This window comes from Chiloscyllium punctatum, chromosome 27 (genome assembly GCF_047496795.1).
Source record: "Chiloscyllium punctatum isolate Juve2018m chromosome 27, sChiPun1.3, whole genome shotgun sequence".
In the NCBI taxonomy this organism is placed as follows: domain Eukaryota; kingdom Metazoa; phylum Chordata; class Chondrichthyes; order Orectolobiformes; family Hemiscylliidae; genus Chiloscyllium; species Chiloscyllium punctatum.
The window spans coordinates 14880692-15169049 of record NC_092765.1 but is presented as its reverse complement, the minus strand read 5'-3'; the positions used below and the strand labels follow the sequence as shown (position 1 = coordinate 15169049).

Sequence of the window (288358 nt, the reverse complement as noted above, 5' to 3'; positions counted from 1 at the left end):
TCAGCTGGTTTGCAATGCAGTGTGACACCAACAGTAGGACTTCAATTTCTGAGATTTATTTGAGGTTTTCAAAACCATGTGTGGGCTGACAGAGCAGATAGAGAGAAGCTTTCCTGCTTCTAGAAGAAATGAGAACAAGAGGGCTTATATCTAAAGTGATATGAAAATGAACCAAAGGTGATATGAGAGAAAAAAAAACACATTTTTCATACAGGAAGTAGTTTGGATGTGGAATGCACTACCTGGAAGTGTGGTGTGGACGCACATTCAGTTGAGGCAATCAACGTTACTATGAAGAATGCTCCTTCTCCCCTCGCTGAGATGTGATCCTCATGTTAAATTATTAGCAGTCATCTCTCTCTCTGACGAGAGCATGGTCGTCTGAGATCATGGTGATTTTATTACTAAAGATAAGGACATAGTATGTTTTATTAAATGCTCTCTCCACTTGCTCTGCCATCTTCAATGATCTCTGTACACTTAGACTCAGGCTCCTCTGCTTCAATACCTCATTCTACCTCCAGGTGATTCCCACTGAAATGTATCACCTCATATTTCTCTGCATTGAACCTCACTCTGCCCATTCCACCAACTTATCAATGTCCTTTTGGAGTTCCACAATGTCCTCCTCATTTTATAATTCTTGCAGTTTTTGTATCATCTGCAAATTTTGAAACTGTTCTCTTCACACCAAGGTTCAATTCAATGGAAAAAGCATAAACCATTACTCTTGATTCCTACCACTCAGCAAATTTTGTGTCCATTTTGTTACTGACTGTTTATTCCACACTTACAACTTTCCTCACAAGTCACCTGATTGACACTGTATTGGATACCTGGAAATCCACATGTACCACAGTAACAGCATTACCCTGATCAAGCACATTACCTTGTCAAAAAAGTGTCCAGGAGGTTAATAAGTCATGATTCACCCTTTAGAAATCCATGCAAATCCTTTCTAATCAACCCACCTTTTCCCACATGACTAATAATTCTATCCCAAAGTCTGAAAATCAGTTGTAGATCATTTCTCTCTGAAATAAATTGGCAATTCTCAACAAATCATCAGCCTGAAAGAACATGAAAATCTCATGCCAAATATGAATCTGTCATATCAAAGGTAATTTTGTATACAAACGTCTGTGTCAATTTGCAGGCTCCAATGATAATAGAATTGATCAAATCAGGGCATGTTTGTAATAAGGTTAACTGGTAAAGTTGGTGATATCATTTCCACAAGTGGATGCAACAATATTGGTTTATCATGAGCTGATTTGCTGTGCATTATACATTGCAATGATTTGGACAGCTATTACATAGCTTAATGTGGTCACGATCCAAGTCACAGAATATGATACAGTAGATAGAAGTGTACAGAATTTTGCAACAAATACCATTAGACCTGAACAGATAGTTATGGTAGGTTTAGAACCAAAATCACCAGGGTCAGAATACTCCATAAAAACTCAAATATGGCCTGGTCAAGAATAACTCAGGATGGGCAACAAGTAATGGCCCAATATCTTACACCCACTTCCAAGAATGGTCAGCATAATTATTCAGTTAAAGGCATTTAAATGTTCACTTGAACTAAACCATCAACTACAGCTCACCTGTACTTTTTTGTGAAATTTTGCTGTACTCAAAACTGCTGTTTTCATTGACCACCCAATAAGAGTTGTTCACTAATTCTCTAAGTTCCTAAACCCCTTCATATTAAGGCTCCAAATAAAAGTCCCCTGTCAGTTATTAATGGGAAATGACAGGGTACTTAAGCTATTTCAACAGATATTGCTGGAGAAATTCAACAGATCTGCCAGTATCTATGGAAAGAAAGCAGAGTTAACATTTTGAGAGTAGTGGTCCTATTTCAGAGCAGCTTCAATGGTAGGGTCACTGGATTTTAAGTGTTAACTCTACTTTATCTCCAGTTATGTCCAGACCTACTGAGTTTCTCCAGCAATTTGCGTTTGTTTCAGACCGTCAGTATCCACAGTTCTTTGGCTTATTTTAGATAAACTATTTCCACTGGTTGAGGATTTTGGAACTCGGGGGCATAGTCTGAGAATTAGAGCCAGACTGTTCAGGAATGATGTTTGGAAGCACTTCTACACACAAAGGGTGGTAAATGTTTGGAACACTCTTCCATAAATGACTGTGGATTCTGGATTAGTTATGAATTTTAAATTGGAGTTGGATACATTTTTGCTAAACAAATATATTAAGGGATCTGGGCCAAAGGCAAGTGAGTGGAGATTGATTGCCGTACAAAGTATCTCACATTCCACACTTCTATTTGGTTTATTTGAAAACATACTTAGTTTCCTTTAACAGTCCACAGCACATGGTTAGCACTGCCACCTCATAGCACCAAGGAGCCAGGTTCAATTCTACCCTTGCGTGATTGGCTGCATGACGTTTGCATGTTCTCCCTGTACATGTGTGGGCTTCCTCTGCTTTTCGCGCACAGTTCAAAAATGTGCAGGTTAAGTGGACTGGCTGTGCTAAATTGCCCATAATGTCCCAGGACATGCACACCAGCTGGAGTAAACATGGGAAATGCAGGGTCATTGCAATAGGCAGTGAGGTGGGTCTGGGTGGGCTGCTCTTCGGAGGGTCAGTGTGAACCAGATGGGCTGATTCCCACCGTGCATTGATTTTTATTGATGAATAGAATCTCTACAGAGGACCCTGTGCAACATGAGAGAGCATGGTGTTATTAGACTACTGATGCATCTTTCCTTGCAAGGGGTTACAGATATTTTATCAACCTCAAGCATAACGTAAGCAGCACAAAATGTCAGTAGCGTTGATCAGTAACTTGTGAGTTAGCTCCTCTGTTAGAAGGCTCTTGATAATCCACAGTGTTTGCAAGAATGAATATAGCTGTCCTGGCTTTGATGCCTCAATTCTGCATAACTGTTGCAAAAGATGAGGAAACCAACTAAGTCTTGGATGTCCCAATATGTACTGCCAGTAAAATGGGCTCATGTGAAAGGCTTTCAGCATACAGCAAAGGACCTAGCTGAGAACGTCACAATGAGCACTCCTGTGATTCTAACCTCGTCTTGAGCTGGCAGCCAGAATGGTCAAGACAAGACTGACCCTGGCTGACGTGAGCCCCATTAGATCTCAAGCCACTGCTCCTGAAGAGGATTCAGGTCCTCAATCATGTTCCATCATTCAATGAGATCATGGCTAATCTGTGACCCAACTCCATGTACTTGTCTTTGGCTCATATTCCTAAATACCTTTACTTAACTAAAACAAAAATTACCAGGAGTTCATGGCTATTGTAGGTATCAGCACACAAATCTTAGTGCCTGAAAAAAAAACTTCCTTAAGAGATCGATTTATACAGCAAGTATGAGAGTGAAACATGGGTAAGGATATGGGTGATCACCACTTTATCATGTCATCGACATCTGATGCGAAGTCTGGCTTGTCTTAAACTAACATGCATCTTTGTAACACCAACTGTATCACTGGCTTGATCCCTAGAATCTGGGCATAAAAGTGTCCATTTGGTAGAAGTTTGTCAGGAGAAAACCTGACTAACTACTAATGAGAGTTTAGCAATATTATGGCTGAGAAAGGATTTAACTTCTGTAATAACTTGAATTTTGGGGCTGAGAAGGGGGCGGGGGGGTCACCTGATATTCAAAGTACATTCAGCCAGTAGTCTCAAACTAGCAATTAGTTAAATACCTAAAGACAAAAAAAAACCCAACTGTCATAACACTACATTAATCTAATTGTTTGCTATTTGGAAGACAAAATAGGAATTATAGGTTGAACAGGTTACAAAGCTGTGGAGGTGTTTCAAACATACTCCCTTCACATCCATACAGGTGTAGCAAAAAGTGGCGCGAATTTATTTCTTTTGAATATTACAAAACAGATTATATTAAAAAAACTGTCTGTACAAAACAGCCACGATACAAAATTGAATGCAGGCCAGTTTTTATAGCTACAGACTGTCTAGATTCAGGTTCTGCATTCAAATTGCTCTCCACAGGAACTGTACAAACTGGTCCAGACCTGGGAAAACAGCCCAGCTCGTTTGCCAAGCCATGAAACAGGTTGGCACCGTCAAATTTTTTTTTCATTCCACCAGTATTACTTATTGTCTGGAATTTGAACACTTTCTGTGTAGCTGCCAGGTGATGTCCGACAAATCCCTCTGCACAAACTCGTCCTTTTTACTGTATCTCTCCGATGTAGAGTCTTTTGTCACTAGATGCGGAAAGAACTGTTGGAATAAAAAAAAGGTAGATTTCAGTTAATGTAAAAATTTTGCCTCATGCCACAGGCAGTTAAGAGTTAAATTAGAAAACTGCATCTATCCAGCCTTAGTCTAAAATATCCAATGCAGTTGATTTATTGTCAATTACAACAGCAACAATTGTAGACAATAAAAGGCCAGAAGACTAATGCACCAAGTTCATTTATCAACAATCTTATAGTCACTAGTGAAGTTCATGACTCCAGCAGAAATACTGGTGAAGAGATGCCACTATCAAAACGCCAAATACAACACAAAAACTAAGCTGAAACAACTAATTGTTCAACGAATTTGATAACTTGTTCATGTTCACTAGATATAGTACATCATAAAATATTCTAAAAGCACAAATGTGTGTCGTGAGTTAGCTATCTCAACTATGTTTACTAGTATCTTCAGTAGCACTTGGGAATTTTAACTGAAGTTTTGTCAAACTCAACTCATGATAAATATGAAAAGAGAAGATCCCTAAGGAAAAGCATGCACTTATATAGCATTTCTCATGTTAAAATTTTACCAAACCAGTTCATAACCAATGCTGAAAGTTTCCAGCTGTAACAAGTGGCTAGATAATCGATGATAGAAGCCATGACACCAGAAGAATCTGGTTTGTCTGCATACTGCCATGTAATACCCATACCCATGATTTGATGAGAATGAACAAACGAATGCCCAGCAACAACACAATATTCCCTCAAAACTGCACTGAAATACTAGCCTCGATAATGTGTTCAAGTCAGAAGTGGTGATTGTAGATGCTTTTAATCTGTTCAGAAGTATTATTAATACATCTCCAAAGCAGGTGAGACTTGAACTCTGGTCTTCTGGCTCAGAGGACACTCCTCCTCTGGAGGTGAAGAGTTATATTAAGTGAACATAAACTAGATGAATGTGTGGTGAAATGGTGCAGGTAGGGAAAGAGAGAGAGCACGAGAGTGTAAAAAATAGGGAGTCCAAAAAAATCAATGTGGGGTAAACCATGATGCGAACTGATGCAGTGCTTGTCAGGTCTTGCAACTGCTGCACTGAAGATTTGCCCTGAAGAGCAGACAAAGGAAGCACATGGTAAGGACAATGCAGGAGAGACAGAGAGCACGAGAGCACAGTTACCACCTTTGCTGTTTGAATTTGTGTATCGCTGGACATCGGAGTGCATCTGGGAAAATTAACAAACAGTGAAATTCACAACTAATCTTGGAGGAACTGTTGGGCGAATTTCACAGCATAGAATCAGATAAGGTAATTGTTGTTTTAAGTCTGTCCAAGAGAAAGACTGCAGTAGTGAGTATAGTGGATTATTTCTTGATTATGTGTTTTTGGAGAGAAGTCTCTTGATTAAACTTAAAATATCAGCCATAGCTATTAATTTAACCTGGGACAGTGCTTGTAGAGGAATAAGATGGTGTTATTTTCTGGGTCTGTACATTGTGAAGGAGCAAAAATGGCCTTTGCAGTGATATGTACTTCTTGTCAGATGTGGGAGTTTAAAGAGAGTTTAAGGGTTACTGTGGATTATATCTGCTATAAATGCTGTTGGATGCGAATCTTATCAGATCGAGTGGATTGGTTGGAGAGACAGATAGAAGCGATGAGGAATTTGCAACAGCAACATTGTGATGGATGGCAGTTATAGGAAGGGGATGGAAGTCTCAGATACAGTCACATAGATGGGTTAACTCCAGGAAGGGTAAGAGAGGTCGGCACCTAGGGCAGGAGTCTTTTGTGGATATACCCATTTCAAACAGGTATGCTGTTTTGGAAAACGTAGGGGGTGATGGATTCTCAGGGGAACATAGCACAAAACAGCCAAGTTTCTGGTATTGAGACTGGCTCTAATACAATGAGAGGTACGTCGGCTTCCAAGAGATCAATTGTGTTAGGGGATTCTGTAGTCAGAGGTACAGACAGACGTTTCTGTGGCCTGCAGAGAAAAAGCAGAATGGTGCGTTGTTTCCCTGGTGCCAGGATCAAGGATGTATCAAAGAGGGTGCAGAATGTTCTCACGAGGGAGAGGGGCCAGCAAGAGGTCATTGTCCACATTGAAACCAATGATATAGGAAGGGAAAAGGTTGAGATTCTGAAGGGAGATTACAGAGAGTTAGGCGGAAATTTAAAAAAGGAGGTCCTCAAGGGTAGTAATATCTGGATTACTCCCAATGCTACGAGCTAGTGAGGGCAGGAACAGAAGGATAGAGCAGATGAATGCATGGCTGAGGAGCTGGTGTATGGGAGAAGGATTCACATTTTTGGATCATTGGAATCTCTTTTAGGGTAGAAGTGACCTGTACAAGAAGGACGGATTGTACCTAAATTGGAAGGGGACTAATATACTGACAGGGAAATTTGCTAGAACTGCTTGGGAGGATTTAAACTGGTAAGGTGGGGGGACACCCAGGGAGATAGTGAGGAAAGAGATCAATAGGAGACGGGTACAGCTGAGAACAGAAGTGAGTCAAATAGTCAGGGCAGGCAGGGGCAAGGTAGGACTAATAAATTAAACTGCATTTATTTCAATGCAAGGGGCCGAACAGGGAAGGCAGATGAACTCAGGACATAGTTAGGAACATGGGACTGGGATATCATAGGAATTACAGAAACAGAGCTCAGGGATGGGCAGGACGGGCAGCCGAAATGTTCCAGGATACAAATTCTACAGGAAGGATAGAAAGGGAGGCAAGAGAGGAGGAGGGGGAGTGGCATTTTTGATAAGGGATAGCATTACAACTGTGCTGAGGGAAGGTATTCCGGGAAATACATCCAGGGAAGTTATTTGGGTGGAACTGAGAAATAAGAAAGGGATGATCACCTTATTGGGATTGTATTATAGATCACCCAATAGTCAGAAGTAAATTGAGAAACAAACTTGGAAGGAAACCTCAGTTATCTGTAAGAATAATAGGGTAGTTAGGGTAGGGGATTTTAACTTTCCAAACATCGACTGGGACTGCCATAGTGTTAAAGGTTTAGATGGAGAGGAATTTCTTAAGTGTGTACAAGACAATTTTCTGATTCAGGTATGTGGATGTACCTACTAGAGAAGGCACAAAAGTTGACCTACTCTTGGGAAATAAGGCAGGACAGGTGACAGGTGTCAGTGGGGAAGCACTTTGGGGCCAGTGATCATAATTCTATTCATTTTAAAATATTGATGGAAAAGGATAGACCAGATCTAAAAGTTGAAGGTCTAAATTGGAGAAAGGCCAATTTTGACGGTATTAGGCAAGAACTTTCAAAAGCTGATTGGAGGCAGATGTTCACAGGTAAAGGGACGGCTGGAAAATGGGAAGCCTTCAAAAATGAGATAACAAGAATCCAGAGAAAGTATATTCCTGTTAGGGTGAAAAGGAAGGCTGGTAGGTTTAGAGAATGCTGGATGACTAAAGAAATTGAGGATTTGGTTAAGAAAAAGAAGGAAGCATATGTCAGGTACAGACAGGGTAGATCGAGTGAATCCTTAGAGTATAAAGAAAGTAGGAGTATACTTAAGAGGGAAATCAGGAGGGTAAAACGGGGACATGAGATAGCTTTGGCAAATAGAATTAAGGAGAATTCCAAAGGGTTTTTACAAATAAATCAAGGACAAAAAGGTAACTAGGGAGAGAATAGGGCCCCTCAAAGATCAGCAAGGTGGCCTTTGTGTGGAGCCACAGAAAATGGGGGAGATACTAAATGAATGTTTTGCATCAGTATTTACTGTGGAAAAGGATATGGAAGATATAGACTGTAGGAAAATAGATAGTGACATCTCGCAAAATGTCCAGATTACAGAGGAGGAAGTGCTGGATGTCTTGAAACGGTTAAAAGTGGATAAATCCCCAGGTTCTGATCAGGTGTACCCGAGAACTCTGTGGGAAGCTAGAGAAGTGATTGCTGGGCCTCTTGCTGAGATATTTGTATCATCGATAGTCACAGGTGAGGTGCCAGAAGACTGGAGGTTGGCAAATGTGGTGCCACTGTTTAAGAAGGGCAGTAAAGACAAGCCAGGGCACTACAGATCGGTAAGCCTGACCTCGGTGGTGGGCAAGTGGTTGGAGGGAATCCTGAGGGACAGGATGTACATGTATTTGGAAAGGCAAGGACTGATTATTGATAGTCAACATGGCTGTGTGCTTGGGAAATCATGTCTCACAAACTTGATTGAGTTTTTTGAAGAAGTAACAAAGAAGATTGATGAGGGCAGAGCAGGAGATGTGATCTATATGGACTTCAGTAAGGCGTTCGACAAGGTTCCCCATGGGAGACAGGTTAGCAAGGTTAGATCTCATGGAATACAGGGAGAACTAGCCATATGGGTACAGAACTGGCTCAAGGGTAGAAGACAGAGGGTGGTGGTGGAGGGTTGTTTTTCAGACTGGAGGCCTGTGACCAGTGGAGTGCCACAAGGATCAGGGCTGGGCCCTCTACTTTTTGTCATTTACATAAATGATTTAGATGGGAGCATAAGAGGTACAGTTAGTAAGTTTGCAGATGACACCAAAATTGGAGGTGTAGTCGACAGCAAAGAGCGTTACCTCAGATTACAAGAGAATCTTGACCAGATGGGCCAATGGGCTGAGAAGTGGCAGATGGAGTTGAAATCAGATAAATGCGTGGTGCTGTATTTTGGGAAAGTAAATCTTAGCAGGACTTATACATTTAATGGTAAGGTCCTAGGGAGTGTTGCTGAACAAAGAGACCTTAGAGTGCAGGTTCATAGCTCCTTGAAAGGAGAGTTGCAGGTAGATAGGATAGTGAAGGCGGCGTATGGTATGCTTTCCTTTATTGGTCAGAGTATGGAATACAGGAGTTGGGAGGTCATGTTGCAGCTGTACAGGACATCGGTAAGGTCACTGTTGGAATATCGCGTGCAATTCTGGTCTCCTTCCTATTGGAAAGATGTTGTGAAACTTGAAAGGGTTCAGAAAAGATTTACAAATATGTTGCCAGGATTGGAGGATCTGAGCTACAGGGAGAGGCTGAACAGGCTGGGGCTGTTTCCCCTGGAGTGTCGGAGCCTGAGGGGTGACCTAATAGAGGTTTACAAAATTATGAGGGTGATGGATAGGCTAAATAGACAAAGTCTTTTCCCTGGGGTCAGGGAGTGCAGAACTAGAGGGCATAGGTTTAGAGTGAGAGGGGAAGATATAAAAGAGACCCAAGGGGCAACGTTTTTTCGCAGAGGGTGGTACGTGTATGGAACGAGCTGCCAGAGGGTGTGGTAGAGGCTGGTACAATTGCAACATTTAAAAGGCATCTGGATGGGTCTATAAATAGGAAAGGTTTGGAGGGATATGGGCTGGGTGCTGGCAGGTGGGACGAGATTGGGTTGGGATATCTGGTCGGCATGGACGGGTTGGACTGAAGGGTCTGTTTCCGTGCTGTAAATCTCTATGACTCTATGACTCATGGGCACAACCAGGAATTTAGAGGTTTCCAGTCTCTTTGGATTTGAGCTGTTAGCCAGCATCCTCAAGAGAAGACATTTCTGTTGTTATTCTGCCTGAAGCAGAAAGCCAGCCACAGCAAGATGTCATGAAAAGCAAAGGAGATTATGTACAAGCAACAAGTAAATTAGCTACATTGTAATTACAGCATAACTCATTTTAAAATTCAACATTAGAAAAAGACTGCTGTAATTTTAAACCTTATTCGTTGAAGAGCCACAAGTACGAGTTTCTTTAAAATATTAGGAAAATAGGAGATATGCTGTAAGTATTAAAAGTTTGAGTCTCACATCATCAACCATCACTATCGGCCACAAGCTGCTCCTTCCTCAATGTCTACTGCTCTATCAGCAGCTATTACTCAGCTACTACACCTTCCGGTACATTTTGCTATAATCTTCCCACATTGTTAACTCTATCCTCATTGTTAGAGGTTTGGCTCTTCAACTAAATGCTTGTCCCCATCTATTACTGCATTTCCTGTTTTTCCCTGTGCAGGTGATCCACTTTTTCCTGGGGCAGTACGGTGGCTCAGTGGTTAGCACTGCTGCCTCTCAGCACCAGGGTCCCAGGTTCGATTCCACCCTTGGGCGACTGTCTGTGTGGAGTTTGCACATTCTCCCTGTGTCTGCATGGGTTTCCTCCCACAGTCCAAAGTGAATTGGCCATGCTAAATTGCCCATAGTGTTAGGTATGTTAGTCAGGGGTAAATGTAGGTGGGTGGGTTGCTCTCTGGAAGGTCGGTGTGGACTTGTTGAGCTGAAGGGTCTGTTTCCACACTGTAGGGAATCTAATCTAATCCTTCTGTATTCCAAAAGGGCATGGGTAGTCCTATTGTGCATGAAGAATATTACTGAAATGTACAAAAAGCAAAAGATCCTGACAATTCAATCAAATTAATCTATTTCTTTTCAGCCAAAAAATAAAGTTTAATATTTTGGGTGTATTTCATTTGCTCAGCGAAGTGAACATACACATCAAAAAGTCTTAACCTTCCCTTTACTAGTTTCAAGTTAGCTATACAATTCCAAACAGTTTTTCTTAAGTTAAAATTGCATAATTATGCTGGATTCTAAACTGTTAGCCACAATAAGACACTTACTAATTGGTTCTTCTGGATGAAAGGACACCTCATTCACTGAGCCTGCATGCCCTGGTAATTTATACAAGATTCTTCGCGACGTTGTATCCCAGACATAAACAAACCTGAAAGAAATGATGTGTTCTCTCAGTGCTGATCACTTACGTCTTTTCAAATAGACTTCAACAATTTGAATACATAAAGTCCCTTTAGCATAGTAATACCTCCAAAGCACTTTGTTAATATAATACAATCCAGTGATATTCATAGAAGTTGACAAAAATTTGGACTACATTCCCCACTGCCTGCCATGTTCCTATCTTTTTAAAATTATCAGTTTTAGAACTTGTACATTGTTGGCACAACACATGCACCCAGATTATTAAAAGTTCTGAAGTCAGGTTAAGTTGTTGTGGCATTAAGTTAACACCATTTTGCAATGGTTAAATTTAAAAGTTCCACGGAATTGGCGTTTAAACAATATCCTGAACTCAGCATTGTGACATTTAATTCAAGGTGGTGGATTCAAATACAACTAAATTACACCCACTTTGGTTTCTTTCACAGATTTGTTATTCGCAAATTTGTGCACTTGCGAGGTCAGCGCCAGACCCCATGGTTTTCTCTCCTCAGTCTGATCACACAGTCCTTCACAGGAGGAGAGTTATGCAATAGTAGAATCTGAGTTTTCTGTTATTCACAGGAAGTCTGTCCCTATTCCCCACAGGAAATAAGGATTTGATGCTCTAAATCAGAAAGTATCCTACGGAGACTGTGTTCAAAGATACACAGCATGTAGATCCAAAGTTCACTCAGCCCAGCAACATTCTAACTAGATTTAAAAAGCATACAAAATGATCATTGCTTAATTATAAACATCACATCTTTGTATTAAAGTGTTTATGAAATAATATTTACCTGTCAGCAGATCCAGCAGCTATTTTGCTTCCATCAATTGACCACGAACATCTCAAGAGGTTCTGCAAGAAGTTGTATAATGTCAAGGGACCAGTATTTTAATATTGAGGCAACGTGACAATGGCTCCCAACTCCCCATTGAAAGGCTCAAATGCTGCAGAATCAACACAACACTGCCCACACCAAATTATTCAAGAACCTCTAAACTTGGAACAAACAATATTAAGTGATTTGAAAGATTCCATGAAGGGCTTTCTGCCTTTAACATCATCAGTGGCTTAGAAATTAATTTTGTTCAACTTTCTAAAACTAATTATTTGATAGAAAAAAAAAATACAAGGGGCAGCATGGTGACTCAGTGGTTAGCACTGCTGCCTCAAAGCACCAGTGACCAGAGTTCGAATCCAGCCTTGGGCAACTGTGTAGAGTTTGAACATTCTCCCTGTGTCTGCATGGGTTTCTTCCGGTTACTCTGGTTTCCTCCCACAGTGCACAGATGTGCAGATTAGGTGGATTGGCTATGCTAAATTGCCCATAGTGATCAGAGACGTATAGCTTAGTCAAGGATAAACAGAGTAATAGGGTAGGGAAACAGGTCTGGGTGGGTTACTCTTCGGAGGGTCGGTGTGGACTTGTTGGGTCAAATTGCCTGTTTCCACACTGTAGGGATTCTTCTTCTTCTAAAAGAACCGTAATAAGCCCTTTCCCACCATTTAGCTCAACTTTATGTTGCCCAAGACACAAAGTACTATGATGAGGTGCTGGAAGACTGAAGGTTGGCAACGTGGTGCCACTGTTTAAGAAGGGTGGTAAGGACATGCTAGGAAACTACAGACCAGTGAGCCTGACCTCGGTGGTGGGCACGTTGTTAGAGGGAACCCGGGGGGACAGGATGTACATGTATTTGGAAAGGCAAGGACTGATTATGGATAGTCAACATGGCTTTGTGCGTGGGAAATCATGTCTCACAAACTTGATTGAGTTTTTTGAAGAAGTAACAAAGAAGATTGATGAGGGCAGAGCAGTAGATGTGATCTATATGGACCTCAGTAAGGCGTTCGACAAGGTTCCCCATGGGAGACTGGTTAGCAAAGACAGATCTCATGGAATACAGGGAGAACTAGCCATTTGGATACAGAACTGGCTCAAAGGTAGAAGACAGAGTGGTGGTGGAGGGTTGTTTTTCAGACTGGAGGCTTGTGACCAGTGGAGTGCCACAAGGATCGGGACTGGGCCCTCTACTTTTTGTCATTTACATAAATGATTTGGATGCGAGCATAAGAGGTACAGTTAGTAAGTTTGCAGATGACACCAAAATTGGAGGTGTAGTGGACAGCGAAGAGGGATACCTCAGATTACAAGAGAATCTGGACCAGATGGGCCAATGGGCTGAGAAGTGGCACATGGAGTTTAATTCAGATAAATGCAAGGTGCTGCATTTTGGGAAAGCAAATCTTAGCAGGACTTATACATTTAATGGTCAGGTCCTAGGGAGTGTTGCTGAACAAAGAGACCTTGGAGTGCAGGTTCATAACTCCTTGAAAGTGGAGTTGCAGGTAGATAGGATAGTGAAGGCGGCGTTTGGTATGCTTTCCTTTATTTGCTGTACAGGACATTGGTTCGGCCACTGTTGGAATATTGTGTGCAATTCTAGTCTCCTACCTATTGGAAAGATGTTGTGAAACTTGAAAGGGTTCAGAAAAGATTTACAAGGATGTTGCCAATGTTGGAGGATCTGAGCAACAGGGAGAGGCTGAATAGGCTGGGGCTGTTTTCCCTGGAGCGTCGGAGACTGAGGGGTGACCTTATAGAGGTTTACAAAATTATGAGGGTGATGGATAGGGTAAATAGACAAAGTCTTTTCCCTGGGGTCGGGGAGTCCAGAACTAGAGGGCATAGGTTTAGGGCGAGGGGGGAAAGATACAAGAGAGACCTAAGGGGCAACTTTTTCACGCAGAGGGTGGTATGTGTATGGAATAAGCTGCCAGAGGATGTGGTGGAGGCTGGTACAATTGCAACATTTAAGAGGCATTTGGATGGGTATAGGAATAGGAAGGATTTGGAGGGATATGGGCCAGGTGCTGGCAAGTGGGACTAGATTGGGTTGGAATATCTGGTCGGTATGGATGTGTTGGACCGAAGGGTCTGTTTCCATGCTGTACATCTCTATGACTATGACCATTGTATGCTCCTCGGACTGCATTCCTGCCTCATAAGGAATCTTTATTTACAAGGAGAACATCCAAGAGACCAGCAGATTTTTTTTTTTAAGTGGTAGTCCAGTCGTTAGCTTTGTATTACTAAAATAATACCTACCTTTTCAAAATTATGCACATTACCCTGGAATATTTTCACACATCTCTCTTTTGGAGCAAATGGACGGATATCCCAGACACGTACTGTAAATCCAAACACAAAAATATTTGAGCAATTAAGCTTTTTTTCTGATTTAGAAACATGTTTTCATAACCAAAACAGAAAACTAATACTAAGCAGAGATCATCTCATGTGCTACAGTTGTTGTGATTTACATCAACATTCACTCAAGCAACAATAATCCCCTCAAGCAACTTAATGCAGAATAACCTCAACAAAAAAAAACGAGAAGAGCTAAAATCAACAGCTCAATTCATGAGAAGCAAACCAGACAGATTTCAAAAGTTCTCAACCACAAGCTTTGATCTGTGCTGGGTTAGCTAGTCTCAGCTGGGACATAGTTAGTGGAGCTATAATTGGCCTTAATAGCCGTTCATTCGGAAGAAAAGTCCAATATAGTGTTCCCACTTCTCTTCACTACTTACTAAACGCAACTAAGTGAGTCAGTGGATACTGGACCCAGACAGGAATGGCGTAGATTGCTTCCCCCAAAATCTCCAGCAGTCAAATCACAATGCGTACATCACAAATGACCAATTAAAAGTGACATTGCAAAGCAACTGACATCAATGCACATACTCTAAAAACAAGTCCTTTCATAAAGAAGGTAGACTGAATTGGTGGGGTAAATTTTATAAGAAACAAACACTAAACACTAAAATAAGAATGTGTCAAGTGTGAAAATACAGCATGGTGTACAACCTCTTTGATGTTGTAAGTAGCTAAGCCACACAGTTTAAGAAGGTCATAGGTTTAATTTCCAGTCTGCAGAGTTCACTTTCAGCTGATGCAGCAATTGGTTGCAAAAAGTAACCCTAGAAAATGTTGTCATTATGTGGGAGCCTTTGTGCGTTTGTTCCTTCACTCAAGTATCTAAACAAAAGGGCTCTCAGTCCTGCCAATTGGCAAAATTGCCATCTGAAAATCAGAAGGCTCTTGGTTGAAAGTTTACCCTAGGATCCAAGCACGCAGTCTTGATTGATATTCCACTGTTGTACTTGCTGGAAGCAGCATCAAGTCCATCTGCCTTCAAAGATGATTCAAGCAGCAGTAGGGAACTGTAGCAGTCTGACCAGCTATGATCAGAAATACATTGTTTCAAAGGGTAGTGATAACAGCTCAATTGTGAAAAAACAAGGGAATTACATGGACTCAAAAACAAAAATCTTCAAAAGTATGGAGAAAATGAATGCTCCTTTTTGGTGCTGCATTCCGTAATTTACTGTTATAGGAGCCTGTGTGAAGGTTGAAAGGAATCTTATCTTACAAAGAATGACTGCATCTTAAAGGTAATCAAATAGAAATGAAGTGAATTTGGGACATTTAGAGGATATAGCCATCAGATAGAGACTACAAGCTTTCACATGGTTACTGTTTCAGAAGAGTACATGCATGTCCTGTTTAATTATTTTATTTTCAGGCTCTTCAAAAACACAATCGCCACCTCTGACCTTCTTTACAGAAAGTAATCACACTTTTATTACCTGTATTGTCCATTGAATTAGAAAGGAGGTAAGAGCCATCTCCACTTAGAGCCAAACCAGTCACAGAGTCTGTATGACCTCGCATAGTATAAATTAACTTGTTTTGTCGCAGATCCCAAACCTAACACAAGTAAAAAAAAAGTTAACTTTAATCTCAGTTATTTTCCCACAAATAATATTTTATGCACAGACATTGTGGGTAATTTTAGAATTGGAAAAACAAAGTTCATTTACTCTGATGAGTTTTGTGAATCTTCGTAGGTTTGCTTGCTGAGCTGGAAAGTTCGTTTTCAGATGTTTCGCCACCATACTAAGTAACATCAATGAACCTCCGGATGAAGCACTGGTGGCATGGCCTGCTTTCTATGTGTGTGTTTAGGTATCCTTGGGTTGGTGATATCATTTCCTGTGGTGATGTCATTTTCTGTTCTTTTTCTCAGGGGATGGTAAATGGAATCCAAGTCAATGTGTTTGTTGATAGAATCCAACTGGAATTCTATGCTTCTAGGAATTCTCATATATGTCTCTGTTTGGCATGTCCTGGAATGGATGTGTCGTCCCAGTCAAGGTAGTGTCCTTCCTCATCTGTATGTAAGGATATTAGTGACAGTGGGTCATGTCTTTTTGTGGCTAGTTGATGTTTATGTATCCTGGTGGCTAGGTATCTGCCTGTTGTCTAATGTAGCGTTTGTTACATTTCTTGCAAAGTATTTGTAAATGAGATTAGTTTTGCTTTTGTCTGTATAGGGTCTATCAAGTTCATTAGCTGCTGTTTTAGTGTGTCGGTGGGTTTGTGGGGTACCATGATGCCAAGAGGTCAGAGTAGTCTGGCAGTCATTTCCGAGATGTCTTTGATGTAGGGGAGAGTGGCTAGGGTTTCTGGATGTGTTTTCTTGCTGAGGAAAATGGCGGACTGTGTTCATTGGGTACCTGTTCTTTTTGAATACACCGTAAACGTGATTTTCCTCCACTCTGCATAGTTTCTCTGTGCTGGTGTGTGGTAACTCATTGAAATAATGTTCCAATGCAGCTTTGTTTGAGAATGTTGGGATGATTGCTTTTGTAGTTCAGTATTTGGTCAGTAAGTGTTGCTTTTCTGTAGATGCTGGTTTTAAGTTCCCCATTGGCTCTATGCAACATCTAGGAATGGCAATTTGTTGTTGTTTTGCTGCTCTTTAGTGAACTTTATGGCAGTAAGGTATTATTGATGGTCTTGAAGGTTTCCTCTAATTTATTTTGTTTAGTGATGACAAAGGTGTCATCCACGTAGCAGACCCAAAGTTTGGGTTGGATGATTGGCAGAGCTGTTTATGTTAGAGTCTCTGCATAACTCCCTCTGCTAAGAACCCTGAAATTGGAGATCCCAATAATATCCCTACAGGCATACAATTCACTAAAGAGGAGGAAAACAACAACAAACTGCCATTCCTAGATGTCGCAGTACAGCAAACAGCCAACAGGGAACCTCAAACCAGTATCCACAGGAAAACACCACATACTGACGAAATATTGAACTACAGAAGCAATCATCCCAACACCCACAAACAAAGCTGCACTAGAACATTATTGCAACGAGCCACTACACACTGTAGCAGAGGAACTACGAAGAGCAGAAGAAAATCATCTATATAGTGTATTCAAAAAGAACAGGTACCCAATGAACACATTCCGCCGACTGCTCCGCAACAAGGAGGGAGTATAAAAGGAAACAATAATGTCAGAAAGGAACCGTGATACTCATGGAGGATGTTAATCTACAGATAAACTGGAAAAGTCAGATGATCAACATCCTAGAAGCAGTGCTAAATGAGGAAATAGAAGAGACCTAAGGGGCTACTTTTTCATGCAGAGGGTGGTACGTGTATGGAATGAGCAGCCAGAGGATGTGGTGGAGGCTGGTACAAATACAACATTTAAGAGGCATTTGGATGGGTATATGAATAGGAAGGGTTTGGAGGGAAATGGGCTGGGTGATGGCAGGTGGGACTAGATTGGGTTGGGATATCTGGTCAGCCTGGACGTGTTGGACCGACGGGTCTGTTTCCATGTACATCTCTATTACTCTAACAAACCCAAATAAGCAGACAAAACATGTCCAGAAACCCTAAGCCACTCTCCCCTACATCAAAAGGTATCTCAGAAATGACTGCCAGACTACTCAGACCTCTTGGTATTATGGTAGCCCACAAACCCACTAAAACAGCAGCTAATGAACTTGAAAGACCCTATACCATACAAGCAAAACTAATGTCATTTACAAAATACCATGCAAGGACTGTAACATATACTGCATTGGACAAACAGGCAGAAAACTAGCCGTCAGGATACATGAACATCAACTAAGCCACAAAAAGACATAATACTGTCTCACTAATATCTTTACACACAGATGAGGAAAGACACCACTTTCACTGGGACAACACATCCATCCTAGGTCAAGTCAAATAGAGACACGCACAAGAATTCCTAGAAGCATGGCATTCCAACCAGAACTCTATCAACAAACACATTTTCTCAGGGGGTGGTAAATGGGAACAGAGCCAAAGAATAGGAAATGACATCACCAAAGAAACCTAAACACAAATAGGAAGCGGGCGATGCCACCAGTGCTTCATCCAGAGGCTCACTGATGTTACTTAGTATGGTGACAAAATGTCTGAAAATGAACCTTCCAGCTCAGCGAGCAAACTTACATCCAGTTCATTTATTCTTTTTGCGTCTGTAAAGTAAATTCAGTGTATTATAAGTTATAATATGTGCTCCTCCACACGATACCACACAATGCGCAGTTTGTACAAAATAAAAGCAAATTACTGTGGATGCTGGGAATCTGAAGCCAAAAGAGAGAGAGAGAGAATCTGGAAGAGCTTTGACAAAGGGTCAGTTAGACTCGAAACATCAGCTCTTTTTTCTCCTTACAGATGCTGCCAGACCGGCTGAGATTTTCCAGCATTTTCTCTTTCGGTGCAGTTTGCACAAGTGTCCCTAAATTTTACAAAGATACACAGGCATATTATAGGTTTACTCCTTGAATGATCTGGAGGAGAAACCAAGCAAAAATAAATAGCTATAAATTCTATGTCCTACGACCTTATACTCCACAACCACTTAATGAAGGAGCAGCACTCTGAAAGCTGATGCTTCCAAATAAACCTGGTGTTGTGTAATCTTTAACTTTGTACACCCCAGCCCAACACCGGCACCTCCAAAGCAAAACTAATTATGTTTTACTTATCTTCATGAATGCCAAAAAGAAAACATTTTTCCTGTACTAAGACTCAAAATATAATTGCATACTTCCCATATGGCTGTTACAGAATCTTCTGACTAGACATTTGTACTTGACAGCTTCAGACTGGCTCGTTAGCTTATCACTGGACTAAATATAAACCCACCACTCAGTTGTAGAGTGCCCAGGAAAGGGATGAAGGAGAATAGTGGTTATGCTCCACAAACTGAATCGCCTTCATTTCAGAAGTAGCTGTCCATCAAAAAGTGTTTTAAAAATCTCCTAGGCTATCATACAGCATGTTTCAATTGAACAAATTGATCAGAGAAATGCAATGTTCTGTTCCAACCACTGAGATCAATTTGTGATTGCAGAAAATTAATACTGCTCCAGGCAAATCTCAGGGAAGCAGCTTTAGATAGGATATGTTTAATGCTCTGCATTTAACAGTTATTGACATTTTTAATCACTCTGACACCAAACTACCTTTCATACAGCAGGCCCCAAGATCTCTCTACACTTTACAGCAATATCTACCTTTAATCAATGTTAACTTTGCATTGTATTCTTTGCTGGACATGAAGAAAGAATACATTAAATAAAAATCATCAGATACTATGCTGATAACACATGATGCACCTAAGGAAGTGCTGGCTTCAGAGAAATGTTGAGGCATGTAAATTTCCAGATTCCACAGCTTGAAGTTAGTTTGGTCAAAGTCATCAGTGTGATTATTTTTTTTTTAAAATTAAGTAAAGGAACCCAAGGTCCTTCAAGAATAAAGAATGTACCAGTTTAAACTGCATTCTCGATGGCAATGCCTCTACCAAACACAGTGGCACTTGCCAACCTATCAGCACTTACCACTCATATGGTATAAAATGTTTGTTTTCCTCCAAAATTGATATTCTTGAGAATTGTCCTGACGAGGGTAAGAGGAAAAGGTTCAACAAAATATGTATTTTCTCAAAAAGGTTTAATATGTCAGGTGAGACCTACTGTGGGTTCATAAACATAGATATATGCATTTTACATATTGTAGCAGTGCTCACAAACTGACTTGATACAAATCACCTCCTTCAGAACCACCAGATCAAGGTATAGAATAGGATACAACTAAAGCTTATCTTCTAAAATCCAGGGCAAGAACTAGAGAGGTCAGTACTCACAATGCAACTCTACTTTCTGAAATTCACCCAGGAACAAGGAAAGAAACTTTGAAAAAAACAAGTGTTATTTTACCAAAAGAACTGCAGACATAAATATAAATGGATTCCAAACTCAGCACTACCTTTCTTTCTTGTTAATTAGTTCACTATCATGTAGCTTACAAATCACACTGCTCACCTTACCTTTATGTCATTATCAATACCACCAGAGATAATCTGATCACTTGTGTCATTAAATGTTGCAGCAAGTACTTGGTATGTGTTCTGAAATGTATGGATAGCAGCTTTCTTCCGAATATCCCAAAGCTAAGGAACCAAATTACATGGAGAAATAAATTAAAGAAAATAAAGACAAGCGACAAAAACAATTGATGTACTCTTCATCTTAATATAAAATAATTTGAATGTGAACATAGGAGGTATAGTTAGTAAGTTTGCAGATGACACCAAAATTAGATGTGTGGTGGACAGTGAAGAAGGTTACCTCTGATTACAAGGTCTTGATCGGATGGGCTAATAGGCTAAGGAGTAGCAGATGAAGGTTAATTTAGATAAGTACAAGGTGCTGCGTTTTGGGAAAGCAAATCTTAGAAGGACTTATACACTTAATGGTAAGGTCCTAGGGAGTGTTGTAAAACAAAGAGACCTTGGAGTGCAGGTTCATAGCTCCTTGAAAGTAATTGCTGGTAAATAGTAGTGAAGGCAGCGTTAGGTTTGCTTTCCTTTATTAGTCAGAGTATTGAGTACAGGGGTTGGGACATTATGTTGCGGCTGTGCAGGACATTTGTTAGGCCACGTTTGGAATATTGTGTGCAATTCTGGTCTCCTTCCAACTGAAAGATGTTGTGAAACTTGAAAGGGTTCAGAAAAGATTTACAAGGATGCTGCCAGGGTTGGAGGATTTGAGCTATCGGCAGAGGCTGAATAGACTGGAGTTGTTTTCCCTGGGGTGCTGAAGGCCGAGGGGTGACCTTATAGAGGTTTATAAAATCAAGAGGGGCATGGATAGGATAAACAGAAAAAGGTCTTTTCCTTGAGGTGGGGGGAGCCCAGAATAGAAGGCATGGGCTTAGGGTGAGAGGGGAAAGATATAAAAGAGACTTAAGGGGCATCTTTTTCACACAGAGGGTGGCACGTGTATGGAATGAGCTGCTAGAAGTGGTTGAGGCTGGTACAATTGCAACATTTAAAAGGCATCTGGATGAGTATATAACTAGGAAGGGTTTGAAGGGATATGGGCAAAGTGCTGGCAAATGGGACTAGATTAGGTTGGGCTAGCTGGTCGGCATGGACAAGTTGGACTGAAGGGCCTGTTTCCGTGCTGTACACCTCTATGATTCTATGTAAAAGAACAGTCAGTTAGTCTATATTTAGTTTGCACACTGCTTCCAAAAACACAACACATCTTTTTAAATAGGATTTTATACCAGTCTGGGTTTTATTTCTATTGCTCATGCAAACAATCCAACCAATGAATCTGTTAAGTGTGTGCTCCTCTTCTAAAAGCACTAATCTTTGCTGGGAGTTTAGCTGAACAATTGCTACCAACCTTTTTGTACTTTTTAATCAAATGGCAACTCTTGATGTTCGAGGCTAGAGGGTAGCTCTCACTAAGTTGAAGGTGACAGCCAGCCAAATCATGCAACTAAATGGCAAATCAGCAGCAGAAATCCTGCTGACATTTCACTTCCTTACCTTGCAATGCTGATCAAGCAACTATAGCCCTTGCTCAAATTAGCAGATTCAGCACACATCCAATGTTAAACCTGGTGTATTTCTGGTCTGTCTGATGCTGCTATTCACCCGTTAAACTTGCTGAGCTATTGACAGAGCCCCACGCCCTGAAAAACACTTATCCCTAGGAAAGGACAGTGCATTCATCTCCCCAGTCCTTGGCAAGATAATTTCATCCCACGAGCTTCTGCTTTAGAATTTCTGACTGTTCAGTTTTTGCCTCATGAACCTTTGTCATTAAAACATAATATGCCCTAATATTAATTACAATCACCTTTACTGTTCCATCATCACTTCCTGTACAGACTAACTGTGGTCCTCGTCTTGCTGGGTAACATGAATTCACGAAGGAAGTGTGCCCTTTCAACCTCTTGACTCTTTCACCTGTTTCACTGTCCCACACTGCAACAGTTTTATCTGTTGATGCTGAAAAAAGCATGCTGAAGAAAAAGCAGAAAAAAAATAAACCAAAAACAAGACAGCTTCAAAACAGTAGTTCAAATTTACAAACATTAAACCAGCATTTAAATTGGGATAGACCGCGGTGAGGAATGGGGGCAGTGATAAAAGTATAACTTCTGTGGTTTTAGAAAAGCTTATAAACTCGGTTTATTTTAATTCAATAAAATTTATTTATTGTTGCTTTCCTTTCATCTGCTTGATTTGCCACAGTTTATCAACAAGTGGCCACTGCCAATACTCATAGCTTAAGCTTCCCAAGGTGCCCAGGGAACCATTTTGTTTAGACTTGCAAAGGTGAAAATCAATAGCACAGGTTTGATATATACTCAAAAAAATTCAGGAGCTGCAGACATAAATTAGAACAATTAAGTGATGCATAATTTTGGTTTTATAGACCAGTAGGTTCTGGAAGGAAAGAAATACATTTCACAGAATCCCTACAGTGGAGAAGTAGCCCATTTGGCCCATTGAGTCCACACTGATCCGCTGAAGACCAGCCCACCCCTCCTTTGAATAAAAAAAATTCAGCTAAATTTTGATTATGAAGTACAAAAATACAGTACCTGCCATCTGTGTTATAATGCAATTCCATAACTGCTCCACTGTGGCCTTTTAATGTAGCATAGTTATCACAGTCCCCATACACATTCCACAACACTAAAGAGAGGGCAAGACAGAAAAACATGAAGGACCTTAAACCTGACACAGCTTTTGAGAACTTCAGGAGATTAAGATAACAGAATTTCATAAGCTCTTACATGAAAATACTAGAAATACATTCATTCACGGGTAGTGACTCATTTGCAAAGTTTTTTTTGAACTAACAGGAGGGACAGGCAGAAGGCAAGGTAAGAAATGTTAACAAATGGCTGTATTAAAACCGAAAAAAAATACCAGTAATGCAGTAGGCCAGGTAGCTGCTATGAAGGGAAGTTCATGTTGAAAGCCTCATGTGAAACATAAAACCTTATATGGATCTACTGCGCTGAAAGTCCTTTTTCTTGCTGTATACATTAACATTTGACAAATGGCCTACACTCTGGATACACCATTTCTGCTGTTTTAAGACATTGGCTAACCTGTTATTTTCTATTTTCAACTGTCTGCAGCAACAATCGTTAGCTTTTTTCCTTTTTGAAAATCATTAGGGAAAGTATCAACTGACATTTTTACACACTTTAACAAATCAAGAATATTACATTTCTATACCGAAACTGAGTACATCCTTGTAACATTCCCCACTGTAAGCAGTTCTTGTAGTGTACACCGAACATACTTACATCTAATCAGTCACATTTCTAGTGGGTCAGGAAAATTGCAAAAATATTCAAGCTGGTTTCAGTACAGAAATGTGACTGAAACTGGATCAGTGCCTTAAAGTTTTTATTTTGTTTTAATATCTGACAATCCAGCTCAGAATCAATGTTCCACTCAAAGCACTGGACATTACAAATACAACCTACGGCCACTAGAGCTATTCAAATTCACATTAGAACAAATTGTATTCCAGCAAAGATGCTTGTTTGCTACACAACCGATCACATCAAACTAGACCCAAAATGATCATGAATGACAAGCAGTTCAGGCAAGCATTCAAGAGCTCAAAGTACTCACTCCAGAGACAATCCAAGTTGAAAAAAATAAAGTGCTGGGTATTTTTACAGCTTGAGATGAACAGAACATGGACCTACAATGTACTATAGGAACAAAGGAAACAGGAAGCAAGCCTTTGAGTCTGTTCTGCCAGTTGGCCCGTAACTACCTATCTTTGATAAATGTTGCTTGATACCTTTACATGACAGAAATTCAACAGTTGTGGACCTGAAACTTCAATTTGATCCACCATCCACAAATTTTACTGGGAATTGGGAAAGAGGAGGGTCAGATTCACAGAATAATTGAAAAAGCACTTCTTGTTTTCACTACTGAATGGGTTAGCTCTAATTTTGAGATCATCTCCGCTTTCAATGGAATCCTTCAGGGGAAATAGTTTCTGCATATACCCTAATGATATGTCACTTACGTATGAGTCTGTCAAATCCGGAAGATGCCAGTGTTGATCCATTTGGGTGGAACTTACAGCAGTAAACTTCTCCCTCGTGACCTGTTAGAAGCATTATAGGAGCTTGAAGACTTGATGTTCTTGGGGGACCCTAAATGATTGGCAGTAAAATAAATGAGAAAATTTGATCAAGGTAGCAGTCCAAACACCTTTTCCCTCCCCCCACACTACAACATGTTGGACGGGCTGCATGGACCATGTGAAATTGGAAAGGTCCTCATATCCAAACTCCCAAATTAAATGACTATACACACCAGGCAAACTGGAATCAATACACATGCCCCACTAATCTAATTAATCAAATTTCAAAACCAGAGTTTAACCAGCAGAACCCCGGCAATCATTACAATAGAGTTTCAACTAGGATTCGTTTGACTTGCATCCCAAATTAAACTGCTTGCACTAATACAAAAAAGTTATCTAATCAGTAACACTAGGACAAGTATGCAGTATTCTACAAGCGGCCTCAGCAGTGTCCTGTACAGCTGCAACATGACTGCCCAACTCTTATACTTAGTACATTGACCAATGAAGGCAAGCGTGCAAACACTTTTTTCACCACACTCTCTACCTTTGAGTCCACTTTCAAAGAAAATATGCATCTGCACCTAAGTTATTTTTGTTTGGCATCACTCCCCAGAGCTCTACCATTAACTGTATAAGTCTTGCACTGATTCAGCTTACGAAAATACAACATCTCACATTTATCTAAACTAAATTCCACATTTGACTCCTCAGCCCATCTGGTCAAAGTCCTGCTGTACTTTGAGATAACCTTCTTCACTGTCCACTACACCAATTTTGGTGGCATTCGCAAACCATACCTCCTACATTCACATCCAAATCTTTTACATAAGTGTCGAAAAGCAGCTGAACCAGCACCATTCCTTCTGGCACATTACCGGTCACATGCCTCAAATTAGATAAAGAATCCTCCACCACCACCTTCTGTCTCCTACCTTCAAGCCAATTTTGTATCCAATTCACTAGCTCCCTCTGGGTTCCATGTGATCTACCTTGTTGAAATCCACATAGGCAGTGTCTACTGCTCTGCCTTCATCATTCTTGTCACTTCAAAAAAAAAACTCAGCTACGTTAGTGAGACACAGTTGTCCCACGCACAAAGCTGCATTGACTATCACTAATTAGTACTTGCCATTCCAAATACATGTAAATCTCATCCCTCAAAATCCTCTCCAACAACTTGCCCATTACTGATGTCATACCCACTACTCTATAGTTCCCTTGCTTTTCCTTACCACCTTTCCTAAATAATGGCGCCACATTAAGACATCCAACACCTCTTCTCTATTCTTCTCCACAATAAATATTTATGTAAAATACTTGTTTAGTATCTCATTAATCTCCTGAGGTACTACACATAGATGGCCACGTTGATCTTTAAGGGGTCCTATTCTCTCCCTAATTACTCTTTTGCCCTTAATCTATTTTTAGAATCTCTTTGGATTCTTTTTAACGCTATTTGCCAAAGCTCTCTCACTTCTCCTTTTTGCCCTCCAGATTTCCCTCTTAAGTATAGTCCTCGCACTCCCCTAGTAATTCACCTATTCCCAGCTTCCCTCCTAAAGCCCTCACACTCCCCTAGCAATTCACCTATTCCCAGCTGTCTATACCTGATGTATGCCTCCTTTGTTTTCTTAAGCAGGGCCTCAAGTCTAGTCATCCAGCATTCCCTACACCTACCAGCCTTGCCCTTCGCAATATTGTCTCTGAACTCTTGTTATGTCATTTTTGAAGGCCTCCCATTTCCCAAACGTGCCGTTCCCTGTGGCTAGCTTCTCCCATTCAACTTTTGAAAGTTCCTGCCTAATACCATCAAAACTGGTGTTATTTCAATTCAAAACTTTAACTTTAAGATCAGGTCTATCTTCTTACATAATTATTTTAAAACTAAAGCATTATGATCACTAGCCCAAAATACTCCCCACAAACACCTGAGCCACTTAGATCATAAAGACACGGGAGTGGAAGTAAGGCCATTCGGCCCATCGAGTCCACTCCGCCATTTAATCATGGCTGATGGGCATTTCAACTCCACTTACCCGCATTCTCCCCGTAGCCCTTAATTCCTTGTGACATCAAGAATTTATCAATCCCTGCCTTGAAGACATTTACCCCCCCCCCCCCCCCCCGGCCTCCACGGCAATGAATTCCACAGGCCCACCACTCTCTGGCTGAAGAAATGTCTCTGCATTTCTGTTTTGAATTTACCCCCTCTAATTCTAAGGCTGTGCCCACGGGTCCTAGTCTCCTCGCCTAACGGAAACAATTTCTTAGCGTCCACCCTTTCCAAGCCATGTATTATCTTGTAAGTTTCTATTAGATCTCCCCTTAACCTTCTAAACTCCAATGAATACAATCCCAGGATCCTCAACCGTTCCTCAAACGTTAAATCTGCCATTCCAGGGATCATCTGTGTGAATCTCCGCTGGACATTCTCCAGTGCCAGTATGTCCCTCCTGAGGTGTGGGGCCCAAAACTGAACACAGTACTCCAAATGGGGCCTAACCAGAGCTTTATAAAGGCTCAATAGCACATCGCTGCTTTTATATTCCAACCCTCTTGAGGTAAATGACAACATTGCATTAGCTTTCTTAATCACGGATTCAACCTGCATGTTTACCTTTAGAGAATCCTTGACTAGCACTCCCAGGTCCCTTTGTACTTTGGCTTTATGAATTTTCTCATCGTTTAGAAAGTAGTCCATGCTTGGAGTCTTTTTTCCAAAGTGCAAGACCTCACATTTGCTCACATTGAATTTCATCAGCTATTACCTGGACCACTCTCCCAAAATGTCTAGATCCTTCTGCAGCCTACCCACTTCCTCAGTACTACCTGCCTGTTCACCTAACTTTGTATCATCGGCAAACTTCGCTAGAATGCCCCCAGTCTCTTCATCCAGATCATTAATATATAACGTGAACAGCTGCGGCCCCAACACTGAATCCTGCGGGACACCGCTTGTCACCGGCTGCCATTCCGAAAAAGAACCTTTTATCCCAACTCTCTGCCTTCCGTAAGACAGCCAATCCTCAATCCATACCAGTAGGTCACCTCAAACACCATGGGCCCTCACCTTGCTCAGCAGCCTCCCGTGTGGCACCTTATCAAAGGCCTTTTGGAAGTCTAGATAGACCACATCCACTGGGTTTCCCTGGTCTAACCTACTTGTCACCTCTTCAAAAGAATTCTAACAGGTTTGTCAGGCACGACCTCCCCTTACTAAATCCACGTTGACTTGTTCTAATCCGACCCTGCTCTTCCAAAAATTTAGAAACCTCATCCTTAATGATGGATTCTAGAATTTTACCAACAACCGAGGTTAGGCTAATTGGCCTATAATTTTCCATCTTTTGTTTTGATCCTTTCTGGAACAAGGGGGTTAATACAGCAATCTTCCAATCATCCGGGACTTTCTCTGACTCCAGTGACTTTTGAAAGATCTCAACCAACATCTCCGCTAGTTCCTCAGCCACCTCCATCAGAACACTAGGATGTAGCCCATCGGGGCCAGGATTTGTCAACTTTAAGACCCTTTAGCTTTTCTAGCACTATCTGTTTTGTAATGGCAACCATACTCAACTCAGCCCCTGACTACCTTTAATTGTTGGGATATTACTCATGTCTTCCACTGTGAAGACTGACGTAAAGTTCTTATTAAGTTCCCCAGCTATTTCCTTATCTCCCATCACTAGCCTTCCAGCATCAGTTTGAAGAGGCCCAGTGTCTACTTTTGCCTGTCGTTTGGTTCTTATGTATTGAAAGAAACTTTTACTATCATTTCTAACATTACTAGCTAGCCTACCTTCATACTTGATCCTCTCCTTCCTTATTTCTCTCTTTGTTATCCTCTGTTTGTTTTTGTAGCCTTCCCAATCTTCTGATTTCCCAGTGCTCTTGGCCACTTTATAGTATCTCTCTTTTTCTTTGATACATTTCCTGACTTCCTTTGTCAGCCATGGCTGTCTAATCCCTCCCCGGATAATCTTTCTTTTCTTGGGGATGAACCTCTGTACAGTGTCCTCAATTATACCCACAAACCCCTGCCATTTTTGCTCTACTGTCTTTTTCCCCGCTAGGCTCGGCTAGCGGGGAAGACAGGAGAGCAAAAATGGCCCTTGTCCTGCCTCACTTCCCAAAAGGAGGTCAGGTTTTACAGCTTCTCTAATAGGTACATCCATATATTGAATAAGATTAGATTGCCTACAGTATGGAAACCTGTCCTTCAGCACAACAATTCCACACCGACCCTCCAAAGAGTAACCCATCCAGAACCCTTCCCCAACCCTATATTTACCCCTGATTAATGCACCAACCACTATGGGCAATTTAGCATGGCCAATCCACCTGACCTGCACATCGTTGGATTGTGAGAGGAAACCAGAGCACCCAGAGGAAACCCACACAGACACAGAGAAAATGTGCAAACTCCATACAGACAGTCACCCGAGGCAGGAATTGAGCTCAGGTCCCTTGTGCTGTGAGGCTGTGGTGCCTTACCACTGAGCCCACAATAAGATTAGATTAGATTACATTACATTACAGTGTGGGAACAGGCCTTCAGTCCAACAAGTCCACATCGTCCCACCGCAGCGCAACCCACCCATACCCCTACATTTACCCCTTACCTAACACTATGGGCAATTTAGCATGGCCAATTCACCTGACCTGCACATTTTTGGACTGTGGGAGGAAACCGGAGCACCCGGAGGAAACCCACGCAGACACAGGGAGAACTTGCAAACTGCACACAGTCAGTCGCCTGAGGCGGGAATTGAACCCGGGTCTCTAGCGCTGAGAGGTAGCAGTGCTAACCACTGTGCCACCATACTGCCCACCTCAGGGGTCTTGTCCCTCACTGGATTCACCTCACAGAAAAAGAATAAGAAAATTTACTCGTACACACTTAATAAATTCCTCTCCAACGAAGTCCTTAACGTTATTTCAGTCCCAGGCTATGTTTGGCAAGTTAAAATCCTCTACCATTACAACATTATTCTTACAGATGTTTGAGATCTCTTTACACATTTGTTTTTGAATTTCTTGCTGACTATTGGGAGACCAACAGTACTTCTAAAGATATATTAATCAATCTGTTCAGACACGTCACACCTTTGGAGCAGGAAGGATCTGAATCTGGAGCTTCTAGCCCAGAGGTACAAATCTACCAGAAGTGTACTCAACTAACCAAATCTTTGATTGGGTGTCATTTACAGACAGCTTGTTTACTACTGACAGTTTAGTTATTTTCAGTCATTATTACAGGCAAATGAGATAATACACCACTCTGGGAAGTGAAGATAAAATATTAAACCAAAGCTACATCCCCCGGCTCAGGACAAGACCCCTGCACATTGTTTCAAAGATGAACAGGGATGTTAATGTTTACTCCTCAGTCTACTCTAGGGCTGTTGTTGTGTCGCCATAATCTTGCCAGACCATAGAGGTTGCTCTCTTATGAGAGAGAAGGGACTGGTAATGACTTAACCTGAGGGCCACCAGAGGGGAGAGGTTGAGAAGGAGAGTTATTCATGGTCACCTCAAACCGGTGATGGGAATTGAACCCAGGACACACAGCTCTGTAACCCAACAATTCGGGCAACTGAGTTAAACCAATTCCCACATCAAGGCTCTGGGGAGAAGTTGAGGTAAATGGCACGGGAATGAATGGCTCCTCGAGAGGGCCAGCGCTGACAGGATGGGCGGAACGGCCTCTTTTGACGCGTCGCCTGCTGACGGCGTCACTGGGGCGCTTTCGTTACGGATCCTTCGACAGGCGGATAGTGAGAGTGAACCCCGCGGTGAGTGAAAGGCCCGAGGCCGGTTACAGGGAGCCCTGACTGACTGACTACCTCCCTCCAGGCCGGGCCTCACCGCCTGCTGCGGGACTCCCGGCACCACCTCGTTCCTCGGCCGCTTGGTCGGAACCAGCGCCATTTCTTGCGCCTTGCGTTTCTGATCGATCATGGTCCTGCCGCTGTCTCCGAGCTGCCGGCGGCCGGTTCCCTCTCCCGGAGCGAGCGCCTTCACCTCAGGGGTCTTGTCCCTGACTGGATTCACCTCACAACAACGCCGCCCCCCATTGCTCAACCGCCCGGCGTAGGCCCGCCTTCACACTTCACCCATTGGCTGCTTTGGTGTCAGTTATCGCTGAGGAGGCGGGATTGATGACGATACACTAACCTATTGGTGTAGGTCGATGTCAATTAGCCCACGCTGAGTATTGCCCCTCGCGATTGGCCAGCTGTCGAATCTCCAAGATGGCGAGTCCCTGAGCAGTGGGTTTTATTCATTTCTTCTCTCGGCAATATTTTGAATTTTCTGATTAATGTTCCATAGTTTAATGTGCGAATTAGTTTGTAAGCGGTATTTATGTAGTGCGGTGTGCAGTTAGAGGACACGAGTTATACTGTAGCCTGAAACACAAGCAGAAATTGCTGGAGGAACTCGGCAGGTCACACAGTATCCAGCACTTCACTCAATGTCTTGTATACCTTGGCATCACAAGTGCACATTTAAATACTTTTTAAATGTTATGAGGGTTTCTGCCTCTCCCACCCTTAGTGGCAGTGAGTTCCAGACTCCCATCACCCTCTGAGTGAAAAATATTTTCCTCACATCTCCTCTAAACCTTCTGCCCTTATCTTAAATCAATGCCCCTGGTCATTGACCCCCGTCAAGGGGAAAAATTTCTTCCTGCCTGCTTTATCCACGCCCCTCATTATTTTTATACATCTCCAATATGTCCTCTCTCAATCATCTCAGCTCTCAGGAAAACAACCCTGTTTGTCCAAACTCTTTTCGTAACTGAAACTGGATTAGAGTGGTACTGGAAAAGCACAGTCAGCGTCCGAGGAGCAGGAGAGTCAACTTTTCAGCCCGTTATCAGGAATGAGGGTGGGAGCCTTGGGTGGAGAGATAAATGGGAGGGGGCTGGGGCTGAGGAGAAGGTAGCTGAGAGTGCAATAGGTGGGGGTAAAGCTGATAGGTTGGAGGGGAGAGGGGAGCGGATAGTTGGGAAGGAAGATGGACAGATAGGACAGGTCATGAGGGCAGTGCTGAGCTGGAAGGTTGTAACTGGAGTAAGGTAGGGAGAGGGGAAATGAGAAAATTGGTGAAGTCCACGTTGATGCTGTGGGGTTGAAAGGCCCTGAAGCGGAAGATGAGGCGTTCACCTGCACTTCCACATGTCATTTATTGTATCCATTGCTCCCGATGCGATCTCCTTTACATTGGGGAGACTGGACGCCTTCTTGCGAGCGCTTTAGAGAACATTTTGGGGACCCCACACCAATCAACCCCACCGCATAGCGGCTGAACATTTCAACTCCCCCCTCCCAGACTTCCAAGGACATGCAGATCCTGGGCCTCCTCCATCGCCACTCCCTTACCATCCGACGCCTGGAGGAAGAACGCCTTATCTTCCGCCTTGAGACACTTAAATCATAGGGCATCAATGTGGACTTCACCAGTTTCCTCAGTTCCCCTCCCCCCACCTTACCCGAGTTCCAACCTTCCAGCTCAGCACCGTCCTCATGACCTGTGCCACCTGTCAATCTTCCTTCCCACCTATCCGCTCTACCCTCTTCTCCAACCTATCACCTTTACCACCACCTCCATCCACCTATTGCACTCTCAGCTACCTTCTCCCCAACCCCACCCTCCTTCCATTTATCTCTCCACTCCTGAAGCTCCCAGCCTCATTCCCGATGAAGGCCTTTGGCTGGAACTATCGATTTTCCTGCTCCTTGGATGCTGGCTGACTTGCTGTGCTTTTCCAGCAACACACTCTCGACTATGATCTCCAGCATCTGCAGACCTCATATTCTTCTCGATCAGACAGTATCTTGTGAGAGAAAGCAGAGTTCGGCTCCAGTGACCCTTCATCAGAAGCTGTCAGACCTGCGGAATTACTCCAGCAATTTCTGTTTATGTTCTAGATTTCCAGAATCCACAGTTCTTTGATTTTTGTACACTGCAGGCTCATCAACAACTCCGACTGGGGGCCACATCTCTCACTACTTTGAAAATATCAGTGCATCAAGACTGCTCTGCTACAACAGTGTGTGTTCGGTTGAGGGCGAAAAGGGGTCTCTCTCTACGAGTCTTCCAATGCGATGTAACAGTGTCCTTACATATTTATAGTCTAGAAATATAGTCCTCACATTGCAAATCTCTATGTCTACAGAGATCACCGACAGTGAAAGCTGCCTGTGTCCACAGAGATCACCGACAGTGAAAGCTGCCTGTGTCCACAGAGATCACCGACAGTGAAAGCTGCCTGTGTCCACAGAGATCACCGACAGTGAAAGCTGCCTGTGTCCACAGAGATCACGGACAGTGAAAGCTGCCTGTGTCCACAGAGATCACGGACAGTGAAAGCTGCCTGTGTCCACAGAGATCACGGACAGTGAAAGCTGCCTGTGTCCACAGAGATCACGGACAGTGAAAGCTGCCGGTGTCCACAGAGATCACAGACAGTGAAAGCTGCCGGTGTCCACAGAGATCACAGACAGTGAAAGCTGCCGGTGTCCACAGAGATCACAGACAGTGAAAGCTGCCGGTGTCCACAGAGATCACAGACAGTGAAAGCTGCCGGTGTCCACAGAGATCACCGACAGTGAAAGCTGCCTGTGTCCACAGACATCACTGACAGTAAAAGCTGCCTGTGTCCACAGACATCACTGACAGTGAAAGCTGCCTGTGTCCACAGAGATCACTGACAGTAAAAGCTGCCTGTGTCCATAGACATCACTGACAGTGAAAGCTGCCTGTGGACACAGGCATCACGGACAGTGAAAGCTGCCTGTGTCCACAGATATCACTGACAGTGAAAGCTGCCTGTGTCCACAGAGATCACTGACAATGAAAGCTGCCGGTGTCCACAGAGATCACAGACAGTGAAAGCTGCCTGTGTCCACAGAGATCACAGACAGTGAAAGCTGCCTGTGTCCACAGAGATCACAGACAGTGAAAGCTGCCTGTGTCCACAGAGATCACAGACAGTGAAAGCTGCCTGTGTCCACAGAGATCACAGACAGTGAAAGCTGCCGGTGTCCACAGGCATCACGGACAGTGAAAGCTGCCTGTGTCCACAGAGATCACCGACAGTGAAAGCTGCCTGTGTCCACAGAGATCACCGACAGTGAAAGCTGCCTGTGTCCACAGAGATCACCGACAGTGAAAGCTGCCTGTGTCCACAGAGATCACGGACAGTGAAAGCTGCCTGTGTCCACAGAGATCACGGACAGTGAAAGCTGCCGGTGTCCACAGGCATCACGGACAGTGAAAGCTGCCTGTGTCCACAGAGATCACTGACAGTGAAAGCTGCCTGTGTCCACAGAGATCACGGACAGTGAAAGCTGCCGGTGTCCACAGGCATCACGGACAGTGAAAGCTGCCTGTGTCCACAGAGATCACGGACAGTGAAAGCTGCCGGTGTCCACAGGCATCACGGACAGTGAAAGCTGCCTGTGTCCACAGAGATCACCGACAGTGAAAGCTGCCTGTGTCCACAGAGATCACGGACAGTGAAAGCTGCCTGTGTCCACAGAGATCACGGACAGTGAAAGCTGCCTGTGTCCACAGAGATCACGGACAGTGAAAGCTGCCTGTGTCCACAGAGATCACTGACAGTGAAAGCTGCCTGTGTCCACAGATATCACTGACAGTGAAAGCTGTCCGTGTCCACAGGCATCACGGACAGTGAAAGCTGCCTGTGTCCACAGGCATCACGGACAGTGAAAGCTCCCTGTGTCCACAGGCATCACGGACAGTGAAAGCTGCCGGTGTCCACAGAGGTCACGGACAGTGAAAGCTGCCTGTGTCCACAGAGATCACTGACAGTGAAAGCTGTCTGTGTCCACAGGCATCACAGACAGTGAAAGCTGCCTGTGTCCACAGAGATCACCGACAGTGAAAGCTGCCTGTGTCCACAGAGATCACGGACAGTGAAAGCTGTCTGTGTCCACAGGCATCACTGACAGTGAAAGCTGTCTGTGTCCACAGGCATCACAGACAGTGAAAGCTGCCTGTGTCCACAGGCATCACGGACAGTGAAAGCTGCCGGTGTCCACAGAGGTCACTGACAGTGAAAGCTGCCTGTGTCCACAGAGATCACTGACCATGAAAGCTGCCTGTGTCCATAGACATTACTGACAGTGAATGCTGCCTGTGTCCACAGAGATCACCGACAGTGAAAGCTGCCTGTGTCCACAGAGATCACCGACAGTGAAAGCTGCCTGTGTCCACAGAGATCACCGACAGTGAAAGCTGCCTGTGTCCACAGAGATCACCGACAGTGAAAGCTGCCTGTGTCCACAGAGATCACCGACAGTGAAAGCTGCCTGTGTCCACAGAGATCACCGACAGTGAAAGCTGTCTGTGTCCACAGAGATCACCGACAGTGAAAGCTGCCGGTGTCCATAGACATCACCGACAGTGAAAGCTGCCTGTGTCCACAGAGATCACCGACAGTGAAAGCTGCCTGTGTCCACAGAGATCACCGACAGTAAAAGCTGTCTGTGTCCACAGAGATCACAGACAGTGAAAGCTGTCTGTGTCCACAGGCATCACAGACAGTGAAAGCTGCCTGTGTCCACAGAGATCACCGACAGTGAAAGCTGCCTGTGTCCACAGAGATCACGGACAGTGAAAGCTGTCTGTGTCCACAGGCATCACTGACAGTGAAAGCTGTCTGTGTCCACAGGCATCACAGACAGTGAAAGCTGCCTGTGTCCACAGGCATCACGGACAGTGAAAGCTGCCGGTGTCCACAGAGGTCACTGACAGTGAAAGCTGCCTGTGTCCACAGAGATCACTGACCATGAAAGCTGCCTGTGTCCATAGACATTACTGACAGTGAATGCTGCCTGTGTCCACAGAGATCACCGACAGTGAAAGCTGCCTGTGTCCACAGAGATCACCGACAGTGAAAGCTGCCTGTGTCCACAGAGATCACCGACAGTGAAAGCTGCCTGTGTCCACAGAGATCACCGACAGTGAAAGCTGCCTGTGTCCACAGAGATCACCGACAGTGAAAGCTGCCTGTGTCCACAGAGATCACCGACAGTGAAAGCTGTCTGTGTCCACAGAGATCACCGACAGTGAAAGCTGCCGGTGTCCATAGACATCACCGACAGTGAAAGCTGCCTGTGTCCACAGAGATCACCGACAGTGAAAGCTGCCTGTGTCCACAGAGATCACCGACAGTAAAAGCTGTCTGTGTCCACAGAGATCACAGACAGTGAAAGCTGCCTGTGTCCACAGAGATCACTGACAGTGAAAGCTGCCGGTGTCAACAGAGGTCACTGACAGTGAAAGCTGTCTGTGTCCACAGGCATCACAGACAGTGAAAGCTGTCTGTGTCCACAGGCATCACGGACAGTGAAAGCTGCCTGTGTCCACAGGCATCACGGACAGTGAAAGCTGCCTGTGTCCACGGAGATCACGGACAGTGAAAGCTGCCTGTGTCCACAGAGTTCACAGACAGTGAAAGCTGCCTGTGTCCACAGAGATCACCGACAGTGAAAGCTGCCTGTGTCCACAGAGATCACCGACAGTGAAAGCTGCCTGTGTCCACAGAGATCACCGACAGTGAAAGCTGCCTGTGTCCACAGAGATCACGGACAGTGAAAGCTGCCTGTGTCCACAGAGATCACGGACAGTGAAAGCTGCCTGTGTCCACAGAGATCACAGACAGTGAAAGCTGCCTGTGTCCACAGAGATCACCGACAGTGAAAGCTGCCTGTGTCCACAGAGATCACCGACAGTGAAAGCTGCCTGTGTCCACAGAGATCACCGACAGTGAAAGCTGCCTGTGTCCACAGAGATCACTGACAGTGAAAGCTGCCTGTGTCCACAGAGATCACCGACTGTGAAAGCTGCCTGTGTCCACAGAGATCACTGACAGTGAAAGCTGCCTGTGTCCAGAGAGATCACCGACTGTGAAAGCTGCCTGTGTCCACAGAAGTCACTGACAGTGAAAGCTGCCTGTGTCCACAGAGATCACTTGGCAGTTTCCTTATTCAGATTCATTCTCTTTCTTTCTCTTCAGCTGCCGTGCTGTAGGAGGACATTGGAGACCACGTTAATCTATTTTGATTTATGTTTTCCATGATTATGCTTGATGGAATACTGCAATTGTTTGCTGTTATTTTCTATAGCATTGCTGATCTGGAGTTTCTCTAGGGCTAACTCTCAACCATCAGACACATTGAAAAAGATTCACAGGTTTGTAACAGATATTACTGGTGTGAAAATGAGGACAATTTCGGGAGTCGGCACGTGCAGAATTACACAGAAATCTATACGGTGCTGTTTGTAATTCTTAATTTCCCCATCGGGTGTGCTAGTGGGTTACCGCTGCTATTGAAATGATTAGATTAGATTAGATTACTTACAGTGTGGAAACAGGCCCTTCAGCCCAACAAGTCCTCACCGACCCGCCGAAGCGCAACCCACCCAGACCCATTCCCCTACATTTACCCCTTCACCTATGACCTGAGGAGAACATAAACTTACACACTCTCGGTCTCATTGTAAAAAAAAGAAAAATATCACACTTTGTTTCATTGAGTTATGCCTAGAATGAATGCCCTCTCCCCCCTTCCGTTAAACTGTATTTGGATGCTTAAGGCTAAAATTGAGCCAAATATTTTGGAACATTTCGATTTGGTTAATGAAAGAAGGGCTGAATCTTCTCACTCCTAATGTATAAGATTGTCAGGCTGCAGGAATAATCCTGAGGCAGGGTTTTGGCTTAGATGGTTCCAAGTAGATGAGTGATATGAATTCAACTAAAACTTAGAAGGACCTAAGAATTCGTTATATGCTAATGCAATTTTACAATGGACATGAATTTGAACAACTGAGACACCACCACTGTAAATTCTCCTCTGGACTCCATACCATTTTAACTAGGAAGTGTATGTGTCATTACTTTGTTGTCGCTGGATCAAAATCCTGGAACTCCCTCCTTAACTACGTGACATGGACTGCAGTCGTTCAAGAATAGGGCTCATCACCAGCTCCTGAATGGTGTTTAGGAGTGGACAATAAAGCCTGGGGTTAACATTTTGGGTCCAGTTCAGGACTTGAAACAGTAACTCTGATTTCTCTTCCCAAATGTGCACTGGGATAGACAAGGTCAGAAGTCACACAACCCTAAGTTATCGTCCAGCAGGTTTATTTGAAATCACAAGCTTTCAAAGGGGCAGTGCTCCAAAAACTTGCGATTTCAAATAAACTTGTTGGACTATAACCTGATGTAATGTGACTTTTGACCTTGATCTCTTCACAGATGCTGCCCGACCTGCGATGATTTTCCAGCAGTTTCTGTTTTAGTTTCTGATTTCCAGCATCCACAGTTCTTTCGGTTTTTATTTAATAAATCCTGGCCATGAGTGTGATACCCACATCTCACAAACAACAGTTCTGTGATTCTGAAGTCATTAATATAAATATATGAAGATGATGCAGAAAATGATCAGGTGATTCTTAAAGCCTGGCTTTGCACTCATGATGGGCAGCATATTATCTCAAAACACTTTCTTCCTTTCCCCATCACCTGACCAATGGTTCCTGTACTCTGCATTGCCGCTGAGACATCCTGTGCACACTCCAACATTCTCTGGTTTAAACATCACCACACACAGAACTCAGCTGTTTATGCAGGAGAAACTGGAGAGAACATCGCTTCCAACTCACACAATCCTGTAAGATGGAAGGAACAGAGAGGAAACCTGTGGCCAACAAATGGAAATTACTTGGGAAATTTCTCCGTCATTGTCTGTCAGTGCAGTTTAAGGGCTATAGTTTTTTAGTATCCGTAATATATCAGAATTTAAAACATTTTATTTTTAATATCATGTTGGCATGTACTTACTCAGCTGTGTATTATGTTACTTCATGTTCAATCACAGGATCATATTTGTTGTTCCTTATATTTGAAGTAAAAGTAACTTTTTTGTACTCATTTCTTCGGAATTGTCTTTATCTCGAACATAATTTTAACATCGCTATTCATAGAGACTTAGTCCTGACTGGCTGCTTTTCTGGATACGATCAGCTACATAGAATCTCTACACTGCAGGCTAACTAAATGAGTGTGCATGGCTAATCTACTGAACCTGAACATTTTTGGATGGTGGTAGGAAACTGGAACACCCAGAGGAAACCCACACAGACACATGGAGAATGTGCAAGCTCCATACAGACAGTCGCCTAAGGCTGGAATTGAACTTGGGTCTCTGTTGCTGTGAGGCAACAGTGCTAGCCACTGTGTCCCCACACATGCTATGCATTTGCTGCTCTAATGGATGCTGCTAATACGAAGCACTCATGTTGCTAATGTCTTGATTTGCAGATGCAATATTTTGTTTCTTTCTCCAAATACATTGTACTATAGTCATGTACATTCAGAATGTAACTTCAGCTGATGGACTGCAAACCTTGCATTGCTCATTTTTAAAATACAAAGAATCCTCGATTATCCAAATACCAATTATCCAAAAATTGGATTATCCAAAGGAGATCTCAAGGTCCCGATAGAAACATTACATCAAAGATGTGTTTCCAACAGTGATCGCGTCTTTAGTTTACAGTGATTAAACAGGCACTGTCTTCAAATGACTGACCTCCCCCCCCCCCCCCTCTCTCTCTCTCTCTCTCTCTCTCTCTCTCTGGAGTTCTACAGAGGAGTGTACTCAAAACCCCCCTTCTCCAGATAATCTCTCTAACATTGTCCTGTATAGGGCAAAGGTGGAACCTGTCAAAATGTTGCAGTAAAAAACTGTGTGTGGCTGTGGCTGTGTGCGCCCTATTTGGAGACTTACCCCACAAAGGCAGTTGCAGCAGCAGTCTTGTTGGTGTACAGTCTGGCTGCACCTGGGAGGTGGGGGTGGTGTGGAAGGGTGCTGATGGACGGTGGGTCACCACGGGGGTGGGGGTGTGGGGGCAGTGTTGGACGGGCTTGGGGGGGGTGGTGTGGTGTTGAACAGGGGTGGGGGACAGGGCTGGAGGGCAGGCAGGGGTGATGTTGGGCGGGGTTTGGGGGTGGGTGAGGGGGCGGTGTTGAACAGGGGTGGGTGACCGGGCTGGAGGGCAGGCGGGATTGGTGTTGGCCGGGGATTGGGGGCAGGTGAGGGGGCGGTGTTGGATGGGGGTGGGGGACAGGGCTGGAGGGCAGGCAGGGGCGGTGTTGGCCGGGGTTTAGGGGCTGGTGTTGGGTGTTGGCCGGGGTTTGGGGGATGGTGTTGAACAAGGGTGGGGGACAGGGCTGGAGGGCAAGCGGGGTTGGTGTTGGCTGGGGATTGGGGGCGGGTGAGGGGGCGGTGTTGGACGGGGGTGGGGGACAGGGCTGGAGGGCAGGCGGGGCTGGTGTTGGCCGGGGTTTAGGGGCTGGTGTTGGGTGCGAGTGAGGGGGTGGGCTGTGGGGGCGTGGTGGGCGGCAGTGTTTTGCGGGGGCTCACGCGCAGTGTGCTGCTGCAGTCTCCTGAACAGGGAGCAGTCTTTAAAAACTCTGAGCACCAGAGGAAAGGCATTTAATCGATTAACCAAATAATTGATTATCCGAATGAAATAGTGCCTGCCATCTTGTTCGGATAATCGAGGTTCCCCTTTATAGCTATTGTAAAGGATTGCCATCAGTTCTCTGTGTACACCAGAATTGCATTTTTAAGGATATGTACTTTGACCACTTTTTGAGGAATATTAACTTCCTCTTTTACACTGCTAGTGAAGGGTACGGTCTACGTTAAGAGTGTGAATGATAAATATGACGATAATTATTCAGATATCCCTGCAGTTTGACTTTTCACAGCTGCCAATGATTGGCTAACGTAGTAGTTTTACTGCATTGGTGTGAAAGATATACTTCTAGGTCAGAATTTGCAACTTAGCATAACTACCAGCCTGCAGCGCCCCTCCTGGGCAATGGTGACCCATTGTCAATGACAAAGGCCTTCTGCCTGCTGATAACTATATGATTTGCTCTTGGGTGGCTGAACAATGAGTGAATGCCCAGGCAGAAACAATCAGACCTCGGGAAAGGAAGGGGCTGTTCTCTTTCCAGTTTAAAAACAAACCTCACATCTGAAGAAAACCAGCTTATTTATCCTCATCAGTTGCTGGAAGCTGTGGCTCTAAATCAATATGTTAGAGATTTTAGAAACATGAACCAGTCACCCTTTGCCTTCTGCAAGCAACTGACAGAGCAGCTCCTGGTGACAGGCAGTCAACCCTGTGGACAGGGACCATTGAACTGCCTTCCCAGACTTTCCCTCTACCCACGACACACAAATATTTTAGATTTAGGTTTTATTGTCATGTGTACTCAAGTATGGGGTGCAAGAGTACAGTGAAAAGTGACACCATCTTGGGTACAAAGTACTTCGGTACAAAATCTTTGTTACAGAAATAAATAAATAATTCAGCATTGCAGTCTTCTTCGCATAAAAGTAGATAAGTAAAGGAATAAAGTTAAAAAGTCAACCATTACAATCCTTTCTTGAGCTATGGGCCTGCAGATGCTCCAATCTGGGCTTCCCCAAGGTGGCTGTCTGTCCCCTGCGCTGAGCTAAGACCTGCCCGGGCACACTACGCTTCCCGTCACTTGCAAGGCTTTGGACCCGACCATTGCCTCTCTGCTGACCACTGCTGCCACCATCCGGGCTTGGGCTGGACCTCCCCGCTACCACACTCTGTCTCCGCTGGTACTTCCAGCCCTCCAGTTTTATGAATGCTTGAGATCTACGCACTGTTCTCTGCACTGGGCCTACTCTCCTGCATGCTGGGCATACTGTCCTTCATGCTGGGCATACTGTCCTTCGCACTAGGCTTACTGTCCTTCACATTAGGCCTACTCTTCTTCAATCTGAGCCTACTCTCCTTCACACTGGGCCTCCTTTCTTCCGCACTGGGCCCACTCTCCTTCACGCTGGTCCTACTCTCCTTCACACTGGGCCTACTGTCCTTTACACTGGGCTTCCTTTCCACCACGCTGGGCCTACACTCTTTCACACCGGGCCTACTCTCCTCCATGCTGGGCCCACTCTCCTTTACACTGGGCCTCCTTTGCTCCGGTCTGAGCCTACTCCTCTTCACACTGGGCCTCCTTTCCTCTGCGCTGCACCTTCTCTCGTTAACACTGGGCCTCCTTTCCTCTGCGTGGGCCAACTCTCCTTTACACTGGGCCTCCTTTCTTCAGTACTGGGCCTACTCTTCTTCACACTGAGCCTCCTTTCTTCTGCACTGGGCCTACTCTTCTTCACACTGAGCCTCCTTTCCTCTGCGCTATGCCTACTCTCCTTTACACTGGGCCTCCTTTCCTCCGCGCTGAGCCTACTCTCCTTCACGCTGGGCATACTGTCCTCCACGCTGGGCCTACTCACCTTCACACTGGGGCTACTTTTCTCCATGCTGGTCTACTCTCCTTCACATTGGGCTACTCTCCTCTGCGCTAGGCTCACTCATGGTCTGCAAGATCCACTGCTGATGCCATCCGAGCTCAAGAGATACGTATAGAAAATAAAAGATAGATTAAGAAACAGGAAAAGAGCAGGCAGAGTGGACGAGTTGTGGCTCCGGAGTCCTACTCTGTTGCCTTCTTGCAGGTACTGCAAGATATTTTGTGTCTGTCTGTAAGTCTGCCTAGATGTGTGTGAAGGAGGAGGTTTATAAGGAGATTAGAATTTTAACCAGTATAGTTGTATATTCTTGTTAAGGTCATGTTTCCTATCAATCTGGGTCTAAAAGGCAGATACTTTGGAGATTTTTGCTTGCTTTTATAAAATCTCTAACTTTTGTGACCACTCCATGAATAACCAGGTTTAAGTGTCAGTGTGCTATATTGAGGGATGTAACAATTCCTAAAGGTTGAGAACTTGTGAACAATTAGTTATCACAACATTTTTTTTGGAAGAAAAGAGTTAGGGTACAGTGGACTACATGGAAGCAGAGAATTACTGAGCAACTTTTGGATTTTTATGTTCAGCCGCACATGTGCAGTTACCACGGATTGACCTTTCTTTTATAAAATGAATGAGGCCAAAAGCTGACACATTTTCCGTGGTAGCAGTTGTACACTGTGTGGGCCAATATCTCTTTCCCTAGTTTGGCATCATTTCCCCTCTGATTTTATATCACTGACACACCTTTTGGGCTGCGAGGGTATAGTTTATATTCGAAGCACTACATGAATATAGAAATTGCTGGAAAGGGACAGCATGGTGGCTCAATGGTTAGCACTGCTGCCTCTCAGCGCCAGGGACCCGGTTTGATTCCAGCCTAGGGCGACTGTCTGTGTGGAGTTTGCACATTCTCCCTGTGTCTGCATGGGTTTCCTCCGGTTTCCTCCCACAATCCAGAGATGTGCAGATGATTTGAATTGGCCATGCCAACTTGCTGTTGGTGTTAGGTACATTAGTCAGGGGTAAAATATAGGGGAATTTGTCTGGGTGAATTACCCTTCAGAGGGTCAGTGTAGACGTGTTGGGCCGAAGGACCTGTTTCCATACTGTATCAATTCTTTAAAAAAAACTCAGTAGGTCTGGCAGCATCTGTGGACAGAGAAATAGATTTGATATTTCAGGACAATGATCTTTCATGAGTTAGAGATGCAACATCTCTACACCGATTCTACCAAATCAGTTGTATATTTTCAGCATTTGTTTCAATTTCCAATATCTATTACATTTTGCTTTTGTATTTAAATGTACATTGTTGTTGATTTTAAATAATGGTGGGCATTATTTTTAAATGTCATAAATTGTTGCTTTAAAATCATAGATCTGAGACTGTAGAGTTGTATGGTTGTGTTCCTTCCTGCCTGAGAATGATATGTGGAACATTACAATTTACCCTCCCATTCCCCAGTCACGTATAAACACATAGAGAATCGACACAAAAAGGATCATGCTGGTAAATTATAAACATACAGACATTCACATTGTTAACCAGCTCAATTTTGTTCCCTTAGAAATGCTGATTCCATCCTGCTGAAGGAACTGTTTGATCTAAAGTACTGTTCTGTCAATCATGACAGGTGTTATGCTGAACTGTTAGATTCACACCATCAGCTAGGATGCAGGAAGATTAATAATGAATGTCTTTTGTTTCAGGGAAAGATTTGCCAGAAATTGGTGGCAGTTTGCATATAGTAATCCTTATTAATAAACCATTATTTTCAATAGTACTTTAATAGTTGAAGTCAACAATATGAAGCCTAATGAATCACATATAACTTTTACTGGATAAATTACAACATGCAGTAGAATGGCCTGGAGTGTTCAGGAACAATCAACCTCTTCAGAAACAGTATACTGTTTGACACCATGTATGTACTTAATGTGTAAGGCCAAAAATCATATGACACCAGATTATAGTCCAACAGCTTTATTTGAAAACACAAGCTTTCAGCCCCTCCCTCCTCATCCAGGTGCTAGTGAGGGAGGAGACATTAGTCACAATTTATAAGTAAAAGGTCAAGGGGTCTTACAACTGATGCAAATGCATTGAACAAACCCAGGATGGCTGTTAAATCTTCAATCAGTTAGAATGGAGATGCACGTTTCAATTGATTAATATGCAAATCCCAGAATTTCTTTCAAATCACTACCTCAAGATAGATTGAGGTTTTATCAGTATAAAGAGGTGACATGTCCAGTCAGACAATGCATTTTAGGTGTGAGTCCTTGTTTAGATTGTCTGTATCTTAACCTGGAATCAAGACTGATGTTATTTCCAAAGTAGCAATTTATAAAATGCCACATTGATTGACTGTCTGCAAATTCTGTGCTTTTTGAACAAAATAAAATGTATCTGCAAATATAAATCTGCAAAGGCTACTTAGTTTCTTATACGAGAGTGAAGGATGTTGTGAAACTTGAAAGGGTTCAGAAAAGATTTACAAGGATGTTGCCAGGGTTAGAGGATTTGAACAATAGGGAGAGCCTGAATAGGCTGGGGCAGTTTTCCCTGGAACGTCTGAGGCTGAGGGGTGACCTTATAGAGGTTTATAAAATCATGAGGGGCATGGATAGGATAAATAGACAAAGTCTTTTTCCTGGGGTTTGGGAGTCCAGAACTAGAGGGCATAGGTTTAAGGTGAGAGGGGAAAAATATAAAAGGGACCTAAGGGGCAACGTTTTCATGCAGAGAGTGGTGTGTGTATGGAATTAGCTGCCAGAGGAAGTGGTGGAGTCTGGCATTATTTAAAAGGCATCTGAATGGATATATGAATAGCAAGGGTTTAGAGGGATATGGGCCAAGTGCTGGCAAATGGGACTAGATTAAGTTGTAATATCTGGTCATAGAGTCATAGAGATGTACACATGCAAACAGACCCTTCGGTCCAACCCGTCCATGCTGACCAGATATCCCAACCCAATCTAGTCCCACCTGCCAGCATCCGGCCCATATCCCTCCAAACCCTTCCTATTCATACACCCATCCAAATGCCTCTTAAATGTTGCAATTGTACCAGCCTCCACCACTTCCTCTGGCAGCTCATTCCATACACATACCATCCTCTGCGTGAAAAAGTTGCCCCTTAGGTCTCTTTTATATCTTTCCCCTCTCACCCTAAACCTATGCCCTCTGGTTCTGGACTCCCCCACTCCAGGGAAACGACTTTGCCTATTTACCTGTTTTCATGTCGTACATCTCTATGACTGAGTGTGTGTGTGTGTGTACACGTGCTTGAGGGAGTGTGCGGGCGAGTGTGAGGGAGTATATGCATGTGAGAGAGTGTGAGTGTGCCTGTCTGAACGTGAGAGAACGTGTGTGTGTAAGAGAGTCTGTGTGAGTGTGTTTATATGAGAGAGTATGTGTGAAAGTGTATAGTGTGCTGGGGTTATCTGTATTGTGACATGAACCCAAGATCCCAGTTGAGGCTGTCCCCATGATTACCGATCTTATCTATCAGTCTCTGCTCAGCAACACTGCATCCCAAAGTCTGTCTTGGTGGACGTTTAACCGAAGATCTGTTTCATGACAAAGGCCTTGAGAAGCCACATTTGTACTGTGGTGCTGGACACTTAGAAAGTGCCTTGATTATAATCACACAAAGTGAGGTGGAATTCGGCTGGTAGCAGAACAGCAGGTGAGGTAGTGGTAATGCCATGGGCCTATTCAATGCTTCAGGCTAAGGTTCTGGGGTCCTAAGTTGAAATCCCAATGTTAAAACTTCATCTGGTTTCATTGCTATTCTTTAGGGAAGGAAATCTGCCTTTCTGATCTGGTCTCACCAGGACATGACTCCAGACCTACAACAACATGGTTGACTGAGGTGAGGTCCCTCAGCTGTACCAGACTTCTGCAGAAAGCGATCAACCAGTTGTCACTGAGCTGTGACATTTGTAAGAGAATACTTGTCTGGGGGTTGGGAAAGAGAACTGTAAAGGAAACCCCTTCCAGCTGTGAAGCAGGCTGTTTGTTTTCCCTTGCTTTCCCAGATGCTTGTCTTTTTTGACTAAAGCTGACGGATTATTTATGTCAGGCCTTCTCTCATTGCTTATTCAGCATGTTTCTTCACAAAATCTTGAAATAGGCGATCATGTTAACAAAAACTGGCATATTCTTGCTTTTTGATAAGTGTTTAATCCCTGCACATCATACCTGAAATAGCAAAATGTGCATGTTAACCTTTAGTTCTGAAGAAGGGTCACTGGACCTGAAATGTTAACTCTGATTTCTCTCCATGATGCTGCCAGAGATTTTCTAGCAAGTTCTGTTTTTGTTTCTGATTTCCAGCAAGAGCAGTTCTTTTGGATTTTTAATCTTCTAAGTCATGTTTAAAAAATTGCATGGTTGGATACAAATTGAGGTGAGACTGGTTGATGGTTGGACAATTTAAGAAAGTTTTCTTCAGATTTCAACAACACAAAGCAGTGATTATTTGTCGGTGTCCATTTCATAACAGAATAAGCATTTCATTTTGACCAGAGAAAACATTAAATAGTAGCATTAGTAAATATTAAAGATAATTCCATTTTGAGGCAATTCTGTGCAATAGTAAGTAATTGTGCAATTAAATAGCAACCGTTTTAATTCATTTTCCTAATAGTTATGTATGATTTAGACAAACTAGTTTGAGCTGCCCTCATAACTCAGTGAGCATTGTGTATTATATTCCAGAGCAAGATAAGTTCCAGGTTCAATTCTAATGTCATCTGTCTGCAAGTATTTTTAATTTCAAAAATGTACTTTATTCATACATATGCACATAGTCACACAGTTTAGTTCTGTACAATAGCATATGAAGAAAACCAGCAAACCTTGGAGCTTGACTTTATCCAACAAACAAGACTAATTTACATGCATTTGATCTCAAGTGCAGCAGAGTCAACAGTGATGCAATTAGCCTGTATGTCCCTGGACTCCCTGCGAAGGAGAAGGAAACGAGCATCCTGCTTGTGGTGACTGTATCGGGAAGCCTGTTGAAATTGCACCTGTAAATGCTGAGGACAGAATGGGGCTCAGGTGTGTGTGCCTTCTGACTCTCACTGTGAAGGAACTAAAGGAAGAATGAACACTTAGTGAGTGCCACAGGGTTGCCAACTTCTCCGAACATAAAGCAGCGTGTGATTTTTTTGTGGACATGGCATGCAGAACGAGAGAGAGAGAGAGAGAAAAAATCATTGCAATATCTTGTTCGAAACGCAATTGTGAAAGGCGCGATCTAAATTGTATTTATAATGAATTCGCATCTTGCCACAAACAGGATTATATTTTTGCTGAAATTAAAACCCACTTCATGTCAAACCAATCAGTCAACATGAGGTTGCTCGGGTTAATCTATAATTGCTACCAGAATCAAAGAAGACAGCCTGCAGTGATGATGAGGGGCGACTGCTGCGGCCGTAGCCTGGGGAATCATTAGCTTTAGCTGATGGTGCAGTACATTATTAAACCTGAATGCAGTTCTTCCCAGTGGCCACTTATAGAGGGCTTATTAGTGGCAATAATTAGTTTTATTTTCGGATTCAAACTGTGTGAAAGATAATGGTTGTTTTTCTCCCCAACAAAGAGTAGTTGCCAGAGTAGCGGTGACTTTTATGTAGGCTCCTAGCACTCAATATGTAATATTGAGTATCAGCCAATCAAGACTACTTGATATCATTTCTAATTATCGGAAAACCTGCATTTTAATTTAGGGGCATCTGCTAAAAAGATTGCAAAAATTGTAGCTAGTGACTGTGCTGTTTTAACTTTTAATGATTCAAACTGCCCAAGTCCATATCTTTCTTCATCAGGGGCCCTGAAGCGGTTAGTTAATCATTTTATTAACAATGCTCCAATTGTTTGAATCGTAATTTTAAAAGTTTCAGAATAAAATCAAGCCAAAATATTAATGATGGGTAACGAAAAAATGATTAAAGGAGCATCTTTGAACTTTAATCTTTGTGATACTACCTTCATTTCTTATGTTGGATCCATACATCATTATATTACATAGAAGATTTTTCTAGGTACTATACTTTCAACATATTAATAAGTCCACTGTAGTTTTTTGTTCAACCATCTGTGTAACATTAAATGAAAGGTATGGATCATAAAGAGGTGAAAGTGGGAGATAGTTAGAACAATGGTCTATGCTGCAGGAGTTTTAGTTAAGCTTTCAATTCATTGCTATATCACATTTTGAAAGGATAGTGGGAAGGCAAGGATGATGGGGTAGCATTATTGGTGTGGAATGAATTAAGAATGATAACACGATCTTGTATTGGACAACATGATCTTGTATTGGAAGATGGGGAAGCATCAAACTGCATTAGTTCTGGTAAAATCTGTTAAGGAAATTTAACAGAAAATACAAGGCAAAGTACTTTTGTTTGCAGCTGTCTTTGAAGCCACGTTTGGAATACTGCATTTAATTCTGGTCTCCCTGCCAGGAAAGATGTTGTTAAACTTGAAAGGGTTCAGAAAAGATTTACAAGGATGTTGCCAGGGTCAGGAGGGTTTGAGCAATAGGGAGAGACTGAATAGATTAGATTAGATTCCCTACAGTGTGGAAACAGGCCCTTCGGCCCAACAAGTCCACACCGACCCTCTGAAGAGTAACCCACCCCCTTCTGACTAATCCACCTAACACTATGGATAATTTAGCATAGCCAATTCACCTGACCTGCACATCTTTGGACTGTGGGAGGAAACCGGAGCACCCGGAGGAAACCCATGCAGACACGGAGAGAGAGGTTAGGACACTTTTCCCTGGAGCATCAGAGGCTGAGAGGTGACCTTATAAAAGTTAATAACATCCTTGGGGAACATGGATAGGGGGAATAGTCAAGGTCTTTTACCCTGGGTCAAAAAGTCCAAACAAGAAAACATTGGTTTAAGGTGAGAAGAGAAAGATTTGAAAGGGACCTGGGGCAATGTTTTTACACAGAGGGTGGCGCCTGTATGGAATGAAGTGCCAGAGGAAGTGGTGGAGGCTGGTACAATTACAACATTTACCAGGCAACTGGGTGGGTAATAGGAAGGGTTGAGGATATGGGCTAAATGCTGGCAAATAGGACTACATTAATTTAGGATATCTGGTTGGCCTGAACAAGTTGGACCAAAGGGTTTGTTCCCAGGCTGTACATTTCTATGACTCTAAACTGAAAGATAAAAAAAAAAGTGACAAAGTTTAGTGAGAAGCTAGAGAGTTGAGAAAGTTTTACAAGCCAACGAAAGATGACCAAACAATAATTGGATGAGTATAGATTAGATTCCCTGCAGTGTGGAAACAGGTGCTTCAGCCCAACAAGTCCACACTGACACTCCAAAGAGTAATACACACCCTCCTACTAATGCACCTAACAACTATAGTCAATTTAGCAAGGCCAATTCACCTAACCTGCACATCTTTGGACTGTGGGAGCAAACTGGAGTACCCAGAGGAAACCCACGCAGATACGGGGAGAATGTGCAAACTCCACACAAACAGCTGTCCAAGGCTGGAATTGAACTTGGACCCTGGCGCTGTGAGGCAGTAGTGCTAACCACTGAGCCACCATGCCACCCCAGCCCCAACAGCACTCAGGAACCTTGACACCATCCAAGACAAAACAGCCCACTTGATTAGCACCACATTCACAAGCATCCACTCCCTCCACCACTGATACCCAATAGTAGCAGTGTGTACATCTACCAGATGCACTGCAGAAATTCACCAAAGATCCTCAGACAGCACCTTCCAAACCCACAACTATTCTAGTCTAGAAGGAGAAGGGCAGTAGATACTTGGGAACACCACCACCTACACATTCCCCTCCAAGCCACTCACCATCCTGGATTGGAAATATATCACTGTTCCTTCACTGTCACTGGGTCAAAATTTTGGAATTCTCTCCCTAGTGGCATTGTGGGTCAGTCCACAGCAGGTAGACTGCAGTGGTTCAAGAAGACAGCTCACCACCACCTTCTCAAGGGCAACTAGGGATGGGCAATAAATGCTGGGCAGCCAGCAACACGCACATCCCACAAATGAATGTTAAAAAAAATTCTGGATAAGTCCCAAACAATTGGAAAGCTACAAATCCAACACTTTGATACAAAAAATGTGAAGGAGACAAAAAAATGGTTAGTAAGGGACCATGTTAAAGACCATGTTAAAGCACAGTGGCTCGCTGGTTAGCACTACTGTCTCACAGTGTCAGGTACCTGGGTTAGATTCCAGCCTTGGGTATTTGTGGAGTTTGCAAGTTCTCCCCGTGTTTGCATATGCTTCCTACAGGTGCTCCAGTTTCCTTCCACAGTCCAAAGATGTGCAGGTTAGGTGGATTGGCCACAGTACATTGTCCATAGTGTCCAGGGATGTATAGGTTAGGTACCTTCCCAGTAAAAAAAACAATGCCATTGAGGATGCAGTGATTCTGAGATAATAATACTTGTATAATAGTCGATGTCAAAGCTACTGTGAGGGCTGAGTCATGACCATTTGCATTATTAAAAGATTTTGATTTTGAAGCAATCAGACAAGGGAAAAGACTTTGCCAACAACTCCCAGCCTTAACATGCAAGTATCCTCTGTTTAAAAAATAAAGACTAATATTATTAATCACACACATATAATATTGTGTGTGTGTGTTACTGACTAGACTAGCATTTGATGCCCAAGAAATTTGGCCTTGAGAAGTTGGTAGTGATCAATCTCTTGAACCACTGCAGTCCATTAGTGTAGGTAGATCCTGTAATGCTATTGGTTAAAGTGTTCCAGGATTTGGGGTGATATTTTCCACATGAGGATTGTGTGTGGCTTGGACAGGTATTTGCAGATGGGGTTACTTCCATGTATCAGCTGCCTTTGTCTTTCTAGGTGATAGTGACATGTATTTTGAAACTGTTGTCGATGGAACCATAATAAGTTGGTACAGCGCGTCATGTCGCACACTGTAGTACACGTTGTGCATGGTGGTAGAAGGAGTAAATGTTTAAGGCGGTAGGTGGGATGTCAGTCACGTGGGCTACAGTGGGCTACGGTGTTGGGCTTTTTATTGCTGGAGCCACACTCATACAGGCATGTGGAGAAAAAGCACTTAAAATACCCGGAAAACAAAAGGGGAGAATCCTGAAGTACCCCAATCATCCGTGAAAATTCATGTGTATGGGTAACCAATGGAACAGTCTCCTTATAAATTGAATGCAACGAAATGATGATTAGAGAGCTGCTCCTCCAATCGTAGGATGGCTCTCTTACACACCCTTACAGGGGAAGTGATGGTCTAGTAGTATCATTGTTGGAATGTTAATCCAGCGAGCCAGCTAATGTTCTGGGGACCTGGATTCAAATCGCCCCACAGTAGATGGTGGAATTTGAATCCAATAAATATCTGGAATTAAGAGTCTAATGAAAACCACGAATCGATTGGCAGAAAAACCCATCTGGTTCACGAATGTCCTTTAGAGAAGGAAACTGCTATCCTTACCTGGTCTGACCTACATATGACTCCAGACCCACAGCAATGTGGTTGACTCTTAACTGCCCTCAGGACAATTAGTGATGGGCAATAGGTTCTGGCATAGCCAGCAACACCCTCTTCCTGTGAATGAATTTTTAAAAAGCATGCTTGCTGCTGATCGGGTTCACCACTGAGCTGATTAGCAACAAATACTGTGGAGAAATAACCTGTGATCGGAGGGACAGCAAGGAGTAAAGTCAAGTCAATGTTGGCAGTGAAAGGGTCACTGAGTGTTTGTCTGCCTGAGACTGAGACCAGGGGACATAGGCTTGAGAACGACAGAAGGAATGGGTCTGCTAGACAGTGGGAGAAGCGGACCAGTAAGGTCCAGCAGTTGGAGGGAAGGAAAAAGACCAGCTTAGTCCGAGGGAGAATGGAACTATGAGCCTCGAATAACAGGGAATGATGAGTGACTGGGAGAGGGGGATTTGAGAGCTTGAGATTGGATGTGTGATGGATGGGGAAATGGGGAGTCAGTCACCTTTTACCAAGGCTGGAATAGGAGACCCAAATGGATGCTTGCCAACTGAGTGGAAGAGTTGTGATGTGTCTTGGTGAGGAATAAGGAGGCCGTGATGGATGGGCAGGTAGAGAGTGGGCTGAAACTGGGTAGTGCATTCGTGGTTGGAAGGTTGGTGGTGGGGGAGACAGTGAGGGAGTGGGAAGGAGAAGCCTGTGATGGGTGGTGAGAGAGAGGGAAGCTACCTTAAGGCTGTTTATGTTCAGGAGCAACTATATGGGGAAAACTAATAGATATTATTGAACTGTGTGTCAATTGTTAAGTTCAAATCAGATTGAGATCTGAGATTCAGTAAAAAGTATAATAATTGCTTGGTTAAAATATTTTCTTTTTATGAATATGTGATGAAACCCCATTAGCTGTGACCTCACCAATTTAGAGGGTATGTTTAGGGAGATGGCGCTTTGTGTGTAGATATGTGTGTCAGTTTGTTTGCAAAATAACTTTTGTTACTAACTTATGGTTGTGGTCTTGTGCCAGGTTAAACATTGTTGTGCCCAAGAGAGCTCCCATCTCCCCATAATGAGTCTGATTGACTCCAGTTTTGTTGGGGCTCCTTGATACTATGTTAGATCCAACAGTGCCTTTGGTGTCAAGAACAGCCACTGTCATTTCATTTCTTGAGTTCAACTCTTTAGTCAAAGACCATGGCTGTAAATGATATCAGGACATGGATAACTCTGATGGTACCCAAAATGAATGTCAATGAGTATTGCTTAGTAAATGTCATTGACAGCACAGTGAACAAGCTTTCAATCACTTTTGCTGATGATTAAGAGTAGACTGATGGGATGGTTAGTCGTCTGGTTGGATCTGTTCTGATTTTGTCGACAATTCTCCACATTGCTGGGTATGTGCCGTGTTGTAGTTTATTAGAATGTTTTTGCTATGGGTGCTGCTGGTTATGAAGTCTTCAGTACTACTGCCAGAGTCTTGTCAGGACCCGTGCTTTTTGTGGTATCCACTGCCTTCAACCATTCCTTGATACCATGTGGAGTGAATCTTATTGGCATCTGTGTTACTGGGAGCTGCAGGAAGCAGTTGGGTTAGACCATTCACTTGTCATCTGTAGTGGAGGATGGTTATAACTGTTTCAGTCTCATTTAAATACTGAACATAACACTTTCATATTAATCAATTCTGTATAAGCAACTGCAAAACAACACGTTTTTCCTGGTTTCCGTATACCACATGAAGGGATCCCAGTCTCATTAATACACAGGGAAACATTTTAACACTTTAAACACTAGATGGCAGTAGCATCTCACCTTAGAGCAGTCTGATTTCTGTTTTCTTTTAGATATTGTGAGAATGTCTCAAAGTAACAAATTAGACTCTAAGAAGCTGAGGGAAAAATTACTAATGATGTATGTGAGAGATAAAGTTGCATCTTTCTCAAATAAGTTATCTTTTTATAATCAATCAGTAATGCTGTTTAATTACAGAAACAACGTTAATGGTTCATTTTATTTTGAATCTAATTTACAGTAGATAGCAGTGAATAAGTTGGCTATAAGAGTAACTGGGTAAACATTTAAATATTTGTTGTGTCCAATGTCTACGGCAAGAAAATGCCCATAAAATTGTGCTCAACTTGAAGGTTTGAATTCATTCGAAAGTGTATGACTAACAACAGCTTGGGGCAACAAGTTAAGATAGCATTTTAATACAAGATATGGGGATGAAATTAATCGTGGCTAGTACTGCAAAATGGATGATCACAAATCAAGTGACACCCAATTCTCTTTTCCATTTAAGGCAAGAAAATTAGATGTGCATATTGTGCTGACAATTCATTAGTACTTATTTACGGTTACCACTCAAAGTAAGATCTAAACATTGATTCTGCCTCAGCCAATTCTCTCATGTCATGTGAAGCCATTTCTGAATACTTTACCAAACAACATATTGTAAATAGTTATTGGCATTTGTATTTCAGTTCCCACTATATTGAATAGCTCATCACCATTCTGGACTTGACATTATTATAACAGTAACTGAGGTAATCAAAATTCACCATGATTACTGGGTCAACCTTGAACTGTAAGTGGTGTTATGACCCAGGTTGGAAAGTACATTTTCTTGCCCTAGACATAGGACACAATAAATATTTACATGTTTACCATTATAGCCAAATTATACACTTCTATCTATTGTAAATTAGATTCAAAATAAAGTGAACCATCGATCAGGTTTCTGTAATAAACAACAATATTACTGATTGATTATAAAAACATGACTTATTTGAGAAAGATGCAAACCTGATTAGTACACAGTTTGAAAGATGAAAGTATAATTCTTTATCCCTTGAAACAACCCAACACACACCCAGAAATTAAAGAAAAATGAAGACGTTTTCTCTGCAGAGATTGATTTTGGTAATAAAAATGATACTTGGGCCAAATGTGTGTTAATACATTGAGAAAACAAGAATAAAAAAAGAGAATTTGAAAATTTTCAGGTGATTTTTTTTGCTCCAGAGATTGACAGAAATATGGAAGGTGCTGCCTGAGCGGGTGGTGGATGCAGATAGTCTCTCTAACATTTAAGAAGCACCTGGACGAGCACTTAAAATGCCAGGGTGTCAGAGGCTATGGACCAGGTGCAGGTACATGGGATTAATGTAGTTTAGTGCTTGCTGCTTGGCCCAGACATGGTGGGCCGAAGGGTCTTTTTCTATGTTGTATGACTCCACGAGTTTCAGTTTGACATGTAGCTGGGTTACCTGACACACGCAGCTGTCAGTGGGATATTTCAGACTCAGTACATTCAGGTGATGCCGAGAAAAGTCTTTCAAAAGCCTCTCAGGGAGAATAGCTTAACTGATTGTTAGTATCTAATTCTATAATAGGATAGCTACCTAGGACTCAGAAATAACAACACGAACAAGTGCAGTGAAGTAATTAGTTGATTGTATTCAAAGGTATAAAGATGTTGTGGCCAGTGTCACCTTTAATTTTCTTTCTGGCTGCAAAGGCCTTTGAGGTTCATGCACATCAGCGACTTTAGGAATCAGAAATCAATGTTATGATTGTTGTGCAGATTGCTGGGCGTGGAACCTTGCAGCACTGCACATATGTAGCTGCACTGATTGAACAGAATGTGTTTGTGGCACAGTGGTGGCATCTGCACCTTTGCACTGGAAGGTTTACGTTCAAGTCCCACCTCCCACGACATTGTATCATCACTTATCTGAACAAATCGGTTAAAAAATAATTAGAAGTATGTAAAGAGTCAGCCAGAAAATGCTGGACTTTTTGTGATGGGTTGAGATAAAACACCAAATAGAAAGTGTGTGCTTTGACTTTGTCTGAAAGAATTTAACTTCTAGAGTGCAACATTGTTTTTCAGCTCTCCCATGAAAACCTTACAACTGTTTCTCAGAAAGGTGGTAGATGCTGATTTGGTGACTTATCTCCTCAAAGGCAATAGTCCACCTGTACTCCAAGCAATCTAAAATGCTGCAACTCCTGACAGCCATAAACTCAGACATGTGACTTTCAGTGAGTCCTAACAAATAACAGTCAATCAATAAAAGCAAAATACTGTAGATACTGGAAATCTGAAACAAGCACAGAAAATACTGAAGAAACTCAGCAGGTCTGGCAACATCTGTGAAGAGAGAAACAAAGTTATCTTTTGAGCCCAGTATGACTCTTCCAGGCAGTTTTGAAGAAGGACCATGGTGATGTTGAAATGTTAACTCTTTTCTCTCTCCACAGATGCTGACGGGCTGGCTGAGTTTCTCCAGCATTCTTTGTATTTGTCACAATCTTGTTTGTTCACTTTGTTTAAAACATGTGACTTCCAGTTAAAAGAAAAAGTGTCTCACAGTGTTCTCTCAGTGATCTTAGAAATGGAATGCCAGGTATCTCCTCAGTATATCAAACATTTCACAATCCTTTAAATGTGAGGACTCAAAAAAATAGAAATAATGGAAACATCTTCCTAAAACAATTAAATATGAACCCAAAAGTTGCTGAGATGTCCTGAACTTGCGCAGGGTGTATTGCTGTAGCCCTTACTGATACACTGGGTGCAGAATCATTTCAAAGGACTAGTTCCAAAACAAATTGGCTGAAATGTTAAAGCTGGTACATTTGTGAGCAAGTGTTTAACATCATAATAAGTGATAATTGTGACTGAGCAACTTCTCTGGTCGTGAAAGTAAGTCTCAATCCTGCATGTTGCTGATTCAAAAAGAAAGAAGTAAAATAGAGCAAAAAAGAATTTATAGTTTTCCTGTGTAACTTTTCTTTCTTTCTCTGTTAATCACATCTGTAGTTCCCAATTTTCATATATATGTTTAATTTTATATTGCACGTTTATATTTCCTTTCTTTTTACCTCCTTGTTTAGATTCTGTGGGGGCTGGAGTTTTAACCCTCCCATAACAACGGGCAGGTTTGTGTAAGGTGATGGGCAATGGTCAAAGTGGTAAAAATCTGAATCCACCTGCCTCCAAACCACCCATTTTGGGTTTTGTTGGAGGGGGTACACTGGCTCAGAGAGCTGAGTGACCAGCCCATTCCAAGGAGACAAATTCACACTTTAATTATAAGAATGAGATGGCATGCCTTATTTGTGCTAATGCTGCACAGGCACTTTTTCCACAGCTCGAGAGACTTGACAGCTAAACCAAGGCATGTGACTGTTGGCTCAGGGAATATGTACCTTTCCATCTACTTTATTAATTGAAAGTGAGTTTGATTTATTATTGTCACATGTATCGAGATACAGTGAAAAGTGTTGTTTTGCATGCTGTACAGCCGCCAAACAAAATGGGTCAAGGTAGCAGAACACATTGCAAAATATAGTTTACAGTGTGAGATCAGAATTAACATTTGATCGTTCTTACTGGATCCAAAATCTAAATGGCCTAGATTGAAACCTCCCTGACAGATCCAATCTCCTTCTGAACATTTGTAATAAGTCTCTGATCTGCTGGTCTCTGATCTCTGACCTCCTCCCCTGAGATCTCCAACATACCCCATGGACACTCCTGTCCTCCTCCCCTATCCTCCTGCGTGACCTACTGAAGTTCAGAATTGGTCCCGTTTTCCCACAACCAACCCTGTAAATCTCTCCAACCCTTCATGATATCTGCAGTCACCCAATTCTGGCCTCTTGCTCACCTCTGATTGTCATTGCTCCATCACTGGTGACCATGCTTTGAGCTGCCAAGGCTCTAAGCTCTGGAATTCCTTTCCTAAATCTTAAAATGGTCTTGCCCTCTCTTTTACCTTTAACTTCCATAAAATTTATCTCTTTCACCAAGCTATTGGTCACCTATCCTAACGTCACCTTAAATATAAGTTGCTATTGGTTGTTCAGTCATTTGAAGATTTCCTTTCAGTGTCCCTTTCACCATGGGATATTTATTTGCATTGGGGTTACAAACTCTTGTTATATAAAGGCAAGATTAATGCTTCCATTCAGTTAGTCTGATCATATTTGAACAAGAGACGTGTCTGCTTTTAATCTCATTGCTTATATGACTCTGATGCAAAAATGACTTATTAGCACTCTAACACTTCGTCAATTTGCATCCTATCACGAAGCTCCTTATAACTTCATTAAAAAGACAAAATGAATCCTACAGAGGCTTAGGGTCACGAATGAAATAAACATCTTCCAAGTAAGAATCGAATATTGCAAAGTTGTAATTGATAAAATTGCACAAAGACTGTCAAGAGGAGCTAGAGGTAACTATTCAGGCAGAGAAATCAAATGCCATCTGTAAAACAATGGTGGTTAAGAGGAGGAGTTGAAAGCTTCAAAATGAGTCTAAACTCAGCACACCATCCTATTTGGGTAAACATGTCACCAATACTGTCTTTGAAAGGCTCCTTTCAGCAGCATTGCTTTGAGTGTTATTTAGAACAGATTTTCCCTTGACATCCAATTAATGCAGAAAGTTAATATTTGTTAGTGTAATTAGCCACCAGCTATTTTTGCTTGTTTTTTTAAATCTTTAAATAGCACCTGTTTGCTGCTTAGTTATTTCTTGCCTAATGAGTCTGTCAAATCCACCGAGTGTTGGGACTCAGCATTTCATTCAGGAATGTCTAATGCTCCAGTTCCAGATTGTGCAATTTAGATTTACGACAAGCGTATTGTTGTCAAGGCAGTAAATTCTGTAAACTGATATCCATGCTGTTAAAAAAAATCACTCAATAGAGATTCAATATTATTTATATTTTCATTCTGCAGCTTGATGCATGAATTAAATCAACATAGTTTGCTCCTGGCACTATTAGGCTAATCTTTAAGTACAAAAGTGATGTTTTATAATTCTGATGTAAGGTGGGTGATTTGTAAATATTAATATCATTTATTTTATAGTTTGGATTTTTAACTAGTGGCATATGGGTTTTGTGTGCACAAAGGGGCTTTTATAATTAAGTTGTCAGTATTTCTGTTTCTTAAAGCTAGTATAAGGGAGCGAGTCCCTGGAATGATAATGCAAATTTGTTTATATGTGGAGAATTTTAGGAGTGGACAAAGTAAACATTGGTGAGGATTAACTTGCTTTCAGGTCAGATGAATCAGGATTCTTGCTTAGGGCAGAAAAACATAGTTTGGAAAGATTTTGGTTTCAGTGTCACAGAGATCCTTGTTGAAGCAAGGTTATAGTTTCTAGAGAAAGTAATTTCAGAAACATTAGAAAGTACATTACTCCAATGTAATGATTTTATTTGAAAATCCAGGTCTAGAAGTGTTTGGTTAGAACCCTAAGTGGTTATTTGAAATTGAGAAAGTCTAAGCTCAGTTTTGTGACTAATGAAGAAAGAGACTACCAAAGCCTCAAGAGTGGGAACTGAGATAAACAGTTAAGACAAACTTATAGGTGTCCTGGAGAAATACATTCTCTCTGGTTTGAGTTCTGTAAAGTGGTGATGTTGAGACAGATTGCATTTTTACTATATGCTTTAAAGTATTTCAAGTAATGTTTTTTATATATACAGCCTGGTTTATTCAATTTTATCTTTTTCTATTTTGTGTAATGAACTTCTGTATTCTTGTTTTTAAAGTAAAACCTGTAACATGGGGGAAGATTATGACCTAGTGATATTATTGCTAGACTATTAATCCAGAGACCCAGGTAATGTTCTGAGGACTCGGGTTCAAATCCCACCAGAGCGGATGGTGGAATTTGAATTTAATAAAAATAAACTGGAATTCAGAATCTACTGATGACCATCAAATCATTATCCATTGTCGGAAAAGCCCATCTGGTTCACTAATGTCCTTCAGGGAAGGAAATCTGTCATCCTTACTTGGTCTGGCCCACACATGCAGGCAGGTTTGTTGGAGATACTAGGTGGCACGATGGCTCAGTGGTTAGCACTGCTGCCTCGCAGCGCTGGAGATCCGGGTTCAATTCCCGCCTCAGGCGACTGACTGTGTGGAGTTTGCACGTTCTCCCCGTGTCTGCGTGGGTTTCCTCCGGGTGCTCCGGTTTCCTCCCACAGTCCAAAGATGTGCAGGTCAGGTGAATTGGCCATGCTAAATTGCCCGTAGTGTTAGGTCAGGGGTAGATGTAGATGTAGATGTAGGGGTATGGGTGGGTTACGCTTCGGCGGGCGCGGTGTGGACTTGTTGGGCCGAAGGGCCTGTTTCCACACTGTAAGTAATCTAATCTAAGTAATCTAATCTAATCTAAAAAAAAAACCCTAGAACTGTGGGCACTGGAGATTTCAAAGAAAAACAGAAATTGCTGGAGAAACTCAGCAGGTCTGGCAGCATCTGCGGAGAGACAGCAGAATTAACATTTCCAGTCCAGTGACCCTTCTTCAGAACCGATAGTGGCTACATGATATAAATGCTGAAGACAGGGGTGGGAAGGTTTTGGGATTGATGGAGGGATGGCGAGAGTAAAGGAGTAAGTGTGTAGGTGGAGATGGAGCCCAGTGACATGGAAAGACAATGGATTGGATAATGGTGAGCCAAGGTGGAAGAAAAGCTGATAATGGGGACTACAACAAGGTGAAAATGGGTTGAGGTTCCCCCTCCAGCTGGTTACTTAATGGCGTCACCCTGTCTCCTTTTGAGGAAGGGCCACCTGGAGTGAGGTTAAGATCCATCATCTCACTCTGATCCTGCCCCTGGTGTTAACTACCAAAGACTAAAGCAATAGATTGCAAGACTGCATGCATATCCAGCAGCCAATGAGCATTCTACTAGATCTGGATCTCCAGAGCAACCACCAATCTGTCCACGTTGAAAACCGGTGAAAGCATTGTACAGATGGTGTTGGTGTACTCCTCCAACCCAGTTTCCTGAGTATAGACTTAGAACCCAACCTCCACTCCCGGCACCTTCCCCTGAAACCGCAAGAAGTACAAAACTTGTGCCCACACCCCTCCCCTCACCTCCCTCCAAGGCCCCAATGGATCCTTCCATATCCGTCGCAAATTCACCTGCACCTCCACACACATCATTTACTGTATCCGCTGCACCCGATGTGGTCTCCTCTACACTGGGGAGACAGGCCGCCTACTTGCGGAACGTTTCAGGGAACACCTCTGGGACACCCGCACCAACCAACCCAACCGCCCCGTGGCTGAACACTTTAACTCCCCCTCCCACTCCACCAAGGACATGCAGGTCCTTGGCCTCCTCCATCGCCACACGATGCCTGGAGGAAGAGCGCCTCCTCTTCCACGTAGGAACCCTCCAACCACACTGGATGAATGTAGATTTCTCCAGCTTCCTCATTTCCCCTCCCCCACCTTATCTCAGTCCCAACCCTCGGACTCAGCACCGCCCTCTTAACCTGCAATCTTCTTCCCGACCTCTCCGCCCCCACCCCCTCTCCGGCTTATCACCCTCACCCTCACCTCCTTCCACCTATCATATTCCCAGCGCCCCTCCCCCAAACTCTCCCCCGCCCTACCTTTTATATCTGCCTGCTTGGCACACCAGCCTCAATTCCTGAAGAAGGGCTTATGCCCGAAATGTCAATTCTCCTGCTCCTCGGATGCTGCCTGACCTTACTGAGATAATTGGGAAATGAACTAGATTCTTACTAACACCATGGAATTAGATTTTCTTCAAAAGCAGTTAATTGGAGATGAATTGTGTAAATACAGTTTGTGATATTACTTTAAGAGAGCATATGCTAATATATCAGACATCAGGATGTACAGTATGTGACAAGCAGCCATTGCATAGTTCAGCTTGCACCATGTAATGTGAGGGCACTGCGGATGTGTTCTCCTCTACTAATAGTTGCTCAAGCTTTGCAACTAATTTGTCTGCTGAGCAATCCTGTTCTATGTGTTTTCAAATGAACACAGTGTATGTTGGGTTCACCAATCCTGGTGCAAGATTGGTAAGTTTATATTAAACAGACTGAGGACCATGACAAATTCCATTATTTTTACGACAAATGAAGTGTTGATCGGACTCTCAGCTGGTCCAACCTTTGGCAAGAGTAAAACATACTGATATAAATGGTATCTAAAACTGCTGGAGCATTCCTACTGTTCAAAATAGCAATATATCTTTACATTTTATTTGCAGCTTTGTATTGCTGCATGTGCCTTGAGTATTTCACTTTCCCTTTCCTCTTTCATGAGCTCCCCACAATGTCCTAATATGGACCTGAATTTGATGGAATATGTCATTATGACCGACTCTTGGAAAATCCCTGTAGTGCAACATAGGAAAAAAGAATTGAAAGTTGTCATATATGTGTAGTTTTTGTGATTATTACATTATGTAGCATATAATAAGTTATTTCCCATAATTGCTAATATAAAAACTTGTAATCTGTGTCAAAAGGGCTCTCCCCAAACCCAAGCAATCTTATTAAAAGAGACTTCAGACAACATGCTCAAAACACAGAACAATTTTTCAAGATGAAGTTTTTCTTACCAATGCCTTTCCAATTATTTGAGCTGCTTGGAGAGGGATTCCAGTGTAAGTAATTTTCAATTATCTGATGGCAGCTTTAACTTGCTGTGCAGAAATTCTCGGAAGCCTATTGCCTGAATAGAAATATCACAAAGCAATTGAACAGTTTGTAAATCAAGTCCTATGCTTTTAATTATTTCATTATATGACATAGCAAGAACAAATATTTTAATTCAATGATTAGGAAATCCTCTTGAGGAAAACTAGTCAAGCTTTCTAAAGAAAGACTAATTTTTATTATTTAGTCTTGATTATATCAACCTTCTTCAGTTTTTTTTAAATTTTCATCAGCATTAGTAAGCAGATTAATTCCAACATCAACAGTAACATGGACCATTACAATCATCTCTCTAATTATGAAATGCCCTCAGTAAGTGGTAAACATCTCTTTTGAAAGTTCCTCTTCCTGTGAAAATGGAATGATGAAAAGTAATTGGTTCCGGGGTATGAGATAATAGAAGAGTCCCTCGTTTGTTAACTTTTATTATGAACCAGGTTTTAGAAAATAGCTCTTTGCATGACACTGCCATTGTTCTGAGTCTAACACTTTCTTTAATAAACCGTTGTAAAATCTATGCGGAGTGACTGTGGGTTAACAATTTTTTTTTAAACCTGAAGTCAATTGTCCCATTATCAGAATATATATTTAAAGAAGTGCACCATGCTGATTAACTATTTACAAAATTACTGAGGTGTAGCTACAAGAGCACCAGAAATGTCTTGAATTTGGAAACAGGTGTTTCACTGTGGGGTTTTGAAAATTAAATATTGTGCAGGAAATGATTTGAATCTGCACTCACCCAATATATTTTATAGCACTTTCTAAAGTATCTGGAATTTAGAAGAAAGTAACTTCTGACTATCTTGAATTACTGAAAGTGGGAGCATTTATCATGTTTATTTACTTTTATTAATGCCAGGCAATCATTTTTTTATTTAGATTAGATTACTACAGTATGGAAACAGGCCCTTTGGCCCAACAAGTCCATACCGACCTTGTCGAAGCGCAACCCACCCAGACCCATTCCCCTGCCCTACGGGCAATTTCACCTAACCTGCACATCTTTGGACTGTGGGAGGAAACCGGAGTACCCGGAGGAAACCCACACAGATACAGGGAGAATGTGCAAACTCCACCCAGTCAGTCGCCTGAGGTGGGAATTGAACCCGGGTCTCTGGCACTGTGAGGCAGCACTGTGCCACCGTGCCGCCCATATATGTATGATGAAGACTGCAGACTCTATTGAAACAGCATGTGAATGACTGATGAAACTAACAGTAGGCAACCATTGCTATCTATAATAAATTAGGGATTGGGTTCATAGGAAGAAAGAAAGAAAAAAAAATGTCCCTCTGACAGTACTTTATCAGGTTATCTCCAAAGTGTTTTTAAAAACTCATTTATGGTGAGGGTGTCACTAATTAGGCCAGCATCAAGAGTCAGTCAGATGTTTCCTGATGAAGGGCTTTTGCCCGAAACATTGATTTTCCTGCTCCTCGGATGCTGTGCTTTTCCAGCACCACTCCAAACTTGACTCTAATCTCCAGCACCCACTTTCACCTTAAGAGTCAACCATAATACTGTGAATGTGGAGTCATGTCTGGACCAGACCAGGTAAGAATGGCAGTTTCCTTCCCTAAGAGACATTAGGTTTTTCCCCTGACAATTAATTCATGTTTTTTAAATTAGATTCTTACTTCCAGATTTGTTTTTGGGAACCCAGAACATTACCTCGTCTCTGGAGAAACAGTCCAGCAGTAATACCACCTCATTGTGAAGCTGATGTTACATTGACATGTGAAGAACATAGAATTTTTAAAGTAAGGGAAAAAGAAAGAGAAACAAAATCATAAATTGCTGGAAAAACTCAGCAGGTCAGACAGGATCTGTGGAAAAAAGAAGAGTTAACGTTTTGGGTCCGATTCTGAGGAAGGATCACCAGACCCAAAATATTAATTCTGCTTTCTCTTCACAGATGTTGCCTGACCTGCTGAGTTTTTCCAGCAATCTATGATTTTGTTTCTGATATCCAGCATTCTTTGCTGTTTTGAAAAAGGAAAAGATTGGCAAGGGTCTCATTTTTGATAGTTCAAATTATTGCTTGACTTTCGTACACTTTGTCACTCCAGAAACATGCCTTTCTCTCTGTTGACATTATACTGTGCTAGTACTTTGTAGTGAAAACATTCCAGCTAGCTTTCATCCTTATTCCTAATTTTTAATTATTTTCCAGATTATCACTTGCATCCCACCCCACCTCCTTTCCACTCAGTGTAGTTAAAATGCTTTCAGCCACCTAACATTTACTCCCTAAAATCCCTCTACCACTCTGTTTAAATTATTTTCCCTTCAGATCTCTGTTGAAACTACCCTACCCCTCCTAACATCTTTGTTCTTGGTTTGGCTTCAGTTTGGCACCAGCAAAAAGTACCTCCTCCCATATCCTTTTCTAACTGCAAACTGCTCTGGTTCACTATTTGACTCTTTTACCCTTTTACCAGAATCTACCTGCATTAACTTTCCTTTAAGAGTCTGAAAAATTTCAATCAAGTTGCACCAAGTTCGCTTGTTTTCTAAAGTAGGCAAATCCAATTGTCATTCCTTCACAGTTTGAGTCTCTTTACTGCTAAACCTTTCAATCTTTCAGGGACAATGGTATCCTTCCTGACACTGGATGACAACAACTGTTCACTTTAGTTCACTGATTTGTACAGCAGCATCAGTTTAGCAACTTGGGGATATAATTCTCTGCAGAATAGAAATCTCCATCAAATTTCAAGCATCACCTTTATGGGGGAAATCTCCAAATAAAGGGAACTGTTACATTTTCCTACTTACTCTGATATTTCTCCCATAATCAACATCAAAGTCTTGTGTGTAGACAAATCTTCATTGATTTTTACTTATTTTTCCAATTTACTTACATTTCCAATCTTCTATTATGTCTTTAAATCCTTTAGGGTTTCTTTTGCACTTTCTTTCCTTTACCTCACTGTGATAATTACTTGAATAACCCAAAAGCTGTTCCCTGATATTACTCATATATAACTGAACTGAAGTTAAGGTTAGGGCCTCATGTCTTGGCCTCCTCCAGCAGGGAAAATAGATCTTCTGTGTATGTCCCATTAAATCCCTTTAACAACTCGATAACATCAAAATCGAATCTCCTGAACGGGAAGGAATACAAACCAAAATATGTAACTTGCTTTCATAATTTAAGTCATTTCAATGAATCTGGATGGCGGTCTCACCTAAATCAATGTATCTTTCCTGAAGTTTAATGTCAAAGCTGAACAAGGGTCTATGTAAGTGAAACATAACTTCTTCATTTTATCTATTATAGTCTTATCTATATTCACCATTAATGGTGCCACACACTTCCTCTGCTCTTACCACTCTCTCCTCTTTCTCTTTCTATATAGTATATTTTTAAGGAAAACTTTATTATTGTTGTATATAGCAATGGTTTTAAAAGTTACTGTTGGAGACTGCTTAGAGCTCCACCCAACCTGACTTGGATGGAGATAATGCAGAAACATCTGATCATCTCTTGGAGGTCTCCACACATCTCCTTATGGGGCTGAATCTTACCAGAAATTGGTGAAGTATCATTTTTTTTTGGGAGCGTTTTAGTTTTTTATTGTGCAATTGTTTCAAACTCACTTCATTAACCATGCATCATGCTCCCATGGCTGCCCGCTTGTTCAATTCTCCCACTTGCTGGAGCCAGGAGTGATCACCACTGCCAGAATATTCTGGGATCCCTGCTGTAGTGCTGCATTTAAAAGGCTGATGTGCGCTCGATCAAGTGGTCAATCTGGGACTGCCCTACACAGTGTGATTTATTTACCCTAGACATGACATATAAAGAGGTCCCGCTTGGCAGACAGGCATCTGGAGATCATGGTAGAGAAGGGTAGTGCAGAGGAGCACCATCCTCTTGCAGAGGAGGTCACAATAGCACACCCTGCCAGCATGATCAGAGATTGTCACCTGGGTCAGTGCACTCTCCATGGTCTAAAGGAATGCCCAGCAATGTAGGCAAAAGGCCGATGACCTTCTCCACTCTGCCAGAAAAAGTGTCACCATCTTAGAATCTCTACAGTGTGAAAGCAGGCCATTCAGCCCATCAAGTAAACTCTGAAGGGCATCCCAACCACACTCATAGAGTCATAGAGATGTACAGCATGGAAACAGACCCTTCGGTCCAACCCGTTCATACTGACCAGATATCCCAACCCAATCTAGTCCCACCTGCTAGCACCTGGCCCATATCTCTCCAAACCCTTCCTATTCATGTAAGCATCCAAATCCCTCTTAAATGTTGCAATTGTACCAGCCTCCACCAGTTCCTCTGGCAGCTCATTCCAGACACGTACACTCACCCCCTATCCAATCCTTATAACCCTAAATTCCCCATAATCCACCTAGTCTGCACACCCCTGAACACTATGGGCAATTTCACATGGCAAATCCACCTAATCTACACATTTTTGGACTGTGGGAGGAAACCAGAGCACCCAGTGGAAACCCACATGGACACAGTGAGAATGTGCCCGGTTGACACCGACAGTCACCCAATTCTGGAATTGAACCTGGGCTGCTGGTGCTGTGAGACAGCAGTGATGCCATCTTCCCTTTGATACCTCACGTTTGCTCTATCAGTGCAACCACCTGCCACCAAGACTCATGCTTCATCAAGTCCTGTGTACACATCTCCCTGTGCTCACTGGCTTAGACTGGCTTCTGGGTAAGCAATGTTTTAATTCCAAAATGCTCAATCTCTATGGCCTCACCTTTCCTTTTCACCATGCTTCCAATAATCCACACAAACATTTTGTAAGATGGATGATTGTGTCCCACATAACTTCTGTGAGAATTATATTTTCTATGCTCAGATCTAAAATGGACGTTAGAGCCCTATTAAGCAATTCATGGAGCCTTAGACCTGCTATAGGCCCAAATACATGAAATCTATCCATGGACCTGATGTTGGATGATGTTCTGGGTTCTTGGGGAGCAGGGTACAGCTGTGGGAAATTGCACTTGTTTTCTGTGCACTGTTTTGTAACCTCAGATGCTGTAATTTTGGAAGTTCACACCAGCTTCACCCAGCAGCAGTTTTTGGAACTGGCCGTGAACAGAATATTTAGAGTCATAGAGTATGGAAACAGGCTCTTTGGCCAAACCAGTCCACGCTGACTGTGTTCCCAAACTAAACTAGTCCCACCTGCTTGCACTTGGCCCATATCCCTCCAAACCCTCCTATTCATGTCCTTATCCAAATGTCTTTTAAATGTTGTAACTGTACCCACATCCACCACTTCCTCTTTTGCAAAGTTTAAGGTGGAATCTCAATGTAGAACATACAACAGAGGAGCACAAGATTTAATTGAAAGCTTATATGGCTTAAAAGCTTATGCAAATCTGTTTATCTGTTCCCATGTTTATGAGTGTGTAATTTTCTATCCGTTAAAATGAATTGAAGGAAAACATTGAACAGTGCATTCCTCATCTTCCCGTTACATAGAGCCAAAAAAAGGAAGCTTCCTGATGGAAATGGGAATTGGGAAAATCACAGTTGTGTTATGTAAATAGTCTCAATTTTAGAAACAGAAACCATGGAGTCCCTGTGGATGCTCTGACACAGTAATGGTCTTATGGCAGAGTATTTATATTGGCTCATCACATTATCTTTCCATTGAAGCTTAAGACATTAGGCAGCACTCGACACTAACTGTCCCATAAAACCCAAAAGACATTACCTAAATTAAGGCATTGGCTGTAAAAAAAATAATTTTTAAATCAACTTTGATTGCTCCAATTAACTTGTTTATTGTGCTGCTGAAAACATGTTATTAAAAGGCAAACATTTATTCAGACTTTGTCCTGGAAGAGAGAAATTGAACCGGGGCCAAAACAGTCACCACCATATTTTTTTCAGTTGGCCTCTATGTGTGTTGCCTCATCATAAAAATGAATTGACTAACACCTTTTTTTGAAAGAAATCCTATTCATGGAAAGTGAACAACCTGACCTTTGTCTCTTCATCCCAGCATGAGTTACATACAGAGCAGCACTTTAGATTGCTTTATATCAGCTCTTAGGATCTTATTAAATGCACAAGAATAGATCCAAATAGGAGTCATTTTCCAGCAACAGAGAAGCTGTTGTATGTTCGTGGGTATGGAATTGAAATAGATAATCACTGGCATACTGATAAAGTATGAACAGTGCAAAAATTGTGTGTGCCACAGGCATTAAACTAGCCACTCTTGCAAACCTAGGAGTAAATGGCCAGTCTTGTTATAACATTAGCCTCACATCTTTTTATTTGACAAATAGGCCTATGAAATTCAGCAGAGTGTGAGTAAAGGACACAAAGGCCAAATAGAGGGAAGGGGTGCTGTAGTAGTAGTGGCATTGGACTAGTAATCAGAGGCCCAAGCTCTGGTCCACAGCAGCTGGTGGAATTTAAATTCTGTAAATTAACAAAAATTGGGAATTGAAAGCTAGTCTTGGGTATGGTGGCCATGAAACTATCATCAATTGTCATAAGAACCCATGTGGTTTCCACAGAGTCCCTCAGGGCAGCAAGTCTGTCCTTACGTGGTCTGGTTTACATTGGGCTCCAGATCCACGACAGTGTAATCTTAAACCTAGTAAACATGCTGGGCAAGTCAAACAGTGGCATCGGAAAGGGTTTAGTCTCTCACTTATCATACCCTCCTGTAACCTCTTTGTGTACTATGTGCACTTGGTTAGAGAGGCTGGTCATCCTGCCTTTGAAAAAGCTCAGCTTTTACTACAGCTGATCGCAGACCACAGTAACACCAACACTAAGTTGAAGTGTGAGACCCAGGGGCTCAATCCCCTCTCCATTCCTGGGGATTTTCAGCCTGATGAATCTAAGTGCTGTTGAGATTTCTGAAACAAGTGGTGGCCCCTTTAAATAGAATCCCCTCCTCTGAAAGAATGGCAGTTTCATCCCATCCATGCTCCCTCATTGGTCAGTGAGCTTGGAGGCGGACTCCAGTTAGATTGCTTTGGCACAGAGCAGCCAGAAAGGCTCACTCACAAGGAGGCCACATTTACCACCCGTTAGAGGCTGAGATGGTCAGATTCTGCCCATTAACTCTGATTCTCTCTCCATTGATGCTCCTCTCTACAGGTCATGAATGAACATTAATTTGCTTTAATTTTTGACGATCCTGCAGTTTCATGGAGTGCAGGATCCAGATGCTGGATTTTCAAAGAGTAACAGACTCACACGGCCGGAGTTCACATTTTCCAAACTGGATGTCACCTGGTGATCCCAATGCCTCTAGAACAGGTTGGTATTTTTGATGGGTTCATTGAGTTTGGGGGTAGAGGATATAATGGGACACATGCTTACTGCCCATTAACAATTCCTTAAGTTCCTGAGGGGATGTGATTATGGGCCTGTCCATTCAGGAAGACTGTTGTCAACATTTTTTTCCAGTGTGCCTGAACAGTCTTGTACCTTATTGTTGTTGGATTCAGTACTGAATCCACTAGGCTCTTTGTATTTGTTTAGAAATTGGGTTTGCTGGGATTGCAAGCACCAGAATGAGCGCTGCACCTTTACTTCTCACCCAACATAGAGTCATAGAGATGTACAGCATGGAATCAGACCCTTCGGTCCAACCCATCCATGCCAACCAGATATCCCAACTTAATCTAGTCCCACTTGCCAGCACCCGTCCCATAACTCTCCAAATCCTTCCTATTCATATACCCATCCAGATGTTTTTTAAATGTTGCAATTGTACTAGCCTCCATCACTTTCTCTGGCAGCTCACTGCATGTGAAAGTTGCCCCTTAGGTCTCTTTTATATCTTTTCCTTCTCACCTTTAGCTTATGCCCTCTAGTTCTGGACTCCCCCACTCCAGGGAAGAGACTTTGTCTATTTATCCTATCCATGCCCCTCATGATGTTATAAACCTCTATAAGGTCACACCTCAGCCTCCAACGCTCCAGGGGAAACAGCCCCAGCCTATTCAACCTCTCCCTATAGCTCAAATCCTGCAAACCCGGCAACATCCTCCTAAATCTCTTCTGAACCCTTCCAAGTTTCACAACATCTTTCCGATAGACAGGAGACCAGAATTGCATGCAATCTTCCAAAAGTGACCTAACCAATGTCCTGTACAACCGCAACATGACCTCCCAACTCCTGTTATAGTCCTGTTATAGTCAGGTTATAGTCCAACAGGTTTATTTCGAAGCACTAGTTTGACCTCCTGGTCTTCTGAGGCAAGGCTGCAGTGCCCACCTTACCTGCTGGCACAGATAGGCAGCTCCTGCCTCCTGGAGGAGCTTGATTCCAGTTGATTTAAAAGATCTATCACAAGAGTCACGCATCTGAGCCATGTGTTGTCTCGACAACTCCGACCAGAATCTTATGAATGAATTTGCCCAGGTGTTCCACAATACCAAAATGATCAAAGCAATATGAAGACAAGCCGCTAACAATTCAAAACAGTCCAACTTTATTAGGTTAGAGACAAAAAAACTGCAGATGCTGGAATCCAAGGTAGACAGGCAGGAGGGTGGGAGAACACAACAAGCCAGGCAGCATCAGGAGGGACAGGCAGGAGGCTGGAAGAACACAGCAAGTCAGGCAGCATCAGGAGGTGAAGAAGTTGTCGTTGCAGGTGTAACCCTTCTTCAGGACTGAGAGTGGCTGTGGGGGAGCTGCAGATAAAGTGGGGGGTGGTGTCGAGCTACCAACCAGATTCATTCCTCCCATTGACCAACCAGGTCATACCCTCTACCTGTGTTCACCTATCACTACCTCGCCACTCCACTTTTCTCTCCACACAAACATCTCCCCCCCCCCCCCACCTCCCCCTTTATCTGCATACCCATCCCCCAGTCCTGAACAAGGGCTACATGTGAAACGTTGTCTTCTCCACCTCCAGATGCTGCCTGGCTTGTTACATTCTTCCAGCCTCCTGCCTGTCTGGCAACTTTATTCGGAACAAAGTTACGATAATCTTTAATATAAACTTATTTGGCCCATTAAGGCCACAAGTCTCTTGTAGATTTACAGTCACTCTCTCTCTGTCTCTGGCTCTGTGAAGCTGCTTCCCCTCTCTGTCTGGATGATCAGCTGGTCTCTGCCTCTTGTTTTGCTAGTCTCCTCAGAAAACCTTAGATGATTCAAGAGCAAAGTTTGCAGGTGAACCCTGTTACATAATCTTTTAGATGGTTTTCTTGAATTTTCTATAGTTCCAGCCAATCAGGGAGATACACTTAACAGTTTGAAACAGAGTCAATCATTTAGATGATATTCTACTGTTAGTTTCTTTGTGTATCAGGACCTGGTACCTTTCTGTCTGCGGCATGCTTTGTTTAGTGAATAAGTTGTAGGGGGTATGTCTGTCCAGGATAACTGCTCCCTTTTACATTACACTAATGTCATTAGCACCTGGCTGTTGTGTTTGCACTGTCTGGTGTGTGGGTTTTGTGATTTGAGTTTTACTTGGCCAATGTACCCAACATCCCTTGCTGTTTCGCCAAGTTAGCAATCTATCTGCATTTTAGCTACACATGAAATTGGGACTTGAATTTCAGGTTTGTAAATTCAGACGTAGATTTTTTATTTAAGATTTTATTTGACTGGATTGCCATTGTGGGTTTTGAGCATTTTTTTCTCCAGATCATTACTAGTTCTGTGGGATAATCACTTTGCTACTTTGTCCCTGAAAGTATTGATGTTTAAGCAAGAAGTCTACATTCGTGAATGTCATTGAGACACAGATCTGCATGTTTACTAATCTCCCTTGATTCTCCTTGTTATTGTGTTTTATCCTTTAAAATTGCTCGTTACTGGCATTATGGGAATATACATATTTGACATAAAGCTCCTTTGATCTTACAACATGAGGTTCTTCCGCAGTATTCTTGCAAATGGGAGTGCTCAACTGAGGGCAATATTTCTCACTGGAGTGAAACCTCAGGATGTCATATTAGGCCACTACACTAAATATTGGTTCATAGCCTATCTCCAACTTGCAGTTTTACAGCATAAAGCATAGTAACAAGGACAATCGAGGGACACCAGTAAGCCCACAGACGTGTCTCTTGATAGCATTTAGTTTTATTACAATTCAAGAAAATAGGCTGCTTCTTTCAGCATCAATACTTTTGGCAGGTGTCTAATTATCCACTTAGTTTTTCGCCTGTTTAAAATTCTGTTGAGATGTGGAGCTTTACAGGGCTTGATTGTACATAATGACAAAAACAATTGACATTTATACAGTGTACATACATTATCTGTGTATCATCACAAATATGGAAAAGAAGCTAGTTTTGTGGCATACTTCATTGTCAGAAAGTTTTATTCTTTTGTCTACCCTACCATTTCTCATCCAAACCATTCTATCGTTCATTTTCAACACTGTTCCTTCAAAAATCTCAGTTCATGTTGTGCCACTTCTCAGATTCTTTTGATTCTCATGGAGAAGAGAATATTTCAGCAAATTATCTGGGAATAAATGGGAAGAACACAGGATGGGACATAGCTTTATGTCTGCTATTGGACCATTTTGCTTTGGATTTATTTTTCTGTGGTAATGTCTTGACCAATCAAAAATTCACATTTATTCCTGGGCTGCAGTGTGACACTTTAGACTAGCATTTAATATCCATCTCGAAATATAGTTTACTGCTTTGTGGTCACAGGTCATAGACGTGGAGCACCTCTTGTTGATGATACACAGTGCTGCTACTGAACGTCGTATGTAGAGGGAGTAATTATTGAAGATGGTGGATGAGGTGTTAACCAAATGGCACACTTTGTCCTGGATTTAGTTTTAAGCTTCTTGAGTGTTGGAGCTACATACATCCAAGCAAAATGAGAAGTATTCCACCGCACATCTGACTTGTGTAATGAAGATAGTGGACAGGCCTTGGGAAGTCAGGAGGTGTGCTACTCATCACAGAATTTCCAGCATGTAACCAGTGCTTGGTATCTCTGGTATTTATATGTGCTGGTCCAGTTCTGTTTCTGGTTAATGGTTGTTAACTGGATCCAAGCTTGTAGATGAGTTAGGAACTGAGGCAGGGCTTTTCCACTTCAGGTCCAATGCATGGTGCAGCTGTCATTGAGAGCACTCAAACCAACAAGCATTCAGTTAATTAGTTCATGTGTTTACCTATCACACAGCTCACAATGTTGCTTTTTCCTTGTTGGAGCGCTTATTAACTTGTTCACAGTTTTATCCCATTCCCCAGTCCCAGCTGTCCCACTATTTATACACGTTTGAAAACCAATGAATCAATTTAAAGCAAATGGAACCAAATTAATGAGGAACAGCTGTCTAAGAAGGCGTTGAATTGCCAAACAATCAGCAGTCCTTTTCTCCTGCGGTGTAAGTTGTTGTGATTGCTTGACATTTAGCATTCTTGCATTTGTCCAAATCAATGCATGATGAAAAGCTTCATCAACATCTCTCCTTATAGTAATATTAAAGCCATAATTTTTGTTGATGCTGGGCTAGTGAAAATGTTAGTGAAAGGCATGAATGATTGGCAGATCCATTCCAATCGTTTATGAATGGTATGGTCATTGTAGATTATTTAGGATGGGAATGAGAATACAAGCACAAACTTAATCTAAGGCAAGAATCTAATGCCGAGGATAAAAGATCCAAAATGGTGACAGCCTGAATACTATTTCTTCTCTCTATGTTTCACCTCTATGTGGCTTGTGTATTCATGAAGTTTTCCTCATGTTCCCTCTGGAGGTGGCAGGAATATATGAGATCTTAGAGTTCATTAAGGTAAAGGTGAAGTTGCTATAGTCTCAAAGAATCATGGAGCTGCTCTCTCATTAGATTAGTGAGAGGTTGAGAGATTGGTGATGGTTTAACCTGAGGGTGACCACTCCTCAGGTGAGGGCAAGTTGAGAAGGGGCGTACTTCATGATAACCTCAGCCAGTGTAGGGACTGAACGCTGGGCATTTGGTATCATTTGACATTGGAAACCAGTTGTCCAGCCACCTATGGTACTGACCTCTGGTTAGAGTCTATTGTAAAGAAAGTAATACAGAGCATTTAGAAATACATAGTTTAATATAGTGGCTTCATAAAGGGAAAATTATGTCTGACAAATTTAGTAGAATTATTTGAGAAGGTAACAAGCAGGATAGATAAAGGGGAAGAAGTAGTTGTAATATATTTGGACTTTCAGAAAGTATTTCATATGGTATCACACATTAACTCATTTAATAATTTAAGAGCCTATGGTGTTGGGGTAATATATTAGAATGGATAGAGGATTGGCTAAATAATAAAATATAGAGTTGGGATAAGGTGGCCATTTTCAGAATGGTAACCCATAACTAGGGGAATCCAACAGTGATCAGTGCTGGTACCACTATTATTTACAATATCGGGAAAGACTTGGAGGAGGAAAGTGAATGTACTTTAGCCAAGTTTGTGGTTACACAAAAATAGATGGGAAGGTAAGTGCTGAAGATGACACGGCATCAGGGGGATAGTGACAGGATCTATGATTGGCAAAAACTTGGCATGTGGAATATAATGTGGGAAAATGTGAGATTATGCACTGTGGAAGAATTGAGGAGTTGAGCATTATTTAAATAATGAAAGACTGCAGAAAATTCCAGCAGGGAGGGGTTCGGGAGTCCTTGTGCAAGAATCAAAGAAAAAACTAATTCACATGGTAATAGAGTAGGCAAATGGAGTGTTGGACTTTATTTCAAAAGGAATTGGAATATAAAAATATAGAGGTTTTGCTAAAACTATACTAGGCACCAGTCAGACCATACCCTGAATACTGTGAACAGTTTTGTCCCACTTATCTAAGGAAAGATATATTGGCATTAGAAGCACTTCAGAAACGGTTCTCTAGGTTGATCCTGGGAATGGAGGGGCTGTCTTCAGAAGAGATATTGAGCAGGTTGGCCCTTTACTCATTGGAGTTTAGAAGCATGAGAGGAGACCTTTTTGAAGCATACAAGATTCTGATGGGCATAAGATAGATGCAGAAAGGTTGTTTCTCCTTCGAGGTGAGTCTTTGACCAGAAGACAGCATCTCACTGGAAGGGGTTGCTCATTGGAGGCAGAGTTAGGTATGAATTTCTTCTCTCAGAGTGTAGTGAATCTGTGGATTTTTGTACCGTGGGGGTTGTTGAGACTGGAGCATATTCAAGGTTGAAATTTTTACTCTGAAGGAAATCAAGGGTTTTTGGGAAAAGGTAGGAAAGTGATGGTGAGGAATTTCAGATCAGCTATGATCTCATTGAATGGTGGAGCAGACTCGATGGGCTGAATGGCCTTCTTCTGCTCTCATCTCTTACGGTCCTTTGGTGTTATGCAGATGGATGGCAGCCATGTTTCTTTAGTAATCTCTTGCACTCAAACAACTAAGTCCTGGGATGGATCTGCTGTAAATCTCATCAATTATGCTGCTATGGGTCTAACTTGATCCCATCATCTTTCTGTCGCATTTTCTGGTACATCAAGTGAGGTACAGCGAAGGCACCCGACTGTTGATAACTGGAGCTACATCAGCTTCACATCAGCTGCTATCACCTGCTGGAGACTGGCTCTGCAATGGTGGGTCAGTAAATGTTACCAATAATTACCCCCTGTTGCTTTGGAAAGTGGTTTGCCACAGTTTGTTGTTAGACAGAATGATACCAGAACTGCTGGAATGAAAACAGAACAGTGTTTTAATCGATCAGGAAAGATTGAGACAGCTACCTCACTACACATAAAGGTTATATTAACAATATGCATTTCAGATTCACCATTCTGTCATGATACTGTCTCCTGGTGGTCTATGGCCTCAGACTGTGGTCTGTCTGCACTGAGCCTTTGCTGTTGTTGAGAAAGCATTGAGACATTGCTCAGCATGCGTTCCTACACCTTGCAGTGCACCAGACTGAAACACTTGGCCATGAACAGATCTTTGCACTGGTAGGACAAAAGGTTTCAACAAAAACAAGAAATTTTTAAACAAGTACAGAAACTGCAGGTCTGACAATATCTGTGGAGAGAATTCGAAAAAAGTTCAACACACACTTGAAATGTTAGCTCTGTTCCTCTCGAGTTAATGTTTTGAGTCCAGTTTGACTCTTCTTTTAGAACGATCTGCACAGATGCTGTCAGACCTGCTGAGTTTCTCCAGCATTTTCTGTGTTTGCTTCAGATTTTCAACATTTGAAGGATTTTACTTTGAGGAAGTGTCTAAGGCTGCCTTGATTATTTAAATGAAGCTGAGCTCAGGAAATTCGCTGTTGACTCAACTGGATGGCCAGGAGCTGTGTCTCATCGCACACCTGCTGACAATTGCATCAAAGCAGCAAGTCTTGGCTAATGAGTGAAAGAGGAACAGTTTCATTTGTTGACACTGATGGACTAGTGTTAACGTAACACTCTGTATTGTCACCATCTCAGAATTTTGGAATCTCAATTACAGGACCAACTCTGTCCTATCAGGAGTGTGCCAATGATTCTGGCACAATATAAAGGAAATGTGTCTGTCCATTTCACTGAAGGAATGGTGCAACCTCAAGGGTAAATGTTGAGAATCGGACTCATTAACTATTTGTTGCCACTTTCACTTGATGCAGAATCGACGAAGAGCAGAGAGCTTTGTGGAAAACCCGGTCAACAGTCTCACTTCACTAACTTCATTCGAAGAGAGAGAGATTTAAACAAAAACATAAAATAGTATGTTGCTGTGCACAACTTGCCTACTAGGCAGTAAATGTTTGTACTTCAAAGTAGTTTAAAGTTCATGAAGCACTTTCCAGTATCCCTAGTGGGTGTGCTGGATGGAAGGATTAGCTTCGCTAATGTTGAATATTAGAGCTACTCACATAGTTGCAGCTGACCTGCCCTTCTCTAACCATCCTGTCCCTGTCAGCAATCATCAAGATCTTTGGTTGCTCAGCGTGGTTGACGAAACACATTCAGTTTACATCTGAAAACAAATGTCCTGCTCATATTTCCATTTTTTTTCCCCACAAAATGTTAACCCACCTATTTCTTCCAGAAGAGAATGACAGACTGCTGATGCTGGAGATTAAAGTCGAGAGTGTGATGCTGGAAAAGCACAGCAGGTCAGGCAGCATCCGAGGAGCAGGAGAATCGATGTTTCGGGCAAAAGCCCTTCATCAACAGCTTCCAGATGCTGGCTGTGTATTGTCCCCTTAAGGAGCTTTCTTTTTTTATTACTTCGACTGATTTTCTGATGGCGTTAAAAGTGACATTTAAATTTTTTTCACTGACAGCACACTGTAGGCTATAAATAGAATGTCTCATTGCCAGAAGTCAGACATGATAAATGTGTACAAACTTAAGACTGAACATCACCAACTCACTACTTCATGAGTCATGCAGTCAGCTTTATTTGCAAGAGGCAGTCAGCATATTACAGACCCTTTCTCTCCACAATGTGTATTCTGTTTTGTGTACCCAATTAATGTGTAATTTAAAAATTCGTTCATGGGTGTTGCTGGCTGTGCCAACATTTATTGCCTGTCCCTAGTTGCTCTATAGATGGCAGTGCTGAGCTACCTTCTTGAATCACTGCCGTCCATTTGCTGTGGGTTAACCCAAAATGCCCTTAGGGAGGGAATCCCAGGATTTTGACCCAGCGATAGTGAAGGAACGGCGATATGTTTCCAAATCAGGATGGTGAGAGGCTTGGAGGGGAGTTTGCTGCCCTTGTCCATCTAGAAGGAAGTGGGTGTGGCTATGGAAGGTGCAATCTCAGGAGTCTTGGTCAATTACTGTAGTGCACCTTGTACACAGTGCTGCAACAGAGCATTGGTGGTGAGGAGGGTGAATGTCTGTGGACGTGGTGCAATTCAATGGTCTGTTTTGTTCTGGGTGCTGTTAAGTATTCTTGGAGTTGCATTCATCCAAACAAATAAGGAATATTCCATCGTACTCTTGAACTGTGCTTTGTGGGCAGACATAGGAGGGTGAGGAGGTGAGTTACTTGCTCCAAGATTCCCAGTCTCTGACCTGCCCTTGTAGCCTCAGTGCTTGTATGACACGTGCAGTTTTCTCTCTGATCAATGGGGATTCAGCAACAATAATGTCATTGAGTGTCGAGGGGAGATGGGCATTGCCTACCATTTATGTGGTGCAAATGCTGCTTGCCACTGTCAGCTCAAACTTGAATATTGTAATGTTACAGCAAAGACTAAAAGGTTCAGTAAATAAAACAAAGAACTGGGATTGCTGGAGATTTGAAATGAAAACAGAAATTGCTGGTGAAATTCATCCGGTCTGGCAGCATCTGTGGAGAGAAATCACTGGCCTCAAAATGCTAACTCTGCTTTCTCTCCACAGATGCTGCTAAACCTGTTGAATTTCAACAGTAATTTCTGCTTTTATTTTAAAAGTTCAGTGATTGAAGGCAAGTAAATTCATATCAGGTTTGAGCTGTCAGTAATCCTGAATAATCTCAAAATAATGAAGTTTTTTTATTTGGTAAATTATAAGAAATTGGTTCCACCTGAGGCCAGGCTGCTAACCCTCTGAGGTAAGGATGAGGTTACTTGGCAATTACTTGGGTAAAATTGGCTGACTAAACATGGCTTCATGAAGGGGTTATCCTCCCTGATAAATCTGTTTAAATTCTTTGAGGAGATAATGAGCAAGTTAGGCAAAGGAGCGCCAGTGGACGTGATCTATTTGGATTTCCAGAAGGCCTTTGACAAGTTGCCGCACAGGTGCTGTACTGCTAAGTAAGTTAAGAGCATTGTGCTCGGGACAAGATACTGGCATGGACTGAGGATTGGCTGGCTGGTAGAAGGACAAGGTAGGAATAAAGGGGTCTTTTTCAGGATGACAGCCAGTGACTTGTGGAGTTCCACAGAGTTCAGTGTTGGGACCACAATTATTGATGTTATATATTAACAGTCGGAAGAAAAGGACTGAGGGCATTGTTACTAAGCCTGCAGATCACGCAAAGATAGGTGGAGGGACGGGTAGCATTGGGGAAACAGGGAAGCTGGATGGGCTGGGAGAGTGGGCAAAGAAGTAGCAGGTGGAATATGATGGGGGAAGATGTGAGGTTTTGCATTTTGGTATGAAAAATGGAGGTGTAGACTTTTCTAAATGTAAGGCTTTGGAAATCTGAAGCACAAAGGGACTTGGGAGACTTAGTTCAGGATTCTCTTAAGGTTAACATGCAGGTTCAGTTGGCAGATAGGGAGACAATTGCAACAAAAGCTGAGATGTACAGCTGAGGCTGTATAAGGCTCTGGTCATACTGTATCTGGAATATTGTGAGCAGTTATGGGGCTCTGTATCTAAGGAAGAATGTGCTGGCATTGAACGGGGTCCAGAGGAAGTTTATATGAATGGTCCCGGGAATGAAGTGCTTGTCATGTGAAGAGTGGTCGAGGACTCTGTGTCTGTAATCGATGGAGTTTGGAAGGATGAGGGGGCATCTCATTGAAACTTGTAGAATACTGAGAGGCCTGGATAGAGCAGACATGGATAAGAGGTTTCCATTAGTAGGAAAGACTTGAACCCGAGGGCACAGCCGCAGAGTGAAGGATAACACTTTCATATTGAAACAAGGAGAATTTCTTCAGTCAGAGGGTGGTGAATCTGTGGAACTCATTGCTGCAGAAGGCTAGGAGGCCCAGCCATTGAGAATGTTTAAAGTTAAGAATCACACAAAACCAGGTTATAGTCCAACAGGTTTATTTGGAAGCACTAGCTTTTGAATCACTGCTCCTTCGTTAGGTAGCGAGTGGGGCAGGATCATAGGACACACAATATATCGTCAAAGATTAGAGTGTCGTATACCTGATGCAATGCAGTGAACAAACCTGTTGTTGTTAACTCTTTAATCACTTAGAATGGATTGCAGGTTTCAATTCATTAATAGGTAAATCCCAGAATCTCAACACCAAGGGTATTTAAGACAGAGATGGATAGATTCTTGATTAGTGAGGGGATCAAGGGTTATGGAGAGACGGCAGGAGAACGACATAGCGGTGAGGAGAGAGGGTGGAGAGACACGAGGGCTGCTGGGAAGACTATCTGATTGTTTTTTAAGTGGGTGAGATCTAAACCTGAGACCCTACAACATAGGGTCTCCCTCCCATCGACCTCCTCTAACCTTAATAAAAGTCTGTAAACTCGGTATGTTCTTCAGGTTTTCTTTTTATAGTCCTGTGTAGGCTTTCAGATTAGTGGGGTATGGCTGTTAGGGCAGTTGCATGTTCCTCCTGAAGAATGTGGTAGGTGGGAGACACGACACATGTCTCTGCTGACCACATCTGCAGGAAGTGCACCCAACTCCAGCTCCTCGAAAACTGAGTTAGGGAACTGGAGCTGGAGCTGGATGAGCTACAAATCATCCGGGAGGCTGAGGGAGAAATTGAGAGGATGTACAGGGGGGTTGGTCACTCCTCAGACACAGGATAAGGACAGCTAAGTTAGGGTCTGGGGGGAGGAAGGGAAACTGACAGATAGAGCAGGGATCTCCTGTGACCGTTCCCCTCAGCAATAAGTATACTGTTTTGGATACTGCTGGTGGGGACGGCATTACAAGAAAAAGCTATAGTTGTCAGGTCTCTGGCACTGAGCCTGGCACTGTGGCTCAGAAGGGAAGGGGGAAGAATAGAAAAGTGCTAGTGTTAGGGGACTCAATAGTTAGATGGATTGACAGGAGATTTTGTGGTCAGAAACAGTACTCCCAGAAGGTACATTGCCTCCCCGGTGCCAGGGTCCGGCATATCGCCAATTGGGTTTAAAAGATTCTGAAGAGGGACGGAGAGCAGCCAGAAATCATGGTACATATTGACACCAATGACATAGCCAGGAAAGGGATTGAGGATCTGAAAAATGACTCCAGAGAGCTATGTTGGAAGCTGAAGAGCAGGACAAATCAAGTAGCATTCTCAGGTTTGCTACCGGTGCCACGAGATAGTGAGATGAGGAATAGTCAGTGAATGCAGCTTAACACGTGGCTGCGAGGCTGGTGCAGGAGGAAGGGCTTCAGATACCTAGACCATTGGGATGCCTTCTGGGGGAGGTGAGACCTATACATGAAGAAAGGGTTGCATCTGAACTGGAAGGGCATAAATGTCCTGGGTAGGAGATTTGTTTGTGTTGTTTGGGGAAGTTTAAACTAGTTTGGCAGGGGGATGGGAATCAGATCTGAGAGGGAGGTAGTTGTAGAAGTGGCAGTGACAGGATGTGGTGAATCTATCAGGAAAGTTTTTCATGTGATGAAACAAAGGGATTGGTTAACGTGTGTCTACTTTTACGCAAGGAGTGTCAGAAATAAGAGAGATGAACTTAGAGATTGTATCATTACTTAGGGCTATGGTGTTGTGGTAATAACAGAGACATGGGTTTCATCGGGGCAGAAATGGTTACTAGATGTTCTAAGGTTTAAAACATTTAAAAAGAACAGCGAGGGGAGAGAAAGAGAAGGGGGTGTGGCATTGTTAATTAGAGGGTGCATTACAGCTACAGAAATGAAGGTTGTCGAGGGAGATTTGTCTACTGAGTCAGTATGGGTGGACGTTAGCAATGGCAAGGGAGCAGCCACCTCATTGCAGTAGGGAGATCAAAGAACTTATAGACAGGCAGATTTTGGAAAAATGTAGATGTAGCAGGATTGTTGTTATGGTTGGTGTCAACTTTCCCAATATTGACTGGAACCTCCTTAGTGCAGATGATTTGGATGGAGCCGTTTGTCAGTTGTGTTCAGGAGGGTTTCTTTACTCAGTATGTGGACAGGCTGATGAGGGGAGAGGCCATTTTGGATTTGGTGCTCAGCAATGAGCTAGGGCTGGTGTCAGATGGGAGAACACTTTGGTGACAGAGACCACAACTGCCTCACATTTACCATCGCCTTGGAGAGGGAAAGGAGCAGTTACCATGGGAAGATATTTAAATGGGGAAAAGGAAATGATGACACTATCAGACAGGAGTTGGGAAGATTGGGAGCAATTGTTCCACAGAAAGGAAACAACAGACATGTAGAAAATGTTTAAGGAGCAGTGGTTGTGAGTGATGCAAAAATTTGTTCCTCTGAGACAGGCAAGAAGGGGTAAGATTAAGAAGCCTTGGATGACGAGAACAGAGGAGCTTCTCGTCAAAAGGAAGAAGGCAGCAAAAGTAAGGTGGCGAAAGCAAGGATCTAGCACAACTTTAGAGGATTACAGGCTTACTAAAAAGGGGCTCAAAAATGGACTGAGGAGAGCCAGGAGGGGGCATGTAAAACGGCTTGATGGGAAGGATTAGAGAGAACCCAAAGGCATTTTACTCATACGTGAGGAATAAGAGAATGATCAGGGAGAATGTAGAGCCAGTCAGGGATAGCATAGGGAACTTGTACGTGAAGTCTGAGCAGATAGGGGAAGTCCTAAATGAGTTTTTTTGCTTCAGTTTTTACTAAGGAAAGGGACCTTGTTGTGAATGAGAACTTTGAGGAGCTCCTCACAGGCTTGACCAGATCAAGATTAATGAAGTTGATGTGCTGGAAATTTTGGCAAACATTAAGATTGATAAGTCCCCAGGGCCAGACCAGATTTTTCCTAGGTTGCTCCGGGAAGCGAGAAAGGAGGTTGCTAAACCACTGGCAAAGATATTTTCTTCCTCACTCTCCATGAGAGTTGTACTGGATAATTGGAAGGAGGCGAAAGTTGTTCCTCTTTTCAAGAAAGGTAATAGGGAACTCCCTGGCTATTACAGACCAATCAGTCTTATGTCTGTGGTCAGAAAGGGTTTGGAAAGAATTCTGATGACTAATTGGAAAAGCAGAGCATGATTAAAAGCAGTGCGCATGGCTTTTGGACAGGCAGGTCATGCCTCACAAATCTTATTGAGCTCTTTGAGGAGGTGACGAGACAGATTGATGACGGTCGAGCAGTGGATGTGGTGTATATGGATTTCAGCAAGGCATTTGATAAGGTTCCACATGGTAGGCTCTTTCATAAAGTCAGGAGGTATGGGATACAGGGAGATTTGGCTGTCTGGGTTCAGAATTGGTTGGCTGACAGAAGCCAGAGAATGATTGTAGATGGAAAGTATTCTGCCTGGAGGTCAGTGTTGAGTGGGGTCCTGCAGGGCTCTGTTCTTGGGCCTCTACTCTTTGCAGTTTTTATAAATGACTTGGATGAGGAGGTTGAAGGGCGGGTTAGTAAATTTGCCAATGTCAAAAAAGTTGGAGGTGCTGTTGATAGTATCGAGGGCTATTGCAGGCTGCAGTGTGACATAGATAGGATGCAGAGCTGGGCTGAGAAATGGCAGATGGAGTTCAACCTGGATAAATGCGAAGTGATGTATTTTGGAAGGTCGAACTTGAATGCTGAATATAGGATTAAAGACAGGATTTTTGGCAGTGTGGAGGAACAGAGGGATCTTGGTGTTCAAGTGCATAGATCCCTCAAGGTTGCCACCCAAGTGGATAGGGTTGTTAAAAAAGCATCTAGTGTTTTAGCTTTCACTAACAGGGGGATCAAGCTTAAGAGCTGCAAGGTTTTGCTGCAGCTCCACAAAACCCTGGTGAGACCACATGTGGATTATTGTGTCCAGTCCTGGTTGTCCTATTGTAAGAAAGATGCGGAGCCTTTGGAGAGAGTGCAAAGAAGGTTTACCAAGATGCTGCCTGGACTGGAGGACATGTCTTACAAGGACAGGTTGACTGAACTCGGACTTTTCTCTCTGGAGAGAAGGAAGAAGAGAGATGACCTGATGGAGGTGTACAAGGTAATGAGAGGCATAGATAGAGTTAATAGCCAGAGACTTTTCCCCAGGGCAGGATTGACTGCCACGAACGGTCATAGTTTTAAGGTGTTAGGAGAAAGATATTGAGGAGATGTCAGAAGTAGGTTCTTTACGCAGAGAGTTGTGAATGCATGGAATGCACTGCCAGCGGTGCTGGTGGAAACAGAGTCATTAGGGATGTTTAAGTGACTGCTGGGCATGCACATAGACAGCAGTGAGTTGAGGGGTGTGTAGGTTAGGTTATTTTATTTTAGATTAGGATTAATCCTCGGCACAACATCGTGGGCCAAAGGGCCTGTTCTGTGCGCAACGTTTCTATGTTCTAATGAGGTTGTGAAACATATCAGCCATGATTGAATGGCACAGTGGAATTGATGGGCCAAATGGTCCAGTTCTGCTCCTCTATCTGATGATCTTATGGAATGAGCTGAAATCTCCAGAAATTGTCGATCAATCATCTGGACACTGCTCTGTGCGACACTGGAGCTAAAAAGCACAGTGAAATTAAGAAAGTTTTTTTTGTAGTTTTCTGTGAATGTTCTCCTTACCACATATAACACTGAAAATGAGATAAAATGACGGCTTGGCTGAGAGTCAAGCATTATCCATTTGAGTAATGAACCTCTTTGCTTTCCGATTGGCACAGGAAGGCAGTCTGTCACAAGGATTGATGTGTCAGCCAACTAATGGCTGAAGTGTAAGGCAAGTAACATGATAAAACCTCCAGGCTTACATTTAATCTGAGTTGGCAACCCTATTGGCAGGATGGCTGTGAAGCAGAGGGCATAGATTGAAGATCCTTGGCAAAAGAACCCAAGATGAGATGAGGAGGCATTTTGTTACACAGCGAGTTGACACATTTTGGAAATTATTGCTGGAAAGCGTAGTGCTAACAGCTTTAATATTATTTCTCAAAACGGAATTAGATATCAGCGCAGGACTTGTACACTTAATAGTAAGGTTCTAAGGAGTATTGCTGAACAAAGAAACCTCGGAGTGCAGGTTCATAGTTCCTTGAAAGTGGAGTCACAGGTAGATAGCATAGTGAAGCAGGCGTTTGGTATGCTTTCCTTTATTGGTCAGGACATTGAGTACAGGAGTTGGGAGTCATATTGCAGCTGTACAGGGCATTAGTTAGGCCAGTTTTGGAGTATTGCATGCAATTCTGGTCTCCTTCCTATCGGAAGGATATTGTGAAACTTGAAAGGGTTCAGAAAAGATTGACAAGGATGTTGCCAGGGTTGGAGGATTTGAGCTTTAGGGAGAGGCTGAATAGGTTGGGGCTGTTTTCCCTGGAGCGTCAGAGGCTGAGGGGTGCCCTTAGAGAGGTTTATAAAATCATGAGGGTCATGGATAGGATAAATAGACAAGGTATTTCCCTGGGGTGGGGGAGTCCAGAACGAGAGGGCATAGGTTTAGGGTGAGAGGGGAAAGATATAAAAGAGACCTAAAAGACAACTTTTTCACGCAGAGGGTGGTGCATGTATGGAATGAGCTGCTAGAGGATGTGGGAGAGGCTGGTACAATTATGTCATTTAAAAGGCATTTAGATGTGTAAATGAATAGGAAGGGTTTGGAGGGATATGGGCCAAGTGCTGTCAAATGGGACTTGATTAGGTTAGGATATCTGGTCGGCATGGACGAGTTGGACTGAAGGGTCTGTTTCCTTGCTGTACATCTCTATGATTCCTCTATGTCTTTGTAATGGAAAAGATTGCAAGCATAAGCTATGGGCCTTACATATTTCTGGCTCTGTGCTGCAGCACTCAGTGATTCCATGGACAGGGGCTTTTTCTTTAGGCTTCCAAAGTCTGTTGTCAGGTAGGAATGTGGGTCAGAAGGTCACATGAGGTAGAATTTAACGTGTTTCCTTCTGGCAGGTTTGATAATGGGGAGCATTGAATGGGAGAAGATGGAAGCATCTTCTGGCCTCTACGTTTATGGGTTTGAAGGCTAATGGATAGTTGCGATCTCACCATCAATTTAAATCCTTCAGTGTGTAATTAATGCCCATTTTAGGGTGTCATCCCATCACTGGTGTTCTTAACCAAACCACAAATGGGCAACTTGCCATGCAGGGAGTAATCGTTCCTGTAGGCTCCCTGAGAGTTCTCTTGTTCAAAGACACCTCAGTGCCTGATCGAGGGGCCCAGCTACTGGATGTGACATTCTTGCTTCTGATTTTTTTTTCCCCAGTGACCCCACACCATCAGTCACTCATGGCCTGGGCTCTGTACCCAGTTCCAGATGTCGGGTGGGAGATCATACTGGAAGCAGCCTGGTGGCACTGACATTCCATAGAGCCAAAGAGGCAGAGGGGCAATGTGGGTTAGTGGTAATTCTTCAGGCAGTGGGTGAGACCGCCACCACCTCCAGAAAATAGCATCCACTGTCTGGGTAATGGTCACTCATTGTGATTTAACTCTGTAGTGCCTCTGGATTACTATTCCAGTGACGTCACCACTACACCACCACAAAAACAAGACTATACCCCTGATGATTTTATAAACCTCTATCAGATCATTGTAATTATTTTATTGTAAGCCTGCTCCTCTGCCAGGCTAAGGTGACCATCAACAGCTCCAGTCAACGGGGGGCTGAAGGGCTGGTACAGTCTGAGTGCCTGCCCTCCCCACAGCAATGCTCATAGCCTGCTGTCCCTGGAAGAGAGCACGCTGTGTTCACCTGTACACTTGAAGCATTCTGTATCCAATGGGTATCACAGGAGTCAGATTACTTCTACTCCCCTCAAAGTCTCTGAACCTTATTAAGTTTCCTTTGAAATTTAGTTTATGCTACAGTACTCCCTTGTAAGGACTTGTTCTTTAGAATCCCTACAGTGTGGAAATACGCCTTTCGGCCCAACAAGTTCACACTGACCCTCCAAAGAGTATCCCACCCAAACCCATTCCCCATTATTCTACATTTACTCCTGACTAATGCACCTAACCTACACATCCCTAAACACTATGGGCACTTTAGCATGGCCACTTCACCTAACCTGCACATCTTTGTGATTGAGGGAGGAAACCCTCGCAGACACAGGGAGAATGTGCAAACTCCACACAGACAGTCGCCCGAGGCTGGAATCAAACCTGGGACCCTGGTGCTATGAGGTAGCAGTCCTAACCACTGAGCCACCGTGCCGTCCAGCCTTTAAGTTTGCTAATTTATTAGTTTATTTATTTATTTGGTTTTTATAACAGAGTATGAAAAGGTGCCAGGACACTGGCAAATACAAAGCAGACATATGGAAGGTTGGGTTTTGTACATAAGCAAACTACTGCTGAGCAGGCTCAAAGGACCGAATGGTCTATTTATGCTTCTAGTTTCTAATAGGTTTTGCATCATAATTTAACATCTGGCTGGAGTCCATTTACAAAACAAATGATGGGAGACCTTCATTGCAATGGGGCAGAATATGGTCCATTAATTATAATCATCTTCCTTATCCTCAGCGTATTTTCTTGTAAGTCTTGATCTCATCGCTGATGCTTCAATGATTTTGTTATCTCAATGCATTGAAAAGAAACTAAGTGTATGCCTGCAGCAATGAAGAGTCATGTTGAGATATATAATCAGAATGGTGGTGATCAATATAAGAAATGGCAGCTTCAGTTCAGAATAATAATATGGTGGCATTGACTGCTGCAAGTAAGTTTCAAGGCAACAAAAGATGGTGGTTACTTCTGATTGATTGTGTGCTTTCTCCTGACGAATAAGATTCAATGAAGTGTGCCAATCAGTGGATTATTTGTAGCTATACAAAACCCAACCTTCAACTCTGCCACATTTCATGTACTGCCTCACCAAATTATTTCCCAGAAAACACTTACCTACACATGAAGTAATTCATATAATTATGGAATTATAATTATGGATGGTGAATAGCCTTGCCAAATTTTATAGGTGCGCCATTGAGAGCATTCTGTCTGGATGTATCACTACCTGTTATGGCAACCGTACCATTCAAGATCGGAGACAGTTACAGAGAGTGGTGAACTCGGCCTGGACAATCACAAAGGCCAACCTCCCATCTACAGAATCCACCCATTAGGCACGCTGTTAAGGAAAGGCCGCCAGCCATTCTCAAAGATCCATCCCACCCAGCAATGTTTTTCTACAACCTCTACCATCGGGGAGAAGGTACAGAAGCCTGAACTCGCACCGGCCAGTATTGAAACAGTTTCTACCCTACTTTTGACAGAATACTGAATAGGCTCTCAAACTCTGAACATTTGCCTGTACTTGTGTTTTTATTATTGCCACTGTTTACCTATTATTTACTTATCTATGCTACTTAACTCTGTGATCTGCCTGGATTGCTTGCAAGTCAAAGCTTTTCACTGTGACTCGGTACACGTGACAATAAATTCAATTCAATTAAGTTCAAATCAATTAGTAAAACAATGCCTTGTGATTGAAGATCCTGCCTCTTTCCATGGGAGAATACAATGAAGAGTACACGAGATTTTGTTTTGTTACAGAATGAAGCTAGGCTGTGAAACTGTCTATGATCATTCTCTCCGTTCCCCAGCATGTCACCCTCAGTGGAATGGTTGAAGCTTGACACAATTTGGGACAAAGGTTAGACTTGATCGGCATTCCAACCATCACTGTAGATGTTTACTCCCTTCACCACCAATGTACAGGGGCAGAAGTGAGTACCATTTACAAGACGCACTGCATCAACTCACCAAGCCCTCTTTGACACATCTTCCAAACCTCAAACCTTTGTTTCTTGGTTCATGGATGTGGATGTTGCTGGTGAGGCTGGCATTCTATAGTTGCTGAGAAGGCAGATGGATCATAAGACCAGAAGAACGAGGAAAAGGAGGAGGTCATTTGGCCCTTGGAGCCTGCTCTGCCATTGAGTAATTTTTCCTTTAAAACAGTAAGTTGTGACCATCTGTTTGTACACCACCTGATCCCACAAACAGCTCTGAGATGAATAAACGGGTAATCTGTTGCGAATTAACGGGTACCATGGGATCTTTTGTGTTCCTCTTAATAAAGCAAATGGATCTCTGTTCAATGTCTAATCTAAGATACAGCAACTCTGACCACCAGGGTTGGTTTGGGAGGAGATTTAAAAAATAACTAGTCTTCTTTGGTTAGAAGATTAAATATTGGAGTTGGGATATCATGTTGCAGCTGTATGGGGCCATTTTTAGAATACTGCATTCAATTCTGGTCATCCTTCTATAAAAAAGGATGTTGGATGTTGTTAAACCTGAGAGGGTGCAGAGAAGATTTACATGAATGTTGCTGGGACTGGAGCATTTATAGGGAGAGGCTGAAAAGACTGGGGCCTTTTCCTGGAGTGTTGAGGCTGAGGGGTGATCTTATGAAGGTTTATAAAATCATGAGGGATGTAGAAAAGGTGAATAGTCAAGGGCTTTTTCCTAGGATGGGGAATCCAAAACTAGGTTTAAGGTGAGGGGGAAAGATTTAAAAAGGATCTGAGGGGTAACTTTTTTACACAGAGCGTAGTGCGTGTATGGAATGAGCTGCCAGAGGAAGTGGTGGAAGTGAGTGCAAGGCAGTCGGATGGATATATGAATAGAATGGGTTGGGAGGGACATGGGCTAAATGCTGGTAAATGAGACTAGGTCAGATTTGGGCGTTTGGTCAACATGGATGTGTTGGACCGAAGGGTCTGTTTCTGTGCTGTATAGCTCTATTACTCTAATAGGGTCATGGCTAACCCAATGCTCCTTATATCTACATTCCTGCCTCTTCCCCATAAATCTTGATTTAGAGTTAAGAATCTACCATATTGCTGTGAGTCTGGAGTCCCATGTAGGCCAGATAAGATGGCAGATTTCATACCCCAACAACTGACCTTGATTACATGGCATTAAGTTAGATTTTTATTTAGATCTGCCAGATTGGCTTGTCAAGATTGACAATTGTCCTGATCAAGGACAGTTAGGGATGGACAGTAAATGCTGACCTTGCTGGTGGTGCACGCATCCCATGAAAGAATAAAAGAAAAACCAGAGGTCGTAATTTAAAAAAGGAGAGAGAGAGAGGGAAAAAGAGTTAGAGAATGAAGCAGAAAGGGAGGGAGCAGACAGGAGAGATTGTACTCGGTGCAATGATATTGGAGAGCAGCTTGCACTGGACTTCGTGCCTGAAGGATTGCTGGAAGGCTTCATGCCAACCTCCACCCCCTGCGACACACTTGGACAGAGTATTGCCGTTTTATTTCTTTCGCAGTCCCCACCCACTGTCTCTTAACAGAGGCCATTCTATTCACATCAAGGGCTTTTCTTTCTGGAGTTGTCTTTGAGCGGTTTCTCAGTGGGATGTAACATCAGGAAAGGAGATATACATGACCCAAGCAATGGTAATGCAGCATTTATTGACATTAAAATGCTTGGTTTTTAGAGAGCAGTATATGGCCAAAATTTTCATTGTGACTCTCATGCTGTCTTTTTTAACAGCATAGTCCCCAAACCTTTCTGGTTTAGCAGACCCATTTCCAAATGTGTTCAAGCTCATGATCACCCAGTATTTAAATTACAATGTTCACAAACACCATTCCTAATATGCAAGCGTTATATGTCGAGTATTTTCTTAATGCTGTTCAGAAAAGATATGTTTACTTTACAGATGTTATTGAGATGAGTGTACCTGCTGCTGAATGCAGAAGTCTACCTGTTCTTCATTGGGACGCACTAGAGAGGACAAGTACAGTGGGAGAACAGGAATAATGTGAAAACATGTACAGCGTAGAGAATGGGATCGTTGGTGTGCATGGGGAGAGTAGGACCGGGGGGAGAGCAGGTACAGGGTTGGAGACTAGGTACAGGGGGTGCAAGTACAGGGGAGAGCAGGTACGGGGGGAGAGCAGGTACAAGGGGTGCAGGTGCAGGGGGAGAGCAGGTAAAAGGGGTGCAGGTGCAGGGGGAGAGCAGGTACAGGGGGGAGAGCAGGTACAGGGGGTGAGCAGGTACAGAGGGGGAGAGCAGGACAGGGGGACAGCAGGTACAGGGGGGGAGGACGGGGGAAGAGCAGGTACAGGGGGAGAGCAGGTACGGGGAAGAGCAGGTACAGGGGGTGCAGGTACAGGGGGGAGAGCAGGTACAGGGGAGAGAGCAGGTACAGGGGAGAGCAGGTCCAGGGAAGAGAGCAGGTACGAGGGAGAGCAGGTACATGGGAAGAGCAGGTATTGGGGGAGATCAGGAACAGGGGGGAGAGCAGGTACAGGGGGGAGATCAGGTACAGGGGAGAGCAGGTACAGGGGGGAGAGCAGGTACAGGGGGGAGAGCAGGTCCAGGGGAGAGAGCAGGTACAGGGGAGAGCAGGTATTGGGGGAGATCAGGAACAGGGGGGAGAGCAGATACAGGGGGGAGAGCAGGTACTGGGGGTGCAGGTACAGGGGTGAGAGCAGGTACAGGGGGGAGAGCAGGTACAGGGGGAGAGCAGGTACAGGGGGGAGAGCAGGTACAGAGTGAGAGCAGGTACAGGGGGTGCAGGTATAGGGGGAGAGCAGGTACAGAGGGGAGAGCAGGTACAGGGGGAGAGCAGGTACAGAGGGGAGAGCAGGTATGGAGGGAGAGCAAGGTACAGGGGGAGAGCAGGTACAGGGGGAGAACAGGTATTGGGAGAGATCAGGTACAGGGGGAGAGCAGGTACAGGGGGGAGAGCAGGTATAGGGGGACAGCAGGTACAGGGGGTGCAGGTACAGGGGGAGAGCAGGTACATGGGGGACAGCAGGTATGGGGGAGAGCAGGTATGGGGTGAGAGCAGGTACGGGGGGTGTAGGTACAGGGGGAGAGCAGGTACAGGGGGAGAGCAGGTACGGGGGGGAGCAGGTACGGGATGGGGAGCAGGTACAGGGGGAGAGCAGGTACATGGGGACAGCAGGTATGGGGGGAGAGCAGGTACGGGGAGGAGAGCAGGTTCGGGGGGGAGAGCAGGTACAGAGGGGAGAGCAGATGCAAGGCGTGCAGGTACAGGGGGACAGCAGGTACAGGGGGACAGCAGGTACAGGGGCTGCAGGTACAAGGGGAGAGCAGGTACAGGGGGAGAGCAGGTACGGGGGCAGAGCAAGTACTGGGGGTGCAGATATGGAATGGAGTAGATATGGGGAAGAGCTGATATGAGGCTGAGCAAGAATAGGGGGCAAACAGGATCAAGGGGAGAAAGTTAAGAAATTCAGGACAGAATCATGATCAGCTTGCTGTTGTATTTTGTACCTTGAAAGGCTACTGTATTTTTGCTTTTCTCACCATGTTGAAGAATCTCCGTCCCCAGTTACTCTGCATGTGTCAAGTCACTCCTTCCCCAGAGCCTCATAATGTCTTTCATATCCAGTATTTTCCCACTTAGTGTTTGTCAGTGATTCGATGCAGATTGTTGTGGCATTCTGCGTTCTATGCCAACGTTTGTCAAAATCAACCGGTGTGCTGGGTGACGGGACTCAAAAGCAAGGCACCTCCTTCGCCTGGGGAATCGCCACTAAGTGACTGGGATTATCCTCTGTCAGCGCATTGGGGTGGGCCACAGGCTACAGCAGACAGCTGCAGTCGCGTGTGGAACCCCAGCCACGCAATTAATGGGGCGATGCAGAGAAATGAAGCAGGAGGTATTCTCACATCAGTGACTTTTCAGGTATGCTTAGTTGCTCCAACAAGCTCACCACATTACCTCCACATTGGCTGCCACAGCATGTATGAGCTGACAAAACTGCAATACCTGGGAGAATTTAACAGACAAACATAAACACATTAGCACAAGAAATGCTGACAGTTGGTGTTTGAAAGAATTTCACGAGTAAATGAGGCCTGTTAAAGCTAATATGATATCAGTGTATCCATTATCTCCATACTATGAGCAGAATTTCCATGCAGATTGCTCCAGTTTTCTCGAGGCTTTCTGTGTTTTTTCTGGTCTGTACATAAGAATGGGATAAAGGCACAGACGCACCAAAATTCCACCTGTCTTTCCATGAAAAACAAAAATCCATATTATGGAAGGGAGAGCACAGTTTAAGAAAAAAATGTCTCCCTTTCAAGATGGTGATGAGGAAATTATTTTTTTCTGGGAGTGGTTAGTCTGTGGAATTCTCTTTTAGTGTTGGCCGGTATGTTGAATTAAATTGGATAGCTCAACAAGGGAGTCAAGAGTTGGTGAGGCCAGGCAGGATAGTGAAGCTGAGATCACAATCAGATCAACTCAAGGGGCTGAATGGCCTACTCCTGTTTGTATGTGCTGTTTCTCTTTCACAAGCTCCTTTTGTTCCATCACGGTATCTGCATCTGTTTCATCTTTCCCATTGACTAACGTAGGATGCATATATGAAAAGGTTTTTTAAATTCATCCACGGTTTGTGAGCATTGCTGGTTGGGTCAGTCTTTATTGCTGATCCCTGAGTGTCCTTGAGAAATGCAGATTGAAGCAGATCCTTAGTTTTGCCTCCAATCGTCATGTTTAAACTCCAGCAATTGGTTGCAAACTTTAAAGTGCCTTGCTGAGACAAGGTTCCTGATGGTGCATTCCTTCTTACTGGGAGCTGTCAAATTCAAAGACAGGTTGTGTGTTTGAAACTAAAACAAGATATTACAGCAAACAAGTGCCAGAGATTGTGTGTCCCCTGATTCTGATCTGGACCTGCGATTACATCCGGAAATTTGTGTTCTTTTCAAAATCATGGCAGTCCATCTTAAAAGACTCCATTACAGTGCTTAAAATGAATAGAAGTTTACTGTTTGAGGAATCATGGAGAGAAACAGTTACTTGCTAGATAAGAACACGGAGGCGATGACAGGACATCAAACATATTGCCAAAGCTGTTTCTGATGAAGGAGCTATTTATCACTTTCCACAAATGAAAGCAAGTCTCGCTGGAATACAGATTAAACACAAACAGCCTCTCGTACCTCCCTCCCTTTATGAGATCCACCTCCAGGCATATGTGTACCCAAAGGACAGCCATTAGTTATCTGCAATTTGGAATCCACAGTACACTGATATATTTTAGAAAGATCTGCAGCATAGTTCAGTTTTCGTTCATTCTGTTCAGTTTTCCAATATGGCTGTTGCTTCTTCTGATCTTTTTGAATGTCTGCTTTCAAAATAGATTAATATTAAAAAGTGGAAGGATTAAATCTCATTGAACATTACAGTAAATTCAATTCAAAACATTCATGATTATTGAAATAACTGCACAGAAGCCAGTAGTCCTTCACCAAATCACCCTTTATTTCCATGTGCGCAGTACTTTGGCTGTGGCCAGCCTGCTCAGAGTCAGTCCCTGAAGTCAGGAAACTCCTGAATCCCCTGTTAATTTTTTTTCCCCTGTTTATGTATATTTTATTAAACAATACACAGTTTACAAAACAATTGACATTAACAGCTGCATACAGAGAAACAACAATTTCACATGGGAGAGGAATGGGAAAGCCAGGCCCCAAACCCTACCGTTCAACCAGTTTTCAGGGAAATGAGGACAAACCTCAAATCCCAGTTTCAATCATTACAAACAGTAACGATAACATTTGTACATACAAGACAGTCCAATTACATAAAAAACAGTGCATACAATACACTGAAAACCCAGTAAGCCCTCCCGTCCCTCCCACCTTCTGGCTACTCTAAGGCAGCCCGTCCCTACGCACCTTCCGGCTAATTGTTTGTTAATATGTGTCAGCCAGGGCTCCCCGATTGGCCCAAATTGGCAACTCCCAATCTAGGATCTCATGGTCAATAGGGTCCACCTGGTTCCAATCACTACAATTACGCAGTGAATTTGAGTCATAGAGATGTACAGCACGGAAACAAACCCTTCAGTCCAACTCATCCATGCCCACAAGATATCCTAAACTAATCTGATCCCATTTAACAGCACTTGCACCATATCCCTCTAAACCCTTCCTATTCATATACCCATCCAGATGCCTTTTAAATGCTGTAGTTGTACTAGCCTCCACCACTTCCTCTGGCAGCTCATTCCATACACACACACACACACACACCACCCTCTGTGTGAAAATGTTGCCCCTTAGGTCCCTTTTAAATCTTTGTCCTCTCACCCTAAACCTATGCCCTCTAGTTCTGGACTCCCCCACCCCAGGGAAAAGACCTTGTCTATTTATCCTATTCCTGCCCCTCATGATTTTATAAACCTCTATAAGGTCACCACTCAGCCTCTGATGCTCCAGAGAAAATAGCCCCAGCCTATATAGTCTCTCCCTGTAGCTCAAACCCCATAACCCTGGCAACAACCTTGTAAATCTTTTCTGAATCCTTTCAAGTTTCACAACATCCTCCCTATAGGAGGGAGACGAGAATTGCACACAACGTTCCAAATTCTGCAGGTGAGGCCTTAGTTTAATGTCTAGTGTACGGACTGTTGAGTAAATTCCATGTGTTAAGTGGTGATATTCTATGCAGTAATGATTCTGTCGCAAAACATAACAGTCCATATGTTAATGCACAGCTCTATTGTGAGTCTTAAACCCACAACTTTCTGAGTCAGACCGAAGAGTGCTGTCAATAAGCCAAGTGAATATATGGCTTGAATCCATACGATGCCACTTTGAAAATACAAGTGCACACCTGGTTTTGACCTAATTTACAGTTTTTTTAACATGGATTGGCTGAGAGGTTGTAGTTTGACCATGGTTTTAAGCTATAAGCCATTGACTTTGACCAGAGGGAGGGAGTATCGGGGAAATAAAAACTGAGTTTAAATTTATTTTTGTAATGGGGTGGCACGGTGGCTCAGTGGTTAGCACTGCTGCCTCACAGTGCCAGGGACCCAGGTTCAATTTCCCTTTCGGGCAACTGTCTGTGTGGAGTTTGCACATTCTCTTCATGTCTGCATGGGTTTCTTCCAGGTGCTCCGGCTTTCTCCCACGGTCCAGAGATGTGCAGGTTAGGTGAATTGGCCATGCTAAATTGCCCGTAGTATTAGGTGCATTAGTCAGGAGTAAATGTAAGGGAATGGGTCTGGGTATGTTCCTCTTCGGAGGGTCAGTGTGGACTTTTGAGCTGAAGGGCCTGTTTCCACACTGTAGGGAATCTAATCTAATCTAGACCGATATCTGGATTTCCTCTCAATGCCAAAGAGATCGTGAAGCTAATTACTGACTGCCTGGGTGACATGGCTTAATGGTCACACTGTCCTCTTTAGCTGGCCAGGTAAAACAGCCATTTCATTGAGACAAACAGGCAATAATAAAAACAAAACACAGACAGCACTGGACAAACTCAGTAGGTCAGCAGCATCTGTGAAGAGAGAGAAACAGAGCTAACTTTGAAGTCATTCCAGACTCAAAATGTTAACTCTGTTTCTTTTTGCACAGACGTTTCCAGACCTGCTGAGTTTCTCCGGCACTTTCTGTTAAGTTCAGATTTCCAGCATCCCCAGTATTTTACTTCTAAGCAATGTTTAGTGTGCAGTCTAACCAGCAAGCTGTCTTCACACCTTTAAAGAGCCATCAACCCAAAAAAAAAATTGGTATCTTCAGAAATGAGGACAAGGCCATAGGAACAAAGGAACATAGGGACTTAGGAGCAGGGAAAGAACATTCGGTTCATTTGAAGCTGCTGTACTATTTGATTACTTCATGGCTGATTGGATTGTGAACTCCACCCCATGTCTACCCCTAACCCTTCACTCCCTTGTCTATCAAAAATTTGCCCAAATTCAGAGAATCACTACAGTGTGGAAGAAGGTCACTTGACCCATCGAGTGCACACCAACCCTCCGAAGAGCATCCACCGAGACCCACTCCACTATCCTATCCCTTAACCCCCTACTTCCCATGGCTATCCCACCTGGCCTGCACATTCCTGGACACAATGGGCAATTTAGCATGGCCAATCCACCCTAACCTGCACATCTTTGGACTGTGGGAGGAAACTGGAGAACCCGGAGGAACCCCGCACAGACACAGGGAAAGCATGCAAACTCCACACAGACAGTCACCCAAGGCTGGAATAGAACCCAGGTCTCTGGCATTGTGCAGCAGCAGTGGTAAACACTGAGCCACTGTGCCACCCTAGTCTTGACAAATTCAGTGACCTAGCATCCACTCCAAAGTGCAGCATTGAAGTACAAAACAATCTTGCAAGTGCCTTGATGCTAGGTGCTAGAGTCTGTGGGGACGCATGTATTAGTCATCCACAGAGCTTGTCCTAATTGGTTGGAGAGTGATGTCCATGATGGCAGTGTGAAAATGCATGCACTGAGCTGGGATCACAAGGTAACTGCTCTGACATTCCTGTTGGAATTGTTGGTATCTAGTTTCTATTGATAGATGTGAGAATAGGAAACAGATATTAATGAGGTGAGACTGCATAAAAATTAGATCTTAATGCATGACAATAGTTGCAGTTAGGCTTTTCGCTGCTCACTACTGAGAATCTCATCAGGCTGTTCAACATTTGGTTGGAAAATAAGATTTTTTGCTCTTGACAAACAGGCATTTCCTCTGCTGATCTCACGCAATTTCTCCAACTTGCTTGCCAATGCCCACCTTATTCAATGACTGAGAAGATTCTTCCCTGCGTCTCCCATCCAGCTGAGTTTAGCAAAATCTTTGTGGTCCACAGGATTTCCCATTTGGTTTCTTGACAAGAGGTCGCATGTTTTCAAAAGATCCTTAAGCATTTTTACAATTGACTATGTTTTGAAGTATAATCACCATTGTGAATTGCAATATCCAATTTATACACAGCAAGGGCCCACAATTAGCAAGGCAGTGTCAAGTGGATAATCTACTTCAGTGATGTTGGTAAGTGAGGGATAAATGTTGGCTAGATACCAGGAAGTATAGCAACAACGGCTGGAGTTATACAGTGCCCTTAACATGGTAAAGTGTCTCCAGAACTTCTTCCTGTTCATGAAGATAGCACTACGTGTTCAGAAGAAATGTGAGACTTCATATTGCTGTCTGGTCCTAAAGATGACACCTCTGACAGTTCAACACCATATCATTGGGAGTGTCACCTTAGGTTTTATGACACTGGAGTGTAATATGCACCTACAACCTTCTGACTCCGAGATAACACCGATCTCTGAGTCAACTCTAACAGATTAGAAATACACAGACGTTGCCCAGGGAGTGTGGGGAACAATGGTTATGGAAAGAAAAGCAAGTTAACAAGCCCAGGTGTTGAATGTTTTAAAGTAAATTAATCATTTTTAAATGGTTAATGCAGTGCTCATCATTAAACCACAGATGGATCTTTACTTATTCCTTCAAAAAGTGGTTGTGGGGCTATTTTTTCCATTTTAAGTGGTGCTACGTGGTAATTGAATTTACAGCTCTGTAATATTGCTCCATTTCACACAGTTAGCAAATGCTGATATTAAACCTAATTAGTAAAATTTTATTTTAATGACATCCTTGATATGATTACCACATTAAGTCTTGCACTGATGACATCTGTTATCAAATATGGATAATGTGAATTATGCAATGCCATGAATAACTTGTTGAAATATGATTGGGTAATGGAAGGACAATTAGAATGTTTACTAGTGATATAGAGAGATTTTCATGTATTAGGCATTAGTGTAAAATAAAAGGATCCAAAATGCATACATTCATTGAGTTTTCTAACAGTGTTGAGAACAGATGCATCTTTCTTAATTTTGGCAATTTGTAGCTTCACAGAATAGTGGCACCATCTTGTGTTCAACATTTTTGCTATTTGAAGCAAAAGCAGAGAGTGATGGAGAAACTCAGCAGATCTGATAGCATCTGTGGAGAGAAGAAAATAGAGTAAACACCTTGAGTCCAGTGAGGAGGAATGGTTAGTAAATTTACAGATGACACCAAAATTGGTGGTGCAATGCGGAAGAATGGGATTGTGGGAGATATAGCAGTTTGGATCAGTAATTGGCTTGCTGAAAGAAGACAGAGGGTGGTGGTTGATGGGAAATGTTCATCCTGGGGTCCAGTTACCAGTGGTGTACCGCAAGGGTCAGTGTTGGGTCCACTGCTGTTAGTCACTTTTATAAACGACCTGGACGAGGGCGTAGAAGGGTGGGTTAGTAAATTTGCAGATGACACTAAGGTCGGTGGAGTTGTGGATAGTGATGAAGGATGTTGTAGGTTACAGAGAGACATAGATAAGCTGCAGAGCTGGGCTGAGAGGTGGCAAATGGAGTTTAATGCGGACAAGTGTGAGGTGATTCACTTTGGTTCACTGGAACACAAAGAACTGGGCTAATGGTAAGATTCTTGATAGTGTAGATGAGCAGAGAGATCTTGGTGTCCAGGTACACAGATCCTTGAAAGTTGCCACCCAGGTTAACAGGATTGTAAAGAAGGCATACAGTGTTTTAGCGTTTATTAATAGAGGGATCGAGTTCCAGGACCATGAGGTTATGCTACAGCTGTACAAAACTCTGGTGCGGCCGCACTTGGAGTATTGTGTACAGTTCTGGTCACCGCATGAAAAGAAGGATGTGGAAGCTTTGGAAAGGGTGCAGAGGAGATTTACTAGGATGTTGCCTGATATGGAAGGAAGGTCTTGAAGGAGGAAAGGTTGAGGGACTTGAGGCTATTTTCGTTAGAGAGAAGGAGGTTGAGAGGTGACTTAATAGAGACATAAAAGATAATCAGAGGGTGGACAGGGAGAGCATTTTTCCAAGTATGGTGACAGCGAGCACGAGGGGGCATAGCTTTAAGTTGAGGGGTGATAGATCTAGGACAGATGTCAGAGATAGTTTCTTTACTCAGAGAGTAGTAAGGGTATGGAATGCTTTGCCTGCAACGGTAATAGAATCGCCAACTTAAGTACATTTAAGTCGTCATTGGACAAGCATATGGACGTACATGGAATAGTATAGGTTAGGTGGGCTTCAGATTGGTGTGACAGGTCGGCACAACATCGAGGGCCGAAGGGCCTGTGCTGCGCTGTAATGTTCTATGTTCTATATGTTCTATGACAGTGAAGAAGGTTATCTCAGAACACAATGGGACCTTGATCAGATGGGCCAATGGACTAAGGAATTTAATTTAGATAAATGTTATATTGTAGTAAGGCAAATCAGGGCAGGACCTATACACTTAATGGTCGGGTCTTAGGGAAGTGTTGCTGAACAAAGGGATCTTGCGGTGCAGGTTCATGGTTCCTTGAAGGTGGAGTCATAGGTGAACAAGGTAATGAGGAAGATGGGCGGCACGGTGGCACAGTGGCACAGTGGTTAGCACTGCTGCCTCACAGCGCCAGAGACCCGGGTTCAATTCCCGCCTCAGGCAACTGACTGTGTGGAGTTTGCACATTCTCCCCGTGTCTGCGTGGGTTTCCTCCGGGTGCTCCAGTTTCCTCCCACAGTCCAAAGATGTGCAGGTCAGGTGAATTGGCCATGCTAAATTGCCCGTAGTGTTAGGTAAGGGGTAGATGTAGGGGTATGGTGTGGGTTGCGCTTCGGCGGGTCGATGTGGACTTGTTGGGCCGAAGGGCCTGTTTCCACACTGTAAGTAATCTAAAATGTTTGGTACACTTGCCTTCATTGGTCAGTGCATTGAGTTCAGGAGTTGGGATGTCATGTTGCATCCCTATAGGACATTGGTTAGGCCACTTTTGGAATGCTATGTTCAGTTCTGGCCTCTCTGCTATGGGAAAGATGTTTCCAAACCTGAAAGGATGCAGAAATGATTTACAAAAATATTGTGAGGGTTGGAGGGTTTCAGTTATAGGGAGAGGCAGAATAGTCTGGGGCTATTTGCCCTGGAACATCAAAGGCTGAGGGGTGATCTTAAAGAAGTTTATAAAATCATTAGGGGCATGGATAGGGTGAATAGCCAAGGTCTTTTTCACAGAGTAGGGGAGTTCAAAACTAGAGGGCATAGATTTAAGGTGAGAGGGGAAAGTTATAAAAGGTACTTAAGGAGTAGCTTTATCATGCAGAGGGTGGTGTGTATATGGAATGATCTGTCAGAGGAAGGGGTGGAGGCTGGTACAATTACATATTGAAAAAGACATCTGGATGGGTATATGAATATGAAGGTTTTAGAGTGATATGGATCAAATGCTGACAAATAGGACTAGATTAGGTTAGGATATCCGGTTGGCATGAACGAGTTGGACCGAAGGTTCCGTTTCTGTGCTGCGCATCTCTGGACAGATGCTGCTCTACCAACAAAGATTGAAACAAGACAGCCCCAGCGTAGATCCATGGTCTCGCGAGACTAATGGATGCCACCAAACATCTCGATGATTAAATGAACTTTATCCTTTCCCCAGCTGCTCTCAGTTCTGTGGATTTGGAACATTAAATCTGTTTTTGTCTCCACAGAGGCTGCCAGACTTGCTGGGTTTCGGCAGCACATTTTTTTTTAACATTGAGACCACAAATCTATGAGGATTTGTGGTCCAGGATAATGGTTGGCACACCACTGTTGATATTGTCCATCAATATTTTGGATTGATTTAGAATGTTGAAGCATATCTGCAGCAGGTTAATCTGAATGTGTAATGTAAATATGGATGGTCTCAGTCCAGCACTGACAGTTCTTACAGGTTGTTACTGTGGCCCTTGCACAGGGCTGACAGATGAGCCACATGCCTGAATCACGACAAAGGGTATACTCTGGGAAGGAATAGACCATCTTCATCCAATCCACTAATCTGTTTGACCTTGGGCTGTACTGAGTGCAGAATTCAGGATTTATTCAAATGTCTGCCCCACATAAAATATTCTGTCCCTGTTCAATAGTACTGTTGTGAATTTAAACTTAGAAACAGGTTAGTTCAGCAATTCAGTTTTACTGAATAACATTTTTAGGCTGTTACACACAGTCTACTGTTTCTTGTCTTATTTAGTTATTAAAATGTAGCTAATGCTTTATATTTTGTAAGGTTCAGTGTTTTTTTAAAAACATATTTATCTGACCCTTGAGTTCAGAGGAGGTTCTTTTAGTGTAACTAAATGGCAGATTCTGAATGATTTCAGTGAAGCTGTTTGAATGATTTCGGAAGCAAAGGTGGTACTGTTGGTACCGTTTTGGTCTAATAAAATGTTTCCAAATCACAACGATATACATTCAATTACAGAGTAGAGGCTTGACCCTTCCATTAGTATGTAGATGCTATTCACTAAACTTTGCTGATCTGGAATGTGGCACTTCAAGGAGAATTGAATTTCAGGAACTTACAGCCTCCTGTTATTGACCTGCAAATGGTGTCAAAATAACACTTATTTGCCAGTGTGTTTCTTTCAATAATGTAATGGCTCCGTGTGGTTTACAACACTGTGTGCAGCAGGCTGGATGATGAGAACACCCAAGGGAAAGAAGCTTCTGGACAAGGTTAAGCAACCTTTATTAATCACATATACATGTCCTCAGCTGGAAGTGGATATAGCAGGATGCAGATGTACACTGATCTCCCAAAGTCCACCAGCCCAATGACAAAAACCTGCTGTTCAGAGGTGAAAGTCTTCAATACTCAGCCTTTCAGATGGTACCAATCTCTAAGGAGACCTGCTACGCACAATGAACTCAAGGAAGCTGTGTCTAATCATTTGGCCCGAATTCAAAATATTAATTAACAGTGATTAGGAGACCTCTTTGAAAACCTGCATTGCATTAAAAAAAGTCTTTGCTCAGTTGGCAACCAAAGCCAAAAGAACTGTACATGTCAAATTAATCAGAAATGTTACTGTTACGTAAAATAGTATTCATAATTGTTCTGAGGTTCAGTCTTACTTACATTAAACAAAATAAATAAAGACGTTTAATTAGGATAAATGTGAGGTATTGCATTTTTGTAAAACATGCAAGGTAGGACTTATATCATTAAAAGTAAGGCCTTGTGGAAGAAAGAGATCTCAGGGATCAAGTACATATTTGTATCACATATAGGTGAGGGTGGTTAAGAAGGCATTTAGCACATTGCCTGCATTGCTCAGACCTTTGAGTGTAGGAGTTGGGGATGTCATGTTGAGATTGTACAGGACATTGATGCGGCCACTTTTGGAATATTGTGTCCAGTTCTGGTTGCCCTAATTTGGAAGGATATTATTAAGTTGGAGAGGGTTCAGACATGATTTACCAGGATGTTGTCGGGAATGGGTTATCGGGAGAGGCTGGGACTTTTTTCACTGTAGGAGGTTTAGGGGTGACTTTATAAAAGGTTTATAAAATCATGATGGGCATAAATAAGGTGAATGGCAGGTGTCTTTGCCCTAGGGAGGAGGATTTCAAGAACAGGGGACATATTTTTAAGGTGAGCAGAGAAAGATTTAGAAAATACATGCAAGGCTTTTTTTTTAATATATAGAGTGGTTCGAGAGTCGACTGAATTTCCAGAAGAAGTGGTGGATGTGGGTGTGTGAATGAGAAATATTTGGAGGGATATGGGTCGAGTGCAGGCAGGTGAGACTAGTTTTGTTTGGGATTATAGTTGACATGGACTGTTGGACTAAAGGATCTGATTCTGTGCAATATGACTCTAAGACAGTGTGTTTCTATAAAAGGTGCACAGTAACATACAGAGCATTATAGAGCTTAGAGAAGGCCACTCAGCCCATCATGCCTGTACGTCAATTCTAGGTGCATCATTCTTTAGTCTGTCTTGGCCAAACAATTCAAAACCCTGAGAATTCCTCCCTTAAAAGGATTGTGGGTGGACCGACACCTTCCCCCCCCCCCCCCGGCCATAAAAAACATCCCCAGCACTTCTACCTTGAACTGCTGAGCTTCCAGAAGGCAGCTCAACATCATCTCCTCTAGGGCAATTAGGCACGGCCAGGAAATTCCCAGTCTAACCAGTGATAACCGCAGCCCAAAAACAAATAAAATGAATTCAATAAAACTTTCAAATGCTGTTCACAGAAAGGCTTCAACATTTCCTTCAACAGAGAATGTGTCAGTCCTGACAACAGTAAACCGTAAGATCTCTCTCGTCTTTTACTTCTGCACGTTTTGATGGAAATGGTTGTTGGATTATCAATTATATGAAGGTTTTTAGGGTGTTACTGTGCTGTCTGCTGAGGGATCGCTGTCATTTAATACAAGAGAGAATCTGCAAAGGCACTGGGTGCACTCTCTAGAACAATGTCTGATTCATTTTGTTGAGATTTATGTGGTTTATACGATTCATGCTGGTTAAATCATCCGCAGATATTACATTATTTCAAATCACACCTGTGAAAATGTTACTGCAAGGCATTAAATTTTACTGAATTGAGGCCTTCATTTTAATAAGTAGTTATTACAGTGAAATGTAAAATAATGCAGGAGGAGTGAATAATAATTGAAGAGGGAAAGCAATTAAAGTTATGTTTGACTTTTGTAGCAAAATATAATCAAATATTACATTTTCCAAAGGTTACAACAGAACTGCAGAGAATAAAATCGGTGCATTGGTATTTTAAATGCTGCCCCCCCCATCTTGTGATCCTTCATGGACTGGCACAGTCCCAGCAGCTTGAACCTGAGGCAACTGGAACCCTCAGAACTGCTGCTTGTTGATTAGCTGGCAGCTCCTGAGGCTGGATTTCCTTGCTGGATAAAGGCAAATGCCTCCCCCTTGGCCAATCTGAAGCATCATCTAATGTTAAGTGGCTATAGGGCAGACATGAGCGATGGGGATAGGTTCCTCATTCACTCCATGGATGCTGGCAAATGTCATCCTCTGAGAATCCCTGCCCATGTCCTCCATGAGTTCTTTAATAGAGAGGCCATCAGCTGTCTGCAGGACCTTCAGAGACAGTGACACAGGGAGTAGGACAGGCTCTGCCTCAGACTGAAGGAAGGTGGTGACCGTCACGGTGTGAGTCAACTCACGCATGTTTCCTTGAGAAACTGATTGACAGATTTCTGATGGCATGTCATCTCTCCACATCATGGGGCTGGATTTTATCAGCACCTCACCAGACCCTGGAGGAAGATGGCGCATGGGACAACCACAGAATTGGCACCACGCCATGGGCACCATTTCTGTCACCCACATAACTGACTCTTTCTCATCTGACCATGTTGGTTCATTGTTCTGTTTCTTTCTAGCTGGCAACATTTTTTAAAATCAAGATAATCAATAATTGATCTCTGCTGCTGAATCTGACTATTATCAAATTACGTACATCGGTGTTCCAATTAGGATATCTTGTCTATCATGGCTATGTTCTAATTAAAAATGGCCTGCGCTGCATTATCACACAGAAGCTGCACATCTTTGTTATTTAGATAAATTTTTGTAGGTTAATTTTCATAGTTGCAAAAGGGACCTCTGATGACAACGCCTCTCTTTTACTGTTGCACCCTCAGCATTACATGAAAAAAATTAACCTTCTGGGATTGCTGTGAAAAAATAATAAATTACAAGAGGATGATTTATTATTCTTTTGCTAATTGAGATGAATTTGTGACTCTTTTATAACACCCTATCCAGAGAATCTAGATCAACTATAGCTGTCACATGGAGATGGGATATTCTTGTATAAGGTTGTGGCAAAGTGATCCTGACACCCAGTTCGAAATTATATATTCTGTTCTTACATTATATTTATTTCATAATGAACCAATAATGAACCTATCACAAAATCGGTATCAGAAGATACAACTCTGGGAATTCCTTGGCGTTTCCTGTAACTTCTGTGGAAACTCTTGATGAATGACACAAAACATAGCTTAGATTCCCTACAGTATGGAAACAGGCCCTTCAGCCCAATAAGTTCACACCGACCCTCCGGAGAGCAACCCACCCAGACCCATTCACCCCTGACTAACATACCTAACACCATGGGCAATTTAGCACGGCCAATTCACCTAACCTGCACATCTTTGGATTGTGGAAGGAAACCCACGTAGACACGGGGAGAATGTGCAAACTCCACACAGACCATCACCCAAGGTGGGAATTGAACCCAGGTCGCTGGTGCTGTGAGGCAACAGTGCTAACCACTGATCCACCGTGCCAAACTGGAGTTTTACAAGTCATTGGGAGGACCTCTGAAGGTCTGAGATCTCAAATACACAAATCCCTTTGACATGCTGTACTCCATAGTCTGCTTTGAAATGTGGTATTTTCAGCTGTAGACAATTTTTTTAAAAAACAGTTAATTCTTTGGTTAATTCTTACTCTCTCCGCACACTGATAAGGCTGCCTTTTTTGTGCACTATACAGTTATCAGGCCATCCAGTTCCTTGCGCTAAGCTGTGTCATTCTTGTGGTACTCTGCAGATAGCCGCACACAATTGGATCTTTCTTCAGCTGACATTAAGCCTCCATTCTTTGTTGGAACAGAGGAACAGAAAAAGGACATTCAGCCTCATGAGACTCTTCCACCATTTAATGAAGTAGTGGCTGAATTCTATTGGAGCTCAGGTCCATATTTATTTACTTACTTGCCTGGCAAAAGCCTATTGATGCCAGAGTTAAAGTTATTAATTGGGTTAGCGTCTTCTGCTTTGTGTGGAAGGGTGTTAGATGTTACTACTACCATCCATTACATGAAGAAATGGTTCCTAACTTCTCTTCTGAAAGGCCTGGATCTAATTTTAAAGTACCTTCCTCCTATCATTCCCCCTCCAGTGGGGATGATTTCTCTTTACACAGCTGAACATTTTTTTTCCAAAACCCTACAATTTTCAAATAATCCCTTATCTTTATATGTTCCAGGAATGTAAGACACATCTATGATTGTGATTACAGTTCACTCTGGGATTTGGGTTGCTGTCATAGAGTCATCCAGCATGGAAATGGACCCTTCAGTCCACCAGTCCATGCTGAACATAATCCCAAAGTAAACTCGTCCCACCTGCCTGCTCCTGGCCCATATCCCTCCAAAACGTTCCTATTCATGTACTTATCCAAATGTCTCTATTTGTGCCCACATCCATGAATTCCTCAGGAAGTTCATTCCACACATGAACCACTCTCTGTGTAAAAAAAAACCCTTATGTGTTGTTTAAATCTCTCTTCTCTCACCTTGAAAATATGCCTTTTAATTTTAAAATCCCCCATCCTAGGGAGAAGACAACTACCATTAACTCTAACTGTCATTATTTTATAAATTTCTAGAAGGTGACCTCTGAACCTGTATGCTCCAGTGAAAAAAGTCACAGCCTATCCAGCCTTTCTTTATAACTCAAACCCTCTATTCCTGGCAACATCCTGGTAAATCTCTTCAGAACCCTCTCCAGCTTAATAATATCCTTCCTATAACTAGGCGATCAGAACTGCACACAGTACTCCAGAAGACATTTCACCAATGTCCTGTATAACCTCAACATGACTTCCCAACTCCTATAGTCAAAGGACTGAGCAATGAAGGAAAGCAAGCCAAATGCCTTTTTAATCACCCTGATTATACATGATGCAAATTTCAAAGAATTATGTGCTTGCACCTATATGTCCCTCTGTTGTACAACACGACCTAAGGCCCTACCATTAATTGTATGAGCCTTACCCTTGTTTTGGATGCAGGTTTGCTCGCTGAGCTGAAAGGTTCATTTTCAGATGTTCCTTCACCATACTAGCTAACATCATCATTGAGCCACCAGATGAAGCACTGGTGGTATGGCCTGCTTTCTATTTATGTGTTTAAGTTTCCTTGGGTTGGTGATGTCATTTCCTGTTCTTTTTCTTAGGGGGTGGTAATTGGGATCCAAGTCAATGTGTTTGTTGATAGAGTTCTGGATGGAATGCTATGCTTTTAAGAATTCTCGTGTGTGTCTCTGGCTTGTTCTAGGATGGATATGTTGAGCCAGTCAAAGTGCTCATCTATATGTTAGGATACTAGTGAGAGTGGGTCATGTGTTTTTGGGGCTAGTTGATGTTCATGTATCCTGGTGGTTAGTTTTCTGCCTGTTTGTGTGTTGTAATGTTCTATGTTCTATATAAGGTCACTCCTCAACCTCCGATGCTCCAAGGAAAACAGCCCCAGCCTATTCAGCCTCTCCCTATAGCTCAAATCCTCCAACCCTGGCAACATCCTTGTAAATCTTTTCTGAACCCTTTCAAATTTCATAACATGTTTCTTATAGCTGGGAGACCAGAATGAAATGCAGTTTCATTCCAAAAGTGGCCTAACCAATGTCCTGTACAGCTGCAGCATGACCTCCCAACTCCTGTACTCAATACATTGATGAATAAAAGCAAGCGAACCAAATACTTTCTTCTCTATCCTGTCTACCTGCGACTCCACTTTCAAGGAACTATGAACCTGCACTCCAAGGTCTCTTTGTTCGGCAATACTCCCCAGGACCGTACCATTAAGTGTATAAGTCCTGCCCAGCTTTGCCTTTCCAAAATGCAGCACGTCACATTTACCTAAATTAGACTCCATCTGATACCCTTTGGCCCACTCTTATGAACTTGTGCCTCCACTTGCAGTCCTGAAGGAACTGAGTAACAGTAGCACATTTTTCTTTTGGACACAGAGCAGCTGATTCTGCCATTGACCATCTTTTCAGTAGATGCTTCTCCTGATTGCTTTCACTCTATAAATAATGGTACGAAATCTGCAGCAATTCATAAGGTTCTAGTGGAAAGGGCAAAGGGTTAAACTGTTAAATTAATGAAGTCAATTATTTTAAACCTCCCTGGTAATTTAAAAAACACAAGTTAAATGAGTAGATCTCCTCATAAGCAGAACTGATTCAAATTGGTTCTGATAAAGCTTACCTAATGAAGATATGGCTACATCTCAGCAAAGGTCATCAGTATCATTCAAATCAATTTTAATTAGTTAGGACCTGCCCAGAGAACCCAGTAACAAATTGAACCTTTTGGTATGCAGCACATATGCAAAAGAAGTTGTTTCTGTTTAAAATTCCAGGGAAATAATTTGACTTGAATTGATCTAAGCAAAGATCCAAGCTCAAATTAACGGTCATTCAGGGGTCTGCAATAGACAAGAAAAAAAAATGTTTATCTCGAAGCAGATATTTCATTTGTCCTACATTTCATGGAAAATAACTGTTGATTCAGATAATATATTACACAAATTAGATTCAAAAATAATGTTGCAGAGAGCCAACTTTCCATCAGCGACTCTGCTCCAGGACATTTTAATATAATTATTTCAGCAGGAGGGAGAGCACACAGAATGAAAAGAAAGACATTGAAAGATAATAAGAACTGCAGGGATTTAGTCTGCGCAGAACACAGCTGACAAAAGCTGATATGCTCAGAATGTTATGATAATTTCTGTTATCCAGCAGCCTACTGAGAGATTCACTGAAAAAAAAAGTGTATCTAAAAATACCATAACATTAAGTATTTGGCTAACCTTTTACATCACATTTGCAGGTTGGGATTAAAATCACTAAGTACTTACGGATGTATGCTTTAAAGTGTCTGAAAAATTTATGGATGTATAAGGAAATACAGCTCTCAGTCTGGTTTAGCGTATAAATATTAAGAGAATAATTGCTTGCACTGACAAACTAACTTGAACATTAGCAAAAGTTTAAAGTCTTGCTGTCAAAAAATGAGAGTGACATCTTACAAATGACATGAAAGTGATAATTTTCACAAAGACTCCCTTCCTCTGACAGCTTCCTTTCAGTGTGTTGACAAATGCTAAAATCTAAACAATGCAATACCTTTGCACTCTGCACAAAAACAGGTCATTCGGCCCAACTGCTATGGGCTGTAATTTATGATCCACATGACCCTTCCTCTGTGTTATCTCATTTAATCTTATCTGCAAATGCTTCCATTCCTTTCTTCCTCATGGTCGCCATTGCTTTTTCTTAAATGCATCTCTGTCCCTTGCCTAAAGTATTCCATGTGGTTGCAACTTACCATTGTCTGGTTAAAGAAAAGTTCTCCTGAGTATCTTATTGGATTTATTAGTAACTATAAAGATAAATGTATACATATCTATTTGTGCACCTATATTTATATATATATATATTTAAATTTATATAACATTGCCTGGTTAAAGAAATATTCTCCTGAGTACCTTATTGGATTTATTAGTAACTATAAAGATAAACATATACATATATATGTGTGCACAAAATTTATATAAATGTATATACTATTCTGCAGCATACAGTCCTTAGTTTTAGCCTCGTTTACACTTTTTTCTACATTCAATCCATCAAACACCCCCCATAATTTTCAGTACTTGCATTAGGTTAGATTGGGGTAGGATTATTTAATTTAGGGACATTGTAATATTCACCATTATTATATTTTATGTTGATTTTTAATATTTGTTCGGCCTTAACATTTTTAATTTCTCGTATTTTGCATTGCTTTTCTGTTTTTCCCTTTCTATTATATTCCGGTTGTTTACTGATCCTGCATTGCTTTTTGCTTTTTAACTTTTCATTCCCTCCCTGCTTTACCGTTATTGTTTCCCAGTTCCTGGTCAGTTGTTGGTGAAAGACCCTACTGTGATGGCAGTTCCTATTTTTGGATCTGCAGCTTCTCCCAACTAAATCACACCGAGTTATTAGGCCCCCAACAACCTCCACAATCAAGCTCACACCGTAAAACTGCAAATAAAGAGAGAGAAAGAAAGATCAACCTAAGCAAAATAGGGCGATTAGTGGGAGCATGCTGACAAAAATGACTGATTATAGGATGGATTTTTCACTTCCAATCATTACAGGGGGGTTAGTGATTTTTTTTCAGTGCCAATCACCAAACAGCCACTTAATGATTTTTCCAATGTTTCACAGTAAACAACAGCTACTAGGCTCCTGGTGATTTGTACAGTTTCTTTCAAAAGAGCATTTGTTCTAATAATGACTCACACTGCAGAATTGTTTATTGCAGAATTGCATCTTTAGATTTTTGGTGGGGCCCCCATGCTTACGGAAGAGACTGTGTTGGAAGGTAAGAGTTATTCCCTCTTTACAAATCACTGCACCTACATTTTGATGATTGTCTTAAATGCAACACATCACAATGTTTGGTTCAGCAAAAACGAATCCATTTTTCAGAAACAATTCAAGTTATTTTCTAATGTCTATCACTGTGCTATTAATATTGGAAAATAGTGACATTAAATCTAATCTCATTATTGGTCATATTATCTGAAATGTTATGTTTACTAAACTCAACAAAGTGAGGGAGTTCGATAACCTTTTGTGGTGGATCACAGCCTTTTTCACTGTTTAAATCTGCAACATGACTCAAAATGTCCTCTTTAATTAGTCAATTGCCCCAGTGTTACCAAAAACCAAACATTTTAAAGGATAAAGATCTGAACCGTAAAACATAGGCAAGTTACAAAATTAAACGGCATTTAATAGCATCTACATTGTTCATTGCTGATTCCAGCCACATACCCACCTGCTCACAGCCAGATAGAATTATAGAATCCTTACAGTGCAGAAAGAGACCAGTCAGTCCATCAGGTCTGCACTGACGCTCTGAAGAGCACTCCAGAACCCTCTCTTTACCCTATCCCTGTAAGACCAGATTTCCCATGGCCAATCCACCTAACCTGCACATCTTTGGACTGTGGGCGGAAACCAGAGCACCCAGAGGAAACCCAGACAGACACGGGGAGAATGTACAAGCTCCACATAGATAGTCATCCAAGGCTGGAATCAAACCTGGGTTCCTGGCACTGTGAGGCTTTGTGGCCCCTCCCACACTGGCGTGGGTAAGACTTGGGTTGGTATATTTTAGAAAAATTCAGAATTTTCTAGAGGTAGAACAGCAAACAAAATGGCTGCTTCAAATCCCACCTCCCATTCTGCCCACTGCCATTATCCTGATGACAGGTGAAAGCCAAAGAACCTGCCTGCTGCTGTTAACCTGGCCTTTTATTGACCACATTGGGTTCACTCAGGGTCAGTGCCCCTCATGGTTTCAGCAAAGCAGCAAGATGTCAGCAGCTGTCAGTCAAGAGGCCAGCTCCATGGGAGCAGGGGAAAGGATGGGCGTTAAATCTACACAAGAAGATTTACTTTGAGGTGACACAGAAGTGGCTTCACATGGTAGACAGGTCCTATTCAATTGTATAAAAATTCACTTGTTTTAAAACGTCAGTGCCAGCAACACCCATACTGTGGGAATGTCAGCTCTGGTAATGTTCCTGTAACAACATTCATTTGCAAATGGCAACTACAGCAATACCTGTCAACTCAGGCCAGAGTTCCCTGGAATCCCACCTCCATCCCTGGACACTGATTGGCAGGCACACCCAATGGCCCAGCCCACAGAAAATCCCATTCTCAATCAGGTTGACACCAAAGCCGGGTGAGTGACTGGGATTGGAATCCACTTTGAATGGGAAAATCCAGCCCAATTCCCTGGATAAGAGCATGAAGTTAATCCACAGGAGATGGCCACCCAGAGGGCTATGCTTCCATTTACAAGGTCAACAGAGCATAGTTTGGACCCTCTTCTTCGAAGAGAAGTGCATGTATAGTATCAGTTTCAGCTTCCCTCAGTAAAGCAGGGATCTTGGGAAACAAGGCAGGGCAAGTGACTGAAGTGTTAGTGGGGGAACACTTTGGGAGTAGTGATCATAATTCTTTTACTTTTAAGATAGTTATGGAAAAGCATGGGGCTTCCATAAAAGTTAAGGTTCTGAATTGGAGTAAGGCAAATGCTAATGGTATTAGAATGGAGTAGACTGTTCGCAGGTAAAGGGCCTACTGACAAGTGGGAGACTTTCAAAAGTGTGATAATGAGAGCTCAGAGGCATTATGTTCCTGTTAGAGTGAAGGGTAAAGTTGATAAGATTAGGGAACAATGAATGAATAAAAATGTTAAGGTTTTAATCAACAGTAAGAAAGAGTCTTATATTAGATATAGACAACTGGGATCAAACAAATCTCTTGAAGAGTATAAAAGGTACAGGAGCATTCTTAAGAGGGAGGGCAAACAGGGAATATGGGATAGCTTTGGCAGATAAGGTTAAGGATAAACCAAAGAGATTCAACAAGTACATGAAGAGTAAAAGATCAACTAGGGAGAGAATAGGGCCCCTTAAAGATCAATGGGATCATCTATGTGAACCTCAGGAAATGGGAGAGATACTGAATGAATATTTCGCATCAACTTTGACTGTGCAGAAAGAAATGGAGGCTGGAGAACGTGGGTAAATAAATATTGATATTTTGAAAAAAGTTCACATTGCAGAAGAGGAAGTACTGGAGGTCTTAGAATATATAAAGGTGGTACCTGATCAAAAGTATCCCAGGATGTTGTGGGAAATTAGGGAAGAAATTGCAGGGGCCCTGGCAGAGATATTTGGTATCACCTATAACCAAAGGTGAGGTGCCAGAAGATTGGAGGTTTAAGAAAGGTTGTAAGGAGAAGCCAGGGAACTACAGACCTCTGAGCCTGATATTGGTGATAGGTGAGTTACTGGAGGTGACTCTGAATGATAGGATTTACATGCGTTTGGTGAGGCAGGGACTAATTAAGGATAGTCAGCATGGTTTTGTGTGAGAGAAATCATGACTCACAAACTTGATTGAGTTTTTTGAGGAAGTAACCTGAAAAGAGTAGTAGGGATTGTTTACATGGACTTTAGAAAACCCTTTGACAAGATTCCACATGATAGATTAATAGATCACATGGAATTCAGGGAGAGCTTGCCAATTGGATACAAAATTAGCTTGATGGTCGGAGACAGAGGATGGTGGTGGAGGATTGTTCTTTGGATGGAGGCCTGTGACCAGTGGTGTTCCACAGGGTTCAGTATTGAGTACACTATTGTTTGTCATTTAAAGAAACAATTTGGATGAGAATTTAGGAGACATGGTTAGTAAGTTTGCAGATGACACCAAAATTGGTGGTATAGTGGACAGTGAAAAAGGTTATTTAAGATTACCAAAGAGATCTTGATCAGTTGAGTCAATGGGCTGAGGAATGGCAGATGGAGTTTAATTTGGATAAATGTAAGGTATTAGATTTTGGTAAAACAAACAAGGGCAGGACTTATATATTAATGTTAGGGCACTGGGTAGTAAAACAACAGAGAGACCTAAGGGTTCGGGCGTATGATTCTTTGAAATTTGTGTCACAGGTAGACAGGGTGGTTAAGAAGGCATGTAGCATGCTTGCCCTCATTGCTCAGACCTTTCAGTATACTAGATGGGTTGTCATGTTCAGGTTTTACAGTATGCTGGTGAGGTCTCTTCTGGAGTACTATGTGCAGTTCTGGTTACCCTATTATAGGAAGGATATCATTAAATTAGAGAGAGAGTTCAGAGAGAATTCATCAGGATGTCATCAGGAATGGAAGGTTTGAGTTATAAAGATAGGCTGGATAGGCTAGGAGCTAATTCACTGTAGTGTCAGAGATTGAGGAGTGACTTTATAGAGGTTTACAAAATCGTGAGGGGCATAGATAAAGCAAGAGTCTTCTCATTAGCGTGGGGGAATTCAGCACTAGGGGGCATACTTTTAAAGTGAGAGGAGAAAGATTTAAAAAGGACATGAAGGGCAACTTTTTCACACAGAGAGTTTGGTGTGTAGAATGAACTGCCAGAGGAAATGGTTGATGCAGGTACAGTTACAACACTTAAAAGACATTTGGATAAATACAGGAATAGGAAAGATTTGGAAGGATATGGGCCAAATACAGGCAAGTGGGACTAGTTTAGTTTGGGAACATGCTCGGTGTGGACTGTTTGAACTGAAGGATCTGTTTCCATGCTGTATGACTTTATGACTCTATTTTTAGGCATAAAACAAACTAATTGGGTGTAATTGTGCAGCACAGAATAGTGCACAGATAGCACCAGCTGCAAATTCAGGGTTAGACAAACTTAGATTATGGGGGTGGGGGAATTTGAATGCATAATGCTGCTTCCAGCTGGTAATGGTTTGCACTGTCACCTCACACACCCGACTCCACCACCAGGAATTGATGTTACCAAGTCACAGGATCAGAGAGGTGCATTCTGCTGCCCTACACCATAGAACGATCTGTAAGGTCGACAGCACAAAATCATACGGGAGCCTCGTGATCAATGGTGTACCACAGGGATCAGTGATTGTTCGCGAAATGTACGAATGGTATAGATGACAGTGAATAGGGGTGGGGATGGTGAAGGATAAGTTAATTGGCAGATGACACAAAGATTTTACCGGTCGGAAAATAGTGAGGATGAAGGTCTTAGGTTACAAGAAGATCCGGCTGGATGGGCTGATCAATGGCAGATTCAGTTTAACTCTGAAAAGTGAGAAGTGATATACTTTGGAAGAAGTAAAAAGACAAGGGAGTATTCATTGAACGGCAACAAATGGGGTAGCTTAGAGGAACAGAGGGATCTTGGAGTGCTTGTCCCTGAATGTGGCAGGACAATAGGGAAATTTTAAAAAGTACATAGGACACCTGCCTTTATCAGTTGAGGCATAGATTATAAGAGTAGGGAGGTTATATGGAGCTGGACGCAACTTGGGTTAGGCTACAGACTGGTGTATTGTGTGCAGTTCTGGTCTCCACACTGTAGGTGGATGTGATTGCTCTGGAGGGGGTGCAGAGGAGATTCACCACGATGTTGCCTGGGATGGAGCGGTTTAGCGAGGGTGAGAGACTGGATAAGTTTGGGATGCTCTCTTTGGAGCAGAGAAGGCTGACAGGGGACCTCACTGAGGTCAACAAGATTACAATCGACATGGACTGGATGACAGGAAGCAGGTGTTCCCTTAGTTGAAGGGTCAATAACAGGACGCAGAATTTTGAGGTGAAAGGCAGCAGGTTTAGAGAGTATTTGAGGACAAAGGGGGATGGGAATCTAGAATGCACTGCCTGGGAGAGTTGTTGAGGTGGGAAGCCTTACAGCCTTGAAAAAGAGTGTGGATGAGCCCTTGAAATGTCATAACATTCGAGGCTATGGGCCCAGTATTGGCAAGTGGGATTGGTGCAGTTAGACCTGTTCAGATTCGATAGGCTGAAGGACCTCTTCTTATTGAATGACTCTATGACTCTGGGTCTCCAGGCGCACTGGTCTCCACTGGAGTTTAATCTTCATTAGAGCCAACCCCTAGCCCTGTTTGTCTAACTGTATCAACATCTCTTTCTATTCCTGTCATCCTTGTGCACTTAGTTTCCCCTCTTAAATGTTTGTGGTTGTCCCAAGGTATACATTCCCCTAATCTAAGATTGAACTTTCCAACTCTACATGACCATGGTGGTAACATCCTCAATCTATACCAGTCAGGCACGGAAAAGTATAGAAAAGGCATCATGCAAATTGGACATCTTTCACCAAACTCAAACTGGGCATGACATGGGTTACCAACAAAGAGCCAATACAGAGGACTGATCAGTTGTGCAGGTGGGACTTTGGGATGGAGAGATGATTGAGACTGGCAGGCCATATAAAAGGTGAAGTTGCAATAATCTTACCAGACCATTGGGCTGCTCTGTCATTCGAGAAAGAAAGAGAGAGAGATGACTGGTGATAGTTTAACCTGAGGGTCACCACACCTCAGGCAAGAGAAGGAGAGCTCTTCATGATATCCTCAGCCAGTGCAGGGATTGAACCAATACTGCTGATATCACTGCATTGCAAACCAGCCATCCAGGCAACTGAGCTTAGAACATAGAACATAGAACAATACAGCACAGAACAGGCCCTTCGGCCCACGATGTTGTGCCGAACTTCTATCCTAGATTAAGCACCCATCCATGTACCTATCCAAATGCCGCTTAAAGGTCGCCAATGAATCTGACTCTACCACTCCCACGGGCAGTGCATTCCATGCCCCCACCACTCTCTGGGTAAAGAACCCACCCCTGACATCTCCCCTATACCTTCCACCCTTCACCTTAAATTTATGTCCCCTTGTAACACTCTGTTGTACCCGGGGAAAAAGTTTCTGACTGTCTACTCTATCTATTCCTCTGATCATCTTATAAACCTCTATCAAGTCACCCCTCATCCTTCGCCGTTCCAACGAGAAAAGGCCGAGAACTCTCAACCTATCCTCGTACGACCTACTCTCCATTCCAGGCAACATCCTGGTAAATCTTCTCTGCACCCTCTCCAAAGCTTCCACATCTTTCCTAAAGTGAGGCGACCAGAACTGCACACAGTACTCCAACTGTGGCCTAACCAAAGTCCTGTACAGCTGCAACATCACTTCACGACTCTTGAATTCAATCCCTCTGCTAATGAACGATAATACTCCATAGGCCTTCTTACAAACTCTATCCACCTGAGTGGCAACCTTCAAAGATCTATGTACATAGACCCCAAGATCCCTCTGTTCCTCCACCTGACTAAGAACCCTACCATTAACCCTGTATTCCGCATTCTTATTTGTTCTTCCAAAATGGACAACCTCACACTTGGCAGGGTTGAACTCCATCTGCCACTCCTCAGCCCAGCTCTGCATCATATCTAAGTCCCTCTGCAGCCGACAACAGCCCTCCTCACTGTCCACAACTCCACCTATCTTCGTATCATCTGCAAATTTACTGACCCACCCTTCGACTCCCTCATCTTAATTGACCCAATTAATTAATTAATATTGACTCTAATTAATTATATAATAATTATTAATAAGTAACAATTATGTCATTAATAATAACTAATTACATACATAGATAATTAATGAACATAAGCTCTGCCAGGCTGCCTGCAGGATGGACACCACCACAAGGAAATAGGCAGAGTGGTCAATGAAGAACAGGTGGATAAGGAGGATCTTTAAAAGCCAGGTGATGCCTCAGTTGGAATTAAAGAGTTTGTGATGTACTGAGACCGCTGATGATGTCTTGTTGCCTAAAGATCCTCTGGTCTGTTGTGGTTCTGTTCACCGAGCTGGGAATCCTCTGGTCTTGTGTGAGAGAAAGTATCTGAGTCCTGCATGTGACACATTCTACTGAAAACGTTTGGACACGTGGAAATGAAAAAAAAAACTGCACAGAGGCTGGTATTCTGTCACAAATCATTCTTTATTTACACATGTACAGTACATGGACTCTGACCAGCTAGCTCAGAGCCAGTCCCTAGAGTGAGGAGACTCTCTGAGACTCCTGTTATTTTTAATTAACAAAAATAAACAGAAAGAAGCCCAGAAAACAAACAATCACAATAAACAATAAAGAAAAATAAAGATATCAAAACAAAGTCTACCTGAAACAAAGGGGAGAGACAAAAAGGAAAACTCTCCTCCTCAGTGGCACATCCCAACAGCAGTAATAAGACACGCACTGTGTGGTCCAGGCAGTTCAGAGGTCAGTCTCCTCCTCTTTCTTACACACAAAAATGGAGAGTCCTTCACACATTGATCCAGCTCCCTCAGAGGCAGCTGTCAGAGTGAACAGAACCTCTGACAATTCTGTTTATATTTTTTGCTTTTTTTTATTTTCCCCCACACTACCGCCTAATGGCAGTGACACTCCTTTTTTTTCCTGTTCTTCTTTTTTTTTTCTTCTTTTTTCTCCCCCCACACTACCATCTGACAGCACCCATCTCGTGTGTGTGTGTAACTGTGGTACACAGTGAAAAACAACAAGTGTGTAAATCTTTATTTATACCCCACCACCAGGAAGAAAGAAAACACCTGAGTGGATGCTCCTGTTTATATTTTTCTTCCTTTTTCTCCCCCCACACTACCACCTAACTGCAATAGTGCTTGTTTATTCCCCCGCACCCATGTTGTGTGTGTGTGCAGGTGTGGGACACAGTGAAAGACACAAGGTGTACAAATCTTTATTCAATTGCCACCACCAGGAAGAAAAGAAAGCACCAAAGTGGCCAGTGACAAGCAGTGCCCTGACATTCCTGTTTATTTTTAATTTTAATTATTTTTTCAAAGCAGAGTCCTTCCACACACTGATCCAGCTCCCTCAGAGCCAGCTCTCAGAGTGAACACAATCCCAACACTCCTGTTTATTATTTTTATTCTTTTTTTCATATTTTTTCTTTTTTTCTTTCTTTTTCATTTTTTCCCTTTCTTCCCCACACTCCCGCCTAACTGCGGTAGTGCTTATTGTTTTTCCCCACACCCATGGTGTGTGTGTGCAGGTGTAAGACACAGTGAAAGACACAAGGTGCACAAATCTTTATTCAATTTCCACTACCAGGAAGAAAAGAAACACCCGAGTGGCCAGTGACAAGCAGTGCCCTTACAACTCCTGTTTTTTTTAAAAAAAATTTTATGTACTGGCTGAGGGCCAGCCTGTCCCAGAATCAGTTCCCCTCCTCCTGGAACAATCAAGAGGAGAGTATTTGACACTGGTCCAGCTCCCTCAGAGCCAGCTCTCAGTATGAACAGAACTTTTGACATTCCTTTTTTTTTCACAAAGTCATCCTTTATTTATATGTGGAGAGTCCCTGAATCTGATCTAGGTCCCTCAGAGCCGGCTGTCTGAGTGAGCAGAACCTCTGACACTCCTGATTTTTTCCCACTCTTTTCATTTTCATTTTTTTTCTTTTTATTTTCTTTTTTGCTTCTTTAGAACCTCTGGCTAATCTCCTGGTTTAGTGCTTATTTTTTTCCCCAGCACCCATGGTGTGTGTGTGCAGGTGTGAGACACAGTGAAAGACACAAGGTGCACGAATCTTTATTCAATTTCCATCACCAGGAAGAAAAGAAACACCCAAGTGGCCAGTGACAAGCACTGCCCTTACACTCCTTTTTTTTCCTTTTTTTTTCGTGTTTTCTTTTTGTTCACACTGATCCAATTCTCAAAAGGGAAAACACCCGAGTGGCCAGTGACAAGCACTGCCCTTCACAAAAGGCAATGCTGTGTGAGCAAACAGTGAAGGAGAAATCTCCTGTCTATTTTTTTTCTTTTAACCCCCACACTACCGCCTAACTGTGGTAGTGCTTATTTTTTTCCCCAGCACCCATGGCGTGTGTGTGTTCAGGTGTGAGACACAGTGAAAGACACAAGGTGCACAAATCTTTATTCAATTTCCATCGCCAGGAAGAAAAGAAACACCCAAGTGGCCAGTGACAAGCACTGCCCTTACACTCCTGTTTATCTCTGTAAATGAGGGCTCCCTGATTAGCCCAGATTGACGACCCCAAGCGAGGATCACATAGTCAGTGAGATCCATCTGGCTAACCTTGTTCCAATCACTGGAGGGCACAAATTTGGATCAAGATCCATCAGTTATGTAACCCTTGCTTTTCAACATTTTTTTGGAAATTAGGGAGGCATTTTGCCTCCCATGAAGCTATTCCTACAGAGAGGATTTAACTTATACTTGGCATTTGTTCCAATAGTCATTGACTCTTGGCTCCCTCAATTAAAAGATAGTAAAGCAATGGTTCACAATGTACCAAGAGATCAATGCACCACAGCTGCACTGTTTTAAGACTTTTGACTACACAAGCACAAATCAATACTAATGTAAAAGCATAAGGTGAAGCATTGTCTCTTTACCTCTAGATTTATAATTGAAAAACACTCTAAAGCTCTACAAGTTTGTCTAATCTGTCCATAATATTCACAAAAACACAATTTGGTTGCAGGAATAGGACAGTCAGTCCCTCTTTTATGTCATCAGCATTTGCAATGCAATTCAATATTTTGCAAGTGTTGAAAGGATAAAACTGGCCTTCATTTGGAACAGGTTCAGTTTTCAAAGGGTTAAATTGGCACACAATAATGAAGGAAGTCCTGGATTCACAAACACTGTTGCTGAAAATAAAATGGCATCACACATCACATGGGAAAAAAAAGGCACAGAATAGGACAGATGGGCTGAAGTGAAAACTATGGCACATTATATGTCTGGGATTCTCTGCTCACCATGTAACAGAGAAATAATCAAAAAGGGATCCTGGGTCACACTTTGAAGAAATAAAGTTTAATTGCGTTTTGGTACGACAAACAAGGGTAGAACTTATACAATTAATGATAAGGTCTTGGGTGGTGTTGTAGAACAGAGAAATCTAAGGGTCTTTGAAGTTTGCGTCACATAAAACCAGGCTGGTTAAAAAGGCGATTGGTACGCTTGACTTCATAGCTGAATTCTTTGAGTGTAGGAGTTAGAAAGTTGTGTTGAGATTATACAGGACATTGGTGAGGTGTCTTCCAGTGTACTATGTCCAGAATACTGGTCGCCCTATTATAGGAAGGATGTTATTAGATGTTATTCAGAAGAGATTTACCAAGATGTTGCCAGGTATGGAAGGTTTGAGTTATAAAGAAAGGCTGGATAGGCTGGGACGCTTTTCACAGGAGCTTGGAAGGTTGAGGGGCAACTTGATAGAAGTTTATAAAATAATGAGAGGGGTACAGGTAAAGTCAGTGGCATTTGTCTTTTCCCTAGGATGGGGGATTTCAAGACTCAGAGGCACATTTTTAAGGTGAGAGGCGAGAGGTGTTTTTACCCAGAGGGTAGTTCGTGTGTGAAATGAACTTCCTGAAGAAGTGGTGGATGTGGGTGCAATTACAAAGTTTAAAAGATGTTTGGATAAGTCCATGAATAGGAGAGGTTTGGAGGGACAGGGGCCAGAACATGCAGATGGGATGAGTTTAGTTTGGGATTATGTTCATCATGAACTGGTTGGATTGAAAGGTCTGTTTTGTGCTGTATGACTCTATCACTCTAAGACAGTCTGTGTTTCTGTAAAAGGCTCACAGTAACATACAAAACATTATAGAGCTGAGAGAAGACCACTCAGCCCATCATGCCTGTTGCAGTACTGTATATCAATTCTATATAGGTCATTCTCTAGTATTGTATCTAGCCTGGCCAAATAATTCAAAACCCTGAGAATTCCTTCCTAACAGGACTGTGGCTAGACTTACACTCCCCTTCCCTCCCCAAAAAAGTCCCTGCCACTTCCACCTTGGACTCCTGAGGTTCCAGAAGGTGTATGTTTTCAGAAAGGCACTATTCCCCATTATTCCAATCAATTTTCCAGCAGTTTTACTTTGGTGCAGGAAACAGAGAGCTGGACTAAAATGTAAGGCAGAGACTAGGCTTTATTCAGCCAAAGGTATTGGTGCAACTGAGAAAAACATTGCAAGGTTCACCATAGCCATAACAAGACTAGGTCAAAGCTGATTTTGGCATTATTTCACTCCACTCTGAGGTGGCACAAATTCCTGCATGTGGGTAAATCAGTGAGGGTACCTGGCACTGCAGCTCCCTGATTGTTTGTTTGTGCTCAACCAACAGTGTCTTCACAGCAACATCCCAGCATGCTCCTTGGTCATTAGCTGCCTTGACACAAGTTGGCATCGGCAAACCACTGGCTTCACCACCTCATCATGGCTGCTCTCTGGCCAATGTTCAAACTACTTTGGCCCTTCAACATTTTACTTTGGAGCTCTCAGGTACACCTATTGCATGCTTCTGTGAGGTTGTTTTGCACAAAGGGACACACACATGCATCTCCTGCATCTGTCCAGGCTGCCTCTTAGGCCTTCAGCTTGCTTTCTTAATGCTCACTCATTTTGCACTAACGTTGGGGCTACCAGCCTCTGTATGGCTCTCTTTGCTGTTTATTACACAGCATCTATAGTGCTCAGGTAAAGGCTGCCATCCTCTGCGTCTTGCATTTCAGTTCAGCACAATGAGAGAGGTAGGCAGCAACTCACAGAGGGGAGCACTGAACATTGAAGAAGGTTAACAAGTTGCTGTATGGCAGCAGTCAATATCAATTTCAAACCTGCAGCATATGCCTAGCACTTACACAGCCTAACCACCATTTGTGTTTCAAACAAATGCCCAATTATACAAATCAAAATGGAGCAGATCTTACTGAGGTCAAGGAGAGCACAGTTGGCCAAAACGGCTATCAGATTTCCTTGCCCACTGTCAGTCAAATGCTGGGTCCTACCAGAGTCCAAGGATCCATGCCCTTGCATTCTGGGGATTGTGCTATGGTCAGTCTTGTCAGTCAAATTCAACCAATTCAGGCATAATAGGTGGGTCAGTCAAGGTTGCCATGGAGACATCTCTCTGGGGAGTGGGCCATGCTCAGTCAGAGCTGTCCTGCAAAGTTAGTTCGGTAGTGGGATATCAGTCTTGGGGTTTAGGTGATAACGGTCAGACTCCTGATGAGAAGGCAGTCCAGGGATTTCTGATGAGGACAGACAATTCGAGCTCGGGGATGGGATTCATTGAACTTGAGTCACTGGGGGAACAGTGATGGTGAAACACATTCCAAAGCTAGCACAGAAAAGTAAAGCTTCTCAGCTCCCACATTCTCAGACTGAAATGTAAGAAGGTAAGGGCATGGCCAATGATGTGGAAGGGAATATTTTCTTTGAGGGGTGGTTTTAATGGCAGCATACTGGTAAAATTTTGCCCCAAACATAGCATGAAACCTTTGGTTTTGAAAGCTACAATTGGATAAAACTTCTGTTCTCCTTGTGTGGGGATGACAATGACTTCCTTATGAAGGTCTCCAATGCCACAGAATGAGGGTACAACACGAGGCTTCATTGTGATGGGTGTGAGGCCTGAGAGATTCTCTCCATAAACTTGTGCTATCTTGCTGATGTTCCCTGGGGGTGTTCTGTCAGTGGACCTCACATGGAGGTTGCTGTGATTTGGGTTCTGAATGTCCCTGTGAAGGATGTTTTAATGTCTAAAGCTATCTTCAGGCAGGAGTTGGTTGTTTGTGAGATATGACACAGGAGCAAGACAGTTTAAGAGTGCAAGTGAAGATATATTTACAGAAGTCTAAAGTTGTTTAGAGCTCTGTGTTACCAGTGCTACCTCTTGTTAACTTTTGTTTGAGCAGCGTGTGTCTGATTTATTTGCTTACTTACTGAGACTTGCTTAACAGTAATAATGAGATGTGTTTTATGATCATTGAAACACAAAATATAACAATGCAATTCTATGAACCGTCTTTCCCTCTAATTTCCCAAGTAACATTACGGTTTTTAAATTGCTGTGTTCTCAACAGGTTTGTATTCTGCTTTGGAAGTGCATGATGGTAAAGAGGTTTGTACTACCCCGATTACAGCTGGCCAAATGGAGGTTGGGGCTGCTCTTCTCTCTCTCTCTCCCTTGGTTTCTGCTCCTCGTGCTGACATTGTCTCTGGAGTGTGATTCAAGTGGCCCCTTTAAATACAGTTCTCTGGGTCATCCCCAACTACAGTGGCTTACTATAGTTTACTATGTCGGCATGGAAACTGACACACAGATTCCTCCCATGTAGTCACAGCAGTTTGATACAGCAATGTAATTAATTAACATTATTCAGTCACTCCATGTTAATGAGTTTTTGCCTCAGGAAAAGCTGTTACAAAAGGCAGTATTGGATATTGTAATTTCTCTATTAATTGAACCAACCCTAAAATCTGGGCTGTATCAAAAACAGTTCTAGCAGAACTCTAATGTATTGTTCCATCTGAAACCTCACAGTATTGTCTCATCAATATCTATTCAATATAGTCAATCAAGGCTTGTATATCTGTCTGGCCTGATCCAATTTGACAGTGAATTCTGCAACCTTTCTGGCTTACTACTTTAGTTCTCTTCCCAGCATGCCATTCAGTTGGCCAATTTTTCCAGCATGCCATTCAATTGGCCAATGTTGGTTTTAGTGTCCCAAAGGAGCTATTATTTTATTTCACTACCGACATTTCCCTCTTTTTAAACTAATGAGTTCTTTATGAATTTGGTTCAAAATTTAGATTGCTGTTGGCAGGAGGTCCCCTTTGAAGAATACATTAAGGAAAGGGGTTAAAAGCCATTTTTAGCTCTGGTCTGTGTTTGTTAGTTGCTGATGTCCTCGTGTCAATGTGAACTAGTGTGCTATGAGGGTCACAGCTCTGAGAACAACCATTTAAACACCCCTGCAATGCAAGTGAATCAAGGGATAACATTCTCTCACTCTCAATATTGCCAGTCAGGCACTGCTGAAGGGAATCAAAGAGTTCCAATCAACCGACAAAGCCAAGAATCTTGAAATTGACTGTTCACCAACTAATGTCAACATGACAAGGAACATTCACTGCAATGACCACCATGATGTTCAACTCTCTGCTCTTCATGACCACTTCAGAGTTGAGCTGTAATATACTTTCTTAACCTTTATTTTATTGACTTACAGTGCTTATTTTGAACTTAAGTATATGTTTGTTGTATTATAATTTCATCTCTCATTTAGAAATTACATTAGTAAATTCAATTTTTTGGTTAATTCAAAAAAGCTAGTTTAGCCCCTTCCAAAGCTTAAGTATGTTTCTGGTGAGAATAGGGTATTTGCAAGTGAAGGAATCGTTTTGAAATTAACCTTGTAGGGACTAACTGAGGGGAGCCAATTTGTGCTGGAACTGTATAAACTGAGGAATCTCACCAGGGGGTGCATCATAATAGCAGAAAATCTATGGATAAGTGAAAGACAAGTAGAAATATGAGAGAATACTACACTTTATTTTGGGTATTGGGAACCAGTGATGCATGGGAACAAGAAAATCCCCGATAACTAATCTCTGTCGAGCGAATGATGATCAATCCTAGTTCTTGCCAGGCACGGAATCAATGTGTGATTATTGTCCTGAGGAGGAGGTAACCCCAAGTCTCTTTCGGACTGAGACTGTTCCAAATATCAGGTCCTTGGGTTGAAAGTTGCCTCTGAGTCAAACCCGTACAGCAAGGTTTGAATCCAACATCAGAGTTAGACAAGCTTTGCTTGATCCACTGAAACCACATCTTGACCATCTGTCCAGCTGACATCGGAAATTGGAGGAGTATGCTATTATTGGCAATAGGGATCCTTCCTATTGTGCTCTGAGTAATTTTGCAGGGCAATGCTTTAATCGGTCAAATACTGTAGATGCTGGACATTTGAAATAAAAACTGAAAGTGCTGGAGAAACTCAACAGGTCTGGCAGTGTCTATGGAGAGAGAAAAACAGTGTTAATGTTTAGAGTGTAATATGACTCTTTTTCAGAATTACAGGGATTGAAAAATATTTTAGGTTTTATTAAGCTTTGAACAAGTTTTGAAGAAAGGTCACATCGGATCAAAATGTTAACTGTGCTTTGCTCTCCAAAGATATTCTGCTGAGTTTCTCCAGCATTCTCTGGTTTAATGGATAGGGTGGTCTTGACTTGGCTTACTACATAGTTTTATTTTGTGGGCGCTTATGGAATTCCCTTCAGTTAAGCTAATCTAAGGCAATTAATTTCAGGTTGGGGAGGAAGTGTCCTTTCCCTATGGGACACCTTTGAGGATTCTATGGGGAGCTAGTGGTGTAATGGTAATTCACTGAACTAGAAACCCATATAGAAGGGTGGGAACCAACACCATGAGCTTGGTGTTGGATTTGATGTTGTTGTCTTCAAAGACCCTCTTCCCCACGTGGCTGAGTAATGGTAATGTCGCTCAACTAGAAACCCAGAATCCCAGCCTAATGATCTGAGAAAATGGGTTTGAATCCCACTGTGGCAGATGTGGAGTTTGAATTCAATTAGAAACCAACTCTGGAATCAGAAGATGATCTAATGGTGACTGCCTAACCACCGTCAACTGCCACTAGAAACCCATGTGGGTCACTAAAATCCTTGAGGGAAGGAAATCTGCCATCCTTACCCAGTCTGGCCTGAATGTGACTTTAAACCCTCAGCAATGTGGTTGACTCTGAACTGCCCTCTGTAATGGCTTGACAAGACATTCAGCCCAAGGCCAGTTAGAGATGATCAATAAATGCTGGCTTAGGCAACAATGTCAAACAAACAAATAAAAAGACTCAGGGCTGGAGACACTTAAAGACCACACTGAGCTTTTGCCAACATCAGACTCCCCACGGAACCCTAAAAGTTTCCACATTTTAAATCCTTCCTTAGTTTTGTCCCACCCTGTCTCAGGAATCTGCTTAAATCACATTTCCTCACTCTGACCTTCTTTTCTCCCGACTATAGATTGCAGCTTCTCCATCATCTTTGTGCTAATTCCCCATCAGAGATTAATCTTTCAGTCTGTAAGACCACTTACCTCAAGTATTCCCTTCCAAATCCACTTACCTCACCGTTTCTCTTCTTGCCTTCAAAATTCTCCTAAAGGTTTCTGTAATTATCTGATGGGCTAATACCTCCATCAAAGCAGTGGACTGTGGAATGTCATAAGAATGTATTACGTTCCATCTGTTAATATTGCTGCAGGTAATTTCTAGCCTCATCGCTCCGGCAGTGGTAAACATATTGTCATCTGCTGAAGCTGTTAGCAGTGAATTTCTTCCCTAAACCTCTCTGTCTCTCTTCCTCACTTTACCCCTTTGAGATGCTGATTGAAATCTACCTTGCTGATCAGCTGGTGATCATTCATCCTAATAGCTCCTTATGTGCAATATTCATTTTTTAATGCCTTGTGAAGCTTCTGAGGATGTTTGCTATCTTAAAAGTTCTACATAAAAGTAAGTTGTTGTTATGTTTGGCTGTGCCTTTGCTATCCCTCCATATAAAACACCTAACCATGTTTCCCTTGAAACATTCAGCAGAGCGCTATAGCAATGCAATTTATGGCGCTTCATTGTTGACTCAGTTTCAATCTTGCATGCACAAGTGGGTCCAAATTCACTTGTAGATTTTTTTTGTTCCAAAGTGTGATTTAGATTTTTGGAATTTGGTGACAAATGTTATTAAAAGGATTTAAGGTTTCTCTTTTTTGGAAGACTCCCCAAACTTCAGAATTCCCAAATTGGTCTATTCCTTAAAGTTAAAAATCACACAACACCCGGTTATAGTCTAACAGGTTTATTTGGAAGCACTAGCTTTTGGAGTGCTGCTCTTTCATCAGGTGGTTGTGATGAAGGAACAATGCTCCGAAAGCTAGTGCGTTCAAATAAACCGGTTGGACTATAACCTGGTGCTGTGTGATTTTTAACTTTGTTCACCCCAGTCCAACACTGGCACCTCCAAGTCATTAAAGTGACTAGCCTTGCTTCCAGATCAATGATCACGTTCTTGCTGAGCGATAGTGTGAATAACTTTGATAGTGTATGACTGATTGTTCTGGCACAGAAATTCTAAAGGAGTTACCTTGCCAGGAAATGTGATAGTTGGATTGACTACAGAATGTGAATTACTCTGGACATTTTAAGAGTTTATCCAGACTCCACTGTAATTTAAGTACTCCATTAACTGAGAGGACAAAGATAACGAGGTGAAGTTGAGCTTGGCCAGCTGGGTATGAGGGGCAATTGGTGAATCAAAAGCTGACTTTTCATTCAGCCCAAGGTTCTCCCTTATGAATTTCACAGAATAATTATTCAAACACTTTTTGGAGACTTCTTAGTCTCAATGTCGCTTTTATTCATGAAATTAAAAGTCTTGGCAATATTTTTGAATTCAATGAAAATAGATCATCTGCTGTTTCGTTAGCAGCCTCTTTTGGATTGCTGACGTCGATTGAGTTCACCCCCAGTGAGTTAATTATTGTAACATATTCAGATCGGAAAATGTGAAAGCTGTACAGAAACTGGCTGCTGTTACATTAACCCATTCTATTTATCCCAATCTCAGACCTAACTGTATAATTTCACTGGTTTCATTTCATTGCATTTTGAGCAATTGATTTGAAAACTAACAGAGATAAATGGCAAAGCAGTTCAGGCTGATTTAGATTCAGAAAGGATTGGTTCTTTAAAGAAATGTCAGCATGTCCATTTGAAAGGACACTACCCAAAGCTCCCCTTTAGGTGCCAGCTTGGCAGTCTTTTAGAAGCTGCAGCAAATAGACTTACAGCTGGTGTCAGTTCCTAAAAAGGAAAGGAAAAGCGAATGGTTTCTTCAGATAACGAAATACTAGATAATCTGGGACCGATTACCAGGGAGTAATCTCATCAAGGCTTCATACATAGTTTGAAACATTTATATTGAATGTCAAGACAGTTCCACTTATCTTGTTTTTAATAACATACCCTAGCAGGTCTTCAAGAACGTTCCTCATGTTAAGTCAAGGCATGCTATTTAACATGGTCACAACATACCATTCATGATTCGACAACAACAACAATCTATTTATAAAGCACTTTCAACATAATCAAACAACCCAAGTCCCATTGTGAGAAGCATTATGAGATATACTCATAAACAGCTATTAGCGTAGGTAACCAAAAGCACATTCAAAGAGACAGTTCTTAAGGAGTGTCTTAAACGCAGCGAGAAACAGAAAAATGGAGCAGTGAAGAATGTTTATCAGATTTGCAGAACTTACATTAAAGGGAAGCATGTTTGTCAATGATGGGGAGGTGGATATCAAGGCTTCTCAAGAGGCCAAAATTGGAGGAACACAGAGGGCAGTTGTGTTTTGGGAAGGTTCTGGTGATAGGGAGAGGTAGGGCCACAGAATGATTTGAACACAATATTGGGAATATTAAACAAAGTCAATTTTAACCTTCAGTGCTCCTGGACCAGGAGTTATAAAAGGCCAACAAACACAAGAGGGGATGGGTAAAACATTACTAGGTCACCTTAGCTATTTGAAAATGCTCTCTGCCCACATCCACTGAATCCAGAGACAATGACTGAAGAGTTGACAGTCTGAGAGTCTGTCTCAAGAGATAGCTGTATCGTTCCAATATCTGGAGGAGGCAAGGTTGGAAGTGGGTGGACGTGTGATTTGCTGGCCTTGGCTGGTGGGCTGGTTTGCTAATTATGGTGATGACAACATATCTGCAAGTGCCAGGTATCCAATTACAGGATTTCTTAATAGCATAGTACAGATACCAACTGAAATATTTCAGTCATCAGTTGGACTTTTCCCAACCCCTACTGAGGAAGTGTTCTCCATCTTGAGATACCTTCTCTTTCCCATCTACTTGGGCCCCTCCTGCCTTCGATAGTAAAATGTCTCAGGGCTGAAGGGCCTCCTATTGGTCTTCTGGTCTTGAGAGCCCATCACCTTCAATTGGAGGGCAAGGGTGCCCTCTGGTTCGCATGTAAAATTCATGTACAATATCTGATGCCAAGGCCACACAATATCCTGACCAAGAGACACAGCTAATGCTGGGGTTCCGACCCTGCAAAGGCATTCTGCCCCATGTGTGTTGAAATTAATTTTCAAATATTTTTCAACCTTTCTAAACTTTATATGTGCAAAGTATTTGAGTCACTAACAAGGTAAATCCAAAATGGGAACACAAAATGGAGTTTGGTGGTTTAATGCAGCACCACATTAGACTTGATTACCAGTGAGATGGATGTATAATTGTGGAATGTATCTATGAGTAGGTTTGGTTGAGTTCAGCCCTCTAGGAGAATGCACCATCACTAGTGGGAGACCTCTCAGATGTAGGGACAGATAAAAGTAAAAGGCAGGCTTATTTCTTTTTTAATTCTTTCATGGGTTCTGGACTTTTGTTGTCCATTCCTAATTGCTCTTGAACTGAGTGGCTTGTTGGACCATTTCAGAGAGCAGTTAACAGTTAACCACATGGTTGAGGATCTTGAGTCATGTCTAAAGCAGAACAGGCAAGGATCTCTCTAAAGGGTATTAGTGATATATTTTTACAGTTGTTGACAGTTTTCAGGTCACCATCACTGAGACTAAGTTTTAATTCCTGCAACTGCTTTGATGTAAACAGAAAATACTGAAGAAACTCAGCAGATCTGGTAGCACTTGTAGAGAGAGAAACAGAGTTAACCTTTTTAATCTAGTAAGACTCTGCTTCTAAACCCAAAAAAGAGTCATATTGGGCTCAAAAGTTTAACTCTGTTTCTCTCTTCACAGATGCTGCCAGACCTACTGAGTTTCTCTAGCATTTTCTGTTCCTATGCTCAGAATTATTAGCTTGGTTCTCTAAATCATGACGCCTAAGACATTATCATTATACTCCACAATCTCCCATTCACTAAGACGATCCAAAGTATAGCCCAACAGGAAGGTGACTCAAAGCTACATGCTGCAAAATGCCAGTTAATCAGTTTTATATTTATTGCTGGCTACAGGAACTGGTCACTCAGCCTCCCAAGCCTGTTTCATATCCAACTTGGTTATGGCTTATCTATATTTTAAGTCCATTCACTCAGGTTCTGTAATAACAGCAGAAATCTAACAATCTCGGTTTTGATATTTTCAATAGGCTTTAGGTTGGCCATGCACCAGTGCTCACAGGCCTTCTCTACTTTGAGAACTGAGTTGATACCATCCATTTGGACAACAGTTTCATGTTGTTCACTGATAATGAAAACCACTGGTGGAGTTGACTGGTGCATTAGTCATGTACGGGTTGTTCTGCTATAATGCATGTTATGCCAATGCAAGTTCACTGGAACGCTATTGATAAATTGGGTCACTGTTTCTAAAGAGTGAACTTTTAAAATGTGTGTTGGCTGTAATGCGATTATATCACCAACACTTTACGCACTGTTTCTAAAGTAAAATTTTTCTATAATCAGGGTTGCACATGAATGCAACCATTACGTTGTACAAGAACCAATTATAAGTGATACGTAACTAGGAGCACTAACTGGGGATGAACTTCAGTTGAAAACAATACTAACTTGCCAACTACTGTCTGTACAATGTCTAAGCTGTATGCTGGTTCCAACACTATGGTTCTACATTATTTTCCCATTGAACTGGAGGAAGATGGAGCAGTTATATCTGGGGAGGGAGTGGTTTTCATGGTAATGCCACTGATTAATAATCCAGCAACCCTGCCTCGTGTTTTGGGGATAAGGATTGAATCCCACTGAGGGAGAAGGTAAAATTTGGATAAGAAACTAGGCTTACACTATCAATAGCTGCACAAAAAATGTCTACTTCACTAATGTTCTTTAGGAGAGGAAATCTGCCATCCTTACCTGGTCCAGTCTACATGCAACTCCACACACACAGCAATGTGATTGACCCTTAACTGTCCTCTGGACAATTAATGATGGACAGTAAATCTTGACCTAGCTGGTGATTCCCACACCCAATAATGTTTTTTTGTAAATGGAAAAAAAAACTGCTGCTCTGCATTTTGCCTTCCATCATGTCAAATAGAGTCATAGAGATGTACAGCATGGAAATAGACCCTTCGGTCCAACTCGTCCATGCCAACCAGATATCCCAACCCAATCTAGTCTAACCTGCCAGCACCCGGCCCATATCCCTCCAAACCCTTCCTATTCATATATCCATCCAGATGCCTTTTAAATGTTGCAATTGTACCAGCCTCCACCACTTCCTCTAGCAGCTCATTCCATACACATAGCACCCTCTGCCCCTTAGGACTCTTTTATATCTTTCCCCTCTCACCCTAAACCTATGCCCTCTAGTTCTGGACTCCCCCACCCCAGGGAAAAGATCTTGTCTATTTATCCTATCCATGCCCCTCATGATTTTACAAACCTCTTCAAGGTCACCCCTCAGTCTCCGACGCCCCAGGGAAAATAGTCCCACCCTATTCGGCCTTTCCCTATAGTTCAAATCCTTCAACCCTGGCAACATCCTTGTAATTCTTTTCTGAACACTTTCAAGTTTCACAACATCCTTCTGGTAGAAAGGAGATGAGAATTGCATGCAATATTCCAAATGTGGCCTCACCAACATCCTGTACAGCGGCAACATAACCTCCCAACTCCTGTACTCAATACTCTGACCAATAAAGGAAAGCAAACCTAATGCCTTCTTCACTATCCTATCTACCTGTGACTCCACTTTCAAGGAGCTATGAACCTGCACTCCAAGGTCTCTTTGTTCAGCAACCTTACTGTTAAGTGTATAAGTCATTGAACATGTTCAGATGCTGGGGCTTGTTTTTCGTTTGCAGAGTGTTGGTGACACTGGGAGAACACACCAGCTGCCAGCACTGAAAGAAACATCAAAGTTTCTGCAAATGGTTAACACTGCTTTCATTAGAAGCTGAATGGTGCACTGAGTGTTGGATCAGTCCTGTTTCCCTTGAGGATTACTTGGCTGCCTGAAGGGGCTTGAGAAGAATTTTCAGCAGTGTTTGATAAATCGGTCAAAGATTTTTTTTCTCTACTTTTCCAGTCCCTTTCGAATGCCTGTGTGTGAGGGTGGGTCAGTGATATTACTTACACAGTTGCAGTGCAGGGTAGGCTTGAAGGGCCATTTACTTCTTCCTTCTCATCTTTCATGTTCTACGTGTTTGCATTTTGTCCCACCCTACAGATGATTTACCGCGAGAGCAAAGGAGCTGTGAGAAATGAAAGATTACAGTTAAGTTAGTCTTTGATTGATGGTGTCTGGTCTCACCCTGTGGCTTCCTGAATTAATCTGATGATTTTAAGATGAAATGAGAGACCTGTAATACAAAGGGTTCACACAAGTTGAACTTAAAAACAGGAATAGATTAACTACTTTGGCTATTTGATGACTTGCATCTTGTTTCAGAACCTGCTCCTTGGACTCATGGAGAACTGATGAACCTATTGGATCTTCATGCAAACAACTCCTGGCGAACCTTTGTTCAGACAGTAATACACATGTCTTGCCATCTGGCTCTTCAGAATTCCAACATATTTTCCAAAGCAGCTGTTGTGTTCCACATGCTGTACTGTGGGTCAACATTTCTGAGGCCCACGTAGTCTAATTTGGATGGGGGAGGCTTTTGTGATACAATGGGAAGTTGATAGTGACCATTAAGTTTTGATCTTCTCTTCTGGATGGTATGAATCATGGAGACTGGCAATCTGGAAACTCCATAGTCTTCAGATGTTGATCCATTCTTAGGAATGTGTGAGTTCCTCACAGAGTTGGGAGGTATCTTCCCCTATGTTCACAATTAATTAAGAATTCTCCAGGAGACGTGGTACTATTTGTAATCCAAATACCACTCTTACCAGTCCTCTTATCAGCTTGTTTGTTTCCAATTTTGAGAGGTACTGGTGTTGCCTGACAATTCATAATATGGCATTCTTTTTATCATAATATGACATGCCTGTACTAAGAACTGTGGATGCTGAATACCTGAAAGAGAAACACAAATTGCTGGAGAAACCCAGCAGGTCTGACAGCAATTGTGGGCAGAAAGCATTGTCAACATTTTGGGTCCAATGATCCTTCTTCAGTTCTGACAACAGCGAGCAGAAAGTGGCTGAGGGGAAGAAAAAGCGAGTAGATAAGTGGCGATGCCCAGCCAGATTTCCCCACATCCCATAATAGAATTTTTAAAATGACCTGGTAAACCCCACTCTTGTGGTTAACCTACACCAGCAGCATTGAAAATGTCATGAGAATGACATTATTGTCTTTACTGATTACAATAGCTATTATAACCACCTGAAGGATGGGACTGAAAACATTGAAGGAAGGCATTGACGAAAATAGGAAAACAAATGGTGAGCTACATTCAGGATGTGAGAAGATGAAGCGATGGGCAGTGAAATAAGACAGATTATGATGGTACTTTTCCCTTTTCACTTGTCAAGGATTTTAAAGTCTCCTCTGTCATTGACAACCAGCTATTGGCTTATAACTCGGCCCTGTTCCTTCCTTCAGTGAACTATGTTGGCAGAAAATGGGAATAAGGTCCGTAAAACAGTCAGGATAGATCTGGAGTATTATAGTTTGAAAGACTTCAGAGGTTACCTAACCTTACCATTTGGATTCACGTTCTACAAAGTTAGATAGCCTTTCACAAGTAGCTGAGAGAGATTCACAACATGCCACACCCAGTTGGTACAAACTATGACATGGTTGGTTGCACAAGAAATTACAGCTGAATGAGACAATTTTAGTCCATCTGCATCAGCCACCCAGCATTACTTTACAGACAACTTACTGAATTCTCTCTTGAGTGATTCCTGGATTAACAAAGAGAGAAGTGAAAGAATTGACATGTACTAATTATAATTTTCCAAAATCTGTCAGATTCATGACTTGTGTTTTTATGTTGGATAGCGCCCAAGTGATCCAAAAGACCCAGACCCTGGAGTGGGGAATAGGATCTCTTGCCTGGAGCAAAGTGTAACTCTGAGAATTTTGGGGCCAGCACGTTTTGTCCAGTGTGCTCCAGCAATCACTCTTTGTTAAGGATGTAATTTAAAAACAGCAAATGTAATTTATCAAGTGCCTTTAATGTCACACTTCACAGCAGCCTAATGAAACAAGAAAAGGAGAAAGCTATCTCCAATTCTGTTTTGTTCTTTCATGGAGGTGGGTGTTACTGGAAAGGCATTTCCCTCCCATCCCTTGAACTGAATTTCCATTTGGGATCTAAAACCACAGGTAGGCCAGACTGAGTAAGGGCCACAGATTTCTTTCCCTAAAGGACGTAAGTGAACTAGACGGATTTTCCAACTATCAGTAGGAGGTGTCACAGTCACAATTACTGAGACTCGCTTTATATTCCAGATTTACCAATGGGAGGCAAAGACTTGGTGGTATTATTACTGGATTGTTAATCCAGAGATCCATGTGATGTCCTTGGGGCCCCTAGGTTCGAATCCTGCTTATGGCAGATGGTGGAATTTGAATTCAATTGAAAAACAAAATCTGGAATGAGGAGTCTAAATGATGACCTTGAATCCATTGTCAATTATCAAGGAAAGGCCCATCTGATTCACTTATGTCCTTTAGGGAAGGAAACTGCCATCCTACCTGGTCTGAGCTATATGTGACTCCAGACCCACAGCAATGTGGTTGACTCTTAACTGGCCTCTGGGCAATTAGGGATGGGCAGTAAATGCTGGCCTAGCCAGTGATGCCCTCATCCCATGAATGAATTTTTTAAAATTTAAATTCTACTCAGTGGTGGAATCCGTGTCCCCAGGGTGTTAGTCTTGGCTACTGGTTATACGAGTACAGTTAGAAGGCTACGACACCCACCACACCTCCCTGGACTGACACTTAATGCTGCTTAGTCCTCAATCGATCAAACGTTTTCCAAGGCGCAGAATCCCTTCCGTCAACAACTACAATTTGGTTTGGCCTCACCTTTTGTTTACTTAACAACAATTTGGCTTGGTGACCTAATAAAGCATGCAGTTTCATCCTATCAGGAGATTAACGCATCGAACTTTACCTGGTGTAACACTCCTGCCCTTATCAAGCAGTACGTTGTTTAACTTCCTGTGAACCTGGAAGATAAGCGAACATTTGAAAAAAAAATGAATGAGACACTGTGAGGAGAATCATGTGCAATTGTACTTGTGCGATATGAGAGCAAGGAGATATGGATTCAGGAAAGGACAATGCAGATGATTACAGATTTTTGGTCATTGTGCTATTTTCAATAGTAAGAGGATTGAAAGGATACATGAGCCAAGCTTTTAAATAATGAAAGGAATCAATAATGTCGATATTGAGTGCTGCTTCTGTAAAACCAACATAGGAAAGTCAGAAGGTGCGTTTTAAGTTAAAAGAGACACGTGCTGAATTTAACTTAATGAATAGTGTCTTCACATTTACTGAGTCTCATTGATTTTGGAATGGATTGCCTTTCTGCTGTGACTGAGCTGGTTCACCTTCGATATGTTCTTAAGAGACGCTTTTTGCTTCCTGGGTCGGTGGGAGTAAAACCAGGTCAGATCCTCCTATAGAATGGTGTTATCAAAATGAGCTATTCCTACATTCAGGAGTTTTTAATTGATTCCTATATCAATCTATTTTCACTGGATTATTGTTTAAAACGGTATATAATTTTGAAAACTCAACTAAAGTCCAGAAAGAGACACAGACTTACATTTTACATTGAACCTGACCAAATCCGCTGGTTCCAAAGTATTCCACCGCCAATGACCACAGTTGTTTGGAATGCAGTCATTATCGTTTGTCCAGGAGAACCTGGCAACAAATTTTCATACATTAACCTCTCAAAAACCACAATAAAGTCTGTATATTGTTTAAGAGTTAAATGTTGGTGCCTGCAATACATTATTAATTGTGATTAGATGGTTCTGCATGAACATATCTTTTAAGAAATTTATTTGGGTATCTTTACCCTCTGATCTGCTAGGACCGTTTCAGAGGGCAGTTCAGAGTCAAACACACAACTATGGGCTAGACCTGCAGATTTTCCTAAAGAACATTATTGGACTAGATGGGTTGTTACAATTGACAATGGTTACAATTAGGCTACTGATTTTTATTTCACCATCTACCATAGTCCAATAATATGTAGGTTAGGTGGATTAACCATGGGAAATGCAGGGTCACACGCATAAGGTAGGGAGTTGGGTCTGGGCAAGATGCTTTTCGGAGGGTTGGTGTTGGCAAAATGGCTTCAACACTGTAGGGATTCTATCATTTTATAGTGGGACTTTACCCATGTCTCCACAGCATTAGTCTGGTACCCTAGGCTGCTCACCGAGTGACCATAGCACTATTGGTTAATATAACATTAGCACCACTATTCTCTCCAACTGGTTTTGGAGTGTGCGGCTGATTTAGTTAAGTGTGTGGTTACTTGAGAAGGTGACTTTAGATTAGATTAGATTAGATTACTTACAGTGTGGAAACAGGCCCTTCGGCCCAACAAGTCCACACCGACCCGCCACCCACCCATACCCCTACATCTACCCCTTACCTAGCACTACGGGCAATTTAGCATAGCCAATTCACCTGACCTGCACATCTTTGGACTGTGGGAGGAAACCGGAGCACCCGGAGGAAACCCACGCAGACACGGGGACTTCTGCATGGCATAAATTTTTCTCGATGATTTTTTTACAACTCATCATCAAAAAATGAAACAAGTGCCTCCAAATGACTCCAAGCTGCTGCTTGTAAAGAACACACTTTGTTGGTAGCTTGTGTCTGGATGGTACCTCCACATGTAATTGTACCAGCCTCCACCACTTCCTCTGGCAGCTCATTCCATACACCACCCTCTGCAATAAAACGTTGCCCTTTAGGTCTCTTTTATATCTTTCCCCTCTCACCCTAAACCTATGCCACCTAGTTCTGGACCTCCCCAACCCAGTGAAAAGACTTTGCCTATTTATCCTATCCATGCCACTCATGATTTTGTAAACCCCTCAGCCTCTGACGCTCCAGGGAAAACAGCCCCACCCTATTTAGCCTCTCCCTATAGCTGAAGCCCTCCAACCCTGGCAACATCCTTGTAAATCTTTTCTGAACCCTTTCAAGTTTCACAACACCCTTCCAATAAGAAGGAGACCAGAATTGCACACAATATTCCAAAAGTGGCCTAACTAATGTCCTGTATAGCCGCAACATGACCTCCCAGCTCCTATACTCAACGCTCTGACCAGTAATGGAAAGCATACCAAACACCTTCTTCACTATCCTTTCTACCTGAGAGTCCACTTTCAAGGAACTATGAACCTGCACTCCAAGGTCACTTTGTTCGGCAACACTCCCCAGGACCTTACCATTAAGTGTATAAGTCTTGCTCTGATTTGCCTTCCCAAAATGCAGCACCTCACATTTACCTACAGCTCCCTGATAAATGAGGAGAAAGTGAGGACTGCAGATCAGAGCTGAGAGTGTGGTGCTGGAATAGCACAGCAGGTCAGGTAGCATTTGCGGAGCAGGACAATCGACGTTTTGGGTCTAAGCCAAAACCAGGATGTTCACCAGGAATGAGCTGATGAAAGGCCTGTGCCCGAAACGTTGATTCTCCTGCTCCTCAGCTGCTGCCTGACTCCCTGATAAATGAGTTCTGTTCACTTCAATCACATGGGATGGGTGGCACCATCCTCTCCCTGGAAGTGGTGAGAGAAGTGGCAAGGAGGGGAAATACTTGAGAAGGGGAAATAATTCAGTGAGTGTGTCCTGGAGAGAAACTCACCCCATTCCTGCCACCTCCACAATTAAATGCTGGCCATGAATGTTTATGGGATCTTTCTCGGCTCACCAGATTTAATACCCTGAAGTGGTCAATGAATGGTCACTTAACGGTCTCAGCGCTCCCTGATCATCCGCCTGATGACTTGGAAAATCAGGCTGACCTGGAGGCATGGAGGATGGGCAAGGATGGTGCCCTCTGAAAGCCAACCCTCTGCCCTTGTCACTAATCTCCGGACCGCTCCCCTTTCATTACCACCATATTCCTGTGGTCATTGCTGGATCTCCTCCAGGGTGGGCCTAAGCATCCTTTAGGACCCAGAGCTGCTGATTTCTAATTGGCTGGCAGATCTGGCGATCCAGCACGCCACCATCAAGTCACCTGATAGGCTGAGAAAATTACCCACAGGCTGCTTTAAATGAGCTAGCTGGTGGGTAAAAGGCTGAACGATCTGGGTGGGTCAGGTTGGTGTGTTGGTTCGTACCTAACAAACTTGTCCTGGCATTTCTACAAATGTTGGGATAACCCTAGCCACATACACACACACACACACATACACACACACACAGACAGACACACACACACAGACACAGACACAGACAGACACACAGACACACATGCAGACAGACACACACACAGACACACACACACCCTCTCTCTCTCTCTCTCACACACACACACACACAGACACACACATTCTCTCTCTCTGTCATACATACACCCTCTCTCTCTCACTCACACACACACCCCGTTTCTCTCTCACACACACACAAACACACACAGAGACACACACACAAACATTCTCTCTCTCTGTCATACATACACCCTCTCTCTGTCATACATAGACCCTCTCTCTCTCACACACACAGACACACACATTCTCTCTCTCTGTCATACATACACCATCTCTCTCTCTCACACACACACACACTCTCTCTCTCTCTCTCTCTGTCTCACACACACACACAGCCCCAGGGAGGGCAATTTGTGAGGTTTAGACATAATTGGTACTTTAATGCAACTGATCCAGCTCTCTCAGAGGCAGCTTTCAGAGTGAGCAGAACCTCTGACACTTCTGTTTATATATTTTTTTCCTTTTTTTCTCCCAGCCAGCTCAGAGTCAGTCCCCTGAACTGAGGAGACTCTGAATCTCATTGTTTTTTTTTCCTTACCCCAACACTACTGTCGCACAGTGGTAAAGCTTATATTTTCCCCAACACTCTTATTATGTATGTGCTGGTGTGAGACTCAGTAAAAGACAGCAGGTGTATAAATCTTTATTCAATTTTCACCACCAGGAAGAAAGGAAACACCCGAGTGGCCAGTGTCAAGCAGTGCCCTTCTGACACTCATGTGTATATCTGTCAGCCAGGGCTCCCTGATCGGACCAGGTTAACAGCCCCAATCAGGGAACTCATATTCTGTGAGGTCCACCCGGCTGACCTCGTTACAATCACTATAACCAGCTTGCAGCTTTACCAGCACAAATTAGATACAACAAAAGACAATATCATCACAAGCTGAAATCTCTTCTCTAATGAGCCCATTTGATTCCTTCCAAGTTTTACTATTCTCTAAATTGTTATATCACTTATCTTGCTTTGAAACTGGTTATTGGACCCCCCCCCCCCTCCCCCCTCCTGATGATGTTCCCTGTTCTAACTATATACATAGCCTCTGCTTCCACCAGTGTCAGGATGTACACAAGACACATCCTTCCTTGCCAAGGATATTTTGGATACAGTAATCACTCACTAGTCTCCAGAACTGTTAAGTGGTAGAGTCCATTTTAACTTTTGAATCATTGTGCAGAGTTGAGCCACTTCGGTAGTGTGCTTCTGTTTAGACTGAACCAGGAAAGCGATCATAATGGCTTGCAGTAGTGATCGTGCTGCTTACATGATGCTAATCATTATCCTGATCCATTCTGAACACAATGTGGTGGTGTGACACTGCTATTATACAGCTCCTCTGATCTGTACACTGTGCCAAGATTCTCATTGTGCTGGCACCAAATGTAGAACAATGCCAGAGTCCAAGCTCGTCAGTATTGACGCAAGCAACACGGTCTCCAAGATACTCAAACTGATTTTGCCTTACTGTAGTTGCAGGAAGCCCAATCTTCTGCAGTGCAGGAAGCCGCCTTCTGACATTGTATTGATTGAAAAGAATGGGTTGGGTCAGCTCTTTTCTGTCAGTAGAGAACGTGCCTGGAGCGCAGAGGGGTGCCCAACCATGCCCTGTGGATTTGTGGCAATGTGCAGATAAAGGGCTGTGTCACCTCACCTTCAGCTATGTAACCACATACTCCTAAGTTCACACTGTTAGAAAAGCGCTACAGCAGCAGGATCTTAAAATTAAGGGTAGCTGAGTAAGAATTCTAACCCCATTACCCCGAGTCCCTAGCCCCTATTTGTACCAGTATTTTCTTTCTTGGTACTCAGTATCTATTTCATTATCCGTTTGTGGTTGCAAATCACATCATTAAATAGCCACAGAGACTAGATTCCAACTCTTTTCTAACTCTGAACTGAAGTATAGTTTGCTCAAGCACAAAAATAAGGATGGTGTGTAGTGTCCACATTAAAATTACAATAAACTTAACAACTCGCGGTTTCAGTTTTTTAGGTCAATGCAGACAATGTCAGTCAAGTCCTGTAGATGGCATTCTTTCCTTCTTCTGAAGCATTATTTAATAAAGTTTGCTATTGTGTTTCTCCCAGACCCTCAATATCTTGACCTCCTTCATATATATCCATTTGTAGCCTCTCTGCCCATTCTGTGGATAACTAGATATCTGTAAATTAAGTCTTGACTGCCACTCCCTCAGGAGATTTGCTGTTGAGACTTTTCACATTTGATATTTATAAGAGAAACAACATGTGCCTTTTGTTTTGGCTTCCCTCTGCTGTCATTCAGTATGAAAAGAAATATTCCACGCAGTCCACGATCAGTTGCCTTTAACAGTTATTTTTTTATAAAGCATGCCATCTACTCATAATTTCTACGGCGAGTGTGCTGGGGATCAGAGTACGGTGCTGAACACACAAATTTCCCCCTTATTTTGAATATTTCTCTCATTTTGCAGTCTGCGTGGCAAAGACAGAAATATCAAATTTACCTCTTGGCAAACTGTAATCCTTAGATAGCAGCAAACCTGCTGCTCAGCCTGGACATTGACTCTGAGCTATATGTTCCAGTCTCAGTGAAGAAAGTGTTACTTTGGTAGGTTTCTGCTCCTTCCTTTTGTTGCTTGTTGTGACTGAAGTTCATTTGCCTGATTACACTGGTACATCAAAGGAAAGCTTAGACTCCATCCTCAGATTTAACAGCTCCGTGCTGCCAATGCTCCATTCGGGAGCTGGTGGGGATTTATGAATCTCACAGAATTGCTCTGACTTGAATCACACTTTGATTGATGGAGACTCCATTGAGCCTTTCCCGTCTTGGGAGGCTTTAGGTTCTGGTCTTGCATGATGCAGGTTGCAACTTCCTAATTGGCAGCTTTGGCACTGGGCCTTTACTGGGACATGGAGTCATAGAGGTGTGCAGCACAGAAACAGAACCTTCGGTCCATGCCGACCAGCATTTGGCCCATATCCCCCTAAACCCTTCCTATTCATATACCCATCCAAGTGCCTTTTAAATGTTGTAATTGTACCAATCTCCACCACTTTTCCTGGCAGCTCATTCCATACATGGTTAGAGACAAAAAGAAACTGCAGATGCTGGAATCCAAAGTAGATAGGCAGAAGGGTGGAAGAACGCAACAAGCCAGGCAGCATCAGGAGGTCGGGAAGTCAACGCTTGGGGTGTAACCCTTCTTCAATCCGTACACGCACCACCCTCTGCATGAAAAGGTTACCCCTGAGGTCCTGTCCCCTCTCACCTTAAACTTATGCCCTCTAGTTTTGGACTCCCCTATCCTGGGAAAAAAAGACCTTTTTTACTTACCCTATCCAAGACCCTCATGATTTTATAAACCTCTACAATTTCACCCCTCAACCTGTGATGCTCCAGGTAAAATAGCCTAATCAGCCTCTCCCTAAAGCTCAAACCTCCCAAAACTGGCAACATCCTTGTAAATCTTTTCTGAACCCTTTCAGGTTTCACAGCATCCTTCTGGTAGGAATGAGACCAGAACTGAATCCATTGGGTGTCAGGGAGTTTTTAAACCTTCCCTTTCTCTACTTCAGACAGGGTTCGACTCTCCTGAAGGTACAGACTCATCCTTAAGCACTTCCCTGCAGTGAATGTCCAATGGTGAGCCCCTCGATGGGCTATTCAACAATGGAGCAGTCACACTAGCACAGGCCCTAGTGGGTACTGACCACAAAGAGGATTGGGAGAAGGTGTAACCTGTGGCTCAGTCTCTAACCTTCTCCCAAAATGTCAGTGGCACCTTAGTTTACCCCACATTGAAAATAAATCGAGGCAATGGAGGGGAGAGGAGGAGAGGGGTAGGGAGGAGGATGAAGAGGAGGTGGAGTGGGGATGGGGGAAAGAGGGTCGCAGAGGTAGGGAGAAGGATGGACGGTATGGGAGGGCAGGGGGAGTTGGGATAGGGAGGGAGTGGGGAGGTAGGGATAATGATGAAGTGGAGGGGAGGGAGGAGTGGGGAGGTAGGAAGGAGAGTGAGTGGAGACAGGGGGCTGAGAGGGGAGGTGGGAATGGAGGAGGTGGGGAGCAGGGTGGAGAGGATGGGAGCATGTGGGAGGGGAGGAACAGTGGGGATAGGGGAGAGGAGATAGGGCAGGTAGGGAGGGGAGTGGGTACTGGAGGGGGAATGGTGGGGATTGCTGTCGTACCTCCTGTGTCCTGCCTTGGGTGAGACCATCTTGTGTTCACATTCTCGACAAATCGGAGGATTTGACATTTTCTCACCAACGTGTGAAGATTTTGTGAAATGAATAAACCCGTGATTCTGGTTGATTTTATGCAGAGAGCACAGGGACAGTTTCGAGGGGTGTAATCAGCTGCACGCGATGGGGGTAATAGCTGGACAGTCAGAAACAGCTGTGGGTCACCTCTGTTCAGGAACATCATCCGCATTCTGTACTATGCCAGCATCCTGCAGACCAACAGCAGGTAATCCCCTGGGATCACAGACATCCACCCCCCCCCATCCCCCCACAGGATCACTGACCACTGACCAGTGGATCATAGATCCCCCCACAGGGTGACTGACCACTGGGATCACAGACCACAAAATCATATCCCCAGGATCACAGACCACAGGGTCACAGACCTTCGGATCACATTCCTGGTGCAGATGTCCGCCCATCCAAGGCTGATAGCCAATCAGAGGCTGGAGGGCCATCTGTACTCTGCAATGTCACCAGGAGGAGATACTGCTGGTACAACACCCATCAAAAAGCTCGAAGGGCTGGTGCAGCCAGACACTGGTGAGTGATGGTGCTGTGGGGTGGAGGGCATTGGAAGGAAACTGGGGTTCAGCAGCAAGGACAAGGAGACGACTTCCTCTGTGACCCCCCCACCCCGTCACTCTCAAACATCTTTCCTTTTCCAAGATTCCTGACCAGGCGCTGAGTGCCTTTGCACGAGAATCTCCCTCGTCAGCTCTCTGAACGCTAACATGCCAGGGTCTGCTGGTCATGCTCCTGCGGGGGAGATAACCCCTCTCCTACCACCACCCTCACCCTACCCCCCCCAACCCTGAAACATTGTTAGGTCAATATCAGTACTTCTACAATTATGCCATTAACTGGGCACCCATCTGCCACTGATTAAATACCATTGTCACCCACAGTCTCCCGATTTGTCATGGCAGAGGCTGGACAATTTTGACCAAAGTATTAAAACGTAATTGTGCTCATTATGTTTAATTCTGAAAGCGTCATTTTTTGTATCCATCCTGCCATCACCATCTGTATTTTCAATTGCTTCATTCATTTTGATTTGAAGTCTGCTTGAAATTGACTCATTTACCATCAGTTTTCCTCCGATTATTTATTCAAAGAAATGTTTATCAAACTTCACTATATTTCTTTCCCAACATGACGTGAGGACATAAATCACATGAAAAAACATTGTTGTCTTGCTTGTGCTTGGGTTCCTGAAACTGATGCGCATTTTTAATGGTTCGTCTCTCACCCAACATTAACAGAGTTCGCTCTGCCTCCCCTTTTAATGCATTCTCTTCCCGGTTCTTGTGGTGTTTCATATCTTTCTCATTCTCCCTAAAGATCTATCATCTTCAGACTGACATCTAAGCTTACCCTACTATCTTGTCTTCTACTCTTTTTGACTTTGATTGTACCCAGAATGTCGGCATATGTTGCTTACATGGGTCACAATAGATGCTTTCTTGTTGGTTAGAATTATGTGCTAAGTAACAGTCAAGTCAAGAACAGTTGGAGGACAAAGTGGATATTTTTAGTTCAGAGAGCACAGAAGAAGTGTATCCCAGGAAGTTACTATGTTGGAAATGAAGTCTTGATGAGGAAATGGAGACCATCACATGTTCAGGCAGACGTAAAATGGGCAGAGGTTCATCAAGTTGTATTACCGGTGGATTATAGAAAGGAACTGTTGTGGTAGCACTTGAGGTACCAGTAGGAGGTCATTTGGGAGTAAGGAAATCTCAAGATAAAATATAAAAACATTTTTATTGGCCTAGATTGCATAGAGATGTGGCTAAATTTTGCCGGACATGTCATACGTATTAAGTAATGGGAAAGCCTCAGGCAGTGATAAAGCCTGGGGAAGTTAACTTTGGATGTCCATGCAACAATCTGGAAAGGTGTCAGACATATGGTAGTGTAATTGGAATGTTATTGGACTAATTATCCAACAAAATGGGTTTAAATCTGACCACAAAATCATATCTCCAGGATCACACATCTTGAAATCATCCTCCAGGATCACAGACCACAGGGTCACAGATTTCAGGATCCCCTTCAGTGAGATACTAGTGATGAGCATGGAGTATTAAAACGTAATTGTTATTGGGTGGTCAAAATGAACTGTCTGATTTACTGGTGTCCTTTAGGAAGGGAAATCTGCTTTCCCTCTATACAGAAACATGGAAAATAGGAGCAGCAGGTCATTCACCCTTTGAGCCTGCTCCACCTTTCAATATAATCATGACTGATCATTCAACTGAGTCACCTGATCCTGCTGTCTCTCCACACCCTTTGATCTCTTCAGCCCTCTATCATGATTTTCACTGCTCGAAAACTCTAACAGAAACACCAAGGACAACACCAACCATTCTACATGGCCTTCATCCACTTGACCAAGGCATTTGACCCAGTCAAGTGGGAAGTTCTATGGAAGACTCTGTCAAAGGTTGGCTGTTCAGGGAAATTCATCAACACCTTCTGTCTCTTCCACAACAAGATGTCATGGAAGGTCCTCACCGATGGTCACATGACAGAACACTTTGAGGTCCATACTGAGGTCAAGCAGGAATGCACCATTGCTCCCACCCTTCTTCATCTGGTTAAGAACAAGCTTCCCAGTGGTGTGGACACTATCTACAAGATGGACAGAAGACTTTTCACTGTGATATGGTTGAAATCCAAGAAGAAAATGACACTGAACCAGCTTGTGAAACTTCAATGTGTGGGTGAAAATGTCATCTCTGCTTTCTCAGGGAATCTTCAAACCTCATGCCATGCTTTCGTGGAAACAGACTGAAGAATTGGTCTCAGCCTCAATCTCATGAAGATTCAAATTCTGTATGCAATTGTATCATGCAATTCCTCAGGAACATCTGATGGCAAGAGGAAGTACAGAAATAGAATAGGAGAAAGAAAGGCCAACAATCTCAAGGTCAAGACCCACTTCCACCTCCTGGAAATACCAGTCAAACATGTGGTCAGAGATGTGGCCATAGGATCAGGCTCATCAGCCACACAAGGACCCACAGAGCTCATGACCAGTAACATGGAATTTCTTAGGTGGATAATTGTACTCATTAGTGACTAGTTGTTGGTGACGATAACTAGCCTGGCCCATATGTAACTCCAGGTCCATGATAATGTGGTTGACTTTTAACTGTCCTCTGAAATGCCTAGCCAGCCATTTGCTTGCATCAGACTGACATACTTGTAGCATTTTGAGAAGGTTGTGTCATAACCACCTTCTCAAGGGCAATAAATGGAAAATGATGTCCACATCTAGTGAATGAATAAAGAAGAAACTAATGCCTTGCCTGTTAACAACTGTCACAAATGGACATTGGGAGGCTGGTACTATTTTAACATGTCTGCCTCCAGGGTTTGGCAGGAATGTAGATTTGAAATACATTTCTATTTTTAAATTCAGTGTCACCAGTCTCTTTTCTGTGGTCTACCCAAGGCATTGTAATTTCAAACTCTCATAAATGTGCTCTATGGGTGCCTTTTGGCACCACTTAAAATAGGAAATTGGAAAACTTGATACAGTGAAAGTTAAATGACTATGACACCAGATGTAAGAAATTGATGACATTCTGCAATTCAGAAAATTTACATTGTCTAGTTAGCAAATTGTATTCGGGTGTTACAAAATATATTACAATGATAAATGTAAAAATAGAAAGCAATTTAGTAAGAATGTAAAAGGGATTTTTTTATCTTTGTCTGGAATTTTACTTTGAACATTTGCCCACTTAAGACACTGCCCGAACTGCTGCACATTCCAAACATTTTCTTTTCTCATTTCAGAGTTGAGGTGTTCACTGCTCAGTCTCAACATTGTAAACAAACACATGTACGGTGCTTTAGAACAAAACTAATTCCTTCCCAATGCCTTTAACTTTTCAATATATTTCACCCTTTGATAGCATCTCTTTAATTGCATTCTGATCAGACCCCAGTAAGCTTTTACAGGGATAACTGATGTTATTGATTTAGCGTACAGAAATCTGTGACTCTGGATCTTGTAGTACCTGCAGGCCATCTCAAGAGGATGCTGGAAATCTGATTCTCGCTGCATGGTACAAATACCAAATAGGCTGCATTGAAGGGCAAGATGTGTCATCTTACTTTGCTTCCCTTTCAAACCCTATTGAGTACAATTCTACAACTTCAATCCAGCTCCTAATGATCCAATGGACTGTTTCATGCAACATTTATCCCAGAGCAGATTTCCAGAAGTTAAATCCATCACATTTTTGTCAGTTTATGACAATGTACCAGAGTCTTATGGAAGTTGATAAATGGAATTGTTTATTAAATTGCTTTTATCTCTGATTAAGCAGTTTGTTGTTTAAAATATATTATAACATTGCTAGCAGATTCCTTCAGTGTGCCATGTGTAATTAAACTGTGAGCCCATTCGCTATGATCAAGATGACAACGTGGCTGCATGTAAGCACAGGATAAATTTTGAATGAAAGCGAAATACTGTAGATGCATGTTTCAAGCAGCTGACTCCTGAAGGATAGTTGCAGTAAAGAGTTAAGAATGTTGGTGAACGTTGTAAAACCATGAGGTGAAAAGCCACCAGATTATTAGCGAGTCAGATTTATCCCATAACAAACAGAACGAATGCTGGAGAAACTCGGCAGGTCAGTTAGCATCCGGTGTGAGAGAAACAGAGTGAATGTCTCGAATCCCATATGACACTTGTTCAGAACTAAACAAAAAAGACAAAGGTGTGGAAGCCGGCAGTCTGCAGGTGTGAAAGTGAAAAGTTCATTTCCTTTTTCAGATAGTAGGTAGTATGAACGGGCTGTGAGATTTGGGGAGTGAAAGAGGATGGGAAAATGGTCAAGTTCAGAATGTTAATACACAGTGGAAGGTGTCCTACCCCATCGATGATAAAATACCTGGGTCACAGGCAGAGTACATAAGGAAAGTAGGAAAAAACTTAAACATGGAATTAGAAGGGCTAAAAAGCATCATGAAGTCATTAACAAACATGATTAAGGAGAATCCCAATGTTTTCATACATATATAAAGGTAGGCTAGCCAGGGAAAAGGTTGGTCCACTCAAGGAGAAAGGAGGGAATCTATGTGTGGAGCCAGAAGAGGTAGGTGAGGTCCAAAACCAATACTTTGTGAGAATGAATTGGTGGAGGATGCTCTCACAGAAGGGAGTGTTGAGTTTCTAAGCCAAGTTGCTTTTAAAAAGGAAGAGATGTTGCATGTCTTGAAAAGTATAAAGGTAGGTAAGTCCCCAGGTCTTGATGGGATCCATCCCAAGATATTGAGGGAGGCAAGAGAATAAATTGCTGGAGAATTGACAGACATCTTTGTATCCTCTTTGGCAACAGTAAGGTCCCAGAGGTCCTGGAGGACTGGAGAATAGCCAGTGTTGTCCCATTGTTTAAGAAGGTTAACAACGATAATCCTGGAAATTACAGGCCTGTGAGTCTCACTCGGTGGTGGAGATATTATTGGAAAAGTTTGTCGGGAACAAGATCTACATGTATTTTGAAGCAATTAGACTTATTAGTGATAGACAGCATGGTTTTGTGCTGGGCAGGTCACGCCTCACTAACTTGATCAAGATTTTTGAGGAGATGATGAAGGTGATTGATGAGGGAAAAGTGAATGATGTTGTCTACGTGGACTTCAATAAAGCCTTTGATAAGGTTCCTCATGGCCGACTGGTACAAAAGGTGCAATCACATGGTATCGAAGTGAGCTGGCAAGATGGATATAGAACTGCCTTAGTCATGACAGACAGAGGGTCATGGTGCAAGGATGCTTTTCAGAATGGAGGGTTGCGACTTGTGATGTTCCACAGGGATCAGTTCTGGAACCTCTGCTGTTTGTGATCTAGATAACTGATATGGAGGAAAATGTAGCTTGTCTAATTAGTAAGTTTGATGGCGATACAAAGATTGTGGCTAGTAGGAGAATTGTCAGTGGATATAGCAGGATATAGATCAGTTGGAGGCATGGGCAGAAGAATGATAGATGGAGATTAATCTGAACAAATGTGAGGTGATGTATTTTGAAACATCAAGTACAGGCAGAAATTATACTGTGAATGGCAGAGCCTTTAGGAGTATTGATATGCAGAGGGATCTGGGTGTGTAGGTTCACAGATTGCTGAAGTGACAGCGCAGGTAGATAAGGTGGTAAAAAAAGGTTTGTGGCATGCTTGCCTTCATTGGAAGGGTCATTGAGTATAAGGATAGACAAGTTTTGGTGCAGCTTTAAAGAACTTTAGTTAGGTCACACTTGGAATATTGCGTACAGTTCTGGACACCACACTACCGGAAGGATGTGGATGATTTGGAGAGGGTGCAGAAAAGAGCGTGCCTGGTATGAGGAATTGAGAAAGTTGGATAGACTTTGCTTGTTTTCACTAGAATGCAGGAGGTTGCAGGAAGTGTATAAGATTGTGAATAGGCATGGAGTGAAAAGTATGATGCTTTTTCCCAGGGTGGAAAGGTCAATTACTTAGGCAAACAGGTTCAAAGTGCAAGGGGGAAGTTTAAAAGCAATGTGCGAAGCATGTTTTTCACATAAAAGGTGGTGAGTGCCAGGAATGCTTTGCCAGAGGAAATGGTGGAAGCAGACCTAATAGCAGCATTCAAGAAGCACCTGAACGAACACATGAATAGGAAGTTAAAAATCACACAACACCAGGTTATAGTCCAACAGGTTTAATTGGAAGCACACTACCTCTCGGAGCACCGCTCCTTCATCAGGTGAAGGAGCGGCGCTCTGAAAACTAGTGTGCTTCCAAATAAACCTGTTGGACTATAACCTGGTGTTGTGTGATTTTTAATTTTGTACACCCCAGTCCAATACTGGCATCTCCAAATCATGAATAGGTCAGAAATAGAGGGATAAGGATCCTGTAAGCGAAGACAGTTTTAGTATGGAAGGGCAAAACATGGTGGCGCAGACTTGGAGGACTGAAGGGCCTGTTCCTGCACTGTTTTGTTTCTGTTTATTCCTGATCATAAACCCATAAGAGCTTGGAGCAGAAGTAGACCATTTGGCCCATCGAGCCTGCTCTACCTTTCAATGAGATCAGAGTTAATCTGATAATCATCAACTCTGCTTTCCTGCCTTTTCCTCATTTGTTGATTAAAAATCTAAGTGCCATGAATTGGCCACTTAAAGGTGCCTATTGACCTAGGGTTGGCAGGTGACCCACTACCTATCCTGCTAAAATTGCAGCGGTGTCAGGTTGGTGTAGTCTTACTTCGCAGTTATACCACCTGATTATACACCCCTCTTCAATGTTTCAAACTGCCTGGGACATAAAATTCCAACCTACACATGAATGAGCAATTAAACCTGACCTAAACCTACAATGGAAAATGCATCCCTGTATTCCCATTTTAAATTTGCTCCCATTTAAAACATCGTCATAGCAGACATGCCTCTTGAATTATTGGTTAAAACTTTTCCAAGTTTTAATTAATAATTAGTACTTTTTTCCCAGAAAATATGAAGGGTATATTTATTATGCTAAAAGGGGAAATGTTCAATAAGTTATGCAAATTAATCTGAGATTGTATAAGCAAATTAGGTTAATTAGAAAATCATATTTTCTTTTAACTCAAGCCCTTCATCAAATGTAGAGGAGATATTTAGTGGAACAAAAAATGGAGAACAGATTCCTGAAGTACTGTATGTTAATTCAGTGTGCTTTGAAATGCATAAACGTTTCAATTAAGGTAAATAATACTATTTCTGCACCGCGTGGAGGTGCTTGTGTTGGCGCTCTGAAAGCTTGTGATTTAAAACCGACCTGTTAGACTATTGGCTAAAGTGAGGACTGTAGATACTGGAGATTAGTCGACAGTGTGGTGCTCGAAAAACACAGTAGGTAAGGGAAGTATCCGAGGAACAGGAAAATCGACGTTGCGGGCAAATGCCCTTCATCAGGAAGCACTATAGCCAGTTAGACTATAGCCTGATGTTTGACTTCTGACTTATTTCCGCACAACTACATTCTGAGCCCAAAATTCATATCCTTTATTAAACCTGGGCTCATACTTCGTGGAAACAAGGAAAGAATGCAACAATTTTACCAAATATTACACTTTCAAGTCAAATATCACAAATAGATAAGGTTGAGCATCTGTACAAATAGTTCGCTATAATGGCTTTGCTGGGAAATATTATAAATGAAATTTGGAATCTTCCCCCAGAGCCTGATATTGTTTAATAATGAAACAATGTTAGAGAAAGAAACAGTTTTGGCTCTCCCTAATGTTCTCCTTCTACTGCAGTTGTGTTGCATCTCAGAGTAATGTTTGTGTTTCGCCAACGTTTGTATGTGTAGCTCCATCTAAACCAGGTATGAACTGCTGAAATGGCCTTCCTGATAATGGCAGCTGTTAAATGGAAATAATCTAACAATGGGTCGAGATGATTTCAAGTGATGGGAACTCTTGACTATTTCCTCTGGCAGCCTGTTCCATTCTCATCTCTATGTTGATTTATAATGAAACATTTATGCAACAAATTGAACTGCAAATAGATATCACAGTTGTCTTTAGTTTCAACCAATCTGAAGCACAAACCCTGTCCTCAGGACTTTTGGAAACCAGAAGGTCAAATGTGCCCAGAGTTCATGTCATTGCCTAAGGCCCTGTGAGGGAAGACAATGTAATTTAAGCACATAAGGACTAGGAGCAGGACTAGGCCATTCAGCCCCTCAAACCTGTTCTGGCATTTAATTTGATCATGTCTGATCCTATCTTGGTCTCAACTCCACTCTCCTGCCCGTTCTCCATGACCTGTCAAACTGTTCCTAATTGAAAGTCTGTCCATCTCCTCCTGAGGTTTACTCTGTGCCCTGGCATCCACTGCGCCCTGGGGTAGTGAATAGTTTCACAACCTTTTGAGAGAAATAGTGGGACCTGAGCCAGAATAGCATTGGTTAGCACATGGGAAATAAGTGAGAGATACCTTCTGAATGGCAAGTACCTTAGCAGCACAACACATTCACACAACTTGCAAATAAAAACAGTCAACATAGTCCCAGTTTCCAATTTTTGTGTATTAATACACAGTCTTCATAACATCGATATAACATATCAACAAGTGTACAGCACCTTTAAGCTATTAATGACTATTCATCACCTTGGAGGAACATAAACAGAAAGAAATTGATATTGTGTAAAACAAAAAGACATTAGTATATGTCAAATACTTGGTCAGAGAAATAGATTCTTGGTAGCTCCATTGGGGACAAATACGTAGAGAGCTGAAGGTGATTGCGCAGAGAGTTCTAGAGTTTTGAACTTACTGTAACTGTACACAAGATTGTGAGTAGCAGAAGGAAATTGGAGTGTAAAGAGCCTTGTATTGTTTTAATGCAGCGTTCCTGATGTGTTATAATCTGGATGAAGTTACAGAGTTAGGGAATTGTAGTGTTATAATCGCACTATATGAAACAACACATTTATCTTCATCTTCCTTAAAACTAGAACAAAATGATCAAATATTGCACAATCTTATGAATTTAAACTTTAACGAAAAGATCAAAAATATCATCCTGTGTTTTTGTGTGCATGTGAATTTTAAGCTGCCCACCCTATTGTTCTGATTGGTGTAGTCAAGGTTATTGTGTAAAATTACTAATTTTGAAGATGAACAATGTAGCAGTTTTTTCGAGCGATGTGGAATTTCTTCTATTTACTTATGGAACACAGGCACTGTTGGTACAAAGCCAGCATTTATTGCCCATCCCTAATTACCCTGAATAATACGTTGATGATTTACCCAATTGAATTACTGTAATCCACAGAGTGCAAGTACCCTGTTAGAAGGGAGTACCAGTATTTTGACTTAGCAATCATGAACTATTGATTAGTTATTATTGATTATCAATTATGATATAGTTCCAAGTTAGGTTGGTGCACGGCTTGAAGGGAAACTTGCAGATGGTGGTCTTCTCAAGTGCCTGTTGCCCTTGTTCTTCTATTGATCGACATTGGGAATGTTACTGCAGAAGCTCTGTGAGTTGCTGCAGTGTGTCTTGTAGATTGTCACACATAGCAACCATGGTAGGCCATTTACGAAGGGATTGAATGGCTGAGCTGGTGGAAGTAATGTCAAACAACGCATAGCTGATTTTTGTGTGATATTGGACCTGCATTTATCCAGGCCAACCGAGTGTATTCCATCATACTTGTGGTTTGTGGCTTGTAGATGGTGAGGATACAGGAGGTGAGTTATTCACTGGAGAATTCCCAGCCTCTGAGCTATTCTTGTAGCTGCCGTATATATGTGGCTGATCCAGTTCAGTTCAGTTCAGTTTCTGGCCAATAGTGACACCAGTAAGTGCATGGTGGGGATTCAGTGATGGTAAATGCATCGAACAATAAAGGAAAGTGACTGGATTCTCTTTCTTGTTGGAGATGGTCAATATCTGGTACATTTATGTGGCAAATGTTACCCAAACCTGAATATTCACTGCATGAGATCATGGACTGCTTCAGCACCTGAGAAATTGTGAAAGGACATGAGTAGGGAGGCACGATGGCTCAGTGGTTAGCACTGCTGCCTCACAGCAACAGGGACCTGGGTTCAACTCCATGCTTGGAGTTAGTCTGGGTGGAGTTTGCACATTTTCCCTGTGTCTGTGTGGGTTTCCTCCTGGTGCTCCAGTTTCCTCCCACAGTCCAAAGATATGCCAAAGGTTAGGTGAATTGGTCATGCTAAGTTGCCCATAATGTTCAGGCATATGTAGGTTAGGTGCATTAGTCATGGTAAATGTACAGCAATAGAGTAGGGGAATGGGTCTGGGTGGGATACACTTCAGAGGGTCGGTGTGGACTTGTTGGGCCAAAGGGCCTGTTTCCACACTGTAAGGATCCTATAATTCTATACACACTGTGCTATTATCAATGAACATCCCCACTTCTAACCACACATGTGGTCATTCTATAGAACTCAACTGATGCACGTGCATAGTCATTTCTATACCACCCATCTCCGATGCAAAACACTGCTGTGCAGCCTTAAACATTTTTAATTAGAATTTTAACATGTCCTGTTAAAAAGAATGGAAAGAACAGCAAGAAATACAACAGTGGTACAGTTTTACTAAATACTCACTTCAAAGTTAGCAATTATTCAGTTAATTTATGCTGAATAACCTTCCCAATCATGCATAGACTTTGTTGTTTCCAAGGATTCCTGATGTGTGCTGTAACTACACAAGCTGATACTTGTGTAGTTGAAGCTTGCAGAATTGTCATGGTTCAAGTCTCCTTCCACTACATTACAAGCTGCTGACTTTGCATGAGCAGGTACAAAACACCCTGGGGAGTTTACATCAGACGTAGATGCTGAAGCCCAGATTGCACATACCCAGTCTTTTAATGTTGAATACCATCTAGGATTAGGTAGTTTCATTGCCACCAATCCTCCTTAGTGAGTGTGGGGAAGGATGCCATGGCATCTTAAGATAGACTGATCTGAATATGGAGCAGGAGTAGGTCATTTGGTCCTGCCCTAACATTCAATAAGATTGTAGCTGATTTGATTGTAATCTCAAATCCACTTTCCCATTTACCTGTGATAACGTCTCAGAATTAGTTTTTAAAAAATATTCCAGGACTCAGTTTCCAATACCTTTTCAGGGAGAGCATTTCAAAGACCTGCTGAGAGAAAAAGTTCCACCGCATCTCTGTTTTAGGTGGCTGCTCCTCACTTAAGCAGTGACTCCTAGTCCTAAATTCTTGCAAAAGGGGAACCATTCATTCCACATTCAACATGTCCAGGCCATTCAAGATCTTGTATTGATGAATAGTAAAGACTCTTCTTGCATGCTACTTAGTGGTGAGTTACATGATGTTCTCTTGTGAGACATTAAGACCAGAAGATGTAGGAAAAGATTTAGGCCATTCATCCCATTGACGCTGCTCCACCATTTAATGGGATCGTGGCTAATCTGATAATCCTTATCCCCATAACCCTTGATTTCCTCATTGACTAAACAACTGTCTTGAATATATGAGACCATAAGACCATAAGACATAGGAGCGGAAGTAAGGCCATTCGGCCCATCGAGTCCACTCCGCCATTCAATCTTGGCTGATGGGTGTTTCAACTCCACTTACCCACATTCTCCCCATAGCCCTTAATTCCTCGAGACAACAAGAATCTATCAATCTCTGCCTCGAAGACATTTAGCGTCCCGGCCTCCACAGCACTCTGCGGCAATGAATTCCGCAGGCCCACCACTCTTTGGCTGAAGAAATGTCTCTACATTTCTGTTTTGAATTTACCCCCTCTAATTCTAAGGCTGTGTCCACGGGTCCTAGTCTCCTCGCCTAATGGAAACAAATTCCTAGCGTCCACCCTTTCCAAGCCATGATTATCTTGTAAGTTTCTATTAGATCTCCCCTTAGTCTTCTAAACTCCAATGAATATAATCCCAGGATCCTCAGCCGTTCCTCGTATGTTAGACCTACCATTCCAGGGATCATCCGTGTGAATCTCCGCTGGACACACTCCTCTGCCAGTATGTCCTTCCTGAGGTGTGGGGACCAAAACTGGACACAGTACTCCAAATGGGGCCTAACCAGAGCTTTATAAAGTCTCAGTAGCACATGGCTGCTTTTATATTCCAACCCTCTTGAGAAAAATGACAACGTTGCATTCGCTTTCTTAATCACGGATTCAACCTGCATGTTTACCTTTAGAGAATCCTTGACTAGCTCTCCCAGGTCCCTTTGTACTTTGGCTTTATGAATTTTCTCACCGTTTAGAAAGTAGTCCATGCTTGTAGTCTTTTTTCCAAAGTGCAAGACCCCACATTTGCTCACATTGAATTTCATCAGCCATTTCCTGGACCACTCTCCCAAACTGTCTAGATCCTTCTGCAGCCAACCCACTTCCTCAGTACTACCTGCCTGTCCACCTAACTTCGTATCATCTGCAAATTTCGCTAGAATGCCCCCAGTCCCTTCATCCAGATCATTAATATATAATGCGAACAGCTGTGGCCCCAACACTGAACCCTGCGGGACACCGCTTGTCACCGGCTGCCATTCTGAAAAAGAACCTTTTATCCCAACTCTCTGCCTTTTGTCAGACAGCCAATCCTCAATCCATCCCAGTAGCTCACCTCGAACACCATGGGCCCTCACCTTGCTCAGCAGCCTCCCATGTGGCACCTTATCAAAGGCCTTTTGGAAGTCTAGATAGACCACATCCACTGGGTTTCCCTGGTCTAACCTACTTGTCACCTCTTCAAAGAATTCCAACAGGTTTGTCAGGCACGACCTCCCCTTACTAAATCCACGTTGACTTGTTCTAATCCGACCCTGCTCTTCCAAGAATTTAGAAACCTCATCCTTAATGATGGATTCTAGAATTTTACCAACAACCGAGGTTAGGCTAATTGGCCTATAATTTTCCATCTTTTGTCTTGATCCTTTCTTGAACAAGGGGGTTACAACAGCGATCTTCCAATCATCCGGGACTTTCCCTGACTCCAGTGACTTTTGAAAGATCTAATGACCCAGCCTCGATAGCTCCCATGGTAAAGAATTCCACTCAATGTAAGAGTAAATAAACATTATTACTTTAGATACATGGAATTATCACTCAGAATAATCACTGAAAAGCACACTGGAGACCAGAGACCACATAGAAAGCTTGTAGGACACTGGCTAGCTCATCCCAGAAACTGTCCTTTATATTCGAAGGGTATGAGGCTTATCTGGTGATAACACTGACCTGTTCAGGTAGTAATTGTCTATCAAGCACCCAGTTATTCTAGACCCTGCCAGCTGTATTTCAGTGAGCTCAATCAACAAGAGAGCATTGCTACTCGTGCATTACAATGATTAGATTGGATTACTTACAGTGTGGAAACAGGCCCTTCGGCCCAACAAGTCCATACCGACGCGCAACCCACCCAGACCTATTCCCCTACATACCCCTTTACCTAACACTACGGGCAATTTAGCATGGCCAGTTCACCTGACCTGCACATTTTTGGACTGTGGGAGGAAACTGGAGCACCCGGAGGAAACTCACGCAGACACGGGCAGAATGTGCAAACTCCACACAGACAGTTGCCTGAGGCGGGAATTGAACCCAGGTCTCTGGCACTGTGAGGCAGCAGTGCCACCCACTAACAGCTCAATGCTGTGAGGATACGAACCTGTGCAGGAAGCCCCCATTGGATTGTAAATCCAATGACCATCCTGCTAATTTGAAGAACAGATTGTTGCAGCATAACTTTGGCCCCATCATAATTTATGTCTGCCTTATATGAGAGAAGTGTAAGTCCAACTGTTTAAGTGATGATATTGTTTGACACTTTATGATTGCTCACGACTGCAACATCTTGGAACATGTGTCACATTGAAGAAACCATTTCCTCAGAGTTTGAACAGGTTCAGTGACCTTGCTCAGTGATCAATCTATTGCAAACCTACACAGTACAGAGTCTTTACACTTCGGTCCAATTGGTGCACTGCATCACATCAGGAAGTTCCTTCTAATGGTAAAAAGACAATGCAGAGATCTGTGCTTTGAGCTGCTCCAATGTCTTGTGCTGGTTCTTAGTCCTTAGAGAACTCTGGAATGACTGCTTTGATCCATGACATTTTCTGTGTGCTGGGTGTCTATACTGCACTGTCTAGTTCATCTGACATGGAGCAAGTCTCTGGCTGGAGTTTTCCCACACACTGAATGATGTGGCCAATGGCTAGAAAATTTGGAAGAAATTTCAGCATGAGAGCTGAGATTCTTGGTGCCAGGATAAAGTCTGATTTTCCCTCTAAGATTGGAATGGCTAATTGTGAATCTCATTAGTAAACAACGAGGTGCATTAACATCCTATTATTGACTAATGTCTCCTTAGTTCTATGCAGGTTACTGTTCTCTCAGGTCCCAGTGAGAAACGAGACAGTGTGAATTCCCCACTTGAGAGCTGGAGCATGTCCCAGGAGGCTGCAGCTGATGGTATCTTCGCTGGGAATCCACCTTGGCCAGGAGCCCCCATCATCTATAAAATACCTCATAAAAAGAGCAGCTCTTACAGCCACAACTTTTCCTGTCCTCCATCTTGGATTACCCAGAATCCTAAAAGTTGAAGTTGAAAAAGGATTTAAAAGTTGAAGTTCTAAATTGGAGGAAGGCTAATTTTGGTGGTATTAGGCAAGAACTTTCAAAAGCTGAATGGAGGCAGTTGTTCACTGGTAAAGGGATGGGTGCAAAATAGGAAGCCTTCAGAAATGAAATAATGAGAGTTCAGAGACAGTATGTTCCTATTAGGGTAGAAGAAAAGGCTGGAAGGTGTAGGGAATGCTGGATGACTAGGGAAATTGAGGTTTTGGTTAAGAAAAAGAAGGAAACATATGACAGGTATAGACAAGAGAGATCGAGTGAATCCTTAGATGAGTATAAAGGCAGTAGGAGTATAATTAAGAGGGAAATCAAGAGGACAAAAACAGGACATGAGATAGCTTTGGCACAAAGGGTTAAGGAGAATCCAAAGGGATTTTACTAATACATTAAGGACAAAATGGGTAACGAGAGAGAGAATAGGGCCCCTCAAAGATAAGCAAGGTGGTTTATGTGTGGAGTGACAGGAAATGGGCGAGATACGAAATGAGTATTTTGCATCAGTATTTACTGTGGAGAAGGACATGGAAGATATAGAATGTGGGGAAATAGATGGTGACATCTTGAAAAATGTCCATATTACAGAGGAGGAGATGCTGGATGTCTTGAAACACAAAAGTGGATAAATCCTCAGGATCTGATCAGGTGTACCCTTGAGTTCTGTGAGAAGCTGGGGAAGTGATTGCTGGCCCTCTTGCTGAGATATTTGTATCATCGATAGTCACAGGTCAGGTGCCAGAAGACTGGAGGCTGGTTAACCTTGTGCCACTATTTAATAAAGGTGGTAAGGATACACCACCTTTATCCTCACTGGTAAGGATAGACCAGTGAGCCTGATGTCGGTGGTGGGCAAGTTGTTGGAGAGAGTCCTGATGGTCAGGATTTGCACATATTTGGAAAGGCAAGGAGTGATTAGGGATCGACAACATGGCTTTGTGTGTGGGAAATCATGTCTCACAAACTTGATTGAGTTTTTTGAAGAAATAACAGAGGATTGATGAGGGCAGAGCAGTAGACATGATCTATATGGACTTCAGTAAGGCGTTCAACAAGGTTTCCCATGAGAGACTGGTTAGCAAGGTTAGATCTCAAGGAATACAGGGAGAACTAGCCATTTGGATACAGAACTGGCTCAAAGGTAGAAGACAGAGGGTGGTGATGGAGGGTTGCTTTTCAGACTGGAGGCCTGTGACCAGTGGAGTGCCACAAGGATCGGTGCTGGCTCCACTAATTTTCATCATTTATATAAATGATTTGGATGTGAACATAGGAGTATAGTTAGTAAATTTGCAGATGACACCAAAATTGGAGGTGTAGTGGACAGTGAAGAGCGTTACCTCCGATTACAACAGGATCTTGATCAAATGGGCCAATGGGCTCAGGAGTGGCAGATGGAGTTTAAGTTAGATAAATGCGAGGTGCTGCATTTTGGGAAAGCAAATCTCAGCAGGATGTATTCACTTAATGGTAAGGTCCTAGGGAGTGTTGCTGAACAAAGGGACCCTGGAATACAAGTTCATAGCTCCTTGAAAGTGGAGTCGCAGGTAGATAGGATAGTGAAGAAGGCGTTTGGTATGCTTTCCTTTATTGGTCAGAGTATTGAGTACAGGAGTTGGGAGGTCATGTTGTAACTGTCCAGGACATTGGTTTTGGAATATTGCATGCAATTCTGGTCTCCTTCCTATTGGAAGGATATTGTGAAACTTGAAAGGGTTCAGAAAAAAATTACAAGGATGTTGCGAAGTTTGGAGAATTTGAGCTATAGGGAGAGGCTGAATTGGCTGGGGCTGTTTTCCCTGGAGCATCGGAGGCTGAGGAATAACCTTATTGAGGTTTATAAAATCATGAGGGGCATGGATAGGATAAACAGACAATGCTTTTCCTTGGGGTCGGAAAGTCCAGAACTAGAGGGCATAGCTTCAGGGTGAGAGGGGAAAGATGTAAAAGGGACTTAAGGGGCGACATTTTCACACAGAAGGTGGTGTGTGTATGGAATGATCTGCCAGAGGAAGTGGTGGAGGCTAATATAATTGCAACATTTAAAAGGCATCTGGATGGGTATATGAAGAGGAAAGGTTTAGAGGGAAATGGGCCAAGTGCTGGCAAATGGGACTAGGTTAGATTAGGATAACTGATCAGCATGGACAAGTTGGACTGAAGGATCTGTTTCTGTGCTATACAGCTCTATGACTCTATGACTCTATCTCAGGGCACTCTCCATGGGCAATGTCGACATGCACCCTCTGGCTACGGAGGGTAGCATCGTTGAAGCGCCACACCATAATGGGACAACTCAGACTAACATTCAACGCTTCAATATGCATGTTGAAGCTCAGAGACATTGCAATGGTGCTGCCCGGTCGCCTTGCCCACAGTAACAGGGAACCATCTCCTTTAGTGAAACAGACTGCATCTCAGGGCTCTTAGCTTGCTTTCTTTGCATTTACTCACTTTGGACTTCCTTGGGTGTCTGCAGCGTGTTGCTCTTGCTTTACATTCCAGTGCAGACAGAAAGCCTGGCAGCTTGTGCCAGTTGCCTGCACTGAACAGACAGAGGGATGGATGTGTTGCTGTATGGCACGGTGCTATGCCAATGCGACACCTAAGGCAGCTCACATCGCAAACACCTGGCCAGTTGATGGAAGCACATGCAATGTCTGAAAGTGGAGTAGTTCTTGTCCAATCTAAGGCAGACTATGCTCAGTCACGGGGGGCTGGTATGATTTCAGTCAGTAAACGTGAGAAACAAAAAAACTGCAGATGCTGGAATGCAAAGTAGACAAGAACACAACACGTCAGGCAGCACCACGAGATGGAGAAGTCAATATTTCAGGTGTAACTCTTCTTCAGGACTGAGAGTGGAGGTAGGGGAGAGCTGCAGATAAAGGTGGGGGGGAGGGTTATGGGGGGGGGGTGGAGAGACGCAGAGTGGTGAGGTAGGGATAGGTGAATACAGGTGGAGGGTACAGCCTGGTTGGTCAATGGGAGGAATGAATCCGGTTGGTAACTGGAAAGAAGGGTCGGTCAGAGGAATGGAAGGGAGGGGCACTTCAAGGACCTAGGTGGTTACTGTAGACCCCGGGCTAGTAGAGATTGAAATGGTTTGTAGCTGAGCTTCATGCTATGGGTGCCATAGGGTGCCCATGGTTTTGGCACTGCCAAACACAAGAATTGTTGACAGCAGCACCACGGAGTTGAGGTTCATACTTAATGAGGTGCACAGCTGAGAAAGGTCACCAGGGCGTCACGGAAGGAAACCCTGAAATTGAAATTAGAAGAAATATGGGAAAATTCAGCCCTCTGTCTCTCCATCGTACTGAAAACTCTTTATATCCATTAGGATATTAAATTCAGCTCTCAGCAGTATTTCCTCAGGGCTACGCCATATTCCTTCATGGTTGCTCAGCCCAGCTGCTGATCTGCTCTGCCCTTGATGATGAAATCCTCACTCATGAACATATCCATTGGACATAATACCACATCGTGGATGGAGAGGCTCAGGAACGCAAGAAACAAACAGAAGGAAAGGCAGGCAGCCCGAGTGAAAACAGAGAGAAAGGAAGGCTGTCACTGACAGTGGACAAAGAGGAAGTGGGATTCTGGGATGATGCCCTCCCATCAGATCCGCATCATTCTGAATGTACCTCACACTAACATCAGAATGAAAGCAGGAAACACTCAGCAGGTTTGTGGAGACAGAAAAAGCGAGAACAGGTCTGAGATTTTGGAAAAGGTTTGTAGCTCAGGTTGTTGGTTTGCTTGCTGAGCCGGTCAGTTTGGTTTCAGATGTTTCGTCACCGTGCAAGGTGAAGCCTTCACTGGGCCCCATTGTTACCTAGCAACGGGGATGAAACGTCCGAAAACAAACCCACCAGCTCAGCGAGCAAACCGACAATCTGAGTGTGAACAGGTGCGCTACCCTGATGGAGATCTCCCGAAACACTTGGGAAAATCCAATCGGAAGGGCAAGGAGTCAGAGGAAACTCACATGCTAAATAAAGCTGTCAGATTCAGTGTGGAGTTGGCCGTCCAATCACAGGCTGGTTTTCCCCGTGGTCAGCTACTGGCACAGAAATGGGAATTGAGATCAGTCTGGGGGGTGGCGGGGGAGAGAGAGGCCAGATGCCATGGTGGGGTGAGGGTGGACTGGAAAGAGAAACTGGGGCCCAGAGAGGACACCTGTTGCCTGGAGTGAAATAGTGATGGATGGGGAAATAAGACTGGACAGTGGGCAGGATGGGGTTGCTCAGTGACAGACAGGGGCTGCAAAATAGAGTGTGGGCTATAGAGTCGTTGAGCGGGGGGAAAGAGTGAGGGGCTACCGTGAGGGTGGAGTGAATGGCTACAAGGGTAGATGAGGGGCTATGAAGGTGGGTAGTGAGGAGGTACACAGTGGGGACATGATGAGGGGTTTTTGGGGGGCTAATGAGGAACTACGTGGGGGGAGTTGATGATAGGGTATGGGGGCAAGTGTTGAGGGGTTTTGGGGGGTAATGAGAAGCTGCACAGTGGGGGTGATGAGGGGCTATGGAGGGGCTTGATGAGGAGCTATACAGTGGGGGGTGATGAGGGGCTATGAGGGGGTGATGAGGAGCTACACGGTGGGGGTGATGAGGGGCTAAAGGGGGGTGATGAGGGGCTATGGGGGAGTGATGAGGAGCTATGGGGGGTGATGAGGGGCTATGGGGGAGTGATGAGGAGCTATGGGGGGGTGATGAGGAGCTATGGGGGGGTGATGAGGAGCTATGGGGGGGTGATGAGGAGCTAAACAGTGGTGGGTGATGAGGAGCAACACAGTGGGGGGTGATGAGGAGCTACAAAGTGGGGGGTGATGAAGGGCTATGGGGGGGTGACGAGGAGCTAAACTGTTGGGGGTGATGAGGGGCTATGGGGGGGTGATGAGCTATACAGTGGTGGGTAATGAGGGGCTATGGGGGTGATGAGGAGCTACACAGTGGGGGGGTGATGAGGGGCTATACAGTGGTGGGTGATGAGGGGCTATGGGGGAGTGATGAGGAGCTATGGGGGGGTGATGAGGAGCTATGGGGGGGTGATGAGGAGCTAAACAGTGGTGGGTGATGAGGAGCAACACAGTGGGGGGTGATGAGGAGCTACACAGTGGGGGGTGATGAAGGGCTATGGGGGGGTGACGAGGAGCTAAACTGTTGGGGGTGATGAGGGGCTATGGGGGGGTGATGAGCTATACAGTGGTGGGTAATGAGGGGCTATGGGGGTGATGAGGAGCTACACAGTGGGGGGGTGATGAGGGGCTATGGGGGGCAATGAGGAGGTATACAGTGGGGGTGATGAGGGGCAATGGGGGTGATGTGGTGCTATGGGGGCGTGATGAGGAGCTACACAGTGGAGGGTGATGAGGAGCTACACAGTGGGGGCTGATGTGGGGCTCGGGGGGGCTGATGAGGAGCTACACAGTGGGGGGTGATGAGGGGCTATAGGGGTTGATGAGGAGCTACACTGTGGGGGGGGGGTGATGAGGTTACACAGTGGGGGGTGATGAGGGGCTATGGGGGGTGATGAGGAGCTACACATTGGGGGTGATGAGAGGTTATGGGGGTGATGAGGAGCTATGGGGGGTGATGTGGGGCTATGGGGGGTGATGAGGAGCTACACTGGGGGGTGATGAGGGGCTATGGGGGAGGTAATGAGGGGCTATGGGGGGGTGATGAGCTATACAGTGGGGGGTGATGAGGAGCTATTGTGGGATGTGATGAGGGGCTATGGGGGGGGTGATGAGCTATACAGTGGGGGATGATGAGGAGGTATACAGTGGGGGGTTATGAGGTACTATGGGGGGTAATGAGGAGCTATACAGTGGGGGGTGATGAAGGGCTATGGGGGTGATGAGGAGGTATACAGTGGGGGGTGATGAGGTGCTATGGGGGATAATGAGGAGCTATACTGTGGGGGTTGATGAGGGGCTATGGGGAGGTGATGAGGTACTATGGGGGGTGATGAGGACCTATACAGTGGGGGGTGATGAGGTGCTATGGGGGATAATGAGGAGCTATACTGTGGGGGTTGATAAGGGGCTATGGGGGAGGTGATGAGGGGCTATGGGGAGGTGATGAGCTATACTGTGTGGGGTGATGAGGAGGTATACAGTGGTGGGTGATGAGGTGCTATGGGGGGGTGCTGAGGGGCTATGGGGGGTGATGAGGAGCTATACAGTGGGGGTGATGAGGAGGTATACAGTGGGGGTGATGAGGAGGTATACAGTGGGGGGTGATGAGGAGGTATACAGTGGGGGGTGATGAGGTGCTATGGGGGGGGTGATGAGGAGCTAGACAATGGGGGGTGATGAGGGGCTATGGGGGTTAATGGGGAGCTAGACAGTGGGGGTGATGAGGGGCTATGGGGGTTAATGAGGAGCTAGACAGTGGGGGGTGATGAGGGGCTATGGGGGGGTGATGAGGAGCTACACAGTGGTGGGTGATGAGGGGCTATGGGGTGTGTTGAGGGGCTATGGGGGGTGATGAGTTCTATGGGGGGTGATGAGGAGATACACAGTGGGGGTGATGAGGGGCTATGGGGGGCTGATGAGGAACTATATGGGGTGATGTGGGACTATACAGTGGGGGGTGATGAGGAGCTATGGGGGATGATGAGGGGCTATACAGTGGGGGGGGGTGATGAGGGGCTATGGGGGGGTGATGAGGTGCTATGGGGGTGATGTGGGTTTATGGCGAGGTGATGAGGAGCTAGACAGTGGGGGGTGATGAGGGGCTATGGGGGTTAATGAGGAGCTAGACAGTGGGGGGTGATGAGGGGCTATGGGGGGTGATGAGGAGGTATACAGTGGGGGTTGATGAGGGGCTATGGGGTTGATGAGGAGGTATACAGTGGGGGGGGGTGATGAGGGGCTATGGGGGTTAATGAGGAGCTAGACAGTGGGGGGTGATGAGGGGCTATGGGGGTTAATGAGGAGCTAGACAGTGAGGGGTGATGAGGGCCTATGGGGAGGGGATGAGGAGCTACACTGTGGGGAGGTGATGAGGAGCTACACAGTGGTGGGTGGGGGGGTGGTTGATGAGGAGCTGTACTGTGGGGGGTTGGTGGTGAGGAGCTACACAGCCGGGGTGAGAGATTATAAAGGGGCAGCAGGGGTCTACAAAACACAGCACAAGGTGTTGTAAAATGGAGTGAAGGGCTACCAAGAGGGGGCGTGAGGAGCTGAGGTTGTGGGGGTAGGGAGGGTGTAAGGGGCTGCAAAGTGGAAGACATATCATGGATACTATTACAATTAACACTGTGTCAATTGGACAATTTAATATTGAGCCATTTTATTGCATGAAGATTTGCATTTACCCACCACAACGTCTCAAAGCATTTTATGTACCTTCAGCCACTTGAGCCACTGCTTTGGAGATAAAAATGCACCGGTATCTATGACCTCACCAGTAAATAGCACAGCAATAAACAGATACACAAAGGGAAATATGCAAAAACAAGATTAAGACCCATATATGCAAAAATAAAGCAAAACAAATGTGGGGAAGGTCACAGAGATTATTATCTGAAATTGTTGAACTTCATGCTGAGTCTAGACGCTGTGGAGTGCCTTATCGAAAGATGGGAGCAGACATTGGCTATTCCCTGCTGTCATTATATTCCAGGGTATAAAAGAGCTACAACTCATAAATACCACAAAACATTTTACATACATCAGAGACTTGGTGATGTATTTCTAATAGTGCAAATGCTGTAGTGCGCTGTTTGTTTCTTGTATTATTCTTTTCCACTGGACATTTATAGATTTGTTCTCAAAGATTACGTTTATAATTCACCATCAAAAAATAAGCATGAGCCTATAGTAAAGCAATGCAAAACAAAATGTCGCAGGGATTTCCATGATGGGGCTCGTGGGGAGGGGTAGGGAACCCGAAAGATTTCAAGATCTAACATTTAAGAATGGTTACTGTGAGAGTAAAAGACTGAAAGGAGCTCTCAGTCACTGGTGATATCCTCTGTTTATTTTAACAATGGTAAACCAGCACTGGGAATTTTAGACTAATCTTTAAATTAATTCCAGAATACTGCATGCAGCTGCTGAGCTTTAAATGATAGCAATTATTTTCCACTTTTGCAAATTTTCCCTTCACTGGCAGCGAGATTATTGATCATTACCATCGAACAACATAAATTCTCCGAACAAACAAATGGTGGCAAACCTTGTACTAAAATGCTCGCTCATTTGAAACGACAGAAAAGAACTTATACTGTCATGACCATCTTAAAACTCAGAGGGATAGGGGAAAGCTTTAACATCAGTCTTAGTAGCTTTGTCCTTTCTGTAGCATTAGCTACCCTCCTGTCCCCAAGCCTTCCTGCTCAGGCTCTCCTTGTGAACAAAGAAATGAAGAATTCATTGAGTTCACTTGGTCACTTGGCAAGTTCCTTTGGGACATTCAATGGTCCCCCTATTTTGTTTAACACATGCATCTACTTAATCTATTTATAGGCTGCTTCACGTATTGTTTAATATCCCTGACCGATCCTAATAGCTCCATAGGAACACAGGAATTAGGAGTAGGCAATTCAGCCCTTTGAACCCGCTCGACCGTTTAACATGATCATGGCTGATCTTATTCTGGTCTCAACTCCACTTTCCTGACTGCATCCTAAAGCCGAGGAGAAAGTGAGGACTGCAGATGCTGGAGATCAGAGTTGGAAAGTGTGGCGTTGGAAAAGCACAGGCAACATCCGAGGAGCAGGCAACACCCGAGGAGCAGGAGAATCAACGTTTCAGGAATAGGCCCTTCATCAGTACCACGCTTTTGGATGACTGCTTCCTAAAGCTCTTTGTCCCACTTTTATCAGAAACATATCGATATCTACCTTGAATCTGTTGTTTGATTCTGTCTCCACTGCACTCTGGGACAGTGAGCTCCACAGATTCACAACGCTCTGGGAGAAGTAGTTTCTCCTCATCTCAGCTTTGAACCGACCTCCTCTCACTCTGTACCTGTGACCTCGTGCTTGATAGCCGAGTGTTTGGTAACGCACCTGTGAAACACCTTGTCGTGATTTTTTGCAAGCTCTACACAAATTCAATTGTTGTCAACATCATTTCGAAGAAGGGTGCCCTGGCCAACAGCCATTTCTGCATCAAGGTCATGAAAAATAGATTGCTCAGCCGTTATATTTTGATTTTCAAATGATTACATTGCCTTTGATAGCAGATGTATTTCTATTGACGTTTCAGATCACCTGTGACCTTTGGTAAATAATGATGTGAATTAGACCGTAAAGCTCTGTGAGGATCAGTGACTGTCACCATTGCTACACAGGAACACAAAGAAAGCAGCTGCATTGGCCATTTGGTCCTTCAAGATTTCTCGGTCCTCTACCTTCACTTCACTTTCCAATGCTCTCCCCATGTCACAGCGTTCTGTCAGAGTCCAAACATTTATCAACCTCTGCCTGGAGTATACATAATGATGGATCATTCACAGCTCTGCGTGTTAGAGAACTCCAAAGATCCGTGCTTCCTTGAGCCCTTCCATCAGCAGTACACAATGATTCCAGGGCTATAATTAACCAGTTGAAACACATACCTCTTGACAATGGGCCACACCTGAGCCCTTTCCTAATGCAAATGTTGGTCCGACAGAAGCATGGCCTTTTTTAAAAATAATGGGCCTAAATGTGAGCCAATATGGAGTCACCCAGTTTGTTGGGAACATGGCAGGGAAGCAAAACCTGGGCATGGAGCAGGAGCTGGCATTACAGGAATGACAGGAGAGGCTATGCCTGGGAAATATTACTGAGGAAGAGTACAGCGAAGCCAATGTAGGATTTGAAAGTGAACAGAAGGATCTCTGGGCATGAGTGTAGTGAGCTGGTTGAACATGGCAAGGGTTTGGGGGTGATTAGGCTGTGGGCTTCAAATAGGATTCAAATAGAGGTAGGGGGGCAGTTGTACATTTAGTCCCTTCAACTTGATTTTGCCAACAAATGTTTTATTGTTTATTTGAGTTATACTTACGGGATCAGAGTGTACCCTTAATCGTCACTGTAACTCCAAGTGAGACGGTGTTCCAATCTTGGTGGAAATGATTGCTATCTTAAAAATCCCTTGAGCGAGATCAGTCCAAAACAATATTGGCAAATGCAGCCTTAAAATCCTCCTAACACGTTTGTTTGTTTTGATCTTATTTTATCTCTCTGGCTTATTGGGCTCAAAATGTTCCTCAAACAAATTGATTACGAGAAAGCTTGTTGTCAGTATCTGGGTAAAATGATGGATATTAAGGAGGAGATAGATTCATTGCTGCACTTTTACTGATGGCTATAAAGCCATCAGAAGTTTCTTCTACAAATAACATGTATGAGGTGGTTATCAGACAGCAAATAAGTAATCATTAATAGTAATAGCAATGGAGAGTACCACATTGAAAATTGCTAACCAGGTCGGTTTATGCAGTGAATTTTCTTTTAAAAGTGTGATCTGCTCATTGTGAGTAAATGATTTAAATAACAAGAGATCATAAGACCATAAGATATAGGAGTGGAAGTAAGGCCATTCGGCCCATTGAGTCCACTCCACCATTCAATCATGGCTGATGGGCATTTCAACTCCACTTACCCACATTCTCCCCGTAGCCCTTAATTCCTCGAGACAACAAGAATCTATCAATCTCTGCCTTGAAGACATTTAGCGTCCCGGCCTCCACTGCACTCTGCGGCAATTAATTCCACAGGCCCACCACTTTCTGGCTGAAGAAATGTCTCCGCATTTCTGTTCTGAATTTACCCCCTCTAATTTTAAGGCTGTGTCCATGGGTCCTAGTCTCCTCACCTAACGTCCACCCTTTCCAAGCCATGTATTCTCTTTTACGTCTCTATTAAGTCTCCCCTTATTCTTCTAAACTCCAATGAATACAATCCCAGGATCCTCAGCCATTCCTCAAATGTTAGACCAACCATTCCAGGGATCATCCGTGTGAATCTCCGCTGGACACATTCCAGTGCCAGTATGTCCTTCCTGAGGTGTGGGGACCAAAACTGGACACAGTACTCCAAATGGGGCCTAACCAGAGCTTTATAAAGTCTTAGCAGCACAACGGTGCTTTTATATTCCAACCCTCTTGAGATAAGTGACAACATTGCATTCGCTTTCTTAATCACGGACTCAACCTGCATGTTGACCTATAGAGAATCCTTGACTAGCACTCCCAGATCCCTCTGTACTTTGGCTTTACGAATTTTCTCACCGTTTAGAAAGTAGTCTATGCTTTTATTCTTTTTTCCAAAGTGCAAGACCTCGCATTTGTTCACGTTGAATTCCATCAGCCATTTCCTGGACCACTCTCCCAAACTGTCTAGATCCTTCTGTAGCCTCCCCACTTCCTCAGTACTACTTGCCTGTCCACCTATCTTCGTATCATCTGCAAACTTCGCTAGAATGCCCCAGTCCCTTCATCCAGATCATTAATATATAATGCGAACAGCTGTGGCCCCAACACTGAACCCTGCGGGACCCGCTCGTCACCAGCTGCCATTCTGAAAAAGAACCTTTTATCCCAACTCTCTGCTTTTTGTCAGACAGCCAATCCTCAATCCATCCCAGTAGCTCACCTCAAACACCATGGACCCTCACCTTGCTCAGCAGCCTCCTGTGTGGCACCTTATCAAAGGCCTTTTGGAAGTCTAGATAGACCACATCCACTGGGTTTTCCTGGTCTAACCTACTTGTCACCTCTTCAAAGATCCTTACAGAACAGTTAAAAACAAGGAAGATTTCAATTTCTATAACACATTTTGAAATCCCAGGATTTCCTAAAGCATCTTACAGATAATGAAGCATCATTGAAATGTAGTCACTGTAGTAATCAGCTCTCAAAATACATAAGAATTGGTGAGTGAACTGACGCCTGGAAGACACAAAAAGTCCAAGAGGTTTCAATCACTGTGACAACCAATCCGAAAAATGTTACCCCTCCTCTTCCCTGTACATGGATCAGACAGAATCTGAAGTGTGTTGCTTGTCCAATCACAGGCTGCCCTTCTCCTGATCTTCCTGCTGATTTGTTAGCTGTGGATAGGCACAACCAATCGGTCCCAAATTTAGGAGAGAAGCCGCCTGTGAATGAAGGAGCAGTAAGGATGGAGTGTGAATAAGTAGAGAAATGGATAACACCATTGCTGATAGGTGTGGGGAGGAGGAGGCTGCAAAGGGAGGGGGAAGGATATTGCAAATTGGAGAGAATAATGTTATACCTGTCAACAAAGAAATATTCAGCTAACTGAGAGTCAGGAAAGATTAAAGTTACTGAGGGAATGAATTCCTTGCAAATGAACCAGAAATATTTAGGTCAAGGCTGTGTGTGTTCAGGGACTATTATATAAGGGAAATGTAATGTATCCTATTGTGTTGAGGAAATCAATTCTTTCTTGTGTGCTGTAGCTTTAAGTTCATTGGTTGAATGATGAACATTGAGAATGTTGATGAATTCTTCTCATTTTTCTTTGTAAGTTCAAATCCCCTGTTTAGCAACATTAATACAGAAGGTATATATGTGACTGCATCACCTAATGGAGGAATGGTGGCTGAGTGGTTAACCCTGCTGCCTCACAGTGACAGGGACCTAGGTCTCACTCTGGCCTTGGGTGACTGTCTGTGTGGAGTTTACACATTCTCCCTATGTCCGTGTGGGTTTCCTCCCACATTCCAAAGATGTGCAAGTTAGGTGAATTGGCCATGCTAAATTGCCCATAGTGTTCAGGGATGTGTAGGGGTATCTGCATTAGTCAGGGGTAAATATAGGGTAGGGGAATAGATCTGAGTGGGTTACTGTTTGGAGGGTCGGTGTGGACTTGGGCCGAAGGGTCTGTTTCCACACTGTGGGGATTCTATGACTTAGTCATAATTAAAAAGGAACTGGAAGTTCTGAAGAAGAACAAAACTGGACTTGAAACATTAATTCGGTTTCTCTCTCCTCACATGCTGCCAGTACGGGATGGGATGGGTCTGGGTGCGATGCTCTTCACAGGGTCAGTAAGGACTTGATGGGCCAAATGGTCTGCTTCCACACTTCAGGGATTCTATGAGATATAATTTATTGAAGTGTTTCAGATCCTGAGGCAATTTAATAGGCTGGATAGCAGGAGGATTTTTCATCTTGTGGGAGAGACTAGAACTGGGGGGGACTTGAGTTTAAAGATAAGAGATGGAGATGGGGAGAAAGGTTTTCTCTCAGAGAGTTGTTCATCTTTGGAACTCTGTTCCCCAGAAAGTAATGAGGATGCGTCATTGAATTTGTTTGAGAAAGGGTCGAATCGATTTTTGATAGACAAGCAAAGGAGGGTTACAGAGGGCAGATAGGGAAGTAGAGTTGAGGTCACAGACAGATCAACCATGATGTGGATGGGTTGAAAGGCCTACATTGGCTCCAAAATCCCACATTCCTGTGATGTGAAGTGGAGAAAGTGAACACGTGGACGCTTTAGCAAAGTGATCAATATGGTTTCAGGGTTTAGATCCATGGGGGGTGGGGGGTGGGGGGTGGGGGAGGGGGGGGGGTCACTTTCAGAAGATAGCAACAAGCTGAAGCTGCCTGAAAAGCCAGTTCTTGGTGCTTTCCAGAAATACATAGACAGCAGGAGCAGAAAGCCTCTTCCAAGCCCAGGACAACAACAGCCAGTCAAAATGCTTTCACCTTGTCCTGAGTGAAATGAGATTTTGCAGCAGAGACCTCAGATTGAATGTGCTGTTGACAGCGTTGTGCCCATTGCAAAGTGTAATATTCCTTGATGTTCATCAAAGAAAACAATAACATCTCTTTCTCACTCCTAAAATAATAGAAAGTTTTGTCTATTTTATTTTTATGAAATGCAACACCATTCGCATCATTTGTTCGATATCGTCATCTTCAACTCTGCTTGGCCGAACTGGTCCTCACCCTTAACAATTTCTCCTTTGAATCCTCCCACTTCCTCCAGACCAAAGGTGTAGCCATGGGCACACGTATGGGCCCCAGCTATGCCTGTCTCTTTGTTGGCTATGTAGAACAGTTGATCTTCCGTAATTACACCGGCACCACACCCCACCTCTTCCTCCGCTACATTGATGACTGCATTGGCGCCCCCTAGTGCTCCCGCGAGGAGGTTGAGCAATTCATCAACTTCACCAACACATTCCACCCTGATCTTAAATTTACCTGGACTATCTCTGACACCTCCCTCCCCTTCCTGGACCTCTCCATCTCCATTAGTGACGACCGACTTGACACTGATATTTTTTACAAACCCACCGACTCCCATAGCTACCTGGATTACACCTCTTCCCACCCTATCTCTTGCAAAAATGCCATCCCGTATTCCCAATTTCTCCGCCTCCACCGTATCTGCTCCCAGGAGGACCAGTTCCACCATAGAACACACCAGATGGCCTCCTTCTTTAGAGACCGCAATTTCCCTTCCCACGTGGTTAAAGATGCCCTCCAACGCATCTCGTCCACATCCCGCACCTCCGTCCTCAGACCTCACCCCTCCAACAATAACAAGGATAGAACGCCCCTGGTGCTCACCTTCCACCCTACAAACCTTCGCATCAACCAAATCATCCGCCGACATTTCCGCCACCTCCAAAAAGACCCCACCACCAGGGATATATTTCCCTCCCCACCCCTTTCCGCCTTCCGCAAAGACCGTTCCCTCCGTGACTACCTGGTCAGGTCCACACCCCCCTACGACCCACCCTCCCATTCTGGCACTTTCCCCTGCCACCGCAGGAACTGTAAAACCTGTGCCCACACCTCCTCCCTCACCTCTATCCAAGGCCCTAAAGGAGCCTTCCACATCCATCAAAGTTTCACCTGCACATCCACTAATATCATTTATTGTATCCGTTGCTCCCGATGTGGTCTCCTCTACATTGGGGAGACTGGGCGCCTCCTAGCAGAGTGCTTTAGGGAACATCTCCGAGACACCAGCACCAATCAACCAAACCGCCCCGTGGCCCAACATTTCAACTCCCCCTCCCACTTTGCCGAGGACATGGAGGTCCTGGGCCTCCTTCACCGCCGCTCCCTCACCACCAGACGCCTGGAGGAAGAACGCCTCATCTTCCGCCTCGGAACACTTCAACCCCAGGGCATCAATGTGGACTTCAACAGCTTCCTCATTTCCCCTTCCCCCACCTCATCCTAGTTTCAAACTTCCAGCTCAGTAACTGTCTCCTTGACTTGTCCGGACTTGTCCAACCTGCCTATCTTCTTTTCCACCTATCCACTCCACCCTCTCCTCCTTGACCTATCACCTTCATCTCCTCCCCCACTCACCCATTGTACTCTATGCTACTTTCTCCCCACCCCCACCCTCCTCTAGCTTATCTCTCCATGCTTCAGGCTCACTGCCTTTATTCCTGATGAAGGACTTTTGCCCGAAACGTTGATTTCGCTGCTCGTTGGATGCTGCCTGAACTGCTGTGCTCTTCCAGCACCACTAATCCAGTATTTGGTTTTCAGCATCTGCAGTCATTGTTTTTACCCTGTGTAAGAGAGAACCAGATAGTGAATGATGACCTTGAAATTGGGATCAGCCCATATTTAAGCAGAACCTTGTGTGCTGCCCCCTGCTGGATGCAGGCACCAGGAACATGGGTCACAGGGCCAAAAGCTTCCCTTGACTGTGAGCTTCAAGGACTGCCCACAGTACCCGATGGGAACTCAGGGAGGGGCGTGAGTGAGAGTGGCTGGTATTCCAACCAATGAGTATATGCCAGGGAGTGTGATGCTACTGGTGCTGGTGCCGGGGGTAGCAGGAATGGGGGCTTGGAGTTGGTAGTCATGGTAGTGGGTGATGGGTGGGGGAAGTGGGTGTGTGGTTTGGTGGGGTGGGGATATGGGTTAGTGGTCTTGGTGGTGGTTGATGAGTGGGTGAAGTGGGTGTAGGGGATAGTAGTGATGGATGATGGGTGGGGGAAGTGATGATGGCGGGTGTAGGGGATGGTGATGGTGGCAGGAACTGGGACTTGGGGTTGGTGTTTATGGTGGCGGGTAAAATGGATGTTGGGGATGGTGGTGGTGGTGGGGGATATGGGTTGGTGATGGTTGTGGTGACATTGGTGGGGTGGGGTACCTCATTCAGGTCAAAAACCAAATTCTTTCCAATTTGGTGGAGGGCCCTTTAAGGGATGCTGTTTTAACTGCAGCAGGATGATAGAAACCGATGGCAACATGCACTAAGCTGGTCACAGTCAGCTGCAATTTGAGGAATGAACCAGAAACACTGATTTGCAATGATGCTCATTTCAGAAGAGTGTCTGGGCTGGCTACAGGACACCTAACCAATATGGTGTCTGCCCTGTCCCTGCGCACTGACGGACTCAGGAGGTACAACTACCTTGAATCGTTCAGCATCCAATCCTCGTCTGAAAAATTGGCACGATGCAATCAAGTTTCCAAAACATGGACGTGGCCATTCATTCCTGAAGAGGTTAAAGCTCTCGTCTCCCTTTCTCAGGCATCCATTTGTCAAAATCCGGTCAGCTCCATAATTTAATATCAGTCAACGGATCCTGTCTGTGCACTGGCATTGATTTAGAACCAAGACTGTCAGTAATGAGATTATTACAATAAGATTGAAATAAATTTTTGAAAGATGAATGACTCAGGTTTGAAGTAATTACACATGTTCAAAGAGGGGAAGTGCACTTTGATTTCATTACTGAGCTCAATGTACAGCAGATGATTAAAACGAATGGCACTGAAGTACTCCTAAAAGTAGTTTCATATTTTTTATTTGTCATGGACTTATTTTCTTCATTCATGTGATATGGGCATCATAGGCTAAGCCATCCCTAATTGCCCTTGAGAAGATGGTAGAGAATTGCCTTCTAGGCCTCTTCAGAGGGTAGTCAGGCTGTGAGTCTGTAATCACTTGTAGGCCAGACCAGGTAGGACTGGTGGTTATCCTTCCCAAAGGACTTCAGTGAACCAGATGGGTTTTTTACAACAGTCTAAAAGTTATCATTCCTGATATTAGCTTTTAATTCCATTAACTGAGTTTTGTTTCGGTGTTGCAATGGGAAGTTGTGTGGCACACTGGGTTATGTCCCTACCTCTAAGCAGAATATTCATGACATGGTCAAATAGGTTGATTGTCAAATGCTTCCAGTATTCTGTTGGCAGGCGGTGAAACGGGGAATCTCCTGCTCAGCTATCGTGCAGAAGGCAATGACAAACCACTTGCAATTCTTTGTCAGACATTATCACGGCCAGTCATTTGAAATCCCATGGACACCATTGTCCTTTTAAAGCATAGTACCTGGAAGGGGAGGGGGTGTCAGGGAGATGGGTAGGAGTTGTAATGGTGAGATTTGTCTCTGGATCTTTATCTAGAATTCTGGAATAACAGTGCTGTGTCATGTCTAAAATCCCAATATGGTAGCTTTCCCCAGAAACCCATGGTCCTGAACCTAATGGTTTCTTGAAATCATCCCTGCTGTTGGTCTCCAGTGCAGGATTAACAGAAAATCATCAATGTGCGGCTCATCTAATTTAGCTTAAATATCAGACACCTGCCCAACTGCCATGGTGAAAGTTTTCTGTTTGTCCAGGGTCCCGAACCCTCAATCACCCTAATAGACTGGATCCACCACTTTTCCTTGTTAGCCATATGGTTGCATAGCAACCCAAAGTCCCTGTGCAACCCGCACACATCATACGTATGCGTTCTGTAAGAAACTTTTGTTGGAATCTTATGGTAATACATCTCTGGAAACGCAAGAGTTTCCATTTCTCTGAATCTTCTTTGCACCCAACTTCAACCAGAAATGCTGAGTCCTTATTGGTCTCTGAGACTCCAGTTTCACAGATGTTCAGCCAGTCTTCAGGCACACCGATTCACTCCATGTGATATGGCCTGAAGGTCCTGACAACACCCCGCTGTAATACGTGCTCCAGAACTAGTGTGTCCCTAGTCGAACTCTGGCATCTATCGGACAATGTGGATAATCTACCCTGCTATGTGCTGACCACAACAAAGCATGACAAATCTGATTCCGCCAATTATTGTACTATCCCTCTGCCCCCAGTATCAGCAAAATGTTAGAAAATATCATTGACAGTTCCTGTCAAGTGGCAGTTGCTCAGCAATAACTTACCTTCTGATGCTCAGTTTAGGTTCTATCCTGACAGGGTTTGATCATTATGTGAATAGGACCCAGCGGTAAACAGTTACATTACTGAACTCATGTGTTAGAATTTCAGTAAAAAGGTTGGGCCCTGTAGCTTTAACATCATACACAGTGTTACAGTGAACACCCAGTAATGAGATCCAGCCTGAGTTTATACCAATCCCAGAAGACGATAGGAAAACATGATCAAACAGCATCCATCAAGTTCCTCTCAACTCCTGACCACATTACAACGTTTATAGAAACATGAACAAAGTGTTGAACTCCAGAGGGGAGGGGAGGGGAGTGAGTGTGACACTGCCCTTGACATCAAGGCTGTGTTTGATTCAAAACTGAAGTCAATGTGAATCCAGGGGAAACTTTTCACTGGTTGGGGTTGTGTATAATGGAAAGGACGTGTTTGGTGCAGACCGAACAACTTCGTCCCAGAACACTGCTGCAGATGTTCCTCAGGATAGGGTCCTAGGTCCAACCAACTTTTAAAATCAAAGCATCTATTTGTCCTAATCAACTTGTTCAGAGAAGTTTTTAAAAAACACCTCTGGAGCAGGTGGGACTTGAACCCAGGCCCCCTGGTCCAGTGGTAATGATACTACCACTGCACCACAAGGGAACTCCCTCTTCCCCTCCCCCCAAGGCCCAGCTATCTTCAGCTCCTTCGACAATGCCTTTCCCTTTACTATAAAGTCAAATGTGGAACGTTTACAAATATTTAGCACAATTTGTGACTTCTCAGGTTTGGAATGAGCTTGTGCCCAAATGCACAAAAACCAGGACGATACTCAGGCTTAGGTTGATTAGTGGTAAATAATGTTTGCAGCACAAAGGTGTCAGGAAATGATCTTTTCAAACAAAAGAAAATCTCACCGTCTTTGTTTGGATGTCTAACATCATTATCTCCACTGAATACCCCACTGGCAACATTCTGGGAGTTACCATTGAACAGAAACTGAACTGGACCTCAAATAATTACTATGGCTAAAAGAGTAGATCAGGGGCCGGGAATTCTGTACTGAATAACTAACCTCCTGACTCGCCAAATCCTGTCCACCATCAAGTCAAAAATGTGATGGAATACTCTCCACTGGATGTATGCAGCTCCAAAAATCAAGAAGCTCAACACATCCAGTTAGGAGCAGCCTGTGTGTTTGACAATCCAATCACCATCTAATTACTCAGCGCTTTCACTGGCACACAGTAGCAACAATGTGAACCATCAAAAAGATGTACTGCAGCAATTTGCCAAGCTTTCTTTGACAGTACCTTCCAAATTCACAATCTAAGGCAACAGATGCATGATAACACCACAACCTGCACATCCCCTCCAGGTCACGTACTACCCTGACTTTTATATATATTTTATGTATATATATATATTGCTGTTCATTTACTATCCTTAAGTCCAAACTCTGGAACTCCTTTCATGAGAGTGCTGTTGCTATACTTACACCAGATATGGGCTGCAGCATTACAAGATGGTTCATCATCACTTCTCAATGACAAATGGGGATGGGCACTAATGGCAGCTTTTCCAGTCTGACTCACATCCTAAGATTTAATTTTAAAAATCATTAGTATTTTGTGTCCACCTGTAACATGCCTGAATGATAAAATGTACTAAAGCATTTTGTCAGAAGCAAGGAATAATGTGAGAACTGGCAGTTTGGTATTGAACCTGAGATGTTTTGGGATTTGAATGCCTTTGGAAAGTTGTAAAGGAAACCGAATGCTTCATGTGTGATATGAGGCCACAGAAATATTTGCCTCTGTAAATATCTTCTCTGTAACTACTCCAAATCTTAGAGATGCACGCCTTTTACAATTAGGGCGAGTCCCAGTCGGAGTGGGCTGGAAGCCAGCTTGTGTTCTCTGTTCAAAGGCAGAGCTGAACTGGAGCTTTCTGACCAGCCCCATCAGGAGCTGAAGGAGGGCAAGTCCCAAATCCACCCGAGGGTGGCCAAGGATTGAACCCATGTTGCTACCACCAGTCTGTTCCACGTTCGCCAGCCAGTCAACTGAACAAACCACCTCAATGAGTTTGAGTTGCTGTGATAACACTTGCTTGAGACCAAGGCTGACTTTCATTCACTCTGGGGGTTGTGGGCCCTTGGTCGCTAAGTAGTTCAATGTGGGGCTTGCATGCCCTGCCACCAGTGGGGTGTTTCAGGAGATAGTGGGTGGGACGTTTGGCCTTCTGGTCTGGACAAGAAATGTCCACAATGGTGACAAATGCACTGAGCGTCTCTGTCAGCCTCAGGCGGAAGGAGTGTCTGAAAATCCGACTGTCTCTCCTCTTCAAGCACCACCTGCTAATCCACTCCAACTCTCCAGCCAACTGAGCAAACCTCCACCATTCCCCCCACCCACCAAAGGGTCCAGTTCCTGTGACAACATCCGTTTTCACATGCATGTTGTAAGAACATAAGCACCAGAAGAAGGAGGAGAGAATTCAGCCTCTCAAGCCTGTTCAGTCATTTGATACGATCTTGAATGATCTCATCTTGGCCTCAACTCCACTTTGCTGCCCACTTCCCAAAGCCCTTCAACCCATTGCTAATTAAAAATCTGACCCCACCCTCCTTAAATTTACTCAATATCCCAGCATCCACTGCACCTGGGCGAGTGAATTGCACAGAATCATGATTTATTGAGACAAGTAATTTCTCCTCACCTCTGTTTTAAGTTTGTTGCTCCTTATCTGGAAACCATGACCTCTTATTCTAGATGAGCCCTCAAGAGGAAACTTCCCCTGGAGGCTGGAATGATGACGCTGAGGCTCTGATTTCACTCGATCCTGTGGTTGAGCAGGACTGTCTCCAGCTCATTCCAGTGGGTGCTGGGAGGATTTACACGTTGATTCCTCAACCTGAATGTACCCTCTCTGCCCATGAAGTTTCTGGACTGGGATGTAACCCGGGAAACTTCAGGCTCAGAAACAGGGATTCTATGTGCTGCGTCACAAAGACTTCCACTGGACTGGAATGGTCCTTCCTCTCCATCTCTGCACGTACTGCAGTGCCGTATTTTCAACTCCTTTGTGCAAAGTAAGTGTTGTTGGCAAGGATGTTTCAGTGTTTGTTGCCCATCCCTCATAGCCCTTGAACTGAATCGTTTGCTTGGCCATTTCAGCATCGATAAAATGTGGAGGTGGAAAATGCACAGCAGCTCAAGCAGTCTCAGATGAGCAGGAGAGTCAATGTTTCGGGCAGGACCCTTCCTCAGGACTGGTGAGCAGTTCAGACTTAATCACATTGCTTTGGATCCAAAATCACATGTAGGCCTGACCAGAGAAGAATTAGATTACTTACAGTGTGGAAACAGGACCTTCAGCCCAACAAGTCCACCCTGACCCTCCGAAGAGCAATCGACCCAGACCCATTCCCCTACATCTACCCCTTACCTAACACTACGGGCAATTTCACATGGCCAATTCACCTGGCCTGCACATCTTTGGAATGTGGGAGGAAACTGGAGCACCTGGAGGAAACCCACGCAAACACGGGGAGAATGTGCAAACTCCACACAGACAGTAGCCCGAGGCAGGAATTGAACCCGGGTCTCTGGCACTGTGGGGCAGCAGTGCTAACCACTGTGCCACCGTACCGCCCAAATTCTCTTACCTAAAGGGCATTAGTGAACCAGATTGGCAGTTAGAACCACCAATCCTCGTGTCAGTGTATGTGAAAGGTTTACTGATTGGTAATCAACCAACATGACTTCATTATGAAACATCTCCCATGGCCAATGAGATGTGACTTGAACCCAGATCTTCCAACCTCAAAACTGTGGCACAAGACTACAACACCACTAGAAGAATGCATCCCTGAAGTTTCACCAGCTACTGCTGAGCTATGTCTTTAAGCAGCTGAATTACTTAAACTTTCAACTTTGATGGAAAGCATCTCAATCTTTTGAATGGCAGATGCCAAGTGGATCCGACCTTTTAACTTCATCCAGATATTGATGTAATTTGAGAAATATAAAGAAGTTTTAAAGGTTCCATCTAATTTCTAAAATTAGTACTGAATGCTTTGTCATAATATTGAAAAAAAAATTAGACGTAACCTTGTTTACAATGCTCACTGAACTTGTATTGATTCTGAAGTTCTAAAAGCTACTTTGACAGAGTGATAATGAAGTGGATGTTCAGCATGGATTAGCAATAAAAGGAAGGAACCAAAATGGTTTATTAATTGATGCTTATATAATATGCTGGCAAGTGGAGCATGCGGTTATATAATATAATCTGGCAGGTGGGATACAAGGCTGGTGAACAGAACATTGCAGTGGAATTGATAACATGGGCTCATTGAGTTGAATGAGCTGGAATCTAGAGTGAGGGTGCAGTGGTGCACACATTGATGTAACCTTTCTGCAACTTGCTGACTGAGTGTAGAATGTTAGAACATCAGCTTGGAGAAAGAGGCCATTTGGCCCATAGGGATTCATGGAGTCATACTGCTGTACAACACAGAAACAGATCCATCGGTCCAACTCATCCATGCGGAACAGATATCCTAAATTAATCAAGACCCATTTTCCCTCATTTGACCCATATTCTTCTAAACTCTTCCTATTCCTAGACCCATCCAGATGCCTTTTAAATGTTGGAATTGTACCAGCTTCCACCACTTCCTCTGGCTGTTCATTCAATACACACACCACTCCCTGTGTGAAAAAGTTGCCCCTTAGGTCCCTTTTAAATCTTTCCCCTCTCAACCTAAACCTATGCCTTCGAGTTTTGGACTCCCTTACCCTAGGGAAAAGACTTTGCCTATTCACCCTATCCCTCCCTCTTTAAGTTGCTTTTCTCAAGTCTTTGCCTTCAATCTTGCAAAATGTTCCTTTGTTAATACAAGTCCTTGAATAGTCCCAGAAACAAGATTAATCAATCACTTAGCCTTTTTGCTGTTCCTGGGAGTTTCCTATGAGTAAATTGGCTACAAAGTTCCCAGGACTTTAACAATACATTCTGAAAGTTAACAATTAGTTGCAAAGCATTTGGAATGATGTGAAATTGTCCAAGGTATTCAACATTTCCTGGTGATGGCTTCAGCTTGTGTTGGTAGAATTAGATGTTTATCAATTGACGTAGCCTGTTTGGTTTCTGTGTCTTAGCTTTTCTGGGAAATAATGTTATTTTTCCTGGCAAAACGTCTCTGTGAGGATTCCTACTGCTTGTTCTTCAACATTTATTCTCCTCCTGGTTGATTGATCTAGTCATTTTCATCAGATTTTCCTCATTAAAAGCAAGATGAGAACAAAACTAGGTCTGAATAAGCTGCATAAAGGGACGATTAATATGCTGGGTAGTTTTCACTGTCAAAGAGCATCTGCTACAAAATGGATTAGGATTTGCTCTTTGGAAGTCGAGAGAAAACAAAGTAACTGAAACAAAGCACAAGCCATTAAAGAGATGCATGCAGGTATAGAATAAAACATAAAAACTCAGCTCATCTATATTACTTCATTCAGTCATTGTCAAGATCATTGCTCCTGGCTAGTATTAAAAAAAAACCCGGGTAAAATCACAACTACTAGAGAATATTGAGAGTGTTCACATCAGCAGTAAATAGATCCTTTCAGTAATTTATGGAGCTGACAATATAAATCATTTAAATTCAATAAGACGATTGTTCTAAGGAAAATTATTCCTTCAAGTACAGATCATTTATTAAGTAAAAATCTCTCTTCCTCTGACTTCTCTTCAGGCTGTTTGGTTCCTTCTCTCCGTGGGGTGGCAGAGTGGCTCAGTGGTTAGCACTGCTGCCTCACAGTGTCAAGGACAATGGCTCAATTCCACCCTTGCACGACTGTCTCCATGGGTTTCCTTCAGGTGCTCTGGCTTCCTCCCACAGTCCAAAGATGAGCAGGTTAGGGTGGATAGGCCATGTTAAATTGCCCATAGTGTCCCAGGATGTGCAGACTAGGTGGGTTAGCCATGGGAATTAGAGAGTTACACAGATGGAGTGGGGGGGGGGGGGGGGGGGGTGATCTAGGTGGGATGCTTTTTGGATGGTTGGTGTGGGCTGCCTCCACTTTGTAGGGATTCTATGTTACCTCATATTTCTGAACATCAGGAGTTTGCTTCCACTTTTACGCTCTGTGGGACTGCTCTCACCTCCTGGTTCTTCACCATGTACCGTGCTTGACAGCATTGTGAGTATACCTCCCATCTGGTTCACTGGACTGCGGCAATTCACCACCACCTTCACTTTAGGAATGGGCTATGTGTGCTGGGCAACTTCCCATGAATGAATACAAAGAACCCAACAACACTCAGCAAGGAGCTGAAGTTTGGGTGTTGCTGTATTTCAGTAGAACAATGCATTGGCAACTGCATTCGGTTGTTGAATTGTTCAATGTTTGATTATGTCCGCCTGCTGACTCTTTGTTGATCTTGCTCTTCACCTCACCTGAATGCTGCTACGGAGAAAGAGGAACTAAACTGAAATAAAAAGCTGGAGACATGAGTACAGGCATTTAGCATCAGGCATAGGATCCCTACAGTATGGAAAGAGGCCATTTAGCCCAATGAGTCTGCACTGTTTCTCCAAAGAGCATCCCATCTGGACCCATATCCCTGTGCGCCACATTTATCAAGGCTGATCCACCTAGCCTACACATCCCTGGACACTGCAGGGCAAATTAGCAGGGCCAATTGACCCAACTTGCGCATTGTTGGACTGGGGGAGGAAACCCACACAGACACAGGGAGAATGTGCAAACTCCACACTGTCACCCAAGGCTGGAATCAACCCTGGGTCCCTGGCGCTGTGAGACAGTAGTGATAAACACTATACCACTGTGCCACCCTAAACACTTGAACATTTTAAATTCAAGAAATGAAACTCCTGTTCATGAAAAGAAGCTGACGTGTGACATCTGTGACTCTCCAAGGCATAAAGTACAACAATGGAGTTGAAGATGGAAAATTTAACCTTCATAGCACTTTTACTTCCTTCACCAGGAGATCACCTTGAGGGTTCAATAGAGTTTGAGATTCAAGATATACATCAGCACTTCCCAAACCTTTTCCCACTGTGATCTCATATTGAAGCTTGAAAATGATTGTGACATCTCAGGAAGTAATGTCAGGTTGGAAAAGGGGGACAGGGAGAGATGGGGCACAGCTGGTGTAACTTGGTCAGAGCATCCATGATGGTCATTAATGCTTCAAAGCTCAGGACCCCAAAATCTTAGCTCATGACTCCACTAGGGGTCCTTACTTGCTTGCTACAGGGATAGACACTCACAGGAAGACGATACTTGTACGTTGTCTTGGAGGTGAATGCCTGCAAATATTCCAGTGGCTTGCTGAAGGCACACCTATGTTTATTCTGGCAATAAGTGCTTTTGGAAAATAATTCAGGCCAAAGAAAAATGTGATGATCTAGCGGTATGCCTTCTACCGCAGATGCCAAGATGTAGTGAGCCCGTACATTATCCTTAGATATAGTATATATGTATGCACAATATACTCAAACATTTCATACCTACATATCACATATATATACATGCACATTACTATAAGAGTTAAACAAAGGATTCTATATTCTTGGTCAAACCAGTGGAGCATAATTCTCCAGATGAACCTTGTACTCCATAAGGGCCAATATCAGCAGAAGCCTCTAGAATGGTATTGGGAATCATAAAATGAATAACTGCTTAGGAGATAGAAGGGAAGATGAGGATTAACAGAAAAGGGTTGAAACAAACAATACTAAAGGTGGAGGAGAAAGTGAGGAGCGGGGCTCAAGGGCGGAGGAGCGGGAAGTGGAGGAGATGCGGTGGAGGATCCGCTCCTCCACCTTTGAGCCCCACCCCTCCAATTGCCACCAGGACAGAACCCCACTGGTCCTCACCAACCACCCCACCAACCTCCATATACATCCGTCGTCATTTCTACCACCTCCAAACGGACCTCACCACCAGGAATATATTCCCCTCCCCTCGCCTATCAGCGTTCCGAAAGGACCACTCCCTCCGTGACTCCCTCGTCAGGTCCACAACCCCCACCAACCCAACCTCCACTCCCGGCACCTTGCCCTGCAACCACAAGAAATGCAAAACTTGCGCCAACACCTCCCCCCTTACTTCCCTCCAAGGCCCCAAGGGATCCTTCCATATCCGCCACAAATTCACCTGCACCTCCACACACATCATTTACTGCATCCGCTGCACTCGATGTGGCCTCCTCTATATTGGGGAGACAGGCCGCCTACTTGCGGAACGTTTCAGAGAACACCTCTGGGACACACCGACCAACCAACCCAACCACCCCGTGGCTCAACACTTCAACTCCCCCTCCCACTCCACCAAGGACATGCAGGTCCTTGGACTCCTCCATCACCAGACCATAGCAACATGACGGTTGGAGGAAGAGTGCCTCATCTTCCGCCTGGGAACCCTCCAACCACAAGGGATGAACTCAGATTTCTCCAATTTCCTCATTTCCCCTCCCCCCACCTTGTCTCAGTCCCAACCCTCGAACTCAGCACCACCTTCCTAACCTGCAATCTTCTTCCTGACCTCTCCGCCCCCATCCCCACTCCGGCCTATCACCCTCACCTTAATCTCCTTCCACCTATCACATTTCCAACGCTCCTCCCCCAAGTCCCTCCTCCCTACCTTTTATCTTAGCCTTCTGGACACACTTTCCTCATTCCTGAAGAAGGGCTCATGCCCGAAACGTCGATTCTCCTGCTCCTTGGATGCTGCCTGACCTGCTGCGCTTTTCCAGCAACACATTTTTAATACTAAAGGCGGAGCCAGGACAGGGCAAGATAACGGCTCTGCATGGGTGTGTACCAGGGACTGCTCTTTATGTGCTGACAAGATGAACCTTGAATAATAACAGGGTTGAGCAGTGTATAAAAGGATGTATTTGCTGTAATCGGCAGAGTTCTGCTTTAGCTAAGCTAAAAGCAGCCTCTTTCATCGTCCACTTGTATAAATGATCATTAACCAGTGGCTGATATTTCTGTGGTTGATCCTGACCAGTAACCACAACAAAACATGTGAAAATGGCAGCGTTGCAGGGACTGACTTCTGTGCGTAAATCTGGAACTCTAGCTAATGAACTAATTGGGACTTATTGAAATAAAATGTTCCAATCCACAAATTTAGGCCATCTACTCATTGAGGATGATAGTTTAGCCTTGGAAAACACAAGTCCCAACCAAATCTGCCGTGTTTGATGAGAATAGATTACAGAAAAATGGTCCCAGGCTCAATTGGCTCAAGTGTCAGGATTTCAATTGATGAGATCTCCAGTAGGTTCTTCAGGATGTAGAGAGGATTAAAGGAGCTGCAGGAGACAGTGTGGCCCTTCAAGCCTGCTGTAGACTTCAGTAGGTTTATGGTTGATTTGGTTGTGGTCTCAGTTCCACCTTTCCTTTACCCCACATAACCCTTGCCTCCCTTGTCCATCGAAATGATGGCTAATGGGTTGTAGCAATAGAGAGGGGCTTGGAAGAGGTACCTGCCAACTTGTTCTCTCTCCAGATTGACAGGAGAAACATGACCACATGCCTGAGGAATGAGTCCTACCGACATCTGAAAACCAGATTCCAACATTCAAGTAGAGAAAATTGGGACAGAGAAAACTTGCCATCTATATTGCTGTTGAGCCACAGAAGATACCATTTTTAACGCTGGACTTCAGAGATGTAACCACCTGGGAATGGCCACAATTATTGAATAAACCGACTTTTTTTTAAGAAAAGGGATTACTTGTAATTCCTTCCTACTCATCACCGTGCTATCTGTCAATGCACTGAATCAATCATTTCCCTTTGCTTTGGGCATCAACAATGTATGTCCACATTTGATGAACCAATAGTGCTAGCCTTGAGGACATATGAATCCAGGCTCTATAATCTGCTGTTTCAAAGATTTGCACTCCAGTCACCAGAGGTGCCATTAATCAACTGCAAACATTTTAGCACACAACATCAATAGGTTAATTGAAAAACTGTTATATCCTTGCTTTGCAGTTTGTAAAACACTTTATATTTTGCAAGGTACTGCAAATGCAGGAGTGATCTCTGCTGCATTTGTCCTTTATGTTAACATGAAAAATAGAGAGCACTAACACATTTGCATAATTATATTAATGTTTCAGCAGCTGCAATTCAAACAAGAATCAGCGACATGCCCAATATTGTCTGTGGATTTGTAGCAAACTGATGACACAAAACATTCACCTATTTCATAATCTATGGAAGTGAAATCAATAGAAAAGGTATAATTAGTCACCCTTATTTTTATTTTCTTTGAAGTCATGATGGATGTAACTACACATCATGGAACATATTAGCAACAGAAGGCTTGAGCTACAGGGAAGGTTTTAGGAATGGGAAAGGATTTTTGAACTGCTTCAACCTACCTTGCCAACCCCAAAGGATGGGGTCAGAAGAGGCTCCACACCTCCTGCCTGAGAGTTGCCCCGGGGAAGCCCATGTCGGATTCGTAAAGAGGGAGACTATTGTCTGATACTCGGTGAAATCATGAGCTGGGACAATGGCCATTAAGGTGGGATTTTCAGACACTTATAAGGGATAAATGGGCCAACAGAGGCCAAAACTTTGCTTACCGTGTGGCTGGGAGTTCTCCTGCTCCAGAGTAAGTTTTTCCTATCTTCTAGCACTTCCACTTCTGTTCAGAGAGGCTTTTCGGGTTAAAGAGCCTACATTGGATAGTCCAATCAGCGATCTCAAAATTGCCTCGGGATACCATTTTTTAAAGTATTATTCATTTGGGGGATGTTGGCTTCACTGGTTTACCCAGCATTTACTGTCCATCCTTAATTACCCAGAGGGCAGTTAGGAGTGGGCCACATTGCTGCAAATCTGAAGTCACATGTAGTCCAGACCAGGTAAGGACTGCGATCTCCTCCTGTAAAGACATTAGTGACCCCCAGATGAGTTTTTACAACTGTTGACAGTGTTTACATGGTCACCATTAGGCTAGTTTTTACTTCAAGATTTTCTTTATGGAGTCAGGATTTCACCATCTGCCATCATGTGATTTGAACTCCCCTGACCCCGCACCTCCGAATGTTAGCCTGGACTTCTGGATTACTAGTCTGGACACTTGGTTATATCATTTGTACCTCAATTTATGACTTATACACCTGCTACCGAAGGAGTCCAGGACAGAATATGAACAGCCAAAAATTGCAGCGCAGCTTTAACTTCTGTTGCTTCTGATTTCTGTTGGACAGAGGTGTATAAAATCTCTCTGCACACATTGACAGGCCCTAGTTCAGTTGCAATGCCAGCACCTGGATGTCAAAGAAGGTTTATAAATAGACTGTGTTGAGCAACAAGTAGATTTGTTGATATGAACCTGATTGTTAGCAGCTCCAGGAATGAAACCAAATTTTGCCTTTTGCTCTTGATTTCACTTAATGACACTCTTGCCATGTTTTACGCCAAAACCAAATCAAACAATTGAACCTTCTAAAACAAGAGAAATGAGAAATAAAAAATAAGCAGGGGTCTGAAATAAAAACTGCAAGCACTAGAAATATGTGTCCAATCTGTCAAAGGGACCCACCTTAAAGCTTCGCAGCACATTAACTTTTAATGGGATGTTACACGTGTTGAAAGCAAGCCTTTGAAATATGAAAGCTAAGACACACAGTCTGCTCAAAATTCCACACACAGACCAAAAGACAAATGAAGAGGTGCTTGACATTGCAAGAGCAAACGCTACCGTAAAAAGTGACACCCAGGAAATAAAATGTCAGCGTTTCAGCCGCTTGATCAGAGCTGAAAAACAACAGAGATCTGTTTCAGAGGGGTCGCCTGAGACAGAGCCGGATGATGGATGTCACAGAGCAGCTGTGGATGGGCTGCGAGTGGATGTGTGAGGATAGTGCAGGGCACAACAAGCATGTCATACCTTGACAGATCTCCGGGCAGGAGAAGCAGCAGCTCAGGAGAACAGATGATGGAGAAAAACGAAAAAAATGGAAGATCGTTGAGGGGATTAGTGACAATGTTTGAAAAGCAAGGCATAATGGTTGCAAGGCCTGGAGAATCAGGCAGGAGCATAGTAGTTCAACAAGTGGATACCAATGATAGAGCAATGGCAATGGGAGTCAACCACTAAGAGTGCAGGGAGCTAGTGAAGTTTGACAATAAACTCGTCTTTCTCATTCAAACACTGACTGACCTGCTGTTCATTTTCACTTGGATTTTAGAGTGTCTAGCCCTGATGCAAACATATTAGTTGTTTAACTAGGTCCTTGAAATGTATGTGTTAACTTGCCATATTATGTCCAGCTGCTAAGTCATTTTACTTAAAGATTGAAACATAGGAACAGGAAGAGGCCAGTTAGTCCAATGCCTCGCCAATCAACTCCACTATCATTCAAAAGGATCATGGCTGAACTGCCTCCTAATTCCATATAGTCCTGTTTAATCACCCTATATTCCATAACCTCTTTAGTCAACAATATCTACCAATGGCAGATTTGGTCAGAAGTCAGAAACCACTAGGTTATAGTCCAACAGGTTTATTTGAAATCACAAACTTTTGGAGCACTGCTCCGAAAGTTTGTGATTTCAAATAAACCTGTTGGACTAGAATCTAGTGCCAAGTGACACTCTGACCTTGTCCACCCCAGTACAACACCAGCACCTCCACATCAATCTCAAACCCAACATTAACAATTGACCTAGCATCTCCTGCCGCCTGTGTAGGACAACTGTAAATCTCCATCACCTTCAGTATCTAGGAGCTAATACTGCTCCTGAAGAACTTGCTTCTAATTTTTCGGCTACGTTCTCAAATCCTGAACTCCCCAGTCAACGGAAATAGTTTCTCTCAATCTATACAAAAGAGCACCAAATCATTCAAACATTAGCACTTATACACACTACTGTTTCTTCATATTTTCAAAACAGTTCAGCATCTTAAATTGCAGAATGAATATTTAACTGGGCAGAGATACAGCTGTTCCCACCTGGGAGTTTTTTTCCATCCAGGCAGGCAATGGAAAGTATTACATTTCTTGGCAAGCCACTCGTGCACTTATTTTTTTTTGACTTCACAAGGGACGACACCTGGTGAGCATTTAGCATTGTTTCTGAGCTGGTCATTTACAGATTTCCACCGATTAAAGAGAGAGGCTTGAATAGTCTGGGGCTGTTTTCTGTGGAATATTGGAGACTGATGGGTGACCTTTTAGAGATTTATAAAATCATGAGGGGCATGGATAAGGTAAATAGACAAGGGCTTTTCCCTGGGGTGGGACAGTCCAGAACTGGTGGGCAAGGGTTTAGGGTGAGATGGACAAAATTTTAAAGGGGCAACCTTTTCACTCAGAGGGTGGTGTGTGTATGGAATGAGCTGCCAGAGGAAGTGGTGGAAGCTGATACAATTACAACATTTAAGAGGCATCTGGATGGGTAGATGAACAGGAAGGTGTTTAGAGGGATATGGGCCAAGTGCTGGCAAATTGGACTAGATTAGTTTAGAATATTTGCTCAGCATGGACCGAAGGGTCTGTTTCTGTGCTGTATATCTCTATGACTCTATGATATCTGATCAGCATGGACGAGTTGGACCGAAGGGTTTGTTTTTGTGCACTACATCTCTATGACTGTATGATTGCTGACGGCATCAAGCACTGCAGCTAGAGAGAAAGGGCGAACATTTTGCCAAGGTGCATTCTCCGGTTCTAGAGATAGTGATGTGTGATCAGGCCCACACCAGTTTCATTGATGCAAACATAAACAAACCTTGCGCTGTTTCCTTCTCGGACTGATTTCAACGTGCAGCCTAACACAGAAAATGTTGCTCACTGTTTGTTCCCACAACAGAGGGACCCACATCATAACTGGTGAGCAGTCAGCTTGTCTGCCATCTCAAAGGCAGCCTGCTCCTCTTAAAGGGAAGTTGCTGTCCTGCAACAGAAGGTGGAGAGAAGCAAATGATGGGATGTGGAACAACAGGCAAGGGAGTGGGCTCCCAGGTAGGCTGGTGCAATGTTGGAGGGATTAGTGATTGGTTGAAAGAAGGAGAGGCAATAGTTTCTCCAGGGGGACCAGGAGGTCTCAAAGGTAAATCCTTGAGAAGAGAATGGGAGCAGATAATCACTTACCAGAATCTGACCCCAAGGACTGGGACGCAGGGCAGCAAAGAGTTTGATGACCTCATACCGATAGTCCAGTTCAGTGAATTCGCCGTCCAGTGACATTTCCCACGTACTTCTACACCAACCTCTCATGCTGCTCAATGCATCATAGCCAGTTCACTCACCTTTCTGCAATCTCCAAAAATCAGGCATTGGGCATTTCATTCAGATCCACCAGTTCACTCTCAGACATGTACCCTAACTGTCAGTTTCACACCCACCCCTCACAGCCTCCAGCTGTTTGGTTATGACAGGCATATTATCAAGATACATTACAACACACCAGTAGTGTTCTTCCTTCTCTTTCGCAGGACAATATGGCCCATGTCATATAAGGTAGTGGTTCTTTTCTTGTATTCATTCATAAAATGTGGGCATCGCAGACTGGCCAGCATCTACTGCCCATCTCCAATTCATCTTGAGAAGGTGGTAGCGAGCTGCCTTCTTAAACCGCTGGTATCAGTTCAGTGGAGGTCCATTCACAATGCCATTAGGGAGGGAGTTCCATGACTAACATCTTGAGGATTACCTTTGACCAGAAACTGAATAGAACTAGCCATATAAGTATTCTGGAAACAAGAGCAAGTGAGAGGCTAGGAATCCTTCAGCAAGTAACTCACCTCCTGACTCCCCAAAGCCATCTAAAAGGCACATATTAGGAGTGTGAACAAATGTCCTGAAGGAGTGCAGCTCCAACACACAAGAAGCTTGACATGATCTAGGACAATGCAATCCACTTGTTAGTATCAGCAGCATTATGGAGTCCAGTGTCACGGTTGAAGAAGAGGAAATAAGACCACATGACCATAAGACATGGGAGCAGAAATTAGGCCATTCAGCCCATCAGGTCTATTCTGCCATTTAATCATGGCTGTTAAGTTTCTCAACCCCATTCTCGCACTTTCTCCCCGTAACCCTTAGTCCCTTTTACAGTCAAGAACCTATCTATCTCCATCTTAAATGTATTGAGACAAAGTCGTACTGGGAGAACATTCATCATTCTAGAAAAAAAGCACAAACCTCTTCCTCTCTGAAGAAATTATAGAGCAGTGGCCTGTGAAAACAGAATGTTTCGCTTTATATCCATAATTGTTGTTATCTTTGTTTTCAAACATAGAGTAGAATCCTTTGCTCTTGGAGGTGGAAAGGGAAATTCATCCTGTGGGACAGTGCCACACCTAATCTCCGTTGACATTCCTGCCTCTGCCAGGGTGGGAGGGTCCATTGTCAACTTATCCAACCCAACACCAATTGAAGGCCTCAAGTGGCACTGATGGGCCCCAGGACATTGCTGCTGGGACTGACCCAGCTACAGGTGGGCCGTGGCCATGAGATGATCATGATAACTGTTATCCCACAGGCAGCTTGTTACCTTAGAGGGTGGAGGGATGAGGAGGGGAGAAGATTCCTTGGTCGAGGGCAATTAGTGCTCACTCGAGGGATGTTGCATTGGATGGTGCATAATTCTCGGGAGTCAATCGCTTGCCTCCATTTCTGAAACCCATCCACCCAGACCTCCCTCTCCCTGCCAACCCAAGGATGCCAGCTATTGTTAACCCCCACCCTCTACCAATTTAGTTTGTCCTAAATCTTCCATGATCTTGGGATCTAAGGGTGGTCTCCCTGCAGAGGCCATGCTCTTCCCTTTTGAGCTGCTGAATGCAAGGTCTGCTGGCTTCTGATTGGTTGGTAGCAGTTGCTGAGTCACTGACCCCATGCACTCATACCCCTGTTCGTCCATTCCTTTCTCGGGGTCCTGTTCCCAGGAGTAATGCCTTGAAATGCTGGTAGCCTCGTCACTGCCTGATTGTCTCTGGCTCTTGTGATGAAAACATTATTTAATTCATTCTCCTGTCAGATTTGATGCTTTTCAATGATGGCCACCGAGTTCTCATCTTTCAAAAGCCTTCCCAGTATAATATTTGAAAACAGAAAGGAGCAGTAAATTTTGGGGGCAGAATGTGGGCCAAATTTTAACTCCATACATCACCTCAAGCACACTACCAACATGTATGCATTTGCAAATCAATCTCAACCAAGAGATTCCAAATCCTGTTTCATGATTAGATTCCCTCCAGTGTGGAAACAGGCCCTTTGGCCCAACAAGTCCACACCGACCCTCTAAAGAGCAACCCACCCAGATCCATTCACCCCTGACTAATGCACCTAACACTAAAGGCAATTTAGCATGGCCAATTCACATAACCTGCACATTTTTGGACTGTGGGCGGAAACCCACACAGACACAGGGAGAATGTGCAAACCTCACACAGACAGTTGCCCGAGGCGGGAATCAAACCCGGGTCCCTGGTGCTGTGAGGCAGCAGTGCTAACCACTGAGCCACTGTGCTGCCCTTTCATGGGAGAAGAATTGACTCTTTTCTATACTGATGAAGGGCTTTTGCCCGAAACGTCGATTTTCCTGCTCCTCGGATGCTGCCTGACCTGCTGTGTTTTTCCAGCACCACTTTTTTCTACATCCACTGGCCATTAGGATAAATTGAACAGATTTCAGTTTATTGTTCTCCTTCTGTGCCAATGTGAGGAATGTCATTACCTCATACCTGTAGGGCTGATCTTAAGGAGGCAAATTTCAACTTAACATTTAGAAAACTTGGCTTAGTACTTGGGGTCTCAAATAAACTGCATTTGGGTGAGAAAACCATTCTGGAAAGTTTGCCCACTTTTTGTCTCAGTATTGACTGCAGTAAATTCCATTTATTGACCCGCTCTTCCCTCGTCTGAAATGTTAAATGTCATAAGCTGAGTAATCACCGATAAGAGAGTAGCAATTGTCAGTTAGTGCCTCAGCAGCTCGTGATTAGTGATACACTCTCAGTTACATCTGTAAGACTCATAGCCATAATTTGACATGATAGCTCTCAAACACACACACAGCGCTGCTGCTCTGTGAGGGGATGTTAAATATCCATTGGTATATCATTTCCCTCCCTGCTCCCGATGGGATTACTGTTGCTGAATTTCAGTGTTTTCTTTAAATTGGAACTGTAAATGAGCAGTCACCCATGCTTCCCCTGACCTGGGAGTGTTAAACACTGACACTGAGCAACCAACATCGAAAGCCTTCCATTCTCTATGACTGACATCGCTCACCTAAATGAATATGAAATATATTTTCAGGGCTTTCTTTCATATACAAAGACTAGGAAGTTGACCAGCAGAAAATTCTCTGCAGCACCATCATTATCTCCAGAGATAAGAGCACCCAAGAAAGATGGAATCACAAACTAAAATCATTGATCAAAACAGCTCAGAAGGAGTCCTTTCAGCCCATCATGTTGTGACATCCAGTTTAGTATTTCCCTGTGTCCTATAGCCCTACAAGTTCTGAGGAAGGGTCACAGAACCCAAAACATTAACTCTGATTTCTCTCCACAGATGCTGCCAGACCTCCCGAGCTTCTCCAGCAATTTTTGATTTCCAGCCTCCGCAGTTCTTTCGGTTTAACCTCACAAGTTAGTTCTTTTCAACTACACCTCCATTTATCTTTGGAACTTGCATGGACAATCCGTTTTTGCCCTCCTTTTCTGGTAACCCATCCCAGATCTTAACAAAGCTCTGCTTGAAAAATAAAACTTTGCCCTTACTTCCCTTTGACCTTTTTGGAATAATTTCCCTACGTACTCAGTCCAAGCTCCTCATCATTTTCATTCACTCTACAATACCTCTCCTACTTTGAGGAGACATTATGATCCTTGTGGATACCGATGTCTTTTAAAACGAGATTTAATTTCCCAGCAATTGATGGAAAAAAATCACAGTAAAAAAGACGTTTGTCGACTTGGGATTGGTTCCACTCATAGATCTGAAGAATACATCTATACTGCACTATCTTCAACCATCCTCTTTGTTAGTTCATCAAATAACCTGACCAGGTGATGTCAGACACCATAACTGCTTCACTTTTCTGTTCCAAATAAAAATTAATTCACCTTTGAAGTCATTTTTCCCACCCTTGAAGATAGACTGATTTGCGTTTATTTATCTTTTTGAACCCTTAGCGGAGCAACATTTGCAATTCTTCAGTCTTCTAACACCTCACCCATATTTTGATTGAAAGATTATGTTCTGCTATCTCTGACCTAACTTCTCTCAGCAACCTAAGATAACCCCTGGTTTGGAGGGATTGCCTTCGGAGCAAAGGGTCAACACACTGGGACTTTACTCGCTGGAGTTGAGAAGAATGAGAGGAGATCTCAAGAGAGGGGGCGGCACGGTGGCTCAGTGGTTAGCACTGCTGCCTCACGGCACCAGGGTCCCAGGTTCGATTCCAGCCTTGGGCGACTGTCTGTGTAGAGTTTGCACATTTTCCCCGTATCTGAGTGGGTTTCTTCCGGGTGCTCCGGTTTCCTTCCACAGTCCAAAGATGTGCAGGTCAGGTGAATTGGCCATGCTTAATTGCCCATAGTGTTAGGTGCATTAGTCAGAGGGAAATGGGTCTGGGTAGGTCACTCTTTGGAGGGTCGGTGTGTACTTGGGCCAAAGGGCCTGTTTCTATACTGTAGGGAATCTAATCTAATCTCATTGGAACTTGTAGGATTCTTAAGGGGCTTGACAGGGTAAATGCTGAGAGGGTATTTCCCCTCATGGAAGAGTACAGGACCAGAGGCCACAGTCTCAGAATAAAGGGGCACTAATTTCGGACAGAGATAAGGAGGAATTTTGACTTTCTGAGAGTTGTGAATCTTTGGAACTCCTTGCTGGGGGGAGGGGCGGGAGGAGGGCAGAGTGCTTGTGTGTGTTTAAGTCTGGGAGATAGATAGATTCTTGACCAACAGGGGAATCAAGGGGAAAATACAGAAAAGTGGACATTGGGAATATTGGCTCAGCCATGATTCTGTTGAATAGTGGAGCAGGCTCAAAGAGGCTGAAAGGTCTATTCCTGTTTCTGTTTCTTAAATTCTTAAATGGACTGTGTGATGTGTTATCTTTTGGTGATGCCAAGTCAACTTAATGCCTTCTTCCTATTTCTTTTTATCCTATTCAAGATCTCGATCCTCCCTCATTTCTTTCTCTTGTTCTATGGACTCAGAGGCAAAGTATTGATTCAGTACCTCAGCCATAGCTCTTTTGTTGAATGGTTTGACGCCATAGTTTGACCCAAAGTTTGGGTTCTTTACAGATTGGTTGAAAAGAAAATAAAGTCAAGGACTGTCTTCAGGCTTAGACTTCAATGTAACAGTAATTATTATATATTAATACTAGATACAGCTCTATACATGATAATCATAGATACATCAGGCTCTGACTTATAGTCTCGGAATAAAGAGACACTCATTTCAGACAGAGATGAGGAGGAATTTCTTCTCTCAGAGAGTTGTGAATCTTTGGAACTCCTTGCCACAGACAGCTGGGGTGGGGGGCAGTAGAGTGCTTAAGCATGTTTAGCAATCGTCCTTCTTGTACAGGTCACTTCTACCCCAAAAGAGATTCCAGTGATCAAAACTTAATAAGGATGTTAATGGAGGAGAATGCAGTAAAGAATCATTTCACCACTCATGAGCAACAAAACCATGTCTTTTCATTTTTCTGTATTTTTGACTGTGGACTGGAATGGGAAAAGAACTATTTTATAAGCAAAGGGTTTTTAAAGGAGTTCTGCACAGTTTAAAAGCAAGTAACGTGACACTCATTGTAAGTACTTCTTACACAGCTGCTTGTTCTGTGGAATTCACTACCCCAGAGTGTGGAGGATGCTGGATGGTGAGTAAATGTAAGGAGGAGGTGGATGGATGTTTGGTTGACAATGGGTTGAAGGGTTAGGCAGAGTCGCTAGGAAAATGACATTGAAGCAGAGATTAAATTGACCATGATCTTATCAAATGGAAGAGCAGGCTTGAGTGGCTAACTTGCTTATTCCTGCTCTTAGTCCTTATGTTCTTATTTGTTTAAGCAATGGAAGGAGCAGATGGAGACAACTGAAGGTAAAGGGTGTACATGAATGAATGAAGGAAGGAGCCTTCCACATCCATCAAAGTTTCACCTGCACATCCACTAATATCATTTATTGTATCCGTTGCTCCTGATGCGGTCTCCTCTACATTGGGGAGACTGGGCACCTCCTAGCAGAGCGCTTTAGGGAACATCTCCGAGACACCCACACCAATCAACCACACTGCCTCGTGGCCCAACATTTCAACTCCCCCTCCCACTCTGCCGAGGACATGGAGGTCCTGGGCCTCCTTCACCGCTGCTCCCTCACCACCAGACGCCTGGAGGAAGAACGCCTCATCTTCTGCCTCAGAACACTTCAACCCCAGGGCATCAATGTGGACTTCAACAGTTTCCTCATTTCCCCTTTCCCCCACCTCACCCTAGTTCCAAACTTCCAGCTCAGCACTGGCCCCATGACTTGTCCGGACTTGTCCTACCTGCCTATCTCCTTTTCCACCTATCCACTCCACCCTTTCCTCCCTGACCTATCACCTTCATCCCCTCCCCCACTCACCTATTGTACTCTATGCTACTTTCTCCCCACCCCCACCCCCCTCTAGCTTATCTCTCCACGCTTCAGGCTCTCTGCCTTTATTCCTGATGAAGGGCTTTTGCCCGAAATGTCAATTTCGCTGCTCCTTGGATGCTGCCAGAACTGCTGTGCTCTTCCAGCACCACTAATCCAGAATCCATGAATGAAGATTTGGCTGGCAACATGTAGCTGAATGGTCAGTGGATTAGTGACTAGCTATGAATGACAAAGGCCTTCTGCCTGTCAATACCAATGTAATTGGTTCTCTGGTAGATGAACAATTTGGGGGTGGCAACGTTTTGGTGGAAACCATTGGACCTCTAGGGGAGAAGGAACAGTTTTTGCTCTGCAATTAAAAGCAACTCAAGCCTAACAATAGCCAGTTTATTTCCCATTTTCAATTGCTATAAGGTCTGAATTGTAATGGATAAATCAAAGATGTTTATAAGTGAGAACCAGTTACCCTGTGCCTTCTGAAAATAGGTGAAGCTATCTGGAGACGGATGATTGAGAAGCAGAATTCTGATCAGCACAAGAATCATCAGCAGATCCTACAGACAGGGGCCACTGGACTGCCTTCCCGTCTTCCATGCCATTCATAACACCCATACTTTTCTTGTGTCTGTAGAGGGGCGACTTTGAAACCAGCTAGTGTTTTAACCAGTTGATGGTTCATAATTGTTTATCTGTAATTAGAACCTATTTGTTTGTAATAAATAATAATTATTGTTAAGGGTCCATGTTGTCTGTCAACTCGGAACTAAATGACAGTTAAATTAAGGAATTTTGTGAACTTTCATAAAATCTACAATTTTTGTGATGACTCTGACAAAAGCAGAGCTTGACTTCCAGAGTGCAACACAAGTGAATTGTAACACTAGCAAGAATTCTATCTTACCGTTAAACACTTGGATGTAAATCTCAATGTTGGGAATGTACTGACTGCTGATCTCATGTGATTCTTCCAACTTTTTCATTATTCCCCATGTCATTCAGTGGTTGGGAAGATTCTGCCTGCAGACTCAAGAATGTTTCTTCTGGTGCTGTCTAACTCCACCTACATTCTGGTATTTATACTCTATGATATGCATCTCTATGAAACCACATCATCACGTGGTCTCTCCATGGTCCATAACCCTGAAACAACAAGGATCTCCACTTTAGGGCAAGGACGTGGTGCCAGTCCTGTTGAAATGCAACACGTTCAGCTTCAGCTGCCTGCTTCATCTCTGGTCCCAACAATGAACAATTGAACACTTTAATATCAACTGAACAGACACGTGCTTTGTACAGGGGTAAGCAGAGAACAGGACTGCTACTTACTCGTTTTGATTTGCCAACATGACATGTCTGTAATAATGTGCTTTAGCACAATGGACGTCTCATTATAATTAGTAACATTGCATTTTAGTATTTAGCAAACACAGCAGAAAAGGTTTCCAAAATGCTTTTCTAGATTTATTGTTTTTAGTGAATTAAAATAGTGTACTCACCCAACAACTACTCCAGCTCTCATCTGTCTCAATGGAAGTGGGAATTGTCAAAAAAAAAACTGTATATGACAATGGAATCATGAAAAAGTACAAGGAAAATTTATGATATCACGCTAACTAAATGTGGAACTTGCTACTACAAGGGAATTTTGGGCTGAATGGCATAAATGTAATTGAGGGCACATTGGATAGACATCGATGAGTCAAAAGAAAATGGGCAAACTACAAATAAATTAAATGTCATCCCATCTCTAAAAGGATGTTGCATACTTTTATAAAATTAACAATGGCCAATGAGTTGTAAAGTTAATCAAACTCTGAATGGGCCCTCTTGTTTTCACTGAAGCAACCCAACATGCCACAGTGTTGCTGTGGTTTTCAGTTCACTGCTATGTTTCATCTGAACAGGAGGAGGAGGAGGATAAAGCTCTTCCTTCTCAGGTCAATCTCCCAGAAGCTGTCAGAAATTGTGACCAAAGCTGCTGGAAAAGAAAACCTGCTGGAATTTTCAGTTATGTTTTGCGTGTTTTGAGAAATGTGTAATGCGAGATTTGAACTCAGGGCATATCCTTCATTTCTGTGCGTTAATTTATTTGCAGATAAATGTCTTAATTTATAAGTCTTCAGCTTGAGAATAATGGACCAATGATGCAGCATTTACCACATTTTGCAGAGTCAGAAGAAGGAGGAGGACATTAGTCAAGGCCTTATCTGTGATTCAACATATTTAATGGATTACGATACTATATATCTCTCTCGTAGTGAGCTTATTGGCACGGATTCCAATCAAAAGGAAATATGGTGTGTTTAGAGAATCTTATTTTTTTCTTGTGAAAACAAACTAAAACTGTTAACAGAAAATCTGAACTGTAACAATGTGTGTCATAGATATTGACACCATTACATCATTGACTCTATGCTTTTATAGAACATATCTCTTACCACCCCCAGCGATTCAGCGAATGAACAGAGTGGTATCTGGGAATTTATAGATTCCAGGGTTTCAGATTTCGACTCCGAAATTGTTCCACACTAGTTTTCTTTTTAAAATTCCGCTTGTGTGGTTTGGGATTAATCTACACCTATTTGCTTGTGTTTGGTCCATATCCCTCCACACCTATTCCATCCATGTACCTGTCCAAACATATCTTAAATGACAAAATTATATTCACCACCGCTAGTACCTCTGGCAGCCTGTTCCAGACACTCACCGCCCTCTGTGTGAAAAAGGGTTGTCATTCTGGACCCTTTTATTTCTCTCCCTTCCCCCCTTTTCTGCCAGTTGATTATTCATACTCTGGATTGACCAATGTCAATTCCTAATGTCATACTTTATGATACAATGATCACAATTCCCTAAACATTCCCCCACTATTGAGCCTACCTCATTCCCAAGAACTAGGTCTGGCAATACCTCCTTTCTTGTACTGGGCACATACTGCTGGGAACAAATTCTCCAGAACCCAATCTAGGAGTACTTACCTCATGCAGCCCTTTACCTCCTGTCGGAAGGATGTTGTGAAACTTGGAAGGGTTCAGGAAAGGATATTGCCAGGGTTGAAGGGTTTGAGCTATGGAAAGAGGCTGAATAGATTGGGGCTATTTTCCCTGGAGTGTTGGAGGCTTAGGAGTTATCGAGGTTTATAAAATCATGAGGGGTATGCATAGGATAAATAGAGAAGGTCTTTTCCCTGGGTTGGGGGAGTCCAGAACTAGAGGGCATAGGACTTGTATTAACAAAGGAACATTTAGCAAGGTTGTTGGTAAAAAAACTGGGGAAAGCAACCAAGGAGGGAGGGATAGGGTGAATAGGAAAGGTCTTTTCCCCAGAGTAAGGGAGTCCAAAACTTGACGGCATAGGTTTAGGGTGAGAGGGGAAAGATTGAAAAGGGACCTAAGTGGCAACTTTTTCACTCAGACAGTGGTGTGTGTATGGAGCGAGCTGCCAGGGGAAATGGTGGAGGCTAGTACAATTACAACATTTAAAAAGCATCTGGATGGGTATATGAATAGGAAGGGTTTAGAGGTTATGGGCCAAGTGCTGGCAAATGGGACTGGATTAGGTTAGGATGTCTGTTCCGCATGGAAGAGTTAGACTGAAGGATCTGTTTCCGTGCTGTACCTTTCTATGACTTTATGACAATACCACTATCCAAATTGATACGTGGGTCATTAAAGTCCCTTTCCAAATACGACTACACAATAATGTTTATAACTTTCTGTGATTCTGTGCAGATTTGCTCCTCTCCATCCTTCACTTGTTAGTGGTCTATAGATTATATTGAGCAGTATAAGCCCCTCTTCTTATTCCTTACCTCTAGCCAAAATAATTCTGCTTTGAAAGAGGAAACATCCTCTTTCTCCAGCACTGCAATGTTCTACTCAACTAAAAATGCTGCTCTTTCTCCTTTTTCACCTTTCCCATCTTTTCTGAGCTCATTGTAATCAGGAATACTTAACACTCAGATCTCCTCTTCCTTAAACCAGGTCTCCTCTGTCGCCACAACATTTCAATCCCACAGGACAGTCTGTGTCTGTAATTCGGCAGTCTTATTAACTGTACTCTGTGCATTCACATTCATACTGTGTGACCTTGACTTAGACTTTACTACATTCTCCCTTATTGTAACTCCACCTCTTAACATCTTATTCTCTACTTTATTGCAATCTCCCAGCATTCGTGCTCCCGGTTTACTTTTTAATATTTTCTCGTAGTCCCCATACTCTTGTCAAGCTAGTTTAAACCCTCCCCGAAAACACAAATAAAACACCCTGCAAGGAACTGAGTTCTAGCTCTGCTCATGTGCAAACATCTGGCTTGTACAGATGCCAACTCCCACAGAGCCAGTTTCAGAAATCTAAAGCCCTCCCTCCTGCGTTCTCTTTCCTCCATGCATTCATCTGCCTTACCCTCCTATTTCTGGACTCAGTTGCAATTGGGACTGTGGGTACTGCTGACATAACAGGTCCTCCTTGCTAATTTTCTATCTAGCTCCCTAAATTCCGATTGTAGGAGCACATCCCCCTTCTAGCCTATGTCATTAACACCAATGTGGATCTTGATCTCTGGCTATTTGCACTTCTCTAGAAGGATGTCCTGCAGCCACTCTTTGACATGCCTGACCCTGACACCAAAAATATCACATGACACACACATACCACTTGCTTAGCTCTGTCTAAAGTACGTGCCTGCCTGATCATAGATACACACAACATTACACAGGTTCCTGTCAATATTAGCTTGTTCTTTCTGATGACTGTCAAGTGGAGTCAGTTATTTAAAAGATTAATAAGGCTTTCACATTCCCAATCCTGCCCCCAGCTGCTCTCCTTCCCTCCCTTTCCCTCCCCAATTCTTGAGTAATATTGGAGCCATTCTTTCTATGCTAACACATTGAGACTCACCACTCCAGTGAGATATTATAGGGCTTGTGGAAAATGTGGAATCTTCATCCTCAAAGGGCAAGGTTCTCAACTCTCCAAGATTCAAAAAGTGTGGTGCATAAGCCCTTCATCAGGAATCTGGGGTTATGCTAGAACATTCCTGATGAAGGGCTTATGCCCGAAACGTCGACTCTCCTGCTCCTCAGATGCTGCCTGAGCTGCTGTGCTTCTTCAGCGCCACACCTTTCAACTCTGATTTCCAGCATCTGCAGTCTTCACTTTCTCCAACTCTCCAAGATTGACCTGGAATTGAAGATTAATCTCCAGGACACTTCTGGAAACAATGCTGGAGTAAAAGGCATGAGAATAGTTTGCATTTCATTCATCACCTTGGTATGCTGTTGTTTTCCTGTTTTACAACACACTGGCTGAAGAAGAGCTTTATGATTCATCAATAATCAGGCATCAAAGATTGTGTTGAGGTTACAATTGGTGAGGGTAGGTAGGGCACCATCAGGTAGATACACTGGGTGACCAATGGCTGGAGACCATGTGATTACATCTCCAGAAATAGGAGCAATCACAGTTGTCAGTGACACTCAGCAGAGAATGAATAGTGGATTTGACTGGCTCCGAGACTACTTATTTCAACACGGCTATGCTCTATTACTTTAGTAAAACCAGAAATGCAATGAAAATGTGACACAATTGTTACTGGCACCATTGCAAAAGCAAACAGAGTGATTTACCATGGTAAGTAAAACAGCTGTCACTGGGCTTACAGGAAATATAATTTGCCAAGCTCATCAAGGTCTATAACAACATAAACAGGGACTGATTTCTGCCAGATACTTGAAGATGAGCGTAGCCCCTTTTAACTCCATTGACCAACTTCTACGCATCCCTCTACCTCTTTATAAAGCAGCAGAAGACAGTTCATAAAATGTCAGATCTGGCATCTGAAATCATTGGAGACACTGGTTGTATTTCAGTCTATACACACATAATCAGGGTGTATGCACCCTCACAGAACAATGTTATGTCTTCTGCATCCAAGCCAGCGTTTTGTCAAATGTCTCATGCTCAAACTTTTCTCCATTGTTATATGTGCCAAGGTTGTAACTTAAAACAATTTGAAATTTAATGGACCACAGTCAAGTTGATGTGTGCATTCCAATCCTGTTGACAAGTTTCTGGTACACTGATACTATTTTGACATGCTTTTACCTGTCAAAGATGGATTCTGGCCACGCTCCTAATGTGTCAATGCAATTGTCTGTCCTTTCATTTTCATTTATCACAAGAAGCAATCTTTTGATTTGCTGGTAAGAGAAAAAAAACAAAATAATTAGCATTTATATAGAGCCAGGGAATCCCAAAGCTTTCCAGCTAATTTAAGCACTTCTAAATTAATGTGGCAGCCAATTTATGCGCAGCTAGCTCCCAAGAACAGTAATATGATTTAGTGATTAGTGTTCTATGAGGCAAAAGTTAGATTTTTAAAAAAACTTTGAAGTAATATCAGTAGATGGAAAAAGTTACGAGAGGAGGGCAAGTAGAGAAGAGAAAGCCAAGGAGATATTGTTTGCAAAATTCTAAACACAGTCAAGAGCAAGCTTATCATTTCATACACACAGGAAGCTCTGAGCAGACGTTCATGAGATTTTCAATTAAATTATTGCATTTAGTGTTTAATCTGGAGGCAGACAATTACTTTAACTGTAATAATGCTCTGGCAAATATTGAAACACATTTGACATTTATCTTTCTGTCACTTTGCAAAAGTTGAAGGCTAAACAAATAACCCAGGAAGACTTGACTTTTTCCAGACTTGCCCACTGTCTGCAAGCTAAAAACGGAATTCCTTGCTGACTAATGTCGCTGTCAAAGATGAGATGGGTTATCCATTTTCTTTGACAGAGAATCCAGAACAAGTTTCATCCCAGGTTCTTCAGCTCTGAGCTGGGAAAGAGCTGGTTTGCTTCCTGCTGCCTCTGCCTTTCACTAACCCCTTCAGTTGCGAACTCCCCTGTCTCCAGCTCACAACAGTGTCTGGCTATTTTTGTGAGAAACTGTTTCCCCTCTCCTCAGCTCTATAGAAATGCACCACCCCACAATCACCATCACTCATTGTGCCTAATGGACTGGTGATTGTATGCTTCTGCAGAAAGCATTAGAGATTATGCAGACTTCTCTCTGAAGCTGTGCACTATGAGCACATCACATTGCAAAATAAAGTAAAACATATCCCAAGCTTGAAGGGGTGTTCCAGGCGTTTTTTTTAATTTGTACACCTAGGATTCATTTATGCTTATTATGTTACTAAACCTAGGATCCTGATGCACATGAAAGAACTCATTGTTCTTTACCTGTGATTTACTGGGTTGTTCCTATGCAACACATGTTCCTAAAAGATAAAAAATCTTTTAGATGCCAATTTTGTTAGCAACATTACACTTTGCATGTGTAGGCCTAACAGTGACTGATGCCTACATTTCAATCTGTTTATATTTGGAAGATCTTTCCATTTCAGACGCTGAGTGCTATCGTTGTTGTGTACTACCCCATTATTCACTGGGCTGGCTCTTCAACTCCCTAATTTGCCCCTTTCCCACAAGGCTTGAAGCTCTCCCGTTTTTTTTTATCTAGGCGGCCATCCTTCTCTGCCACTGTTTTAATCCCCAGGCTACAATTATAATTTTCTGATCTATCACTTGTCTTTTTCAAAGTCAATTCCATTATCTAGATCACTGATTCTGTTCATAAAGCCACTGTTCTTCCCTGAGGCCTTCACCTTCAGAGACCTTCACTGTAGATCCCCCCAGGTTCAAAAGTATATGCAAAAAGCAAGATAACATAGATGTTCATTCAAGAGTCTGATGAAGGGTCTGAGGCTCTTAGTATCAACTGACTGACTTCTGTTTTTCCACAGTGGCTGCCTGATCTACTCAGTGCTGTAGCCTTTCCTGTTTCGGTTTTCATTTATCCCTTAAAAAAATTATGATTCTCTCACCACCTAACTTCAAGCAAACCGCACCACTTTGTCCTCTGGAAGTTCATGAGCAATTACTTGCGACCATAAAACTCGAATTAAACTTGCTATGCCATGAAACCTAGCAGTACTTACTCTACTCAGTCTGTTCGAATCTCCCACCCTGTAGTCCACGCAGAGGGAGAGACCACTGTGAGATGCAAGAACACTTCAGCAAATTCTCTGCTCGGAGAAAACTAATGAAAAGCTCATTGCTGTAAACAAGAACTAATCTGATCGTTACCATTTAGGGCTGTCCATATCACAAATTCCCTGTGAAAGGCATGATTTGTGGCTTAAATCTGGAGTTAAGAGTCTAATGATGAGCATGAATCCACCGTCGATTGTCAGAAAAATCCATCTGGTTCATTAATGCCCTTTAGGGAAGGAAACTGCCATCCTTATCTGGTCTGGACTACATGTGACTCCAGACCCACAGCAATGTGGTTCACTGTTAACTATCCTCTGGGGTGGGCAGTAAATGCTGGTCAAGCCAGCCATGCCCTCATCCCTTGAATGAAAAAGAAGATTAAGACAAATGTTTGGCACAACATTGTGGGCCGAAGGACCTCTATGGTGTTGTACTGTTCTATGTTCTATGTAATGGCACTGAAGGCTACCTGATCTACTCAGTGCTATTTCCATTTTCATTTTTCATTTTAAACATGGAGACCCAGAAAGAGAATTTTAAAAACTGTGCAGTCTCCCTCCTGTGGGTAACAAATTGAATTGAGCGGATTTTAAATCTAAAATATCTTTTTTGTTACTTTTCCTTACTATCTCTTTTATTTTCTTCCTTTTTAATCTACCCTCTGTACATTCCCTGTTTCTACCTCAGATTTTACTCCAATCCAATTTATTTCCATCTGCAGTCTTCCCTCAATCTTGTTCTCTAGATTTCATTAGTTTTGGAGGTAGATCATCAGATTAAAACTCAGGTGGTGTGAAATGCCCACTGATCCCACCTTCTGATTAAAATGTTCAATTCCAGGGGAAGTATACAACAATCTGAAAGGAAAGGGAAAATCCCTAACCATACAATCTTACAAAAGGGTCACCTATCAAGTCTCTATCAGCCAAAGCTCCTCCGAATCTACACAAGTCCCACCTTCTGGCACTAGGCCCAAGGCCTTCAACGTTATGATGCTTCAAATGCTCATCCAAGTACATTCTCAAGGTTGTGAGGTTCCCTCCAAGGCTGTACATTCCAGACCACCACCTCCCTCTGGGTGGAAAATCTTTTCTTAAACCCCCTCTAAACCTCCTGCCTTTCACTTTAAAATGATGCCCTCTTGCAATTGACCCTTCAACTGAGAGGAGCAGCTGCTTTCTATTCACCCTCAATTACTGCATCGGCCAAACTGCCCTCACACAGAACATTTTAGAAGCTACTAGTTTCTAAAATCTTCAGCTTGGTTCGAGAAAATGTTCACGGTGATCAGTAACATGAGGTAATTCATTAGGTTTGCCATGGGGGTTACATTCAGTAAGATGCCCCACTATGGACTGTTAAAGACAATTCTAGTTTAAACTCCCGTATGGTGTTGCACTGAGGATTATTGTCATGATTCAAAACATGCATGGGCCTTTGTACCTGATTCTTCAGTTTAGATGACCAAATCCTGCCACAGCTGTGAGTTATGAAATGTGAAGGTTGAACATAAGGCTAAATGTTGCAATATGATAACTGTTTATTTTTAAAAAAATAAGTTTGTACACATACACAGATCCCAGTGAAGGGCATGGATTCCTGCTTTTTATCATGGCTGGAGGTCTTGCTAATATCCTCTGGTAACGAGGGTGTGGTTCCAGGTCTTAGCAATGTCCTTATCCATCAGCTGACAATAGTTACACTATTTTGAATCTGTGATGACACTTCTGTTTTATTCAATCCTGGGATGTGGGTGTTGCTGGCTGGGCCAGCATTTAGTGCCTGACCCTAGTTACCCTTGAGAAGATGGTGGTGAGCTGCCTTCTTGAACCGCTGCTTCCCATGTGCTGTAGATAGACCGCAATGCTCTTACAGAGGGAATTCTGGGGGTTTGACCTAGCAACATGAAGGAACAGTGATGTATTTCCAAGTCAGGGTGGCGAGTCACTTGGAGGCGAACTTAAACAGCGTGAAGTTCCTATTTATCTGCTACCCTTGTCCTTCTAGATGGAAATAGTCATGGGTCTGGAAGGTGCTGTCTAAGGCTCTTCACAATTGATTCCTCCAGCCCATCCACTAGGAGATTTGCTGTTCTCTGGTATGACCCCTAATCGAAAATTGTATTGACCAAGGAAGAAATCTCCAACCTCCATCTCATTCCACAGCTCTACCCAATTTCTTTTCTTTACAATTGTTTCTAAATTAGTGTTTTTTTGAATTAAGAAACCAAATCTTTATTTAATTTATAAGAGACTCATTTGATGGTAGTAATTGAGGTTTCAACTGAATGGATTTATTTGTCTTGGATGGTGTCAAGCTGTCCAGTGTACACAAACCATGAGTCAGGAGTGTGATGGAGTACTCCCCACTTGCCTGGAAGTGGATTGGCTGACTAGCAGAAAGCAAGAAATGGGAATAAAGGAGTCTTCTTCAGAATGGCATCCAGTAACTAGCGGTGTACCGTAGGGGTCAGTGTTGGGACCACAACTATTTACACCATATATTAATGATCTGGACAGGGGAACTGAGGGCATTGTTGTTTGGTTTTCAAATGACACAAAGATTGGTGGAGGGACAGGCAATGTTGAAGAGGTGGGGAGGCTGCAGAAAGACTTGGACAGGCTAGGAGAGTGGGCAAAGAAGTGACAGATTGAATACAATGTGGGATAAGGTGATTATGCACTTTAATAGAAACAATAGAGGTATAAGCTATTTGCTAAACAGGGAAGACTTCAGAAATCTGAAGCACAAAGGCACCTAGGAGTTCTAGCTCAGGATTCTCTTAAGGTTAATATGCAGACTCAATTGGCAGTTAGGAAGGCAAATGCAATGTTAGCATTCATTTCAAGAGGGCTAATGTAGAAGAGCAGGGATGTATTGTTGTGGCTGTATAACACTGTGGTCAGACCACATTTGGAATATTGTGAGCAGTTTTGAGTCTTGCTTCTAAGAAAGGATATGTTGGCCTTGCAGGGGGTCCAAAGGAGGTTAACAAGAATGATCCCAGGGATGAAGTTCTTGTCCAATTAGGAATGGTTGAAAACTACTGGGTTTAGAGGATGATGGGGCATTTGATTTAAACTTACAGGATACTGAGAAGATTGGATAGAGTGGACATGGGGAAGATGCTTCCACTCGTAAGGACATGAGGGCAGGGCCTCAGAATGAAAGGTGACCCTTTAGAACTGAGATGAGGAGGAATTTTTTTCAGCCAGAGGGTGGTGGATCAGTGGACCTCATTGTCACAAAAGCGTGTGGAGGCCAAGTCGTAGAGTCATAGAGATGTACAACACGGAAACAGATCCTTCAGTTCAACCCGTCCATGCTGACCAGATATCCTAACCCAATCTAGTCCCATTTGCCAGCACTTGTCCCATATCTCTCTAAACCCTTCCTATTCATGTACCCATCCAGATGTTGTAATTGTACCAGCCTCCACCATTTCTTCTGGCAGCTCATTCCACACATGCTCCATCCTCTGTGTGAACAAGTTACCCCTTAGGTCCCTTTTAAATCTTTCCCCTCTCACCCTGAACCTATGCCCTTTAGTTCTGGATCCCCAACCCCAAGGAAAAGACCTTGTCTATTTACTTTGTTGATGCCCTTCACTGAGTGTATTTAAGACAGAGATAGTTGCTTGACTGGTAAGGGGATCAAGGGTTATCGAGAGAAGGCAGGAGAATAGGGTTGAGAAACACATCAGCCATGATTGAATTGCAGATGGCCGAATTACCTAATTCTGCTCCTGCAACTCATGGTCTTATGGTTATGAAATTGGTGCGGTCGACTGCTTCTCTATCAACACAAGTTTTAAAAAGTATGAAAGCCAACACAAAGAAAATGAAATTGAATGGGTTTCTTGGTTGATTCAAGTACCTCCTATCCCCCCCAAATCCCGTCCACTGTCCAGAAGGTTCAAGTCATGAGTGTGATGGAATGCTCCTCAATTGCTGGGCTGAGTACAGCTCCAAGAACACTCAAGAAGCTTGACACCATCCAAGACAAATCAGCCTATTTGACAGACGGACTCCATCCAGCCCCATCAACCATCCTTCACCACCAATACACAGTCTGAGCGGTGCAGCCTGTGTTATCTACAGGACGTGTTATAGCAACATACCCAGGCCCCTTTGACATCACCTTCCAACCTCATGGTCTCCATAACAATGACAGTAGAAAGAAGGGAACAGCACCTCCTGCAGGTTTTCCTCCGAACCACTCACTATCCTGAGCTTCAAACCTGTTCCTTCAGTGTCATTGGGTACAGTTTTTGGAATTCTCTTCGGAACAGCATTGTGGTAACTCCTGTAACCCCACAGATGATGAAAGCTGGAGAGAGAGTGGCTCATGTGCACCTTCTCAAGGACAATTACAAATGGGCAATGAATGCCGACCCAGCTGTTGACACTTACATCTCAGGAATAAAGAGAGAAAATTGCTCAATATTCGTAATGTGTGTGGCCAAGAGGAACAATCAATCAATATCTGGTCTGGAGCCAGCAATGGGGTATTTAGGATCAATAAACCAGGGACAATTGTAAAAGTGGCTTCCCACAGTGACTGGTGACATAGTGACTCCAGTAGGAAAAAGCAATTGGCTGGGTCTCAGTCTCAGTTTTCCAAATGAAGACTGAAGTGTCATTGGCACCAGGGGAACTGGATCACAACAAACCTCAGGATCTATTTGGGTGGAGAAAAATAATTTCAAATGTAAACTTTGCAGTACTAGCCATGCCTGAAGCACTCTCTGCCTGCAATGGTTATATCTAACCTCTTAATTGGAAACTCCAAACTGGAAACAATTGGCTTTTAATAAACTGAATATTTCTCCAGCCTTCCAGCACCATTCATTTCTAAACTTCCATTTTATAAGGAAAATACAGACCTTTATAGAGATGTTATTTCCCCCGCTGTCTGAAAGCAGCTATATGTGATGGTAAAGGGAAAAAGCAGTTGTTGATTACCAACTGATGATATCAAATTATTTGCATCAAACCCACGCACATGAACAGCTCACTTTAGGCCCTCACTTGGTGATGCCTTTGTTCATAGACTTCATTCGAGCAGAGGTAGGCAGGCTATAGGGTCCCTGAAATAATTACACAGAGACTGGTATCTCATCACTAAGTCAGCCTATATTTCCACATGCATAGTATGTGACACTGACACAGTTAGCACAGAGCCGGTCCCGAGAGTGAGCAGTTCTCTGGACACTCCTGTTTATTTTTTTTTGTTAGCAGACACACAAGGACGTTCTCTAACCTACCCTCCCCCCTCGGCACCAGTTGATAACCAACCTTTATCTTTTCTGTTTTTCTAATTTCCCCCCACTGTACCTCCTAACAGTGGCCATGTTTCCTTTTCTCCAGCACCCATGTCACGTGTGTGCAGGTGTAGGACACAGTGAAGAACAACGAGTGTGTAAATCTTTATACGTATTCCACAACCAGGAAGAGAGGAAACACCCGAGTGGCCAGTGACAAGCAAAGCCCTTCTCACCAAAGGGTAATGCTGCAAGATCAAAAATGTGAAGGGGAGGACAGGGATTAAATCGAAATAGAGTTGGACGGGGAAATAATACACTCCACTCCCTGCGGCGCCCACCTCTCCCTGAACAGCTCAAGGGAGTTGGTGGACACCACGTGCTCCTTCACCAGGGACACCTGGGCTCAAACACAACCACAGCAAAGGGGCAGGGACACTCCTTTTATTTTATTTTTTTTTTTTCTTTTTTTTTTCTTTTTCTTTTTTCTTTTTTTTTTCCCCCACACTACCGCCTAAGTGCGGTAGTGCTTATTTTTTCCCCAGCACCCATGGTGTGTGTGTGCAGGTGTGAGACACAGTGAAAGACACAAAGTGTACGAATCTTTATTCAATTTCCACCACCAGGAAGATAGGAAAAACACCCGCGTGGCCAGTGACAAGCACTGCCCTTCAAACCACAGGGCAATGCCGTGTGATCAAAACAGTGAAGGGGAGGGTAGGGACTAAATCAAAATAGAGTTGGAGGGGGAAATGATGCACTCCACTCCCTGCGGCGCCCACCTCTCCCTGAACGACTCCAGGGTGTCGGTGGACACCGCGTGCTCCTTCTCCAAGGACACCCGGGCTCTAACGTAACCCCGGAAGAGGGGCAGGCAGTCGGCCCTAACGACCCCCTCCACGGCCCGCTGCCTGGACCTGTTGATGGCCAGTTTGGCCAGGCCCAGGAGCAGACCCACGAGGAGGTCCTCGGAGACACTCCTTTTATATCTGTCAGCCAGGGCTCCCTGATTGGAGCAGATTAACAGCCCCAATCAGGGAATTTATATTCTATGAGTTCCACCTGGCTGACCTCGTTACAACCACTACCTTCCTCACCTTCTGGATTAAACACATGCCCCTATCGTCAAACTCTCCCAAGCTGAGGACATTAAATTCCACCCCTGGACTTTTATTCTCTATCTCTCTCTCTCTCTCTCTTGCTTTCTCTCGATAGATGCTGCCAGACCTGCTGAACATTTCAAGTATTTTCTGTTTTTACCTCTATCATTCAGAACGAGAGGTAGCTTTCTGCATTTCCATAACCATCTTTGTTAAGCATTCTCTTCCATAAATGGCAGTGGAAACTCAGTTGTTAATTTAAAATTTGAGCTAGATAGGTTTTAGTGAAACAAAGGTAGGAGGCCCTCTTGTGATGCAGTGGTAGTGCTCCTACTCTTGGACCAAGAGGTCTCAGTTTAAGTCCCATTAAGAGTTGTGAACAAGTTGATTTGAAAAATAGGTTAACTTAAAAAAAAATTAAGGAATTATAGATCAAAGGCAGGTATATGGAAAGAAAAACACAAAGAACTTTGGGCAGTATGATGGCTCAGATTTTGGCACTGCTGCCTCACAGCGCCAGGGACCCGGGTTCGATTCCTACCTTGGGCGACTGTCTGTGTGGAGTTTGCACATTCTCCCTGAATCTGCATGGGTTTGCTCCAGTTTCCTCCCACAGTCCAAAGCTGTACAGGTTACATGGATTAGCCATGCTAAATTACTCATAGTGTCGAAGGATGTGTAGGCTAGATGGATTAGCCACCGAAATGCCGGGTTACAGGGTTAGAGTAGGGGTGTGGGTCGGTGTGGGGTACTTTTCGGAGGGTCAGTGTGAACCCATTGGGCCAAATAACCTGCTTGTGAACTGTAGGGATTCTATTCTATGAACTATTATTAACTGTGGATGCTGGAAATCAGAACTCAGTTCTGAGGAAGGGTCACTGGACTCGAAACATTAACTCTCCTTTCTCTCCATAGATGATGTCAGACCAGCTGAGTTTTTAACAGCAATTTGTGTTTTTGGGAAAAGTGTATGGAGTTAGGCTACAGATCAGCCATGATCCCATTGAATTGTGGAACAGGTTCAAGGGGCTGAATGGACTACTCCTGTTCCTATGTTCCTCAAATGGGCAGGTGTCTAGTATGCATCTGCTTAGCACTGCGGCTTCATAAGGTCAGGGACCTGGGTTCGATTCCAGTGTCAGGTAATTGTCTGTGTGGAGTTTGCACCTTCTCCTGTTGTCTGCGTGGGTTTCCTCTGGGTGTTCCAGTTTCCTTCCACGGTTCAAAGATGTGCAGGTTAGGTGGATTGGTCAGTTTAACTTCTCCATAGTGTTTAGGGATGTGTAAGTTGGGTGGATTAGCCATGTGAAATGTGGTGTTATAGGGGCAGGGGCGACATTCTTCGGAAGGTTGGTGCAGATCAAATAAGCTGAATAGGCTCCATAGGAGGGTCTCATTTTAGTTTTGCTAGACTTTGAGGCAAAGGAGAAAGAGACTTGGTGTAAAATGAGGTAGAATACAGACTGCTTGGGGGCAGAAATAGGAGAAGCAGCAGGCATGGATCTTACAATAATATTACAAATTCCTGCCGTCTCTTTCAGACAAATAACATCACCGCAATGACTGGTTTTGTCACACCATAATGTTATGGACCAGACCAAACCCTCTCAAAATCGAATTAAGAAGATAGTCTGGGCTGCACCTTTCCCTTATCATAGATTCCCTACAGCATGGAAGCAGACAATTCAACCCATCAATCCTCTGAAGAGCATCCCACCCAATCCCTGTAACCTTGTATTTCCCATGGCTAATCCACTTAGCCTACACATCATTAGATTATGGAAGGAAACCCAAGTACACAAAGGAAGAAATACAAACTCCACATCGACAGTTGCAACATTTAAGAGGCATTTGGATGGGTATATGAATAGGAAGGGTTTGGAGGGATATGGGCCGGGTGCTGATAGGTGGGACTAGATTGGGTTAGGATATCTGGTCAGAATGGACGGGTTGGACCGAATGGTCTGTTTCCATGCTGTACATTTCTATGACTCTATGACAGTTGCCCGAGGCTGGGATAGAACCTGGGTCCCTCGTACTGTGAGGCAGAAGTGCTAATAAAACTGCCATTGTGCTGCTCCTTATTCTAAAGGCAAGTGACAGATGTTGTGTTCCAGAGTGCAATTTGATTGCTTTAACTACCAGTCCTAAGGCAAAACACACTTTATTCAGACACTATTGTTAAAATACAACAAAAGAAAGAATTGGAATAATTTAACATTTTTGGGAAACTTAACAGAATAATAGATTATTTAACTAAACAAAAATGTTGTAACATTCCATAAACACAATCTTGGCATAGGCAAATTCAGTAAAATAGATTGTCTCATATGCATATCTAGCTGCAGGAAGAGAACCCAGCTTTTAGCCACAACAGACAGAAGAATAAAGCTTCCACATCAGCTCAAGACCCCAGCAACTGCTGTTGAGAACTAAAACTAAAACTCCTGGCTCTGTTGGAGCTTGACCCCACCCATTCAGGCTGGTTCTATTATTCCAACTTTAAAAAATACTGAAGGCCTCACAAGCTGTTTAATTGCTTTGAGCAGACTGATCCGCACCTCTGTCTCAAACTTTAAAACAAAGGACCACATGCACCTCTTAAAGCCATCGTATCATCACAATACTATTTTAGGAAAAGACTATTGACAGAAGATGTGTTTTCACACAGAAGTAAAATAGCTAACCACTTTCTAATGGGGGGGATTGTATTCAGTTTGGATAACCTTAATGTTATTTGAGTACATATGTCCATATAAATAGTACATTGCTGCACGGTGATCAGATTAACTTGTTCTAAAGCATTCTGCCATCAGTGTTTCACTCATCTTTAACTACTTTGCTGTAATTTGAACCTGCTTTTTATGTAGTACAGAATATATTAAGACAGTCAAGTCTCTATGGATTAAGTTACCAGCCTGATAGATGGACCCAGAAAATGGCAAGAGATTTGGAGCAGTTATATTAAAAGCAGCATTAATCCTGGTTGAGTTCACTGTTCAGATATTTCACCTTTTATTTTATGCAGTGAGTGGTAATGACAGGCTGCCCATGAGGGTGGTGGAAGTGTAGATGTTCAATCATTTCGGGAGGAAATTAGGTGGGTGCCTGAGGGAGATACACTCACAGGCCTTCTGCGATTGAGTGGGAATGGGACTGAAAGGACTCTCCACTGTGGGCTGGCATGGACTCAATGGACTGAATGGCCTATTTCAGTGCTCCATGATTCATTATGAAAACATCCACCATGGAACACTTTGGGAAGAAACCTAAAAAAATGTCCATCTCTTTAAAAATACATATTTTACACCCCATTCCAAACCCTTCCACTGTTGTTGCACATTGTCTGTTCCTCACTTTTCAGAAATCAGTTGGTTTCCATTGAGTTATGAGTTATGAAGGTTATGAGTTGAGGTTTCATTCAAGGATGTGAAAATAAAGGTCCAGATTTTTCTTTATTGATTTATGGGATGTGGGTGTCACTGTCTCAGCCAGCAGTTATAGCACATCTGTAGTTGTGCTTGAGAAGGTGGGGTTGAGCTGCCTTGGTGGCTGTTGTAACCCAATTGGTGTAGATTCCCAAAGCCATATAAAAAGGATGTTCTTCAATTAGCCTCAGTAATTCTGTTCCTTCTCATTATGCTGTTTGTGGAAGCTGGTTCTGTTGAATTGGCTGCTGCATTTCCTACATTACAACCTTTCAAAACTAGCCTATTGGCTGCAAAACATACTGGGGTATCCTGCCGTGGCTAACTGCACTATATAAAGGTAAGTCTTTTTTAAATCTTAAAACAGATACAGTGCCAGAATGAGCAGTGCCCCACTGGAGAAGCTGGGGTACAAACAGATGACACCCAACTGTCCCATTCTTGAAATGACTGCAAAGCCTCAGCCTGTCTCAATCTCTCCTGATGGCCTTAGGATGTAATTAGCATTGAATTATCTTTCCTACAACAATACAAAGACTAAAAGGTCAGATGTATGTCAATCAAAACTGCAAGTGTGCATTTTCCTTTGTTTTAATAAAATCTATTTAATCTGGGTCTGATTCCTCCCCTCCTTTCCTTCCTGGTATAATCTACAGGCATTAAAGGTGTAACCTTGAAGTCCTCTCTCCTACTTCCAATTAATTCTATTGGCATCCTACACTGTGAATCTTGCCCCTCTGAATTTATAAATATGGGGCTGGTGAAATAGAATGGCAGAGGTTTTACATCAAGACAACACGAAATAGGTGAGACCCAAAATAGGAGAAAGATACAAAGAGGTGATCCCACAATCTGCATTCCTACATTTCCTTTGCAGGGAACACTGGGAAATCTGTAGCCTTCAGCCTCTGATTTTCCATTTATTAATTTCAATAGATGGAAATCACTGGCTGCAGGGAATGATTTTCCAGTTTGTCCTTTTAGTGGCTCCCAATCATTGATTCAGACCTTACATTTCCAAGGGGTATAGTCATGGGCAGAAACGGCATTGCACCAAGAAACTGACTTGACTCCTACTTGCATCTACAGACATTCAGGATAAAATCAGTTGATTCAAATTAATGGAGTAATTATTCCTGCTCTACTCCCTTCAATTATTTGTACTGGTAAAGTAAATTGCAACGTTACATTATGAACGAGGGAGAATGTCAAAAACCCAGTACACACACAATATACCTTAACTATCCACTTTCAAGTTAATTCATCTTCCAAATGTCTGCAAATGATGAACTACCTGCTTTGTTTGTAATGAAAATTTGGATATAATACGGAAGAAATATCTTCAGGGTAAAAAGTGAATTTTTAAAACCTATGGATGTCGTCCCAATTGCAATATTTAAATGAAATTTGGATAAGTACATGAATAGGAAAGGTTTTGGGGTGATATGGGCCAGGAGCAGGCAGCAGAGACTAGTTTAGTTTGGGTTTATGCTCAGCATGGAGTGGTTGAACCAAAGAGTCTGTTTCTATGCTGTATGAATCAATGACTACGACTCTATGAAAAGTTGTTTTTGTTCTGAATGGGTGTACTGAGCACGGTTTTATACAGGGATAGGGCAAGAGACGCTGGTGTAGTGGTCGTGTCACCTAACAAGTAACAGAGAGGGCCCAGGCTAGTGCTCTGGGGCCATGAGTTTAAATCGCACCATGGAAACTGGTGGGATTTAAAATCAATTACTACACCATGGAATTAAACACAGTGCCATTAATGGTGTCCCGGAAAAGAATGGTTGCCATTTTTTTAAAACGCACCTTGGTCACAAATATTCTTTTAATGGAACTGAGCCACACATACCTGGTCTTGTGTACAGGTGACTGCAGACCCACAGCAGTGTGGTTGGTTCTCAGACAGCGACCTTCCCTCTGAGATGGCCTTTCCAGCTGCTCTGCTGAAGAGCAGTTAAATCTAGGCAACAAATGCTGACCTTGCTAGCTTTACCCACAAGGAATGTGTTTTAAAAAAAAAGATGTCCAACAAGCCAGCCAGGGTAGTGTTGAGATTCCTAAAATTTCCTCTGTTTTTAGCTGACTGACTGGATTGATCAATGCAAATTGTGCTGGAGTTGGTGGCAGATTCCTGGAAACTGACCCAGTAATGCCAAAGGCCTAGTGAAAATGCCCATGTCAAGGGTGATGTGTGATTGGAAAGGTGAACCTGGAGGTAATGTATTGAATTGATCATTTATTTTACTCTTCTCCAGCTCGGTAACATTTCCAGAGATGTCAGACTCAGGAGTTACAGTTCCTGCAAAATGAATTGTGAGCCACACTATACAATATGTTTTGGAGTAAATGTTAATGGGTCCGGAACTGGTTTAATTTCTGCCAGGATTCACTGAGTTAAAGGACTTCAGGTGGAAGCAGATTGGAAAGTTGGACTGTTATACAATATCAGCTTCTTTTTAAAAAGTATTTGGCATTCCTTTTGTTATGTGTTTAGCCACAAAGTTTCATCATTTACCATCAATCATTTATTTCTTTTGAGATGGAATCAAAACCACTCTCCCTCACTCTCTCTCTGAGTCCTGAGCTCCTGTCCAAACTGCACTGATGGGATAAATATCTCCTTTCTCTGGCAGCTTCTGATGACTCTGAAATGAAATGAGCTCTGGCAGTCTCACCCCAGCTCCCAGTGACTGTGAGCTCACAGCTCAGAACAGCTCTCACAATTAACAGAAAGGAAAGTAATATTGTAAAACAGGCATCGGAATACTGAAACCAAGAGAAACGCAAACGTTTAAATCCATTATTGTCATTAGATTACAGCGGTTGTGTACTTGCGATGGGTTCCCCCTTTGGGTTTGAATCTTGCAGTCAATAAATCACAATATCCTGAAACAGAGCCAAGCTGCGCATTAGTGTGCAGTTTTGTAACGCAGCTGAGCTTGATGTCGTGACTACTGGCAATCCATTATGCTCCAGTTGTTGGATTACAATGAATAGTGAGCCATAAACGGTCATGAGCTGCTCAGGATTTTAGTGGAGAGAAAATGCCTTGAAAATGATACTTTTAGTGGAAATGCATTTCTTGTACAAAATGACTGTGTACTGGTCGACAGGGTTTAATGGAATGCTCACAGCTTCAACCTTAAGCTTTACGAGTTGCTTCCTCTGCTCTTGAAGTACCTTACAGCTGTCAGATTGTTAAAGATATAGGTAAAGATGCTATCGTCCTCCTGGACTATAGGGCTGCATTCTCATTAGAGAGAGACTGGTGATGATTTAGTCTGAGAGACATCTCAGGCAAGGGGACAGGTTGAGAATAACTGATACATTTGGGTGGTTCTGGAATTATAGGCACAAATTTCTGTGGTTAAAGCTAATTTTTTCCTGCATTGTTTTGCAAATGGAATTTCCACATGTTGCTGATAGATTTACCCAACTTCATTGGAGAGCTGCCTCCATGGGGCCTCTTGCATGCCAATCATATTTTACAACTCTCAACAGCCCTTTGCTTGCTGTGCTACTCAGATCCATCCAACGTCCGATTGCTCCTCTTCTACCTTTGGAGCCTCTTTCATTATATCCTTCACAGTCTCAGCAGGTCAGCTGCAGTACAGTTTCCCATATCAAAGAAATGGCAAAACAGTGATAGCACCAAAGACAAAAGTGGGTTAAAGTCCCACAGAATTAGAGCCAGGAAAAATTAAGGGGTGGCACGGTGGCTCAGCAGTTAACACTGTTGCCTCACAGCGCCAGGGACTCAGGTTCGATTCCAGTCTTGGGCGACTGTCTGAGTGGATTTTGTACGTTCTCCCAGTGTCTGCGTGGGTTTCCTCCAGGTGTTCCAGTTTCCTTCCACAATCCAAAGATGTGCAGGCCAGGTGAATTGGCCATGCTAAGTTGCCCATAGTGTTAGGCGCCTTAGTCAGAAGTAAATGTAGAGTGGTAGGGGAATGGGTCTAGGTGGGTTACTCTTCAGAGGGTCAGTGTGGACTTGTTGGGCTGAAGGGGCTGTTTCCATACTGTAGGGAATCTAATCTAAAGTAGCAGAAGTATTAAAGAAGTGGAATCAGGCTGGGTTTCTCCCATGGGTTGTTATTTTAATACACTCATGGGGATCTGAGTATCAGTGGCTGGGCCAGCATGCATTGCCTGTCCCTAATTAACCTTGAGAAGGTGGTAGTAGAACATAGAACATTACGGCGCAGTACAGTCCCTTCGGCCCTCTATGTGGCACTGACCTGTGGAACCAATCTGAAGCCTATCTAACCTACACTATTCCATTTTCAGCCATATGCCTATCCAATGGCCACTGAAATACCCTGGAAGTTGGAGAGTCTACTACTGTTGCAGGCAGTGCATTCCACGCCCCTACTACTCTTTGAGTAAAGAAACCCCCTGTGACATCTGTCCTACATCTATCATCCCTCAATGTAAAGCCATGTCCTCTTGTGCTAGCCAGGTGAGCTTCTTGAACTGCTGCAGTATGTTTGGGTGTAGATAGACCCACAATGCTGCTAGGGGGGGAGGGGGCTGGGGTTCCAGGTTTTGACCAAATCCAGACGTGGTGACTACATGCAGAGCCCCAGCTTGGTAATGGCTTCAGTGTGGCTGCCAGGCAACTTTACACAAGACATGATTCCCCCCACCCTCCCCCTACCCTGCTGTCCCCTCCAACTCCCCACCTTCATACAAATACTGCATTCAATGCTGGTCTCCCTGCTCTAGGAAAGATGTTGTGAAACTTGAGAGGGTTCAGAAAAGATCTGTGAAGATGTCGCTGCAATTGGAGGCTTTGAGCTATAGGAAGAGGCTGAATAGGCTGGAACTAATTTCCTTGGAGTGTTGAAGGCTGAGGGGTGGCCTTATAGAAGTTTATAAAATCATGAGAGGCATGGATAGGGTGAATAGCCAAGGTCTTTTCCCCAGGGTAGGGGTGTCCAAAACCAGAGGGCATTGGTTTAAAAGTGGGAGGGGAAAAATTTAAAAGGGACCTAGGGGGCAACATTTTCATACAGTTGGTGGTACGTGTAATGGAATGAGCTGCCAGAGGAGATGGTGGAGGCTGGTAAAGTTACAACATTTAAAAGGCATCTGGATGGGTATGTGAATAGGAAGGGTTGAGGGGGATGTAGGTCAAATGCTGGCAGATGGGGCTAGATTAATTTAGGATATCTGGTCAGCATGATGAGATGGACTGAAGGGTCTGAATCCATGCTGTACAACTCTATGACTCTAACTCACCCAAATCACCACCATGTTCGGGTCTCTGGGTAGGAACCTGACAAGGGGAGGGGCAGGGGAGAGTTTGCCATTGAGGGAATACATAGCAAAAGGTAGCCTTCCTTGTCAGGAGATGTGGGCGCTGCTGAGGGAGGCATGAGAGTGAGGAGGTGCATCAAAATGGAAGCAGCCTGCTGTATGGGCCAATAGGAGTCTGGATTAACCTGGAACCAGAATGTCTTTATTACTAGCCTCATGCAGGGGGAGAGGCTTCAACAAATAGCAATCTGTCCAAAATTTTCAGCTACAGCAGATTAATTGATGTGGTGGTTTCAGGAGGAACTGTGCATGTGAACAATGACATTTGTCCTGTGCTTAATAACATAACCAGGGAAAGAAAAACAACTTACCACTATGGTGACATTTCACTCCCTATGCTGCTGACCAGGTTTTAAAAACAAGAAGATCAGAAGTGTTCGGGCCATCAATGTGGACAGGAAATTGCTTCTCCACGGGGCCATTTCAACCCTTATGTGGCACTGACCTGTGGAACCAATCTGAAGCCTATCTAACCTACACTATTCCATTTTCAGCCATATGCCTATCCAATGGCCACTGAAATACCCTGGAAGTTGGAGAGTCTACTATTGTTGCAGGCAGTGCATTCCACGCCCCTACTACTCTTTGAGTAAAGAAACCCCCTGTGACATCTGTCCTACATCTATCATCCCTCAATGTAAAGCCATGTCCTCTTGTCATTGGGTGTTAGAGAAAGGTCATGATGGCAGAATGCATACAACGTGAGAAACGTGAATGTTTTCGATGGTGAGAGACTGGGAAGTGCTGGTATTCAGAGGCAACTGAGCTACATTGCACACACATCACAGAAAGTTAATTATCAGTTATAGAGACATACAGCACGAAAACAGACCCTTCGATCCAACCATCCCATGCTGACCATAATCCTAAACTAAACTAGTCCCCATCTGCCTGCATTTGGCCCATATTCCTTCAAACATTTCCTATTTATGTACTTGTCCAAATGTCTTTTACACATTGTAAGGCCACCCACATCCACCACTTCCTCTGGAAGTTCATTCCACAGACGAACAAGTTGCTTCTCGCATCCTTTTTAAATCTTTCCCCTCTCATCTTAAAAGTATGCTCCCTGGTCTTGAATTCCCACACCCAGGGAAATGACATCTGCTATTCACCTTGTCTACACCTCTCATGATTTTATAAACTTCTACAAAATCAACTTTCAACCTCTTATGTTCCAGTGAAAAAAGTCCCAGCCTCCTCTCATAACTCAAACGTCCTGGTAAATCCTTCCTGAACCCTTGCTAACTTGATAAGTTTCAACAATTACCTAAACTAATATTATGTCATACTTCCTTACAAAGGTATTGGAATATAAGAGTATAGCGACCTTCGGGATAATATAACCCACACTGTGTTATAGCTTTACTAAGGAAATATTTACTTCAAGGGAGTGCAAGGAAGTTTCACTGGATTGATCCCTGGAATGTTTTCTTTACTTGTTCATGGATTATGAATTGCTGGTTGGGTCAGCATTATTGCCCATCCTGAATTACCCCTGAGAAGATGGTCATAATGAATTATACTGCCGCGATCCTTGGGGCGTGGTGTACCCGCAATGCTGTTCGGAAGAGATTCCAGGATTTTGACCCAGGGACAGTGAAGGGATGGAGTTAGGGATCCAGAGTAGGATGCTGAGGAGAAAATCTCCAAATAAAAACAAATGTTTGAGACAATTGGTTGATAAGAAGATATTGCACAGACCTCTGGTTCCTATTAAAAGAATAAAATGTGATTGTCGGATGATCAGCTCCTGTAGTCACCCAAATGAGTGAACATCAATTATTATTATTAACCATAAAAGAGATGGTAAGGGAGCAGATATCAGGAATCTGACACACACAGGCCCATGTGAACTGAAGTCATAGACATTGGTCTGTGCCATTTATGTACTCTCAGAAGTTGCTCTTTACCCCTCACTCCCACTGTGTCTCAGTGCACAGCTGACAGAGGCCTGGGGTTTTCTGCCCCACTGTGGAGCCTGTTGGCCTTGGGGTTTTGGGTGGGCAGCCCGAGGGCTGTTTGTGGCAGGAGATTCCAGACACGTTGAGACCATCAAAGACAGATGCAGAATTATCGTCCTTAGCTTGAACTTCCACAAGGTTGAGGGTTGCAGTGAGAGTCGAGGTGGAGGGGTCAGTCACATCTGGGGTTGTCCTGAGAGAAGATTTCTGTGGGAACTCGCCAAGGTTCCTCCTCCAGCTGGTTCCTTACTGACATCACCCTGTCTCCTTTTGAAGAAGGGGCACCTGGACTGATCATCCCCTTCTGATCCTGTCCCTGATGTTAACTACCAAAGGCTAAAGCAATAGTTTGCAAATCAGCATGCATATCTAGCAGCCAATGAGAATTCTGCTGGATCTGGATCTCCAAAGCAACACCAATCTGTCCATGGAGACAGGCGGATGGTTGAAAACCGGTGAAAGCATTGTACAAATGGTATTGGTGTACTCCTCCAACCTTCAATCCAGTTTCCTGAGTGTCTCCAACAAACCTGCCTGCTCCTCCTGCGTCTGTCTGCATATTTTATTGAGAGCATTAATGGCTGACACCATGAGGTCTTCTCCTGCCTGGGCCTGAGCAGGTGCCCGGTCTCTGCCAGCCTTCCGAGTGCCAGCAGCCTGGGGCATTTCATTCTCTGTCATCTGTGATGATGTGGCAGTGACATACTCCTCAGAAAGTGCTCCTGGGTCTAATCTGGATAAAGTACCTCCTGAGGTGTCAGTGCCTGAGCTGGTGGATGGTGCACGAGGCAGGCTTTGTGGTACTTCGTCTGAGGGATCTGGGTCTTCCTCCTCAGAGAGGGAGGAGGAGTTGGTGTTTGGAGGAAATGCTATCTTGTCAGAGGAGGCTGTGTTGGTGCTGGCCATGCCTGCAGAGGATGAGAGAGAGAATGAGCTGAGTGATGGGAGTAGGGGCTTGAGCATGTTAAGGTACATTCTTTGCACTGATAATGGAAGGGCAGCACAGCACATTTTATCGGATCTAACTTTGTAGCTGCAGAATGGGGGGTCTCGATATCACCAGAGGAGTTTGGACTCTCACCTCGAAGTGGGATGCTGATCATGTTGGCCACCCCACTACCTGTCTTGGCCGAATAGCAGGCCATTTTCTCCAAGAATTAGAGAGAAAGGGTTTAACTGAGATGGAAGTGGATGGCACAGAAGTTAGTGGTAGTGCTGGTGGGGGAGAATGTGTGAGTGAGTTAGGAGTACAGAGGGGAGGAAAGGTTAGTAATTTAGGGGAAAGGCTGAGCAAGAGCCATTGAGAGAAGATGCTGCCTGCATTATTGATCCTTAGTGAGAGGTGGGTGCAGTACTAGAGTTAGAGTGATTGTAAGATCACAAAGTGAGGATGGAGACATTGAGTCATAGAGTTATAGAGTCATACAGCACAGAAACAGACCCTTCAGTGCAACCCATCCATGCTGACCAAGTTTCTCAAACTAAACTGGTCCCACCTCCTGAATTTAGCCTAAATCCCACTAATCCTTTCATATTCATGTACCTATCCACATGTCTTTTAAATGTTGTAGCTCTACCTGTATCTACCACTTCATTCCACATATGAACTACCTTCTGTGTAAAACTGTTGCCCCTCAGGTCCCTTTTAAATCTTTCTCCTCTGATCTTAAAAATCTGACCCCTAGTTTTGAACGCACCCACCCTGGAGAAAAGACCGTTGCTATTCACCTGCTCTATGCCCCTCTTGATTTTATAAACCTCCATAAGGTCACTCCTCAAGTTCCTACACTCCAGTGAAAAATTCCAAGCCTATCCAGCCTCTCCTTATAAAGGAAATCCTTCAGTCCTGGCAACATCCTGGTAAATCTGATCCCTTTCCAATTTAGTAACATCCTTCCTATAAGAGGACAACCAGAACTGCACACAGTACTGCAAAAAATGGCATCACCGACCATAACATGAGTCCCGACTTCTATACTCACTGGTCTGAACAATGAAGACAAACGTGCTAAAGAGGAGAGCTTACTCTAGATGACAGCTTTTACCTGCATTTCTGGGTGTTCCTGCAAACCGTGGAAATGGCATTGACCCTGGTGGCAGGCTCTGGGTCTGTAGTCTCCGTGGTGATGCCGATGGAAATTGGCAGCTCTCCTCTCCATTACTGCACCCAACACTAGTGAGTATGAGGTAGCGTGAGAATGGAGTTGTGGAGGCTGACTGAGGTGATCACCACAACATTGCGCATGAGAAATCTGTTAAAGCTCACAGTGGGAAATCCTCTATGAAATTCACCAAAATGGACGCTCAGTGAAATGTTGGCGAAAATTCCACTCCATCATCATTTACTTCTAGTTTGTCAGTGTTCTTCTCTGCATTCCTCACTTAATCATTCCAGGCTCAAAATATATTCTCCATCCTCTTCCCCCACCTCTTCCACATTATCTTTCTTGCATCACCACAGAAACCTGAACACACACACACACCCCAGCCGGTTTCACGACAGTTTCTACCCTACTGTTGTTAGAATACTGAATAGCCTCACAAACTCTTAACATTCCACTGTACCTATAATTTTGTTTTTGCTGCGACCTACCTATTATACTGATCTATGTTACTTAACTCTGTGATCTGCCTGTATTGCTTGCAAGACAAAGCTTTTCACTGTGCCTTGGTACATGTGACAATAAATTCAATTCAGTTTGTTTCAATTCAATTCAATTCAATCACCATTAAGATTTACAGTCAGACACTAAAACATTGTGCCCTGTTTGGCACTGGGGCTAAATCCGTGAATAGGCCTCTTGCTGAGAGTTGGTGCTTACAGGGATTTTGGAAGTTTCAGATCTGCAGCTGTGAGTTTCCATCGTGCTACATGAATGGATGTGAACTCAGGGTTCTAGGCTGCTGGATTCCTGATCGGTGCTCCCAATGGGCACTATTCCTCACTGGGAATCCTGGTCTATAATGTGAATTACTTATTGTCCATGTAAACATTGGGCTTCCTCTGCCTCCAACAGACTTCAAACTTAATCACTGCTTCCTAATGTGCGTCTTGCTCTCATTGTTTTGTACATTGCTGGTTTCCTGCACTGTGGGGTCTTGCCCTTTTGCCCTGTTTTCTGAAAGAAATCGTGTGGTCTTGTCAATAGTAAGCATGACCTTAATTTATGGTGGTTCATTATGTATTGGAAAACATCTATGTACTACACTGTGATAAGCAGAAGACAAAGATGCAGGAACCAATGAAACCTTGTCATCCAAACCGAACTGCTAATAGTCATGTCACAGCCAGAAACAATATTGTTGTTTTTCTCTGGTGAGGCTTTTGTTTGACCTTCAGAAGAGATTTGTTAAATTAAGAGTTTTCTCCCCAACTGGAAAGAGTAGAATAATCCTATCATTTTGTTTTTGCAGTTAAAATACCATCTAAACTTTTCGAATTGACCAGATTGGCAGTAATCACAAAAGCAAGAAAAACACTTAATCAGCTCACTAACTTGGGTTGTGCAATGAGGTTTGCTGAATTACTGACATGTACAAACTGCTTTAACAAGAAGATCACTCTACAACTAACTATCTGACAACAAATGGAAAATGCCATCTAACATCTATTGGCTCATTCCTGTTACTGGAGAAAGTTCTGCAGACATGCCACCGAGAGGCAGGACAATGGAGCTGGCATCTCTTTCCTATGAGGAGCAGGTACTGGAGTTGATGGAAATGCAGGCACTTGCTGCCATGGGAGGTGGTGGAATCCATGGTACAGTGGCAGCTCAATGTGACATGCTGAAGTAACAACTTGGTGAAATGGCAGAAAGTCACAACCTTCTGTGTCCTTCTCTGTTTTCCAGATCCTGGCTGACGAGGATTTTGTACATGTAGTCCACATCACCCAGGATACTCTGTCTGTTAAAGTTAATGGACGGAAAATCACAATGGGCTTTACATCCTTGCTAGGTGCTCTTTGCAGGTTTATCTCTGCAATCAGAAAGCACATTTGGAAAATTGTACATAATATTTGAACCAATCTTCTGTCCGACAAATGTGAATATTATTCTCTTGCCATCCTTGGCCTCTTGCAGTGATGCATTTTGTTGCCACATAATATAACATGCTATTGGCTTTCAGGTAGATACATTGTACTCTACTGTTATTCTGTGATGACCAGAAATCACACTCTGGGTGGTAACTGAGGCGACTTGAAATAGTTATAGAGAGCTCCATTTCATTTCACAACACTGGCTGTGTAGCATGAGATGTTACTCTGTGATTACAAAATTGTATGAGTGCTGGCTGCCCAACATTTATGTTGCCTCTCAGTTTGAGCTCAAGAGATGAGTGGGAAATACAATTTGCCAACACACTTGATTGAGTACATGAGGTGTAAAGCTCAAACTCTTTAACAGGACCAAGATGGACAACAAAATAGCACAAAGTTCACAAGTAAATCGCAAAATATGCATAAAGTGAAGATGGGGAATATGGCAATGTGGGCCAGAATTTAACATAAACTCCTCCACACCCCCACACCAGTCCAAACAAGATTGGACACTAGTTCAATTTAACACCTCTGCTTTTTAATTCTATTCCCCAAGAAGTAAAGCAAATGGTTTGGTTTGATTCTTTTCCTAGCCTTGCTAACCTGAGCTGCAACTTTTACTGGTTGATGCATTTGTATTTCAGGAACTCTCGGTTTCTCTACCCCATTTAGTGACCAAATACTGGATTAGTGGTGCTGGAAGAGCACAGCAGTTCAGGCAGCATCCAACGAGCAGCGAAATCAACGTTTCGGGCAAAAGCCCTTCATCAGGAATAAAGGCAGTGAGCCTGAAGCATGGAGAGATAAGCTAGAGGAGGGTGGGGGTGGGGAGAGAGTAGCATAGAGTACAATGGGTGAGTGGGGGAGGAGATGAAGGTGATAGGTCAGGGAGGAGAGGGTGGAGTGGATAGGTGGAAAAGGGGATAGGCAGGTCGGACAAGTCAAGGAGACAGTAACTGAGCTGGAAGTTTGAAACTAGGATGAGGTGGGGGAAGGGGAAATGAGGAAGCTGTTGAAGTCCACATTGATGCCCTGGGGTTGAAGTGTTCCGAGGCGGAAGATGAGGCGTTCTTCCTCCAGGCGTCTGGTGGTGAGGGAGCGGCGGTGAAGGAGGCCCAGGACCTCCATGTCCTCGGCAGAGTGGGAGGGGGAGTTGAAATGTTGGGCCACGGGGCGGTTTGGTTGATTGGTGCGGGTGTCTCGGAGATGTTCCCTAAAGCGCTCTGCTAGGAGGCGCCCAGTCTCCCCAATGTAGAGGAGACCACATCAGGAGCAACGGATACAATAAATGATATTGGTGGATGTGCAGGTGAAACTTTGATGGATGTGGAAGGCTCCTTTAGGGCCATCAATGTGGACTTCAACAGCTTCCTCATTACCCCTTCCCCCATTTCATCCTAGTTTCAAACTTCCAGCTCAGTTACTGTCTCCTTGACTTGTCCGACCTGCCTATCTCCTTTTCCACCTATCCACTCCACCCTCTCCTCCCTGACCTATCACCTTCATCTCCTCCCCCACTCACCCATTGTACTCTATGCTACTCTCTCCCCACCCCCACCCTCCTCTAGCTTATCTCTCCATGCTTCAGGCTCACTGCCTTTATTCCTGATGAAGGGCTATTGCCCGAAATGTTGATTTCGCTGCTCGTTGGATGCTGCCTGAACTGCTGTGCTCTTCCAGCACCACTAATCCAGTATTTGGTATTCAGCATCTGCAGTCATTGTTTTTACCCCATTTAGTGACCCTCTATTCTTCCTTCCAAAATATAGTACCTCATATTTATCTGTATTGATATTTATTTGCCAATTATCTATCCATTTTGAAAGTTTTTTCCATGACTTCCTGCAACTTGTTAAATAAAAACGAGAATCATTGTGTGAAGCTAGATTTGGATTCAAAGTAGCATTTTTAATTTTTTGATCCAGACTTAAGATTCCAATTCCTGACTATTATGATAAGTGTTTCAAGCCTGTTAATAATATGAAACATATGACCAGAGCACTCATTCAAAATCCACATTGCTCAGAACTGAGCAAGTTTGGAAGTACCTTGATGCAAAATTTATTTTGAAACAAAGCTCAGCTTTTCATCTCAACCTTGATCATGACAATGAAAGAATTGGAAATTTGTCAGTCATAAATTTGGACATAGCCTACTTACCCATCTCTTTCTTTGGAGCACTTAGCGTGATATGAGGAGACCTAAAGTAGAGCAAACAGACAGAATGTAGTTAGAAAAACAAGGTTGATAAAAGTATAATAGTCTAGCCAATAAATGGTGTGCTTCTGTTGTCCTTCTTACAAACTAGCAGTCGCCAAATATTTGTGGCAGAGCTGCTTAACTGTTCATTCATCAATTCAGTCAAATTGAAAACAAATGCCAAGCTGAGCAGAAAGAAAATGCTTCTAAAATCAGCTAAGCTGCTGTGTGGAAACGTAATTGGCCACTGGACTGGCTTCATAAAATAGACACATCAGGACTTTTCAACACTCAAAATGGGATTGTTTAGTGAAAATTGTGAATACTAAGATTCTACCCTCCATCAGACTTTGAGTGCTTACTTAATTTATCTTTTATCTTTTCATTTATGGTCCCCAAAACTTCTAAAATTATGAACCAAGAAAGGAAGCCAACATTACATCTCATGTGTATCTAGGCAAATGTAAATGGTGAGAAAAAAGGTGTGGAACACAAAACATCCTTTGGTTGAGGACTGGCTGACATCCTGCTCTATTCTATCACCTCCGAACTTGGCTTTCACATTAATAAGTCATAAGTGGGTATTGCCGATGCTGGAGATTTGTCCAATATCCTTTGAACATCGGTATTGAATTTTGTTCCTTCATTCTTTCAGGCAGCGAGTTGTAGATTATAATAATTAACAATGAAAAAAAAATCCTCATCTCTGCACTAGCTCTTTTGTCATTTAAAGCTGTTTCCTTTGGATACCAACACTCCTGTTCGCAGAAACATTTTAACCCTCTGTATTCTACTGAAACTCATAATTTTGAACATAATTGAAACACATAATTTTGCAGCAATTTAAGAAGGCAGCTCATCACCACCTTAAGGACAACTAGGGATGGGCAATAAATGCTGGCCCAGTCAGTGATGCCCATGCCTCATGAGTGAATAGCAAACAAATCTATATTAAATGCCCCCTAATCTTTTCTGCTTAAGGGAGAACAATCCCAACATTTCTAGTCTGTTGAAAAATCTTATGAAGTAAGTTTAAGAAGATTCTTTATAATGTGCTCACACATCCAAGCTCCCCAAGTACAGGTCTTGTGTAAGTGGCTGCAAAATAAATATGGGATCATCGGGACTCATCGAACATGAGTCTTTCAGACTGCCAGCCTTAGCAACAATTCTGCATTTGGTTTGTAGACAGTTATAGACTCATAGAGGTAAATAGCACAGAAACAGACCCTTTTTCCAACTTGTCCATGCTGACCAGATAACCTAAATAAATCTAGTCCCATTTGCCAACATTCGGCCCATATCTCTCTAAACCCCCATTCTTACTCATTTACCCATCCAGATGCTTTTGAAATGTTGTAATTGTACCAGCATCCATAGCTTCTTCTCATTTGCAGAAGCACCACCCTCTGTGTGAAAAAGTTGCCACTTTAGGTCCCTTTTAAATCTTTCCCCTTTCACCCCTAATCTCTGCCGTCTGGTTCTAGACTCCCCCACCCCGAAGAAAAGACCTTGTCTATTTACCCTATGCTACCCCTCATGATTTTATAAACCTCTATAAGATCACCCCTCAGAGAAAATAGCTCCAGCCTATTCAGCTGCTCCATACAGCTCAAACCCTCCAACCCTGGCAATATCCTTGTAAATCTTTTCTGAACCCTTTCAAGTTTCACAACATCCTTCCAATAGGAAGGAGACCAGAATTACATGCAGTACTCCAATAGTGGCCTAACCAATGTCCTGAACAGCCACAATATGCCTTCCAACTGTTGTACTCAATACTCTGACCAATAAAGGAAAGCATACTAAACATTGTCTTCACTCCTCCAAAATACCTTTAACTCGACTCCAAGGTCTCTTTGTTCAGCAACACTCCCCAGGACCTTACCATTAAATGAATAAGTCCTGTCCTGATTTGCCTTTCCAAAACGTTGCACCTCACATTTATATAAATTAAACTCCATCTGCCACTCCTCAGCCCATTGGCCCATCTGATCAAGATCCCGCTGTACTCTGAGTTAGCCTTCTTTGCTGTCCCCTACACCTCCAATTTTGGTGTCATCTGTAAACTTACTAACCATACCTCCCACGTTCACATCCAAATCATTTGTATAAATGAAAAAAGCAGTGGATCCAGCTCCAATCCCTGTAGCACTCCACTGGTCACAAGCCTCCAGGCTGAAAAGCAACCCTCCACCACTACCCTCTGTCTTCTACCTTTGAGCCACTTCTGTATCCAAGTGACTAGTTCTTCCTGTATTCTATGTGATTGTCCCAGGCCTATGCTCAGAAAGATCAACAGCATTCACGATGTGAAGACACTAGCTTCAATCAAATTCTTAGTGGAAAAACACAATTCTGCTCCTAACATGGTGATCACAGTCAGAGCATAGACTAGACCAGAGCAACAACTGTAGATATTACTCTAGTAAACTAGGGATGCTGTTATAGTGGTGAATTTACATGTTGGCACCAAGCAATGAGAATAGCTAACCTTTGCTGAATCGGACTTTGTTATGATTGAAATACACACTGGACGCATAAAAACGTACTCAGGCAAATCTTAAATCTTGAGACACAGAAAATTCTTTACCACTCTCTGCAACTTTCTTCCTTATTATAAGTTTAATATGATTTAGAAGGGATTTGAGGAAAAGCTTTTTCTTCCAGATGATGGTATGGGTCTGGAATGCATAGTTTGGGATGGTGGTTGAGATGGGAAACCTCACAACCTTTAAAAAGTACTTGGATGAGCACTTGAAGTGACATAACATTCAAGGCTATGGGCCTAGCGCTGGGAATGGAACCAGTGTAAGTATTAGCATTTTTTAGCAGCACAGACTTGACGAGCCAAAGGGCCTCTTTGGGTTCTGTACAATTCTTTGATAAAACCGAGCAAATTAGTCAGAAATGCTACAACCCAGCTTCACAAACATTTCCTTTCATCTGTGGCACTGACATCTATTTGCCTAGTCAAACATGTTAGAAATCAATAGAAGTTCTAAATGTACATGGAAACATGATAAATCTTAACCAGGCATAGCAAAACCGTCATCATTCAGTGTAATGTCTGATTAAGAATTGTTTTAACTTCCTTTTCTCCTTTTAATGCATAGTCTATTTAGCAACAAGAAATTCTCGGCATGTAGTGAAATTCTTTTTTGTCAAATTGTACACAATAGACTCTGTAGAGATTGTACAGCTCAAAGAGGTTTTCAAGAACAAATACTTCTTTTACACAGTGCCCTATCACATCTTTCAGAAATGTTTTAAAATGTCTCACATATGAATAGATCTACTTTGGCATGCTGTCTCTGGTGTTAAGTAGACAGTTCTGAAAAGTTAGAAGATGCATTCATTAAGAAAATAAAATTTATTTATTTTATCACAAGGCATCTAAATGGGTACAGAAATAGCAAGGGTTTAGAGGGACATGGGCCAAGTGCTGGCAAATGGGACTAAATTAGTTTAGAATATCTGGTCAGCATGGACAAGTTGGACTGAAGGGTCTGTTTCTGTGCTGTATGTCTCTATGACTCTAATTGTCAGTCAAGGTAAAGTCTCCAAAGTCTTACCAGACCACAAGGCTGCTCTCTCATTAGAGGGTCCTAAGACCTGAGGGTCACCATGAAGGGAGAGATTGTGAAGGAGAGTACCTGACAAGGGTCAACCAGGGGAGTGTCATTGCCCCCACACTTTTCTCCATTTTCATTAAAACCAGTCTTCACCTTATCAAGAACAAACTTCCCAGTGGAGTGGACATTGTCTATTGGATGGACACAAAACTTTTCAACCTCAACCGACTAAAATTGCAAGCCTGTTAATTATCGCTGGACTGTTAATGCAGAGGCCCAGGTAATGTTCTGGGGACCCACGTTCGAATCCCACCACAGCAGTCGGTAGAATTTGAAATTAGTAAAAACAAAATCTGGAATTAAGTGTCTATTGACAACCATGAATCCCACTGTTGATTGTTGAACAATGCATCTGGTTCATTAATGTCCTTTAGGGAAGGAAACTGCCATCCTTACCTAGTCTGGCTTAATGTGATTCCAGATCCATTGTGTTTGACTCTTAACTGCCTTCTGGTTTGGGCAATAAATACTGTTCTGGCCAGCAATGCCCTCATCCCATGAATGAATAAACAAAACACTTAAAATATTCCAAAAAAGAAAGCAACACTAACCTCACTTGTAGAACCTCAGTGTGTGGATAACAATGTCATCTCTACTGTCTTGGTAAAGAATCTTCAAGTCTCACTGAATGCCTTCATGAAAGCATTCTAAAGATCTCAGCCTCAAACTCAAGGAGACTCGCATCCTTTTAGCAACCTCTCCTGGGTCAAGTTCCAATCCATCCCTCTGTTAAGATTAGCGGACAAATCCTTCCTAACGTGGAATGCTTCCCTTCCCTGGGAAGCTATCTGTCATCTCATGCTAACGTCGATGCAAAATTCAACATCTGTGAGAATCACTTCCGGACACCTAAGAATGAGAGTCTTTGATGACTGTGATATCTGTGCTGAAACTAAGATCTTTGTGTATAAGACAGCCAATCCTTCTGACTCTTCTATATGGTTCTAAAACTTTGACTACACATAGACATAACCTCAAGACCCTTGAGAAATACCATCAATGCTATTTGAGATGGATTGCCTGCAACAACTGGGAGGGCAGCTATATTAACATGAGCATCCTTGAAGCAGCTAACAGCACAGCGTCGAAGCCATGATCATCTGAAACTAATTTCGCTGGACTGGTCACGTACTTAGGATGCCTGAGTTCCAACTGTCAAAGCAAATGTTCTTCTTCCAGTTCAAGGAAAGTACTGGAATGAGGGGAGAACTGAATTGTGGCACATTGTTTGTTGGCTGTTCAGAGATCCAGATGGAGCTAACTCAGAGAGCAACCTACCCTTCCTCTGTGTGGAGTTGGCATTTCATCTCCATTCAGCAGCAGCACAAGGAGATCATCCACATGAGTCTCAAACGTCTCAGATCAAATGATCATTTATCAGGTTGCATGCCAAAGTATGTATATGACTGAAACCAACAGTCAATCCACTGCATGCTGGGAAAGTCAGCAACACTCTGTTGTTATAAAGGGTCACTAAGTTGGAGGCACCATTACAGTATAAACAATAATTATTTATGCTCTGTTTAACACAAAGATTAAAGTTCAGGCATCCTTCACTTTCTCCAGCAATATATTTGTTTCCAAATCAACCTATTGGATTATAACCTGGTGTTGTGTGATTTTAACTTTGTCCACCCCGGTCTAACACTGGCACCTCCAAATCATGCTTCATTACAATAATTATTTTACTGTTAACACCCAAATCATTCAATCCTGTGAACTTTATATGAAATTCAGTGCCACATAAATGTCTCACTAAACCAAAGATATCATTAGACACACCATTGACTGTTACTGTCGAATGAGGTTCCAGTTGGTAAATTTTGTGTGCCTGAGCAAATAATGTCACTGTATGTCATGCCAGTTGCTGAGCAATTTCATTTATAACAGCTCTCTCTTCATAACCATTTTCCCTTTCCCATGACAGATGTTAAAATAAAACCCAATGTAGTTGTATAATTGCAGTCTTGATTGCAAATACTGTGGTTTCTTTTAGTTGTTTGTAGCATGCGAGTATTTATGCTAAGGACAGCACTTGCAGCTCATCGCTAGTTGCCATTCAGATGACGTCAGTTAGCTTCCTTCTTCAACGAGCCTTTGGCGGTCAGTTTAGCTCAGTTGGCTGGAGGCTCGGATTGTGAAGCAGTGTGGACACTAACAGCGTGAGTTTGGTTCCCATCATCAGCTGAGGTTACCATGAAGGACTCTCCTTCTCAACCTCTCCCCTCACCTGAGGTATGGTGGCCCTCAGGTTAAACCACCACCAGTCATCTCTCTCCAAGGAAAGAGCAGCCCTAAGGTCTGGTACGACTGTGGTGACTTGACTCAACAAACCTTACTCAGCTTTTCAAACCTTACTCAGTCAGAGGCACTTAAGTGTCAACTATCGGCCTGGTGTCTCAAATAGGCTACACCAGTAAAGATGGCAGATTTCTATCCCTATAGGCTACATATGATGTAGGTGCTTTGTTGCATGAACCTGGAAGTTTTGTGGCCAATTGATTGATTTTAGCCTTTTCTTTAATTCCAGGCCTAATTAATTATTTGAACTAAAGCTGCTGATAATGTTTCTATATTATTAGCTCAGTCCTCTTCCTCTATCTCTCTGTGATACATATACAGAAGAGAAGAGTTTTTGAAGAGGGTTCAGGGGCAGAGAGACAGCAACATGTGTATGTGAGTAAACTGGCAGGACAAATTGAAAAAAAAGGTTAAAAAGACATACTTTATTCTGGACGTTATAAATCAAAAAGGTTTAAATGCAAGGAAATTATGATGATCCCAACCGCTGATTTTTCAAATGCTGACTGATCTGTCATCACTGGTTCGGTCTCAACCAATGCATTGTGTCCGATTCTGGGCATCACACTTTGGGAGAGATTTGAAAGTTTGAGAATGAATGCTGAAAGATTTACCAGAATAGCTTTGGTTGAGGGACTTCATTTACATAGTCTGATTGAGGAAACTGGAACTATTTTCCTCAGCGAACAGAATGTCAAGAGCAGATTTGAAAGCATCATTCAGAACCATGCTGGGTCTAGAGAGCGAGAAACTGTTGCCCTGGTAGAAGGGTAGGGAGCTAAAAGACACTAGTTAGAAGTCATTGCCAAATGAAGCAAAGTTGATATGTGAATGCATTTTGTTTGTCAAGCAAGTGGTCAGGAATAAGAGAGTGTTGACGGCAGATTCCATTGTGACTTTCAGAAGACAAACAGCTGGAGAAAAATGGTGTGATGTTCCATGTGACAGTAGGGTAGTTAGTCCAGCTGAATCGCATTTGCAGAGAGCTAGTGTGAACTTGATGGGCTGAATGATCTCCTGTGCTCTAACTATTCCCTGATTCTACAGATCACTGGTCTAGTCACATACTATTATGCTATTGTACCAAAAAGCCTGAACATAGAAACAACACACACATCAATATCTGAGATGAGAAATAAACAAGCATATTATAGAAATAAAACTCCAAATGATCTCTACTTTTGAAAACCTCTCAAAACAAACAATTGGTCTTCCGTGTTCAAAAAGGTAATACTTCGGGCAGAGATCAAGCTGCATCTTTCTCGTATTTTCCATTTTGATTAGCATAACACTAATCGAGTCAAGTTCCAACTGTTTATAGAAGTGAAATAATCTGGTTACTTCCGTTTCTCTAACACTTCACTGAGTTTAATTGATGTTGGTGAAATATTATAGCCATGATCAATTCCTATTATCAACTTGGAGACACTATGTCAAATGGACCGAGGTAGATTAGCACTGAGCTCTGACAAAGTACAAAGAAAACTCATTAGCAGTTTAGGTTTATTTGATGTAAGCTTCCTATCTCTGAGCACCTCATCACAGTGACACTTACAAAGTGTACTCAAACTCTCCCAAGTGATTCCCTTGAAATCTTTTACATTTTTACAACTGTCAAATTACCTTCCAATAATAAAAAGCATGACTTCTCTAAAAATACTGTCCATTTTCTTTCCCCAAAGAAACAGTTTTACAGCATTTGTTATTATTTGTATGTCCATCAGGTCAACTTTCATTGATTCCAAAACACGATACTTTAAAATTCACATTGTTTCCGTAAGTATTAGCAACAAATTGGAAATCACAATACTTGTGCATGTACATGCCCCATTAAAAAAACATATGAATTATTTTATACTGATTCCTAATACATTGTTCTCAAGGACAATTTGGTCCAGGCGAAAGATATTTGTCCAAGTTCAACTGCAACAAAATAAGAGCCATTAGTCTGAACATTCCAGTTGACTCTTCAGTCATGGAATTAACCAATTTTCAGAATTCCATTCCACAATTATCCCCTTTTCTCCCTCAATCCACTTACCTCTCTATAAAGAATGAATGTTCAGGGAGTTGAATTCTATTGTCCACAATCTAAATTACTTTCACAAACAGAACAGAAATTGCTAAAAAAAAAAATCACAGCAAGGCTGTCTGCATGCGTGGAGAGAAATCAGAGTTAGCATTTCGGGACCAGTGACCATTCCTCAGACCAATTCTTTCCAAATACATGTAAATCCTATCCCTCAGGATTCCCTCCAACAACTTCCACAATTGACACCAATAGTACTAACACACTACTATGGGGCAGTAATTGGCTGGGTTTGATTTGACCTGCTTTTTGTGCTCAGGACATACCTGGGCAATTTCTACATTGTCAGATAGATGCCAGTATTGTTGCTGTATTGGAACAACATAGCTTGGGATACGTCAAGCTCTGGAGCCCAAGTCTTCAGTGTTAATGCCAGAATGTTGTCAGGACCAATATCCTTTGCTATTTCTGGTGCCTCTGACTGTTTCTTGATATTACACAGTATAAATTGAACTGGCTAAAGACTGGCATCTGTGATGCTGGGGACAGCCTGAAGAGACCAAGATCGAGCATCCACTTAGCACTTCTGGCTGATGTGTTGGAATCCTTCATCATTGATGATGGCGATAGTACGACAGAATCCTTCTTCAATAACAATACCGCTGCGCCACTACTTAGCCCACATTAGGTTATTAGTCTAATAACATAGCCACAAAACCACCATACCCTGACTTCAATAGTTTTCTTATTCAATTTATTTAACCATACACATGTCCCTGCAGGATAATGATCAGAAGCTGCAATCTTAGTTAATATTCTGTTCCCTTCCTCAGCCAGATACATTAAGATCAAGAAGCTCAATGTGCCCCTATCTGAGATCAGTTTGTCTTTGTAGAATTGGGATTGATCTGTTCCTCATTCATATGGATTAGTAAATCCAAGCCTGATTATAGGTTCAGTCATGTGTTGCTCATGATCATTTCCTATGTATTGGGGTGAACAAACTCAATGTGGAACTCTACTCTGTTCATGACTGAGCTTTTGACACTGGCTGTTTAAATTCTCCGACTTACTGTTTCTCCCATAAATGTTCGCTCATGCTGGAAGGAAGCTTGAGTTACAGAAACTCAGCCTTTCAATTCAGCACTTTATAGTCTTCCAGATTCAACATCAATTTCAACAATTCAGATCATAACCTCTGCTCCCATTCCAAAGCAAGCAGAACCTGTCATGATTCTGCTGTTTCCATTTGAACACCTCTTCACCCATCCTAACTTTCCCCATTGCCACCTCCTTTATCTACCAACATCATCCCTCTCCATTAAGCTGGACAGGGTTCAGAAGAGATTTACCAGGAAATTGCTGAGAATGGAGAGCTTGAGTTATTGGGAGAGGCTGGATAGGCTGGGACTTTTTTCACTAGATCGTAGGAGGTTAAGAGGTGACCTTCTCGAGATTTATAAAATCATGACGGGTGTAGATTAGGTGAATGGCAGGTGTCTTTTCTGTAGGATTGGGGATTTCAAAACTAGGGGACATATTTTTAAGGTAACAGGAGAAAGATTTAAAAAAGACATGAGGGAGAATTTTTTTTTACATAGAGAGTGATTCATGTGTAGAATGAACTTCCAGAGGAAGTGGGGAATGTGGGTACAGTAACAATGTTCAAAAGGTATTTGGATAAGCCAATGAATGTGAAATGTTTGGAGGAATATGGGCCAAATACAGGCAAGTGGGACTAGTTTAGTTTGGGATTATAGTTGGCATGGATTAATTGGAGTTAAGGGTCTGTTTTGTGATGTATGACTCCATGACTCTCAGTTTAATCTCAACTTCTGTCCACTTTTTCACAGATCTTAAATAAAATTGCTGCAAAACTTAGCAGGTCTGGCAACATCTGTAGGGAGAAAGCGCCGTTAACGTTTCAAGTCCAGTGACACTTCATCAGAGCTGATCTGTCACAGATCTTCCCAACTGTTTTTTTCCTCCTGTCTCTACTTTCCCTTCCCCTGTACTTACTTAAATCCTGTTGGATCTCTCACTTTTCCCAATTTGATTCTTGGATGCTTTTAGATCCTGTGATATAATCTATAAAACATGAAAAAATGTACAAGTATTAATTTTCAATATGCCAAAATCTAAGGCCTTATGATAAGAGGAAGTTAAATCAAGATTTTTAAAAAATTCATGTGCAATATATGCATGAGTCTCAATCCTTTTGAATCAATTAAAACAGTGAAATATATTGAAAACACAGCATTCCCCAAGCACTTATGCATAATTCAGTCAAGTAGTTAATTGTATTTGAGGCAATCAGACTGAAGATATAAGATTCTTGAAGAGGGTCAATTTATGGCTGTGCCAAGTAATGAGAAGAACATAAGTAGTCTCAAGGCTAAGTAAAGGCCATTCAGCCCATCAATATCAATCTGTACAATGTGTTAGTTCTTGCATCAATTGGCATTCAATTGTATTTTGCCTAATGATTAACCTCATTTTTTCTATGCTTACCCCTCCGCCTATTGGTTGTTGAATGGTGCAGCACCATTTACAACTGGATGTAGTGGGATTCCAGAGCTTAGATCTGATCTATTGGTTGTGGGATGCATGCTGCTTCTGCTGTTTGACATTTAAGTCACCATGTATTGTAGCTTCACCAGGTTGACATCTCATCTTTAGGTATGAGTGGTGCTACTCATAAGAGGTCTTCCTGACCTCTTCATTGAACCTGGATTGACCCATGACATGATGGTAATGGCAAAGTGAGGGAGATGCTGGGCACGTGGTTACAGATTGTGACTGAATTCAATTCTGCTGCAGCTGATAGCTCTTAATGCCTCATGGAGGGCTGTTGTTAGATCTGTTCCAATTTTTCCCATTCAGTGTGATGTAGTGCATACACACAGTGGAAGGTATCTTCAATGGGAATTCAGGAGTTCATCTCCACATGAACTGTGCGGAGGTCACTCTTATTGAACTACCATGGACAGATGCAGTGACAGGTAAACTGAGGACAAGATCAAGTAAATATTATTCCTTGTTTACAACTTGCCGCAGACCCAGTCTAAGTGCTAAGTCCTCTGGGTTCAATCTGTTCGGTCAATAGTTGTGGTGCCCACTTTTAATGATGATCATTGAGGTCCCGCACCCAGAGTACATTCTATCACCTTCCACACTCAGTGCTTCCTCCACTTGGTGTTCAACTTGAAGGAGAGCTGATTACAAGGAACAAAGAAAATTTACAGCCCAGGAACAAACCCTTCAGCCTTCCAAGCCTGAGACGATCCAAATCCACTGTCTAAGCCTGTTGGTCAATTCCTAAGCATCTGTATCCCTCTGCTCCCCACTTACTCATACATTTAACAATCTGATTCCTCAGCCGAGGGGATATGGTAGGCACTAATCAATGTGGGTTGCCTTGTCCATGTTTGACATGGTGCCATGATATTTCATGGTGTCTGAGCTCAATGCTGAGAACCCCCATGATAACTCCTTCCCAACTGCCCACACAGTGGCACCACATCTGGGTGGGGTTCAAACATGCCTGTGGGATGGGATATATCCATGGATAGTGATAGTGGTGTCTGGATCATTGTCTGTAAGATATAATTACAGAAGTCATGTGACAAAAATGGCTGGAAAAACTGGTGGCACGGTGGCTCAGTTGTTAGCACTGCTACCTCACAGTGGCAGGGACCCAGGTTTGATTCCAGCCTCAGAGTGTGTGTGGAGTTTGCACATTGTACCTGTGTCTGTGTGGGTTTCCTCCAGTGCTCCGGTTTCTCCCACAACCCAAAGATGTGCAGGTTAGGGTGGATTGGCCATGCTAAATTACCCCATAGTGTTGGCTACATTAGTCAGGGGTAAATATAGGGAGGGGACTGCATGGGTTACTCTTCGGAGGGCTGGTGTGGACTTATTGGACTAAAGGAGGAGAAAGTGAGGATTGCAGATGCTGGAGATCAGAGCTGAAAATGTGTTGCTGGAAAAGCGCAGCAGGTCAGGCAGCATCCAAGGAACAGGAGAATCGACGTTTCGGGCATAAGCCCTTCTTCAGGAATGAGGATGCTGCCTGACCTGCTGCGCTTTTCCAGCAACACATTTTCAGCCCTTATTGGACCAAAGGACCTGTTTCCACACTGGAGGGATTCTATTAAACAAAAACTCAGCAGGTCTGGCAGCATCTGTGGAGAGAAAGCAGAGTTAATGCCTCAGGTTCAGTGCTCCTTCTTCAGAACTGACTGTAACTAAAAAAGGGTTGGTATATAGGCTGAAGGTGGGGTGGGGAGAAGGTGGGAGGAAGGAAGGATAGGTGGAAATGGAACCCAGAGACAGAGAATAACAGATGGGCAGAAAAAGGGATGGGTCAATGTCAGCCTGGGAGAACCAATAGCTGCTGATGGGAGCCATTAGTAGCCAACAATGGGATTGTTCTGGTGGAAGCCTATGTGATGTCAGGTTCTGTGGTATGGTGGTAATCGACCCATTAGCAGCTATTGGTTCTCCCAAGCTGACCTTTACCCATTCCTTTGTCTGTCCAACTATTATTCTCTGTCTCTAGGCTCCATTTCCACCTATTGTTAACTCCTTCTTTCTCCCCCCACCCCCTCTTCTGCATAAATACCAACCTTATCCTCGCTACAATCAATTCTGAAGAAGGGTCACTGAACCTGAAACGTTAGCTTTATTTTCGCTCCTCAGATGTTGCCAGACCTGCTGAGTTTCTCCAATAATTTCTGTTTTTGTTTCAGATTTTGAGAATCTGCTGTTCCTTCGGTTTTTCATGTCAATGGCAGCTCTCTCAGGTTAGACACAAGTCCTCAGATGTTGGTAAGGAAGACAGTAACAGAGATAACAAGGCAGGATTTGGTCTTGTTGTTTCCAATATCTTAACCATTGCTGGGTAGTCCATCCAATTTCATTCCCTTCATTAGGCTTCGTAGAGCTTTGATGTAAATGAGCGGTTTGCTGGACTATTCCGGAAAGCAATTGAGAGTCAACCATATTGCTATGGGTCAGGAGTTATGTGTAGACCAGACCAGGTGAGGATGACCGATTTCCTTCCTTAAATGTCATTTGTGAACCTGATAAGTTTTTCAAGAATTGGCAAACATTTCATTGTCCCCTCTGTCAAGAGCATTAAAAAACCCCTGCTTTCTAGCCCCTTTCCATTCTGAAGATGAGTCAGGTCAGACTTATAACATTAACTCCGTGTCTCTGTCTCTCCACATTACCTGAGCGACGTACTGAGCTTCTCCAGCACTGTCTGTTTTTATATCAGATTTCCAGTACCTGCACTATTTTGTTTTTATTTGAGCATCAAATTTCACACCTGCTGTGGTAGGATTTGTGCCCATACCTCCTCAGCATTACCACTATGTGATCCCCTCCCCTACTGAATGTTTAATAAACTTTACTGAGTTTATTTTATCAAGTAACCGCTTCCTAAAACTCCCCAGTTTTAAAAATTCTCCCAGCCTCACCTTCTTTTGTGTGTCAGGGGGCAGGGGTGAGGGGGTGAATTATGTTGAGCGTGTGTACTGATAGACAGGGCTGGCATTTCTGCACTAAATGCAAGTATTCAAACCTAATTTCCAACTCTTTTTTTAATATTCATAAGATGCTGTCTATCACAAACTGCTCTTTGTCTCCATGCATTTCAATAGCTCTCTGTTCCATATTAAACGTTTCCGGAGGAATAACATGTTTCCTGAAAGGACAAACACCAAAACCAAGCTAGAAAACTGCAGGATGCGAGAATTTCCTGCCTTATGAAGCCAGGGCATCGGTATTATTCACATGGGTGGCACTGTGGTTAGCCCTGCTGCCTCACAGCACCAGGGACCCAGGTTCAATCCTAGCCTCGGGTGACTGTCTGTGTGGAGTTTGCACATTCTCACTGTGTCTGTGTGGGTTTCCTCCTACAGTCCAAAGATGTGCAGGTTAGGTGGATTGGCCATAGGAAATGCAAGGTGATGGGGGCTGGTGTGAGTCTGGGTGGAATGGGCTTCAGAGGGTCAGTGCAGACTTGTTGGGCTGAATGGCCTGCTCCCACACTGTAGGGACTCTATGTGGACTTCTGATGAGTGGGGAACACAGTTCAAGCAACACTAACAATGTTATGTTTAGTTACTTAGATTGAGGAGTAATCTTATTTTGAGACATAGAAGGTTCTGAGAGGAATTGACTGGGCACAAGTTGAGAGGATGTTTCCCTTTGTGGGAGAATTCTAGAACTGGAGGGATACAATTTCAAATTAAGAGTTCTCTCATTTAGGGTTGAGATGTGGACGATTTTTTTCTCTCAGAGAGAGGTTGGTGTTTAAATTCTCTTCCCTGAGCATTGAAGGCTGAGTCATTCAGTGCTGAGCACTCACAGTTTAGACGGACAAAGGGGTCAAGGGTCAAGGCTAATGGCGGGGGGGTGTTGTTTGCAGACAGGGAAATTGAGTTAAGGCCACAGCTGATCAACATTGATCTTACTGAGGAGCGGAGCAGCCTTGAGAGACTGAATGGCTTATTCCTGCTTCTATTTCTTGTGTTTTATATAATTGCAAGAAAGTAATATTTTTCAGATAAAACAGTCCGAAACTTGACTGATTTTTCTATAGGAGGAGAAAGTGAGGACTGCAGATGCTGGAGATCAGAGCTGGAAAAGCGCAGCAGGTCAGGCAGCATCCAAGGAGCAGGAGAATCGACGTTTCGGGCATAAGCCCTTCTTCAGGAATGAGGAAAGTGTGCCCAGCAGACTAGGATAAAAGGTAGGGAGGAGGGACTTGGGGGAGGGGTGTTGGAAATGCGATAGGTGGAATGAGGTCAAGGTGAGGGTGATAGGCCAGAGTGGGGGTGGGGGCGGACAGGTCAGGAAGAAGATTGCAGGTTAGGAAGGCGGTGCTGAGTCTGAGGGATTTGACTGAGACAAGGTGGGGAGAGGGGAAATGAGGAAACTGGAGAAATCTGAGTTCATGGAAAACCTGAAAATAAATGGAAGAATTTGCTTTCTAGCTTCACCTTTTCCTTAATATCTAAGCCCTAGTTTTACCAAGTTCCCCTCTTTCATTGAATGTCCCATGAAAACAAAGTGCATTTATATAGAACCTCTTACAACTTCATGGTGTCCTAAAGTTCATGACAGACAATGAAGTGCTTCTGAAGTGTAGTGGCTGATGTACAGTCAGAAACATTGCAGCTAAATTGTGCCAAGCTAAGCCCTATAACAGCTAAACAATAAATAGATGACCTGAAAAAAATTTTTGATGTTGAGTGAAGGATAAAGTTTGAATCATGGACAGTCTTAAATCTCTTTAGTAAACCCGCCACATGGTGTGGTACCTATACTGAGCCTGGGTTTTGACCTCTGACCTCTGCTGAACTAGCCAACCAAGGACAGCATCGATGGACTACAGCAAAAACAAAAATTGCTGGAGAAACTCAGCAGGTCTGGAAACATCTGTGGGAACAAAGTAGAGTTAATGTTTCGAGTTCAGTGACTCTTCAGAGCATCCTCACTTTTTTCCTATAGATGCTGCCAGACCTGCTGAGTTTCTCCAGCAATTTCTGGTTTTGTTTTGGATTTAGAGCATCCACAGTTCTTCATTTCATTTTATTCATTTGACTATAGCAATGGTTTAAAGAGGAGAAAATTCTGGTCTGGATTACTTTCTAGTCATTCCTGAATGGATTCAGATAGTGGCTTAATGATTGAATAGCTCACTTCCATTCATCTTCCAGGCTAAACAAAGTAAAAAGTTATGAAAAGCTTGGAATTATCAATCGGAATGTGCTGTCCTCTGCCAACAAGCCCCGTGTAGCTCACACATAGGATCATACCGAAAACAGACCATTCGATCCAACTAATCCATGCTATTGTCTATGCTCTGCTCAATCTCCTTCTCATTTCAACCTGTATTGTAACCATCTCCTTCATACGGTTATCCATTTTCCCCTCAAAACATCTATGCTAGTGGTATTAAGTGCCATATTCTCACTATTCTTCAAGTAAAATAGGTTTATCCTGAATTTCCTAATGGATGCCTTGGTAACTATCTAATGTTGATGGTTTCTATGTCTGCTCTTCCCCACAAGAACAAACATGCCCTCAGTATCCATTTAGTTCAAACCTTTCCATGTTAATTTGGTCCATCAACTTTTGTCCATCAATTGATTGGCTTGGCATTAGTCACTTGCTGGATAGTTAGACAGAAGCTGTGTTGTGATGTCTAAATGCCTGCTTCCACAAATTCAACAAGCTGTGATAATTTTCCAACATTTGATTCCTGGAACATGGTCGACTGTGATCAAGACTTATTCCAAATAATATCAGCTGATTTCAAATTATGCCCTTATACTTTTGGAATGTCATCAATCGCTGTAATTGATAACAAAACTTTGGATTGGATCCAAATGTGCAAATGTTTCAATAGGAAGAGTCTGGAAGTAAAACTATTGAAGACACATACTGTGTCGGTTGGGATTTGTGAGTCTTTAGGTAATCTTAGCTATATGCTCGATCAATAACGTGAAGCTGAGTGTACCTCCCAGTTTCGTTAAGATCTCCTCTTCCTGTTTCAAATCTAAGATTAGCTTTGGAATCCCCTAAAGAGTACCCAGCATATCTATTATGGATTATTTTATGTAAAATAGCAGCCAGAACACAGATGAGTAAGGCAAAGATCAACTCAAACATCACTTATAATTAATGCAATGACAAAAGTAGAGGTAAAACTAACAAAATGTCAACTTTCACATCCAAAGCTATAAAATATCTTTAAAAACTCTATTCCTTTGTCGTTGGATTGTGAAATGCTTTTCCATGGGGAATATATGAGGCAGGGCTGATTTTGCCTTTTCATATATCTTAAATGGAGCAACATACTGAGCCAAACAGAGAGCGAGAAAGAAGGGAAGTAGACCAATTTTGCTCCAGTGAACAGCCAGCACAGGTAGGATGGCCCAAATATATGTCAGTAGACCTTTAGGAGAGGTATTCATGATATCATCATATGTGACTTGAAAGTATAAAGATCACAGACTCCATCTTATCCCAGGCCACTTGAAGCTTGTTATGCTGATGGATGCATACTGTTCTTTGGAACTGAATTGCTCCATATTAGCCCAGACATGTATGCGCCTGAACTAGAATATTTATATATATTAGTGAGCTGTACTACGTTGGATCTTTCAATACCACTTTCAATACTTCCTTGAATCTGATTTCAAGCAAATCCTACACTGCGGTCCGCCATGTTATGAAGCATAACTTAAACATTGCCACACCAGATAAAAGTATCCTGCTGGAGGCAAAACCCACTTTACCTCCCAGCATTCTCGAAATCTGTAGGAATTTATTAGTTATTCCTTCAAATAGTGATCAACAGTGGGAAGGACAGAGGTGATGGTATGGGAGATGGATAGATTTGCAGGAGCTTGCATCCTTTCTCTGTGATTTTTTTAATCACTTCTAAATGAAAATGCCCTACGATATAAATACAATATACAATATAATACAAAGTTTGGGAGAAGATTTGTAGCTCGGGTGCTCGTTGTTGTGGTTCTGTTCGCCGAACTGGGAATTTGTGTTGTAGACGTTTCGTCCCCTGTCTAGGTGACATCCTCAGTGCATGGGAGCCTCCTGTGAAGCGCTTCTGTGATGTTTCCTCCCGCATTTGTAGTGGTTTGAATCTGCCGCTTCCGGTTGTCAGTTCCAGCTGTCCGCTGCAGTGGCCGGTATATTGAGTCCAGATCGATGAGCTTATTGATTGAATCTGTGGATGAGTGCCATGCCTCTAGGAATTCCCTGGCTGTTCTCTGTTTGGCTTGTCCTATAATAGTAGTGTTGTCATAACAAGCATATGAATAGCAACATGAGTTCGACTGGGACAACACTACTATTATAGGACAAGCCAAACAGAGAACAGCAGGGAATTCCAAGAGGCATGGCACTCATCCACAGATTCAATCAATAAGCACATCGATCTGGACCCAATATACCGACCACTGCAGCGGACAGCTGGAACTGACAACCGGAAGCGGCAAAGACAAACCACTACAAATGGTGGAGGAAATATCATAGAAGCGCTTCACAGGAGGCTCCCAAGCACTGAGGATCTGCAACACAAATTCCCAGCTCGGTGAACAGAACCACAACAACACTATAATACAACACAGTAGCAGGCCCTTCGGCCCTCCAAGCCAATGCCAATTCCTAGCTCATATTTATACCTGCCCAAGCGCAGTGTCAATCCCTCTGTATGCCTCAAGTTCATGTGACCACCCAGATACATCTTAAATGTTGCTAAAGTGCCTGCTTCCACCACCTCCACTGGCAGTGCGTTCCAGGAACCCATCACCGTCTGGGTAAAACATTTTCCCTGCACTCCTCCCCCAAACGTTCCTCCTCTTATCTTGTGCCTGTACCCTCTTATAGTTGACCTTTCCACAATGGGAAAAAGCCTGACTATCCACCCTATCTATGTTTCTCATAATTTTATAGACCTCTATCAGGCCGCCTCTCAACTTCTGTCTTTCCAGTGAAAACAATCCGAGTTTATCCAACCTCTCCACATAACTAACACCCTCCAGACCAGGCAACATCCTGGTAAACCTTCTCTGCATCTCTGCAAATCATCAGCCTCCTTCTGGTAGTGTGGTGACCTCAACTGCATGCAATATTCCAAATGTGGCCTAACTAAAGTTTTCTAGTGCTGTAACATAACTTGCCAACTGTTATATTCACTGGCCCAGCCAATGAAAGCGAGTTTGCTGTATGCCTTCTTGAACCATCATATCCACCTGTGTTGCCACATTCAGGGATCTGTGGACCTATACACCCAGATCCCTCTGTATGTCAGTGCTCCTAAATGTTCTTCCATTTATTCTATAATTCGCATCTGAATTTGATCTTCCAAATGCGTCACCTTGCATTTTTCTGGATTAAACTCGTTCTGCCATTTCTCTGCCCAAATCTGTCTAAGTCCTGCTGTGTCTTTGACTGGAAGAGGTTTCACTAACAGGATAGAGAATTTCCAAGTGGTGTCCATGGCTAATTTGCATCAGAAATTGGATATAAAGTACAGGAGGACTCCACTCCAGCACTTTGGCACTTGCCTCTGATCTTGGGAAAGGGACAGCAGTTTACACTGACTTTGCAACAGAGGACCCCTCGGAGCACAACACAGACCATGACCATTATCCAGGCTAAAATATACTGGATTGATTACTGTGGACAGGCAGTCACTTCCAAAACTACAGCAACTACATTCAAACATTTCTCAGAACTGATACAAGAAGCACATTAATATTAAACAAATCCTAACTTGATATGAGGTTGTAAAAATAAGTCAATTGGGTGATAAAGGAAGCTCTGACTGAACTTTGAAAGCAATCATTATTTCAGGAATAATTTAGCAGAATTGAGGAAAGATCTTCAAAATGTGGTAACGATTCTGTGGGTACGTATCTAGGTGTTTATACTATTGAGCTAAACCAAGAGTGTTTTTTATTCTTTCATGAGATGTAGGTGCTGTTGATTGGACCAACATTTATTGTTCATTTATAATTGCCCATGAGAAAGTGGCGGTGGGCTGCCTTTTTGAACTGCTACATTCAATTGCTGCTGTTGGTGATGTTCTGGGAGGGAGTTCCAGGATATTGACCCAACAACAGTGAAGGAATGGCAATAGAAATCTGGAGGAGGTGGTACAGCGGTAATGTCCCTGGATTGGTAATCCAGACTGCAAGCCTAATGCTCTGGGAACATGGGTTCATATCCCACACTTACCTCTCTCCAGGGATCCATTGGTGACACTAGCACAGTGATAGCCTCAATGCAATACCAGCAGTGGCCGCCACTTGTGATGGTGCTACTGGTACTGTACAGTAGGCAAGTTCTGATTGGCTGGGGTGATGTCAAGGGATGGGATTTCCACCCAGCTTTTGACGGGAGGGTTCGAAGCTGTCCAGGGTGAGTGCAAGATTCTTACAACATTGTGTTCAGCCTCTTGAAATAGAGTTCCCATCAATTTTTCAGCAAGTGGGACATGAATCTGGCCTCAATGTTAAATTCCACTCCAGAAAAGGAAAAGATCAAGGGGACAGATTTTCAGACTACCTTCTCCTGCTTTGTCTGAGAGTTCAGTAAGTGCAGTGCACCAGACAAACTCCCTTCATTGAAACCCAGAATCACTGGAATTCACTGTGACCTGGTATGACAGGTTGGGAGAATTGGCCATGCTAAATTGTCCCGTAGTGTCCAGGGTTGTGCAGGCTAGGTGAATTAACCAGGGAAGATGCAGGGTTACTGGGATAGGCTTTGGGGGTAGGCCTGTTGAGATGTTCTTTGGAAGGTCAGTGTGGACTCAATGGGCTGAATGGCCTGCTTCCATACTCTAGGGTTTCTATGATATTAAAGAGCTTGAAGACTCAGCACGGGATATAAGACCTGGACAGTCAGTGGCGATCAAGTCCTTTCAGGTGTTTAGAAGACAAAAATGCAGAGAAAATCTCTCCACATGTGGGAGAGATCAAAACTTGGGCAAGAAATTTGTGAATAATTCCAATTTAAAATCCAGAAGGAACTCCAGGGCACAGAGAATTCTTAGAGTAGGAGCCCAGTCTGACAAGGATAGTTGAGGAGATTAGCAGAGAAGCATTTTAGAGAGACGTTAGGGCTACACATGAGGGAGAACAGGATGGAAGTATGTGCTGTAAGGTTGGGAAGGTAGGAAGGGACTCAAGAGGGTCATACACTTTAGAATAGACCAGGTGCACCCAAAGGATGATTCTTGGCTGTTGGGTTTTATGTAAATATCACTCCACATCAGAAACCCACAAGCGTGATTCTATTTATAGATTTAGGGGGAAGGGAGTTCAAATCAGAACATGTTATTAACCTTTGAGCCGCATGTGTTTACTGATCAGCAGGGATCAGGTCAAGCAACAGCATCATGAGGTCTGTCCACTCTCCCAGCCCCACCCCCGCCCTCATTCCCACCCTGTCCAGTCAGACAAGGTATGGTGGGACGAGGGGGAAAATGAGCAATGTCACATCAGTCCCTTCCACTCCCATCTCACACACGTCATTCTGTACCTTCCCAGGCATAGATTGATTCCCCATGACCTCCCTCATTCCCTATGTTGTAGGTATACTTGGGCTTTCAGGAAGGTCACCCATTAGAATACCCTTAGCTGTGTGTATACAATGCTGTGACTCTGCCTGGTAGTTAATCTGCTGTCGCTTTGCAAGCTGCACACACACGGAATTTAGTTCATTTGCTGTAATACTTGTTCACATCTTACAACATAATTTAAATAAACCAATTCACAGAAATACTCAATCTCTGATGAGGTCTTGATTACTTGAGCATCACTATTAACATATTGACAAGATACCCCCACCCAGAAATCTTCAGACTATGCATTAGAGCCAAGGATTCTGTGGTCTGCATCTCTAACCCTTTGCCCCTGACCCTTGCCCCCAGTAAAATGGATGTCCCTGGGAAAGGGGTAAAGGTCAGAAAAACCCATTAAATGTCATTTCTTAATTGCCAACTCACACAAGCTTCCTCACTGCACAAAGGAATTATTTTATTGCATATTAGAAAGCCCACTGAGATGAAAAGAAAGTTATGATTTCTGTTACTGATATCAGTACAGCTATTTATATCTTGGAATTAATTATCATAGTCAGAGACGGGCTCTGAATTTTAGCGTATTTTTCACAAAGTTTATTAGAACGACAATTGAAAGTGCAGGAGGACAAGAAAGGGGTTAATGAAGATATCGAATTCAGAAATTCTTAATTTTAAAAAATCATCCTGGTTTCTTCACAGAGTGAGAAGATAATGATAACTGTGTATAGAACAGTCCATAGTAGATGCAAATAACACTAATCTTGTACCAGAAGCTTTTATACACCTCACTGTCAACATGTGAACATTTTAATTAAATATTGCAGAGTTTTATATTGACCTAAACAGAATTAGAATAGATAAGTCTTCATTACCAAGTAACACAATGTGACAGTTGGGGATTCTGAAGCTCTTTTGAATCAAATATCATTTTGCCAGCAGAATCAATCTGTCGAGATCTTTACAATAATAAGGAAAGTACAGAAAGAATCAACAATCCATTTGCTGTCATTAGATATTTGCTGCTCACTCAGTAAGCATCCACTATTAATACATAGCATTTATTTCCAAACTGTCCCCAAGACATTTAGCAACAACTAATAGATATTGCACTTTATCGAATCAAATCTCTGTGAAAAAGGCACTAGTGGCCAAATATTAGAGGTTATTCCTTCCAAATAACATAGATATACATGATATATGATTCTGCTGCTGATACACTGCAGGTCCATCAGAATGGGTAAAGGATCAGTTCATATGTATCATGTAGACATTCAACATCCTCCATACGCTGTTGCATACATCTCAAGCTACAGATACCTAGGATGCCTAGCAACTGATGGATCTGGGAGGACCAGATTGAAAGAGATCATACTGAGGCAGGTGCTCTGTGAACTAAAACAAAACTTGCCTGCATTGCCCACAGATCTTTCAGTTTGTGGGGAAGTAGGGAAGAGTTCAGAGCAGTTCACTTAGTTGTCACCTCATCCACGACCTTCATCATTAACAGAATGATGGTAATGTGTCCCAGCTACAAGGTGAACTCAGTGACTCACCAAGGTTCCTTTGACACCACCTTCCAAATTCATGTTATCCACCAGAAGGACACGGGCAGCAGGTGCATGAGAACGGCATTACCTGTAAGTTCCCTTGAAGCCACACGCCATTCTGACTTGGAAGAATATCATAGTTCCTTAAATGTGACTGGGTCAAATCCTGGAACACCAGTCCTAACTCCGAGTGTGCCTACACCATGTGGACTGCAACAGTTCATGGAAGTAAGTCCCGATCACCTGCGCAAGGGCTATAAATGCTGGCTTTGCCAGTGACACTCAGATTCTTGAACTAATTTTTAAAAACTAGTGCCAGCCTTACGTCAGTGCCCCAGGGCTGAACAGTAGATTTGCAGGAGATTATGTAGAAGGACAAAAAATGAACACCAAAAACTTCCTGTTACCTTCGACTGGGAGGGACTAGGAAATGAGATGTTGCCTCTTTATATTTCAGTCTTAAATCTGTTGCTGAATTGCCAGGTACTGAGTGAATATGGTGTGCAATGGAGAGTAACTGTTGAAGTCCAGTTGTCAAAAATCCATAATTTTGCAGGCAATGAGTTACTGTAGTGATATAGAGATAACTGTGACTGATTCTGTGAGCTGTGGCTCTTTCAACACAAGTCTTCATTGCACTTATCTTTGCTGAATATTGTTTCTTCTGGGCTGGGAGATAAAAATTGTCGATGTGCCAGTCTTGTATAAGATAGATGCCTGGTAGATCTTGATCAGCAAGGAGGTGAAAGGTTATTGGAAACGTGGAGTTATCAGATCACCCACGATTTTGTTGATTGACAGAACGGTTTTGCGGGCCGACTGGCCTACTCCTACCCGTGATGCGTATGTGGTTTGTAAAGTTAATCTCCCTGTGGCATCAAAGAATAAAATTAGTGAAAAGCATAAAAAATGCCAAAAATTCAGGTCTAGTTCTAAACAGCTCACAAGGAATAACAGAAATTGGAGAGTTTAAACAATGGAAACATTTTTAAGTTTCAAAATGAAATGTTGAGACTGAAGGAGAAATTCCAGACCAGAAAGACAGGACAGCTAGAGAGATCAAAGAAACAAGGACCTCCAGGACTGTTAGTGGCCATATTTGCACAAAATCGCTATTATAAAATGCCCTGTCAGTTCTTCATATGAGTGGAGGATTTTGCCAGGAAAAATACAGTTGCTGAGTGAAATACTTGACTTTGCACGTACTGATAGTCTTTAAATAACTTGCTTTTTATTTCTTCCAGACCTGCCTAATTCCTCTGCGCACCATTCTTTCTCTTTCATGTTGTTCAAAACCAGTCTGAATTACTCTTGGTTTGACTATATCAGCATGTGTGCAGATTTGAATCTGTAAATGTCTGGCTAGAATTGAAGAACTTGGCTGACTTTCAATTGGCATAAAAACTCACCTTATCCAATTACTGTCCAACAGGAAATTGATCTAAAAGAAATACTTTGGAGATATTATTGGCTCTTTACTCTTACAAAATAGCGCAGGTCGTTGAAAATTCTACCATAACATGAACAACTAGTCTTCTTGCTAGCCCATTGTAGACTTGCAGTAGCAGAAACCTGCCTTGCTGATGTATGGGGTCCATACCATCAGAATCGGCAGAGAGAAATGAGACAATGTAAAGCTCCGTTTTTCACTGAGGACAGAGAGGGTTAAAACATTCAAAAAGGACACATTCAAAAAGGATCTGTGTGGAAAAAACACCCAAGGCACAAGTCAGAAGAGTGTGACAACTAGCTTTCTGACATGTGGGTCATGCAATAATGCTCCAATCTGCAATAAATCTCTGGAAGTGCCCGATATATTACTGATCTCATTTTGTAGGCTGCCCAGTATGAAGAGCAGTGGGAGATGCCCAGTGAAGGATTCATTCATCCTTTACAAAACCAGGTCAAATCATTCCATTTTACTAGTTGAGAATAGATTTTATTGAAGTTATTTTTTTTTGGCAGAAAATCTACTTGTTAAACTCTGAGGCAGCTACATGTGACTGAAAGAATTGAATTTTTCATTAAGTTTTGAACCATCAATCAACTCTTCATTAGTATATTGTGGCTAAGTGCTAAATTCCTCTTCCACCTCATCAAAGTGGTCAACCAATGTTCATCTTAGATTTAGATACATTATCTGGGATGGAAAATTTGATTTCCACTGAGTTTGAATCAAAATTTGAACTGAAAGCTTGTTATTTACATTAACAAATGAATATTCAATCAAAATTTAGAGCACACAATTTCTTAATCAGTGCTTAAGTGTAGAACTATCAGAAAGAATTGTCTTTTGCTCTTGGTTCAGACAGACTGGTAATAAAACCAGATGCTGTACTCCTGTCTAAACCAGCACAGATCATACAGACATACTTGTTCTCTTGAGGTTAACTCCCACCCAGTCACTTGGCTGCCAATGAACGTATGTGCGTATCATTACCATAAGCTAATTTGTCATCCTGCTCACTAGGTTACCAGGGAATTAGATAGACGCACTGTTGTCATAAGTCTGCCTGCCACTTACTCTGCCCGTACAACAGGGATTGTGCAGCTTATCCAACTAATGTTTATGCCATACACTTGTAGTAATAGGAAGCAAGGCAGGCATTCATAACTTCACAATTGCCCAGGACAGTCAATGAAGTTGTCGTAAAATAAAATTTTAATCACTGTTACAATGTTGGAAGCAATGGGGATAGCCAATCTGCTCACTGCACGCTCTCAGGAACAGCAGTGATTTAAGTGATCAAATCAAAATTTTGGGTGTCATTTGAGGAATAATATTCACCAGGACAATGGGAGAACTCCCTGATCTTCTCACGCATTTTACACACCAGGCAAAACTTGGCATAATTAAGACAGGGGAATAAAAAAGGAGTTGAATGTGTGAGTCATGAAAGGGAATAAGGAGGAGGAGTTTAGGGAGCCAGTTCCCAAGTTTGGGACTGGGAATGGTGCGAATTGATGGTGGAATAGATGCAAAGAGGCGGAGATTGCACAGGGAAGGATCGCTATGGAAATCATAGGCACAAAGCAGGACACAAAGGTACAAGAGCACATTTATGGGATTGGTGGACATTTGAAAACTTCGGCAGGGGGGAATAAAAAGCAAACATATGTTGGCAAGGATTTGAGTGATGGGTATGTGCCTCAGAAGAAGGATGATGTTTGTTGATGGCAGAAAACAGTATGTAGTGCCTTCCATTTTGAGGAGGCTCTTGCTCAGCAGTTACTACATGGTTCAGATTGACCAGGAGACTCTCCCAGTCTAACTGCCTGCTATGTTGGAATGATTTACAGATTGGTAACCAACCGGTTGGGCCACTTTCTGATACACGTCTCACGGCTTTTCACTCCTCAGGTGGACCTTGTACCTATGCTTCTGTTCATTGCACCCCAAGACCTCCCTTGTCAAAGAGTCATAGAATCCCTACAGTGAGGAAAGACACCATTCAGCCCATCGAGTCTATACTGACCCTCTGAACAGTACCTCACCCAGACCCACCCCTAACCTACCCCTGTAACCCTGCAATTCCCATGGATAATCCACCTAGATTACACACCCCAGGAGACTATGGGGCAATTTAGCATGGCCAATCCACCCAACAGACACATCACTAGGCTATGGGACCGCCCAGCGCAAACCCACACAGACGTGGGGAGAACGAGCAAACTCCACACAGAGTGTCACCATGGCTGGAATCAAACCTAGGTCTTTGGTGCTGTGAGGCAGCAGTGCTAACCACTAACTACTTGTGCTAACTATTTGTGGAAGGAGTTGGGAGAGAAGCAAGCAATGTTGCTGCAAAGTAAGCAGTCTTGGTGCAATTCTGCAATGGAATTTGGGCCGTGCTGCTGCTCAGATCAGAAGATAGTTGCTTGAGGTTAGAGCACGCTAACTGAGCAATCAGTAAAGCAGATGAAGTCAAACAGAAGAGGGCCTGGTTCATGGCAGGGACCAAAGAAATAGCTTTGGGCATTTCGATGTTAGAATGGATGGAGCTGTGGCAATTCCCAGTTTGATGTCCGACGTTTCTGAAACTTCTGGGGAATGCTATCAACAAACATATGAAAGGCAAACCCATGCTGCTGAATAATATCACAGAGGAGGCAGAAGAGGGAAAGAGAGAGGTTGAAATCCATTGCGTAGACCAAAGTCGCTTTGAGTATACCCCACACTGAGGAGCAGGAGGAAAAGCCACTATAATGGGACAGGTCATTGATGCAAATTATATTAGTCTTTTCACTGAAAACTCCTCAACATATATTTGATAGTGTTATACTGGAAAGATGGAAAATCATTTAGGATGAGAATACACTGAGTCCTGGCCTTGTACCCAAGCTGGTAGTACACTATATAAACTCATACATATTCAGCTCATTGACATATGGGACTGAAGCTCCTGTTGTGCAGAGTTTCCATGATCAGAACCCTACAAAAGCTCTGATATAGGGTCTGTGACAGTGGCCTACAACACATGCTTCCAGAAGCATAAATAGAGCCTACTTAATCCCAAATTTATAAAATCCTTCAGGAAGGCAAGAACTTTCAAAAGTTGACTGGGGGCAGGCATAGGGACGGCTGGAAGATGGGAAGCTTCAAACATGACACAGCAAGAGTTCAGAAACAGTATTCAGAGGAACCTCGATTATCTGAACGACACATTTTGTTCGGACAATCGAATGTTTGGATAACCGAATGCTGGACAACACAGTTTAGCCAAGCATCGGGGCCTTGAGATCTTGTCTGGATAATTTGAAATTCGGATAATTGAATGCTGGATAATCGAGGTTCCTCTGTGTTCCTGTTAGGGTTTAAGGAAAGGCTGGTAGGTGTAGGGAAAGCTGGATGACTAGAGAAATTGAGGTTTTGGTTCAGGAAAAAGATGGAAGCATATGTCAAGTACAGAGCTGAAAATGTGTTGCTGGAAAAGCGCAGCAGGTCAGGCAGCATCCAAGGAGCAGGAGAATCGACGTTTCAGGCATGAGCCCTTCTTCAGGAAACCTTCTTCAGGAAATATGTCAAGTACAGACAGGATAGATCGAGTAAATCCTTAGAGGATATAAAGGCAGTGGCAGTATACTTGAGGGAAATCAGGAGGGCAAAGAGGGGACATGAGAGAGCTTTGGCAAATAGAGTTAAGGAGAATCCAAAGGGCTTTTACAAATATATCAAGGACAAAATGGTAACTAGGGATAGAATTGGGCCCCTCAAAGATCAGCAAGGCGGCCTTTGTGTGGAGCCGCAGGAGATGGGGTGATACTAAATGAGTATTTTGTATCAGTGTTTACTGCGGAGAAGGACATGGAAGATATAGAATGTGAGGAAGTAGATGGTGACTTCTTGAAAAATGTCCATATTACAGAGGAGGAAGTGCTGGATATCTTGAAATGCATAAAGGTGGATAAATCCCCAGGATCTGATCAGGTGTATCCTCGAACTCTGTGGGAAGCTAGAGAAGTGATTGCTGGGCCTCTGGCTGCGATATTTGTATCATCGATAGTCACAGGTGAGGTGCCGGAAGACTGGAGGTTGGCAAACATGGTGCCACTGTTTAAGAAGGGTGGTAAGGATAAGCCAGGGAACTATAGACTGGTGAGCCTGACCTCAGTGGTGGGCAAGTTGTTGCAGGGAATTCTGAGGGACAGGATTTACATGTATTGGGAAAGGCAAGGACTGATTAGGGTTAGTTAGCATGGCTTTGTGCATGGGAACTGATGGCTCACAAACTTGATTGAGATTTTGAAGAAATAATAAAGAGGATTGATGAGGACAAAGTGGTGGACGTGATCTATATGGACTTCAGTAAGGCGTTCGACAAGGCTCCTCATGGGAGATTGATCAGTAGGGCTAGATCTTATGGAATACAAGGAGAACTAGCCACTTGGATATAGAACTAGCACAAAGGTAGAAGACAGTGTGTGTGTTGGAGGGTTTCTTTCAAACTGGAGGCCTGTGATCAGTGGTGTGCCACAAGGATCGGTGCTGGGTCAACTGCTTTTCGTCATTTATAGAAATGATTTGGATGCTAGCATAAGAGGTATGATTAGTAAGTTTGCAGGTGACACCAAAATTGGAGATGTAGTGGAAAGCAAAGAAAGTTACCTCAGATTACAATGGAATCTTTATCAGATGGGCCAATGGGCTGATGAGTGGCAGATGGAGTTTAATTTAGATAAATGTGAGGTGCTGGACATTGGAAAGGTTAATCAAAGCAGGACTTACACACTTAATGGTAAGATATTGGGGAATGTTGCTGAACAAAAAGACCTTGGAGTGCAGGTTCATAGCGCCTTGAATGTGGAGTCACAGGTAGATAGGATAGTGAAGAAGGCGTTTTGTATGTTTTCCTTTATTGGTCAGAGTATTGAGTATAGGAGTTGGGAGGTCATGTTATGGCTGTACAGGACATTGGTTGGGCCACTTTTGAAACATGGCATGCTATTCTTGTCTCCTTCCTCGGAAACATGTTGTGAAACTTGAAAAGAGTTCAGAAACTATTTACAAGGATGTTGCCAGGTTTGGAGGATTTGAGCGATAGGGAGAGGCTGAATAGGCTGGGGTGTTTTCCCTGGAGCATCGGAGGCTAAGGGGTGACCTTATAGAGGTTTATAAAATCATGAGGGGCATGGATAGGATAAATAGACAAGGTCTTTTCCCTAGGGTGGGGGAGTCCAGAACTCGAGGGCATAGGTTTGGGTGAGAGGGGAAAGATATAAAAAGGACCTAAGGGGCAACTTTTTATTGCAGAGGGTGATGCACATATGGAATGAGCTGCCAGAGGAAGTGGTAGAGACTGGTACAATTATAGCATTTAAAAGGGATCTAGTTGGTACATGAATAGGAAATGTTTAGAGGGATAAGGACCAAGTGGTGGCAAATGGGACTCGATTTGGTTAGGATATCTGGTAGGCATGAACGAGTTGGATCGAAGGGACTGTTTCTGTGCTGTAAATCTCTATGACGCTATACTGACAAGTGGATATAGAGAAGTAATTTCTCCTTGTGTGAGAAACTAGGGCCAAAGGGCATAATCTCAGAGTAATGGATCACCCAATTAAGACAGAGAGCAGGAGAACTTTATTCTGTAGAGAATAGTGATTTTGTAGAATTGTCTTCGAGGCTGGGTCTTTAAATATATTCAAGGCTGAGACAGAGATTTTTTTTAATCTGTGAGGGAATCAGGGTTATGGGAATGAGACAGGAATATGAAGATGAGAATTATTAGATCAACCATGATCTCATTGAAAAGTAGAGCAGACTTGATGGGCTGAATGGCCTAGTTCTGCTCCTAAGTCTTACGTCTTATAGCATGCTCCTTAAAATGTGAGAGTAGTATTTAAGAACATAAAACATAGAACAATACAGTGCAGAACAGGCCCTTCGCCACACGATGTTGCGCTGACCTGTGAATTATTTTCAGCTTGCCCCCACCCTACACTATCCCATCACCATCCATGTGCTTATCCAAGGATTGTTTAAATCTCCCTAATGTGGCTGAGTTAACTACATTAGCAGGTAGGGCATTCCACACCCTTACCACTCTCTGCGTAAAGAACCTGCGTCTGACATCTGTCTTAAATCTATCACCCCTCAATTTGTAGTTATGCCCCCATGTACACGCTGACATCATCCTAGGAAAAAGACTTTCATTGTCTACTCTACCTAATCCTCTGATCATCTTGTACATCTCTATCAAATCCCCTCTTCGCCTTCTTCTTGCCAATGAGAACAGGTTCAAGTCTCTCAGCCTATCCTCGTAAGACCTTCCCTCCAGACCAGGCAACATCCTGGTAAATCTCCTCTGCACCTTTTCCGATGCTTCCATGTCCTTCCTGAAATATGGTGACCAGAACTGTACACAATATTCCAAGTGTGGCCGCACTAGCATTTTGTATAGTTGCAGCATGATATTGCGGCTCCGGTACTCAATCCCTCTATGAATGAAACCTAACACACCGTATACCTTCTTAACAGCACTATCCACCTGGTGGCAACTCTCAGGGATCTATGTACATGGACACCAAAACCCCTCTGCACATCCACACTACCAAGAATCTTTCCATTGACTGAGTACTCTGCCTGCCTGTTATTCTTTCCAAAGTGCATCACCTCACATTTAGCTGCATTGAACTCCATTTTCAAATTCAATTGCAGCAATCTTTCCATCCATGCACTTTGGCTGACATCTCCCTCCCCACCTTCTTAGTTAACACTGACACTCCTCTAAGTTCTTCTCTAACCAGCACCCTGCTCCATTTCCCCCTTCTATCTCACACCTACTGTGAGTGCTGCCACTATGCTCACAGTGTGATCATGGTCCCTCTTCATTTCCTGTCCACAATACAGCACCTTTTCGATGAATTGAATTGAATTGAACTGAATTAGCTTTATTGTCACATGAGTACAGTGAAAAGTTCATAAGTTGCCACTTAACTGTATCATCTTGGGTACAAACGTACCAAGCTACAGAATCTTGAGTACAAATTCTTAAGAAAAAATGTTCAGCATTACAGTCCTTCTGTGATAATGTAATAAAGAAAACAATGTCATTAAAAAATAGAGAATTTAAATCAATGTCCACTTCATCCATTTCATGGCTCTGGGCTTGAGGACCTGACTCACTGTTGGAATCCCGGACTGATGCTGAAGGAAACACAGCCTGGAGTCACGGATTGACTTGTGCCGACAAAAAACAGCCACCGGAGCCAGCATGAGGAATCCCAGCAATTTCTGCTGATCATCTTGGAATTTGTTGCAATGTAACTCTTGTTCTAATGTGCCAACATTTCAATCCAATAATAATATTGCCAAGAACGAAAGAAAAAGATTTACATAGGGGGACATAACAGACATAACTGAGCAAGCTTTCAAAAATAACTCCATCTTTTCCAATGTATAACATCTGGACATGAAGCAGTAGCCATGAGAATGCTGCAGTGAGGGAACTAGCATCACAGGAACAGATAATCTGGTTGTTATCATTGTGCTGTTTGTGTGATCTTGCAGTGCACAGATTGTGTGTCACAATTCCTACTTTGCAATAGCACTTTACACTTCAACAAAGGAGGGCTTGATCAGCCGTAAGTGATAATCAATTGTGATTGGGATACCCTGAGGTTAAGAAAGAAGTGCTTGAAAAAGAAATGCAAGCCCTTTCTGTTTGATTTCATTTTTATTCAGTGTTTTGAGCTGCTCTCATTTCCAGTCAATAATTTTCACAGTGCTTGGGAAACATCTTGGTAAATGACGGACACAATGTGGTGAGGATGGTGTTGGACTGAGGTGGACAAAATCAGAAGTTACATGACACCAGGTTATAGTCCAATAGGTTTATTTAAAATCACAAGCTTTTGGAGCACTGCTCCTTCATCAGGTGACAAGCCTGGACTCCAAATCTTTGCCACTTGATTTTACAGGGATCTTAAGTTGATTCAGATCTGACCGCCTTGGAAGATGCTGCAATGTAACTCTTGTTCTAATGTGGCAACTTTTCAATTCAATCGCAATATTGCCAAGAACGAAAGAAAAACATTTACATAGGGAGATGTTACACACTGAGCAAGCTTTCAAAATTACTCCAACTTTCCCAACATATAATATCCGGAGATTAATTCATGCAAACTTGTTGAGATTAATATTGCAGTTAGGAAAATCATTGATTATAGAATATTTCTTAAATTGCAGCAATCTTGCAGCAAGTTGAACAGATGATGGATTGTTAATGGCTGTTGTTTGAAATCTTGATGAGAGGCATCTTACGCCCAGCACCTGCACCATCAAAGAGAATGTGTTAGACATGCCCAAGGGAAAATGATAGCAAGGCATAAATCAACATTCAAAACAAGCAGGCATGTCTTTATGTGATTGTAAATTTCCATGGATTAAGTCAACTAATTGGGACATTTGGCGGAAATGAAATTATCCTATTTATCTACCAGTGCCTTATATAGAAAAGTCATCAGTTTGTGCAAAATTGGAATAGTGAACCTTACCTTGGAGGGGGGTGGGGTGGGGGGGGTGGGAATCTGCCACCTCATGTTGCATTTTATTTGCAGTTTTCTTAATATTACTTCTAAATTTAAAAACCAAATTTTGCCATGACTTTCAAGAATTGAGAAGTAGGGTGATCTCTGTTTGTACTTTGTCTAATGTCAAATAGTTAGTGTAAATCAAACACTTATGAAAAGGAGACACTTCTGGCCTCCTCTTGTCATCGAAGCTGATGAGTCGGAATTTGATCTTTAACTAAAAAGTTAGAAGTCACACAACACCAGGCTATAATCCAACAGGTTTATTTCAAAGTACAAGCTTTCGGAGTGCTGTTCTTTTGTCAGCTAGCTATCTGACAAAGGAGCAGTGCTCTGAAAGCTTGTACTTCGAAATAAACGTGTTGGACTGTAACCTGGCGTTGTGTGATTTTTAACTTTGTCCACTCCACTCCAACACCAGCTCCTCCACACCATTTATCTAAGAGGACACAGGCAGTAGATACAGAAGAACACCTCCAGCAGCAAGTTTCCTTCAGCAACACACCCACCCTGACTTGGAATATTGTTTTAGTGGTGCTGGAAGAGCACAGCAGTTCAGGCAGCATTCAACGAGCAGCGAAATCGACGTTTCGGGCAAAAGCCCTTCATCAGGAATAAAGGCAGTGAGCCTGAAGCATGGAGATTGTTGCTGTCCCTTCACTGTTGCAGGGTCAAAATCCTGGAACACCCTTCCCAACTGCATTTTGGTTGTGCCTTCAACGTATGCAGTTCAAGAGGACAGCTCACCTCCACCTTCTCAAGGGCAATTCGGAATGGACAATAAATGCTGATTTATCTAGTGAGGTTTAAATTCTGTGGTGAATAAAAAGAAGCGAAGACCAGGCCTGGGTTCCCAACCTTCCCCAGCACTTGATGGAAAATGCCTTGGTCACTCTAAAGAAAATCTCCTGAATGGGAGGGCAGGTTGTAAGAGATGGAGGTTCTGCCCACACACACTCCCCATCCCCAACCTCCCCGCAGACCCCATCTAAGACCTCACTTACCTTTCCTTTGTCTGTGATAGGATTAGGGTGTGGGACATGAGGTTGGCTGAAATATTAACTGTGCAAAAGTGGGTATTGCAGATGCTGGAGATTAGAGTCAAGATTAGAGCCGTGCTGGAAAAAGCACAGCAGGTCAGGCAGCATCCAAGGAGCAGGAAAATCTATGTTTCAGGCAAAAGCCCTTCATCAGGAATCATTCCTGATGAAGGGCTTTTGCCTGAAACGTCAATTTTCCTACTCCTTGGATACTGCCTGACCTGCTGTGCTTTTTCCAGCACCACTCTTTTCTTGACTAAATATTAACTGTGCCTTGTACAGGCCTGCTAAATGATTGATATTAGACCTAACCTGAGATCCAAGCTTAGATTGTGGCCAAAGGAACTATATAACATTTAGCAATGTTTTAGCTGTTGTATAACACGGCCTAAAGGACAATACCAACTACAGGAGTGGCCACTCAACACTCACATGTTGCTGGAACTGCTGGTCTTACATATTGTTGCACTGCCTGAAAAAGGTTATGTATTAATTAGCCTGGAACCGATTGTTATGTGTAGGTGTTCCAGGGATCAATATCATTGTTGCATGGGGGAGTCATGCACCATATAACAGGACAAGACCAAATATAGACAGCTCTGTAATAATCACAAAGATCGCTAAGCTTCCCAAGTCTAAATTGTGATTATTTTGAACATATGGGAACCAGAAGACACAATACCTGTCAATTCTTCATTCAAACTGACATTGTGCTGTGGGCAGCTCCTTAATAGGAGCTAGTTAATTATAGCGATCTCCCTAGGCTGTAGATTCACAGACAGGTTCTCTCTGGCATGGAAACAAATACACCAGGACTATGTTTTTTTGTGTGTAATTGTTTCAGCCAGTTGTATCTCATATGGGACCTGAGTTTGGATTATTTTGGAAAGGTTACTACGTTACACTTGCTGGTTACAGTCAGAGCTAGCTATTATATTCAAAGAAAATATCCATCCTAATGAATTTTCTTTGATGTTTCAATGCATATTACACAACTTAAAGAATGAAGCATGTAAAGAAACCATTGCAAGGGAACGGTTTTATTAATGGGAAATATATCCAAAAATTGTAACAATCCAACCTTAACAATTTACTCACAAGGTTCAAAATTTGTCAAACCAGATGATTATTTACTTGAAATAAATGGTTGTATCATGTCAAGCTTATGTTGTTAAACTTTATCATTAATGGTGCACATCATTGTGCCCTGAAAATCTATTGAAGAGACTCTTTTGACTTATCAAGCAAAAGGTAATGTGCTCATCTGTACAAAACAGATTCAAATGAAGTTATATAAAATCATTACAGCTAATTCCAAGCTTTCTCGTTTTGCAAAGCTACACAATTTTTTACCTTGTTATGATGTTCTGTTTTTCGGTATGAATTATTTGGTAAATAATTCTTACAAAGTAACTTAACCTGTACAATTTTTTCTGATGCATATTGCCTTCTACAATCTGAATGCAGGCTGTGATGAGAATGCACAGAATGAGGAAATATACTATAGCCTGGTTGTGAGGCCTGGGCTTATAGATTGAAAAATAGCACAGTAAAGGATTCAAGATTTTGTTCATAGGAAACCTGTACATGTCGAGATGCTGAAACAACACCCGATTTTAACAGGGATGTAACCTCATTAAATTTATTTTTATGGTTTAGTCAATAAACCATCTATAGAATAGCATCAAGGAATATTAACTTCCCTTCAAAACATTTTGCCTGATAAATTTAGGACTGGATTTCACACACTGTTGGGATCTGGTGTGGGCTCAGTTTCCTGGGATTTTGGGATTCCAAATACCTATGGGACATTTTGAAAGGTTTTAATATTCTGGTGTTTGGTTGTGGCTGGAATGAAGGAACAGGAACCACCTTCAGCACCAATTAACAGCTTATTAAACTCCTATAGGACCTTAAAAATTGAATGGTTTTCAGCGATGGGGTGCTCAAACTACATCGATCAAAGCTGGGACAACGTCCACATTTGGTCTGATATGTTCCAAGTAACATTTTTGCCATACAATTGACAAGCAATGACCATCTCCAAATACGGAGAACTTAACCATCTGCTTTTGATGGTGTTCCCATCATTGAATAATCTATTGACTAGAAAGTTCTTCTGTAGGTGAACCAGGGGTCACAGTCGAAGGATACAAGGCAAAACATTTAGGACTGAGATAAGGAAAAGTTTTTTCACCCAGAGAGTGGTATGTCTGTGGAATTTGTTACCACAGGACGCAGATGAGGCTAAAATGCTGTATGATTTCAAGAAGGATTTGGATATAGCACTTGGGACTAAAGAGATTAAAGGATATGGGGGAAAGCAGGAATAGGCTATTGAGTTGAATGATCAGCCAAGATCGTAATAGCCAAATTACCTCCTTTTCTATGTTTCCAGATTGCTGAGACCCAGGCAAGATTGGAGGCAGTGCCTCGGTACATGTGGCAATAAATTAAATTCAATTCAATTTGGCATCTCCAAATAGAGGCTGTTGTTCTTTCGGGAGTTTGGTTAAGTTGCACCATCCCCAGCCTCAGTCAGTATAAAAGACACTGAAATTAGATGCTGCACCAAATGAGAACCCAGACAAGGGGTGCCCTGAGAAGAATACACTGCAGATTGAAGCAAACACCTGATTGATTTAGTCTGACTTGGATCCATATCTAGACAGGGACATCCTGTAAGGGTAATGAGAGAATTTGCATTTTTTTTTGATTGTCCTCTGGAGCTGGATTCATTGCTGTGTTGTTGAGTTGATAAAGTTCTGTGGAAAAAAACACAGTAGGTCAGGCAGCATCCGAGGAGCGAGAGAGTCAATGTTTCAGGCAACACCCTTCTTTGATCGGAAACATTAGTGCTCTTGCTCCTTGGGTGCTGCCTGACCTGCTGTGCTTTTTCCAGCGCCATGCTTTATCAACTCGGACTCTCCAGCATCTGCAGTCCTCACTATTTCCTAGTTACTATTTTGTTGATAATGACAATGAAACCGCTGAGTACACACAATATATAAGCAAAATGCTCATGTTTCTTTCTCCAGCATTAATGCATGAATTGGACTGCTATATCCTTAACGTTTATCATAAACTAGATTCTATTAAAGCAATGAAGACTAAGAGAGATGACAGTTTGTACAGAATATCTCAATTGTGTTAAAACATTCTCATTTTGTGTTTTGATATAAAATTGATATACTTGCTCTCAAAAGGGTCAATAACATTCACCATTTTGATGTCTGTGAATTCCTGCTCTAAATACCCTCAGAGAACACCATTCATCCAGAATCTCAATATTCTTTAGATTGGTTGGTAATGTTTGTAGAACCATGGAATAGGTGTCATTCAGCCCATCAGTGTTGGTGCTAGCTGAAAAATAAATATGAGCTGCCCATTTGAATCCCAGCTTCCAGTACCTGATAGAGAGCCTTGCAGGTTGTGTAGTTCAGGTGCAGAAAAGGGTTCTTATAAACAAGTGGAGGATTTCTGAATCTTCTATTAAACTGGACAGAGAGTTCCAGACACTTGTCTCACTCTGGTTTTTTTTCATTCATAGAATGAAGGTGTCTCTGGCTAGGCCAGCGTTTACTACCCGAGCGCGGTTAAGGGCCAACCACATTGCTGTGGGTCTGGAGTCACAGGGAGACCATACAAAGATGCTACATTCGTTCCTCTTAAGGACATTTTAGGACAGTCAACAATGGATTCATACACCATCTGCCATGGCAGAATTCGAACCAAGGTCCCCAGGACATTACCAGGGTCTCTGGATTAATAGTCTAGTGATATTATTGCCTCCCCATTTGGATTCAGTGTTCCTCATTTCCCCAGCCCTTCTAAACAATCATCTTAAATTTGTGCCTCTTGGAACTTGGCCTCTCTGCTTGGGGAAACAGTTTCCCCTGTCCAATTAGTCCCTCGTTATTTTGTCCACTTCAGTGAAGTCACCTTCAGTCTCATCTATACCATGGAAAACAACCTGAGCCTGTCTAATACTTCTTCACATCTGCAATGGTCAAACCCTGGCAAAATTCTTGTAAATCTCCTCTGTATTCTTTCCTGTGCAATTATGGCCTTCCTATAATATGGTGGCCAGAATTGTACAGAATATTTTAGCTGTGGCATAACCAACATTCTATCCAGTTCTAACATTCCATCTCTCCTTTTGTATTCTGTGCCTAGTCCATTCTATATGCTTTCATTACTCCCTTACCGACCTGTTCTGACACTTTCAATGACCTGTGGAGACGTACCCAAGGTCTCTCACTTCCTCTGTCCCTCTCAATATCTTCCCGTTTATTGTGAATTCCCTTTCTTGGTTTGCCCTCCCGATTACTTCACATTTCTCTGAATTGATTCTTTTTGCCACTTCTCCACCCCCCCTCGACCAAACCATTTGTATCGTTCTGGAGGTTATAGCCATCTTAATGATGAGTTATCACAGTGAATACACTTAGTAAGGTGCTTAAACCTGAGAAAAACAGTGAGTCCGTCAGATGGTACCTTTCAGATGTGAGTGAGACACTAAATGCAATAAAGTAAAATTGGAATATTTTTATTATTAAATCAAAAGAGTAGGATAGAGAATTATGGGAAGATTGTGAAAGCAGAGTTTGGGATTGACAGCTGGAGCAAACAATGAGCAAGGCTGGTCAGAACCAGAGCACCAGACTCACTTAAAAACCATTGAAATGGAAAAAGGATATGTTTGGTACCGTAGAACAATGAGATTAAATAGTTAATTATTTACATGACATGATCCTATGACAAAGTCAGTGTAGAAAGTAGAAGTCCTCTCTGCTTTTCCGAAAGTCAACCAAAGGGGGAAATGATGGCCTAATGATATTAATGCTGGACTATTAGTCTGGAAATAGGACCTGGGTTCCAATCCCCAAAGGCAGACAGTGGAATTTTAATTCAATAATAAAAAATATGTAATTAAGAATCTACTGATGGCCGTGAAACCATTGTTGATTGTCGGAAAAACCCATTTGGGTTTTAAGTCTGGAATGTTGAGCTGATTTCGGTGACCATGACAATTATCATCAATTGTCCTGAAGTCTCACCTGGTTTCACTAATGTCCTTCACAGAGGAAAATCTGCCATCCTTACCTGAACTGGCCTACATGTGACTCCAGACCCACAGCAATGTAGCTGACTCTGCCCTCTGAAACAGCCTAGCAAGCCACCTAGCTCAAGGTCAACTCGGAACGGGCAAGAAAATCTGGCCAGCCAGCGACGCCATGCAAATGTTTATAGTGAGAGATTTATGTCAGCTATGTTGATGCTCAGTGCCAAATACCGCAATTGAAAGCTAAGAAATGGCCAGCATAACAACATCCAATGCATAATGTAAGAACCCAGTGTCTGTGTAAATGCAAATAAGGTGCAGGATAGTAAGTATTCTCCAATTTGTTGTAAGTCTAAATATCATGCCAATTTAAAAATTCAAAAAAGAAATTCACAAAATGTTCTCTCCACTCTTAAATCACCACACCTGATATAAGAACATAAAAAGATAGCAGCAGGAGAAGAGTGTATAGCCCCTTGAGTCTGCTTTGCCATTCAATATTTTGCCATTTTGGGCAGCACGGTGGCACAGTGGTTAGCACTGCTGCCTCACAGTACCAGAGATCTGGGTTCAATTCCCGACTCAGGCAACTGACTGTGTGGAGTTTGCACATTCTCCCTGTGTCTGCGTGGGTTTCCTTCAGGTGCTCTGGTTTCCTCCCACAGTCCAAAGATGTGCAGGTTAGGTGAATTGGCCATGCTAAATTGCCCGTAGTGTTAGGTAAGGGGTAAATGTACGGGAATGGGTGGGTTACGCTTCGGCGGGTCGGTGTGGACTTGTTGGGCCGAAGGGCCTGTTTCCACACTGTAAGTAATCTAATCTAATATGCTCTTTTGCCTCAACTCCACTTTCCTGTCCTTTTCTATATTCTTAATTCCATCAGAGATCAAAAACTGTATTCATCCCAGCTGAGACATTACTCAAGACCAAAGCAGCTATAACTGTCCAGGGTAAAGAATTCCAAAGATTGAAGACATTCTTCCTCATCTCAATCCTATATGATTATCCTGAGGTGGTCCCTCCATGTCCTCGATGCTGCAGGCAGGGGGAATATCCTCTCAGTTTCTTACCTGATAAGACTCTAAGAATCTTGCATATTTCAATGAGGTCAACTCTTAGTCTTCTAAACTCCAGAGAGTATTGGGCCAGTTTACTACCAGTCTGTCTTCTGAATGCAACCCACGCATCCCAGAAACCAATCCAGTGAATCTTCATTTTACAGCCTCCTGCCTTATATATTGAGACCAAAGCTAACATAATGTGTTGAAAGCAAAAAATGCTGGAGATCACAGCGGGTCAGGCAGCATCCATGGAGAGAGAGCAAGCTAATGTTTCAAGTCTAGATGACTCTTCATCAGAGAATGCTGTCTCTTCACAGGTGCAGCCTGATCTGCTGCGATTTCCAGCATTTTTTGTTTTCAGTACAGATTCCAGCATCTGCAGTAGTTTGCTACGAGTATAATGCGATATTAGAGATATTTTTCAAGTTAGGGGAAACAAGTTAGGGAATCAGAAGAGGATTTCAACAATTAACATTAGTGATAATTTGAAATGCATGCAAGCTTCAAAAAGTTTAAAGCACTTCAGCATATAGATTATCACGAGCTCTCTCCAAAAGTGCAGGTGAATAAAAGACTATTAGCATTTCCTGTGATGTACATGCAAATAAGAAGTCTAAACTTAAATTAACATTCTGATAACAAACAAAAAAAGTCCACAATGGGAAATTCCTCGGGTCATAGACAAATACTAGACAAGAAGCTGTGCTAAGTCCCTCTCCTAATTATCTTTTCAAGAAGCTCTCATACCCAAAGGCTAAGGATCCCTTATGTTATTTCATTAACACACACAGTACTTAAGGACTAGATATAATGTGTAACTCTCCAGAGAGTTTCACACTCCAAAGGTAATTAGGATTGAAACGACAACATACTGCATAGCTTTTCCTGAGCATTAAAAAAATATAATGGTACAGCCAATTCGTTTAAAGTGCATCCCGCTAGCTCAAAACAGTATTCATTTAACAAGAATATAACTTAATGAGGAACCTGACTTAAATCTAAGATTAAAGCTCCCACCAGGTACACATTTTATAATGGTATTTAATTCCCGCATTATTATATTTTATTGGACACATTTAATAATGAATCATTATTTCAGCATTACTTGGGTTCTTTGGAGAAGTAATTTTCAGACTGAACGAGTTTGTTTTGAAGTCCTCAAGGTACAAAGAAAAAACAATATTTCACTAGGATTCTGGAAAAAAAATAAATGGACTTTATTTTCTGATACTTTGAAAACCTGTGGCAAAGATGAAACTGTGCATTGGGGCAGAATTTGTAAATGAAATGTGTGTGGAGCAGCTTCAATTCAATAGATTTTAATAAAATGAATGAGCACCATTCGCGATTTAACACGGTGAATAAAGCTCACCTCTACTTTATACCTATCATGAGACATTGTTCATGAGGTGATTGATCTTGTAGTAAAATTTGAAATGCTACTAATGATTTTGCTGTAACCTTTTGTGTGGTACATTGCAAATGTTTTCAAAGCACATGAATAATTCTGAAACAGAGCCCTCCTTCAGAATAGATTGGATGGATGGCTGGTGATTATATACCTAATTATATATCCATATCAAAACACCTATTATATGGGCATGAATTAGGAGTATGTTCAATTGTTCATATATTTTATGTCATTAATTTTGCAAGTGTGCCTTCACACAAACATTTCGTTCTCCTTTTGCAGAAGCTGGTGGAACGATTCTGAGGTTGATCGTGTGCCATTATGAACAGTTCTTCTGTGGGCAGCAGGTCCTGGCTTAAGAACTGGACAAAGCTGATCTAGACATGGGTGCACCATTGGACCTCAAGACAACTTAGGTCACTGGTTAGGCACTACAAACCTACGCTAATAAGATGTAACAAAATCTAAAACCTGATTGATTGCTTTCAGGTACAAAATTCAGCAGCTCAGAAAGAGATCATTCAGCCCACACTGCCTGCTCTGGTTCTTTGAGAATTCTCTCTATCTTGTTTCCAGAGCCCTGCGATGTTTTTCCCTTCATGAAACTCCCTTTTTGAAAATTATTATTGAATCTGCCTCACCTCCATTTCACACATTGTTGGAAGAATTCACTGTGTAAAAGCAAAGTCACCTCATGTCACTCCTCATTCCTTGGACAACTACCTTAAGTAGTTAAAAAGAACAGGAAACTGGGTGACATTGACAGCAACTTCACAGATTGAGTTCAATATTCATGTTATCATTGATACCACGAGGTTGTTTCTCACCACTTAGCATTGAAATCACCAAATTCAATTTTGATCAAGTGAGCTGGAAGCATAATCAACAGGCATCTGTTCGTATCAGTATGAAAAGTTTTTCAATTTCATAATTAATTTGCATGTTTAAATAAAGTATAATATTTCATATGTCAGTGAAAGGCTACACAAACTCATGACAATTTAATGTTACTGTTTCACCTTTATAAATTGTTAATTAATGAATCCAGCCACTAGGCTTGTCTCTGTTGTTATCTTACAACTTGTACCTTACCTGTTCATTTTGGCTCAATAGTTGCATCCTTGCCTCTGTTTTAGAATGATAAGGATTTAAGGCCGACTTTATACTCTAGGCTGACACTTCAGTGCAATGTTGAGACAACACTGCACATTTGAAAGAGCCAGATTTTCGATAGGACACTAAACCAAGAATATATTTTGCTTCCCAGGTGGTCTTGAAACATTCTGCAATATGAAAATTCTTCCCCATGGAAGCCTCACCAATCTTAACACCTCAACCGAAATTATTAAACATGTTGTGAGACCTTGTTGTGTACAAATTATTTTTGTGTTGTAGCCACAACAATAGTGGCTACACTTTCAAATACCTTATGGCAGAGGTCACAAAACACAATCCATAAGCTCTTACTTACCTCCATGCCCTGCATATTCTAGAGCCTCTCCAATACCATTTACACACTCTCCCCTTCAAATTACATCATTTTCTCCCTTCCAGCACTGTCCCAGGGCAGAAATCACCCTCTTGCCCAGTTTTCTGTTTTTTGCTGCCCTGTTGCTGTTCACTTCCTATCTTTACAATTGACCCATTTCACGTTGCTACCCTGTCTCTACTTCGATATCTGTCAGCTGATATTTTAATATTTCCGAGTGCCACTCTTCCTAATGTTTCCTGCCTCCCTGTTTCCCAGCTGTTTGTCTCTTCCATTTCCTGCACTAGACATAAAATTAGAAAATTCTTACACACTTGTGTCCCTTCTAAAAGCATACATCCCCAGTAATGAAAAGCCAAGGCACAAATAAATATACAGACTGACAAATGGAGCCTAGAGACAGATAGCTCAGGGAGACAAGGGCAGAGATTCATCGAAACATCAGGTCAAAAACAGCTCACTACAAAATACAGGAAGAATGGATAGAGAAAGAGAGATATAATTGAAAGAGACAGATCAATTCTAAAAAAGGGACTTCAATCACAGACAGAGGCACGCATCTGATAGACTAAATGGAAACACAGATACACACATTGATAAGGGAGCCACAGTGGCAACATATACATTCCGAGCCAGTTCATATCTGAATACCGTAAGCTGTCGGACATTTGCTTATCTTTGTAATTTTATTTCAGCATTTTCACAGACTTCTTGCACATGCCTCATCTCTTCATCATTTTCCCATTAATCCTATATCATTTGCTGCTTTAACATTATGCCCAAAACATCCCACTGACACCTGTCACATAGCTTCTAGCTTCCGGTACAGTCCTCCCAATCTTGGCCTCCAGTGAAGATGGCAGCCATTGTTATACCTTCAGTCCATTCAATCTGTTGTTTCTTCACTGGCATTCCTACCCAGTAACCCGAGGCAAAATACAGTGGATCCCGGAAATCTGAAGTGTAAACAAAGAATGCTGGTCTAGCAGCATCTGTGGAGAGAGAGAAGCAAAGTTTCAAATCCAACATGACTATTCTTCAGAATCTTCGAAAACCTCTTTTGAAGAACAGTCACACTGGACTTGAAACATTGACTGTACTGCACTTTCAGTTTCTATCCCTACTAGAGAGCCCCTGCAAAGTGCAGCTTGACGTGGTCCTGCTACGCAGAGACATTAGGGAATGCTATGGGAATTAGTATTGCCACATGAAGTGAAGTGGCATATTTGAGTTGCTATAACAAATCTACTTTTAGTTTTGAACTTTGGGTGGAATTTGATTGGGGTCCGAGTGATGTAGTCGATAGCAAGAAGTGGGACAGAACCAGGTGACGTGTGCAGCAAGGCCCATCTCAATCTTGGAAGATGTTGATAGATGTGAAGCTGGAAGAACACAACAGGTCAGACAGCATCTGAGGACTGATGAAGGGTTTCGGGTTGGAACATTGACTTTCCTGCCCCTCAGAAGTTGCCTGACCTGCTGTGCTCTTCCAGCTTCACATCTATCGACTCTGACTTCCAGCATCTGCAGTCCTTACTGTCTCTGAGTCAATGGTGGGAGAAAATAGCTCCACCTATTCACAAGTGGCATGAGCAGATTCTCAATCTGCAACAGCAAGATGCCAATGACCACCCATTATTGCCTGTAAAAAACCTGTTAATAGTCTGACTCACCTGATTATTATTCAGCCTCCCAGTTTCAATTCACAAAACAAGCTCAGGATTGGGAAAACTCAACAAGGAAACCAGGCACAGGTAGTTGGTGAATTCAGCTCACCGTACAATCTGAATAGCCTCCATGTTGGAAACCAGTCACCAGCATCTCAGGGCACTTTCCATAGGGGCTGGCCACATGCACTCCGTGTCCATGAAGACTGGCATCCTACCTGTGCCACTCTCTAACAGTCCTCACGAAACATCCCTGGTACACTTACAGGACGCTTCAATGCCATATTTCAGGCTGTACCGGTAACTCTCATTGTAACATTGCAGTAAGGACACTGTCCACTCAGGGACACACACTGAGCTCATGGACTGCACCATACTGCATCTCTGAGCTCTATGCTCACTGTCAAAGCACACACACTTTGAACCTACCTGGATGCTCACCACACCACTGCATTGCCTTCCCTTTTTGCAGAAGGAAGATAGCCTTTGCTCAGGTGTTCCTGGCACAGTAAGTCAATGGCAGTCTCCAATCTCAGTCCAGGCCCAGGTCATGCAGGCTAGAGTCAGGATCCTCTCCTTACAAGGGTTGAGGAGCCAAATAACAGGCAGCACTCCACCTATCTTGACTTTTCCTGCCCTCCTAAGGTCTGTTTTCCTCTCTGAATGAGGGAGGAGCAGGTTTTACAGGAGGTGAAATTGGGCACTGATGCTATTTCTGTTGCAGCAAGTAGGGAGGTGTGGGTGATTAGGTGGCACTGAGGGCAAGCAGAGTTAATGAGGTCAGGGGGTGTGGTGGGTAACAGTGATGATGGTAAAGCCTTGGTGGGAGGTGGGTCCAGGAGCAGAGATAGAATGTGTTTGAGGTCTCAGAGAGAAGATGGTGGCACTGGCAGACTGGAGACTTCTCTTAGTGTCATAGAGTCATAAAACATGGAAACAGACACTTCAGTTCAATTTGTCCATGCTGACCAACTTTCCCAAACTAAACTAGTCTCACTTACCTGTCCCTCTAAACCTTTCCTATTCCTGCACCTGTCCAACAGCTATGAGTTTGTTTTAAATTCATTCATGGGATGAGGGCATTGCTGTCTAGGCCAGCATTTATTACCCAGCATTTATTATTAAAGTGGGTCTGGAGTCACATGTAGGCCAGACTAGATAGGATGGCAGTTTGATTAGATTAGATTCCTTACAGTGTGGAAACAGTTCCATCAGCCCAACCAGTCCACTCTGAAGAGTAACCCACCCAAACCCATTTCCCTCTGACTAATGCACCTAACAATATGGGCAATTTAGCATGGCCAATTTATCTGACCCGCACATCTTTGGACTGTGGGAGGAAACCAAAGTACTCGAAGGAAACCCACGCAGACACGGGGAGAATGTACAAACTCCACACAGACAGTCGCCCGAGGCTGGAATTTAACCTGGGACCCTGGTGCTGTGAGACAGCAGTGCTAGCCACTGTGCTGCCCTATTAGTTGCTTCCCATTAGTGAATCAGGTGGGTTTTTCCAACATTCAACAATGGAATCATGGCCATCATTAGATTCTTATTTGCAGATGTTCTTATTGAATTCAAATTCCACCATCTGCTCTGGTAGGATTCAACACTGGGTCCCAAGAACATTACCTGGCTCTCTAGATTAATAGTTGAGCACTAACACCACTAGGCCATTGCCTACCTGGAAGTGTGTTGCCACTTCAACCCAGGTCTCAATCTTAGAAAGATAGAAACCATGGGGAGGTGAAGGCCTGTTGATCCAGGGACTCAGATAACATTCTGGGGACCCAGGTTCAAATCCTGCCATGGTAGAAGGTGGAATTTGAATTAAGTAAAAATCTGGAATTAAGAGTCTAATGATGATGAAACTAATTTTTGGGGAAATTCATCTGGTTCACCTTTAGGGAAGGAAACTGTCATCCTTACCTGGTCTGGCCTACATATGACTCCAGACCCACAGCAATGTGGTTGATTCGTAACTGCCCTCTGGGCAATAAATGCTGGTCTGGCCAATAATGCCCTTATCCCATGAATGAATTAAAAAAAGACCATTCAGCCCTTCAACCCTGCTCCAACATTAAACCTCTATCTCTATGTTATATTCTCACTTTCTCCCTTGATGCTTTTAAAATCTAAATTAAAGGTCCCGTTTCTTAAATATATTGAGTGACCCTGGCCTCCAGAGCCTTCTGTGGTAGAGAATTCTACAGGTTTATGCTGAGTGATGAATTGTTTCCTCATTTCAGTCCTAAATGGTCTACCCCTGACACTATCTCTTGGTTCTAGATGTCTAACCAGGGGAAACATCCTCCCTGCATCCAATCTTCCAGCCTTGTTAGAATTTTATACATTTCAATCAGATTCCCTCTCATTCTTCTAAACGTTTGGAAATACAAACCCAGTCAAACTAATCTCTCCTCATATGTCAACCCTGTCATCCCCAGTATCAGCCAAGTGAACCTCAGCGCTTCCTCTATGGCAAGGATATCCTTTCTTAGGGAGGGAGACTAACATGCAATATTCCAGGTCTGGTCCCACCAAGGCCCTGTATAATTGCTTCAACTTTACTCCAGTCTCCATGAACCTCTTGACTTTCCCCACATAGAGCCCTTGCCAACCTGCCTCTAACAGATGCCACACCATTACAACCAGCGCGCCCCATACTCAGCAACTTGTTCTGCCTGACAATCTCACATCTCACACAACTCAGTATCCCATCTCCCCAAGCTCAATGCTCCCATTCCCCAGTACTGCTGTAGCAGTCTTCCCAACCTCTTGCCTTTCCGCATCCCCACTATTATTCCTAGCACCTTAGGATTAAATAATAAAAGATGTACAGAGAGAGTCTGCAGCATTTTGAAATCTATATTATCTGTTAACACCTCACAGCTACCTACACTTACTTTCCACTAAACCTTATTGAAATACCAGTGGTGGTGGGACAAGGCCATTCTTTGTGAGGGTGGGGGAGATATAAAATTCCAGCTGTTGTCTTGATTACTATGAGCAACATCAAAAGTGATATTTACACACCCAAGGGCCCAATGTAAGAGAGAGTAATCATTGTTTAACTCTTGCATTCAGAGTTCCAAGGTTTAACCTTCTTTATGTTCTCTGGATGCTCATGCACTGTATCAATCAACCAGAGACAATATATCCAATTACCAGCCATTACTTTGCCTTTCACTAATTTGAACCCTAATCTACCAATGTGATTTACTTTGCAGTAATTTTCTGGATTCAGTTTTTCCACACTTATAACCACCAATTCACATTTTTAAAAATTCAATCATAGGATGTGGGCTGACAGGATGTCACTGACTCGGCCAACATTAATTGCCCATCTCTAATTGTTCACAGGGCAGTTAAAAGTCAACTGTTTCTTAGTCATTAACTTTCAAAGCCAAAAAATCCAAGTTACATTTGCATGTACACACATACCCCGACACAAAAATACACCAATACACAGGTACATACAGACGGATGCACACACACACAGATATACATGCACACAGACACAGACATATACAGATACATATACACAGACAGAAAGACAGACATATACATACACAATTACACATGCACACAGATATACACAGAGAGACACACACACGTATACACAGATAAACTGGTGCACAGACACACACAAACACACACAAAGTACCAAATTTGTGACATTTCAGACTTTGTGGAAGACTTGTTTGTGCATTTTGCCCCCCTAGAATGCAACTTTTGAGAGATTTCTCCTTCATGCAAATTTGTTTGTATTTATTCTGACCTTTAGTTCTCCTTATTCCGTAGCGGTTTCTTTCCCTTCAAACCTTTCAGCCATGGAGCCTATTTTGTTTGTCTAGATACAAAGGCAAAAGTAAAACAAAAGCAGAAACATAGGAGCAGAAGAAGGCCATTCAGCCCCCAAGCCTGTTCTACCATTCTGTCAGATCATGACCGACTTGTACCTAACTCCATAGACCTGCCATTGATCTAAACAGCTGGACACGCTAACCTCACAAAACTCTGCCAAGTTCAGTCCTAGGATTTTAGGTGAAAGCCTTTTTGAGGAGAGAGTGCCAGAGTTTCAGGGTTTTTGCAGCAAAATAAAATGCCTGCTGTGTTCATCCTTGAACAGCGCAGCTCCAGATTGAAGAGGAAGGCTGGGGGGAGAGATCAGCCGTGAATGCAAGCTGTGAGGAAAGAATTAATCGGCCTCTGAAGGGAAAGTGGTGCAAGGTGAGGACCTCCCCCATCCCTTCGCATATGGATTTGGCTGGAAGACAATCAGTTGGCATCTGTAATGATGAAAAGAGATACTCAGCAGGGCAGCAGCATATCTTAAAGTGAAAGATTGATTTGTGTCTCTGATGGGATTGTCAACAAAGCTGCTCCTGGTGAAAAGTCCCCAGTTGCAGTACTTGCCTATCTTTCCCTTTCAGACGTTGACTTGTTTGTAAATAACTCATTGAGTGATTTTGATTTAGCACTTTGCCGTAAGAAGAATTGATCTCATTGTGGAGAATTGTTCTAAATTACAGAGAATCAGTGTCTGGGAATAAGTGAGACAGAGAGAAAAAAAGCAGGAGAGGTTGAAACTCTGTTTGAACTGGCAGATCATCATGGCTGCAGGCTTTATTTTTGCAATATCAGCCTTAATTATCAAAGACATTTTTAGAAACATAGATTACCCTGATAAATATAAATTAAATATTAATGGCATTGTGGATGAACTTGCCTCAATTTCTCAATATAATTTTAGTATTAGTTATGATTGTCTATTGGAAAGTCAAAAACATTTGCAAGTGGAGTGTTAAAAACATCATGAAAGGATGGCAGGACAGCATGGAAAGCTAACTCGGCTGTTGCCAACTCAGTTGGAAAGCATTTATTGCCATGATAATTGCTATTATGTTACCTACTATATAATAAAGAATAAATCTGCTTTATGTGATCTGCAGTAATCAATTTTATGTAATGTCTCCTCCCCAAAGGTGATAAATTGTGCTGGATTTCATCTCCATTGACCATTTACTCTGATGTGTGCTTTTCATATCAGTGACCAGGCACTATAGAACATAGAACATAGAACAATACAGTGCAGAACAGGTCCTTCGGCCCTCGATGTTGCGCCAACCTGTGAACTATTTTCAGCTCGCCCCCCTACACTATCCCAAAATCATCCATGTGCTTATCCAAGGATTGTTTAAATCTCCCTAATGTGGCTGAGTTGACTACATTAGCAGGTAGGGCATTCCACACCCTTACCACTCTCTGAGTAAAGAACCTGCCTCTGACATCTGTCTTAAATCTATCACCCCTCAGTTTGTAGTTATGCCCCCTCGTACGTGCTGACGTCATCATCCTTGGAAAAAAACTTTCGCTGTCTACACTATCTAATCCTCTGATCATCTTGTATGTCTCTATCAAATCCCCTCTTTGCCTTCTTCTTGCCAATGGGAACAGGTTTTCTCAGCCTTTCCTCATAAGACCTTCCCTCCAGACCAGGCAACATCCTGGTAAATCTCCTCTGCACCTTTTCCGATGCTTCCATATCCTTCCCGAAATATGGGGACCAGAACTGTACACAATATTCCAAGTGTGGCCGCACCAAGTGTATAGTGGTCAGGCAGCTCAAGACTGAGAGGAGGGAGTCCTTGTTAAATGACCATTTTTATTTCAGACTTCGTGCTGAATAGCTTAAGAGAGTGGGGTTGGGAACACATGAAAGCACAGAAATAATTTTTTTTGTTTATACATTTATTTGTGGGTGTCACTGGCTACACTGGCACTTGATGCCCTAGAGAAGATGGTAGTAATCTGCCTTCATGAGCCACAGCAGTCCACGTGCTGGAGGTAGGCCCACAGCCATTGACGGGGGTGGGGTGCGTGGAATTCCAACACTGAATGAACGATGACATATTTCCGAGTCAGGATGGTGAGGGGCTTGGAGAGGAACCTGCAGGTGGTGGTGCATAAATTTATTTACAAAAAAAAAAATTATTCTCCAAGGAATGGAATTGGTGGACTGAAATCCATTTAGGAGAGCAGGGACTATTTTTGCCAGCAGACATAAGGTGAAACGTGGCAACCCACACCCAGCCCAGAGGAGGTCGGCTGAGTCCAACACAGAACTTGGAAGTTTTCTTGTCTTTCTGGCTGAGCTCCACACCATACTGAGCTGCTAGCTAGGTAGCCATCAGGAAATAATTATTTCTCCATAGTGTCCATTTGCTTCAGGTAATTACGTTGGCTCTAACCTTGCAGAAGATAATGTGTCCACCTCTTTGGGATATGCATTGACATCTTCAGGTCCTTTGTGCCTGAAAATGTGCAGCAGCAAAGCCTCCTAAAATGCCTGTTATTATTTGCAACGGTTCAGCAAGGCTACTAAAAGCTTATTTGTAATTATGACATTTACCACGATCTCATTTCTATGGATTTCTATGTTGGTGGAAATATCCAGAATGAAAAATAGCAAATGTTCTTACAACCAAGGGTCTGCATTCGATTGAAATGAATCAGAAGGAGATGCTTGTGGGTTTCATGAAAAGCTGCATTCACATTCCCGGGGTGTTCCACACAGCAGGAAGCACTGTTAGCAAGTCTAAAATAATCTAACTGCAAAATGTTTCATTTCGTTCCCCCAGTGACTGTTGCTAACAAACTCCTCAAGTTAGTTTCCTGTTTTAAACACCCTATTATTCGTACAGCGATAAATCATTTTAAAAGTTGACACGCTCATACTGGGCCCAGGCATCAAGCTATCTATAATGGCTCTTGACAAATCCATTCTACAATTCAAACTGATATGGTTGATATTGATGTCACACTAAAAACCATAGACAAATTAAGTCCTAATGCAACAGAACGTTATACACATTCAGCAGCAAGGCTTTTGTTGTGTGACATCCACAAGTGGCAAGTGTAGCATTTGCACTCTGGTGTCCCCTGCAATCATTTATAACTGTCAAGAGCTGCAGGAAATGTGACAAATACTGATTACAGCTCTACAGAATATCCATTAGGGACAGAACATGTAAAATATAGCTGCATGTAAAATTTCAACAACACCAAACGTCAGGAAGGGATGCATTTTGTTGGCCTACACAATTACTCTCACACCCTCTTAAATTTTCAAAATAAATGCATGCGCCTGTGCACAGATAAATTGTTTCATAGCTGATGATTTCTTGGCTTTGATCGCTCTTTTAGAGATATGACCTAATGGGAGAGACTGTCATCAAGCATAGGAAGTGCTGACTCAGTTAAAGCATTCTGAAAGAAATTGGGCTTATTCCCAATGCACCAGGGAACAAATGGAGCTGGGCTTGGCAGTGAAGCAAGAAGGAAATTAAATGGTTTGTTGAGGTCCTGAGCCTGGACAAGAATGATGGGACAGGCAGGTTAAACAGAATACCCTTTTCTTGTTTTTAATTTTTTACACTCTGTCATGATGCATTCAAATTTCCACAGTGCACTGCAACCTGTTGTAGGAACTTCTGCTCTGTGCACAATGAATTCCTCTCATATTTTGAAACATTACGATGATCAAAGTGATGCCAAAGTGTGAAGGATTTGGGAAAAAGAGATAGTGTGTGGAAGACATTCCAGGTCACACAGCCTGTGGGCCTGACACCTACAGGGGTTTGAGTGACATGGGCTTTGGCGAAATTTGTGACAGAATCTCAATGGGTTTATTTGGACGTCGGGAGCAACTCGCTACATCTTTTACTCCTCTGCTGAGTAGCAAGGCACATTCCATACTCGGCAGCAGTGAGGTGCCTATTAAGGGAGTCTATTGCTTGTTAACCCCCTTATCATTGCACAATTCCCCTCACTTTCCAAACCAATGACCACTTCCATCTAGAAGGGCAGCAGATATATGGGAACACCATCACCTTCAAGTTCCCCTACAAGTCACTCACCATCCTGACTTGGAAATATATTGCTGTTCCTTTATGTCACTGGGTCAAAATCCTGAAATTCCCTCCCTAATGGCATTGTGGGTCAACCCACAGCAGGTGGATTGCAGCAGTTCAGCACAGTAGCTCACCACCACCTCCTTGAGAGCGACTAGGGATAGGCAATAAATGCTAGCCAGCTAGCCAAGCCCACATCCCACAAATGAATTTTTAAAAAACATTCAGCTTGCCAGCTTACCAAACAAGCCTGTACGTCGAGAGTTCTCGATAAAGCTGTCAGAGAGGCTGTCTGGGCATTTCAGTTCACTGCTCCTTATGAAGAACCTCTGTGTTGTCTATATCACCAGGGCACACTCCACAGGACACCAACCAAATGCAGCCCTTGTCCATGGACATTGGCAGCTGACATTGACTGCTGTACTGCTGGGGCTCCTTGATGCCACCTTGATCAAAAGTGCCTTTGACCTTCAGGGAAGTCACTGTCACCTGACCTGGGGACTGTGCAGTGGACACACTTACTGACATCGTTATGGGCAGATAATTCCACAGTAGGCAGATTGGTGAGTATATTTTTCCTTCTTATTGGTTCCCTCATCATCTGCTGTAGATTGTCGCCCATTCCCAGGATTCTCTGGAGACAAAATCCCTGACCTTGGACAGCTGACTGTGCCCAAGTACCTGTACTGGGAGTGGGTGCTGTCTTTCACTGACTGTACTGGGACTTACCCTGACTTGCAGCAGCACCCCATCCCTTTGACTTGACTGAGTAGCCACCTCCTCAGCTTTGAGACATGGCCATTTGATTGATATAGATGTGGGATGGTCAGCACCAGGGCTGTTGGCACATGGTGCCAGTGTGAGATTAGCATAAAACGGTGCCACTTAGCAACATGCTCAATCCCCTTGACTGATCACCACTAACAACTAAGATGTGCTGCCTCACTTTGTGTCTGTGATAAAAGCCAAGACAAAACTGACAGACCGCGGTTCTGGCTGAGGGGTTCAAAGTGCAAAAAGCAAGGCCAGGATGTTGTGAGCATCCAGGCATGGGAGTGTGCACTAAGAGAGCAAGTGAACAGCCCTAAGATACAGGCTAGTCCAGCCTCTGAGCAGCGTTGCACTGAGAGGTGCTGGTGTGCTCCAAAGTGCAGCTCTGAAGTGTGGATTGGTATTATGTGTGCATATAGGAGATGTGCCATGTTAATGCAGTGAGGCTGGTACCTGTGGCTGTGAGGTGTGTGCAGCCACTACTTATGGTGCATGCCCTGAGACATTGGTAGCAAGTATATCTGGGATCGCCAGGTACCTGCTCTGACCCTCACATCTAGAATTCTCAACATCTAGTTTCTATCCAGCAGGTGGGAGATTAGGAGTCTGCGGAATAATAAAGTGAGATTAGATATTAATGAGGGTAATGATCTTCATTAGCATTCCTCTAGCTATGCACTAGTGAGAATCGTATTGTGATAGCCGGAACTTGCTTGGATGCAGAGGCTTGTGGTCACATTATTGGATTCTAATGAATTGGTGACAGAAGTTCATCCTCACACAGCAGTTTGTGAATTTAATCCAAGAATTAAATGAACTGAAGTAAAGAGCTGGCGTCAGTAAAGGTGCCCATGAAGCTTGTGGATTGACGTAAGTCCAGCTGGTTCACTGCTGCCCTTCAAAAGGAAGAAATCTATTGTCATTACTCAGCTATGTGCTACTCCAGATCAACACCAATATGGCTGACACGTTGCTGCCTCCTCAAATGCCTGTGTTGATTTTGAGGTCATGTGATCACAGTTACCTAATATAGGCAGTCAATCATTTGCACAAAATTTTCAAGTAGTTTATTAGATCTGTTAAGCAGCAGTTTGGATAGCATGTTGTGTTCAATTGGATGAAGAAAGGAACTGTTACTGAAAACACTTGTTTGATGTGGAAGCCATTCTATAGAACAGTGGAAACAGAGGCCACAGTTTGGAGTGATGGGATATTTGTCCCTGATGTCGTGCAGTTCTTGGAGGTAGCTTTTGACAATTTCTGTCTTTGCTCTTCCCTTGGGAAGATAAAGGACCAATCCTGATTTTCTCTCAAGGGGACCTTGGCTCCTTCCCCTGAGTCACTCTATGCTTACCTACCTCTGCTGAGACAAGTTCTGTTGGGTGCTGGCCATCTTTGTTGTCTCAATCATCTGAATGAACCCTCTCAACTAATGACCATGGGCATTTACAAGTGATGCCAAAATAACAATTCCAATGACAATAAGAAAGTGTGGCACCCAATAACTCTTTGATCTTAGTAAAAACCTTAGCTTCTTATGACCTTTCCTTTGCTTTTGTACACTTGGAGACTTGTTTATATTTGAAAAAGACTTGTTCCTGCTATAGCTCTCAATCTACACAGAAAATACTACATTGGAAATGCAAAAGGAAGGGATTTGGTTTGAAAGAGGACCCCAATTTCCAGCACCTGAGCAAGTCAATAAATCAGCTAACTCTCATCATTCTCAGTGAATTAGGGATGGCAGTGAGTTCCGGTCTTGGCAGTGATGTCCATAATGTGTAAATAACTATCTGTTACAAAAAAGATGTGAGAGACAACGTAAAGAACAGGAGCCGTTGCTAGATCAACCTGCGTTTCAATAATGCAATCCAAGTGGAACTGAGTGTAATAATTGAACTCTACACAGCTTGGGATAACAACATGGTCAGTAGCACAGCATGGGACCCAGATTACAAGTCAAGCAAATCATCAGCTATTCAATTTCCTTTTGGATCTAAACAAAACTGTATGATAACCACGTTCTCCCTATTATCTCAATTTAATCGGGGCAGGACAGGAAGCTGCAATGAGCTCTCAGATGAAATGATTGATCCCTAACTCAGAGTGCATCATCACTAACCTCACTAGTGTAATTAGAGCCACATGCTACATCACATGCTCCATATGCAGCCTGCCTGCTATTCACATGAATATTCTCTGCTGATTGGTTTAGCCGGTTCAGTGGGGACCCTGGACTGAATTCTACATGGAAACAGTATTTCATGCCTAAAGAAAAGGAGAGAAAGTATATTACCTCTGATTTGACAACTCCTGTTCTCCAATCGCATTGCTAATCATGCGAGAGGTTTCCAGAGCCCCAGGCTGATGCGCTGGGAACATGGGTACGAATCCCACCACGGCACTTAGTGAAATGTGAAGCAATGAAAATGTGGAATTTAAAGCTAACCCTAATAGCAATCATGTCACCACTGTCAACTGTTGTTTAAAAAAAAACATCTGGCTCACTAATGTCCTTCAAGGTTTGCAATCTGCCATTTTCACATGATCTGGTCTGTATGACTGTAGACCCACAACAATATATATGACTTTTAACTGTCCTCTGAAATGGCCATATCAAACTACTCAGTTCAAGGGCAATTAGGCATTGGAATGGGATAGGGATGGCCCAGCCAGTGATGCCCACATCCCACGAACAAATTAAAAACAATTACCTCGACTGGGCCCTGGAGAAAGAAATGCTTCATCAGTGCAAAATGTATCAAGACTCGGAAAGATTAACCTTCCTGAATGGCTAGTTTCGATCACTCACGCTCAATGGCAGTGCTGAAAGTAATATTGCAGTTATATTTTCATTTAGTCCTGAATGCTGTTAAAAGCCTGGATCTTTCTATCACTCAGCACCAACAGATGAGTACACTTTATAACAGGAGAAACCTTGGAGGAGAGCTCTCTTCCCAACCCAGTCTTTGGGTCCACTAGCTGCACAGTCACATCCCACCCTGGTTGGTACAAGAAAACTCTGCACAGAGCAGATGTTAAATATGGCTAGCATGCCATTGAGTCAGAATTGGAATTAGATGTTTTGGTCATGTGTACTCAAGTCCAGAGTATAAAAGTGTACAATGTTGCCATTCCCAGTGTCATCTTAGGTACAAAGGTATCTAGGTACAAAATTGTAGGTACAAAGTAGAAAAATAAACAAATTAAGTTAAATATTAAACATTACATTAATACATTAAAGCCTTGCAGTGTTTTTAAAATTACCACGAAGCCTTAAGGAGTTTACATTGGCTATGTATATGTTAATGCCTATTCAAATACAGCAGAGTTGCCATCCAATCAGCAACCTTTCCTGCAGTATAAGTTGTCAGCGATCATTTAAAATTTGACATTCTTGAGATTGGCCAGATAGGTGCAAGCTTCAGCAATGTGTCTCACTTTCCCACAATACTAAAAAAAAACCCGTTTGTTATAACTAATCTGCTAAAGATGGCAAATGGTATTGAGGAAGAAACACCAGGGCTTTTGGAAAGAACAGAGTCCAATCTACACACCTCTCATTTGGGAAACAGGCTGAGAGGTACTGATGTGAAATGCTTTATTATGCATTCACGGACGTGGGCATCATTATTAAGCATTTATTGTCCATCCCTAATTGCCCTTGAGATGGTGATCAAGAGCAGCCTGCTCAGCACTAACTGCATTGTCACGGGCATGGACAGCAATTTACATCCCTAATAGCAATCCAGTATCTTTGCGATTGACATTACTACCAGCAGCTTTTTATTGTTGATTCATTTAATTAATTGAATTTAAAAGTCCCAGACAGCATGGTGGGGCTTGAGCTCAGGCCTCAGGATCATAACGCCAATCTCTAGATTATAGGCTCGCAATGTCACCATGATGATCACATACTGATATATTGCAGGGTTATATCACTGAAGGAACTGTGTAAAGGAAAATAAAGGTCTGGTTGTACAGAACTTAAACGTTGCTAAAACGAGACTTGAAAATTAAACTTTTTATCTTGCACTCACTAGAACTAAGACACAAGAAACAGACTTGATCAAAGAAACAACATTTTATAGAGAATGAGAGGAATGTGCTGATTGGTTGAGCCGAAGTAAGTGAGCTGTCAATCATAAATTTCAGACCAGGCAGCTAGATTCTCATTGGTCAGAGCAATGTCACATTATCCAACAAAGCTTGGCTGTTGCCATGAGCAGTTTTTTTTGGGAAAAAAAAGTGCGAAGTACATACAAATTCCTTTTGTTCACAAAAGCAGGGTCCTGTACAAACAGGTCAGACTGTGAGCTCGGCTGTTAATCTCAGATTGGTTTCCGGTGGAACTCTTCACACACAGGAAAATGAATTAAAGCGTGGTACATTATCAAACTCTTTTACAGCTCAATCATTCCATAGCCTCCCCTGAATGGTTTAAAGTTTAAAGCTGCAGGCTGCTAAACTAGGTCAAATTTTATTTCAAAGCTTCAAAAGTATTTGGAATAGGATTCTCTAGATAACTTTACACTTTTCCAAATGCTAAAAGTGAGGCTTTTAACCTAAAATGTCTCAATGTTTTGCCTGAAAGGAAGGTCTAATTGCTGCTATGCGTGTACTCACTTGCTGAATATTAACCATTGTCTAACCACTATCATACTTCTTAATGAAGTTACTCAACCTATTGCAGACAAATCACTGAATTGCAAATGCTCCATGCATTTAGGTATACTACCTTTGGACATGTCTTTTTGATATTTTTACATATTTTATGGCCCTATTTACTGCTATCCCTTGTTTCCACACTATGACCTTATTTGCCTCCCAATTTCCTATCTTTCATTTCTATCATAGCTACCCTCACTCTCACTCCCATCCCCTGTCCCTCTAGTTAAAAGCCTATTAGTCCTGATCCTGGCTGGGCTCCAACTCTCCGGCTGGTACTGGTTCCATCTTCTCCCGAATCAGTCCCAACACCTCCAGAACCTAAATCTCACTCCTACATCTTTGTAGCATCCTTAAACACAGGTGAGGTGCCAGAGGACTGGAGGGTTGCTCAAGAAGGGTTGTAGGGATATTCTGGATAACTACAGACCAGTGAGCCTGATGTCAGTGGTGGGAAAGTTGCTGGAGAATGTACTGAGGGATAAAATCTATTTATATTTGGAAAAGAATGGGCTTATCAGTGATGGACAACATGGTTTTCTGCGGGTGAGATTGTGCCGTACCAAATTAATAGAGCTTTTTGAGGAAGTGACCAAGTTGATAGATGAAGGAAGGGCTGTAGATGTCATTTACATGGACTTTAGTAAGGCGATTGATAAGGTTCCCCATGGTAACCTAATAGAGAAAGTGAAGTCACAACGTGTGCAGGGTGTATAAAGGTAGATAAAGAACTGGAAACAGAGGGTAGTAGTTGAAGGGAGTTTCTCAAAATGGAGAAAGGTGACCAGTGGTGTTCCACAGGAGTCAGTACTGGGGCCACTGTTGTTTGTAATATACATAAATGATCTGGAAGAGGGCAGTGTTGGTATGATCAGCAAGTTTGCTGATGACACGAAGATTAGTGGAGTAGCAGAAAGCATAGGTGAAAACAATGACTGCAGATGCTGGAAACCAGAGAGGTGCTGGAAAAGCACAGCAGTTCAGGCAGCATCCGAGGAGCAGTAAAATCGACGTTTCGGGCAAAAGCCCTTCATCAGGAATACAGGCAGAGAGCCTGAAGGGTGGAGAGGTAAGTGAGAGGAGGATGGGGGTGGGGAGAAAGTAGCATCAAGTACAATGGGTGAGTGGGGGAGTGATTGAAGATGATAGGTCGGGGGCGGGGGGAGGGTGGAGTGGATAGGTGGAAAAGAAGATAGGCAGGTAGGACAAGTCATGGGGACAGTGCTGAGCTGGAAGTTTGGAACTGGGGTGAGGTGGGGGAAAGGGAAATGAGGAAACTGTTGAAGTCCACATTGATGCCCTGGGGTTGAAATGTTCCGAGGCGGAAGATGAGGCGTTCTTCCTCCAGGCGTCTGGTGGTGAGGGAGCGGCGGTGAAGGAGGCCTAGGGCCTCCATGTCCTCGGCAGAGTGGGAGGGGGAGTTGAAATGTTGGGTCACAGGGCGGTGTGGTTGATTGGTGCAGGTGTCCCGGAGATGTTCCCTAGAGCGCTCTGCTAGGAGGCGTCCAGTCTCCCCAATGTAGAGGAGACTGCATTGGGAGCAACGGATACAATAAATGATATTGGTGGATGTGCAGGTAAAACTTTGATGGATGTGGAAGGCTCCTTTAGGGCCTTGGATAGAGGTGAGGGAGGAGGTGCGGGCGCAGGTTTTACAGTTCCTGCGGTGGCAGGGGAAGGTGCCAGGATGGGAGGGTGGGTTGTAGGGGGCATGGACCTGACCAGGTAGTCACGGAGGGAATGGTATTTGCGGAAGGCGGAAAGGGGTGGGGAGGGAAATATATCCCTGGTGGTGGGTCTTTTTGGAGGTGGCGGAAATGTCGGTGGATGATTTGGTTTATGCGAAGGTTGGTAGGGTGGAAGGTGAGCACCAGGGGCGTTCTGTCCTTGTTACGGTTGGAGGGGTGGGGTCTGAGGGCAGAGGTGCGGGATGTGGACGAGATGCGTTGGAGGGCATCTTTAACCATGTGGGAAGGGAAATTGCGGTTTCTAAAGAAGGAGGCCATCTGGTGTGTTCTGTGGTGGAACTGGTCCTCCTGGGAGCAGATACGGTGGAGGCAGAGGAATTGGGAATACGGGATGGCATTTTTGCAGGAGGTAGGGTGGGAAGAGGTGTAATCCAGGTAGCCGTGGGAGTCAGTGGGTTTGTAAAAGATGTCGATGTCAAGTCGGTCGTCATTAATGGAGATGGAGAGGTCCAGGAAGGGGAGGGAGGTGTCAGAGATGGTCCAGGTAAATTTAAGGTCAGGATGGAATGTGTTGGTGAAGTTGATGAATTGCTCAACCTCCTCGCGGGAGCACGAGGTGGCGCCAATGCAGTCATCAATGTAGCGGAGGAAGAGGTGGGGAGTGGTGCAGGTGTAATTGCGGAAGATCAACTGCTCTACATAGCCAACAAAGAGACAGGCATAGCTGGGGTCCATACAGGTGCCCATGGCTACCCCTTTGCTCTGGAGGAAGTGGGAGGATTCGAAGGAGAAATTGTTAAGGATGAGGACCAGTTCGGCCAAACGAA

The 288358-nt window shown here is 43.0% G+C and overlaps 1 protein-coding gene and 1 long non-coding RNA gene across 2 annotated transcripts; one reads left to right on the top strand and one right to left on the bottom strand.

The window, feature by feature from the left end:
* Window positions 1-3852: 3852 nt before the first annotated feature.
* snrnp40 (small nuclear ribonucleoprotein 40 (U5)) lies at window positions 3853-30306 on the bottom strand. The gene is made up of 10 exons (XM_072548137.1): window positions 30119-30306; window positions 24185-24314; window positions 22725-22818; window positions 21974-22139; window positions 20149-20271; window positions 15568-15688; window positions 14024-14106; window positions 11708-11769; window positions 10811-10914; window positions 3853-4252 (listed from the first exon to the last, which is right to left on the bottom strand). Exons 1-10 carry the CDS (start codon window positions 30209-30211, stop codon window positions 4203-4205), a joined length of 1026 nt encoding a protein of 341 aa, XP_072404238.1. The 5' UTR covers window positions 30212-30306; the 3' UTR covers window positions 3853-4202.
* Window positions 30307-110075: 79769 nt separating this feature from the next.
* On the top strand, window positions 110076-272143 carry LOC140453450 (uncharacterized). Its single transcript, XR_011952391.1, has 3 exons — window positions 110076-110174; window positions 121403-121560; window positions 269615-272143. It is a non-coding gene; the product is annotated as an uncharacterized lncRNA (long non-coding RNA).
* Window positions 272144-288358: the final 16215 nt, after the last annotated feature.

What these genes read in the sequence shown, in the direction of transcription:
- snrnp40 (XM_072548137.1), bottom strand. Translation starts at nt 30,211, where the DNA reads ATGATCGATCAGAAACGCAAGGCGCAAGAAATGGCGCTGGTTCCGACC. An exon ending in GTGATGATGGAACAGTAAAG is followed by an intron (nt 20,272 to 21,973) that starts GTGATTGTAATT and finishes TTGGTTCCTTAG; the next exon opens with CTTTGGGATATTCGGAAGAA. An exon ending in GCTGCTGGATCTGCTGACAG is followed by an intron (nt 10,915 to 11,707) that starts GTAAATATTATT and finishes CATTTCTTTCAG; the next exon opens with GTTTGTTTATGTCTGGGATA.